This window comes from Pteropus medius, unplaced genomic scaffold (assembly GCF_902729225.1).
Source record: "Pteropus medius unplaced genomic scaffold, Ma_sr-lr_union100, whole genome shotgun sequence".
In the NCBI taxonomy this organism is placed as follows: domain Eukaryota; kingdom Metazoa; phylum Chordata; class Mammalia; order Chiroptera; family Pteropodidae; genus Pteropus; species Pteropus medius.
In genome coordinates, this window is record NW_024349799.1 from 266,106 (window position 1) to 554,463 (window position 288,358).

The 288,358-nt window shown below is 36.2% G+C and overlaps 6 protein-coding genes and 2 pseudogenes across 16 annotated transcripts; 5 read left to right on the forward strand and 3 right to left on the reverse strand.

Annotated features, from left to right (window-relative positions):
• Window positions 1-8,232: 8,232 nt before the first annotated feature.
• On the reverse strand, window positions 8,233-41,262 carry LOC120620762 (uncharacterized). Of its 4 annotated transcripts, XM_039885664.1 has the most exons (9): window positions 40,787-40,922; window positions 28,838-28,949; window positions 27,727-27,848; window positions 25,992-26,130; window positions 23,495-23,616; window positions 21,707-21,817; window positions 19,480-19,586; window positions 17,444-17,534; window positions 8,233-8,561 (listed from the first exon to the last, which is right to left on the reverse strand). In XM_039885664.1, the coding sequence occupies exons 3-9, from the start codon at window positions 27,808-27,810 to the stop codon at window positions 8,445-8,447; spliced, it is 771 nt and encodes a 256-aa protein (XP_039741598.1). In that variant the 5' UTR covers window positions 27,811-27,848; window positions 28,838-28,949; window positions 40,787-40,922; the 3' UTR covers window positions 8,233-8,444. The 4 variants fall into 4 exon arrangements, with proteins under 4 accessions (XP_039741598.1, XP_039741596.1, XP_039741595.1 ...); XM_039885662.1 differs by lacking the exon at window positions 28,838-28,949 and having other exon boundaries at window positions 40,787-41,002; XM_039885661.1 differs by lacking the exons at window positions 27,727-27,848; window positions 28,838-28,949 and having other exon boundaries at window positions 40,787-41,261.
• LOC120621315 (uncharacterized) lies at window positions 24,853-24,971 on the reverse strand (annotated as a pseudogene).
• Window positions 41,263-41,321: 59 nt separating the features above from the next.
• Window positions 41,322-75,300, forward strand: SRP54 (signal recognition particle 54). 2 transcript variants are annotated; one of them, XM_039885659.1, is made up of 17 exons: window positions 41,367-41,574; window positions 47,958-48,094; window positions 51,096-51,206; window positions 53,244-53,335; window positions 54,306-54,390; window positions 56,260-56,364; window positions 57,160-57,226; window positions 57,307-57,364; window positions 60,271-60,421; window positions 61,431-61,579; window positions 61,853-61,953; window positions 62,435-62,521; window positions 66,307-66,380; window positions 66,594-66,702; window positions 70,952-71,122; window positions 73,705-73,800; window positions 74,785-75,300. In XM_039885659.1, exons 3-17 carry the CDS (start codon window positions 51,129-51,131, stop codon window positions 74,874-74,876), a joined length of 1,515 nt encoding a protein of 504 aa, XP_039741593.1. In that variant the 5' UTR covers window positions 41,367-41,574; window positions 47,958-48,094; window positions 51,096-51,128; the 3' UTR covers window positions 74,877-75,300. The 2 variants fall into 2 exon arrangements, with proteins under 2 accessions (XP_039741592.1, XP_039741593.1); XM_039885658.1 differs by lacking the exon at window positions 47,958-48,094 and having other exon boundaries at window positions 41,322-41,574.
• Window positions 75,301-78,811: 3,511 nt separating this feature from the next.
• FAM177A1 (family with sequence similarity 177 member A1) lies at window positions 78,812-97,414 on the forward strand. Its single transcript, XM_039885667.1, has 5 exons — window positions 78,812-79,053; window positions 84,526-84,699; window positions 92,547-92,613; window positions 93,665-93,762; window positions 95,400-97,414. Exons 1-5 carry the CDS (start codon window positions 78,895-78,897, stop codon window positions 95,604-95,606), a joined length of 705 nt encoding a protein of 234 aa, XP_039741601.1. The 5' UTR covers window positions 78,812-78,894; the 3' UTR covers window positions 95,607-97,414.
• A 438-nt stretch (window positions 97,415-97,852) lies between these two features.
• Window positions 97,853-116,774, reverse strand: PPP2R3C (protein phosphatase 2 regulatory subunit B''gamma). Its single transcript, XM_039885660.1, has 13 exons — window positions 116,447-116,774; window positions 112,677-112,804; window positions 111,315-111,419; window positions 110,664-110,776; window positions 110,179-110,276; window positions 109,237-109,307; window positions 106,045-106,177; window positions 104,779-104,834; window positions 104,628-104,703; window positions 103,768-103,904; window positions 102,281-102,418; window positions 99,564-99,623; window positions 97,853-98,314 (listed from the first exon to the last, which is right to left on the reverse strand). Exons 1-13 carry the CDS (start codon window positions 116,502-116,504, stop codon window positions 98,126-98,128), a joined length of 1,362 nt encoding a protein of 453 aa, XP_039741594.1. The 5' UTR covers window positions 116,505-116,774; the 3' UTR covers window positions 97,853-98,125.
• PRORP (protein only RNase P catalytic subunit) lies at window positions 116,648-231,971 on the forward strand. 7 transcript variants are annotated; one of them, XM_039885652.1, is made up of 10 exons: window positions 116,648-116,783; window positions 117,516-118,805; window positions 120,362-120,409; window positions 120,883-121,015; window positions 157,689-157,796; window positions 202,480-202,560; window positions 220,029-220,177; window positions 222,704-222,899; window positions 224,234-224,313; window positions 228,398-231,971. In XM_039885652.1, the coding sequence occupies exons 2-10, from the start codon at window positions 117,817-117,819 to the stop codon at window positions 228,489-228,491; spliced, it is 1,878 nt and encodes a 625-aa protein (XP_039741586.1). In that variant the 5' UTR covers window positions 116,648-116,783; window positions 117,516-117,816; the 3' UTR covers window positions 228,492-231,971. The 7 variants fall into 7 exon arrangements, with proteins under 7 accessions (XP_039741586.1, XP_039741584.1, XP_039741587.1 ...); XM_039885650.1 differs by lacking the exon at window positions 116,648-116,783 and adding an exon at window positions 116,929-117,147; XM_039885653.1 differs by lacking the exon at window positions 116,648-116,783 and adding an exon at window positions 116,929-117,147 and having other exon boundaries at window positions 228,319-228,405.
• Window positions 180,588-180,706, forward strand: LOC120621371 (uncharacterized; annotated as a pseudogene).
• A 5,543-nt stretch (window positions 231,972-237,514) lies between the features above and the next one.
• Window positions 237,515-256,062, forward strand: PSMA6 (proteasome 20S subunit alpha 6). The gene is made up of 7 exons (XM_039885666.1): window positions 237,515-237,712; window positions 248,419-248,513; window positions 248,960-249,041; window positions 249,762-249,917; window positions 252,304-252,482; window positions 253,960-254,054; window positions 255,849-256,062. Exons 1-7 carry the CDS (start codon window positions 237,637-237,639, stop codon window positions 255,904-255,906), a joined length of 741 nt encoding a protein of 246 aa, XP_039741600.1. The 5' UTR covers window positions 237,515-237,636; the 3' UTR covers window positions 255,907-256,062.
• The last annotated feature ends 32,296 nt before the right edge of the window (window positions 256,063-288,358 follow it).

Genomic DNA, 288,358 nt, shown 5'->3' on the forward strand with positions numbered 1-288,358 from the left:
ATACTTAAAAGTGAAAGACTAAATGCTTTTCCCCAGGATTAGAAACAAGACAAGGAGATTTGGTTTTAAGACTTCTGTTCAACACGTATGGAAGTCATAACTATTGTAATAAGGCAAGTAAAAGAAACAAAAGGATATAGATTGGAAGGGAAGAAGTAAAACTACTTTTTTCTGAAGTAATGAGCAAGAAATCTATTAGAACTAACAAATTGAACAAGATTGCAGAATACAGGTTATTATACAAAAATCGAGTATTTCTATATACTAAGACAAAATTAAAAATTTAAAAATATTATTCATCAAAAACATTAAAAATATGAAATACTAAGGAATAAATTTAGCAAAAGAAGTAAAAGACCCATACACTGAAAACTATAAAACATTGCTGAGAGAAATTAAAGACCTAAATAAATGAAAAGATATACCTAGTTCATGGATCAGAAGACTCAGTATTGTTAAGATGTTGATCCTCTCCAAATTCATCTATAGATTCAATGCAATCCTAATGAAAATCTCGGCAGATTTTTCCTGTGGAAATTTACAAGTGGATTCTGAAATTTGTATGGAAATGCAAAGGACCTAAAATAGCCAAAACAATTTTGAAAGGAAAAAGCTGGAAGATCTATAGTGCCTTATATCAAGATTTATTGTAAAGCTATGCAATTAAGATAGTGTGGTATGATCACAAAAATAGAGGAATAGAGTAGTAGTACAGAATAGAGTCCAGAAAGAGACACATATATATGGCTAAATAATTTTTGACAAAGGTCCTAAGGCAATTAAATGAAAGCATAATCTCAAAAAAAATGGTGTTAAATAATTGGATACCCATATGCAAAAAAGTAAATAAGTAAAATAGTTCTTTATCTTATACCACATATACATGTAAGAGCCAAAAGTATAAGACAAAGTAGAAAATTTTAGTGATCTTGGGTTAGACAAAGATTTCTTAAATAGTAAGAACCACAAAAGACACAAACTATAAAAGAAAAAATTGATAAAGTAGACATCATTAAGTCTTTTGTTCTTCAAAAGGCACCATTTTGAGAAAATAAAAAGTCAAGCCACAGACTGGGAAAAGTATTTGCAAAATATATATCCAATATTGTATATGTTTCAGAATATGGAAAAAATGCTTGCATTCAGAATATGGAAAAACACAACTCAATAATAAGACAAACCAATTTAAAAATGGGTAAAATATTTGAATAGAGACTCCCTCCCAAAAGATATATAGATGGCAAATAAGCACATGAAAATTTGTTCAGTCAACACCATTAGTCATTAAGGAAATGAAAATTAAAAGGAAATGAGACACTTCTACATCCCCACTGGAATGCTTCAAATGAAAAAGACTGGCCATACTAAGTATTGGTGATGATATGGAAGAAGTGGAACTTTCATGCACTGTTGTTTGCAATATAAAATGATAAATCGACTTTGGAAAGCAGTCTGTCAGTTATTTAAAAATTTAAATATAGACCTCTCATATGACCCAGCCATTCTAGTCATAGGTTTTTACTCAAGAGACATGAAAGCATATAAACACATGAAAACTTAAACATGAATGTTCATATAAGCTTTGTTTGCCAAAACTGAAAACCACCCAAAGTCCATCAATTGATAAATGGATGGAAAGTGGTAGAATATCCATACCATGGACCAATATTCATCAATAAAAAAGGAATAAATTCTTGATATATGCAACGACATGAATGAATATTAAAATCTTTATGTTAAATGAGAAAAGCTAGAGACAGAAGAGAGAAAGTACCTCATTCATGGGTAAGAAGAATCATATAATATGATCCTATTTATATAAAGTAAGCCAATCTATCACAGCAGAAATCAGATCAGTTTTGTTTGGGGCAGGGGCAAGAGAGAAATGGATGACAAAGAGATAAGAGAAAACTCTAGAGGAGATAGAAGTGTTTATCATCATGATTGTGGTAGTGGGTTCAAAGGTACATAAGTAGGTCAAAGTGTACTTATTGCACTTATTGCAGCTTGTTATATGGTGATTATACCACAATAAAGCTGAATGGTTTGATATCGATTTTAACACTAGATGTAGTACTTAGAAGAACTAGTTAGAATTCTAAATGTGTATCTTAATAGTGCTCTGTAAATTGCTTTCTTCAAATTGTTTCATCTAAAAAAATTGTTGTTCTTTTGCAGTGATCAAAGATGTATTTTATCAGTACCACCTCTTCCTTATACAAGAGTTATTCTGACCCTTCAATTTGAGTATATATATACATCTACTAGTCCCAGTACCTATGTTCAATTTCCCAGCAAACTCTTACTAAATATAGAAGAAAAAGGACAGCATACTCCATTGTTTTCGGGCATCCTGCCTCATTGGTTTTTGGGCAGCTTGCTTTTTTTTTTAGATCTTTGTCACCCATGCATGTTCCAGGTCATGTTTCATGTCTACAGCCATAAATGTAAAAGTTATCCTTAGTGCTAAAAAATTTATGAAGGCTATGAAAATGCTGGACATCCATCCAGGGTCTACAGAGGACTTGCATGAGAGGAGGAATAGAAGACTGTGGTTTTCAGTGTTGTCAGAGTTATAACTTTATGCTCACATATATGTAAAATAAATGACAGTACAAAAATTATCTCATTTCTCCTAATGAACCTGAGATTAGCATAATTTTGTTGTTGTTGTTCAGTCTCAGGGAAGTTTACTAGCACAGCAAGAGAGAGCAGGAAGGAAATGCAGCTTTAGGGACTGGACCTAGCACAAAGGTCTCTTGTGTAGAAAGAGATTAGCATAATTTTTTATGCAATTATTTGCTTTCTGAAAATCAAGCATGTATTTGTCAAAGTATAGGTAGTCTTCTCACTTTACGATTTAATAATATAAACATTGTTATGCTAAATAGTTATCTGTTACAATGACAAAACCACAGATGTTGTTTATGACCTAAGGTACTTTCTTTTTCTACCTCATTTTCTTTTTTTAAAAACATTTTTACGGAGATATAATTCACATACTATACAATATTTCAACCATATAAAGTGTACAATTTGATGTTTCTTAGTATATTCAGAGTTGCACAACTACAATCTAATAATTTTAGACTATTGTTATCACTCCAAAAAGAAACACCTTATCTATTAGCAGTCACTTCCCATCCTCCATCTAGCCCCTCCCAGCCCTAAGCAAACACTAATATACTTTCTGTCTCTATAGATTTGCCTACTCTGGACTTTTCATATAAATAGAATCACACAGCATATAATCTTTTGTGACTGGCTTCTTTCAATTAGATGTTTTCAAGAGTCATCCACATTGTATAATGTATCATTACTTTATTTCTTTTTATTCTGAATTTTATTTCATTTACCCATTTTATATATCCATTTATCAGTTGATGGATATTTGTTTCCTATACCCCACTTTTTGGCCTTTGTAAATAATGTATTATGAACATTTGTATACAAGTTTTTATGTTGGATGTATGTTTTCCTTTTTCTTGGGTACTATCTAGGAGTGGAATTGCTAGGTCATGTGGCAACTTGATGTTTAAGATTTTGAGGGACTGCCAAACTGTTTTCCAAAGCATCTGCACTGTTTTATATTCCTACTAGTAATGTAGGAAGGTTCCAATTTCTCAACAACGACCTAAGAAACTTTTCAAGCTACATTTTATAACATAAATTGTGGGTCCCATGTTGCCAGAATGCAGATATATTTTAAGGAAGTTGCTTTTTCCCTCTTTGCAAAGAAGCTCCAAATAGAATTTTTTTTCTCCAAGAAAATGGAGTTGGCGTAGTTAATACTAAGGTATCTTACCTTCTAATTCTAAAAGTCTAGGCTTCTTTAAATTCTTCATCTTCCAGCAGAAAGAACGGTTCTCCTTATTTGCACCTTGCAGTTTGACCTAAATAATGATGTATGTTTGGAAAGGAAAAATAAACAAAGTTAAAGTCCAAAAACTGAGTCATTGTTTTAAGTAAATCATTTATAGTCTCCTTTCTGCCTGCAAGCTGAAATCTTGGTATATTTTGTCTTCAGTTGCTTTTGAAAAGTTTGGCTATTATTTTGCAGTGTATAAACAATTTAGTAAATGGAAAAAAAAGGGAAGAGACTGAACCTGCTTTCTATATAGGTAAATTTCAATGTAAAAATAGAATCATATTATTAATTTCCATCTGGGAGAGTATATTCATAGTATTAAGCAATACCAATTATAACATTAAAGCCATGTTGTACCTCTTTTATTCAAAAACAACTAATTTTGAACTAGTTGTCATTTCTCCTCCTGGCTTAAGTGCCCCACAGATTTATCAGTCATAGCTGCAGCTCATACATTTGACAATAACTCAAGCAGTCTCATATTGATGAGGAATCCAAAGGGAAAATTAGGAGGCTTCTCTCCATTAGAATTTGTTGATTTTGTGGTTAATATTAGGCTATGAAATTTAAAATATAGAGGCAGTATAACAAAAAAGCATAGGCTTTGGAGTTCAGATAGAAAATAGGGTTGAATCCATTTACTAGCTGTAAAATTTTTGAGAAGTTTCTTACCTTAACTAAAACTCAGTTTACTCATCTGTTAAATGGGATTAATAGCTCCTACTTCATTGGGTTGTTGACAAAATCAACAGCTAATACATTGTGTATAAATATATGTGTCAATAAATTATAGGTGGTTTTTGTTTTTGTTTTTGTTTTTTTGTTTTGGTATGAAAACCTTCGAGGGCTCAGGATTGAAATATATATCACCTTTCTGGAGTAGGAGTCTGTCTGATTTATGTCAGTTTTAGGTCAGTTTGGAAGTGGTTTAATAGAGCCTGCTTAAGAAATGATTTCATAGCATGTGATCTTTTCCTGCCATTAGATTCAGTTGAAATTTTTCATACATTTTTTTTCTTCTTAGGCTACAAGATTACATTTTCATTAACTCATATTCAGTTTATTCCTAGGAGTTATCTTGAGCATATTTTTCTCTTTTTCATCTCCCTCAAAGAAAGTAAAAATTTGGGAAAATCAAGAAGTTTTAGAGAATTTAACAACCAGATGATCACTATTGTTAGCAAAGAGAAACTTGAATTTCAGTGCTCTTGGAAATGAGGATCTTTGATACAATTATGATTATTATATCTATCAATTTTCTTGGGACACTTCTTTAAGAGACTACAATCAATTCCAATTTGTATTCTATTTTATGTGCTTTTCTATATGTGTATCTCAAGGTGTTTATCATTCAGTCAATATAAATAATAATTCTGTGAAACTCACGATACAAAAATGTTAACTTATTTTACAAGTGCATAAACTGCAGCCTGAAACTGTTGAGTTGCTTAAGGCAGCTGGGCAAGTCTAGGGAAGTTAACGGCAGCCCAAGTTCTGAGGTCTGTTTCATTAATATTGTACCCGGGAAATGTGTTCCTCTTAAAAGCAGAAGTTTTTTTATAGTGCTAACATGTCCCCAGTGAAAGAAATCCTTAACTTGTCTTTTTCCCAGCTAGATTCTTACTTATTTACATGAAAAATGTTTGGAATTTTATGCTCCACCCAAAACCTTCTCAACGCTAATATCGTGTGTGTGTGTGTGTGTGTGTGTGTGTGTGTGTGTGTGAGAGAGAGAGAGAGAGAGAGAGAGAGAGAGACTCTTCACAGGTTCCTTTTCAAGCTATTGTCCTAGTATTTGCCTGTTAGCATTCTTTTTTTGACCATATATTTAGTATTTAACTATTTTTTATGCTGATAGTGTAAGATTCCATTCAGTGGATTTCTTGCTTTTATCTTTTGACTTATTAAATTTGTTGTAATGCCATATTGTTTTTATTGTATTTCTTCATAAATGTAACTTTTAAACTATTCACTTCTGGATTTATGTAATCTCCCTAAAAGTGCTGGGCCCTCCTTTATACTTCTGGTCTTCTTTCTTTTCCCTCATTCCCAGAGTTGCCGCCTTGGTTCATTCCAGTGGGCCCTCAAGGGTGTCTGCCTTAGTAGAGGGGACAGGAGGTTGGATGAGAGGAAGAGGTGAATAACTTGGAGAAGCTCAGTGAAGTTAAGTAACTTTAAAATAACATTGACAGAAAAAAGTTCTAAAGTTCTAATAAGCAACTTTGTTTTTGTTTTCTATCAAATTTTTATCAAATTTATTAAATATTTTATGAGGTAAAAGGCTAAATAATTTGGACACTTAATGTTTTTTAGTTGTTCGAGCACAAGTAATACTATATGAAAAATGTTTTTTTTGTGTGTATTTTTTTTATTTGGCTGCTGAAATATGAAAATACTCTACTACCTTCCTTCCTCCCTCTTGAGCCTTCTGAGGCATGATACATGGGCTTTAGAGGGCAGAGAAGGCAGCTGAGGCTCAGGAGTGACAAATTGCGCGAAGTATCAAACGTCCAACATCAAATATTCTTCTAAAGAACTTAGCCTTTTTAATGATAGTAATTAGCTCTAGGCAAGTATAAAGACATTTAAAAATTAAGTTAAATAATTCCATATATAAAATATTAATACCGTTATATCCTCAATATCCTGTAGTTCTAATATTTGCTTCAGGCATTTATTTAAAAACATTAGTATATTCCTATCACATAGAATATTTTCCAATATTTTAGACTTTACTTTTTTCCATTCCATCAACTAAATGTCCATAGTTCAACATGTCTAAAATCATAACAGTGACAATATTTAAACAACTGCCCATTATTTCTGTAACTTTAATCACGTTATCTATGGAAATCACTTTTAATTCTTGACCATATTCCACTAATGATAGCTGAATACTTATTTTTATTTTACAGATGAGAGGCTGAATCATTTGAAACTAGGTTTACAAATAGATTTCTCCTATTATGGTCCCGAGTGTTGCTAGTGTTATCAATTCTTCTGTCCTGTCCAGGGCATTCTAGATGAAGAGTTCTGGCATTCACCAAGGGCCAGAGCCACATATTTTTCTTTAGAGAGTCATGCTTCTGAAGAACGGTCAAATAAACACGAGGGCAACTGGGATTCAGAGTTTAGGAAATATAGCTGCTTAAGAATAGGTGTGGCATTAAGTGAAATTCAATAGCTGTTATATTCAATTATGTGCCATACTGCTAATTAACTCATCTTTTTCATGGATGATTACTATGTGTATCTTATGTAATGGTCTCACTATTTGCTAGTTAGTATTGTTTGTTGTGTTTGAAATTTAGGTGCCTAAATATAAGTTTTGTAATAAATTAATGAATACATTTAATTATGTATAAAATAATCATGACTAAAGCTATAAACTATTTAGAAAGATTTTTAAATAGCTTTTTCTCCTTTTCTAGAAATCTTTCTAAACCTCAGAAAATCTGCACAGCCCTCTAGCAACATCCACCAATTTTTACTGAGATGCCAGTTGTTAGTGACTTCCCAACTCTGCTTTAGCTTCTGTTTGGGTGACTAGCATGGTAAGAATGTTTAATGGGTTAGCAGGAATAAGTAATGCCTGTGTAAATAAGAAATTATTAGAATTCTAGTATTTATTCTGATTTTCAATATTTTACCAGATCCTAAATATAAAAACTTATTAATATCAACAGTAAAGTTCTAAACCTTTTATTCTTAGCATTTTGTATAGCTACTGACCAATACCTTCTTTCGAAAGAATTGACTGCTACTGTAAATTCTTTTTCATAAGCAGGTGGTGACAAAAAATATATCAGATAAATCCTTTCAATAGATATGTCTCCAAAACGTTCTACAATTTAAAAATGGGGGTTAGTTTAATTTTAAAAAGTAATTTAAATATAACACTAAATATGAGATTAATGGAACTAGTTGTGTTCAAGTTTTAATATATCATTGTATTCTTTAAAACTTTTTTTCTTTTCCTGACTTCAAAAGAAATAGCCATTATAAAAAAATGAAAAAAAAAATACAGAAAAGAAAATAAATCACTAGTAATTGCTCCACCTAGATATAATCTCTATTTATATTTTGGAGCCTATCTTTCTAGTTTTGCTTTTCCCTAGCAACTATAATTATTTTTTATTTTAGTTCTTGTACTAGCCTCTTCAGATAAAGTGTATAAGGAATCTTACAGAATAGAGATCTAATAATTGGTATACAGTGTAACTTACCTTCCCTTCTACCCTCTCTTTTGATAGAAACTACTTCTTTTTTTGGTCATATCTGGACTTGGTATACAGAGTTAGTGACTAAAGAAAGACATATCTATATTTTTAACAGAATAAAAGAAACCATAGGAAAACCACAAATTTTCAGATAAACATTTTAATTAAATTACCACACAAATCAAGCAAAGCTGTATATACACATGCAACTATTTATAAATATGTAAACATATGTACAAGGACTAGAAAGGAATATAGAGAAAAAATATGTGTTAGGGTATTGGGGTTATGTTTCTTTTTCCTTATTTTGTAATATACTCAACAAAACATTACACTGGGGTAGGATTATTTCAGTGCTAGAGAATCTTATATAAATGTATTTGTTCAAGAGCTTCTCTGTCAATATCCTTTTCTGGATACACATCATAGTTCAGTGGTACTTCTTCAACCCAGGGAGATAACTGTATATTAATCTGGAAAAAAAAGATTATAAACAAACATGAAAACTGCAGAATAATCCTATTCTCTGGAAGACATCATGACTAAGTGTCAAGCACAACATTTTTATTACAATAAGCAGGATTAGGTGCTACATGGTGCCACATGAACAATTCTTTGTTGTACTAAATGGTCTGTTGAATCAGGGACTTAATTTTCTCTGATTTTGGAACTTAAAAGAATAAAGAAAATACAGAATAGAATAATTGTTTTAATGTAAATATTTTAATAATTATCATTTGGTTTAAACAATAAAAGACTAAAACAACAATGGGAATACACAGAGAACACAGAAAAACTGCTCATATATACATAGTGCCGGTACTAAGGGGTTACATGAATGGGGCTAATCACTCTCCATAACCTTCATTAGGCCCTTCCCTTCACATTGCAAACCTGAGTTATAATGACACAGAAATTCTGGAGCCACCAATGGATATATATCTGGTTAAAGAAGTTTCACTGAACAGGGCAGCAATAAAGTTATTCAAGAATTTATGTATAGGGACGCTTTCATAAATATTAATTTCCGATGGTTATCTAGACAAATTTATGTATTTAGTGTAAAAGTTGTTATTTTGGTAGGTAAAAAAAAAATCACTAGATTCTGTCAAGATGGTGGACTGGATAAAAGCTGGGTTCGCGTCCTTCCATGATCATGTTAAAACTATATCCATATTATAAAACAAACAACTTGGAGAATCACCTGAAGTCTAGCTGATCATAACACACATGTCTGAGGGTATAAAGAAAAAGCCACATCAATCTGGTAGAGGGGGTGGAGACGTGAAGCAGGTTCATCCTGCACCCGCATCTGGCGGTTGAGCAGCGGGAGGGAGTGTGTGGTTATAGAAGCCCCCCTGAAGGATCAAGGGGCCCTTGTCCCACACAGGCGTTGCCCAACCCAGGTTCCAGTCCTGGGAAGAGAATGTCCCATAAAACCTGACAGTAAAAACCAGTGAGGACTCTCTCATCTGGGTGAGATGGAAAACACCTGAAAACCCAGACGTCCTATTAAAGGGCCTGCAAATAGACTCACTCGCTCGGAGACACTCACTCGGGGCTCTGGTGGAGGGTCAGCAGATCAGGAGGCACGAGAGACATGGGGAAAGACTGAGATATGTGGTGCCGTGTAAAGGCTGGAGGGAAAGCCACCATTAATCCTTTGTCGGGCCCCCCTCCAGGGCAGTCTACAGGTGGGTGCCATCTTGCTTGTACTGAACCCTCCCCCAGTGAGGACGATTCTGAAGCGCATTGGCCGGGTGAGATCGCCCCACTCCACCAGGTGTCTCCCTGGGGCCCCACCCCACCCAGCCCACAGATTGCCCTAGGAGGCTTGTTGCTGGGCAGCCAGCCCCACCCCATGGCTTTCCCGGGCTGCATATTTATTGGCAGGCAGCAGTCCTCAGCTCTCGTAGCCACTACACAGCCCACACATTTCAAGGGAGACTTTTGGTGTCGAGCCACTGGTGCCAGCCTGAATTGCAATATCTTCTGGGCAGATCATGGGGGTCTGAGGGCCTGAGAAGAACAGTGGCTGGCTTTGCTGCAATCTGAGGCTTTTATAGGAAGCCGCAGATTCATCACTGGCATGAAACCTGACTCTTCATTGGCCGGGTGAAATTCGTTGGCTTTACCCAGGTGACTCCGTGGGTCTCCGCCCACCCAACTCACATACCAACTCACTCAATGGCTCTTCCAGCTGCAGAGTCATATAGGCAGCTGACAGGCAGCCCCAGGCCTTTAGATGCACTGGTCCTTTTGCTAAGCCGCCCGAGACCCAGTACTTGGGAAAACCGACCTTGCCTCACAGGGTGCTCTTTCACATTTGCCTGCAGATCCAGCATAGGAAGCAAGCATCCACAGATTGCTTTGTAGCTCTTATTGGGTAGTCCCGAGCAATCAAAGGCAGAGGCTGAACTTGGCCTACACAGGAGCCCCTCGCAAAGGGCCACAGACCCAACGCACCTGAAGGCTAGTGTCAGACCACAACAGAACATCACCTGACTAACCCCACAAGCAGCACATGCAAAGGGTGGCCTCAACAGGTACAGGAGACCACTGGGATGAATCCCACTCCATGGGGTCAGCCCCCAGTAGCAGCTCATACTTTGTGTGTGTGGCCAGTCCTCACAGCCAGTCAGCCAAGAGCCAGTTCCATCCACTGACATGCTAACAGCAATTAAGGCTTAGCTGCGACAGGAGAACACACATAACTACACTAGGAACACACTCAGAACCCCTGACGCAGGTGATCAGGGAGACTGTGCCACTGGGCCACACAGGATGCCTACTACATGAGGCTACGTGGCCAAGCCTGGGTCATAACAAATCTTCCTAATACATTGGAACGAACACAGAGAGGCAATGAAAATGAAAAAAAAAAAAAAAAAAAAACCAAAGAAATATGCCATAAATGAAACAACAGGAAAAAATTCCAGAAAAAAACTAAATGAAATGAAGGCAAGAAACCTCCCAGAAACAGAGTTCAGAACATTGGTTATAAGGATGCTCAGTGAACTTCAGGGGAGAATATATGATTTCAGTGAGGACTTCAATGGAGAGATAGTAAGTATAAAAAAGGAGAGAGAAACCATAAAGAAGAATAGTGAGAAATGAAGATACAATAACTGAAATGAAGAATACACTAGAAGGAATTAACAGTAGATTAGATGAAGTGGAGGACCGAATCAGCAAGTTGGAAGACAAGGTAGCAGAAAACACCCAATTAGAATAGCAAAAAGAATAAAAAAAAATGAGTTAAGTTTAAAAGACCTGAGACAACAGTGAACATACCAACATCTACATCCTAAGGGTACCAGAAGAAGAGAGAAAGCAAGGAATTGAGAACCTATTTGAAGAAATAATGACAGAAAATTTCCCTAACCTGGCAAAGGAAACAGACATACAAGTCCAGGAAGTGAAAAGAGTTCAAACAAGAGGAACCCAAACAGACCCACATGAAGACGCATCATCAGTAAAATGCCAAAGGTTGGAGAAAATCCTAAAAGCAACAAGAGAAAGGCAGCCAGTTACTTACAAGGGTACTCCCATAAGAATGTCAACTGACTTTTCAAAGAAACTTTGCAGGCCAGAAGGGATTGGCATGAAATATTCCAAGTCATGAAAAATAAGAACCTACAACTGAGACTACTCTACCGAACAAGGCTATCAATTAAAATTGAAGGTGAGCTAAAGAGCTTCCCAGACAGGAAAAAACTAAAAGAATTCATCACCAACAAGCCAGAATTACAAGAAATGTTAAGGGGACTTCTGTAAAAAGAAGGCAGAAAAAACCCCATACATACAAATAATAAAATGGCAATAACTATGCACCTATCAATAATCACTTTAAATGTAAATGGGTTAAATGCTCCAATCAAAAGACAAAGGATAGCTGAATGATTAAGAAAACAAGATTCATACACATGTTGTCTACAAGAGATCCACCTCAGATCAAATGACACATACAGACTGAAAGTAAAGAGATGGAAAAAGATATTTCATGCAAATGGAAATAAAAAACAACCTAGGGTAGCAATACTTATATCAGACAAAATAGATTTTAAAACAAAAGCTAGAATAAGAGACAAAGCAGGGCATTACATAGTGAAAAAAGGATCAATATAACAAAAGAACATAATCCTAGAAAAGATATATGCACCTAACATAGGAGCACCCATATATACAAAGCAATTATTGACCAATATAAAGGGAGAGACTGACAGTAATATTTTCATAGTAGGAGACTTTAACACCCCATGAATACTAATGGACAGATCTTCCAGACAGAAAATCAATAAAGATATAGCAGCCTTAAATGACATACTAAACCAGATGGATGTAATTGATATTTTCAGTGTTTCACCCCAAAGCAGCAGAATATACATTCTTCTCAAGTGCACATGGAACATTTTCAAGGATAGACCACATATTAGGCCACAAAACAAGACTCAATAAATTTAAGATTGAACTCCTATCAAGTGTCTTCTTCGACCACAGTGATATGAAAGTAGAAATCAACTAACAAGAAAAAACCTAGAAAATACACAAACAATGAATGAGTTAATGAGATCAAGGAAGAAATCAAAAGATACCTAGAAACAAATGAAAATGAAAACACAACGACTCAAAATCTATGGAACATAGCAAAAGCAGTCCTAAGAGGAAAATTCATAGCAATACAGGCCTACCTAAGAAACGAGAAAAAATCTCAAACAGTCTGACCTTATACTTGAACCAGAAAAAGAACAGCAAACAAAACCCCAAGTAGGGATCCAAGTAGGAAGAAGGAAATAATAAAGATCAGAGTAGAAATAAATGAGTCTAGAAAAATACAAAAGATCAATGAAACCAAGAGATGGTTCCTTGAAAGGATAAACAAGATTGATAAACCTCTAACCAGACTCATTCGAAAAAAAAAAAAGAGGACCCAAATAAATAAAATCAGAAATGAAAGAGAAGTAACTATAGACTCCACAGAAATACAAAGGATTATAAGGAACTACGAGCAAATATATGCTAACAAACTGATAATCTAGAAGAAATGGATACATCCCTAGAAACATACAATCTCCCAAGACTGAGTCAAGAAGAAAGAGAAAATCTGAACCGAACGATTATCATCAATGAAATCAAATCAGTAATCCAAAAACTTCCAAAAAACAAAAGTCCTGGACTGGATGGCTTCACAAGTGAATTTTACTAAATATTCAAAAAAGAATTAATACCTATTCTTCTCAAACTATTCCAAAAAATTCAAGAGGAGGGAAGGCTTACTAACTCTTATTATGAATCTACCATTACCCTGATTCCGAAACCAGACAAAGACAGTACAGAAAAAGAAAACTATAGGCCAACATCTCCAAACGATGCAAAAATCCTCAACAAAATATTAGCAAACTGAATTCAGTAATATATTAAAAAATATCATATACCATGATCAAGTTGGATTTATTCCTGGGATGCAAGTTTGGTTTAATATCTGCAAATCAATTAATGTGATACACCACGTTAACAAATTGAAAGATAAAAATCATATGATCATATCAATAGATGCAAAAAAAAAATTCAACAAAATCCAGCATCTATTTATGATAAAAACTCTCAGCAAAGTGGAACTAGAAGGAATATACCTCAGCGTAATAAAGACCACATATGACAAACTTATAGCTAACATTATACTCAATGGGGAAAAGCTAAAGTGTTTTACTTACAATCAGAGACAAGACAAGGATGCCCACTTTCACCACTTCTATTCAACATAGTATTAAAAGTCCTAGCTATAGCAATCAGACAAGAAAGAGAAATAAAAGGCAACTAACTTGAAAATGAAGAATTAAAACTGTCATTATTTGGAGATGACATGATACTCTTTATAGAGAACTCTAAAGATTCCACCAAAAAACTGTTAGAACTGATCAATGAATTCAGTAAAGTAACAGGATACAAAATTAATATTCAAAAGTTGGTTGCATTTTATATACCAATGATGAACTTTCAGAAAGAGAAATTAAGAAAACAATTCCATTTACAACTATATCAAAAACAATAAAACACCTAGGAATCAAATTAACCAAAGAAGTAAAAGACCTGTTCTCAGAAAACGACAAGTCATTGAAAAGAGAAAATGAAGAAGATACAAATAAATGGAAGCATATTCTATGCTTATGGGTAGGAAGAATCAACATCATTAAAATGGTCATACCACCCAAAGCAATCTATAGATTGAATGCAATCCCTATCAAAACACCAATGGCATTTTTCAGAGAACTAGAACAAATAATCCAAAACCTCATAAGGAACCATAAGAGATCCTGAATAGCCATGGCAATCTTGAGAAAGAAGAACAAAGCTAAAAGTATCACTGTACTAATATAGTAGAGTTATACTACAAAGCTATAGTAATCAAAATTGCATGGTACTGGCATAAACACAAATGCACAGATTAGTGGAACAGAATAGAGAGCACAGAAATTAATCCATGCCTACGTGGCCATTTACTCTATGACAAAGGAGGCAAGAATATACAATGGGGTAAAGACGGTCTCTTCACAAAATGGTATTGGGAAAACTGAACAGATACATTCAAAAAAATGAAATTGGACCACCTTCTTAAACCATATATAAGAATAAACTAAAAATGGATTAAAGACTTATATGTAAGACCTCAAACCATAAAACTTCTAGAAGAATACACAGGCAGGAAACTTTCTGATATTGCTATTAGCAATTTTTTTTTCCTGATATATCTCCTTGGACAAGGGAAACAAAAGAATAAATAAACAATGGAACTACATCAAACTAAAAAGTTTTTGCACGACAAAGGAAACCATCAACAAAACAAAAAGACAACCTACTGAATGAGAAGATAGTTGCCTACGATACATCTGACAAGGGGTTAATAACCAAAATTGATAAAGAACTCATATAACTCAACGACAACAACAAAAACAAACAATCCAATTAAAAAATGTGCAGAAGACCTGAATAGGTATTTCTCCAAAGAGGACATACAGATGGTCAATAGACATATGAAAATATGCTCATGGTCATTAATCATCAGAGAAATGCAAATTAAAACCATAATAAGATATTGTCTCACACTTGTCAGATTGGCTATCATCAATAAATCAAAAAACAACAAATGTTGGCGAGGATGTGGAGAAAAGGGAACCTCCGTATACTATTGGTAGGATTGCAAATTGGTACAGCCACTCTGGAAAATAGGTTAGAGGTTCCTCAAAAACTTAAAAATAGAACTACCTTTTAACCCAGCAGTTGCACTTCTGGGTATTTATCCAAAGAAAAACAAAACTGTAGTTCGTAAAGATCTGTGCACCCCTATGTTCACGGCAGCACTCTTCACAATAGCCGAGATATGGAAGCAATCTAAGTGCCCATAAATAGACAACTGGATATAGAAATTATGGTACATAATATAAAATGGAATACTACTCAGCTATTAAAAAAATAAAATCCTACCATTTGCAATGATATGGATGAACCTAGAGGTTATTATGCTGAGTGAAATAAGTCAGACAGAGAAAGAGAAATACCATATGATTTCACTTATATGCAGAATCTAAGGAACAAAAGAAACGAACAAACTAAAACAGACTCACAGATACAGAGAACAAACTGATGGCTGCTGGATAGGAGGGATTTGGGGGGGCTGTGTGAAAAAGAGGAAGGGATAAAGAAGTACAAATTAGTAGTTAGAAAACAGTCATGGGGATTCAGAGGATAGCATAGGGTATATAGTCAATATTATTGTAAGGATTGTATATAGCACCAAATGAGTGATAGAGTAATCAGGAGGATCACTTCATGGATTGTATAAATGTCTAACTTTTTAAAATTAAAAAATATATGTATATATTAAAAAGTCAATAAATCAATAAATCTCTAAAAAATCACTGAATTATTTCAATATATAGAAATTATAAATCGGAGACCACAGTTAAAAATTTTATTTATTTTTAAATTAGAGTTGACATTCAATATTACTTTATATTAGTTTCAGGTGTACAGCATAGTGGTTAGACATTTAAATAATTTACAAAGTGATCCTCCTGATTAGTTTAGTGCCCACCTGGCACTCTATGTAGTTATTACAATATTAGTGACTATATTCCTTATGCTGTACTTTAAATCCCCGTGACTATTTTGTAACTACTAATTTGTACTTCTTCATTCCTTCACCTTTTTCATACAGCCCCCCAATCCTGCTCCAGTCTGGCAACTATCAGTTTGTTCTCTGTTATCTAAGTCTGTTTCTGTTTTCTTTCTTTATTTCTTTTGTTTTTTAGATTACACATATAAGTGAGATCATATGGTATTTGTCTTTCTCTGACTTATTTCATGCAGCATAATATACTCTATGTCCATACATGGTAAGAGTTCATTTTTTAGGGCCCAGTAATACTCCATTACATATATGTAATATATCTTTTTTATCCAATCACAGAGACCACATATTTTAAAAGAAATGTATTTATGAGTATGGAAAAGTATGGTAGGATCATACTACTCATGGGGTGGCAATCTCACAGGAAAGAATTAAGTGTGTGTGGGGGCAACTGGGAAGACTAACTCCTTTATGCATTTCTGGATTATTTCCCTTTTTATGGCAAACAAATTACTTTTGTAATTTAGATGACTGACATTTTTTTAAAGAAGGTATTATTGATAATTGTTTAGTTTTTTTAAAGGAAGAAATAGATAACAAATTTGGCAGTGCTTATATATAAGGAAAGCACTACTAAAATGATAATTATTAAGAAATATAACAGTATCTTTCATCTGTATCTCAAAGAGCTTTATAAATACTAACTAACCTTTATATAAGAGTCATTTATTGGGTTGAACTTTATTATTAAATTTTATGTGGAGAATCTAAGGAACAAAGATGTGGTTTGTGTTAGGTTCTAAACTGACCTAGAACAAAGATGTGGTTTGTGTTAGGTTCCAAACTCTGCATGTGGGCTTCCAGTCTACTTATTTGATTCTGGAACTTTGAACAATTCTGTTTCTTTTGTCCTATGGGAAAAAGTTATGATGTGGGTTTTCAAAGCTTCTTACATTTAAAAGCATTTGTTAACCTAAAACTGTAACCCCACAGTTGGAAAAACTGGGTGGAGAAACAAAGGAATATGTATCAAGAATTACAATTTCAGATCTCCTGAGGCCAATTAACAAAACACAAAGCAGTTCTTAAGCCATTAAGATCTTGCTATTCTTTCTATCATCTGTCACTATATTCAGACAGAATATTTCTGGAATATTTAACAGCTACCAGAAAAAAAGCAGGAGAAAAGTTTTGACAATAAAAATATGGGAAATAAGCTTAACGTACCTGAAGACCTGAGAGAGACTCTTCAAGACTTGGTACTGTCACTAATAATGATCCTTGTTTCCTTACATTATGGCTGATATATTCCCAGGCTCTAAAACATATTAGAAACTTTATATGTTAGGTTTTACCAGACACTGAAAATTCTTTAAGAATGAAGATGACAAAAGAAAATGCAGCACAGGTGGTGTCTAGAAATCCAGATGGGCAAAAATGTTTGCCTGCAGGAAATAGGACTGCAGCAGCTTACTAGAAATTGGTAAATTCTTCAGCTTCTGAAGGGGTGTTGGTAAAATTGTAAAGTTACAGTATTGAAGAGATTTAACAAGATGGTGATTCGGGTTACTACAAGGTATTGCGAATTAGGCCAAAACTCAATTTTAGAACTGATACAGAAGTCAAAGCTGGATCGGCAGTCAAAGTCCCTTAAATTCTTTATGAAGTGTATTAAAATTGGTTCCATGAACTGGATTTCTACGCTGAGTCTTGAGAGTATACCCCACTCCTAGGGAGCAATAGCTAAGCAAAGCAGGGATATGCATCCCCTGTAGTGGGGCAGATGGGCAACAGTGTCATCTGTACTTATTTTAGTTATAGCAATGGTTAATAAGTTCAGTACATTCTGGAATTCATTAGGCAAAATGATACAAATGTTCTTTTTCTCGGGCTAGATCTAAAATCACATAGAAATGTTTGATAATAAATGTCACTGTGTTTGGGCTAGAGTTGTTTGTTGTTTTGATGTGGTTCCTTAAAAATGACACATTTTACAAATTAATACGAATGCCAAATGTATTGGCATGGTTAAGCGTGGCTCTCAAAATAGCACTTGCAGTTTCTGGTAAGCTGTCATTGTAATAGTTATATTTGTTTCACTACCGAAAAAATACATTGAGGCACCTTTTAAGCTAACAATTAGTCTACAATCTGGGTGTTACCCTGTAATGAGATCTAACTTATAGCTGAAGCCTGAGCCTTTCCTGAGTACACATTTTCTATTATGATATATTTCTGTTTTCCCATATACTAACTCCTATATTAGTATCATTCCACTTGTCCTTACCTTTTGGCTGAGCTTTGGTTATATGATTAGCTTTTGGTTGAACTAGTTTCTTTTTAAACTATTTAAATTGTTAATTCCATAGTGACCTTAACCTAACAGAATGGGTATGTGTGGGCGCGCGAGCGAAAGGAGCGAAAGGAAAGGAAAGGGGAGGGAGAGAGGGGAGGAGGAGGAGTGGTGGTCGTGGGGAAAATGTAAAAGGGGAATGGGTGGCAGGATAAAGAAATTTAGCCAATCAGGATTCCACTCACTATTAACTGTTTATGGTTTGTAATTATATGCATCTAAAGTGTACATATGACTTTATGATAAATAAGAAGTCAATAAGCCTAAATAGCCAGAAAATCGGCATCTCAGACTATAGACTATAAGAATTTTCTAATTAGAGGAACCTATAGGTCCGTATACAGGTCATAAAGCATTAAATTGTGGCAGAGAAGTAAGAAAAGTAAGTATAGATTTGAGAACTTTTCCATTACTTGAATAGTGGAATAAACTCCAGGAATCTACAATTTATTACCTCTTAATATTTTTAAAGTGTGATAATTAACCACTATTTTGGTTAATATTCTTATATCTTGTTTTATATTCATTTATAGGCATTAGTTAATTCCCATCACTTTGTGATAGCATAGCATATGACTTTTTTTTTTTTCAAAGAAAAGAAAACGGAGGCAGAAAAGAATAAGTATAAAGGCCCACTAGGAACTACTTTATTTCATCCCTGATTGCTAAGTAAATGCTTGGGTCATGGTATCATTTTATATTCACCTAAAATTATATGTAATATTTTACACAGTTAGACAGTTTTATTTTTGTTTTATACGGAACATATTTCCTTTTTAATATAATTTCCTTGCAGTTGAGGTCATTTTTAAAAAGTTAAATATGAAAACATTTCTACTTTACTAATTCCTTTTCATATTTTGCTGAATATATTTTAACAACAGACTTCTTGCCTGAATAAATAACATACCTGGCCTGTACTGCCTCATCAAGAAAATATTCGAAGACATTATTCATTATAACAACATCAGCATTTTGCAGAAGTGAACCTTGAGTACAGATGTCCGCATGAAGTACCTAAAGAAGAATGAGTTCATTTAAGAGAACAAAGATACCATATCATACAAACACTGAAGAAATATCTATTGGACCAATGATGTTGTGAGGCAGTATGAGAAGTTGAGCCTTCTTAGAATGGGAGAAAACAGTATATTTAATATTCCTACCTATGGGAGATAATTAATATCTAATAAAAACCATAAACTTGTGAAAATTTGTTTTAGATAGAATTATTTATATAGTCATAATTATACTGTTTTAACTCCCAGTTCAGAGCTTTTTCCACCACAGTAGTCGCCCCCATCCGTGGTTTTGTTTTCTGAGGTTTCACTTACCATGGTCTGAATATATTAAATGGAAAATCTCTGAAATAAATAGTTCATAATAAGTTTTAAATTGCACACCATTCTGAGTAGCATGATGAAATCTCACACTGTCCTGCTCCATCCTGCCTGGATGTGAATCATCTCTTTGTCCAGCATATTTATACTGTATGCACTCTCCACACATTGGTCACTTGGTAGCCATCTTGGTTATCAGACTACTGAGGTACCGCAGTGCTTGTGTTCAAGTAACCCTTATTTGATTTAGTAATGGCCCCAAAGCACAAGAGTAGCGATGCTGGCAATTTGGATATGCCAAAGAGAAGCCATAAAATACTTCCTTTAAATGAAAAGGTGAAAGTTCTAGACTTAATAAGGAAAGGAAAAAAAAACACATGCTGAGGTTGCTAAGATCTAAGGTAAGAACGAATCTTTTATGAAATTGTAAAGAATGAAAAAGAAATTCACTCTAGTTTTGCTGTCATATCTTAAACTGCAAAAGTTATGGCCACAGTGCGTGACAAGTGCTAAGTTGAAAAGGAAAAGGTATTAAATTTGTGGGTGGAAAACAGGAGCAGAAACTTGTGCCCACTGGCAGCAACATGTTGCGCCAAAAAAAGCATTGAGCCTATACGAAGACTTTAGCAAGGGATCCTCTGAAGCGAGTGACACCAAGCCATTTACTGCAGGTAAGGGATGGCACACAGATTCAGGAATAGGACTGGAGTGAAAAAATTAAAATTACCAGAGAGAGGGAGAGAGAGACAGACCACATTCACATAACTTTTAGTATAGTATATTATAACTGTTCTATTTTATTATTAGTTATTGTTGTTAATCTCTTATTGTGCCTAGTTTATAAGTTAAACTTTATCATAGGTATGTATAGGAAAAAACATAATATATATAGGGTTCGATGTAATCCACAATTTCAGGCATGTACTGGGGGTCTTGGAACGTATCTCTGGCAGATAAGGGAGACTACTGTATAACTATATTACTAGTTATAAGAGTCATCAAATTCCGGCTCCATCATCAAGTAGTCAGTGTTCTCATAAATAAAACAGAATATCACAAATCAAATGGGACCATATAAAAATTATAAAAGTAGTTTATAAATTATAAAATGTTAATACAATATGTTAATTGACCTTGTCCTACTATTCATCTAAAATTCACTGGAATATATCATCATTCAAAAGAAGCAAATAAAACTATTTATTTAAAAGCTATATACCTCAAAGCCTTAACTTGGACTGCAATCAACAAGTTTTATAGACTACAGGCAAGATAACAAGAAGAAACATTTATTTGCTCAAGAGCAAACAATTTTTTGTTAAAACAAGGAGAAAAAGTTTACTTTGTACCATTTATTTCTTTCCAAATAAAGATGTGCGGTCTTACAAATATATAGCATTTAGAACGTTGTGGGGTCTGACTTTTAAAATGATTTTTTCTTTTTTAAGTAATAAAAATAAGTTGGCCTGGAGTCTCTGATGCACAGCTTTGACATGTTCCTGAACACACAAAAAATAGTCAGTTAATCATTTCAAACTTTCTAAACATGTAATTTAGATAGGAAATAGGTATGTAAATCTACTTTCTAATAAATTGGGGAGAAAGAGAAATATGTGAGTGGAATATAATGATAATAATTGACTTTTATTAATGTTTTATATATTAAGTCAACTCAATCTGTTTCTACACAGCAGCAACCAAGAATAGATTCAAAAAGATTTTCCAACTCCAATGCAGAAGAAATTTCACTAAATTATGTTATACAGTGGATAATGAAATATATATTTAAAAGGGTACCTTTATTCTGTCAGTGAACTGGTATTTTTTAATGATCATTTCCTGCAACTGGCAAAAATCTCCATTCAATTCTACTCCATATAGTTGTAATGCTGAACTGTAAAGATAACCCTAAAATATGAAAATACATTAATATACAAATGAACTAACTTTTAATTGTGGGTTTAATTCTACTTGAAATTTAAAAAGTCGAATTTTTAAAAACAATTCAATAAAGTAAAAAGTAAAAGATAAATAACATCTTGTAGTTTATGTAAAACATAACTTTAAGAACTTAAACTCTTACTGATGAAAATCTTGATTGTACTTTATTTTTTCTCAGTTATTTATTCATTTATTTTCTAACAATAATTGTAGTTTATAAATTTCTATTATTTAAAAGTAATTATATTTTAAAAGACTGATTTCTTACTTTTCCTGATAAAACTGTGCATTCAACAAAGGTGGAAATGAGAAAAGTGATCACATATAGATTCTGTTTAATACCCTATTTCTGTAATTTCTTGGGAAGTTAAAATAGGAGAAAGGCAAGAAAGGAGTAAACCTGTGGTGAATATAATCGAAAATCATGCATAATCTGACACTAGAGGAAGGTAGCTGGAAGTGTGTCCTGTTTGGCTTAGGGAAGTCAGCCTGGCGTCTGGCAATCTGCCAAAGATAATCGACCAATTAGTTAGCAAGGATAATAAAGAATTGTTTATATATTGTTATGTATCTATTTTGGAAGGAAAGATCAAATCATATTCTGAACATCATTTTACATCAACTAAAACCTGTGTATAAACCAAATTATATTTATTGCTCGTCAAGGAGTTTTAGAATATATTTGACAGAGCATATGTATGTATTCAAAAATTTTTCGTTTACTAGACCAGTGAACAAAAAAGGATAATATGTTTAAATTTATTAACACTGCTACATACCTGTGTAGCCACAATTATTTCAGTTACATTCTCTTCTAACAAATCAAAAAAAAAAAAAGAATATGATCAATGATCATAATTTCTAATGTTCTCTAAATCAAAACCACCTGATAAACTATATTTTCTATTATGACCATTTTTCCTAATTACAGAAGAAAAGTCTTTAACACTGAAAAATAAATGAAGTATTAAAGAGTTAACTGTTTCTGTTTAGAGCAGGCAATGATGCTAGGAACTGATAGTGCCTGTTTCTGGCATGAGCTTCTCCTGCTGTTGGCCACATGTTTCAACAAGTCTGCTAATGACAACCAGAAACCACATTTCAGTTTTTTGATAAAACTATTTAAGAACATTAAAAACACTCATGATTTAAATTAAAAAAAAAAAAAAGCCACATTGAAGTGATATTTCAGAAACAAATGTCTATATTCAAAGTTTGGATCACAGAAAATTGGAGCAAGATGTATCCTTGGATATCATTTAGTTTACTCACTTACAGGGGAGGAACTTGGGGCCCTGAGGTGTTAAGTGACTTGCTTATGGCCATGCTCAATTTCCTAGGTCAAGTAAATTTGTCACTATTTCAGTACAGTACAGAGTTTGAAGGGCAGTACTGACTGACAAAAGAGCAAAGAGGGTTCCCTGCATCTGTTTTGTTGATATTCCTTCATCTGTGTTACAGAGATAATAAAGGAAATCAGAGAGCTGGCTTTTAAATTCCAAATTCAACATACTATTTTAACCTTAATATTGTTATTCTAATAAATAAAGCCAAACTGTCACCTTGGATGGTGGCAGGCAAAACTGTTGTTAGCAGAAGAAAGTATTTTCCAAATGATGAAAATGTCCACAAGCTGGACTTTACCCCATAAAGGACTGTGCCAAGCCTGGAGCCAACGTCAACCAAGACCTTTCCCGATAGATCAGGGAGTACGTGATGATAAATGAACTTCAACTCCATGAGAGAGAAGGAATGAGAAATAAATCCTGGAGAATCAGAACAAAGTGAACATTAAATTTTGCTTGGGTATCAATAATTCCATTCTGTATTTCTAAACCTTTCACTTATATTTACAAAGGATATCTCAAGTTTTTCTTTTCTTAACAACAAAAGCCATTCAGAGATTATTTAGAATAAATTAATGTGATAATTTTGCACTCATTAACTCCGACATATATTAGAGAAAAATAAATATGAAGTCTCTGACATTTAAAAGGACCCTAGGGAACAGCTACCCAGCTGCCTGTCCCTATCCCCGTGCCCTTCATTTCCTTCTTTTCCCTATGACTTGTTCCCTTGCATTGGTTCTAACTCCCATACCATCTGGCTTTCTCACTTTACCTCATAATCAACCACAGAAATGCCACGTATTGCTGCATTAGACTGTAAATTACCAAATGAATGGCCAGCTCTGGAGTTGTGCAATGTGGCAGCCCTGACCAACCTAAAATATGTTCTGGAGTGCAGGAGCAGGGTGGTATGAAAGGAAGTTAAGGTACTCCATAAATTGTTCATATTTCCTTTAGCTTACGTGCTATAATTTCTAGCCTCCTAGCCCATTTTCTCACTTTATTATTTCTATAATGAAATATCCTGGAGAGATTGAGTCTGTTTTTTTCTGACATAGATGTAAGTCAAAGACTTACTATATTATGTTCTATATGACATAATGTTCAGGAAGGAAAGAAACACCAGTCATAACTAATAGATAGTGGCAAAGAAAATGGAAGCAGGCAAGCTAATCCCTTGGAAGAAAATAACAAGTCTGACTAGGCCTCAGAAGTAATGCTTGTGGGGGGGTGGGCATGGAGCACCATAGTCCTTATGTCCCCAGGATCTTCATCCTTACTACCCTCTTTGCCACATTAGTGCTTCTGGCTTGGGCTACAGAGTCATTATTAGTGTCTTGTAGCTAGATAAGCCTCTTGTCTTACAGGAAAGGAGAGTCCCACATGGTGGCAGCTTTTTCAGACTCATTACAGTTATCTGGGCTGGCTGGGCACCCAGTCACTATTTACAATCTGATTTTTATAAGAAAATGCATTCTAATCTTCAAATTTTTATTTGTCAAACATACCTCTTCTATACATTTTTATAAATCAGATCTGATATGTGTTACAGTTATAATTCACTTTTTTTTTTTTAGGCGAGGCGACCCTTGGTTGACCTCACAGATTGCAAGGACCTTGTCAGCTTACAATCCCTTATTTTTTTATTTTTTATGCCTATAGCACCTGGTCTTCCTAGGTGGTCTCCCGTCCAAGTGCTAACTAGGCCCGACCCTGCTTAGCTTCTGAGATCAGACAGGATTGGGCATGTCCAGGGTAGCATGGCCAAAGACTATAATTCACTTTTTATTTTTCCCTCTATTGTTCTTATCTAAGTCCTTTTTTATTCTGTGAATTTCAACCAACTCAAATGGAAATCATAAGTACTATCTAAAAATAGAATCTTAAACCAGTAAATCAGGGAAGTTTAATCCCAAATTATAAGTACAATACTTTTGTATTAGTAACATATTACCAGTTTGGTAGTAGTTAACTTTTGAGAATGATATCTAAGATCAGTATTCTGAGCACAAGATTACTTACCTTGAGGATAAGTAATAACTCTAAGCAATAACTCTAAATCTAAGTGAGCAGGGAGCTTTCAATAGCATGTCTAAAGTAACAGCCTAGACAATTATGTCCAGTTTGAACAAATAATATGTTAATAGAAGAATTAACATATTAGCAACATGGAGTCAGTCTAGTTTCCCTTTTGGGACACAAGTGCTATATCTGAGAGGCAGATATGCAGAAGACTTTCTGTCATGAGAGTAGTTCTCTGTTATGGACCAGAGATGCTCTACTAGGTCAAATCATGGCCTGAATATAAACTCTTTCTCAAGATTATCTCTCTCTGTCCTCTGAGTCCATGTTCATCAAGCAATATCTGATTAACATCTGACTTCTCAAGTAGATGGTTTTATAGACAGAACATTTCAGCCTCTTGACAGTTACATTTCTCTTGTAAATAAATTAGCATTATGGTTTATCTACGAATCTCTTTTGAGTATGGAAATGATGAGTTAGTTTTCCTGTACTCAGTCACTTCTGATTAGTTTCTGGGCCTGAAAAATCACCTTTGATTAAATGGTTTCTGTGAAAAGCACAGATACCCTCCTGGGAGACATTAAATGGCCTAGCTTCCTTAGACAATATTTCTATTTAGTCTTCCTACCTGCAGTAATTGGTAATGATTATGCTGTAGACTGGTCTTTTGCTTTCAGAAAACATTGAATGACTTGGTCAATAATTTGCATACTCATGGCATGTAAGAAAAGTAGAAAGTCATCAGGTTTGCATACTTGAATGCCTACCTAAAGGTGCCGTCTGGTGTGAGCCACACACCATACAGTAGTTTCTGCTCATTTTTCCTTCCTCACATAATGAATCAATAAAGTCTTCATCGTAAAGGAATGCATCAACGTGAATTGTGGGTTCTGGCCGACTCTGTATCTGGTGGAGAGAAGAAAAACATCAAAAGAAACAAAGTACAAAGAAATCTCTTTTTATTGCGAAATAAAGCAAAACATCAGTGGTTCATATGCTAAAATTCTGCAACAACTAGGCATAGAAAGACAAGTTTCACTTATCTAAGTCAGCAACTCTGCTCTTTAGTTTTTTTTTGAGACACTAGCAACTTTTTATTTGACCTGTAATGATGCAAAACATGGCTATGAGAAACATATAAAATTTTAGTACAAAAGAGTATTTTGAGATCATCTTAAGCAGTATATTTTACAAATAAAGAAACTTATACCCAGAGAGATTTTTCCATCCTAAGCAGTATATTTTACAAATAAAGAAACTTATACTCAGAGAGATTCTTCCAAAGAAATTACCTTGGGTGGTAAGGGGGAAGAGTTTAAACTGATAGTAGGTCTTCTGAGTCCCATGTGTCAGTGACTTACCTATCAAAACACTTAGCAAGTAATCTTTGCCCAGAGGCAAAGTTTTCAAGTAATAAAAATGTTAATAAAAGTTCATGCTTATAAATAGGCTCTTTATGGTACATGACATAATAGCGAGTGGCTACAAAGAAAAAAATGTCTGATTTTTTTTACCTTAACTATAATAAAGAATCAACCTATCTGCTTGGAAACCTACACAATTATATCTACATCTACATACATATACAAAATGTATGAACATATACAAATACCAGAGGGAAACAAAGAAGATAAAAACATTTTGTTAGGATAAGGGATTATGGGTCGACCATTAACATGCAATGAGTATTTTTTCCTCATTTTATGTATTGTGGTCTATCATGATACTGATAAAATTGTTTTATTAACAACATCTCAATTGTATGACAGATATTTTGTTCTGTTTTAATGCTCTTCACTATTTTCCTCCTTTGAGAATCTACTCTGAATGATTGGATGTTTACTAAGATTTGCTAAGTGTTCACAATGTGCTACAGCACTGTTAAAAATATACAGGATTTAGTTCCTCTGCCCAGAAATTTACATGCTGAAAAACCACAAGGAGGGCTGCTGTTTTCAGATCAGTGGGAGAAGAGATTATTATTAGCTTGGCTTTAGGAAACAATTTCATAGTATATGTATTCCATAAGAGTTGGGATCTGAAGGGACTTGAATAGGGGTTGTCTGGAGAAGAAATATGAGAACTAATTCCAAAAATAAAGGAATAAAAGAATAAGCAAAAATTATACAATGCAAAAGTAAGCAAAGGAAACAAAGAGGTGAACCTCATCATTGATAAAAGAGAGAGAAACAGAACAGGGAAGTGAAAATCAGGACAATGATGTAGGCAGGACCAGATTACCGTTGGGCCTTGATTTTTTTTTTTTTTGAGGGGAGGTGGAGTGGGAGTTGAGTGCATGCCCTCAAAAATATTTGTTGAATGAATAGTATTGGGGAGCCAGAGGGTCAGAGACTCAAAAGAATTGGGGACAGGGTTGAAGCGCCAAATAAAAATTGTTTAGAGCAGAATTCAGGACCCATTAGACTGGAGAGGCTGTGGGGTTAGGGAAGAAGTGGAGAATCCTCAAGTAGAATTAAGAATAAATTAATATAATATATTTACTTTTTGGAGGGCTAGATGTTCTGAAGAAAGCATGGTTTCTAGAGGTAAGCAATTTCGAAGATCTTCTGCTATATTTTTCAACATAATTTCATTATTATCGTGAGTGAACTCATCAAAATCTCCTGGAACAGAAAAAGAAATAGCTTTTATATAGTCATACTTAGACTAAGTGATTATGATGGCCATATTTTCCATCAGCTAGCATCAATTCATAATAATAAATAAACCTCTAACCAATGAAATATTCAAGTTGTAACAAATGTTCCATTAAAAAAATGAGTTTTTCCTTTTTCTAAACTGCTTAAAAATGTAAAATTTGACTATTTCAGTATGTCATATAAAAACAAAGTCATTTTTAAAATGTAGTATCTTAACTACTTTATTTTTTCTTAAAAATAGCATTGCCATTAGTTGTTAGGGTCTTAAACTCACCAGCAAGTAGTCAAATATTCCTTCTCTGATCATACAGATCTATGACGTTTAGGAGTCATCACATTGAGATTACTAAGAAGATAACTTTGAGAATCCTTATATCCAATAAGATGTACCCAAGACTTCAGATAATAAGCACTAATAGCTGGCACTGACTATATCATAAACTTTACAACAATCGTACTGCTCTGCCACATTTGAGCGGCAGATAAAATGATCATTAAAGTAGCAGATAAAATGACCATTAAAGAAGCATACTTCTGATGGCTGTGGCTTACTTTTGGATGATCTGGAAAAAGAGGGAGTGAGTGTGAGTGTGTGTGTGTGTGTGTGTGTGCGTGCAATAAAGATGGAGAAGGTATGGTAAAAGATTGACAGTTGGTGACTCTAGTGAGGGTATAAAACTTCATTGTTCTGTTGTTTCAACTTTTCTGTGTTTAAATTTTTAAAAATTGTCTCTAAAGTATTTTAAAGACTTCTAAGCAGCTCCTATTTAATTTTAAATTGAATGTGACTTATCCGGAACAAAAATACTCTTAAAGTCAGTTATTGTCTGGGATGCCAAGTATAGACTGGGAAAGACTACTAATGAAAATATTTTACTTTTCTCTTTAAAGATTTTCTTATATTGAATTCTTGCTACAGTAAAGGAACCCCATGGGGACTGTGTCTTTCTTACCATTTTAAAGTAGCTGTAGAAGAGAAAGAAGAGGATCCTGAAGGAAATGTCATCTGCCTTGTCATCCCCTGCCCCTCAAATCTTTGGTTGCTTTCAAGCTCATGATTTCCTTCTTAAATATAAAATAATTCTTGTGCTGGTTCAGAATGTTATTTTCACGTCGCAAATAACAAAATTTAAATAATATTTTATAGTTTACGAAGTTCTCTCACATAGCAACTAGGTCATTTAACTACTGTAACATCCATTTGAAGAAGAAAAGGCAAGCTTATATTCTGATTTACAGGTAACTGAGTCTTCTAAAGTTAAGTGAATTGTGTAAAGTTACGAAGCAGGCCAATAGCAACACAAGGAAATAAACCAAGGTTTTCTGCCTCTAAATAAATGTACTCTTCTTTTTTCACTATGCCACTTTGTGTCCCTACATACAAAGGTTCTTTCTCTGCATAATTTTCCTTTGAGCAACAGTGGCTAATATGAAGATATATTATGTGGCTCTCTGAACCTATGGGAAAGTCTTTTAGCTCTTTTTTCTTTCCTCACCTATCTAGTATAATGTTATAAACTGGTGCTTCAAATTATTTTGAGGGAGGTAGAATATAAATTTTAGAAAAATAATTATTACGATTCATTCCAAATTGTTTTAGGTGGAACTCAAATAGCATCTGTGATACATTAAAAACAAAAACAAAAACAAAAACAAAAAAATTTGGTCTTTTTTATTGTATTCTTAAAATCTAAATAAATTTTCTCAAGGTGCTAATTAATACCTAACATCTGCTTAGCTTCCTTCCAATGGCAGAACACTGGAAACCTCTATGACTCATATTTAATTCTAATAATATCACTCACACCAGTGCTCCTTAGCAAATTCTCTCAATTTATAAATGTTATAACTAAAGAAGCCAATAAAAATCTCATTATGTTAAACTAATATTTCATAGCTCAGTCTCCTTTGGATTAATTCTGTAACATCAACAACCATGTTAATAAAACATAGTTTTCATGGGGGTCTGCCTTATAAAAAAAAAGTCTCTTACAGTGGAAAGGGAACTTAGACTATAACCCATTACGAGATGGCAGAATCCATTTATGCATCACCGATATGACAGTTGTCCAGTCTTTGCTTGAATATATTCAGGGACAGCATTTCTTCCTCATGCTGAACCAGAATCTGCCTCTCCATAACATTAACTCATTTTTCCAATTTCAGCCTGAGAGGAATCATCATCTTTAATACTACACAATTATCGAATGAGCACTTAAGGCATGCTAGATTTTGAGCTGTGCTTTTCAAACACTTGTCATTCAATCTTAAGCATCCTATAGATGGTATTATTATTTCTATTTTATAAACAAGAATCTGAGGTCAGAGGTAAAGTTACTTGCCTCAAGTCCTATTGGCCAGCAAGTTGTAGAGTTGGGAGTGAATGCAGGTCTAACTCTGAACTCTTTAATTATCATACGATCTCTCTAAAGTGGCAAAGAAGGCAGCTGGCTGGTAACAATTCTAGCACACTACCTTAGTCTTCACTTCTCCCCAGCTCTGACCATGGTTTTTCTATGATGTGGCGGCCATATCCTTTGCCATCTGGTTTCTGTCTTCTGAACTTGTGCAACAGCCCCTTTAGTGTGGCCCTGGAACCGAACACTATTTGGCAATACAGTTCTCTAATCTGTGACTACCTTATTCTCTTTTTCTATTACTTTGTAATATCTGGGACTCTGATAACTGCTGCTAGTGGGTTATTAACAGATTTGGAAGGAATGGTGATGGTGGCAGTGGAAGCCTAAGCTTAACCAGTCATATGTGAAGCTCTAAGGAACTGGAAAAATGAAAGATGAGAATGGCTGCAAATTCTGAACCATCACAATGGATTTCTGGCTATCTCCCTAGTTAAACATGTTTATTTGGGAGCCAATCTCCCAATTAATATGAGCATCACTAGTCAAGATGATACCATGAAATTGTGTATTAAATTACTCAGTCATTTTAAGACAGTATTTAATGGAGACTGCATTTGTTTTACCTTAATGCCAAGGATATCAGATGAAAATGAGAAGTGGCACCTCTTACCCTGGACAAGAAACTGTTTCAACCACATTCCAGGGTAAAAAAAAGAGATTTCTTCATTTACAGCAGGGATTCTTCACCATGGCCCTAGTTAAGGAGATCTGCATATGGGCTTTATGTGGTCCATAGAAGGTCTAAAGTTGCATGCTTAAATGTATACCTAAATATGTATACTTTTCTAGAAAGAAAGCTCTTAAGAGATCTTTAGAAATAATAGCTAATTTTTATGGAGCACTACATGTAGAGCACTGTGGAAATTTTTAGCTAAAGAAGGCTAAAATTAGTTTTCTTATCAATCTGTAGTAGTTGGCAAATAACTTCTGAAAAGAATAACAAGACATTTTGCCCTAATAACTGTAAAACATCAAAAAGGCATGATATGATAGGAAATTACTGAAGTGTGTAAAACTGCAATTCACTTAACATTATATCATAAGTATTTACTGTCTTATTAAAATTAAATTCCTTAAAACATTATTTTTAAAGGCTGTTTAAATATTCCATCATATGTATACTCCTACTACTACATTTAGTTATAATTGTGAAAAATTGGGAACACTGCAACTAACAATTTGGCATATATCATGTTTGCATTTCTGATTATTTCCTTACTACGAATTCTTAGAAGTAGAAGTACTTAAATATTTTAAATGCTTTTGCTACATTCTGTCAAATTTCTTTCCTGAAAGATTATACCAACTTACTCTAACAGAAAAGAATATGTGTCTCATTAAACCTTTACAGCATTGAATATTACCATAAAAACAAACTTTGTTGCTTTAATTTGCATTTCTTTAATTGCTAAGGAGGCTGAACATCTTTTAACATGTATAATAGCTATTTCAGAATGTGTGGTAACAGTATGTTGCTTGGAAAAAGATTAAAGAAAGGTGTTAATCAGTTGCCTGAGGACAGTAAAGATTTTCTCAAATTATATATGTAGGTGGAGAGGGAGTGGAGAAAGAACTTCTCTAAAGGACAAAATTAATTCTTTAAAAATTTCCTACTAATATTTAAATAATGGGGGAAAAGAAGTCACCAAAGCTGACAGTCTATGAAGCAAACCCCACTTTTTATATCTAGTCAGTATCAAGTCCCCCACTTTTTCTTTTGAGTCCTACTTCCTCTTTATTCCAACCTCAACTACCTCACAGCCACAGTCATCATCTCACAATTAGAATATCCCTACAAACTCATAACTAGCTCCTTACTACCAGTTTCTCCCCACTATAATACCTTACATACCTATTTTAAACTATTCTTGTTTATACCTCACTTTCATGTCACTCCTTCTCCTCAGTTTTTAGGTAGTTTTGTATTTTTCAATGTATCAAATCTTACACTAGCCTTTAAGGCCCTCTATATCACCACAGTCTAAGTATTCCATTTCCTATTCTCATTATTCCCTAACATAATTTTTGTTCAAGATAGGCAAATCTCCTCAGTTGTTTTCCATATTCATTATTATTCCTAATGTTCCTGTCAACTGTATGACCTTGTTTTCTACAATAAGGGCCGGTACGAGCAACTTTGTCTACTTGAAGGCTTACCCTTGACCTCTAGCCTTCACTCACCCATATCCTTACCTCTAATGACTTACGATGCATAATTAAACATTGGATTATACATTACCTATTATTTATTCATATCATATATTATTCTAAAGTCCCTATTCAAATTTTAAAAATTTATAAAGTGACTTCTGGTTCCAGACATGATGGCAACTGCCCTCACTTTCCCCTGCTCCTCTCCTCTAAATACAACTAAATACCCAGGAAATAACTCAACAGGCAATCACAGAGCACTCTAAAAGCTAGAACAAAGATGATGTACTATTCAGGGACCTTAGGACTTAGGTCACTGCAGTGAGTTCCCTGGGTTTTCTTATCTTCCATGTATCCTGAAATGAGCACCAGAGAAGCCTGCATCCCAGGACTACTAACAGGCATAGATCAAAAAGAGAACTAAGAAAAGCCTGCTCTCTCTCACCAAAGACTGATAAAGGGGAAGAACAACAGAGACCTATTAGGGAGCCCTAATGCACACTCTGCACCTCTGGCTGTGGCATGCAATCCAGGTAATCGGTAGTAACAAGGGAGCCTGCTGTCTCCAGGCCCTCTACCTACTGGCATAAAGAGACATTGGCCTGGCATCTCCCAGCCTTCTGTCTAGTGGCAGAGAGCAAACCAGACCCTGCTTGTCCCCCTATCCTCACCAGTGGAAGGCAGCTCAGTGACATGAGTGGTACAGGAAAGTGTTTTTCCCCCTGCAGGCGACACCAACATAGATTGAGCAGGAACCCTAGAAGTACCAAAGAACAAAGCAGACCTGAACAGCACTGCAAGAGCACTGAAAACTAAATTGTTATCAGAGCTACAGCCCACAAAAGTAGGCCAGAACCAAAAGGTTGAACTTAAATAGGGCAACTGCCTACTAAGATAGAAGACTTGAATAGGATCAAGTCTTAGCATAATATTCAAATTATCTAGGATACAATCCAAAATCACTTATCATACCAAGAACAGGAAAAATCACAATTTGAATCTGGCAATTCAGATACTAATAGTCAAATGAATCAAAATTTGGATTATCAGAAAAGGATTTCAAAGCAAGCATCAAAAAATGCTTCAATAAGCAATGATAAATTCTCTTATAACGTGAAAAAAAAATCTCAGCAAAGAAATAAAAGTCATTAAAAAGAATTAAATGGAAATTATAAAACTGAAAAATACAATAATCAAAATAAAAAAAAAAACTTGCTGGATGGCCCGACAGTAGAACAGACATAACAGGATAAAATAAAATTATTGAACTTGAGAACAGATCGATATAAAATTTACTTCATATGAAAAACAGAGAAAATAGACTGAAAAAAGTAACTGAACACAGCCTCAGGGATTTGTGGAACAATACAAAGATCTAACATTAGTATCAGAGTTCCAGAAGTGGGAGAAAGAGTATGGGGATGAAAAGTATTTGAAGAAATGTAATGGAAAACCCCCCAAATTTGGTGAAAGACATAAACCTACAGATTTAAGAAGCGGAGCAAACTCCAAATAAGATAGAACCAAAGAAATCCATATAAGGACATATCTATTAAACGTCTGAAAACAAAAGACAAAGAACAAATCTTAAAACAACCAGAGAGACATGATTTATTACCTATAGGGGAATATCAATTCAAACAACAGTGAAGTTTTCATCTGAAACCACAGGCGCCAGAAGGAAGTTACAACATTTTTTAAGTGCTGGAAAAAAAGGACTGCAAACTGTGACTTTTATATTGAATGAAATTATTATTCAGGAATGAAGAAGAAATAAAGACATCCTTGAATAAAGGAAAACTAAGAGAATTTGTTGCCAGCAGACCTACTCTTAGAGAATGACTATAGGAAGCTCTCCAACACAAAGGAAATAGCAGAAGACTTAGAACTTCGGAAAGGAAAGAACAACAAAATGGATAAAAATAGAGTAAATATAATAGACTATCTTCCTCCTTATTAGTTTCTTAAACCATATTTGATGGTTAAATCAAATTTATAAAACCATCTGATATAGTGCTCAATATACCTAGAGGAAATACAAAATATATATTTAAAAAGTGGGGGAGGGTAAAAGGATATAAATGGAAGTAAGATTTCAATATTTCACTTGAGTGATAAGATGCTGACACCAGTAGATGGTAATGTTACATATTATATAAGAGCAACCACACACACACACACACACACACACACACACACACACACACACACTACACACTACACAAAGAGATATACTCAGAAACATAAATAAGAACAGAATCTAAAACTATTCTAGTCACCCTAGGAAGGCCAGAAGAGATAAAAAGAGGCTGAGAAACATCAGAAACAAACAGAAGGCAAACAATAACATACTACATAAGCTCTAACATATCAACAATTACTTTAAAGGTAAATGGTCTAAATACAGCAATTAAAAGACAGAAATTGGCAAAGTAGATTTAAAAACACAATCCAACTATATGTTAATAGAAACCTACTTCAAACATAATGTCATAGGAAGATTGAATGTAAAAGGATGAAAAAATATATCGTGCAAATATTAGTTTAAAAAAATAGTGGCTATATTAATATGAGATAGACTTTAAAGCAAAGAAAATTATTACGGACAAATAAGAATATTACGTAATAATAAAAGAATCCATCCATCAAGAAAACATGTCGATCCTAAATGTGCATACACCAAACAATAGAACTTCAAAATACATGAAACAAAAACTGATAGAGCTGAAAGGAGAAACAGACAAATCCACTACTGTAACTGGAGACTTCAACACCCCACTCTCAGCAACTGATAGAACTACTAGTCAGAAAATCAGCAAAGATATAGAACTGAAAATATCTTCAACCAACAAAATTGAATAGATATTTCTATAACACTCCACTAAACGAAAGAAGAGCACACAGTTTTTTCCAAGTACCCATAGAATATTCACCAAGATAAACCATATTATGGGTCATAAAAAAATACCAAAAAATTGAAAAGAACTGAAATCATACAGAATTATCTTCTCTGACCATAAAGGAGTCAAACTGGAAATCAGTAACATAAAAGACAAAAGGCAAATCTCTAAATAGCATGCTTTTAAATAATAGCTACTGTAATCAAGTCAGTGTGGTACTGGTCAAGGAGAGACATAAATCAATAGAAAAGAATAGAGGATGTAGAAATAGATCCACACAAAATGTCCAGCTGATTTTCGAAGACGGAAAAGCAATTCAATGGAGAAAGGATAGTCTTTTAAACAAGGGGAAAAAAAATAAACTTCAACTAAACCCCACACCTTACACACATTAACTTGGATTAAAACACAAAACCACAATTCTTTTAGGAAAAAAAAAAACCAAAACCTGAAACTATAAACTTGACATCAAAAAAGGAAAAATGAATAAATTGGAACACATCAAAATTAAAAACTTTTGCTTTGCAAAAACTGTTAAAAGAGGATGAACAAATACGCCACCCATCCACCAAGCCCCTAGAGATCTATTTCCTTTTATTATAGGTAAGTTTACATTTTCTAGAGTTTTATATATAAATGGAATCATATAGTATGCAGTCATTTTTTAGTATGGCTTCTTTCATTGAGCATAATTTATCCATGTTGTTGCACATATAAACACTTCATTCCATGTATTTGACAAGTAGTATTCCACTATAAAATATACCACAATTTGTTCATCCATTCACCTGTTTCTAAGATGCCTCCCTCCTTCCCTTTTTCTTGACACATTGTACTAGCTCTATTATGATGGTGAATAGAAGTGATGAGTATACATCCTTGTCTTGTTCCTGATCTTAGGTGAAAGAATTCAGTCTTTCATCACTAAGTCTGATTACCTGTAGATTCTTCATAGATGCCCTCCATCAGGCTGAGAATGTTCCCTTCTGCTCTTAGTCTGATGAGAGTTTTTATCAGGAAGAGATGCTGGATATTGTTAAATGCTTTTTTTAAAATGCCTATTGGTATAATCATAGTTTTTCTTTTTAGTTAATATAGTGAATTACATCAATTGATTTTCTAATGTTAGAATAACAGTATATTCCTGAGATAAACTCACTTGTTCATGATGTATTATTCTTTTTATATACTATGGCCATTTTTAATATACAACAACTGGGCTAGAGAGAAAAGTACAAATATTTTTATTTGATTTTCAAAGGTAACCATTTGCTCAGTATAATTTTTCAGTTTGAAAAACAATCTATTTTATTACCTCATATACTTAATAACTTTCACAAATTCATATGGTTTCAATAAAGATAGGAAAATCTTTAAGTTATATGGATACTTCCTCAGCATAATATGATATAGAACTGGAGCAGTCTGCTTGTTGTCTGACAAATATAAGTAGATCCAGGCTTTGCTTTTTCAATTTGTAGATATTTCAAAGAACTAACAGCAACATGTCCAATTCTGCTTGGTGAAGATATATTTAAAATATAGGACACAGAGAAGCGTCTAAAAGCTTCCAGTCACTTACTGTTATCTTCCTTAAGTATTTAAATATTTTCTTGATTTTGTTAATTTACTTATAGCAAACCCTAATTTTCTATCTTTAGTAAATTGATTCCTAATAGAAACTCTTACGGGCTGGTTTGACTTTCTCATTTGTATTTTCATAATCTGGAAAAATTCAGAGGCTTCAGAATAGCATTTAACAGATAGCTGTTTAAATGTATTTGTTTATATGCTTATCAGGGACCTCAACTTAATGGACTGCAGTCACTCTCCTATACTTTGAAATCTAGATAGCCTACTTTATTCAAATAAATAGAAGAAAACAGATGTTCTGCCACAAGATCAGAATCAATGAGTTGAGTTCCTGCTATACTTTTTACTCCTTATTTATTTGCAAGGGTGGCAGAGTGGTGGTGGTATCCTTGTGTGCTTGTCGCTCAGATTTGGTTCATCCTTCTTATACAGGTGTTCATTTGTTTCCTAGACCTTTGGCCTAAGCTGTAACCAAACTAAAATGTAGGCTCCTACCTTTATTTCTTGTATGTCTTCAGTTTATATCAGACATTTAATATGCACTTGGCTCTGCCCTGGTCTAAACTTCTGGTTCTACCAGCCTGATCCAAAATGACCTCAGGCCTTAGTGTGATAATCTCACTATTCCTTCAGAAACCAGGAATATTATTCTTCCTTTTGTGTATTTAAAATTATGATTGTACCTGCTAGCAATATGTAGATATTTGTTAGTTTCAATAAACTCTATGAAGCTCAAAACCAAAATCATACTCAACACCTATTATTGTCTCTTGTTATTCCATTAATGGTATAAAAATTCAAGGAGTTATAATTATTAAAGGTCTAAACAGATGTTATACAAGTAAGATATTATACAAGTAATAATACTAGAAAATAAAAAAAATAAAACTTTTTTTCCCTAGAAGAAGGAAATTAATTAGGAAAATGAAAAATGGAAGACTCTCTTGTGCTGTATTTAGAGCCACTTCATGAAAAGGCTAAGAGTTTCTGTTTGGGAAGATGAGAACGTTCTAGAGATGGATGGTGATGATGGATGCACAATGTAAATGTATTTAATGCCACTGAACTGGACACTTAAAAATGGCTAAAATGGTAAATTTTATGTTATGTATGTTTTAACACTTAAATGGTATTCTAAGAAATTACACTACTTTTTAAGATGTACATTATAACATACTTCTTCATCTTAAGCTAAGTGACACTCTTGTGTCTTAAAATATTCATGTCAATAAACATTCTTCAGAAACTCAAGTTGTTTTTTAAAATTTTTTTAACAAACTGCTTGAGCTTCTCTGACCATAGGGTTTGCTAGAAAAAGGCACAGACAGTGCTTTTTTAAAAAGTAAAAATAGATTCGTTAGTCAGTGAAATTGAATCTTCTTGTTTACAAAATCATATTCCAAACATGCTTCCAAGTTTTCCTGATTTTGAAAAATAGATGCCTCTAAAACTGGAGATTTAGATTACAAGTGGCTCCACAGAACTAAAATCTTGATGGTATATTTTAGTAATTGTGCAGTTGCCAGAACCAGGCAGTAGGTGGCATTTTTTGCAGGCACTCAGGGCTTTTGGAATAAAAGATCTTGTGTTTAGAAATGTAGAAAATAAACCAAATAGAAATTAGCACTGTTTTATAAACAATTTGAATATGATGAATAAAATTGGCAATTCAGGGCTTAATTGAAGTGACAGGAAACTCAGCATATTTTGGAAATTACAACTCTGCATCTTGCACCTGTGCATAAATATAAAGCTACTTCTCTGGTTTTCTCTCCTTTAGAGGCTAAAACCTCACTATCAGATGTCCAAGTTAATTTTAGTTTGGCATCTTATCTAAAATCTTCCCCCGAATGCATAATAATAATAATAATAATAATAATACCCAAACCTACTAATTGACTCTAATATCACATAGAGAATTCCAGGAAGAAGTCAGTGTTGAGTCTAAAATTGGGAATCATCACCTGAAAGAATAAAATGCGTAGAAGAAAACATAGGTACTAAACTTAGATTTTATGAATTTGACCTCAAAGGAAAGCAAGTAAAAGCAAAAACAAATGAATGAAACTATATCAAACTAAAAAGCTTCTGCACAGCAAAAGAAACCATCAACGAAACAAACAGGCAACCAAGATAATGGGAGAAGATATTTGCAAACAATGCCCCCATTAAGGGACTAATATCCAAAATATATAAAGAACTTATACAACCAACAACAAAAAAGCAAACAATCCAATTAAAAAATGGGCAGAGGAACTGAAGAGGCACTTCTCCCAAGAAGACATACAAATGGCCAACATCTTATGAAGAGATACTCATCTTCACTAGCTATTAGGGAAAAGCAAATCAAAATCACAATGAGATACCACATGACACCTGTTAGAATGTCTACCATCAACAAAGTAAGTAATAACAAGTGTTGGAGAGTTTGTGGGGAAAAGGAACCCTCAAATACTACTGGAGGGACTGCAAATTGGTACAGTCACTGTGGAAAACAGTATGGAGGTTCCTCAAAAAATTAGGACTAGAATTACTGTATGACCCAGAAATCCCTCTTCTGGGTATTTACCCCTAAAATTTGAAAACATTTATTCATAAAGCTATATGTACCCCTATGTTCACTTAGCACTATTCACAGTGGCTAAGACAGGGAAACAACTGAAATGTCCTTTGATAAATGATTGGATAAAGATATGGCACATATGTGCAAGGGAATATTACTCAGCCATAAGAAAAAATGAAATAGTCATTTACAACAACATGGATGGATCTTGAGACTATCTGGCTAAGGGAAATAACATGATTTCACTCAGATGTGGGATATAAAACTGAAAGCAACAAACAAATGAGACAAAAACTCAATGGCACAAATAACAATTCAGTGGATGGGGGAGTAGAAAAGGGTAAAGGGGAGTCAAACATATGGTGAATGAAGGAGATTTGACTTTGGGTGGTGAACACAATGCAATATACAGATGATGTATTATAGAATTGTACACTTGAAACATAATTTTATTAACCAACGTTACCCCAATAAATTTAATTTAAAAAAATGAAAAAAAACTTTTGGGAGTCATGAGCAACCAGATATATTTCAGGTCATGAGTCTGGATGAAAATAAAGGCGGTAATCAACATTAAGAGGTATAGAGGCATAGTATGGTTTGGCACAGTTCTCAAACAAGGAATATCTAATTTTCTTGTGCTTTCACTACGCTTCACTTTGCCAAAATAGATCTATCCCATTCTTCAATAACTAGACCTACTTACCACATTTCCGTGATTCTAACTTGTGCTTTTTAATTACTATTAATTTTGTTAACAGTTTAAAATCAAAGTCTTTGCCCCCCTTTTCTCTTTCCCCACCTTGGAAAAACTTTTAAATTGACGGTTCCTTTTATAATTGAGAAAATATACTATCTACAGGTGATTTTGCCTGCAGGGCGAAAGCTTCCACCTCTACACCCTAAAACTTCTATCGCAAAGTGCTTTTTTAGTAGTATCCTACTTACTGGTCGCCACAAGTTTGTGAGAGTAATGGGCGAGGGGGGCTACCTTCTCCTCATTCCTTCACAATAAGGGTTAGGCACAAGGAGGCTTTAGCGGCTCGTCTGAAGTCTGTAGCGCAACTACAAACAACCCAGAGCTTGCACCTAATCTTCCTGCACCAAATGCCAAACTGGACTCTGAATCTGCCAAGGTTTGAGATGTGCCCGGGTCAGCCTGCCCCACAACAGAGCAGAGAGCTGCAGAGCGACTCCATGGAGGCGTTCTGGCTTCACCCTAAGTCCTCAAAGTATCCTTGCCCCAACCGCCTGCCTCTGGCTCCGGTCGCTTACGGGTAGTTCGCATCCACTCCAGCAGCGCTGGGAGGTCTGCCGGAGCCATCGCACCGAGTAGCTGCAGTATTGCTTGCCGCGCGGAGCCGAATTCCATATTGGAGTAGAAAGCAGCGTCGGGGAAGGTTCAACGTGCGCACGCGCGAGCAGAGGCCGACAGCGACACCTGATCCAACCCTCCGTAGAACCCTTCTTCCTCGGCTGCAAAAGCCCTAAGCCCCGCCCCCTTCTCGGAGTTCTCACGTGCTCCCGGATAATCTCTACATTTAATCGCACCCCCATCTCTCATCTTTTCCCTTTCAACTGGTAGTGCTCAGTTTAGTCACTTTTTCTTAAGGCGGTTCTTCGAGGCCGGACTTCTCTCCTGAGATCGCCTCCTATAGTTCTACAAACTGTGTTGCCGTAGTTGTTGAGCGATAGAAAATGAATGTCAAAGGCCAGTGGAAGCAAAGAAACATCAAAACCCCTTTCAGTAAACGCCCAGAAGGAACGCTAGGGGTGCCCCGGAAGCGGAAATCTCTCCTCTACATGAAAGGCTGGACTACGCCGAGTGGTGACGTTTCCTCATTGGGCGGAAGGTTCGGTGGCAGTCGTCGGTCTTCCAGCTGGTGGGAGTTGGCGTCGCGGTGCTGGGTTCTGGGACCCTCGTTTATATAGTTTGGGAAGTCGGCTGTGCGGTCGCACGTGTCTGTCTCATCCCCACTTCCCTCTGTTTCCTCCCACGGCGTGGGGCCTCGCGAAGGAATCCCTGGCCCCTTCGGGCCACGGCAGTAGCGGTGCCTTTTGCGGTAAGTGGCTCCCCTTTCCCGCCCCAGACTGCGGACTGGCAGCTAGGGGGCAGCCCCCAACCCTGCTTAGGGGCTTTCCTGTCCACCGACTATTGTCACCGAGACTGAGGTGTCATGGCCCTTTTTCATCTCATGTCTCCCGCATTAGAAGTTATGTTAAAAGATGCGCTGTGATCTTTTAAAGTTGTTTTCAGATAGCCTGAGCCAAATTACTTGTAGGCAATTGCAGGCCTGACCCTGTTTTACTCTCCTGATTAAAAATGTTGATATGACTGCTTCCCCGAAAACCTTTTGACGTATACCAAAATTTATTTTTCCCTGTTTGTTGTGCTTAACACATTGTTCTACATATAGTAGGCATTCAATAAATGAATAAGGAATATCGATTCAATGCCAATGATGACTTTAAGATGTATTGATGGCTCTCTGTAGCATTGACACTACTGACCATCCATTCCTTGAAACTCTACCTCATTGACGTTCTTGATGCTATTCTCACCTAGTTCTTTCATATGCTTAGTTTAACAACAACAACAACAAAAGAAAAATGTTTACTCATTCTTAGCTACAGGGGTACAGAAATGAATGACACAAATCCAGTCATTGGGGAGGTAACAGTACAGTGAGAGAGAGGCACATGAATATACATTATATCAAGATGGGTAATGAGAAACTCTAGTAAGGTATAAAGAGCGAAGAGCTATGGAAACAGAGATGAGAATTACAGGTGATTTGTGACCCTCAGCAAGTTGCAATTCCAATCTAGCCTCAGTTTCCTAAATTTCCTAATAAGATTATTTTGAGGATGAAAGATATGAGGTTGTTGATAGTGAAAGAGGTTGTGCATTTGTGGGTACGGGGAGTATATGGAAACTATGCACTTTCTGCTCAGTTTTGCTGTGAACCTAAAACTGCTCTAAAAAAATAAAGTTTATTAATTAAAATTTTAAAAGAAAGGTATGAGGATTGAAAGATTAAGTGACGTATTTTGGTGCAAAGCCTGGAGGATAGCAGTGGTGGTCCTGAAGGGGAGGGGAAAGATTTCTCGCAAACCTCTTTCTCTCGATTTTTTGATATGGACAATTAGTATTTTCATACTTAATATATAAGTATTGTGCATCTTCAAGCCCTCCTTCAAACAGATTACTCCTCTAATTCCGGCTATCTGGAAATTCTGGACTTGTCATGGGAATATAGGAAGATAGCCATAAATGGTAGCTTTTACTCGTTTTAGTTGATATCTTTTGGAGAGGGAAAGGGAATTAGTTAAAGCTTCTATCCTTTTGATTATTCTCAGTCTTAGTTGACATTCTCCTTTTAGTTGGCCCTTCATCATTGCTATGACCCAAATGAGTCTTGCACAAACTCCGGGAGAGTTCTCATCCATGGTTTCCGCAGCATTATCCTTGTATGACAACCATTTCCAAACCTTTTTCTCTCGCTTCTGTCTCATGAGTGATACAGTTCTTTAGTTATGAAAACTCAATAGATCCAAAACCAAATTCACTATCTCCACCTTCCTTTTCCCCCTTTTTCATTATTACCTATATCATAGATAGAAAAGTATATAAAAGCAGTGATACTTAGTGTGTTTTTTAGTTTTAACTCCTTGTTTCTAGTTGAATTTTGTATTATTTGTTCAATTTTAAAAAGGCTAATAAAATGAACACCTATATACTCAATATCCAACTTCAGTAGGACATTATAAATAACCTTTAAACTTCTTGAACCTTTTTCTCTATTAACTCCAACTTTCAAAGCAGCTTCTCTTTTTGCCTTCCATTCATTGGTTAATGGCATCACTAGCCATCTAGTTATTCAAACTAGAGGCCTCAGAGTCATTTTTGCCTTCTGCTTCTCCTTAATTCTCCAGAACCATCATTAGGTCCTGTAGATTCTGCTTTAAGGGTTAGCTCTTGGCTCCAGCCCTTTTTGACCCCATTTTGCCTTTTGCTTCCCTAGTTCAAGCCCATATTTCTGGACCAGATTTTGGGGATATGATTAGTGTATGTAGTCTCCTTGCTTTCAAGTTTTTCTCCCTTTAATGTATTTGCTACATTGTCTCTAATTTTTATACCATAGTACAGATTTTTCATTCTCTTGTTTTCTTTAATAATCATTCCCTTCATGCAGTGATTATTAAACCTGACTGCCCATCAATATAGCCAGTGAATTTTTCAAAATATATTTGCCTTGTTTTGCTTTTCAAGAATTTAGATGAGGCCACTTCCCTGAAAACCTTCTGATGTTTCCATCCTTGGAGATTCTGATTGAGTATTTAATTTTTAGCTGATAGTTGTTACCAGAACATCATTGAACTAACCCATTGCTCGAGCATATGCCTCTTATCCCTCCTCTTATATATGTTCTTTTCAAATTCAATGCAAACTACTTCCAAGGAATTTTTTGACTTTAATTTTTTTTTTGGTAACAGTTTATATAAAGCTTCTTTTTATGTTGACCTGACAGCCAAAAGTATTTTAAAGAAATGATTCTTAGTGTTTTTGAGTTATTATTACCCTTTATTGCTAATAGAATTTTTGGTGGACCTTTTCTGCTGTTAAACTATGAAGTGTTGCAGTGGTTTTATTTTTAACGTTAAAATTAGTTTTAAAATTTGAAAACAATTATTTTAATGAAGAAAGAATTTCCTGATATTTCTTGACATAATTGAGTAGAACCTTTTGTGCAGAATTAAAGAGAAGTCAGTGGTGGTATGATACGTAATTTATTTTTTGCAGTGAACAGAGTCTTGTCTGTGTTAAACTGATGTAATTCGTTGATTTGGAGTTAGAAATTTCTCATGCCGGGACAATTCCTAGAGCACTTAGTAGGTGTTTAATGAATGAATAACTAAATGAATACAAATGGCAACTCCATCTGAATCCCTGTTATAATATCACTCTAATTCTCACAAGGAGCACTTTGAAAAATAGTTTTCCCCTTGACTTAAAAATAATACTCTTAATCATTACCAAAACTTTGGAAATTACAAAAAGATAAGAAAATAAAAACTAGTTATTCACTATTCAGAGATGGCAGATATTATTTTCTAACAGTTTTACTGAAATAAAATATATATACTATACAGTTCACCTGAAGTGTATAATTCAGTGGTTTTTAGTTTATTTACAGAGTTGTGCAACCATAATCACAATTTTAGAATATTTTTATCACTCCATGAAGAAACCCCATCACCATTAATAATCAGTCCTCATTTTCCCCAAACTCCCAAGCCCTAAGCAACTATTATTATACTTTGTCTCTATAGATTTGTCTCTTCTGGACATTTCACATAAATGGAAGCTTATAATATATCGTCTTTTGTCACTTTGTTTTTTCATTTAGCATGATATTTTCAGGATTTGTCCATGTTGTAGCATATATCAGTACTTTCTTTCTTCTTATTATCAAATAATAATCCATTTTATGGATAGACTACATTTTATCAACTCATCAGTTGAAGGATATTTGGGTTGTTTCCACTTTTTGGCTAGTATGAATAATGCTGCTAATGAGCATTCATGTACAAGCTTTTGTGTGGATGTGTGTGTTCCTTTCTCTTGGAGTTCAATTGCTGGATTATAAAGTAACTCTATGTGTAACATTTTGAGGAATTGCCAAACTTTTCCAAAGGACTACGCTATTTTGCATTCCTACCAGCAGTGTATGAAGGTTGCGATTTCTCCACATTCTCACTAACACTCATTATTATCTGTCTTTTTGGTTATAGCCACCTAGTAGTGTGTGTGAAGAGGAATCTGATTGTACCCTGGTGGCTAATGTCATTTTTTGGATTTTTTTTTTTTTGGAGACAAAATATGGAATATATAATATATGCAATTTTATAGAAAATAAAATCTATAGGAAATATACCAAATATCGCTGGTGGTTATCAGGGAATAAGAGAGGTTAGGATTAAGGGAATTATATTTTCTACCTTTAATATTTCTATAATTTTTGAATTTTTACAGTGAACATGTGTCCTTTTGTAATCACGAAACAAAAAGATGAATTATTTCCTTGGAGGACTAAGTAGATTCAAAATGGAAAAAAGTATCCCTAAATTTAAAAGTCACAATTAATGTTATAATATTAGTTATTCAAATATAATAGTTTTACCAAATAAAATACCTTTAGGCCACTTTGTTAAATAAATTTACTTTTCTGTGGTCCTAGACTATCTATACACATGCTGTGCAGAATTTTTAAAAATATATTTTTAGTCAGGAAAAGTAAGTATGGTTTGGGCTATTGACTAGTTTATAGAAAAGTATATAATATGGAAGTGATTTTTCTAAAGATATTTACTAATATAATGTATTTGTATATTTACTTCTTTAGTCTAATGTTGATCCAATAAATTAGTCACTAACTAGAGCTTAGGAGAACTTTTCTATAGGGATATTCTTTGTACAATTATGCACCACTTAACAGTTGGGATACATTCTGAGAAATGTGTTGTTAGGCTATTTCGTTGTTGTGTGAACATCTTAGAGTGTACTCACAAACCTAAATGGTACTATTACCCTAGGCTAGATGGTATAGCCTATTGCTTCTAGGCTACAAAGCTGTATAGCATTTTACTGTAGTGAATGTTGTAACACATGGTAGGTAGGTATTTATATATCTAAACATAGAAAAGGTACTGTAAAAATATGGTATAAAAGATAAATGGTACACTTGTATAGGGCACTTAACATGAACAGAGCTTGCAGGACTGAAAGTTGCTCTGGGTGAGTCAGTGAGTGAGTAGTGAGTGAATGTGAAGGCCTAGGACATTCCTGTTAACTACTGTGGACTTTATAAACACCAGCATCACCAAGAACATGTGAGTAATATGTTGTATTACAGTATTACAACTGCTATGATGTCACTAGCAATAGGAATTTCTTAGCTTTATTATAATCTTATGGACCACCATAGTATATGCAGTCTTTCGTTCACTAAAACATTTTGCGGCACATGACTATAATAAGATTTGAAATCTTTATCATTAGTATCTGTTTATATAATCTCAGCTCAGGCAAGGTTCTGGTAGGAATATTTATAATTGTTTTTGTGGAAAAAAGTGGCTGGACACTCTAGCTTCTATTGAATAATAACTAGGTACATAAAGAATTAATACAGATTAACATTAAAAATCCAAACAATCCAATTAAAAAATTGGGCAAAGGACCTGAACAGACATTTCTTCAAAGAAGACGTACAGATGGCCAATAGACATTTGAAAAGATGTTCAGTGTCACTGATCATCACAGAAATGCAAGTTAAAACCACAGTGAGATATCACCTCATACCTGTCAGAATGGCTATCATTAATGAATGAACAAACAAGTGTTGGTGAGGGTGTGGAGAAAAGGGAACCCTCATGCACTGTTGGTGGGATTGCAAGTTGATGTAGCCAGTATGAAAACAGTATGGAAGTTCCTCAAAAAATTAAAAATAGAACTAATTAATGATCCAGCAATTCCATTTGTGAGTATTTATCTGAAGAAATCCAAAACACTAATTTGAAAAGATACATGCATCCTTATGTTCATTGCAGCATTATTTATGATAGCCAAGATATGAAAGCAATTTAAGTGTCCATCAATAGGAGATAAAGAAGAAGTAGTACATACATACAGTGTAATATTACTTGGCCATAAAAAAAGAATGAAATCTTACCAATGGCAACAACATGGATGGACCTAGATGGTATTATGCTAAGTGAAATAAGTCAGACAGAGAAAGACAAATACCATATGATTTCAATTATATGTGGAATCTAATGAACAATATAAATGAACAAACAAAATGGAAACATATTAATAGATACAGAGAGCAAACTGATGGTTGCCAGATGGGAGTAGGGGTGAGGGGTGGGTAAAAAAGATGAAGGGAGGAAGAAGTACAATTGGTAGTTGCAAATAGTCACAGGGATGTGAAGCACAGCATAAGGAATATAGTCAGTAATATTGTAATAACTATGTGAGTTAATATTGTAATAACTATGTGCCAGGTGAGTACTAGACTAATCGGGGGATCCTTCATAAGGTACACAAATATCTAACCACTATGCTGTACACCTGAAACTAATATAAAATAATATTGAATGTTAACAGTAATTGAAAAAATTAATTAAAAAAAATAACCAGGTACATGTTAAAGATTCCTGGGGTGGTTCCTGGGTAATGGGACAGGCACTTTAGTAGGGTTGTTCAGAAAATTTCCAGTTTACTCACAGTTCAGATAATACAGGGAGGTATCATTCACGAAAGGAAGTTAATAGTTAATGTATTAGGCACTTGCAGACAGTTTTAAACACATTGTCTCATTTAATCCTCACAACAGCCCTTCAGGGTAACTACCTTGATAATGGTGTTATCTCCATTTTGCAGGTGAGGAAAGTGAGGCTCAGAGAGATTAAGTAACTTGCCCAAAGTAACACAGCCAGTATGTAGCAGAGCTGGGATTTGAATTCAAGTCTGTCAGATTCCAAAGCCCATGCTCTTTCCAGTACTTCACACTACAGCAGGTAAGTATGATACTTGGCCCTGTGTATGCCTTACTTAGGGCACCCCACACTTGAGCCTGTTTCCATCATCTCACTATCCAACTCCTAGTCAGACTCCTGTTAGAAGAACATGTGACTTGGGCCAAGATCAGTCCTTGTACATCCTGATTGCAGTGATACTTATCAGTTCTTTCTGAATGTTGCAATTACTCTTCCATGAGGAGGAATGTACATCTTTTGCTTTCAAAATATGATTTCCTCCCTTGTAGTATAGCAGCAAAAGTTGTCCCTGGAGTTTGTCCACAATGATATTCAACTGGGTTGTTTAAATCATCATTCATACTTCTAGGACCTAAAGCTGTGTAGCCAAGGGATTGTGGGAAATCATTTTGCTTTTTTTTTTTGGTAGAGACTGGCCGTTCCATTTCTCACCCTGCTTATATCATAAAATTGTTGTGAGGGTGGAATAATAGCTGTTAAACCGTATGAAGTACTAACTATACAGTAATCCCTTTTCAACAGCCCCATCTAAGTAAAGATTCCTTTTTTATGAAATTCTAATATACACAGATTTACTTCTATAAATCTATTTAGCCTAGAAAATTTCGAGTGTGCTTGAATTGTAAATTACTCTAGTTTGAGACACAGTTAGCTATTAACGTTTAAAAAGATGTTTTGAATTTTAGTGTGCATATTAGAATAAGGTGAAGTTAGTTTTTCAGAATTTGTTGGAAATTCTTTTTAGGGAAATTCTGAAAAGTTTTAATAAGTAATGGGAAATGGATATTGATTGTATAATATCAGTTACCTAGGTCATTGATGTTCTTTTTTTCAATTACAGTTGACATACAATATTATATTAGTTTCAGGTGTACAACACTGTGATTTTCAAGTAATGGCAAATGAATTATTAATTGTACAATATCAGTTACCTAGGTCAGTGATTTTCTTCTGATTTGTGACATTATCTTCATTGGTTTGTTTTAGTGGCCTTTAATTGATATTTGTAAAGCCTTTAATGTCTTTGGTTCCCTAGTCTTGCTTTTTCCCTGAGATCTTAAATACACCTACCATTCATTCATAAAGTTTGTTTTCACCAAGGGCTTACTGTGTAAGACTGACGATAAAGCAGTGAGCTCACAGGAGAGCAAAAGAGGCAAAAATCTCTGCCCTCATGCACCTTACATTTCAATTGGGGCCTATAGACCACAAACAATATAAGGAAAAGGGAAAGGGAAGGAGAGGGGAGATTGGGGGGAGAAGAGAGAGGGGGTGTGTATTTGGGGGTACCTACGTTTTGTTATAAGGACTATACCTCTGCACGAAATGGGAAATCATTGTGGTTTTGAGCAGAATTCTAACACCAGAGTTTTCAGAAGCACATCCTTGGAAATTGTTGAGGAAACACTATATAAATAAAAGGTATTATTAAATATTATTTTATAAAAACCCGAAGTGCAGACTTTTGTAATCAGTCAAATATATTAAAAAATATACTGCCAATAAATACTTTCATAAGGAAAAATGTATTGGAAAAATTAAGTTTTTTTAATTTAAAATAGCCAGTCAACCTAGGAAGGTAGGTTTATTTTTAAGAGTTAACTAGTAAAGCTTTTTAAAATGGAGGATGATCTGTTTATGACATGATCTCTAAAAAAGTTAATTGTGGTGTCATAATTAGGATTATATCAATCCTGGTAACACAGTAGTAAAGAAAATGAACTGAAACATCTGAATGTTATTTCTTACCTGAAGAATATTTACTTAAGCAATAATTAACATAATGAATATGGGATAAGAAATAAGTAGTTCTGGATCTTTTCTATGAAGTAGTTGCTCTCTAAAGTAACCATGTGATTGTAAAAATATATGGTAAGCACTTTTATTTTGGTCTGTCAAGTATTGGTAGTAAGTTTCTAGGTTCTAAATTATGAAATTCTACCTGAGTGGAAGGGTAGGTTTTAATTTAGAGCTCAGCCTGGACTATCTTTGCCAGTGATTGGTCCTTGAGTACATTTTTCCTTTCTTTTTCTTTTGATTCTTCTCATCTCTACACTTTCCCTATGTTGAATGAATCAGCTCTTTTATCCTCCTATTCCTCTCATTTTTAATCTCTTCTATACTCTATAGATAGGATGTACCTAGTCTAGATAATCTAGGTTGACTGAATTAGACTAGGTTAGCTTGGAAGAGTTGTCAAAACTGTTTTTTTGAACAATGAACTTTTCTGCCAATATTGCTATATTGAATGGTTGGTATTTCTTAACCTGGTTTTTAGAGCTTTTTACCACCTGTATTTCCTTCTAACTATATAGCCCTCTGTCCTAGCCAGAATTTTTTATTTATTGTCCCCCAAATAATACTCAACAATCCATAAGTACAATGCATACATAAGATACAAGTTTGTCCCAGGCTTTTCCATGTCTCCCTTTCTGCTTATGCTGTTTAACCTTCTTCAAATTCCCTTTTGTCCTCTTCTCTACCTATCCAACTTCTACCCATATTTCAGGATCAAATTCATATTCAACCTTCTCAATAAAGCCTATTCTGTCTACTTTTTTCTTCCTTTGAATTTTTACAGGAATATCATTGGCAATTGACCATAAACTTTTATTGCTAGCTTTGAACTAGTACTTTACTGGTATTAGTTAAGGTTCTCCACAGAAACAGAACCAATATTGGAGGGTGTGTGTGTGTACACACATATATAAAAAGGGATTTATTATGAGAAATTGGCTCATGTGATCCTGGAGGCTAACAAGTCCCAAGATCCACAGGGAGAGTCGACAAGATAGAGACCCAGGAGAGCTGAGCTGGTGGTGTAGTTCCAGTCTGAAGGCTGGCAGGCTTTTGGACTTGACTTTTGAGGCTGTAGGTTGAGACTAAAGAAGTTGAAGTTATAGTTTGTAAACGCTAGAGTACTTTAATTTGAACTTAAATACTCTTCTTTAGAAGTCTACAATTACGGGAACTGGTATTGATTGTTTTCACATGTTTTTGTTTACATTTTTTTCCTTCCTAGATTTTCTTGTAATCACGTCTTAAAGCCTTCAAGATGGTACTAGCAGATCTTGGAAGAAAAATAACATCAGCATTACGCTCATTGAGCAATGCCACCATTATCAATGAAGAGGTTTGTAAAATGAAGTATATGTGATGGCACATCATCACTAGCATTGGGGAGCTGGATTATAAGTAATCTCTATATTTATATTTATTTTGATGTAGACTGTTTTATCTGTAGGTAAAAACCTAAAACTAGATACACTAGGTAATGTTTTTTATTGTTGACTATTAATTTCAACTTTCTACAAAATGAAACCTTAACTTACATGTAAAAATGACTAACATTTTATACTTTGAAAATGCCTTAGATGTGGAAATACACTTTTGCTTGCTTTCTTGACATAGGCCTAAAACTTCAGTATCCTGCTTCTTTCCTCTTGGGTAGGCATGTGTGTACCTGACCTTTTCTCTTTGACTTTTATTTAGCATTTTTATAAAAGGCAGTATTTTCATCTTGGCTACTTTGATTCGTTTTCTCTGAACTCATTCGGTGTTTTGGAGATTTTGTAAGTTGACTTCTTACATGGTATCTGACATAACTCTTCCACCTAGCTTTATTGTTTTTAGTTTAAGATATTTCTTTTTCCCATTTTTCTCCCACATGTTGTATCTTAATGGTTTATCAATTGAAAAGAGATGATTATAGGCCACAAGTATACTTTCTGTTTTGTGGTACCAATGCAAAAGTACTGAATTTGGTTTTAGAAGACTATTTAGTATTCCATTTAGTAGTTGTGTTATTAAAATCTGAGCAGGTCAACTTCAGATTCCTCAATGTATAAAATGAGAAAATAGCATTTACCTTACAAAGTGGTCTTAAGGATCAAATGAGATAATAGCTAAAAAGTACTTTCTAACTTGGAGGTTTAAGAAAAAATTCTGATACAGAATTTGATATCAACACTTTAATAAGCCAATGGTTAAATAATTTTGGGACCATCTTTGAACTTGGCTAGTCCAGCCTCATTTAATAGCAACAGAGAGTTTCATGTGTTTATTTATTGGAAGAGCCAGGGTTGGAATCTTTTTTTCTATTTCCTCATCCAGGGCTTTTTCTAATTATTGTTAAATAATCATAACAAATCTTGTTTAGTCTTCGGAACTCAGAATAAATAAAACAGCTTTCTCAACATTTTTCCCTGTGTAACTCTTTGCTGTTTGTGTTTATAGTAGAGAAAAAGGAACCAGGGAGAAAAGCTTGGTGGGAAATAGAATAACAGCTGTTGCTTGAATTGGCAGCTTCTCTGTTCTTGGCACTGTGCTGGTAGGGAATTAACAAGGAAAAATCCCTCTAATGAAAGATCAGCTTCATTTTTATCAGACTCCTTTAATGAGGGATAGGGAAATCTGATTATCCTCTGTAGGACATGTGAAGTGACTTGAAGATGAGAATTCATTCAAGAAATGTATGAGGGCCTACATTTTTGTTGGCACCAGGAATATAGCACTGAACAAAACAGACTAAAATTCCTGTCCTTGTGGAGCTTACATTCTAGTGTGTAAACTATTTACATGAGCAGCAAAAGCCTCATCTTTTCTTAAGACTATAGTTTATGATCTTTTAACCACAGTGTCTTGCCACTCAACAAATATGTGATGATAGTTATTAGTGGAGGATAGTTTCCTTTTCACTTTGTTTCTCTGCTCCAGGTGGAAATAGTGAGACTTTAGATCAGACTGGGTCGTTTTCTTTTGTTACATTTTCTTGCCTAGTAGTCTAATTAAGCAGATATTGGGAATTTAAAGTCCTGTGTATCAACAGCAGGTGTTCAGTGACATAGAAAACATCTTTGGCAATGTGTATAGTAACTTTATTTGGCTTGTATATTGTCTTTATTATTATTGCTTTAATATAGGAATAAAATCGTGGTAATTAATACTTAGTTGAATAAAACTAAATGGAATGTCTTATTTTGACAAAATGACTAGACATTTAATAAGATGCTCTCTCTAAGGCTAACTGAAAAACCTTTTGTTCTCCCAGTAGTGTAGTGTTGTCTTTATTAAGCTATGGTAGTATATGATGACTGATGAACCAGTGTTTTTATATGATTGAAATGATACACTGAGCATTTTAAATTTTTATTCAATTATTTATTTGCAGGTATTAAATGCTATGCTAAAAGAAGTATGTACAGCATTATTGGAAGCAGATGTTAATATTAAGCTAGTGAAGCAACTAAGAGAAAATGTAAAGTAAGTTAAATTAATTAGATAAAAAACAGGCAAAACTAAATTTAGTTTATTGGGATGAGGAGTTAACTAGAAACGTCTGCTATATCATGAAACATGTCTTTTGTACAGCACTGTAAAAGAATAGAACTCATATGTTGGAAGATTGCGTGTATAGTATGTTTTCATAATGATGGTTCAAAAAATAAACTACATGTGGCTTTCATTTAATTATGGATTTCTTTCCATTTTAATACTATATTTGGATAGATTCAGTCATATACTGTATGGTATTTTAATATAAAAGCCTTTTAACAATTCAGATTCTTTATAGAAAAGTGGCACCATTTGATCCTTTTCAGGTTTAAGATGGCATTATAATTAGTCTTCTTCATTATTAGAGAATTGTATTCCTTTTTGTTCCCCTTTTGGTTTCTCCATCCATATTTGAATGAAGGAGTAATGTGTGTGGTCTCAGTTATTGCGTTCAGTGGGAGAGGCACTGACTGGGGCAGGGCACATAGAGTACTATAGGCACATCAGTTAATTGCTCGAATCCTAGCTGTGTCATGCTCTCAGGCCATCCTTCCTTTTCATATTATCAGAGTGGGTAATGTAGAACTAATGGCATTTAAGCATTTAGAACTAGAGAAAGTAGTCTTATTTTCTGCTAGGTGTAAAGATATATAAAGTATATATGCTGCAAGAAAAATAACTAAAATTAATACTTTGCAGTGATATGAGGATAAATTAATATTTAGACTTTAAAAAAAAAAAAGCCTTGAAAAACGAACCAAAGCCTTGCATTTACTATTTCATGGTAAATTCTTTATGGTATAGATTTTTGAGTCTGTAGTAATTATATGCATGCTAATTAGAAAGCTATTAATACGAATGATTAAATATTCTTATAGCCTTTGGGGCAGAAACTTCTTTTTTCGAGTGTTTTAACTGGCTTTTTTCCCTCCTACCCCCAAATACCATCATTATGAAGGTCTGCCATTGATCTTGAAGAGATGGCATCTGGTCTTAACAAAAGAAAAATGATTCAGCATGCTGTATTTAAAGAACTTGTGAAGGTAAAAGTATATCAAGATTATACTATGATTCTCTGTAGACTCAATGGATAATAACAAACAGGAATACTATTTCAGAATACTTTTTAATGTTTTTATAGCATATTCATCTATATTAACAATATTAATTGAAAGATTATTAACTTTTCTAAAGTGACATTTTTATTATAGACTTTTCTGAGTACAAAGTTCTGAATACAGCTATGAAAGCCATTATTCCTGCAAAAAAGGCCAAAGCCAACTTACAAAAAGTTAATATTAAGTTTTGCCTATTGAATTTCCTACTTTTGTACAGAAAGTCACTTTGGGCAAGTGTTGTTTTCCACACTGTTCATTGTGTGCAGAATTCTCTTTGAAAGACCAGATATCCCTATTCTTGCCTAGATTATGAGCAATTTTGAATTAGCCAAGTTTCATTTTGCAAGTGGTAAGTAGAGCCTATTGTCCTATCTCACCTTAGAACTGATATTGCTGCTGATGTCATGAAAATTATGGTGAAAATCTTAGAGCTTTAAAAAATACGTATGGGTCAAATGATAGGGGGAAAAAAGGAAGAAGCTATAAAAAGTATTTTTTTTGAGAGCAACAGATGCCAGCTAGTGTTCTCTTAGTATTTTTTCTTATGTTGTATGAATAGTTTAATTCACTTCATTGGTTCTAGCAGAGCTGATTGGTACTTTGAAAAAGTCTAGTATCTCAGATGGTTATGTCATTTCAGTTTAGTCCTATACACTAATGAAAAAAGAAATTCAGCAAACTTTCTCTTAAGAATTAGATAGTTTAGGCTTTGTGGGCCATATGGTCTCTTGCAACTACTCAGCTCTGCTCATGTGGCACAAAAGCAGTAAATGAATGGGTGTGGCTATATTCCATTAAAGCTTTATATACACATAGTTTGCCAACTTCTGGTCTAGGACATTAACTATTATTATGGCTTTATTATCATATGGGGATACATGTTCAAGCTCCAAACAACTGACTTGGAAATCAATTACTTTTTAAAATGAACTTTAAAAATTCCTCACTTTAAAAATTCCTCATTGCTTGTAAGTCCGGAGACTGTCCATATATGAACCTTAATTTTCCATTGATTGTCATTATAAAATTGGAGATTATTTTTTACTAGCCCTTTATAACTTTATAGAACAGTAGATCTTTGGCTTTGAAGAATTGACATTGGAAAGTATTTCACATGTAATTTGTAATTTTGATTATACATAAACATTGGTCAGATTTAACATAAAGATAGGTGTGTCTCAGTATGCGGTCTCAGTATTGTAGTCACTTGCCACATGTGGTTATTGAGCACTTGTAATATGGCTAGTCCAGATTGAGGTGAGCTATAAGTATGAAATACATACCAAATTTGAAGACCTAGTGTGGGGAAAGGGGATATAAAATACCTTATAATTTTTAAATGTAGACTGCATATTGAAATGTTAATATTTTGGCTATATTGGGTTGAGTATTAAAATTAATATAAATATTAATTATTTTTGTTTTTTTAATGTCACTATTAGAAATTTAAAAATTCATATGTGACCTGTATACATATTTTTATATTTCTGTAGTGCTGATGTAGATTGCTCCTTTGGCTCAAACTTGGTCTCACATTTTATTTATACTCTAGTTTTTTCTAAAAATGTTTCTGAATTGGATTGGAATTATAGGCTAGTTTATGACTTCACAATACATTATTTTAAGTTCTTAAATTTTACTATGTATGTACAAAGGGAAATAGAGTTGTATTAGAATGGAGAATTATGGTTGGCTTTTATACCAAATGTCCTTAAATTATTTTTATAATTTAAAAGTTTTGAATGTAAGCATATGTTAACCTGATTTCATTTTTATTTTATTTTTGGAATATAGCTTGTAGACCCTGGAGTTAAAGCATGGACACCCACTAAAGGAAAACAGAATGTGATCATGTTCGTTGGATTGCAAGGGAGTGGTAAAACTACAACATGTTCAAAGGTAAATTATGCTTAATTTTAAAAAAAGTCATGGAGAAGATACGTTTGTATAGATCAAGTTTTATGCTAAACCAGGCTTCATCGTGTTGTTGCTTTACAATTTTGTGTTAACTTCATGTATCTATTATATACTTGTAATAGCTTTTTGTAGGATAAGAAGAAATCCCATAGCCTCTCTTGTGATTGTTTTTTGTGAGAATGGTAGAGTTCTATATAACTATGTTATTCTTTTACTGAAAAGACCATTCTTGTCCTTTAAGGAAGTGAGTATATGATTTTTTGAGGAAAAAACATGGAAAATTTACCTTATCTCCTATGGCTCAAGACTCCCTTTTCATAATATCCCACCCAGCATAATATAGATCTTCATTTTGCATATCTTTGTGCTAATTTTTAATTATTATACCACCCTTTCCTCCAGAATTGGGTGCCTCAACTTTATTACCACATTTTGTTTCACAAGCCTCAACTATGTTATAGTTTAGAAAAAAACAATTATTTCTTAGAGGATTATGTTATTTTTTTATCATTTATTTTTAATTAACATTGATAATAGTTAACATTTTTTACTACAGTCATCTGTTGCTTGATCATTTTATATCCTTTTAATGGGATTGTATGGCAGTTAGAATTTAAACTTTAGGAAATTTGCTGTATTCAAAAATTTAATGATATTACTTTTAGGAGAATATGAGTAGTTCTATTTTACCTTTTAGTAAATAACAAGGTAAACAAAAAATTATATATAATAATTTGTATTTATTGATATTACATTTTTAAAATCTTTCTTTCCCAGTTAGCATATTATTATCAGAGGAAAGGTTGGAAGACCTGTTTAATATGTGCAGACACATTCAGAGCAGGTAATGTGTTAGAATTTTAAAATTATTTTCTGTAATTTTTATTTTCAAGTTTGAGGACTCATTGACTCTTTATCTTGTAGGGGCTTTTGACCAACTAAAACAGAATGCTACTAAAGCAAGAATTCCATTCTATGGAAGGTGGGTTTCTATTTTTTATTTTGATACTCAGTGCCTCATCTTGTGTATTTTTTTTTTATTTCATTCTATCTGGTCACATTTTAATATATACTTATAAGCTTAAATCCTTACTGGAACAAAGTAGATATAATTAATAAATTGTTATTTTTTATTATTATAACATGATTCAGCCTGATCAAAGTAGACACTGTTTAGTTTTTAATTCTGCCTATACTTATCATCCTTCTGTGCATGCTTTCTGAACTTTTTCTGCTTCTCTATTCTTGCTGTTTCTTTTAAGACCTATATGAAGCATTCCTTGATTAAATACAGTGGTGAATTCCATACTGTCTTTTTCTTGAGTACATCATTTTAAAAGTTTGATCATCCTAAAATGGCTTATAATCTATAGTTATCTCAGGTAGAGATTCTCATTATTGCTATCCTTCATTTGATATATTGCTGTTCAGGTAGTTTGTATATGTTAGAATGACTAATTAAAAGAAATGAGTCTAGATTGAATTTAGAAGGACTCGTTTGAGGGAATAGCATTTTTCTTAGCATTATTAAAGTAATTGGTTTATTATACCCTCAGGAAGAAAGGTTAAAGAGACAAAAATTTGAGGTAATTAAATATATGATATTTTGTTAATCATTACCTTTTACTTTTTGGCTGGCCAAGAAAGCTAGTGAACTTTGGCTGTTATAGGTTTTTTTATTTAAAATTTTTTTTTTATTTATTTTTTTAAGATTATTTCTGACAGGCAGATTAAAGAATAACGTTAGGAATTTTATTTTTAGGATAGGAACTCTTTCTAATATAGATGTAAAAATCAAGGGATAACAAACAGTTATATCTTTAGGGTTCACAATTTGCAAATGGTTAATGTAGCTGATAATTACTTGAACTATTGGCCAAAGTCAGAGCACTAATTTTTAACCAGTATTCTCAATATCATTTATTAAATAATCTCCTTTATTCATGTAAACTTAAAAAACATATAAAATGTTATGTGGACTAAAGTATTAGCATTGTTTCCTCTGCGAGAGCTAAAGAGACTAAAGCTCGGGAAGGACTTGAACTGTATCTGCAATGTCAAATTTACATATAGCATTTTGGGAGGATGGTAGATATAGAACTGTTATGCTATTTATCCTGTCTTTTTTAAAAAAAAACACTTTTAATTAAAAAATTTAAAGAAGTGAAAGCACTAACAGTTTCACTTCCCCATTACCAGTTTTTAGCATGTCTATCTGTGCATTTACGGCTACACAAATAAACACAGATATATGTATAAAAAGATAGATAGATAAATAGATAGATAGATAGATAGATAGATAGATAGATAGATAGATAAATCATAAATTGAAATGGAATCTTTTAGTGCTTCTACCTTGATTGCTTTGGTAGTGGTTAATATGGGTTGTGTAAATTTGTCAAACTCATCAAAATGAACTTTTAAAATAGTGCATTTTATTGTATGTGAATATACCACTATAGAGTTGATTAAAAATGGGATATGAAAAGATAGTGATTATTCTTGGGAGGGAGTGAGGTTATGCTGTTTCTTGATCTGAGTGTGTTTACTTTGTGAAAACTCACTGAGTTTATAATTTGTGCAACTTTTCTATATGTTATACTTCATTAAAATGATTACTTAAAATGGGATCTTAATAATTATATAATAGACAATATACTGTTTAAGGTCATTCTTTTTTATGACATTGTATTCTATTGCATGCACATATATAATTAATCCCCTTATGAACATCTTTGATCATATTTCTTTGCACATTTATAAATTTTGTGTCTATCATATTTAAAAATATCTGATAATAATCATCTTCAACATATTCTTGCCTGATCTCACCAGCTTATTTCCGTGGTTAAATCTGAGGATTCTCTATTAAGTTACAAAAAGAAAAATGTCCCTAAGATTTTGATTGGAACTACATTGAAATCAATTAATTTAGGAGAGAACTGATATCTTTACTGTATTTATATAGTTACATTTAGGAACCTGCTTTGTCTTTTTTGTCAAAAAATTTTATGTTCTTAAGTACTTTTCTTCATTTAAATCTCATACATATTTTAATTTAGTGTATTTCTGATTGTTGTTAATCTAAGGGAAAAACATTTTCTTTCCATTATATGTCTTTTCATTTGACAGTACTGCTCTTTATAAAAAAAAAGTTACCACTAATCAAAAGATTACAAATTAAAATACAATCTCATTTCTTGATTTTCAAGTTGAATAGATTTTTGAGGATTATAAAAATGTAATGAAATAGAAATGAAATTAAACTTTCGTGGGAGGACATTTTCCTTTTAAAAACCAAAAGTCTAAATGATCAGACCATTTGATCCAAATTCAACTTGTAGGAGTGTGTCATAACAATTACGAAGAAATAATATTACTTGTATTTCATATTGGCTATATTTTTTAATACCAAGAAATTGGAAAATCCTTAAACAGTAGGGCATTTATTGAATAAATGCTAGCATAGCCATCTGATGGAATGCTGAATAGCCTAACAGTTGTGTTTTACAAGAATATTTAATTGTTTTATAAAATGTTTACAAAAGGGCATTAAATGGAAAAGCATGTGTGAAATACTAGGTAATACAAGTTCAATTACTCTATTAAAGAAAATTTAAAAAATTGAGGAAAGCACAACTCATTCAGAAAAGACATGCAGCAGAATCATACAGGATTTGTAATTGGAAGGCTGGATGCTGCTTCATGCTGATCTAGAAGTAAATTGTTATATTTAATCCTTATTAGATTTTATTTTTCTAAATTGAAATTGAGATCATTATGACTTTTACAGAATAGGTAAAAGGTATAGTCACAATTTCAAAATTATTAGTATTTGGAAGTTTTGCTATTGTGATTATTGTTAAGTCGTTTGTCCATGTTAAATAGCTATACAGAAATGGATCCTGTTATCATTGCCTCTGAAGGAGTGGAGAAATTCAAAAATGAAAATTTTGAAATTATTATTGTTGATACAAGTGGCCGTCATAAACAGGAAGACTCTTTGTTTGAAGAAATGCTTCAAGTTGCTAATGCTATAGTAAGTAGCTTTCAATTTAACATTATAAAGACTTGGGTTAATTTAATTATATGTTATTTTTTGCCGATAGGACAGATTTTGAGTGATTTATTTCTGTTTTGGGCACCTCTGTCTGTATGATAAAGACTTAATCTTCTCTACATTAAGGATGAAATTTTCATGAGCAAGTATCAAAAAAATAATTTCTTTTCTCACTTATTCATCTTAGTATATATGAGAAAAATAACAAACAAAAAATTTAAGAATTAACCTTTAATAACCACTGAATTTCCTTTCAGTAAATATTTAAATTAAATAAGAAATGTTTATTTTAGATGAATTTTCAAAGATTTTCAAAATGAAGCATTTTAAAATAATCATTTAGTGTCTCAAACTGTAATGGGAATAATTTGGGGAGAAGCACATATTATGAATCCATGTTTTGGGGTGGTGGCAATAATTCTTTGGTTAATGCTAATAAGTTTATTTTTAGTTATGCCATTATTTTCATTTAGTTGAGAAGAGCCAAGGTAAATAGCCTCAGTATATTTTATTCATTTTGGTTTTAGTGTACACTCTTCTACTTTCGATTTTTCTCTGATTTACTTTTGCTAGTCCCTATTGCCTAGAATGTGATTCTTCCAGATCTTCTGATAACTTTAACTTTTCCTCTTTATTCAGGCTTTGTCTTAAATGTTACCTCCAGAGAGATCTACCTTACCTAGAGAAGCCTCCCACAACTCAAAACTGATACTGTCTATCCTGCTTTAATTGTTGTACATCTGAAATGTTTATTTGCCTATTTATTATCAGTTTCCTTTGACTAGAATGTAAGTCCTATGGGGCAAGGATTTTCTTATTCATCTCTTTGTCTTAGGACCTAAACAGTGCCTAATACGTAGTACTCTTTTAGTAAATATTTATTGATTGAATGAATAATTATTCATAATAAATATTTTTATATAGCTTCTAATGAGGAAATAGTTTAAGATCAGTAAAAATATGTATCTTTTCTATTTACATTTTCTAGCAACCTGATAACATTGTTTATGTGATGGATGCCTCCATTGGGCAGGCCTGTGAAGCCCAGGCTAAGGCTTTTAAAGATAAAGTAGATGTAGCCTCAGTAATAGTGACAAAACTTGATGGCCATGCAAAAGGAGGTGGTGCGCTCAGTGCGTAAGTATCATTGATGCTCTTGTCCTATATCTTGGACTCGGGGGGTGGGGGGTATTTGTTTGTGAATATTCATGGTTTATTGTTGATTATTTAAAGTATATTTCGATAGTAGACCTAATATGGTCTATAAAAGAAGTTTAAATAGAAACAATTTTGGAGTCCTCATACAGTTTTGTTTGAACTAGTGAACAGAAACTTGAGCTATGTACCTCTGTCTAATTAGTTTTGAAATCTAGTGGAAATTTGTTTTCCTTTTATGCTTTCTTTTTGCAGAGTTGCTGCCACAAAAAGTCCAATTATTTTCATTGGTACAGGGGAACATATAGATGACTTTGAACCTTTCAAAACACAGCCTTTCATCAGCAAACTTCTTGGTATGTACAGTGATGGGGATATAGAAAAACCTCCAAGAAATAGCATGGATATTTAGGACAAGTTAGGATTTTAATTCTGCCTTCTCACTAACTAGTTCAGGAAAATCATTTTCTTACATGATTTGTATTCCTTGCTTGTGTGGTTAGAGTGGTAAATGAACTATTAGATGGCAGGTTCTTTGGAAAAGTTTTAGAGCACAATACAAAAATATGTGTTTGTAGTAATAGCAGTGATAATGGCAGTAAAACTTTTGTAATGTCTCCGGGTATTCTAGTTAGAGAACATGGAATTTGAAATTAAACTCTGGGCTGGAGTCCCTGCTTTGTTACTTAACCCCTCTAGCTTATGTTTTCTCACCTATGAAGTGTAATAGAACTATCCGATCTGCCTATCTCACAGGGTTATTATGTATGTGCATGTATTTTATATAATGTAAAGTAAGGTATACTACTGTTAATTTTACTTTTTTGGATCTTATAGGTATGGGTGATATTGAAGGATTGATAGATAAAGTCAACGAGTTGAAGTTGGATGACAATGAAGCTCTTATAGAGAAGTTGAAACATGGTATATGAATATCTTCCCTTGATTTTTTTTAATAAAGCTAGTGTTAATTTGTTTGAAATGATAAATCTATTACTGGTCAGCTCTTCAAATGTTTATTTTTTAATGATTTATATGTAAATCACTTTAAATCTCAGACATCTCAGCAATTATAGAATTAAATGTTTTCTTTCTTATAATCAAATTGCCTTAAAGTTAAAATTGAGGCTTTCATTGGGTTCCATGAAGTAAAACAGGTGAAAAGAAAGAATGTTTTCTTCTAATTGGTTTAATTCTAAATTATCTATGTAAAGAAATTTAAAAGAATGAGATCGAATACACAAACATATATTTTCTTCACCCAACATTGAAGATCACTCCTATAGAGAAGTATATCATTGTGATTAAGAGTTCAGGTTTTTAAATCTAACATAACTTTTTCAAATTACTTGACCTCAATTTCTTTATCTGTAAAAAGTAGGTAATACTAAGTATCTTCTTCATAGAGTTGTGAAGATTAAATTATGTATGTAAAATATCCAGCACATTAGAAACATTCAACATATATTATTATTGACCATTTCTGTTTTTCTCAAAAAGATGTTACTTTTAATTTCCATGGCCACATACTATTTTGCCTCTTTGCTCATCTTGTTAGGTATCTATGTCTTTACCTCTCTCTTAAATGTTGGTGATTTTCAGGGATCATTCTAGGCCATCTTCTTTCTCTAGAGCTACAGACTCATATCTATATGTTTACTAGACCGTTCTTGGATGTTCCATAGGTGCTACTTCAAAGTCAACATACTTTTATCTTCCCATCCAAACCTTGCACCCCATTGTTATCATCAGTGAATGATAACATCATTTCTCTTTTTGCCTGTCAGAACTTGGATGTTGTCATTGACTCTTATCTCTTCCTCGCTCTGCCCACCCCTTTTCCCATGAGTCAATTAGTCCTAATGATTCTACCTTCTAATTATCACCATTCTATCCTCTTCTCTCTAGTTGCTCAGCATTTATGCAAGTTCAGCACTTGCCTAGATTTGTTTGTTCTAAATCTTTTAACATCTTCCAGCTTCTTGGACTCTTTCCCTTGGACCTACTTTTTATACTGCAGTCAAAATGGTCTTTCAGAAATGCAAATCTGATCCCAATACTGCCTTTCTTAAAATCTTTTCAGTGGCTTCTCATTGCCTTTAGAAGGGTTTTCAAAGACTGCCAGCTAGCCCACATCTTCCATGTCATTTTTCAACATTGTTTTTAGCCTTGCATGTGCCAGTCATGCTGAATTTCTCTGTTTCTCACATGGACATGGTCGTCTTACCTCTGAGGCTTTACCCTTGCTACTCTTTTTGCCTCTTAGACAAGTATCCTCTCTTCTTTCTGCTTCCCTCCTCTCCCCAAGCCAAACAGTCTAACTTATACTTCAGGTCTCTCCCTACATGTCCTTCAGACATTTTACTCTGCTATTTCCATTGCACCCTGTACTTGTTTTGTTATTCATCACAATTATTTGTCTTCCCAGCTTGAAGATGAAGGGAGGTTTCATAGCTATGTTTTTCATTGTTTATGTTCACAGTACTTAGCTCATTTTTTTGGCACTCAGTGAGTCTTTAATAAATGTTTGTTGATCGAATGAATTTATCCTTCATTGCTGATTCTTTCCCCTGCCTTCCATTGTCTTAACTAGCCTTAACCGCTGCTTCTACCACCACACGAAACTAGGTTATTTATTTCCAGTCAGTCTACTTTCTTACTCCTGAGTCACTCCTTTTGTCTCTGCATTTTGCTTTTACTCCTAACAATTCTACTCATTTTTGAGGTCACCAAAGTGGTGGCTTTTCTTTCTCCTTGATTCCCAGTATTTAACAGTATTATCTGCCTTTTCTGTTTTCAGACTCTTCTCTTGGATTTCATGATGGTGGATTTCCTATATAATCTTAGCTTCAATTGTCACTTTTGTACAGTGGCCAAATTTGTATTTCAGCCTTAATCTTTTCTACCACTATTTAATTCTACATTTCTAGTTGCCTGCTATAATATTTCTTGTAGGATATTGTACTACCACTTCAGATTCAGAATGCCTAAGCAGGGTTTTAGGCATAGTACAGCCTTTAGGGAAACTGGAACTTGATTTGGATAAACTCCAGTTCTGTCCTACTTTTGTGTCTCTTCTCGTGTTTTTAGTAGCAAAAATGCAAAACTTCTACACTTTTATTTGCCTTCTCTTCGTATAATTGTTTTCCTAACCGATCTTGGTGGCCTACATACTTTTCTCTAAATTCCCTGACTTCACACATCACATTGATATTCTAGTAATTCTGATACATTTCTCTCTACTGTGAATTTCCTTTGTGGTCAGTCCATCTGTGCAGCATCTCCTAACTTTTACATGTCTTCCTGATTTGATGCTCTATAAAAAAGATGCCATTTATGACATTTTTTAGTTGGTCTTCGTTTTCTTATTTTATAATGCATTTCACAATATAATACTAAAAAGAATAGTATGAATTTTTATTATGATAATGCAGTTCTTCCAGTGTATTCTTCTAAAAGTGAGATCATCTTTAGCAGATTTAGTTGCTAAAGCCAGAAGCAATGTCTTTCAACCATCGTTATTAACTTTATTCTGCTGTCTTCCACTGCAGTCTTTCCTCCCCCTAACATGCAACTGTTTTCTGGTATTTTTTAATAGCATATTTCAAACATGCAGAACAGTATAGAAAACAGTATTAAATACCTGCTGACCAGAAAGTTCAGTCAAATCATGTCATTTTCCCAAACCTGCTGTAGTTATTTTTGAGGGACTAAAACACTACAGAAACAATTAAAGTCACCAGTTTATCCCTTTTTCTCTCTTCCTATTCACCTCCTGTCTTCCTCCAAGATAAGCATTGTCTTAAATTTATTGTCATCCCCATGCATGGATTTTATTATTAAGTGTATATATGCATAAATAAAATAGCATTTTACTAAAAAAAAAAAAAATAATGCCTAAAACCAAATACTTTTCCATTTATATCTTTAGGACATAAGTAGAAAGTATTCTTTCTCCTTCGTCTTGTTCATTCTGGTTGTGGGGTTTTTTTTTAATTGAAGTTAATTTGCATATAATATGCTCAGATTGTAAGGGTATTATTACTCCATCAGTTTTGACAAATGCATAATAATCCACACTTCATCATGAAACAGGACACTTATTACTCTAGAAAGTTTGCTTATTTCCCTTCCCAGTAAAGACTTTATATCATAGAAATCCTAGAGTATGTCCTTTTTTACTTGAAATCTGGTTTCTTTGACTCAGCATATTTTTTATATTCCTCCATGTAGTTATAGTAACCTGTAGCCTGTTCTTTCACTGCTGAGTAGTAGTTCATCTTGTCTATTCATTTTCCAGTTCATGAACAGCTAAGCCATTTAAGAAACTCCAATCTTTTAAAGTTGTTTTTGCCATTTTGTGTTCTCACCAACAATATATGAGAGTTCTGCTTGCTCCACATCTTTAACTTTTAGTGTTGTCAGTCTTTTTAATTTTATTCCTCCTAGTGGGTGTAGTTTATCTGCCTTATTTTCAAATTTGTTTATTCCATTTTCTCTGATACTTTAGGATAGGATCTGTCTGTGTATCTGTATATTCACTGCATTCATCCTATGATCTTGCACATAGTAACTGCTCAGTGAATATTTATTGATTGGATATTTTGTAAGTATGCTTCAAGATGAACCCATGATTAAGGAAAAGATTAGTTTTATTAAATGAAATGTATATTCTCTAATATATCTGAATCATTTATATTGTGTTTCAGGTCAGTTTACGTTGCGAGACATGTATGAACAATTTCAAAATATCATGAAAATGGGCCCCTTCAGTCAGATCTTGGTTAGTTAACCTAAAAAGTTTTTTCTAACTTTTTTTGTTTTTCATTAAAATTTCTGAGAATGGATGCGCTTGCTTTAATTATTCTTTATATCTGGGTAAAAAGAGATATTTGAAAAATTTAGTGCAATATTAAAGCTAATAGTTAAATGTCAACATTATGAAAAATTAATCTCAAGCTGTTGTTGATTTTATGTTTAAATATATCTGTTTTAGGGGATGATACCTGGTTTTGGAACAGATTTTATGAGCAAAGGAAATGAACAGGAGTCAATGGCAAGGCTAAAGAAATTGATGACAATAATGGATAGTATGAATGATCAAGGTAAGATGGTAGATTACTTGACTTGGAGGACAGTGTTCTGAATATCAGCAAGTTAAGAGTGTCACTGTGGTCTCATGGACAAGATGAGGAAAAATTTAGACTGAAAGATTTTTGTTAGATAGATTTGTAGCTCCTTGAAAACTCTTACAGGGTTTTTATTATTAGATCGACTTCATCATTGAGAGAAATGTCTAGTACAGTTCTTCTCCAAGTGAGTCTCATGTAAAGACCATTAGTTCTTCATGATGTTGGTAGAAATAAAAAGGAAGTTCTGTAGTCTAGTTTGGTGGGATACTAGGTTAAAAAACTAAGTTTGTTTATTATAAGTCTCCTCAGAGCTCTAATATGCTACCATGAAGTGGAATCTATAAGAGAAGGATAGTTGAAGCAATGTTTACAAACTCATTTTGCTCTGAAACTGATTATCCATTTTTCAGTCTTCTCAGAAAAAGTATACTGCTCTATCTCTATGATCCTGTGTTATCACTACCTCCTATACTTCCATATCTTTTATCTGGTCCTCATTCCATTAATAGTTCTAGTCCTATGACCCCTTTATCTTTTTACCAGTTTTTTAGCACCTGTTCTTATTCAGTCCAGCAGGTGTGCCAAAAATACCTTTTGGGCCTTCTGCTTCTACCACTTGACCTCTGGCCTTATTTACAAAGAAATACATACAGGCTTTTGGCATTGAATTTTCTCTACCTTTGGCTAACATACCAGTAAGATTGTGATAGCAACAAACTTTTCTTCAAGCCTTTTCAAGGACCTCTCTCTGTCAGGAAAATCCTTACCTTTATCTCCAGTTTCTCCTGATAGGCTGACTTATTTTCCTCATCAGGGTATAAACATTCTTAAATTCACATTTTCTGGGCTTTACTTCTCCCTCATGCATTTACTCTGTGTCTCTTTTTAGTCAAGTTTCTTAAAAGAACATTTTGTATTCTTCTTAAACTATTGAAATCTGACTTTTGGCCCCACCATTACTCTGAAATAGATCATACCAAGATCTCCAATAACTTTCTACTGGTCTTTACAACATTGGATATTAATCACCATTTTTCCTTAGTTTCCATTATACCATTTCCACACTTTTACCCTTACTTTTCTTGTTAACTTTCACTGGTCTCTCTCAGCTCATCTCTTCAGTGAATATATGCTACAGGGTTCTGTCCTCAGCCATTATTTCTTATCATTCTTCTCATTTTTCATTCTCTTTTCCACATCTATGTGTTGTCTACTGCCCGATTGTTCATTTTTTGTAGTCTCTACCTCTTTCCTGAGCTCTAGGCTTTCATAGTAACCTAAATAAGATTGTGTCTTTCTTATTGCTATGTCTTCAACACTAGAAAAAGTTTTGCATGTAGAATTAATATTTGCAACAATATCTAGAGTATTTACTCTGTGCTAGGCACTCTTCTGAACACTTTACATATATTAACTCGCTTAATCTTCACAAAAACTCTAAAGGGACAATTCTGGGGTCAAAATCCATTATTATTTAGCTTTTACTGATTAGGAAACTGAGATACAGGGAAGTTGGGTAATTAACTCAAGATCATTAGCTAGGGAGTGGTGAGACTGGGCTTTGAACTCATGCATTCTGACTCAAGAGCCTACACTATGGATCACCTTCTCTCTAGGTGCTCACTAAATGGTGGACAGACGTCCCTATTTACATGTTTGAAAGTTTTCTGAGGCACATCACATCCAAAATGTAGTGCTTCTCCCTTGGTGAGTGACACTTCCATCTATCTACTCAGTCATCCAAGCTAGAAACTGGGGTCAATTTAGACTTATATCCTTGCTGCTTTTCTGTCTAGAGGTTCTGTGATTATGGAGATAGAGGTATTGAAATGCCTAACTTTTCTCCTTTCAGTTGTGTCAGTTTTGCTTCATATATTTTGAATCCCTTTTGTTGGGTTCATACACATTTAGAATTATGACTTATTAGTAAATTAACCCTTTTATCATTATATATGTAATGGCCTCCTTTGTCTCTGATCTACTTTGTCACATATTAATACAACCACTTAAACTTTTAGTTTTTTTGCATTGTGTATCTTTTTACTTTTAGCCTACTGATACCATATTTGAAGTGAGTTTATGTCAATAGCATATAATTGGGTTATGTTTTTTTCTTTTAATACATTCTGGTAATCTCTTAACTGATATATTATTCATATATTAGGATTTAGTTCTACCTAAATTAGGATTTTATTCTGTTTGTTCTCTCTGATTTTTGTTCTTCTTTCTTTTTTCACCTTACCTGTAGATTACTTGACCATTGTTTTAATGTACTTATATTATTTTTTAATAGATCTCTGAATAGTTTTGTTAGTGGTTACTCTGGGTATTACAGTATACATAGTATTTAACTTAACACAGTCTACTCGTATCAGTGTTTTACCATTTCAAGTGGAATATAGAAACCTTAGAAGTGTGAGTTCTACATTCTAAATATTTCTTATATATTCCCTCTTCCCTTTGCCTCTATATTCCCTACATTAATTCTTCCATTCATCATTTCCTACCTAGATTGCTACAGTAGCCTCATGACGCTTCCCTTTTTCTTTTTTCACTCCTCTTTTCAATCTTTCTTCCTCACTGCCACAAGAATAGTCTTTATAAATGACAGTTCTGAGGTCAAAATCTTTCAATGGCTCTTTATTGTCTTCAGACGAATTCCAAACTCCTAAGCCTGGCATACAAGTTCAGTTATAACCTTGTCCTTACCTACTTTTGCAACTTCTTAAATCTATCAACTCTTATCTATGCTTGGTTCCTGCTATGCAAAACTATTTTAATTTATCATATCACTCCCTGTTCTGCTTCCTAGAATGTTCCTTATTCCTTTCTCTTCTCTACTTAACTCATACTTGTCCTTCAGGACTACTCAGTTAAAGAGAAACCACTAGCATGGAGCCTTTCCTGACTTCCTTCTTTAAATTGTCTCCTTCATCTATTTGCTTAACTCTATCATATTGCTTACTGTGATTTGCTATGATTAGCTTATCTTCTTTCTCTCACTCCATTTGAGCTCTTGGAAGGAATATGATAAACGTTTCCTAAATATTTTATATTGAAGATGTGAATTAAAAGCCTCATTTCTGAAATGGATTTAGAGGTTTTAATGGACTGTAAGTTTATTATGAGATAATTTGATCTTTATTTATATTGGTAATCATACGTTACCTAGATTTTAGTTCACTTCTGGACACTACACTTAGGGGGCATAGACAAATTAGAAGTAGTATTTAGGAAATCAGGGTGATAAATGGGTTTCTAAACCATATTATAAGAGGAACGAACAGTCAGAAGGATTGAATATCACTTAGAGAAAATTCATAGGCGACATGTGGTCTCAAATATTTCAAAACTTTATTCTTTGTGCCTGGCAAGGAGACATCTATGCAAATAGGAAGAAGTACCAGGCAAACATATTTCATTTTAATATGTGAAAAAACTTTCTGTAATTCCAGGTGTAATAGAATGGCATAGATTGCTTTATTTTAGATAGTGAATCTTCTCTCCTGGGGATATTAAGACTGAGGCTAGATGACCACTTTTTGGGGGGACGTTGTAAAGAGGATGCAGATATAATAGAAATTTTGACTAAAAGCCATCCATTTCTGAGATTGTATGCAATTAAAACCAGAAGAAATGCACCTCATATTCTGAGTTAACAAAACACTGGAGGAAATTAACTCATTCTTTATGTTACAGAAAGGATTAAAATACTACTAGTAATTAGTTGATTATAGGAAACATAACAATTATTCTGTTGATTATAGGTAGAATTACCTACTTCTGCTTGCTTGTATGCCTAAATTTATGATTTAAACATTAATGGTTATTTACAGCAAAGGTGAGCACTTTTGTTCTTTTTTTGAAATATACCTTTTACCTCTGGTTTATGATCTGAGGCGCAGTTGGGTGTGAGATATGTAAAGGATGGACATGAGTTTCAAAGGTTTTTAGAATGTTCTATTTTGCTTAAACTGTAGGGTGAGTACATGTATATTTGTTTTTTTTATAGCTTATGAATATTATAAACATCCTTTTGAATATATTCCATGTTTAATTTTTTAACATCAGGCAAACATGTCAGATGATAATAACATTTGTTAAATCTGGTGATGGTTTGATCATTATATTTGTTTTTCTTTGTGTAAAATGTTTCCACATAACTGCTGTGATAATGAACATTAATTGTATGTAAATGAAAATAATTTTTTCTTGCCTGCAGAACTTGATAGTACAGACGGTGCCAAGGTTTTTAGTAAGCAACCAGGAAGAATCCAAAGAGTAGCAAGAGGATCAGGTGTGTCTACAAGAGATGTTCAAGAACTTTTGACACAATATACCAAATTTGCACAGATGGTAAAAAAGATGGGAGGTATCAAAGGACTTTTCAAAGGTAAGAAAAATAAGCTCATCAATAGTTAACACACTAAAAGGAAAGAATGTTGAGAAACTAAAAATTAAAGCGAAGAAGTGTTACCAGTATTAGAAAATATATTGCTGTATTTCATGTTATATTTAAATACTTCTGGGGTTTATAATGTGATCTGTGATTTATCTGTTTTCAGGTTCAAGGTAATAAACATTATTATTTAAAAAAAAAACGTAATGACTTTATTTTTTTGAAGATGTAATATATAGTAAATAAAATTTAGAGAATATAAGAAAGTATGAGAAAAAAATTTTAAATACCCATTGCCTTTGATCCCCAAAGAATACTATGAGTCCTATTGCAAATAACATTTCATATTAACTAGTGGTTTTTTCTGATACATCATGACTATTTTCCATATTGTCAAATATTTTTTAAAATATAACTTTTGGCCACTAAATACTGTTTCAGTCGAGCATGTATATTTGTTTAATACAGTGCTACTTTGTTGGATATTTAGGCTGATTTATCTGTTTCTATGTCAGTATTCATTTTTGTATCAATTAATTCTATGTTGTTTTCCTTAAGGCCAGGGAGTGTGTCTGTTTGATCGGAAGCATAGGAGATGCTGAATAAGTTTTGTAGGAATTTAATATTTCCAATTTAATGGTCAAATTTTTTTCAATGTGCGTTTTTTAGGTTGCTATCCAAGTGTGACATGTCTTTGTACATTTACTGGTTTGAATGTCCTTTGTGAATCACCTCTTAGGTTCTCTGTTTATTTTATTTTCCCTTATTGCTTTAACTCATTAAAATCCTTGGTTTATATCTGCAAATATTTTTCTCAGTTTTTCACTCGCCTTTTTATTTATATTTTTTAATAAACAAGTTTTCATTTTTAATGTAGACATTGCTACTTATCATTTCATTTATTTTATGCTCAAAGAAATTTTCACCATGTTGATAACAACAATAGTCAGCTACATTTTCTTCTATTTGTTTTGATTTTATTCTGTAGATTTTACTTTTTGTCCCATTTGGAATTTGTTTTGCAATGTATTGTGTAAGGTAAAAAGATGAATTTGTTTTTCCAAAGAATAGTGGGGCCTTCCATAGCTCAGTTGGGAGAGTGGAAGACTGTAGTGGATGTTTTTCCAAAGAGTTAATCAATTGTCCCAACCCTCTCTTAATTTTTTTTTTTTTTATATTATAAACACCATTAAAGTAAATGTATTATTTCAAAAACTTGATTAGGCAGGCTCCAAAGATGTACTATAGATACTAGCTTTCTAAAAAAATGAGTATTTACAGAAGTTCTTCTCACCTGTTGTCTTTGATACGTTTCTTATTTTTCCTTGCTTGCTATACCCTATTTTCTCTTTTGTGACAAAGGGAAAAAGTTAGACAACATGTTTAAAATTGGTTATAATTCCTAACATCACATGCTGTTTCAGACAGTTATTAATAAATACGTTATGTCATTCTAACATCTTTCCCAAATGACCCTGCTATTGTTTTTTCCCCTCACTTTATTTATTCATTATTTTTTTTTCTTTTATTTTTCAGTTGTCAGTCTGACCTTATCTAAGCATTGATTACCCAATAAAGGCACAACCAAGATGAATTGGGTGGTGGATGTGGTGCACATCCATGTCACATCAAACTCAGTATTTTTCAGAAATTTTAAATCCTCAGAAACAAACTTTTACAAGAAATCACCAATGAACATAGAATTTACATCATATACAGATTTATTAATTATTCACAGCTTTTATCATGTTTTATAAAAAACATCTTTCATTCATAGTTCTTTGATTTATTCAGATTAACTTTGATCAGAGAACTGGGCAGCTTTGGTTTTCTTCTTCCTAAATGCTCCTGAGAAGTTCCAGAGTTACTATTCCTTTGAAATAATTTTACTGAAGCCATTTTACTTAGTCGTTGCTGTTGCTTCAATCTCTTTTACTTCCTGTCTCTCAAGCACAGCAGCTATTCTCTAGAGGAATGCTCTTATCAGTTCTGCTCCAGAGTGCATCTCTTTCATTGGCTGCCATTTTAACTGTGGAATTTTGACCATGTATGGAAATTCATTGATAAATGGAGTTAGATTGTCTTTCTGTTCTCTGAAGCTTTTTGCTATTTTTAATAGCTTCTTAGATATATACAAATTTTCCAGTTCTCTTAGATTCATTTTTTCATATTTACCAGTTATCTAGTCTCTTTCCTGATTAACCCATAGCTATAAACATAGTTTTTGTTCAGCATACTCCCTTATCACTATTAAAAATTATTGTTATTGCTTATTAAGAGCCACTGGATGCAGTTTTTCTTATAGTGGTTCATTCATAGATAATAACAAAGTATTAAGAAAAACCTTAGCTCTCAAAGTCTCTTAAATGTCCCTTAATACAGAATTTCACTTGTTCATTCTCAAAAATATATATGTAATTGAAATGAATATTAGAAGGGATATGGACAAGTAGAAATAATTGTGTTAAAGATTATAGGTGATTTTTTTTTTGCTTATTTACGCAATCTATTAAAATTCCTAGGATACGCCAATTATATTACATTCTATATTGACTCAAAACTTTTTTTGTTTTCAGGTGGTGACATGTCTAAGAATGTGAGCCAGTCACAGATGGCAAAATTGAATCAACAAATGGCCAAAATGATGGATCCAAGAGTTCTTCATCATATGGGTAAATACAAAGTTGTCACTTGCTAATACAGTTTAATTTATAAAGATTGAGTTTAAATAAACCTTCTGTTGTGAAAATCTGTTCAACAGATGTGTGCATTGAGGGAAATGGCCGTCTGACTTCTAAGCTGAATGGTTGTAATAGTGCTATATTAGCTGAGGTTTTATTCACTCCTATGCTGCCATTTGTGTGATTTTTTGGGCAAGCCACTTAATCATCTTTTGTTCATGCTTGCTTTGGTGACCTTTTCCCCTGGATATTTTAGGATATTTTAGTTTAGAATCTGGATATTTTAAATGATGAGACTTTGAAATTATACAAGGATTTTGAAACCCAGTTCCACTTTTACTTTGTAACCTATGAAAAGTTCCTTAAACTTTCTGAACCTCAAATCCCCTTCTTTAAAATCACAGATACTGTCTATATCAGGAAATTGCGACAGTTGAATGAGCTAATAAATATGAAAGCATTTGGTACAGTTCTGGGCATAAGTAGATGTTTAATAAATGGTGAATTTTTTCTGTAAGTCCTAGGAAATAACTCTGCCCTTCTGTAAGTCCTGTGAAATAACTGTCTGCCCTTCTGTAAGTCCTATGAAATAACTCTCTGCCCTTCTGTAAGTCCTATGAAATAACTCTCTGCCCTTCCTTACTATTTACAAGAAGACTCTGTTGGACTTCCAGGAAAATAAATTTTTTATTTGGATTTTTTTGACTCCTTATTGTGTGATAGGTACTGTTAAGACTTTTTTCCTATGTCATTTCATTTATTTCTCATAACTTGACGAGGTAGGTTCTTCATTCTCTTTTATAGATGAGGATAGTCATGAATATACAAATTTCGAATTGGTATGTTCTTTAAGGCCGATGACCAAATTATAGTCAGAATCCAGTATATTTTTTGGAAGTTAAAGTACTTATTCGGCAAATGTAACAAATGTTTTAAATTCTACTTAATAATTATCTGATTTTGCTTTCACTCTAGGTGGTATGGCAGGACTTCAGTCAATGATGAGGCAGTTTCAACAGGGTGCTGCTGGCAATATGAAAGGCATGATGGGATTCAATAATATGTAAAGAAGATGCCTTAACATAAACTGACTCAGTTGATTACATTATTTGCTGAGACCTCAGAGTTTCCCTCCTTTTTGCAAACGGGGAAAAAAAAGTATTTTTCTTGCCTGTCTTGCCCTTTTTCTTTCTCTTCTCATTTCCCCCTTCCTTTTCTTTTTTCTTCCTTCTTTCTTCCCTCCTTTCCTTTGATATAAAGAAGGAATGTATGGTTTTTGTGGAAATCATCATATCTTTGCTTTAGATTTTCTTGTTTTCACCATCATAACACTTCTTAAGTTAAACAAATCATGATGTAAAATTTTAGTACTTAAAAGTTTTTAATTGTTTCAAAGGCCAAGCATTACATCTGTAAACAGTCCTGGTCAGTAGTTATATGATGTCTCAATAAAAGTGCTGTAAAATAAACTTCAAAGTCATTATAAGTTAAGGGGTTGTAAACTTTTTTTATAGTTTAAAATTATCGGTGTATCACATTAAAAGACAGATGGAAAAATCAATAGTTTTAAAACTATCCTTAGAAGTATACCTTTAATGGGAAACATAGTAGAGTAACTGAACCATTAGTATTATGAATTTTTGTTTAACTTAAATAATTAAGATAGTTTTGCCATAGAAAATCTTAGCTTTGCCATTTAAATTGAAATTGTGAATTTGGTTACAGTTCGCAATATAATGTTTTGTATATAACTTATATTTTTTTACCTCATATTTTTGAAGCCTTAATGGCAATATTTGATTTTTTTTGAAAAGCCAATTTTGTTATGTTTCTTACATACCAAAAATCTACTTGAAGAAATAGATATACTTTGATGGTAATAGCTAATCTATTGACCTCCTAATGGAAAAATAATTGCAGATATTAGGCTGTCATTTTATATATTAATTTATATAATATATAAATTAATAATTTATTAAAAATATATAAAATGACAAGGTAAATCTGGTTGTTAGTTACTTTGGATTGCTGCACAATTCACTTAGAACAATGGCTTTTAAATAAGTTATGGAATTAATAAAAATACCAGAATTATGCCTACTTATTGACATCATGAAGCTAAAAGATATGGTGCAGCAGTGTATTTTGCACTAGAATGAACTGATCTTCAGCAAAGAATTGATGTGTAGTAGTTGGAGAGAGTAAAATAGCTGGTTTTTATAGTATTTTTTTATGACTCAGGTGTTTTAAGAAGGTATCTTTAAAAAATAATTTTTTTTAAAGATAAGTCAAAGTATCTTTAAAAAATAATTACATAATGCAACTGATTTCCTTGTATACTTGGGCAAAGATTTTATATCCCACTAAATTATTTTCACTAGCTAAAAACTAGAATATTTCTATAGAACATTGTATATACCCTGTACAAATAATGTATCCTGAGTTCTGTAGAAATGTCATTTGCAAGGTCTAGCTATAGAAATTTGACAAGAGAAAATATTGTTCTCCATATTAGTTTCTAATTAAACTGATGGCATACCACCTTTTCTGGACATGCATTTTTGTGATTTCTATCTTTGGGGTACCACCTTTGTGTTTTGATCAGGAATGGAAATGAGACACTTAGCCAAACTTTATGGCTTCAGGCAATATTTTTGGTATTTTTGGGTCTGATGCAAATTATATTTTTTCAGAAGCAGAAATAACAGTGGAAAAGGACAACTAAAGGCCTAAAACACCTAGTTCAGCTTCCATTTCTCTTCCCTCTTCTGTAAAGTGAGGGAATTGGAGAAGCCCTTAGTACCTGGCATATTGGGCTTCATAAGTGAAGCCATTGCTGTTATTTAACAATTTCTTTATTCTTAAAATCAATCTAATGTGAATTTTTAATTTTACCACCTTATTCTTGTGTATCAATAATGATCAAAATATATACTCCTAATTTGAGGGATGGGATAACCTTAAAAATATTCTCTACTAAAATATATATGTAGCTATGTCAAAACCACAAGAAAGTCTTGTTTTTTTATTTGATGGATATTCCTGGTTATTAAATTTTATTCAGCTTTGTTTTCCCAGCCTTTCACAGAAATAGATCCAAATTTACCTTTTTAGCTCTATATGTATCGTTAAATGATAAATTTAGACCACAATTACATTTTCAAGTAGATAAATGTAATAAAACCTGAATTTGTTTTTTCATCATGGTGATACAATATGACTTATACTATAAAGGGAAAGAAGGGAAGATTTGGCATGTTGCTTTGTTGCCCACTTTTAGTTGACCTATGACAGTGTGGAAATAATGACAAAAATGTAAATGCCCCAAATCCATTAGAATTTCTATACTTTTCTGTCGCTATGAGTTGTTCATTTGTAATAGACTGCTCTTCAATTTCATATTTGTGTTAAAAGTAACTTCTTAGAAAATACTTCTAGTACATGTTGGAATGTGACTTCCATTTTAAATTTTCAGTAAACTAAGAAATGTACCATGGAAATGACTTCTGCTTTAGCAGTGAAACACTTATAATTTGATGTTTAATTGGCCAATTCGCAAAATAAAATCATGCATTTATGAATATTCCACCAATTTTTAATAATAAAGAATCTTGATTACCTTTCTTGCTAGTAAGTGGAAAGGGATTTTGAATACATGTAATGTAGAACTGTTTCGTTTATGAAAGCCAATTCATGAAGTCTTTAACAATTGGCTCTTTTTCTTTTCAATTTATTGGGTTTTGCATTTTGCACTGACTCAATCCCTGGCTAAAGTCACTAGACAACATCAGATCATGCTACTAAAACTTGTTTACCTCAGCAATAAGACAATTTGATTGTATTACTGGAATATCGATTATGATATTCCAACCAATGTTTAAAATGTAGATGGTTTTCAAACGATCAACATTTGTTTTTAAGGTTTTTTTTTTAAGTTACCATAATTATAGCAGGATGGAAAGTACAATATTAAGCAGAGAGTAAGACAAAATAACTTTTGCACAGGAGAGAAAAGAATATTGAAGGTTGTAGGGATGGGTGTTCCAGCCTGCTGGCTGCTCGGGTGCCTTGCTGAATAACATGTACTAGGGCATAACTTTGAGAAGCATTTATGAATTTTGCCTGGAATGAAATGGAATTTAAAGTGTCAAATGAAACCCTCCACCACCCGCCGTGGCCAAAATAATGTATTTTATTTTTGACCTCTACAATTTGTGAAAACTTGTTTGAAAACTTTCATACTAAAACTACAATTTAAAAAATCATTTACCTGGAAATGTCCTAACTAGTTTAATGCTGTAATCATTGAGATCGTGACTTTTTAATTTGGTTGAACATTGGGAAAAAATGGGAGAAGTCTGGGATGCTTCCTCACGCGCGCGCGCGTTCCTAAAACATGATTCCTCACATTTGTCAAAATGGAAGCTTGCTGTTGCCCTTTGCTCTCCTTCATGTGTCCCTTAACTTTTTCTACCGTTATATTTATTTCTGACAAGTGTAAGCAACATTCACCTTTGAGGCTCTTATTTAAAGCTATTTTGGCTATACCGTCGTCATCCAGGTTAGAAATGGAATATGCGCACGAGCCGTACATTTAAACATTTTTTCAGCAACCGCATCTCAGCACAAGCCTTTGAACCACTTTGTAGCTGTTCTCATTTCACAAGTGTAAAAACCAAGGTCCGAGAGAGTGACTGCCCAAAATGCAAGTGGTTGGTTAGCGGCTGCGCGGATATCTAAAGCCAAGATACAGGTGCCAGTACGAGGAACGACGTCACTGGGGATGATGACAGGCAGCGAGCCCCAGACGTGGGCGGGGCCGGAAGCGATACTGCAGAAGGCCCCGCCCCGCTCCTCCAGGCCGCGAGTCTGCGGGTAGTTGCTCCTCCCACGCTGCAGTCAGCCGACTCCCAGGTGCAGAGCCCTGTGGGCGAGGCGGCGGCCGACCCCGCCCCTTGGGAGGCCCCGCCCCCAGGCCCGCCCCTCCCGCTGTGGCGTGGCGGGGCGCGGCGCGAGGCGGGCAGTGCGGGTGGGTCCCATTTCCCGGCCGCGGGCTCTATCTACGACTGGGCCGGGGGGCGGAGGATGGAAGTGGCTTTATCCGTCACTACGTTCTATCTCGTCAGCAGCCCTGTGGCGGCAACAACGATGGACCCGGAGCCTGTGAGCCGTGCGGAAGGCGGAGAAGCAGTAGCAGCCTCAGGAGCTGCGGCCGCCGCGGCGTTCAGGGAGTCGGAGCGGCAGGTAGGTGAAGCCGAGGCTGGGAGAGCCCAGCCTCCTCTCTGCCTTGTCTGCCTGCTGCCCTTTTGGCCTGCAGGCCTTCTTCCGAGCAGGCCGCCCCCCGGAGGTGCTTTTCGGGGTTCTTCCTCAGTACCCCGCCTCTGCTTGGAGGAAGGGACCGCTCACCAACCCCTCCTGTGGCAGCGCCGCGGACTCTCGGGCGGCCTCGGGTTTCTAGGGGTGATATTCCAGTTTCGGGTCTGCAAACGTGAGAAGGCAGGCGTTTCCCCGAAAGGTGGCCTTCGTGGCTGGAATCCAGGTGACGGCGGCTTCAATCACCTCAGTCTCGTGCAGGCGTCTGACCTGGCATCTGGCCTTTTCTTAAGTAATAAAAAATAAGTACTAAGTGTTTACAGGTTTTTGCATTCCTTATAACTTCTGCGTGAGGTGGGCATTATCCCCATTTCACCTTAGTGAGGTAAACTAAGGCGCAAGCGGCACTGTCACATAAAATGTAACCGAGCCTTATTGTAAATTCTACATTTTGTAGTAGCCACATTAAAAAAGTAAAAAAAAAAAGTGAAATTAATTTTAATATTATGTTGTTTACCCAATTTATCAAAAAATTTTAACATATAATATGAAGTGAAATTAACATATTAACTCAATTTATCAAAACATTTCAACGTGCAATTAATATGAAAGTTATCAATGAAATATTTTACATTTTCTTTTTGGTACTAGTCTGAAATCCTGTATGTATTTTTCACTTACTGCACATCTCAGTTCGGAGCAGTCATATTTCAAGTGAGCATTAGCCACGTGTGCCTGGTGGTTACTGATTTGAACAATGTCAGTTTAGAGAGTTAAGTAAGGTTTTGAATTTGATGGTCTGTAGTAGTTTAGGATCTTTGGCCAAGTCAAACTGATGAAGAAATTGCTTTAGCTGAAATCAGCTTAGGAGTATAGTTTTATCTAGTAAAAACCTCGAGTTGCTCCTATGCAGAAATCTTTCCACCCTGCTTGAGAATGAAGCCTTTTCAGTAGGTTCATTTTTGAGACTTAACTACTTGAATGGTAAGACATTTTCCCCAAACTACAGAGCCCCAGAGAATGGTGCCTGAAAGTGCATATAGCTCTTACAGATGTAGTTTGCATTTACAAAAACTTTTTCCGCATACTAGTCTTTATGTGGAATTTCCTGTTTTTTTTTTCTTCTACTTAAGAAAGAGGAAGGTAACCTGTAAGAAGGAATTCAGGGACAATGCTAATTGATTAGGAAGCCACTTTTCAGTTGACACCTGTGGTTGACAGTTCACTTGAACCTTTAAGTTTACAGTGCTTGACGTGTTTTCCATTTGGTTTTTCCCTATGTTACTATAATTGTTTTCATCACTACTTAAGCTTCGAATCTGATAACAAAATAAACATACCTGTATGATTTACCAGATAAATAATTGAGGAAAGGCTCTTTGTTTTGGCTGTGTGATATTATGTTATGTTCTTATTCTTGGTTAAAAAAATAAGATAAACATTGAAACAGTAAAGAAGGCCCTAGAGCAAAAAGTAAAAAGTCATAGAATCCTCCCATCATCACCTATTCCTCACATTTTCCAAAAGTGAGTTTCTGGGTCTTCTTTCTGGGATTTCCTATGCATACATAATCTTTCTTGTTAAACACAAGTGGATTCATACTACACAAACTATTTTTCTGACTTTCCCTTCTTGCCCCCATTCACATTCCTGAAGCAGAAACATCTCTGGGAACCCCAGATCTAGGTGTAGGGGTTTGACCACAGTAAGAGGGAAGAGGTCAGTGAGGTGGACACTTGGATGAAAGGATGCCATCCTGTACTCCTTCATTAGTTTGTTAGAACTGAGAAATCTCAAGTGCCATGTGGGCAAGGAAATAAGAGACAGGAGCTCGAGTCTGTGTTTAGAATTAGACCTCAAACCAAGCCATCCAGCAGCTTTTCTGACTAGACTTTTAACCAGAGTCTCAGCCTCAACATTATTAAAGGAGTTAAAATTTCACTACCACTCATTTATTTAGCACCTCTGCTACCAAGTGCTTACAATATGCCAGAAGTTACAGGCTAAAGGATTTAATAATGAAGGATACACGCTGTGCCTCCTTCTATGTTGCTAACCACCTAGTTGGGGAAGGTGTCACAGAATAAAGTCCAAGTGTAGTACATATTTTAAAGAAGTCGTGGGTACTGTGGGAGTATATAAAAAAGAAAATTGCCATAGAAAATGCACTGAGGAACAAGATAAGCAGAATTACAGATTGAATAACCATAAAATTATGGTTAATGGACATTGCATCTCATGATTTCCTGGTGTTAGGGAACTGTCTTTTCAGATCTTTGGAGTTTGTTAAAATGGGATTTGTGTAATCGACAATAAAAATTTTGTTTTAAGGTTTATTATTTATCTGTAAAAATCAAACATTTGCAAAATTCAGAGAATAACTTTCATTTATAATTGTTGGAAATTTTGTACCAAATTACTTTCTGGTTAGTTTTACCCATCAATACCTCCTTTAACTGACGCCCCACCCCACCCCAAGTAGAAGTTGGAATCACATGTCATAGATTGTCTTTCACAGATTTTTTACTTGCCAATCTGGTTCCTTCTGATGAAGGCTTGACAGATTTTAGCCTATGGGCCAGATTCCACCAACCGCCAGTTTATATAAAGTTTAATTGGAACAAAGCCATTATGTATTGTCCATGGCTGCTTTCAAAGAGTTCGGTAGTTGTGACAGACTACCGAATATTTTATCTGATAACAAAATAAACATACCTGTATACCTGCAAAGCCTAAAATATTTACTTTTTGGCCTTTACAGAAAAAGTTGGTTCACTCCTCCTTAAGATGGTAAAACTTGGGTTTTACCGTATCGAAAATTAATATAAAAATTTAAAAAGAAAGCCCTTAAATAAATCTGTAATAAAAATCTTTATATACAAAATGTGATAATTGGAACAAATAAAATGCCATTTTTAATTACATATTATGTATAGTGGATATTACTCAAAGTTCTGTTTATATTCAACTAACAGGTATTGTAATAAAAAATATGAATCGTGTTTCAGTCTTCCCTTTTGTAGATATTTTTTTAACTGGAAAGAATAGAGCTGAGTCAGTTAATGGAGATAGCAGCTAAGTTTGTACTAGTTGTTATGACCCAGACAAGAATGTTTTGATTTATTAAAATTGTCTAAGGAAGATAAAGTAGTTGAGCCAATGAAAGACACCCCTTCTTCCTTTGTATCTTAGGAAAGAAAAATTAAGCCAATGAGAGATTGCTAGAGGGAGCAGTAAAAAGCTGCTTCTGTTCTGATGGGAGTGGAGTGGGAGTGGAATGGAGCGTGGTGATGTACTGTGAAAGGTCTCAGCTCTATTCACTGACTGGGACTGTTGCTTTAGCATCAGATCCATACAGTTAGTATGACTGGAGATCTAAACCAGCTCCTCTGATTTTCCCTTGTCCATAAGGGGAGCCAGAAAGTCATGATCCAAAGGAGACATTGATGTCAAGACAACCACAAACCAAAACTTAAATCAAGGGGAAAACAAGAGTGGATGAGAATGGCTCACTGTGCCTAGGGATTGGGGATGGAATAAAAGTGGCCCGTGTGGGCTGTATGTTGTCCATTTTGTTTCTGGACACAATAAAATGGGCTTGTCTTCCTTTATTAAAGGCTGGGTTTTTTTCTAACCCTCAGGACAGACTAGAGAAAAATTGCAGTCCCCCCCCCCAGGTTAATCTGTAGATAGCCCATGCTCTCAACATTTTCATGATCTCAGTTTGCTATATAACAGTTACAGTTGCTGTCAGTGGACCACGCGTATAATGGAACAATACGTCTATTATTGAATATACCTGGATTCAAATCCTAGCTAATGACCAAATTTACCTATGGAAGTGAGGGACAGAAAAAGAACCATATCTATATTCTAAGAAAGACCTTAGAAGATTAAGAGGAAAGCATGCATAAAAATAGTTACTTAAACTGGCATAACTGGGCAATTCTAGTCCACTTTTTATTAGTATAATGCCATCTCTATACATGCAGTTCAAAGAATGTTTCTAGTGATTGAACAACAGTTATGGCTTTAAATTATGTTTGGTCATATCTACAAAGAAGAATTTGTATAGAGGACAAAATTTTTGAACTCTGGACTATCTTAGAGAATCTCACTGACATGAATTCTAATCATGACAGTCCTATAGTCCTGTATCATTTTGCTTTGGTTTAATTTTAAAATTTAACCAGTAATACATGAACATATTCTCATCACAAAAACAAAACAAAATAATAAAATACAAAAATGAATAGAAAACCCTTTTAACCGCTCCCTTATTTGTACCTTCTCCCCCATTTTCGTACCTATCCCCAGGGGTCACCACTGTTGCAAGATTTTTTTTTCACAATTATTTGTACTGGTCCTTCTTGAAAGCTTCAGATAAGAAGATTCAATGAGAGCTTTCTTCAGATTTTAAACTTGAGGCAGAATGACGGAGAAGAAAAGCTCTTCATCTTCTTCCACAGTATACACTTACTCTGAATTTGGCACATGGCTATGTGTGTGAGGTAAAACTAGTATTTATCCAGGAGTAGAATTTGGACATAATTAGAATTCCCTAGATTACATATTATAGTTTTAAAATTCATAAAATCTTTTTACTATCAGGAGAAGTCTGTTGTCACCTATATATTACTAAGAAGTCTGGAAGTTCAAAGATATATCACTGATGGCTTGCTTTTCAGATCTGGTTTAGAAATGAGTTTTATTTGGCCTGCACAGTGCTTTAAAATTATTTTTAATTTAATGTGTTTAATTGGGGCATGCTTTTTCCAAAGGGTCTATCCGTCTTTCCATCTTTAGCTTTACACATTTTTGGTACCTGTTTGACCCTAAAAAGCATTTGAATCTGGGGCTACTGTTTTGAGAAAAGGTGCGGTTCAGAGTTAAAGTGAACTGGTTTGGTTTTGCTCACGCTTAGCTTAGATCCAAAGACTTAGGAGAGTTCCCTGGTATAAATGGGTACTTTATTCTACCTATCCATCCTACGTATATGTGCATCTATATGATTTTCCTTTGATATTACACATTAATCTTGCCATAATTAGCATTATATTTTAAAATGATGGCTGTCCAACATGTCTTCACATATATTGCATTGGAATTGATATAACTTGAAGTGTGGTGCTTGATTTCTTAGCTGTTGACTTAAAGTTTAATTGATTAAGTTCTATTTTTTTCACCTTGGTAGTGAGTATGCACATATTTGCTTTATTATTAAACTCTTTTGAGATGCTATTGATACTCTTATGATTGTTTTATTTTTTAAAAAACCATTTAAGGATTGGCTTGTGTTTCTTCATTCCCTAAAATAAAGCAACCCAGAAATTTTATTTTTTTGTTATATAAAAAAGAATTAATCTCAAAATTCTCATTTTCTTAATTTATTATTGGCATTAGATGAGTAACGAAAGAGGCTTTGAAAATGTAGAACTGGGAGTCATTGGAAAAAAGAAGAAAGCCCCAAGGAGAGTCATCCACTTTGTTAGTGGTGAAACAATGGAAGAATACAGCACAGACGAAGATGAAGTTGATGGCCTGGAGAAGAAAGATGTTTTGCCTACTGTTGATCCTGTGCGTTTGATACTGGTGACCCTTTTGTCAGTGGGTTTTGTTTTGATTGATGTGTTTCCCCTTAAACATTGACTGGAAGGAGACATTTGAGATTATATTCTGATTATAAAATTATGCATTATCTACCAAAATTATGATTTTGGTAGAAAACAGTATTTTTATACAATATGGGTGGAAATATTTCCTGCATTTCAGAAGCATGAATAGTTTTTGAGTGTCAGAGTTCTTTGTCAGTGTGGATAGGTTTCCAGATTTATCTTACTAGAGTGCTTGACTTTCAGTCTCTTTGAATTAACTATGTTACCATTATAGTTTCCACCCAAAACTTACAGTTGTTAGTTCTTTTTATAAGTTCTGATTAGAAGTTAGGCATGTATAGTTCTTAATTTTATATGCCTCACTAGCTAAATTTAAGAATTTTTAACTTATAAAAGATGTGACTATAAAATCATAAAACTAGCTGTATATTTTTAAAAATGTAATGTTGCCCTTCTAAGGCATTTTAAGAGTTCACTTGATCAAATATTGACTGATTTTTTCTAACAGGTACTGTTTTAGGCACTGGTGATAACAGTAATGAGCAATGTGAATTTCTGCTCTTATATGCTAGTGGGCAATGAATATATACTGTAATTATCAGACTATGAAAGTGCTATGAAGAAAAAGTAGCAGGATAGAGGATTGTTAATTTATATTTGATTCTTAAAATGTTATTACTAGTTTTTCATCAGATTTGGCTCTGAATAAATTTTGGTTATTAAAAAGGAATCAAATCCAGATTCCCTACTATAGAAAATATTCAAAAGACTGCAACATATTCTGAAGGGAATTCCAAACCCTGCAAAATATTGCAGAAGTGTTTCATGCAGTGGAAGTATGATTGGGATAAAGGTCTTTCTTTTAAATTACTTTGTAGGGGTTCTTATTTGTCTATAAATTTGTATGCATATGTATGTTTAAAAAAGTCATTGTCTCAAAAATTGCCCTCTTTACGTAGACACTAAGTAATAAAGGATTACGTAGAAAAAAATGCATGCTTAATACTTTCCTAAAGATTTCTTCCGTTTTTAAAGCTTTATTGAGATACAGTTCACTTAGGTTAGTTTAGGCTTTCTTCTTTCTTAAATAACTATGAATTTCTTCTTAATTTTTAAGCAGTGCTTTAGTTGTAGGTCATAAGTTTTTATATGTTACATCTTCATTTTCATGCCTCTCAAAGTTAACTTTTCCCCTTTGATTTTTTTCTTTGACTTTTTGGTTATTTAAGAGTATGTTGTTTACTTCCCACGTTTGTGAGTTTCCCACATTTTTTTCTGTTATTGATTTCTAATTTCACTCCATTGTGGTTGGAGAACATACTTTATATGATTTCTGTCCTTTTAAATTTATTGAAGATTGTTTTGTGGCCTAGCTTGTGGTCTGTCTTAGAGATTGTTCTGTATGTACTTGAGAAGGATGTATATTCTGTTGTGGTTAGGTTGAGTATTTTATTGATGTCTGTTAGGTCTGCTTGATGTATAGTGTTATTCAAGTCTTCTGTTTCCTTGTTGATCTTCTGTTTAGTTGTCTTATTCATTATTGTAAATGGGGTATTGAAGCCATCAACTATTGTTGAATTGTCTATTTTGCCTTTCATTTCTGTCAGTTTTTGTTCTGTTGAGCCCCTCTATTGACTTTTTCATTTCAGTTATTATACCTTTCAACTCTGGACTTCCCATTTGGTTCTGTTTTATAATTTCTAACTCTTTATTGATATTATCTATTTGATGTAACACTGTTATCATACCTTCTTTTATTTAATTATGGTTTCCTTAGTTCTTTGAACATACTTATAAAGGCTACTTTGAAGTTTTTTGTTAAATCCAACATCTGGTCATTCTCACAAGTAGTTTCTCTCGCCTGCTCTTTTTACTGTGTATGGGTTATACTTTTTTTTTTATGTCTCAATTTTTCTTTGGAAACTGGACATTTTAGATATTTAGTACCAACATTGGGTACTGCCCCCACCTTGCGCCCAGGATCTTGACATTGTTATTTGCTTGTTGATTTGTTTAGTGACGGCTGGATTAGTTATCTGCTGCAAACTAGCTGGCATCTAGTTTCGTCTGTATCTTCATAGAATCTAAGAATTTTCTCCTAGTTATTCACCACAGTCTCCACTGATTTTGAGAGCATCTTCTGCTTGGACTTTTCTACCTCTGCTGCCAATGAAGTCAGTTCATTTGGAAAGAGATTAGGAGCTATGTTTTATGGCCTTCTTTTCCCCCTTGGCAAAATTTCTTAATCAGAGCTTTGAAGTGGGGGAGTAGGGAAAGTGCATTTCTCTCTGAGTGACACCCCTACTTCGGGAACTGAGTACTCGGTAGAAGAGGGGAGCAGTAGCCTTGGATCTTCTTGGCTCACCTCTTTTGCGTGAAACCACTGCCTTTTGAGCTGGGGAAAGGGTGATTAGTGCACTAGTATTCTCATTGGCACCACGCCTGAGGCAGAGCCTCCATTTCGTTACTGGGGGCTGATGGAGGAAGGGAGCCCCTACCAGTCAACTGTACTCACCTGAAACTTAATAATAGACAACTTGTGGGCAGGATGAGAAGTGCTAATTGATGTTCTGTTCTTCCAGGAAGAAAGCCCTCTTACTGGGAGCTGGGGGTAGACGAAGTCCTGTGTTCTTGGCAGTATGAGTCTGGAGTTGAGTTTCTACCTCACTTGGCTGGAAAGGCAGTGGGAGGGAGTGATCTTGGTTCAGTTATCATGGACTCTTGCTTCTCTTATCCAATTTTATATATTTTCTTGAGTAAATGTTTCTTCATTTGTGGTATGCCTTGAGGAACATTTCCAGAGACTTTAAGTGTTTTTGATAATTTTCACCAGTTTCACTGAGAAGTGGGTCCACAGAATTTCTCATGCTATTTTGCTGGAAGCGCATATCCACTCTTAAAATCTTTAATTACCTTGTATATAGTGTGTTGCCGTTAGAATTTATTTGAATTCGTAGGCTTAAACTAACAGGGCAATAAGAAACCTGTCTAATATTTTCTCACTGGGAGGCAATGTGAGTAGTCAGCAGCTCAGCTTTTCTGACTTGATCCTATGATAATCACTGCGCTTTGACAAAAATTTAACTCTCATTGCACTTCAGGTTCCGTGAGTATTTAAAAAAAGATAACATTTGCCTCATCTATATTCAGAGTTGTTTTTGAAAATTAAATGAGATAGTATATATGAAAACATTGAAAATGACTAAGATCTATATGCATGTAAGGTAGTAATAGTTAACAAAGCAGATATAATAGGTTGCACAAGAAATCTTACTCAAGAGGCAATTTTAGAATCCATTGGAATTTGACAAGCCATGACTAATTTAAAAATTTTCTCTATAGTTCTTACTCAAGCTTCATTTTAGAGTTTATGAGATTAACTTGTTTGATGGCTCCATTCCTAAAATAGTCATTCTAGAGTTTTAAAGTTATGTTTTCTTGGTAGTAGTTCATGTCTTCCAGATTACAGCGATTTTTAGGCAAATAAGAGCTGCAATCATATCACATATTAATGTAATATAATATATAATAGACATTTAATATATTATTAATGTAATATTTAATATTATATTAATATGAGTTTCCAGTAGGAAACTTATACACTCAGCTTGAAGTTGACAGCTGACATTTTTCTTCTAAATAAAAGTTTTACAAAAAAAAAAAATCTAGTACAATTCATGAAGAATTTATAATTAGCAAATAGGAGTATCCATGTTAACGAAGTGAAGAAGACAAAACAATAGCAATTAAATCTTTTGCTAAAAGAGGTACAATTTATTTATTTTTTGATATTTTTTCATTGCTGCCTGAATTATAAATGTCTTCATCTGGTTTATTATTTTTACATACATATGTTAATATTAGTCACTATTTTTCTTTAAGTCTGTAGCTTAATATAGACTTCGGGTCATAAAGAAACGTTCAATAATTTTTTTTCTTCCTAAATAGTATTTCTTTTTTTTGGAGGGAAATTTTAAACATTAATAAATGCATTATAGTTTACTTCAGCCCTGAGGATTTGTCCTCTGAATCTGTTTTTGGTCAGAATTAATTTCCATTTCAAAAAAGATTTTTAAAGCTTACAGCCAACATCCATCAGTTTTTTAAAAAATCGAGATAAGAACACTTAACATGAGAACTCAACAAAATTTTAAGTGTACAATACGGCATTGTTAAATATAGGCAAAATGTGGTAAAACAGATCCCTAGAACTTACTCATCTTGTATTACTGAAACTTTGTACCCACTGAATGAACAACTCCCCATTTTCCCCCTTTCCCTAGTCCCTGGCAGCCACTATTCAACTCAGCTTTTATATGTTGGATTATTTTAGATACCTCATACGAGTGGGTATTTGTCCTGCTGCGACTAGCTCATGTCACTTAACATAGTATCCTGAAGCTTCATCCATGTTGTTGCATTTGTCAGGATTTCCTTTTTTTTTTTTTAAGGCTGAATAATATTCAATGTATGTGTATACCACATTTTCTTTAGTCATTTGTCAATGGATGTTAGGTTGTTTCTACATCTTGGCTATTGTGAATAATACTACAGTGAAGATGGAAATAGAATACTTCCTTAAGATTCTGATTTCAGTTCTTTTTGATAAATATCCAGAAGTGGGATTGCCATGTTGTATGGTATTTCTATTTTTAGTTTTTTGAGGAACCTTTATAATGTTTTCCATAATGGTGGCACCATTTTACATTCCCACCAACAGTGCACAAGGGCTCCAATTTTTCCACATCCTCACCAACACTTTTTATCTTGTTTGTTTGTTTTGTTTTTGGTAATAGCTATTCTAGCAAATGTTAATAACTGAAGGCAAACCTGGCTTCCTTAATGTGAAGAGCAGACTTTCCATTTTCTGTTTGCTTCTAATGCATCAAAAATCCGATAGAACAAAGGAATTTTGAAAAGATATTATCCTGTATTATGTAGTAGATTTGTAAAACAGATCCAATTAAGAAAAAAAAAAGCTTGACATTTAAAAGATTTAAGAATAATCTTAATCCAGTTTCTCTAGCATATACTTGATAGAAAAGAAAAGGAGACTTAGATTTTTTTTATATTATGGTAATTCTTTCCCTTAAGATTTTGCCTTAGATGTGCCTTAAGAATAAACATATTTCCTGTAATTCCTTTACCCTTTGGTTTAGTTTTGATTAGGGTTCCTCAAATACGTGTATATGTGTATATACATAGATATTTTAAAAATTTGATTATGCACGTAATTGTTACCTATATAAATGGGCTAATGCTTTTTGTAATATAGTCAGAACTTAAAATTATCTGGGCTCATTTTTCAACTGCCAAATTTTAAAAAGGAAAAGGATAATGTGTTGTAATGAGGCTACTAGCAAATGGACAATCTCATTCATTGCTGCTGAATATATATTGGTAAATTTTCTGATGTAAAGTTTTGCAGTCCGAAGGAAGAGTTTTCCAAATGATTATATTTTTGGCCTAGTTATTTCACCATTAGGAAGTTAAGCATTTGGGAAATATGCTTAATATTTTGTTGCAGTAAATGAGGAAAACAGGATAGAGAAAGTATAACAATGTTTTAAAACATATTTGCTCAAGGAAAAATATACTAATATATGTTAATGATAATTATGGGTGGTTGAAAATAGGTGACTTAAATTTTCTTTATACTTTGCTCCATTTTCTAAGTGTTCTATAATAAACAGCCATTACTTTTATAACCTAAAAGTAAGTTTAAAAACAAAAGTAAAAGGTAGCAAGTCTTAATATAAGGAAGAGATGGATACTTAAATTTTTAGAGATGAAAAAGTAAATCAACTTGAGTTTGTATCATAAATTGGAAGTCTTGAAGACCCAAGATCTCATCCCAGTTCTTCTCTTACTGGGATGATGGTAGTGGTAGTGATGCTGGCAGTGGTGGCTGAGTTCCATTGTAGGCTCTTGAACCATCTGTCCTTTTGATTCAGTAAGGTCAGTGTTTAAACAAAGAACACTATAAATTCATTCTGTGTAACTGTGTGTGATAATGATAGCTGTTATTCAGGAATCTTTATCCAGTTTCTCAGCTCTGGAGCAAGCTTGACTCTTTAGTAGTCATAGCCTGGATATTAGAATTATTCTCTTTAGAAAAAAATGCCCGTGGAATTGGTCCACTAAGAAATATATCCTTTCCTCCAAAAGCATGCTTAGTCTTATTCTGTATAGTTCTTTTCTGTACTATTTATACTTTCTTGGCCTTATCATTTACTGTGTGTTGTAGAAACTGGTTTCATTCTTTATATTTCTGCACTGTTCATTTACTGTAAAAAACATAAGGTAAACTCTGAGATCAGAGTATCCTAAGCAGAGCCCCGAAAATAACCCTTATACCCACATAAAGGATGCCTCCTGCTCTAAATATAGAATATATAGCAGATTTGATCAGAGAGTCAGAAATATATAGTATCTTCTTAGTTGAATATATTTCTTTGCTTAGATATTCATTCCTGTATAAATAGAGACTAAGGAGCTATCTCACTGTGTGTCTTCTCAGGTGTACTAACACAGAAATTGGCATACCTGCTTTTCATGGGAAGAGCATTATTATATGTTTCCTACTCTCCGCTTTAGCGCATAATGCCCAGTCTTACAGATAGTCTTTATTTTTTTAAACTAACTTGGTACAACTTTATTTTTTAAACTAACTTGGTACAAATTTATTTTTTAAACTAACTTGAATAAAAAGAAGTTTGTAAGACGGACCGTGGTTACTCAAAATGACTCTTAGGTAAAAAAATTACCCTCCTTTAACCAGGAAGAAAAGGAAGTAACATTAACATTGGCAAACTGATCAGCTTTAGATATCAGAAAAGGAAGATACTTCCATTTCACCAACAGAGAAAAAAGAATTGTTTTCAGTGTCTACAGTTTTCATTCTTACAGATATTCTTGTATTGGCTTTTTAATACCCTTATAACCATTAACGTATCTTAGCTAAGACTATGGCAAGTTTATCTTTTTCTCCCCTCCCTGGGACCAGTATTAAAACAATTATTTATTTGATTGATTAAGGCTCTATTCTGCATTTTCTTTTAAAACAAAAATATTAGGGCAAGGAAGCATGCTAATATTACTGACTTTATCCATAGATGCAAACTGTCATCTATGTGGCAAGCTTCACAAAAGTATTCTGTGGACTTAGAGCACCAAGATCAGCTATGGAGATGTGCAGTGTAGACTGCATTCTGCCAGTGGTCCTGGCCTACCCAGTATACACCGACCTTCTCTTGCATTATATAGTCTAATCCCTTTATAATCCTTAAACAAAAAACTGATTGCCACTTACTGGTTACTTGTTTCCCCACTAATAGTGTTCATTTGATATGCTGTTATCCTGCTTAATTTCTCTGAATCTTGATTTCCCCACCATACTATAAGTGTTTTGTTTTATATGATTTCTTAATGTCTCTTTCCATTAACTGCACACTTTCTCTGATGTGCTTATGAACAATAGAGACAAAACAGCATGACAGGAGAAAGGCTGGCTCTGAATCATCAATTCTTAAATAACTAAGGCTGTGACTTAATGACTCCATTTCAGTGGCTGCTGCTTTTTTTAGTTATTCCATGGGCTTAAGGTGATGGTAGTTATATGGGTGAATGTAAAATATCTTTGTGGAATTCTAGCTATAAACATTTAAATTTTTTATTGGATTGTAATCTGTTCGTAGCATTATCTATAGAATATTCTATGTGCCCACCAAGTATTGACTACTTCATTCTGGTCTAAATATATAGAATGAGTTTAGGTATGAATGTTGATAACCTGATTTCTTATTGCAGACAAAACTTACCTGGGGCCCCTACTTATGGTTTTACGTGCTTCGTGCTGCCACATCAACCCTCTCAGGTATCATTTCTCTGTATGAATATCGTATAACTACTATAATATGCTCTAGGAGCTCTGCCAAATTGAGTGTTTCAAAAATGAAGGAGAAACAGTAGGGAGTTGATCACTCTCAAGCTGGCTAGCGTTGAAAGAGATTAGTCTAACTTGTACTTCACCTTAAAACATTCTTCAGCTTCTGGTTGTGTGTGTGTTTTTAAGCACTGAAAATGGCTATATTTAGACAACGATTTTCATATTCTGAATATTTTCTGTTAGCAACTATTTTGTTATTTTATCATTTGATTTCTTACTGATTTTGTTATTCTGTTTGACTGCTTATTCTAAAGCCTGTAGTTACAATTTATTTTCTTTCATTAATATTTCATTTCTTGAGATATAACTAAGTCTTATTTGAAAGAAATTAATTACCAATGTATGACTTAATCATGCTAACTTTAAGATTAGGTTTTAAATCACAGTTTTCCTCTCTTTCCAATTTTAACTCCCTCATAGCTTCTATCACTTTCTGCTGCTTATTAGATCTAATTTTGAATAGTAATTCATTCAGCAACATTTACTGAGCACTCAGTATATGCTAGACAGTCTGGTATAATGAAAAGAACATGAGCTTTACATTCAGACCTGGATTGAATTTTGGAACAGCTTTGTCAGCTTGCCAAATTCTTCAGCCTCTGTGAGTCTAACCTTTCACAGTGCCTGGCATGTGGCAAGCACCCAGTGAATGTTATAGTACAAGTCATTCTTCTCCTCCAGCCCAGTGTTATTCCAGCACTCTTAGAGTATACTTTTTTTTTTTTTTTAAAGAAATAGACATGTAACAAATAATACCTGGTGATAAGTGTTATTGGGGGTATTATAGGGAGCCTGTAAGAAACTATAAGTACTTCTTGGGGCAATCAAGGAATTATATGCAGAAGAGACTACTGAATGTTCATAATCTCTCTGAGGGCAGGGACTATATAACTTTTGTAATTCAATGTGCTTTGCACATAGAAAGTGCTCAAGAAATGTTTATGGAATTGTGTAAGCCTTTTAACTTTCATATCTTTAGTGTGTGACTTTCTTGGAGAGAAGATTGCATCTGTTTTGGGCATTAGCACCCCAAAATACCAATATGCCATTGATGAGTATTACCGGATGAAGAAAGAGGTATGTCTCCTTTTTACATTTTCTTGATTCAGTTTGCTTTGCTGTGGGCTTGATGGGTTGTATAACAAACACAAGTATCCTCTAGGTACCCAAAAGAGCTCCCTTACACTAGGCATTTTATTCCAGAATCATTAGTTTGTCAAATTAGGATATAGAATTTTTTAATACTGAAATTTCTCTAGGATCTATGTGTAAAATTATGCTATATTCCATTGTGCTAGGTGCTATGGGAGATGCCTTATATGTGTTATTAATCTTCACCTCCCTCTGGATTATTATTCCAATTTTAAGATGAGGAAACAAAACCCAGTCTTTGTACTTAGGACACATAGATTGAATGTAGAAGTAGAATGAGTTTGACACAGAGAAAATTACAAGTACTAGAAGTGTGTGTCAATTGTTGGTTGAGGCACAAAGACGTGAGGCAATTCTGTCTGTAGTGAGGTCTTAGGGTAGGGGTGAAAAGAGTTTAGCCTTAAACAATGAGAAAGCTATAGCACTTAAGAGCAGGGGCCCAAGAACCAAAGGCTCTGAATTCAAATTCTGGCTCTGCCACTTCTAACTTTGTACTTTAGGCTAGATACCTAACCTCCATAAGTCTCAGTTTCCTCATCTTTATAATGAGGAAAATTGCAGCATCCATGCACAGGGGTTGTTCTAAGGATGAAATAAGTTAATATGTAAAATAGAACAGCACCTATTATTTATTGGTGAACATGAAATAAATATTAGAATCTTTTATTCTTCTTTCAGCAAATGAGGGCAATTCAGATAAAGTTAGAATATAGAGGCATGAAGATACGTTGTGTTTAGGGAAATGGAAAGAATACTACTGTATTGTCACTGGAGCATAGAGAGTACAACAGGGGTGTGGCTGGAGATGAATCTGGAAAGGTCAGCTGACTTTATGTGGTTTTTCAAAAATGTTTGATAAACGCGTTTCTATTATCATGACCAGCCTTGTTTAGAGCCTCACTGCCCCTTTGTGACAATTGTAATGGCCTCCCTAATAGTCTTCCTCATTCACTTTCAAACAAGCTCTAGATTAATCTTCCTGACGGGTTACTCACTCTCTACCGTCTGCTCATACTGCAGGGACCAATACAAATGCCATCTCCTCCTTCTGGAACTAGAAGTTATTTACCTTTTTAGATCTCTATAGTACTTTTTTTTGTCTTCATGCTATTTTTACATGTTTTAATTTTCTTCCTAGACTGTAAACTTTTTGAGGCCAGGGACTGCCTTATCTGTATACCAAGTTCTTACGGGAACACTAACCATGCTACGCCATTTAGTGTATAGACCACCCTATTCCACTGAATGGACCAACACCTTATGATTGAAGTGATATAGTATTAGCTAATTTTTAAATTTAGATTAGAATCCGAAAAGATATAGCCTATCAAATTTAAACATGCTGTATCATGTTTCAAAAATAACATCACTTTTCTTAAAATGTTATACAGTAGTTTTCAATTTGGAAATGGGGACGTATGGCTTAATTAGACCAAATTGAATTGTACATGATACTGTTTTGGTTAAAAAAAAAAAAAGCACAAGCTGTTGAAAATGAGGGAACAAGTATTATTCCTTTGGGGCATTTCTATTTCAATTTTCTTGATATTTCCTCTTTTTAGGAAGAAGAAGATGACGACGAAAACAGGATGTCTGAAGAAGCAGAAAGACAATACCAACAGAATAAGCTACAGGCTGATTCCATTGTTCAGACAGATCAGCCAGAAACAGTAGTATCCACTTCATTTGTGAATCTCAATTTTGAAATGGAGGGAGATTGTGAAGTAATAACAGAAAGCAAACAAAATCCAGTCTCTGTTCCACCATAGAATGAAATGAATATCAAACTTCAAACTCTAAGGTGGTTTTTATACCAGGAACTTTCACATTCTCTATTCAGTGGGACTTAATACAGTTATTTATATTTTAAATTATCTGGAAAGGGAAAGATGTTTCTTTATTCTTAGATCTATTTAGCAAAAGTCAGATCTGAAATTAGGAATATTTGTACCATGCTTTTATTGTGTATCATATTAGTGCTTTGGTTTTAAAATCTTTTTAAAAAGTTGACATTTTACAGCCCTGCCGATTAAGAAGAGTTAAATTATCACAGTTGTCTGTGTTTGTAAGGAAAAAAAAATAGGTAAGTTGCTGATTAAGGCTGATTGAAACTGATAATCCTATTCTGATTAAAATGTGTTTTTCCCCTAGGTTTTCTCATGATATGTCTTACATTTATATACTAACCATTAATTTCATAATTAAGGATGGTTCACTGAGTGTAATAAAAAGAACAAGATAAAAGCACTTTGAATTTTCTTTCCTTGAGAATCACTATTTTATGGAAAGGTGATTGAGTTTATAACACCAAATATTAAGATGTTTCTATTTTTTAAAGCAGGTTACTTAATCTTGTATTTTCAGTAGTTATTCAAATTCACTGCTTTGAACATGTTAAAAACACTATTGAATGAATTTATTAATATATTTGTATTCAAGTGGTAATAACACCTAGTGATTTTCCACATGGTATCCTAGTTGTGTCACTCATTCAGCTCTCAGTGCCTCCTATGGGTCAGATAGTTGTGGGGAGGAGAGTAGCACTGGGGACAGATGAAGACTTAACCCTTTAGGGGCTCACTGTTAAATATTGTACAAGGTGCGGTGGTAGCATAATTAAGGTACTTGTCATTCACTACTTCAAAATAACAACAGTAAAGTTTCCTTGACCCGGGTTGGCCATCTCTCTACCCACTGTGCTATTAGCCAACCTTCCAACAGTATGGGATAAACTAATTTTGAAAATATTCTTAAATATGTTCAGAATCTTATGAGGTATCTGTATGACTTCACTTTATACCTAATGTGGGTAAGAATATGCGGCATATTTCAGATGCTGCTGCTCTTAAAAGCCTGTTCACAAACTTAGAGCTTTGAAAGATTGTTTATAGCCTTCTAAACAGCATGAAGCTTAAATGTATCTATATTAAATACAAAGAAACTCACAACAGGTACAGTTAGCCTATTATGGACCACTGTTATTAATGAACGTGAACATCTGGCCACTAAGTTCAGTTCTTTAACCGAAATTTGCAGGATTCATGAAAGGTAATTAATTCTTCATTAGGAGTCTTTGGAGTCATGGTATTGTGGTTCTTGGCATATGATGGGAATCTTTTTAGTCATGAGTGTAAACTATATAATTTAGTACTTCAAGGAATAATTATCAGAGTATGTAATTAATGTCATCATAAGTTATAGTTTGCCAGTAGCTCTAACATATGTTAACTAGACATCTTCCCTCTAATTTGTTTTTAACTTCATTTGAGATAGTACCTCCAACTCAGATATTTGATTATCCATGGAGGCATGCATATCAAAAGGTGATCTGTATCTTCTCTCCCTGGAGCTACTAGATCTAAAAGAGAAAACTAGAAACTTTTCTGATTGTAGTATAAAGAAGATAATGACTTATTAAGGTATTATATTTCTTGAATTTTACTTTCTCTACTTGTCAAACAGTGGCGAGTTTGTAATGTTTATTATAGTGATTCACTGTGCCTTAAATTTTTATATTTTTATTTATGCAAACTAAAATTTCCCATAAATGCATTAAATTGTTTTGTCTTATTTTTAAGCCTCTTTCAGTTTTTCTTCCTTTCAACCCTCTTAATATTTACTGTTCTCTCTGGATCATAGTTGATAAAATTCTATCTTCTTCTAATCTTTCATTTTGTTAAATCATAACAGTATAATTGAGAATCTTTACAGTGAATTAACAAAATGGAGTTTAGTTTTATAAAATGTAATCCTGATGCTGATTAACAAAACTAGACAAATTTTTTTACCAATGATTTTAATTAAAGTAAAATATTAACTTGAATATTTTATTGGAACATCCTATTAAAAGAAACACATCTAAACATTTCTAACCCCAAAATAAAATGGCTTTAAAAATGGGAAAGTCTATAATCTTTGATATATATACTTTAGTAAAAGACTCAAGGTTAAATGACATTTATAATTTAAACTATCCTTCAAATATTCAAATTCCTAATGACTAATGTCAGAAATATTCCATGAAAACTTCCTTTATTTCTAAAGATTACACAATTAAAGTGGTCTCCTGCCTTGACCAAATCACACTTGCCATATTTGAGCTAAGTGGAACCAAATTTACCAATTTGGTCCTATTGCTTCCGAATGATTAATTCTGATAACGAGGACATTTGTTGTGTTCTACAGGCTTGAAGTGTTTTATTTAGACCATTTCTAAGGATTCTGCCTCAAAGATTTTACATGCAGCACTCAAGCTTATCTTAATGAATACAGTCTAGTCTTTGAGAGATCATGTATCATCAAGCTCTGCAGAGTTTTCACTGTCATTTGCAACAAGGGCTTCTCTGTTCTCATAAGTCCAAAAGCCATTCAGATCAATTAGAATGGTGGTGACTGTGTCTCCCTGATTACTGTTTATTAAATCCTGAAGAGAGATTTTCAAAGGATCTTTTGGTTTTACCATGTCAAAGATTTCATCCTGCAAGAGAAAAAAATCCAATGAAACAGATTTCTAATTCACTTAATTTCTATCACACAGCGACCTAAAATTCAGGGCTGGCACTAGAACTTATGTAAAATTTTTTGTTCCAGTTTTTTTCTTTGCCATTCAGCAGAAAGGCAGTCTCCTTTTCTCTGTGTACAATCACAGAATTTTATTGGAAGATTCATTAGGGCTGTGATAATTATCCCTCAGAGAAGAAGAAATGGAGGCTCGGAATTTAATTCAAGGTACATACCTAATTAATAGCTAAACTAGTAGTGTTATATGTTATGTTAACTAACTACTTATACTTTTCTGATGGTGGTAGTGAAGCAAAGCCTTGATTTAATTTAAGTGCAAACTCAGTTCAAAGTAAAAACTTAAATGCTTAAGAGCCAAGATTACAACAGAACTTTACTTCCAATATTGATGTCAACCTCTGGACCATACTAATTCTTTGGTATTAAGAATTAGTCATCCAGAATGACACTAAATTGTGCTAAAATTTACTGGAATAGATGGAAGAACCTCTTCTATATTGTGAAGTGTACTATATGAATGCTTACAAGGAATTAGTACATGTTTTCTAATCTTTTTGTATTAAAATTACTGAAAGTAGTAGTAGCATTTAAGGAGGCAAATTACATTTTTAAAAGAACAATTCAGGTAAATGAAATTTATGAACTTTTTATATGTTCGTGAAACTTCCTTTTCTAGATTGGTGGCAGTTTAAAATTAACAAGTTGCTTGTTGTGTAGTTTAATATTTGCCTCATTTATATTAAACTAAAAATAGCCATTTATCTTATTTGGTTAAAATTGGGTTATTTTATTACATTATTCAACTTGAACCTGACAGTACTGGATACTCAGTGTTTTTCATAGCTGGTGAAAGTCTCAATATTAAAATGCTAAGTAGCAGCATGTGTTCCAAAAGTAGGAGACTAAAAAAAAGGCCCCAACCTAAATAGTTCCCAAGTTAAAAATGCAGTTTATAGTGGAACAGATTGCCAAAGGATGTATGCTATATTGATTCTCTTAATTTTCAAAAGAATGAATGCTTTCAATTAGAACACAAGGGTGACAATGCTGAAATCAAATTAGAAAAATCATTAGTCTAACTGCGGTCTAAGTTTCTAATCCTTGATTTGGTTCAGTACTTTATAGTTCATAAGTTGCTTTCATATAAAATTTCATTTACTGCAAATGATTATCTGATATCATATAAATTAAAGAAAAAAGTTAACCTTGACATCTTGAAATGAAACAGGATCTTGTCCGTGGATTTTCATTAGTTCCTGTATAGCCTGCATTTAGTAGAAATAAATTTGTAAATAAAAAATACATACAAGTCTCCCCCAGCCCCGTCCCATGGCCCCTTTATAGTTCCACTTCCTTTTCTTTCTGGTCACAAGCCTCATCATTTTCACCAGTCTTACTAATATTCTCAACTTCCTTGACCTTGCTTCATACCTACTCAGAAAAGCCTAAACACCGGATCAGTGTAACCATCGACCTTTCTAGACCTACACGTTAGCTATTGAGAGCTTTAGAAAAAAAGTGTACAAGACTATACACAGATTACTGCTACTACATAAAAATGGTCTCCAATCTTAGATGAGCCTTCTTTTTTTCAACTCAAGAACAGCCAATCAGATGACCCTTTAACGTGAGCTAGCAAATGACCTCCTCCTCCCATTTTCCAGGAACACTGTTTATACCTTCACCATTCTTTAAGACACCCAATCCACCACCTTCCCTCCCACCCTATACTTTGCTTTCTACTTGACAGAAAAAAAATAGAGGTAAATTCCCCCTGAATTCCTCTTTTAGAACTTCAACAAAGTACTGAAGAAAATACAGTTGACTCTTGAACACTCAGGGGTTAAAGACACCAACCTCCCATGCAGTAGAAAATCCAAGTATAACTTTTGACTCTCCCAAAACTTAACTACTGATAGCCTGCTGTTGACCAGAAGATTTACCAATAATATAAACAGTTGATTAACATACTGTGTGTTATGTGTATTATATACTGTAGAGTAAGCTAGAAAAAAAATGTTAAAACCATAAGAGAAAATATATTTATTGTACTGTACTGTATCGATATAGGTTTGTCATCTGTTTATAACATGAATTATCTGTTAGTGCCTACATCAACATTGTTTTATATGATACAAAACACTGTGGATGTTATTTATATACGTATCACCAACACTAGACATCAAAAATGAAAATATAGTTTGAAAAATTCATATTTTTAGGTATAATGATTCACATCGATAACGAAGCAGCAGCAATACGATTGCTTTATGGTAGCCTAGTATAACAGATAGGATTGCTTCATGGTAGTAAGGAAATCTCCCAAAACATTTCCAATATATTTACTGCAAAAATTCTGCATGTAAGTGGACCCACACAATTCAAACCTGTGTTGTTCAAGGGTCCAACTGTATGGTGATCCAGCTGGACAAATAAAATTTTAGGTGACAGTCATTCGCTGGAAAAAATGAAGCTTAAAATTCTTGGTAAATAGTCAACTAAATATGTTCTAAGTGCCAAATCTGTATATGGCCAGAGTGTACCACCCAGACCCAGCTCTATCACTGGGATATGGATGTACAGAGGCTCTATGAAGAGCCCAGGACTGCAGGGTTCTCAGCACCAGTAACTTTTTCCTTAGCCAATACAACCAAGCCTAAATAAACTTTGATAAAATAAATGCATGTACAAGATTTTCAATGTATTTAATAAATAAAATTTAACACTCAAAGTAGAAGATACTATAAAGAAATCTTTATGAAAAGAGGTTGAACATTTAATTACCAAAAGATATAGTTACTCTGTTTCCCTAAAACTGAATTTTCATTTAAGAGGTCTGCCTCAAGTGGGGGCATCCCTATAATGGGTTGGTATTATCTTTTCAGATTAGCCACTGATTTAAGCCCATTTTAAAAATGCAGCCTAATACTGGGATTGTAATTTATCTTAATATTTGCAGTCATTACTACCTAGATGATCATAATGGAAAGCTTTTTAAGGAATTTAACATGAAGTTATGAAATATGTACTATGAAACTCAAAAACTAGGTAAAGTTATAAGTACCAAAAAAGTTTGAAATGGAAAAGAAAAAGCCTCTAGGAAAAAGTGGTTTATGATAAAGATGTGAAAATGTAATTTTTGTTGTTAAAAAAATTATTTCTTCCTACTATTGATCTTAACAATATAAAAATCACACAGTCTTCTAAAAGCTAGCTATAGAAATGTGGTGATGGAGTGGAAAACTACTGTACAAAACTACTCCATTAAGTAGAAAAGTCAACATTCAAATTGAAGAATGATTGGTCTTAAAGGGGCTTTTATACCCACTGCATCTGGATACTTATCAGATAAGATACAATAAAATTCCACTACAGACCTCATGTTATTCACTGAGACCAACTAAGACACAAATTAACTACTTCAGCAATCTATTTCACAGTAAAATGCAGCACACACTTGTAGCCAGTTTTCAAGTTATTTTTACTTATTTTTTGCAGCATAGCAATTAAAAGAATTTATAATTACCAAAGTCTACAAACTCTTATGGAAAGGAGCTACCTTTTCTGAACTGTTTATTTAATGCTTTGTGATTGTACACACTAGTTTTTGATCACAAAAAGCACAGGATTTCTCACAGATGTTTTTATCTGCATTGGCTAGTATAGCCCCTGACATATTTACACATTTTTTTAGTATTCGATATCTAATCAAATCAGCATTGATTTAGCCCATTTATATTTTTAAAAAACAGGACAACAAAATTAAAAACAGACTTGATTTCCTTCTGAAATCTGTTACGTAAATCCTTTTGTTGAATTTAGATATCACAAGTTAGGTAAAATTATCAGTGAGTAGGTAGTTTAGACCAAATGGTATAACATATCTTAAGGAACAATGACTCATTTACACAATGAGACTTACCCGAAAGAAGTAATTAAGGGAAAAGACATTCAGATATCCTTTGTTTTCAATATCAAGCAATTTGAAAATATATTGCAGAGCTGCAGGTTCTTTTCGGTTTTCTAATGCAAGAACAAAATCCAGGTAGGTCTTATAGTCCTATAGAAAAGAAATGTTCTTTACAGGCCTTATTTGGAATTAACTTTTCAAGTGAGTATCTGATGAAGCTATTTTGCAGTCAAAGGTGTCAAGTTATTTTTAATATGAAATGAGAAACCTATTTGTATACTTAATGTTGGTTGCTAGGAATTCTTTGTAGCAGTTAATCTGTACAGGAGTGTTCGGGGCACAGTTCATTTTCTTATGAGAGAAATTTGCTGTGTTAAACCATAATTTTCTTTTACTATGCTTTTAAAATTGACAAAACAGTGACTAAGCTATCATACATTGCCACTAAATTTATATCTTCATTTCAGTGTGGTCATTTTGAGAAAAAAGTTTATCTGGAATGAAAAGAATATATTTAAGTAGCTGTTTGGAAATATTGTTTAAAAGTTTTAAATCTAGTCACAGATTACTTTTTTTGCATAGTGAAAAGAAGTAAAATACTTGGGAGAGTCACTTAGAAGAGTTTATAGTCTTGGAAAGATTTTTTAAGTCTAAGATTAAGAATTCCTTTCTGCATAAATTATAGCATAAAGAGCTTGAGAGCTGTGGCTTCATCATGGTCTAACTCCATGCACAGGTGTAGCTTCTGATTTTCTTTATTCTCCAGAAGTCAATATAAGCTCACTGTCTACAGTAGTCAGCTGTGGGACTCATGAAAGCTTCTGCGCCTTTTCTCCCTTTTCCTTTTCATTTGGTTAACAATGGTGTTATTTAGAAAACTACTATCAAAGCTAAATGATAAAACCTAGAACCCTGATTCTCTTCTAACAATATAAACATTTCTTAAGCATCATTGTTTGGAAAATTTATCAGATCCTTAACACATTTTTAATAGCAAGAATGGTAATTTAAAAATACTATTTCGAATTTTCTTAAGTATTTTGCGATAAAAGGACAGGTACATGTTAGTCAATCTTTAGCTACTAATATAGCCACTTAGCGTAATACAACCTGATTTCTAGATTTAATTCATAGCATATGTGGTACTGTATCTGACCTGGTAATTTAATGGATGAACCATCCACTGACTATATGAAAAGTTAATAGGATTTGCCAATTTTTCAGTTTTTATTTTACTAGTCCACAATCCTTTACATAGGTACACTGACAGTGAAATTAACAAAATATTAAATTTTCTATTTGCCCTAAGTCCATAAGGGAAGTAATGTTGTCAAACAAATTTACTTTAAGATCAAAGGCTCCAAATCTCAAGTAATTTGATCTGTTCTTACATTAAGATACTGTTACACACTGATACAAAGATAATGCTGTATCACATGAAGAAAAAGGGAAATTGTGGGAGCCTAAATTCTTAAAGCTTATTAGCTTTAAACTACTACCATTTCTCCATCATAAGTAAGACACTCCTGGAAAACACGGTCTAAGAAGACATTGGTCATGGTTGCTGTTCCATAGCGGGAGAGTTCTTCTTTACTGAGCATGCCATTGTGATCCTTATCAAGATTCAAATACTGGCCTTGGAAGAAAGATGATAAAAAGACACTTATGACCAAATAAAATTCTAATTAAAAGACAAAAGAATATATCCTAACTAAAAGTTCTTTTTATTGGTTAATATTTTGATTGTTAGTGCTCCTAATGTCAGCTATTCATGCAATCTATATCAGAACAACTGTCAAGCCAGAACCAGTCCAAGAAAACCCATCATGAAGGCCATGGCCTTTGGGCTATTTCTATCATTATTTGCTTTCAGTTTGCAACCTTTTAGAACTTTCCTAGGATGCTAAATTAGATGGCAGTACAAGTCAACAAAAAGCACTGAAATGCTGGCACTTGAAAGAAGAAGTCAAGGATGCCAAAATGAATCAAGACTCCCAATAAAATAATGTAATAGACTAATGAAATTTAAGAAAAGAGAAACCAGGCTCTAGAACACCGTCCTCTGTGGACCCTAAGAGCAGCATTTCATCACAATGCAAGACTTATGAACATATTTAATGTTCATAATCATACTTATGAGTCAACAAGGAAGGATCAAATTACATTCTGTCTTCTATCAAAGAGAAAGAATAGTAACTGAAGAGTTACAAAAATTTAAAACATTAGTATTTAAAAAGTAAATTTTAATAATCTAGAATACTTCAATCTTACAGTAAATTAGCCTATGTATAATGTCCTTTGAACACTAATTAACTAAGGAATGGATAATTCAAATTTTAGCATTATAATAGGAACATACCATATACCCTTAGGGCAGAAGGAGCAGAAAACCAATTTGTTTCTTGACTCTCCTTGGACAGTTCCTCATCCCTTAACTGAATGAACACACAGACATCATTAGAAGGTAGCAACTGTCAAGTGATATAAAAGTAGTTAAAAAACATATTTACCTCCAATAAATCATCTAAGAAGCTGCATGCTAAAATATCTTGAATTTTTATCTTCCCTTTAAACAACATAAAGAAATATAATTACTTAACTGTATTCTAAAAATAAGAGCAACTCAATTTTATAAAGGCATTTTAAGAAAAACAATCACACAATTGATATTTTAAAGCTTCCTAACTCTTATGCTCCAAAGTCTATTATATATTGCTTTGAAAAGGGAAATGTGCAGGGAATGTTTACTAAAATCTCTACCTCTTAGGTCTACCTATATACCCCCGACAATTTAAACCCAATCGGTAAATTCTTTCCATAATTGCATTGATACCAGATTCCCCAAAAAGTTGTTGAGTATTTTGTGGATATGGATACGATACTGCTAGTAATCAAAAAAAGAGACTCCATTTTCCTTTGGTACGTTCTGGAACAGGAAGCAATATAGAGACATGGTTAAGAGCAGATAGATGGGAACTTAAATGACACTTCCAGATACATAATCTAAGTCTCCGAGACTCACACATTAAATATGGATAATAGTAATATTTTCCTTATGGAGTTATGAGAAGGAAATGAGAGATTAATTTATAATGCTTAACAATACCTAGTACATAATATATAGTCAAAATTTTTATTATTTTGTAAAGTTTGAAGAGAAAACGTGTATGTGTCTATAATGGAGGTGCTTAAAAAGGATTGTCAACCACCACGTACTGTGATGGACTCATAGCTGGATTTTCAAGGATAGGAGAACCAAGGATTTTGATCTAGGCCTTCTTTCCCATTCTCTGCCCCAGTTACAAGTATTAAAGTCTCACAGGTTAGAACAGTTGATAAAATGTACTACTGTTGATGAGGCCAAATTTACTCATCTGATCCTCATATAGAGTACTTAACTTGAGAAAGAAAAACACATCGTAGCTAAATAGTTCTGCTATCTCCCAATTCATATTTTTCATCAAAAAGAACAATTCTCTAATATATTACATATCGGGGATAGCAAAATAACTGGCTTCTCAGAACTGGAAAGAGCCATAGATTGCTGAGGTCATACTTCATTTTAGAGATGAAGAAACTGTAACAGGTTAAGTGACATGCCCACTGTCACACAGCTGGTTATGGCTGATGCAAGTAAATCATAACAGATCTTTATATATTAATGGCAATAACATGTTATGAAAATAAAAAATGACATTTTTCAAGACTTTTCTCTAGTTATTGAGATTTAAAAGTAATAATATCCTCATAATATCTAAGATACAATTTTCTTTTACCTGTTCTTAGAGGATCTAAAAAGAAGAAGAATTTCCTAACTGCTGTACAAACATAAAAGGAGTAAAAAGATTTTTCCAGCCCATCTAATTGTGGCAAAGTAGGAATAAGTTCCAATATGTAGTTTTCTAAATCCTGAAAGAAAACAATAAAATTTTAAAGTGTTAAATGGCTGATCTTGTATTTTCATAAATACTGGAATATAATTTGTCCTAAAAATTATTCAGCATTAATACTATATTAATGATAAAATAAATTCATAACTAGCTTAGTAAAACTATTTTATATTAAATTTATTTCTACTTTGTATTTAAATTTTAACATCATTTTGAATAGGTAATACATTCTAGATTCAAAAGGAACAAAAAAGTATTCATTGAAAAGTCTCCCTTTCGCCTACTTCCTCTCCACAGAGGTAACCTAAATTATCAGTTTCTGATGTACCTTTCCAAAGGTAACTGATAAACATACAAACCACCACATGTATATTTCCTTTCTTCTTTTACACAGGATATAGCAGCATACCATGCTAATTCTTCTGTATCTTGCTTTTATTGCTTAACACTATACTTTGCAGTCATTCTATATTGGCTCTCAAAGAGCTTCTACTTAAAAAAAAAAACTATTATTTCAGATGTACCATAATCTACTTAGTCTTCTATTGATGGATATTTAGGTTGTTTCTACTCTTTTGCAACACTAAAAACAATACTATAGGGGCTAAGCAAATTTTTCATTCATAGATACGGAAGAATATAGGATATAATTTCCGTTAAGTAAAACTGCTGGGTCAAAGCATATACACATTTATAATTTTGATAGACATTAGCAAACTCCTCACCTCCCCACATCCATTTTACACTCCCACCATCACTGTGAAGGGTCTATCAACAGTCCCCAAATTGTGCCCTAGGAGTGCTAAACTCACAGGGGGTACAGCAGGGTATCTTAAATTTTTGAGGGAAACATTGCAACATCTGTCAGACACTGCATAAGCTATGTTGAGTTCAAGATAGTTTACATTTTTAACGTTAGTTTGAAATATATATTTTTCGATGACATCAATCTTAGCAAAGATAGGTTCTTAGTGTTTGCTGTAATAAAGCAAGTACTACACAAAAATCCGTGTGAAAGAAGAACAGAGGATGACTGTCCAATCTAATTCCCTGGTGAGCAGCTACTCAGTGAGCTCTGGGCACACACACTCCATTAGTAATTGTTATTTAAGAATGAAGTAAAAAGATTTTTAAATTTTTATGTATTTTTTCAAATGGCTAATAGGATAAGTTTCATGAATACTTGCATTAAATTGTTTAGAATTAGTTAATAAATGGAACTGTTACATATTCCTTTTGGCCCAGAGGCACTATGAAAAAATTACTAATTCAGGTCCTTAATCCATTTTGAGTTAATCTGGGTGTGTGGTGATAGACAACAGTCTAGTTTCATTCTTTTGCAGGTGGCTTTTCAGTTTTCCCAGCACCAGTTTTTGAAGAGGCTTTCCTTTCTCCACTGTATGTTTTTGGCTCCTTTGTTGAAAATTATTTGCCCATATAAACAAGGGTTTACTTCTGGACTCTCAATGTGGTTTTACTGGTCTCTGTGTGTGTTTTTCTGCCAATACTATGCCATTTTGATTACTGTTGCTTTGTAGTATAATCTGAAGTCAGGCAGAGTGATGCCTCCAGCCTTTTTTTTTTCTCAAGATGGCTTTGGCGATTCGGGGTCTTTTGTGCTTCCATACAAGTCTGATGATTTTTTGTTCTATTTATTTAAAAACTGCCGATGGGATTTTGGTGGGGATTGCACTAAATCTGTATAATGCTGTAGAAAATAAGGTCTTTTTAACTCTGTTGATTCTTCTAATCCAAGAACAGGGAACATCTTTTCATTTCTTTGTATCTTCTTCAATTTCTTTTAACAGTCTTAGTTTTCATTATATAGGTCCTTCTCATGTTTTGTTAGGTTGATTCCTAGGTATTTTATTTTTTGTTGCCATTACAAATGTAATTTTTTTCACCTCTTTTTCTGCCAATTCATTATTATAGGATTGCTATGGATTTTTGAACATTGATTTTTGTATCCTGAAAATTACTCTTTTAAACACAACTAGAGACATACTATTGCTTTTCTCTCTCTTCCCTTCACTCCTTTTTCAATTTTTGTTTCCATTCATGCCAATAGGCAAGAAAAGGGAAGTGTGTTTTGTAAACCAACTAACTGCTGATGAGAATTCTCATAGCTACAGAAGTACTCCAATTCTGATCTGAGTAACTATCAACAGGTGGCTAATATGTCTTCCTTGTTAGAGAGAGATGGATAGAAGCAAGAACCTTTTATTGTCAAGTTGATCTGAACCTTAAAATTCAAGAATTGTACTGTGTCTATAGAAGGGTTTTTAAGTATAAATGTTCAGTGTGAGCTAACAGATTCTATCTACAGACTGCAACAAATAACAGGAAACAAACTATAACGGTATTTGTCTTTAAATCTTATATTTGAGTGTTCGCTTTGGCAGCATATATACTAAATCTTGTATTTGAATATTTATGTAAGTGATTAATTAACCTGGTTCATATTTATGCCTAACTCCCTTCCCCCTTTTCTGATAAACCTAAAAAGGACTCCATATTTGGGAAAAAAGTCTGAGCTGAAAAGAAGCATGTCCATATAATTTAAATAGCCATACTTTCACAAAGCATAGCCATTTAGATCATGAGGCTATGATTCTCTGTTGATAACCTGGCCTAACTATGTTAATACCTAATGGGAAATAAACAGCCTCTTGGTAACTGACATTACAACCTAAATGGTCACATTATTTTTCTCTTATATATTTCCTAAAAGAGAAAAAATTTCTGGCCTTTACATTTTCAAACAGTCACACACTAATAACACTCACAAATAACCAAAAGTTTTTCAGTTTCTTCAATGATTTTTAATCCTATTAAAGCAGTACATTCTTCTTTTCTCCTTTAAAAGGCTTTTTTTTTTTAAAGGCTGGAGAAAATCTAAAAAGGAATTTTTGTGGTCAATATATATTTTAAAAGTTTTTTAGTACCTCATGTTATTTGTAAAAACAAACAAAAATGCAGAAACAAAAAAAAAGAATCATCTGCAATCCCAACACCTAGTGATAACTACTGTTAACATTTTGATGTCTGTAATAGTTATTAAAATAGGTTAATACTTACAGATTCCCGAAGGTACCCCTGTCCTGCAACATCATATAAACTGAGTCCTATCCTTGTTTGATGAAGCCAAACTGCCAATAAACAAGAAAATTAAATATAATTTTTAAGAGCTATCCTTTAGCATATATATGAACAAAAGGAGATAAAGAGCTAGATTAGAGGGACAAGCTAATCTAATAGCTCTATGAATATTTTTATTCTCACGTATATTACTTATTCATTAACCCCAAAACTGTTAAAAACAAAACATACCATAGAATTAATGGCAGATATCAACAATTCTACCATGCCTAAAATGACAGTAAAGTTGATACTCATGAGGATATTGTTTTTCACTTATTAAACCTGGTGTTCCACCAGAGACAGAGAGTGTTAACATTATGCTTTCAATGAAGCTGCTTTTATTCTACTGAGATCCATTTCTGCAACCAATTGTTAAAGATGGTACACATAGGACTTCACAGATCATTATGGAACTTATAGGAATCATAACAATTCCAAGTTGTTTGGTAAAAACTTCTTGAATCTGATGCTACCATCAAGAGTTTGAAACTGTCTTCTCAGGCAACTCAACCTGTAATCTATTGGTGAAACAAAACTACCAGTGAATTAAAATTATTTCAAATCACCATACATTAAAACTCTTGGTTCAGCTTTTGATATATCTAGTTAGCTAATATCTTTAGGATACATGGTTTTTGTTCTGTTGTTGTTTTTTTTTCTTTTATAATAATGAACCCAAATTTATGGTAGAAAATTTCAGCTCTAGTAAGTTCCAAAAGAGAATCATAACAAGAAAACAAATCTTGGTCAAAAGACAAGAAATTACACTATTTAAACTTACTAAGAGAGTTGTTTCATATGGAAAGGATACTATGAAAACACAGACAAAACCTACTTGATTCCCAGATAGGAGTTCAAACAGAATGAAAATTAAATCACCTTTTCTCATGACATAATTAAAGAACTGCATGATAGAAATTCTTCCATAAGAATCTGTATGAAGGAGTTTAGCAAAGACTTTTGCTGTGAAAAATTGCCTAAGGAGAGGAAATAAAGATTAAAATCATCTGCCAACATAGCATAAAAATGACTTCTACATGAATTAGCAAACAACAGCATAAATTCAAACAACTAAAAATCAAAGTGGTGAAAAAAATCAAAGTGATAACTATAGTTCAAAACTTAAAATATTAAGTCATAAACCTTTGCATCCTATTGTCTTAAGAATGAAGGCCCACAGTGTTGTAAATAGACCATATTGTTTATTTTAATAACTTCATACCAATGTAATTTTCTTGACTAATTTTATTAAACTTCATTAGTGACTCAAAGTGTCATACCATTGACTTAAATTTTCATTAACATTTATTTGAGGCATTTAAAATGCTTACTGTAACATACTTTGTTAAATATATTATTCTTACTTGCACTTTGGTCCAGCTTTTTCACCAACTTTCAAAAAATTTTCATAATTAATCATTGCTTCCTCTCCAATCATAGGTGGTGTCTGGTGCTTGTCCAGCAAAAACCATAAGTTCTTAGAAGAATTGCAGAAATGGAGATGTTATAATTAACAGAACAAAGCTTAAAAAGTAGTTAAATGTTTACATTAAAATGATAGTCTGATAGAGTTAATATTAAGATGAATCTCATTCCTATTTTCCTTTGATTACTAAATACATAATAAAAATGGACATATAGTACCTCTTTAATCCATATAACTATATACTGTAGATACTGTTGTCCCTACTTTATAGATGAGAATTGAAGCACAGAAATGTTAAGTCCATTGCCCAACATCACAAAGCAGGGCAGGGATTTGAACCCCTGCAGTCTGACCCTACAGTAGTGGTTCTCAACTTCAGCCTCACATTTCAATCACCTGGGGACTTTAAAAAAACAAAAACTATCCTTGGAAGATGGGCCCATGCAAGCTCTGCAGCTGATTCTGGTGGGAACCCTCTGTCTAGAGCCTGTGCTTTCACCCACTCTGCAGTTCTCACTCCATTAAGGCACACTGAGATCCTATATGACATAATTATTACAAATAAGAAATGGCTAACATCCATTTTTACCTGTAATTCTTCATTATCTAACAGCTCTCTGCTTTTCCTTTGCAGAAAGACAGCTCTAGATTCTTCTCTTAATTTCTGTAGTAAGACTTCATCTTCAGCTGGCAGCTAAAAATACATTGTGGAATTAATTTCTACACTTAAATTCTAGACTATTGGATTATGTAAAATGTATTTGGCCTCACAAAATAACTATGTATTCCGCTGCCTCAAATTACTTTTTGTATCTCAATTTTGCTTAACTTCAAGTCATCATTCATTTGAAAAGTTCATTTAACAAAAAGAGATCCACAGACAATTCAATTATCAGCAAGGCCAGATGCCTGTCCAAATAAAGCTAGCGATCTGGTCCAAGTTTCATTTTTTATTCTTAGAGCACTGTTTCCACTGTAACCTTAGACTGATATAGAATTAAATTAGGACTAGTTAATGACTGACAGTCTTAGCAAAGTACTCCTTTTGAGACTGTATCACCTTACTTGGAGATGGTCAAGCCAGTGTCTATTACTTTGGCCTCCAAGGCAGAGGGTCTGCCTATTGGGGTGATTTCCATAAATAGGGCTTTAAAATGACTCATTCCAACTCCACTTCAAATAATTTGCTTTGAGGATTTCTTTTTTCTTTTCTATACCTACGCCCCAATAAGTAGAGATAAGTAATCAGTAGTCCAAATCAGGGGTTATGGTTTTCACTTTTCATTTCCAAGAACTAAGATGTCATCCCTCCTATCAAAAGGAATGGAGAAGGAGGAAGCATTACAAGGTGAGGCTGGGCCGAGACAAGGATTGTGCTCCAGTTGTTAGTCAACCAACTAATCAGTCTGGGGGGATTACACACATGGATGACAGGCGGTTTTGGTGAAGCAGTGGTGAGGAAGAAGAAACAAGGGAAAGAAGGTCTCATAGGTCCATTCAGCTAAAATTCCAAAATGAACTTTTCTATAGAGATTACATTTTACATAATACTAAATAGGTCTTATTATTTTCAGTAACCTTCAATTTCAGCTGTAAATAGCTGTTTTAATCTATAACCCTCTTCAAAGACTTCTTCATAGCTTTGGCACAGGAAACATAATTGAGTGTAATTCTTCAAGTTTTCCACTCTCAATCTATTTTTCAGTTCAGCCTTGAACAAAACATTTTATACTTTGTAACATAAAAAAAAAAAGTTAAAAATTGTGACCAGCTAAGTAAACCTAAGTCTTATAAAAAGCATGACGACATAATCCAATAGAATACCTACTACTAACATCCATAATAAAAATTAGGAAGAAAAATCTATGGCTCAATATGTGATTCTTATCCCATTTAAAAAATTACATTTTATTTATAAACTCTGCAAGACATTTGCTTAGATGCCACTTACCCTATAATAAAACCGGGGAATGGTCTTATAGAATTCATTTGTGTTTTTTCTACCTCCTTTCCATTCTGAGTAATATTTGGTAAATAAATCCATTTCTTCATCTTTTAACTCTTGTTCACTTTTTTTTTCTGGAGAAAAGCGGGGGAAAGCACTTTTAAAATCAAACAATACTTTTCTCAGGTCATCTACCTACTATAGTCTAATAACAGTGCAAAAAAGGCCTTCACAGTTGTGCTTAGACACTGAACATCTATATGAACTTCCCTGAAATACCAAGAATCACTATTTTCCACTAAAACAGCCTCCCCTGCATCTTCGACCACTCTAAGCTGCTCCCTCCACATTTTTTTTTTATCACTATACTTGTCTCTTCCTCAAGTTACTGCCTTGCTTATAGACTTCTGGCATGTTCCTAATTCATTCAATCGAAAGTATATACCGAGCACCTACTGTGTACAGTGCACTTGCTGTACTAGATACTGGGACTGTAGTGGTGAGAAAGTAGGCACAGCCCTTGACCCCACAGAGTTTCGGCCTCCTAATCAGTGTTCCTCTACCTAATGCAAAACCCTTCCATTTTAAGCTCACACATCAGGATGCTATTACCCTCTAACCTGCTGGCACACAGCCGTCTCATTTAGCCATTCCTCCACACTTGTTCGTGGACCACGGTGACTGATGCACAACATTCTTCACCTTGATGTCTTGCAATCATCAAGAGAGAATAAACATTCATGTGGGTGACTATGACACCTCAACTCTGAAGGCTTTCACTTCTACTCTAATGCAGGGGTCTTCAATCCCCAGGCTGCGGACCGGTATCGGTCAGTGGCCTGTTAGGAAAGGGGCCGCAGAGCAGGAGGTGAGCAGCGGACCAGCAAGCAAAGTTTCATCTGTATTTGCAGCCACTCCGCAGCACTAGCATCACTAGCATCCACCTCAGATTATCAGGCATTAGATTCTCATAGGAGCACCGGTCCTTGGTGCCAAAAAGGTTGGGGACCAATGTTCTACTGTGTCACTCAGTTTCACGGCAAGACCACAGATCTTATCTGCTCCTCTTCTGAAATCTTAAACTCTAACATATACTCATAACTTCTCACTTTGGTTATTCAAAACCTCACTGCTATCATATCTGTACTTCAGCCTCACTGAGATCTTCAATTCTATGATTATCTCAAAAGTTTATTTACTTCTTCCTAATCTCACTTCCTTCCTAATATGCCTATAGTTCTTCCCCTAAACTCCTCTTAAACCATGTCAGCTTTCAAACTTTGGACCAATCTTATAATCTAATTTGCTCACTATGGCTTAATGCTGTTGGAGAAAACTGGAAAATTTTGGTCCCACAAATTTCATGGTTATGAATGTCAGCTTCTCAAAAATAGTAGTACATATTTTATTTGCCCTTGATGTCCTCTTGCTTATTTCTCTTGGTGACTGACGACTCCAAACTGTCACTTCATTCCTCAAACCCCCGTGTTCACCCTCAACAGATGACAATCCCTCCCAGTTCATCGAAAACTGAGTCTACTGGGAATGGGTACCCATAAACATCTAAGTGGAGTGGGAGGACATGAGGTATCAAATAAATCTGCACCTTAATTTCTTCCTGTCATTTCAAGGGAAGATGTATCTCTCTTCTCACCCAAGGCTAACCCCTCATTCTCCTGGGTGCTTAATCTCAGCTTTTGCAATTCTGTTCTTTCCTTCTCCCACCTTCTCTATTCAGTATCTTCAATTTCTTCATCTCTACTCACTTTTAAGTTACACTAATACACCTAGGTCTCTCTCCCACTGCACCCTCCTGCCCAAAAAAACCTTCTTCCTTTCTTCCTACTGCCACACATAACTCCTTCCTTTCTTATTCACTTTTTCAAACGAAAGCCTATGCTATCCCTGCTTTCTTACCTCTCATCCCCTCTTTATGCAATTTTGCTTCTACTCTTACCACTCTACAGAAACTGTTCTTCCCAGGGCAACCAATGACCTTATTGCTTAGTTTAATGGGCACACCTGTCCTTGATTTGTGTTAAATTTGATACTGTTGATGATTCTAAACTTTTCTCGGCTTTTATGAGACCACAATCTGTTGATTCTCCTATTTTCTGGCCAATTCTTTTTTATTAATCCTTTTTCCTCTATCATTTCATCTTTCATAGTTTAACTTCTAAATCCCAAACCTATGTCACTCTAGTGTTAAGTTGTTGAGGAGAAGAGGAAGAAAGAGCAAAGACTGAGAAGGGATGACTGGTGAGGAAGGAAGAAAACTAAGAGAGTATGTCTCCCAAAAAACCAAGAGCAGAAAGTATGTGTAGGAGATATAAGTGGAGCAGAGAAAAGAGGCATAGCTAGCGGTGAAACTTAAGAAAATCTTTTTAAAATTGGAGAAATACTAACAGGTTTATATGCTGATGAGAATGACTGAGAAAGAAAAATTGATGATGCAGGAGAGAGGGGATGACTACAGGAGTACATTCTTGAGTGGGCAAAAATGGGAACGAGCACAAAGGATAGGATCTAGCGCACCAATGAAGGAAACAGCCTTAAATAAAAGTGGTACAACCTATATGATTTACTTTTTATTTTATCATCTCTCTCAACATTAAAGTGTAAGTTCTACAAGGACGAGGATTTTTGTCTGTTTTGTTTACTGCTATGGCCTAGAACAGTCCTTGGCACATAACAGATGCGACAGAGTGGATTTAAGAGTGAAGGGGAGGAGAAAGCATAAGTAAAGGTAATTGTTAAAAAAGTTTCCCTATAACAGGTGCAGAGAAATGCAGCAAAAGTTGGATGAGGATATGAGATCGAATGATTTTTTTTTTAAGATGGGAAATATTACATCATGTTAGAGCTGATGGAAATGATTCAGTAGAAAAGGAAAATTTGATGATGCATGAGAGAGAAGATAAGGCCAGAGTGAAGTCGATGAATAAATGAAGAGAACACATCTACTGTTAGAGTAAAGGGACTTTCTCAAATAGGAGCATGGACAGTTTAATAGCGAAGAGTGTAGCGGCACCTATGGGGAGGAAAGAGCTGATAGAAATGGTAAATCGGAACAGGTGAGGTTTTCTGATTGCCTCTACTTTCTCGAATACATATATAAAAGTTCATCAGCTGAAGGTAAGGTTATATTGAAGGTTTGGGAGATGAGAACTGCCTTAGATCGTAGGAGAGTGAATGTCTAGGTAAACACGAAAGAAGTGTAAACGAATGACTGAAAACACTTACTTTGGGTTAATGGACATACATTAAAAATGAGACACTGAACCGTGGTACCATTTTTCTCTAGCCACTTTCAGGTGCGCTGGGTGCAGGAATGAAACAGGAAAGACGTTTTAACCAGGATGGTTAACAAGCAAGTGTGAAGGAAGGAGAAAGGGGACAAGGAAAAATAGATTGTAAAATCTAAAATGGATAAGGAGGGAAGTGAAAAGTGTGATAGTAAAAAGGCGGTAGGATCAATGGATTATAGGTTCTGGTAGGATCGAAGGGTAGTTGGAGCCAGGTTTCTCAATTATTCCTCACAAGTCTAGGTCAAGACCATATAAGTGAGCTGCTCTTTCCCGCAAATCTTTTCCCAGGGAAGTGTAGGTAAAACCTCTTTGGATCTCTAAACCACATTCCACTGTGTATGCTTTGTCAGGTTAGGTTTTATAGAAGCGGCAAGCGCGACTCCCAGTTGTTGCTCCTCCCACTCTCCCCCCACCTCTAGGAGTTAAGGGCCGGGCTATCTCTGTTAGGACGGCCCCTCCCAGACTCACTGTTTGGTCCGGTTTTGGGCGTCGCTAACCGCCGACGAAGAACTTCTTTCCAGTCCATAACTGACTCCCGCGCAGCAGCTCCAGCATTTGCTATTTACTAGCCGCTCCACCCGCTACCGGCTCAGACGTCAAACGCCGCCCAGCCCCGTGAAAGCTGGGCAAGCCACTCAACCGCCATCTTGGGCATGGGCGGAAGTCAGCTAAGGAGGCAGAAACGCTTACTGTAGCCCCTGCGGAGAATGCGGCGATCACACTAACACCAGAGAAAGCAGACGTGAAAGAGAAAAATGATCCTCCTTAAGGCAGTCTCCCAACCTCACAACGCCTGATTTTAAAGGTGCAGAATAAGAAAGCCCGTGCTTGTTTTACATGTTGGGCCTCTGGCGCATGTGCATCACGTGACTGAGGAGTCCTTTGGCATTTCCGGCTCAAAGGAAGTGCTTTCTTATTTCTTCTCATTATTCGTTGCGGATATATGGACGCCTTAAAGGTTCCCCTGAATGTAGTAGATGCCTTCAGCAGCCGCCTCAGCTCCCTCCTGCCACTAAAAGCTTCAAAATCGCCTTTTCCTCGCCTCCAGGCCTAGCGGAACGCCTGCATCCAGCTCAGTCACGCCCCTACGGCTGGCACCGTCGCGGTGCATTGTGGACGCGGTAGTTTCCGCCAAGGTTATGGTTGCGTTTATTAAGCGTGATTGCTGGGTGAGTTGAATGGAGTTGAATGAAGTGGACTTCGTTTGCGAATAATCTGTACACTGTAGGCGGTGCTTTTCGCGGACACCACCGTTACCTGAGTTGTTGGCTCGGCTCTCTTCACCTCCTCCACCCCATCCCTTCATCTGACGTGTTTGGCGGTCTGGGGAGAATTGTAATGCAGGGCCAGGCCCCCTAGACGCTGGCTTTCGCCGCTTTCCTTACTGCTGGTGGCTCTTGGGTTGGGGCTCTTGGTCGCGGTTTTCAGCTTTACGCCCTTCCTTCAGCAAGGCTTCCGTGGGCTCCTGCTCCTTTTCAAGGACAGTTGTGACCCACGTGAGTCGAACTGGACAGTCTTCCTTGTGCTTTTTTCTCAGGTTAGCGGACCGGAATATAACGAGACCAGAGATACCTGCTCTGTACCCTGGTTTGGCGGCTTGCGACCGAGATTGGATGTCCCCGGATCGAATCATCGTTTAATGGAGAAAACTCACCAAAATTAGATGCTATTAAGTAGCCCCCAAAGCAGAGCCTTGATTTGTCTGAGAGAAACTAAAAATCTCTTTTTAAAAGTTAAGCTTCAACATTCCGCCCCCCACCCCCAAAGCCCTTAATTATGCTGTAGAGGTAGGGGCTTTTTGAACATCTCTCACTATCTTGTGCTGATCTCACTGCATAATGACTTTCTGTTTCACTGGTGTTCGAAGCTTTCCTAAGCTTTGGAAAAACAACTCGTACCTTGGGTTATGCCCAGGACACTCTTATATGTCTCTCTTTCCCAAAGACTGTTATGGCATCAGGAACCAACACAAGTGGTTTTCTCTTAAAACAGCTTCTCCACAAAATACCAAAGCAACGAATCTGCCGATTGCCAAGGCCAGATATCGCAGGAAAGGAAATGAGAGCTGTAATAAGCAAGTTTCTCCTGAATCTTCTCATCTTTTTGCTGCTGGAGCGGCTAAGAAGAGAGCACAGATGAATCCTCAGAGTAAAGATCATGCCTTGCCACCTGTGAAGAACATTATTCAGCTCCCAACAAAACCTTTGAATTCAGAGGAGTGGGATAAACTTCAGGAAGATTTTAAAGGAAAAGCTAATTTTGAAGATTGGATCATTTCACAGATGGCTCACTACAATAGCTCTGTGGATGTAGCCAAATCTCTGCTAGCCTGGGTAGCTGCAAAAAACAATGGTATTGTAGGCTATAATTTGCTAGTCAAGTATTTGTATCTCTGTGTCTTTCATAAGCAGACATCAGAAGTTTTTGACATCTATGAAATCATGAAAGCCAGATACAAGAGTTTAGAATCTGGAGGGACCAGTCTTCTCATCCGGGGATTAATCCATTCAGACAGATGGAGAGAAGCCTTGCTTCTGTTAAAGGATATCAAAAAAGTCATGACCCCTTCAAAAAAGAACTATAATGACTGTATCCAAGGAGCTCTCCTTCATCAAGATGTAAACACAGCTTGGAATTTGTATCAGGAATTGTTATGTCAGGATCTTATTCCTATGATGGAAACTCTAAAAGCCTTCTTTGATTTTGGAAAAGGCATAAAAGATGATCAGTATTCAAACAAACTACTAGACATTCTTTTGTATCTAAGAAATAATCAGCTATATCCTGGGGAATCATTTGCACAGAGTATAAAAACATGGTTTGAAAGGTAATTTTGATTTTTTTATACGTATGTTTGTATTTTAATACCTATAGCTTAAGTACTCTTTTATTCGTTGCTGAGATTATTCAGACTATAGTACTTTTTTCCATCTCTTAGTAAAATTTGTTTCCCCTTTAAGATAAAATTTTCTTTCTCCAAATAAAGTAGCATAAACGGGTTGTGCTAATCTCTACTCATCACGTAAAAGGGAAATTATAGAGCACTGGTAGTTTTTATGTATTGTTTCCCTTTGGAAGGGTCATTTGTTTTTTGAGGTGTCTAGGAGATCTGAGTACTTAGGGATAGCACTTGTGGCTGGAGTTCATAGCAAGTAAACTGGAGCTGTCTTTGGGTCATATTAGTATTTTCAGAAGCTCTTCTGACATGTAGTGGCTGGTGTAATGTGAATATATATGTTCTGTTTGATCTATGCATTTCATCAATTTGGATGGGTAGAGCAGAGGGAGCATCCTCATCAAACCTGACATACAAGTGTTAACATGGAAAATCTTCATCCTTCCAGTTCCATTTAGATCTTTCTATCATTCAACTGCTTTCTTCAAGGCTCTCTCTGCTTTTCTTTTGCTTTTATTCATGTTACTGGCTACATGCCTATTTATTGCTTCAGTCTTTTACTTTCTTGTTTCTTCACCTTTAATTTGTTTTGGACTCTTGTAAAAATTCATTCCTTTTCTCTCTGTTTTTCTCTTGTTTTTCTACATACCATTTTTATAGACCCTTGAAGTAGCAATCATGTTGAATTATCTTTAACAAATTTGTTGAATATCAATAGAAGAGCTAGTTGTAAAAAATCTTTGAATGTCAAGGATTTTGGATTTTATGGTGTTGTCAATAGGTAACTGCTAAAACAGTGAGAAAAGAAGACTGGAGAGGGATTAAAATTGGAAACATCTGTTTGGAGGCAATTATAGGTTTGAATGAGAGATGAGATCTTGAATTAAGAACTGGGGAAGTAGAGGAAGCAATAGAACTAATAGGAATCATGGTTATATGTGTAAGAGGAAAGAAGAAAAGTAAGTTGATTAGGCAAATAAATCAATAATAAATAGTTTTGAATGACTCCAATTAGGCGAGGCGCTGCGGATATTTTGTGATATAAGATCTATCATAACATTCACAACTGGAAATGTAATTTGATAGTTAAATAATAGTAGTATAAGATGGTAGTGTAAGAGAAAAAATTACTCTGGGCAAGAGCAATCTCTGGTAGCTTTATGGAAAAGGTTAGAGTTGAGTTTAATTTAGAGGTTACACTTAATGTCAGCTGCTTTCTGCACAGGTCCTGTGAAGGTAGATTTAGACTTGAAGATGAGGGTCTGATGACCAGAGGAGAAGCAAAGGGAAGAAGGAGCTCCAGAAAAGGATACTATCAGCTCCTTAGCCCTATTATAGTATATCCACCACTCTTCTAATTAAACCATTCTAGGAAAGTATTCTGAACCTTTCAGAGCTCTTGCCTGCTGAATTTCTAAACACAATGGATATCTTTGGATTCTATAGCAAGCTGACCTGATGATTTGGTTTTATAATCTTTTTTGTAGTGTTCCTGGAGAACAATGGAAAGGACGATTCACTACAATCCAGAGAAGGTAAAGGCCAATCTTTTATTTTTAACTTATTTGATTCAGGTTTAATAAGTTTTCTTGCTACTGTTTAAGAAAATTTTATGAATACCTTAGAGATAGGATAATTAAGAGTTAGACATCCTCCCCCCCCCAAAAAAAAGCCGTGTTTTACATATGGAGAATTTGCAGTGCTCAAAATGTTTTTCCTTTAAGCACTGTGAGCCTGCTGTAAAGCCTCAGGGATGTTTTCCCCTGGTTGTGTTTTAGGAATGCCTTTAAAAACTTAACCTGGATGCTCAGCAGTCTACTCTTTTGGGTTTTCTGGCATACTAATATGTGAGATCAGATTTACAAAAATATTAGATGCATGTGATGATCACAGAGGTTATAATATATATATTTTTTACACCTTTCAATTTCTTCATGTCATAGGATTATTCATTTTAGAAAAAGTTCTTTTCCAGGACATCATTTAACACAAATAATTGTAATTACAGTGGTCATTGTTTGGGCTGTGGAAAAACCATAGAGTCCATTCACCTAAGTCCAGAAGAGTATGAATATCTCAAGGGAAAAATCATGAGGGATGTGATAGATGGAGGTGACCAATACAAAAAGACAACACCTCAGGTGAGTCTGGACCAGATTTTATTGCATTCTTGAATTGCTTGTCTAGAGCTGTGCTTAGCAGTTTTTTTCTTTAAAAGGCGAGATAGTAAATATTTTAAGTCTCTGTTGCAGCCTTTCTACTCTGCTGTTTTAGTGAAAATAGCCACAGACAATACATAAATGAGTGAGCATGGCTGTGTTCCAGTAAAATTGTGTTCATGAAAATAGGCAGTGGGCTAGATTTGGCCTGCTAGCTACAGTTGCCAACCTTTAGTGGAGATTGCTTTAGAATTTCATAGAATAATTGAGTTAACCTATCATCCGTCTATTGAAGTCAGTCCTATTTCATCTGGGCACAAGTGCATTTAAGCCAAAAAGATAAATCCTTATTCTTTATCTAAGTGCTTCCAGAAAATGATGTTCAGTAAACTCCCATGAAAAGATTATGGTTTCTCATAACTTTTCTAGTCAAGAGAGTTTAAGGTAACTTAACAAAATTTTTTCCTTAAAGAATCTTAATGATTCTTTAAGTCATTTTTAAATAGCTTTATTTTGCTAATCTTTAATACTTTATGCTGGTTTACTAAGATTTAAGTTGAAGAGTTAAGGTGTTGTTACACCTTGGGTAAAGGTCATCGTTGGGGAAGGGCTGCCCATCACCTCACTGAACGCTTTTTCTTCAAGTTACCAAATCAAAATGAGGAGTGAAAATTGTTCTCTTCCTACCTTGACATAAAATTGTCAGAACATGCTCCTAGATCATATGAAGACCTTTAATTCTCAGAATAAAGTCAAAATATGATCCATAAAAACATTATCTTCATTTTATGAGATATCTTTTAACTGACTTTATTGATAAAATTATAGGTAACATTTATTAAGTGGTGCTAAATTCTTTACATTCATCATCTTGTATCTTATTTAATCCTTACAGTCATCCTATGTGATACTATTTTTTTTCTATTTTTTTTACGGATACAGTGATTGAGACTTTGGGAGATTAAATCTGCCCAAGGACACCTCGCTAACAAAATTTAGGTCTGACCACAAAACCTTTGTCATTACACTTTAATGCCTCTCATGGAATGAAAAGTTACAGTGACAGTCTGTAATTCCATATATACCTAATAACCAACTGGTTGTAGCAGCTCTTTAATGCCTTAGGAATTTCTGCCAGCTAAAATATGAATTAAATAAATTTCCTTTCTCTTACCGAACATCTGAAGTAGGTGTTAAGATAGATGCTGTTTGCTACCAAAAACTTAACTGTTTCTGTTGTGGACTAATTAAATATTCTTCCCACCCTCCAAATTTTTTATTTATTAAAACTTTAAACCTAAACACAAAATAAAAGAAATAGCACAATGGACACCTATATACTATTCATCTGGAGTAACCAGTTGTTATTATGGCACATGTGCCTTCTCTCTATATATGTGTTTTTATGAACCATTGAAAAGTAAGCTGTAGACGTGTTACCTTAAATGTTTCAGTAAGTATTTTATAAGAATACGAAAATTGTATGTAATTAAATATGATTTTCACATTTAAGAACCTTACCATTAATTCAGTGTCGTTTAATAAAAAGTACATACTCAAATTTTCCCAGTTGTCCCCCCAAAATGTATCTATAACTTTTTCCCTTTTAATCCAGGATTTGACCAAAGTTCACTCATTGATTTTGGTTGTTATTTCTCTCTAAACTCGTAACAGTCTCCTCTGCCTGTTTTTTGTTTTTATGACATTGACTTTTTGAAAGATCTGAGTGGTTTGTCTTGTACAGAACTTCTCAAACTTTGCACCTATGAATCACTTCAGGATCTGGTTAAAATGCAAATTGCGATTCAGTTGTCTAAGTGGATGCTGAGATTCTGTATTTCGAACAAGCTCCCAGGTGATGCGATTCTAGTCTTTGGAATACATTTGGTGTAGAAGACCGTGGACTCATTGTCTGATTGCTTTCCTTTCATTAGTTCAATATAAAAGCATTTAGACATACTACATGGGTGATGCTGTGCGCTTCTTATTGAATCACAGCAACCGCATAATATCAGGTTATGCTCACTATTGCTGATGCTAAATTTGGTCACTAAATTAAGAGGGCAACTGCCAAATATCTCCATTGTAAAGGTACATTTTTCCCTTTATAATTTCCTTTTGTAGTTTTTCCCTTTGTAATTTTTGTAATTAAAAATTAACCTGTGGAGTAATACTTCAAGACTATGCAGATATCCTGTCACCCATTATTCTTCACTCTCATGTTTTTAGCATCACAGAGACGATCTCTACTTTTGGAGGTTGCAAAGTGATTTTCTAGTTTCATTTCCTCTACATGGATTTGCTGGCATTACTCTATAAGTTTTCCTTTTTCCCCTTTCTCCCTCTTTTTATTTTTTTATATTTTTTATTTTTTTATTTTTCTGTCTTGCTTTTTAAAAATACTATCTGTATGAACATAAGGACTTTTTAAAAAAATTAACTGTGTTAGAATCCATAACCATTATTTTTTTTGGTGCTCAAATTGTCTCAAATTTAGCCTATGGGAGCCCCTTCAAGCCAGTTCCTGTGTCTTTTCATCTCTTCCCGTAGCCCCATCAGTTTTTTCTCCCAATCAGTTTTAGAGCATTTCTATGGCTTCTGGTATAAGGTGTCCTAGGCTCTCACCTTGAAGTGCTCCTGCCCCAGTTGTGGAATCATTAACTGAATACTTTTATTTAACACTCTCAATGGCTAAACATTGTTGTAATTCTTTTTTTAAATGAATACCACTTTAATTCTGGATTAGTAGAAGGAAGATTTGTTACTTTTCTCTGCTGACAAGGACTTACAACCTAGAGCAAATCTTCCCTTTGAAGAGTGTTATTCTGCAATAGGAGTTCCAGGCTCCTTCCTGACTGGTGAGACTAGCATTGTAGTCATACATTTAATTACCATAATTTGCAAAGCAACTGAATATATTCACAGCAGAATTGGGACATTTTATGGCAAGGGAAATTCTTTTCTCCTTTTCTTCTTTCAGGCATCCTTCCCCTTTCCTCCTGCAATTCCCTAATTCTGTATCCCATTTCTTGGCATCTGCCTTTTACTTTTAAGGTGTTAACATAATAATAACAATTACTACTATTTACTTGAATGATTACCATGTGTCAGGCACTTCTAGGCCTGATAAACTCAAAACAGCCTAGCAAGAATATCACCATTTTGAAGATGGGGAAGGTCAAGATAAGAAACACATCCATGGTTAAAGAACAGTGAAGTAAGGCACATGGCTGGATTGGGTCAGGGTTTAATTTTTGTAGTATTGGTGAGGCAGAAGGGGCAGGGATGGATCTAGAGCACTTCTGGTGGGTTGAAGTAAAATCAGCTCTTTTTCTGGGACTAGAGGGAAGGAATTAGGATAGTGGACATATTAAGTTAGTAGGTGCAGCAAAAAGTTTATTCAGTCCTCTGATTTCTCTGAAGAGCCTGAAGCAAATTGGTCATTTGAAGGTGAGAGAAGGGATGATAGTCTAAGGGAGCTTGAGGAGAGTTTTAAGCCTTGGAAGTCTGGATTATGTGCGAGAGGATTGGAGAAAGTATTACTGGGTAGTGCTGAAGCCCCAACTGAGGCTGAAGACCATAAATTTTTAGAGGCATTGATCTGTGAGCCATTTTTAGTAGTCCTGAGCCATCCAGGTACACAAACAGAGAATGCAGATGGATGAGATAGTATGGGATTTTGCTAGGCTGGTATAGTTCAGGGAGAAAGGAAAATAGTAGTTGAGGGTATAGGTGAGAAGGTGGCTCAATTAATGGACCATGAGATCAAAGTTGATAGGAAGGAAGTAAAGATGGGTGTGAGCTCACTGATTAGGAGACTTTAGAGGAAAGAGTGGAATGAAGGCTCATGGAGGTTGAAGAACAAGCATAAAAGAGGTGAGTAGAAATCAGGAAATTTTTTGTTGGGAAGGGGTTGTTGCTCACATGTGGCAACATGATAGAGACCAAATGAAGGTAACTTTGACAGAGTATTTAACGTGATCACCATGGGGCCCAGACTAGATAGGGAAGGATGGAAGGCCAGAGAGCACTGCCCAAGAGGATTCAAGGGACTGGTAGTCTCAATGTAGGATAGAAGAAAAGGTACAGTGAGAATAAGAGTGAAAACTGGAAAGCTGAAAGAGAGCAGGCGAAACATTTGAGGCTAATATTTCAGAGGAAGAGCCATTCTAGGCCCTGGCCAGATCCAGGATTGGGCTACCAGGGTGTGGTACACACCCAGGATAAAGTTTAGCTCCAGACCGTTATTTCCCACAGATTGTTCTTGTGGTTTGTTTGTTTGTTTTGGGTTTTTCTTTTTCTTTCTTTCTTTCTTTCTTTCTTTTTTTTTTGCTCACCATTTGTATTAATTTGCTAGGGCTACTATAATAAAATACCACAGACTTGGTGATTTAAAGAACAGAAATTTATATTCACAGTTATAGAGGCTAAAAGTCCGAGATTGGTAAGTTTGGTTTCTCCTGAGGCTTCTCTCCTTGGATTGAAAATAGCCCTTCCTCTTGCTTTGTACTCATGTAGCCTTCCTTTGTGCTTGAGCATCCCAGTTGTCTCTTTGCGTGTCCAAATTTCCATTTCATATGACGGCACCAATCAGGTTGGATTAAGGACCTATTTTTATGACCTCATTTTACCTAAACCACCTTTTTAAAGTAGCTATCCTGTTGAGTGAGGTGGAATTTCATTATAGTTTTATTTTTTATAGTAGCTATCCTGTTGAGTGAGGTGGAATTTCATTATAGTTTTGATTTGCACTTATCTGATAATTAGCGATGTTGAGCATCTTTTCATGTGCTTATTGGCCATTCGTATATGTTCTTTGGAGAAATGTTTATTCAAGCCCTTTGCCCATTTTTGAATTGGGTTTTTGTTTTTTGTTGTTGTTGCATTTAGGGGTCCTTTATGTATTCTGGATATTAATCCTTTATCAGACATATGATTTGCAAATATTTTCTCCCATTCTGTGGGTTGCCTTTTTTACTCTGCTGATAGTGTCTTGATGCACAAAATTTTTAAATTATGAAGTCCAATTCTTAAATTTTGTCTTTTGTTATCTGTGCTTTTGATGTTGTATCCAAAAAATTCATTGCCAAATCTAGTGTTGTGAAGCTTTTGTTCTGTATTTTCTTCTAAGAGTTTAATTGTCTTAGGTTTTACATTTAGGTTCTTGATCCATTTTGGATTAATTTCTGTATATTGCATAAGGTAAAGGTCCAACTTCATTCTTTGTTTGCGGATATCCAGTTTTCCCAGTACCATTTGTTGAAAGACTATTCTTTTTCCATTGAATGGTCTTGGTACTTTTATCAAAAATCATTTGATCGTGTATGAGATGGTCTGGGATTCTTTCTATTCCACTGGTCTATAGCTCTGTCTTTATGCTAGTACCACATTATTTTTGATTACTGTAGCTTTGTAGTAAGTTTTGAAATCAAAAGTGTGAGTCCTTTACTTTTGTTCTTTTTCGACATTGTTTTGGCTATTCAGGGGCCCTTGAGATTACATGTGAATTTTAGGATGGGTTTTTCTATTTTTGCAAAAAACATTTTTTTTTTTTGATAGAGATTTTGATAGGGATTACATTTAATCTGTAGATGGTATTGACATTTTAACAATATTAAGTCTTCTAATCCATGAACATGGAATACGTTTCCATTTATGTCTTTAATTTCTTTTTAATAGTGTTATACTTTTCATTGTACAAGTTTTTCATGTCCTTTGTGAAGTTAATTCTTAAGTATTTTCTTTTCTTCAATGCTATTGTAAATATAATTGCTTTTGTAATTTTTCAGATTGTTCATTGTTTATAGAAATGCAACTGATTTTTGTGTGTTGCCTTTGTATCTTGCTAGTTTACTGAATTGATTTATTAGTTACGATGTATGTGGAATCTTTAGGGTTTTCTATGTACAAGATCATATCGTCTGCAAACAAAGATAATTTACGCCTTCCTTTCCAGTTTAGATGCCTTCTTCTTCTTCTTCTTTTTTATTATTTTTCCTTGTTTAATTGCTCTGGCTAGAACTTCCAATACTATGTTAAATAGAAGTGTTGAAAGCAGGCATACTTACCTTGGTCCTGATCTTGAAGGAAGAGCTTTCAGTCTTTTACCATTGAGTATGATGTTCCCTGTAGGTTTTTTATACATGGACTTTATGTTGTAGTTTTCTTTTATTCTTAGTTCATTGAGTGTTTTTATCATGAAAGGGTAGTGATTGCTTTTTCAATTGAGTGATCATGTGTTTTTTCTATTTGTTCTATTGCTATTATAATATATATTATTGATTGAGTTTCATGTATTGAATCATGCTTGCATTCTAGGAATAAATCCCACTTGGTAATAGTGTATAATCTTTTTTTTATATGCTGCTGAATTCTGCTTGCTAATATTTTGTTGAGGATTTTTGCATCCACGTTTATAAGGAATGTTGGTTTGTAGTTTTCTTAGTGTCTTTCTCTGGCTTAGGGATCAGAGTAATGCTGACCTCATAGAATGAGTTTGAAAGTCTTCTCTCTTCAGATTTTTGGAAAATTTGAGAAGGATTGGTATTAGTTCTTCTTTAAGTGTTTGGTAGAATTCACCAGTGAGCCCTTTAGGTCTAGAACTTTTTTTGTTGGGAGATTTTTGAACTATGTACAGATGTTATCAGCTTTTCTTTTTCTTTGTGATTATGCCTCTTTGTTAGTAAAAGCAACAATCAGCACACAGATCCCTGATAATTGGAGGACAGGGTTCTTTTTACTTACTCACCTGCTTCTCATAAGCTGTTTACAAGCTGATTCAGCAAACCCTGTGTACTGCTGTCTGCTATATGGCTTAGAGTGAGGGATAAGTAGCTGCTATTCTGTGCTAAGAACTAAAACTGACTGAATTTAACTATAATTTATCATTCAAGGCTTCTCCAGGAAGTTGCAAGCCTTCAGCAGACTCCAGAGTTCCGAAATAGTTATTAGTTACATCAGACAGATTCTGTCTGTGCAATTGCTGTCTGGTGCTTCCTTCTCTGCCATCTTCCCCTCAACTTCGATGAGTTTTCACACACACACGCTCTTGTGGAACTCATCACAGTCAAGATAATGAGTATATCTATCACCCCCCCAAAATTTCCTCCTGCCACTTTGTAATTACTCTCCCACCCATGTAAACACCTTGAAATCATATAATATATAGTCTTTTTTTTTCTGGCTTCTCTTATTCAGTACAGTTGAAATTTGAACAACATGGGTTTATACATGGATTTTTTCTTCATTTTCTTTAAAAAAATTTTTTTCAATTACAATTGGTAATATTTTATATTAATTTTAGATATACAGCTCGGTGGTTTGACATATATAATTTATGAAGTGATTCTCCCAATTAGTCTAGTACCCCCCTGACATTATCCATAGTTATTACAATCTAATTGACTGTATTCCCTTTGCTGTACTTTACATCCCTGTGACTATTTTTTAACTACCAATTTGTACTTCTTAATTTCTTCCTCTTTTGCACCCAGTCCCCTTCCAATTGGTAATCATCAGTTTGTTCTCTGTATCTAGGAGTCTGTCTTTATTTTGTTTGTTTGTTTGTTTTGTTCTTTAGATTCCACATATAAGTGACATCATATGCTGTCTTTCTCTGTATGACTTATTTCACTTATCATAATACCCTCTAGGTCTATCCATGTTGTTGCAAATGGTAAGATTTCATTTTTTATGGCCGAGTAATATTCCCTTATATATATGTAATATTCTTTATCCAGTCATCTATGATGGGCACTTAGGTTGCTTATATATGTTTTTTTTTCAATAAATATGCAATCAGCCCTCTGCGTCCCCAGGTTTTGAATGCGGATTTAACCAACTGCAGATCAAAAACAGTATTTTTAGTCCATGGTTGGGAGTCCTTGGATGCAGAGGACCAATTATATGTTTTGTTCCATACACTTTTATATAAGGGACTCGAGCATTCATGGATTTTGGCTTTCTAGGAGGTCCTGGAACCAAACCTCCACTGATACTGAGGGTCAACTCTAGTTAATTTTTTGGGATGTCAAAGGTTATGTGTGGATTTTCGACTGTGTAGGAGGTTGGCAACCCTAACCCCATTGTTCAAGGGTCAACTACCTATAATTATTTTGAAACTTCATTTATGTTTTATGTCTCAATAATTTGTTCATTTTTATCGCTGAATTCCATTTTGTGGATATACCACAATTTGTAAATTTATTCATCTGTCGATGGACAGTTGTTTCCAGTGTGGGGTTATTAACTAGCTAATAAGAACATTCTTGTACCAGTCTTTGTACTTCGTGCTTTTGTATTTGTTTCCTAGGAATACTGTAACTAAGTACTGTAAACTGTGGCCTAAAACAACATTCTTTCGTATTCTGAAGACTAGAAGTCCAAAATCAAAGTGTTAGCAAGGCCATGCTTTTTTTTGAAGGCTCTAGGGAAGAATCCTTTCTTCCCTTTTTCTAGCTTCAGAAGCTCCCAGGTCCTGAAAATTCTTGGTGTTCTTAGCTTTTAGCTGCATCACTCCACTTTCTGCCTCTCATTCTCTGTGTCATCTCTTCTTGTTAAAAGAACATCAGTCATTGGATTTAGGGCCCACCTTATTCCAGGATGACCTCATGTTAACTAATTACATCTTCATCCAGATAAGGTCACATTCCAGATGGACATGAATTTTAGAAAGGACACTATTCAACCATGTTCAACTTTTCTTTATCTAAGAGTGGAATGGCTGGGTCTTAATGGTAGGGGTGTGTGTAGCTTTTTAAGAAAGTGCCAAAGTGTTTTCCAGAGTAGTCTTCATTTTACATTTCTACCAGCAGTATATTACGGTTACGGTTGCTCCACATCCTGGTCAATACTTAATATAGTCAGTTTCCTTACCTTTAGCAATTTTAATGGAAGTAAAGTATCTCATATTGGTCTTAATTTACATTTTCCTCATGACTGATGATGTTGAGCATTTTTATGTGCTTAATTGCCATCTACATATCTTTTTTGGTGAAATGCCTGTTCAGATCTTGTTCCCATTTTAAAAATTGGGTTGTTTTCCTATTATTGAGTTGGAAGTGTTGTTTATATATTCTAGATACAAGTCATATGTCAGATATATCTTTTGCAAATATTTTCTCTCAGTCTGTGGCTTACCTTACATTTTTATAAAATAGAGATTCCGATTTAATCGTTCTGGTTTGGGGCCTAGACATCAGGATTTTCAGAAGCTTCCAGATGATCTCAAAGTGCAGCCAGGGTTCAGAACCACTGCTTCTAACATGAGATTTTGAAGCACCCTAATGTATGTTTGGCAGCTTCTTTTCTTACAGATGATTTTGGGAGAAAAATTTTAGTCATAGGTAAATGACTAATTCTAATAACTACATTAGAATTCTTAGCTTTTCTGACACCTTTGTTTATTGTACTTACAGTCACAGCCAGCAGATGGCAGTGGTGTAACGTAAAAATTCTCAATTCTGTAGCCAGGTCAATCAGGTTAAAGGATTTGGTGTGCCTCTTTTGTTATTAAAACTGAAGATAGATTAGTGATAGCAGATAATGATGGGAGAGCTGTATATGTGAATTTTAAGTGAACAAAGCAGAACTCCAAATAATATGCATGTATACTAATGATTTAACTATATGAAGTTAATTGAGAAGACATCAGTGAAGATCAAAACGTGAATTTGGAACTATGTGGATAGTGTTAATATTAATTAGATTTTTTGCTCTTACTTTCCTTTGTTCTTAGCAATAACATTAAATTACAGTCAAATTTATGTTTTCATATTTGACTGCTCAAGTATAATTTTAATTCTTTAATCTTTTTTATTAGGGAAAATTTCAAACATAAAAAGTAGAGGTTAGTATAATGAACCCCTAGCTCAGTGATTATTAATTCATGGCCACTTTCATTTCATTTATACTTCTGGTTTTTCCCTTGCCTCTCAGGTTTTTGTGAAGCAAATCTGAGCATAATCATTTGTTCTATAAATTATAAATGTACTTTTAAGCGGCTTTCTTTATTTCTCTTATCTTAAAAAATACTCCTTTTTAGAGTGGTGTTTTTATTATAGAGTAAGAAAAACTTTAGAACAGCAGTTCTCAAACTTTTTGATCTCAATACCCTTTAACATTCTTAAAAAGTAAAGTCCTGAGACTTTGACTTATGTGGGATTATATCTATTGGTAATTACTACATTAGAATGAAACTAAAAGCCTTTAAAGACATGTATTACTTTATTTAAAATGACAACGTAAAACTATTACATGTTGATATAAATAACATTTTTTCTATAAAAACTCTATCGTCCAAGACAAAAAATATGTAAGATTGTGAGAGGACAGGCATTGTCTTATATGTTTATAAATCTATAATTTCATGGATTAATAGAAGACAGCTGAATTTTTATATCTGCTTCACTATTCAGTCTTTTGTATTATGTTAATTTTGGGTAAAGTATATGAAGAAAATGGAGGCTCATAGAGCTATGTAATTGGAAAAGGTGAGAATATTTTATTGGCATTTTCAAATAATTATGCTTATTCTCCTTTGATGTTATACCAAAACTCCACTGCACACTTGTAAGCAATGAGAGTGGAAAAGGAAAATGACATCTTAGTATTATTATAAAAATAGTTTTTAACCTTCCAGATTCCCTGAATGTGTCTCAGGGATGCCCAGGGGCCCTCAGACCACAGTTTAAGAACGACTGCTTTAGAAATACTGTTCTTTAGATATAGTTTTCTTTTTCTTTCAATTGGGAAAGTTTAAGTAAAATTTATTTCCTTCAATTTTATTACAAAACCATATTAACAAAGGAAGTTAAAACTAAGACAGCAGTCTTACTTCTCAGAATATCTTCTGTTTAGTTTCTTCTAGTCTTTTAGTTCTTATTGAGACTTCTTTCATCACCTTTCACTTTCCAAAATGGAAATGTTTTTTTGTCTAATCATAAAAATAATATTAATTATTTAAAAACTTCAGTCAAAATATACAACTCTAAAGAAGGAAATAATAGCCTACCATAGCCCTCTCATTTTGAACTTTTAATGAAACTTTAATCACAATAGCAGTCTCCCATAATCCAGGGAGATTTAAGATTTAAGATTTATTTAAGAACTTCTTAAATAAAACTTTAATGATTGGGATTCTGTTTTCTGAAAAAGGAATTGAAGGAAGGCAAATTGCCTGTAGTACATTTAATTGAGTTTTTAAGGTTAAGTTTAAATCAAACCATTTGTTCTGCTCGATATTATCTCTTTAGTTAATTGACAGAAGGGAGGCCTTCTGGTGTTTTTCTAACTACAGATTTAAGACAGCACATGTGACCCAAATGAAATGTCAGTATAAGAACTGATCTAATGTAGGTTTGTTTGTTTTATTTTGTTTAATTTGAGAGTGGCAGCTGCAGACTTTGAAAGATGTGAACTAACTGAGCTCTTCATCATCGTCTTCAGAACCTTCCACTCTCATCTCCTATGATCTGGTTTTCTCTAAGATGAATTGAGATTTTTCCCCCAGATTTAAAAAAATGTTGAGTGGTAAATGGCAAACTTTGAGGGTTTAGTAGTTTAAAATACTGAGAAAGTAATGTAATTATCTGCAAAGCATAGTTCGAAAAACATGTTTTGAAATCTCTATTTGTAAAAGCTCATTAATGAATAAATAGTCCTCAACTTACAAACATACCCAGTGAATACTTAGTCGCTAATGCTAGTCCCTATTCCCTCTTCTTCAACTGAACAATTGAAAACTGGAAGATAGGCATGTGATCTCTGGATCATCAGTAGGTTGATGCAAGAATTGTGGCCAAAAAATGTGAAACATCTAGAAAAACCAATGAGTTCAGAAGTACAAGAAGGGTAAAAACATAAAAAGAGAAGCAGGCTGACCCTTGGAGTGGCCTTATCAGCATCAAATATTTCCCTTATTTCTTCATTCTTTATTTTCTCTAATATAGGACTTGCTGAAATTCTACCAACTGGGATCCAGTCTTTTTTATGAGAATTAGCTGGAAGTAGTGCATTTCCTCCTGATGGGTAACAGAGTTGTTTTACAAAGGAATGAGAATTGGGTGTGGGTGTGGGTATTTGATCGCTGCTGTTTCAAAATTGGGTGAGTGATTTTCAGACAGGAGAACATTTTGGGGGACAACGAAGGAGGATGCTAGAGTGAGAGGTTTCATGTAGATTATAGTGCTAAAGGCAGAAGGACAAAGGCATTTTAAGTTTAGGAAGTTTGAACAAGGCAGAAATGCACAAAAGAGAAACTTATTTTTTTCTTAGGCCAAGGGCAAGAGAATCTCATTTTTCTTACACTCCATGATTTTTTTCTCCCTTGGATTCAGGCTAGGACTATTTTTTGTTATGGTGTAGCCCCATAATGTAGTTTGGCATGGAAATCTAGTCATTATTAATATAAATTTGTATTTATAGGAAAAGTATTGAATTCTAAATAGCCATCTTATGAGGGAATTTTTAGAAAACTATGTTGGAAGTGAAGCACTAACCAGTGACCACACTTCATTTTCTTTCAGTTGGAAGTTGAAAGAAAATGATTTCTGATTCAGTTTTTCTTTCACTGTAAACAAAATGTATCAATTCTGTTGCCTTTTCCTTTGGTCTTCCTAGAGAATAGAATAATGTAAATAAGATGGTAGATTAGAAATAATAACACAGTGGTACTGAAGACAGCTTACTTTTGAGGAAAGAGAACACTATCAATATGAAAGAGCAGCAGCTGAAATGTTGAGAAATGTTAAGGGCAAAGCTCTCTTCCATTCTTCATAGCACAAACTGCTGATCTTTCTAAAGATACCTCTCTTGCAGTCTTTCTTATCTCAATAAATACAACTAATACCACTTTTCGATGCAAGCTACTGTAAACTACACAACTCCAGTAGCCTCCTAACTTGTCTCCATGTTTCCAGTGCCCAAGTCTGTTTTCAGTGAGAGTGATTCTTTTAAATCCATGTCAGATCATTTTACTCCTTTGCTTAAAAAGTCTCCAGTAGCTTTCCATTTCACTCCAGCTGAACGTCCATTAGCCTCAGATCTTTTTTTATTTTTATTTTTCAATTAGAGTTGACGTTCGGCATTATTTTATATTAGTTTCAGGTGTATAGCATTGTGGTTAGACATTTATAGAATTTACAAAGTGACTCTTGCTTCTTAGATCTTATTCCATTTCAGCCATATTGCACTCCCTGGTGGTTATTAATCCCACTAGATTTGCTCCTGCCTCAGAACCTTTGCACTTGCTATTTCCTCTTCCTCCAGATACCTGTATGATTATTCATCCACCTCCTTCAGCTCTTAAATATTGCCTTCCTAGAATGGTTCTTCCTAACCACCCTATTTAAAATTGCATGTATACCCTCACCATTACCCATACAACCCCTGTCTTCTGTCCCTGCTTTGTTTTTCTCCATAACACTTATCACTCTCTGACATACTATATATTTTATTTGCATTTATTATCTGTTTTTTCTCTATGTTAGAATAGAAGCTCTATGAGAGTAGGAATTTTAGTTTGTTTGAACTTTGTAGTATTACCATAAGTTAAAACAGCACTTGGCATAAAGATGCCCGATTTGTTGCATTAACCAATAATAGATACCATTTACTAAACGCTTACTAAATATTAGGCACTGTGCTAGGATCTTTGTCATCTCTAATCCTTGTGATAAACCTGCAAGGAAGGCAGCATCCCCGTTTTGCTAGGCCTCAGAGAGGTTAAGTGACTTTGCCAAGCTATTTTGTTGTTGGCAGCAGAGCTGACATTAGAACCCAAGTCTGAGTTCTTTTCACTAAGCTTCTCAATGTTCATTATGACATACAGGGTCACTAAGAAATTTAATAAGATATTGTCTGGTGTTTTTCATTTGGGAAAGGAAAGTATGCAGTGCCTTACTAACAACAGATTCCATTTTGGATTATCTTGACTTTAAAAGATTAAAAGGAAATAAAATTGGGTGTTTAAAGGAGCATGCCTCAGTTACCTGGAATGTTTACCTATATGTAGAACATATTATTCCCCCGAAATGTGAAGTAGAAGGGAGTATTGTTTGTATTCTTGAAGAAGTTCAAAAGATCTTTTCAAATACTAGTTTTGCTTCTTAATTAGTTTTAACTATGATTTCTTTTTAAAGCAAACATTTACATTAGGATTATTATATGTTAGTCACTATATGAGTACTTTGCAACTATTAACTTATTTAACATCATCTTTGTCATAATCATGGGAAAGTTACTCATTCTCTGTTTCCTGACCTTTAAACCGAGAAGATTGGACTATCTATATGATCTCCCAGGCCCCTTCTAGCTCTGAAGTGTTAAGACTTTCTAACTATTGCCAGGTAACCTAATTATGTGTTAATTAAGACAGGTCATCTTTTCCTAGTGGGAGCAGAGATGACAGTGGAGCCCCTGAAGACAGTGCAGAATAGGAGAGGAAGTTGTGATTTAAGTAACTATAAGTGCTGAGTTGGTATCTAGCACAGTCTCAGTTTGGGAAGGAAGAAAGGGGTCATCAAATCGTTGTTGAGATTTTGATGGAGTGAAGCTGTTGACACTATCTCTCTGACTTCTTTTAATACCTTAAAGTAGAAATTCAAAGTTGTTTAAATCTTGAGCAAAGCACACCTTATTATCCAGCACTATTTTTTAGCTATAGATTTTAAGAAAAGGGAAATAGAAGAGTTAAGAATTTGGTACATAAAAATATCAAACTTGAATCTGATCAAGCATCTAGAGCAATGACTAATTTACAGGAAATATAGGGGACATATTATCAAGTTTGCAGCCATCAAATGGAAACCCTGTAAGACAGCCTAGTTTCTTGCAATAAGTAAATTGCAAGGGGAGAGACAGAGACAGCAACAGGCACAGAGACCTGTAGATTAAAAGCAGTTTGTGATATCTCAACCATTTGTGTGCATGGACTGTATTGGGACTTTAATTCCTCATTTGAACAATCAAAGAAATCTGAACATCAGTTGTTGGAGATATTAAGAAATTGTTGTTGATTTTTTAGGTGTATTAATGCTACTGAGTTGTGTTTAATGCTTTATATTTTAGAGTTACACACCAAAATATTTATAGATGAAATGATGCTATATCTGAGATATGCTTCAAAAATAACTGGGAAATGGGAGATGGAGTAGGTGGGGTTACATATGAAACAAAATAGACCTTGAACTGATAAAGTTAGTTTTTGAGTTTATTGGGATTCATTATATTATCCTACTTTTGTATATGTTTGAAATTTACATTCTAAGTTTTTTTTAAAAAAAGACTGACATGTTAAATAAGTACACATGCTTTCAAGATAGAAGTTATGAAGAAGGAGATTATAAAACAATGTACCCTTAGTGAATTTCATGCAGAGGCAGCGTTTTCTGCAGAGTTTTTCCCCAAACATATATTCGTTATAAAAGATGAAAATAGTTCAGAAATATCAGTATAGAAAGTGAAAGTCCCCTTCTTTAATCAAATAATATTTTTAAAATGCTAAAAATTGTCATATCATTTGTACATGGTAATATATTCCTTTTTCCATTTACGAAAATGCATGAGAGATGAAATTTTGACCAAGAGCTGGAGAGAGATTTTCCACTGAACAGAATTGCTTTTGCTTTGCAAAGGGGTATTTGTTAACATTAGTTCTGGAGTTCTTTTAAAAATCCTGTACATGTTAATCCTTTATATAATAGTGGAAAACTGTAGCAAAAGTACCAATCTGGAATACTCTAATGTGCATCTACTCCTGCCTTCAGTGCAGGTGTAGACCGCAGATTAATTCTGGCAGTGGTTAGGCCAGAAGGGAAATTTGAACCTGAGAGCTTATGTCCTCAGCAAAGCTAATTGGAAGATGTGGAGCAGGGGATTTCCACTCTTTGTTAATAAGATCTCCAGGCACATTTCCTCTTTGTTTTTGTATTTTCCTCAACTGTGAAGCAAAATGTGATTTACTTCATGCAGAGAAATAAAATGTAATTTCCTGCACTTAAGGTGCTGGCTTCTCTTGTGGAGAATTATAATTGCAAGAGTAGAATGTGTATGGATTGAGCTACCTACACATTTGATTTAAACACTAATTTTAAATTAGCTCACTGTATTTGTGCCAGTGGTGGATTTGCTTAGATGATTTGAATTAGCAGATAACTAAGGTTGTCTTAAAGGCAAGCATCTCTCTTGATGGACCACTGCTTTCATTAACAGTGTGATTGTTTGCAAGCTGACTGAAAAACCATGATGGCAAAATTGCATACTGCCATATTAATAAAACATACTGTAGCTCCTTGGCAGATTTATACTTTTTAAATGCTTGTCTTTTTAGTTGAAAAGATCAGTTAACCTGTAAAATTCTCCAAAATGAGAAAAGTGAGCAAATGGTATTTTTCAGGAAAATAGGATAAGCCCATACCTGATACTACGCCCAGAAGTAATGTAACTGGGAAGTGAAAAGAGCTTATTAGTAAATACTCAAGAGCTATTAAACATTAGGTGAATGGTGAAAAGCCTTATAAATTAATAACTGTTCTGCAGTCATTGTCAGTATCTCATAGCCTAATAACTGTGATTCATTTTTTCAAAATATATTTAGAAACCTGTACTACTTTTTTTTTTGTTTGGCTTTTTTTTAATATTAGTTTCAAGTATACAGTACGTTGGTTAGACATTTATATACTTTATAAAATGATCACCCTAATTGCTCCTTCTCTCCTCTGGTTTTCCACCTAGCCAATACAGTAATGCTAACTTCCTTCTCTATGCTGGGCTCCCCAAGCCTATGACCATCTATCAACTACAATTTGTACTTCTTCAACCCTCACCCCATTCTCCCAGCCCCCAAAACCCCATTTCCTCTGTCTGTCACCAAATTGTCCTCTATCTTTGTGAGTCAGTTTTTGATTAGTTTGTTCTTTTTGTTCCTTAGATTCTGCATGTAAGTGAAATCATATGGTATTTATCTTTCTTTGTCTGACTTATTTCACTCAGCATAATAACCTCTAGGTCCATCCATGTCATTGCAAAGGTAGGGTTTCATTTTTTTTTAATGGCTGAGTAATATTCCATTGTATATATGAACCATAAAATCTATACTACATTTAACCATGGGCCAGACCTTTAGAGACTGAAATTTTTGAAGTGACCTCTTCCCAAGTTACTCAATGTTGTGTTGATGGTACCAGGCTTCTGCTCCTGCAATCAGAGATACTCCATATGATTATTTGAAAGCAAGAATGGATTATTATTATTTTAAATGATTTTGTTTTTCCAGTTCTTTTGAGGTATAATTGACATGTAATGTTGTATTAAAGTGTAGAACATAATGATTTAAGATTTGTAAAGAACTGATTATTGTTAAGTACCAAATAACCTGAAAAATCGCTTTCAGAACTAACAGAGCTCAATAATCAGATCCAAAGCACAACATTCGTTGTCACTGTCAGCTATGTCACCAGTAAAGCTAAATTAGTACTTAAATTCAAATGTGTTTACTTTTAATTTATCATTATTACGTTAGAATAAAACTTTTAAGGTAGAATACCCTTGTAGGTAAAGGAACGATAGTAGATTTGGGGGGGAAAGGAAAGGACCATAATTTTCCCTTTCCTTGTTATGTGATTAACCGTGGTAGTTTTCAGGTTTTGAACTTCGGATTCTGAACCGCCAGAAATTTTGTTAAAATTTTGTGTGAATGTGTGTGTAGTGTTTTAGGTGGGTTACAGACTAGTAGGTAGACAACACACGTACATCCAGGGTAAAATTAAATTCCCAGTTTATATAGCTAAGGACACCAAAATTTAGAAAATGGCCAGAGATGAAGCAGGTGCAGTGTATTTCAGCACAGTTTTCCTAGGACCCTGGTTTCCCTACATGGGACTGAGCAGCCAGTGACAATGTCCACCCACTGTAGGATATCCTTATCTTAATTCATGTGGCATCAGAGACCTTTTGTATCTGTGCTGACACCACTGTTCACAAAGACACCACAATCTGCATGCCTCCTTTAAGAGGACTTTTATGAATTATTGAGCTCTCCTGGACTCCGTGTCCTCTCCTCACTAGAGGAGAAAACCCATTTCCCTGCAATGAGGGTAGGTATTTTTCTCCCAGAAGAGGGCCAAGAGCTTTTATCAGTGTTCTTAATGGGATATTTTCCTAAACTTTAGTTCTCTCTTGTCAAGTGACTCCCAAATTGTTTTTCTTTATTCCTGGTTGCTCTTTTAAATGCCATATCAACATAACCAACCATTTGTTGTTTTTTGGGGGATGGAAGAGTGCTTAATGCTTAGCTTACTATAACTTCCTTAACTAATGGCAGCAGAAGAAAAGGTGTGCTAACATGGATTAGCAGGAATTGCCACTGTGTCAAATGGATGCAAAGTGTGTCAAAGTTTACAGGAAAATAGAATTTCCCTTAATCGCATTGATTACTAGTGGAATGACTCATCTTGCAGTTGTACATTGCTCTTAAGTTATTCAGTGTGTGTGTAAGTTAGACAAGGGAGGGAAAACCACTGATGAGATGCACAAAACACGTCATTTGAGCTAATGACTGTTCCCGGGATATCCCCAAGATTTCTACCTCAGTATTGCCTCTCTTATTTACCGTTTGACTCTCACTGGATTTCTTTCAGAGTGAAGTTACTTCCCATTACCTTTCTGCCCTCCACTTGGACAGCTTCCACAGGTTACTTTCTTGTACTGCAGTGTACAAAGGTTTACTGTATGCTTACTTAACATTAATCAGGTTTAGTATTGTTTAACTCAGGCACTAGAAATTCCAGGAATTTAAAATTTTCCCTTTTCTGTTCTACCTTTTCTAGTCTTGATTTTTTTTTCATTAAAAAAGGACCAGAAGACAATCTAAACCATTTTCTTTAATTAGCAATAAAATTGAACATAGATGATAGTAAATTCTGCTTCATTGCTTTGAGAAATTATAAGTTTTGATGGCTTTTGCAGATACAACTAATAAATCATTGTTTCTTCTGCTTCGTAAACAAATAGCTCATTCATCTCAATGAAGTAATGAGTTAAGTAGGAACTGGAAATAGAGGTTCTGTGTTTTTTCTGTAGTCATTAACTTGATCTTCTTTCCCTTTCCATCTCAGTTTTCTCACAGGATTGTTTTGAGGATAGAATTAGAAGATATATGCACGTTGTAAGGGTAAAGTAATCTACAAAGCTCCATGGCAGGCAGTGTCTGGCAGAGAACACTCGCTTTATGAACCATCTATATGTGTGTACTGCAAGGGCAATTCATCTGGTCTCAATCTAAAGCCCTTCTAAAAGGGATGGACATGCTTTTCTTACATATATGGAGGCAGTTAGGTTATTGGTACTTACAGGAATCCATCTACTCTACCTCTGTATGAACACAGGCTCCCATTTCTGAGTCAGGAACAGGAAGCAGAGAAAGTTATTTTCCTGGTATCCGTTTTAAAACCCAAAGAGTTATAAATAATGACAAACTGTTGGTAAAACTTGTACCATTATTATTACTTACCCAAAGCATATATAGAGACTCTTGTACTATAGTCTTTTTGTAATCAAATCTCTTAATTCTGAGTTCTTACAATAGCCCTTTGAAGTAAGTATCCCCACTTTATACCTCAGGAACTTGAGGCCTGGAAAAGTGAGGTGACTTGATCAAAGTCATATAAGCTAATGGATGGCCCAGCAGAGAAGATGCAAACCCAGATCCACTGATGGCTAATCCAGGCTCCTTTAGCATCCTCACAGCATTTCTGAGGACTGTACATGTGCCTGAGAAGGAAAATAATAATATTAGGTAGCTATACTTATTGTTAAAGGAAACATTTTGAGTTTGGTCATTTTTCGAGGGTGAGCAATGAAAAATCTATAAAGATTCTTAGAAAGAGCCTTGGGCAATTCTCTGTGTAATTGCTTTTCTCTGGGAATTCTTTTTGAGGGCTTTCAGTTCTATCTATGTATAGTGCTAAATTTTTCTTCAAAACTTTCTCTCCCCCACTTGAAAAATAAATGTTTATTTTCTGATTTCTTTTTGAAAAGTTTTACAGTGGGTTTTATCTGTGCAATATTTTTTTTTTTTTGAGGGAGGGGGGAATCACCCAGTGAAAGAACTTACATACTCTGAGTGTCTGCTTCCAAGGAAGGAGGAACGTTAGGCACTGTGTTGGTACTTTGGAGCCAGTTCCTAGTTGGTTGTAAAGCAGAGGGGATTTCCAGGGTGTTTAAGTGCGGATGAACTTTTTAAACTGAAAGCAGAATTTAAAAAGAAAAAATGGTAAGCAACATTCTGGGTTTGCAGAATCCAAGACATGTTATTGCCTTTCCTTGCCTGATTTGTTCCTTTCTATTTTGGGAGCATGATTCTGCAGTGAAAAGTATCTTTTTGCCTTTCTTTTAGCTCTTCTCTATAGGTCTGTCAGGATATGATATGGAAGGGAAGGAGAGGGATCAGAAAGAATACAGCTTTTGTTCTGTCTAGAAATTTACTTTAAAATAAAATTAATTCTAAACTATCTTTATCTGAATAAGATCTATTTCCCCAAAGCCCAGGCAAGATTTAAGAAATAACTTTATATTTGTGAGTAGATTCTGTTCTGTCTGGGTATTTAGTATAAAAATCTACTTGGAAATATACCTCACTGCTAGAGAACATGTGTCTTTTAACTCATGATTCTAGATGGTTGAGAAGTCTTTAGTGAAAGTTTTTCAGTCCTTTGTGTAGTCAATAGTGGGCTTTCATTTTGTATTTCAAGGCAAAAAGTAGATTATCTTCTGTCCCCCCTTCTTCAAGTGATAGATATTATAGGCCTATGATAAAATATATTGATAATGTTCCCTGGGCAAAATCGTGTTTTGTACATATCGCAGAGTCCCCTTGTTTGCAAGTACCCTATAGGCAATAGTCTCGATTGGCATGCCTTTCTTAACAATATAGGCCACAACTTATTAATAGGTACTGTTCTGGAAGAAGGAAAAACTTACAAGGCAGGTACCAGGAGGTTCAAGCCCTATGAAGACTGCTCCACCATCTTCAAACGTAGTTGTTTTGTTGTCTTCTGGCTTTGGAGGTTCCAGGCTAATTTTTGTTATTCTGAAGTATAGTGGAAGGATGACAGGATAGATTTATAGGTTTCGAATCTTAAACCTATCACTTACTAGTTATGTGATTGACTTAACTTCTCTGTGCTTTAGTCTTCTAATCTATTAAGTGGGAAAAACATGGTAATATCCACCTCATGCCATTGATAGAGGAATAAAAGAGTTGATATAGGAAGCACTTAGAATTTGTTTTTCTTGTTTTCCACATGGTAAGTAGAAAGCACTGTAAAAGTATTTGTGTTATTATTATTTGGCCTGGATGCATATGGGATTTTTTTCTTTAACCTCAAAATAAAAAATTTTGTACAGAGAGAAGTAGGTGAATTTTCATTGAGTTTCCCTGAATCTCATGAGTCCTTAATGACTTAGATGCTTTCTATCTTAGGAAAGGTTTTTTTTAATGATTAGTTCTCATCCTTTTGTTTTGATATATTCCTTGGGAACACCCTTGTGAGGCTTAAGTTGGAGCTCTGTTTTCTGGCCTTTATGCCTATAATGTTTTTTCTCTTAACATTCTCTTTTTGTTCTTTTCCTCTACATTGTAATAGAATTTCTCAAAAGTTTGTGCTGCATTTCACAAAATCCATGTTCGAGTGTATTATTTCCAATCTTTACTTTCAATGATGATTTTCATTCTGTTGTTGCATTTTGTTTTTTTCTTACATTTATATTTTATTTTTGCCAGATCCCTTTGCATCTCTTGCTGTTCTCTCTTTAAAGCTCATTGCTCTTTCTTCATAGATACAATAAAATATCCTCTGCCTATCCCTTAAGTTTTTGGTGTTTCCCAGGGCTTCGGTTTCCCAGGGTTTCCTTCCTCTTCTTCTACTTCCCAGGGTTTCCTTCCTCTTCTTCTTCACCCACTCTTGTTTTCCCTACCACCTGTATGCCAGGTACTTCACATATCTACATAGCTCCAACCCTTGCATTCTCACTGAACCCTTTATTTCCTATTGGGCATCTTTCTGAATAACATTTTTTCAGTGACAAGATAAGAGTGGTAAACTATTTTATTCTTTATCTGAAAATGTTACTTAAATAATAGTTTAATTACATAAATTTTAGTATTTTCCCTCAACACTTTGAAGATCGTATTCCATTGTCTTCTGGCCTCCATTTTAGGTACTGTTGAGAAGTTCTGTTCCATTGTAGATGATCTCTATCCTCCTATTGCTCTTAAGATTTTTTTTTTTCACTTCTGTTTCACTGTGACGCGTACGTATGAATGTATTTATTTTTCCTTGGGATTCACTGAATCTGAGTTTCCTGAATCTGAGGTTTCATTTCTTGAATCAGTTCAGAATAATTTTCAGCCTTTATATCTTCAACTATTGCTTCTCCCGAAATTCCTATTAGACTTTCATTGCACCCTTTTACATTCACCTCCATGTCTCCTTCTCTTTTTCATATATTTCATTCCTTTATCTCTCTGATGTGAATTCTGGGTAGCTTCCTCAGATCTATCTTCTAGTTCACTACTTTTCACTTCAGATGTGTCTATTCTTCTCTCTACTCATTCATTTAGGGTTTTTTCCCCTAATGATTCCATTATTTACAGACCATAAAATTGACCTATTTTAAGCATACAGTTCCATGATTTTTGAGTAAATTTGTACATTTGTGTAACCATCATCACAATTCAGTTTTAGAATACTTCTGTCACCCTAAAGTTTCATCATGCCCTTTTGACATCAATCCTTGCTCTCTCCCCTGGCCCTAAGAACCATTGATACGCTCTCTGTCTCTGTAGTTTTGCCTTTACTAAAAATTTCATATAAATAGAATCATATAATCTGTAACTTTTTTGTCTTTCACTTAACATAATGTTTGTTTTTATACTACATTAGATTTAGTTTTAAATATAGTGTTTTTGAATTTGTGTTACATGTATCAGTAGTTTATTGCTGAGTAGTATCCCAGTGTATGAATCTGCCACAATTTGTTTATTCACCAGATGATGGACATTTGTATTTCAGATGATGGACATTTGTATTTTCCCCTCATTCATTTTGTTTTGATTATTTTAGGATTTCAATTTTAGAGCTTCTCTTTCAGATTTTCCTCTTCAGTTTTTTATGATCACTGTCTTTTCTTAAAATTCTGATTCTTTTACATTTTAATTATTGTTACTTATTTATATTGTCTCTTAGATTTTTCTATTATCCTTTATCCTGAGTTCTTTGGGCTCTAATCCTGTCGTTTAGAGGGCTCACACATGAGGGATTATTTACATTTGTGTTCTGCAATTTTAAATTAGTAAAATTTTAGAGGAGCTTGCTCTTTCTATGAGAATCCCTTTGTTTCTTAAATTGTTGATAATGTCCCTCCAGAGAGGTTTTGTGTTTGCTTTTGCCAAGTACCTAAGAGATATAACTAGACCAGAACCAGTTTTTATGTACTTTCTTGACAGGGCATGATGATTTTGTATTACATGGTTTGTCTAAATTTGTGTTCCAAACCCATTTAAGACTTAAGCCTGGAGTTTCTTTTTCTAAAAAGACTTTTTTCCTACTTAGATCCCTGGAAGAAATAGAGAAGGTGGTATATTGTGTTTTGACATCAGTGTGCTCATTTGTAAAGGTTCTTCATTTATTCAGGAGTTCACTTCCAATTTCTCTCACCATTTGTACCCAAGGTTTGAGAGATCTACAGTTCCCTACAGAGAATATCAAAAGTCAAGCCCCTGTTTGCTAATACCCATTCCATTTTTCCTTTTTAGTTCTCTCCTGGACAATATTAGCATCAACTCTTATCCTTACCATTTTGATTTTTGTTAACAATAATCAAAGATCTGGCTTCATCTCTGTCACTTAGAGATTTCTTTCTTTCTTTTTTGTAAGTTCAGCGATGCATTTAATCTTTTTGTTGTATTATCCAGCCTTTTTAGATATTTGTAGCAGGATGGTTTTTTTGGTTGTTGGGTTTTGTTGTTGTTTGTTTTTTCATCTTACTGGAATCAGGAAACTCAGATAAGATTCTAAGTATTTTAAATAGGATAGTACACTATAGAAATTATAGCTACAATTACTAAATGAAAGAAATCTAAAACATTAAATGAGTATGCTATTAAATGAGTATAAGCATCCTTAGATTATTTGTTAGATTACAGTCACATTTTCCAACATGTGACTTCATTTTTCCCTGGCTACATTAAGGCAGTCATGATAGTGTTCCTTTTATTGAGGATTTATTTGGATCCCATGGTTTAAAGAGACACACAAAAAAATTTGGCTGTTAGATACAGAGATGCATTTTTTTAGTTGTTGTTCCCATGTTAAAAGCAGTGCTTCCAACCAAAATAGCTGGTATTCCCCTGTTTTTCCATATCTACTATGACTAAAGCCAGTTGTTTTAATAATCCCCTTCTTTGGAAAATATTATCGGATTTTTGCCGTACATTGGATATAATCAACATGTTAAGAACACTGTTTCTTTCATGATGTAAAGTTTTGAGTATACATTTTTGTAGTCCTCCTGTTTCCCCTTGGTTGCTACACTAGAGTACATCATTAACTAAAAATAAATAAGAGATCTATTTTGAATTTTCTGGTGAGATTTGTTATCAAAGTCTCAGAATAGAAGTAAACCATCATAAATATATGGAGTTTCATTTCAAAAAATTGAAGTATTTTAACCTAAGTGGAAAAGTAAAGAATTCTTAGTGTCTCTTTTCATTTGTTGAGAAAAATCAGTCGCTTAACCTGTTTGCTTTCTTGTCCATAATGTAAGAGGAGTAATAAATGGAAGAATCAAGTTCTACTGCCGTGTATCTTGTTAAGAGTCATTTATAATTATAAAGTCAGCTCTTCGAAGGCAGGTGCTGGATCACCTCTGTTCTAGAGCTCATGTGTCATGTGTAGTTTATAAGCTGTGCCATTCTTCTATTTCTTTCTTGCTCCACATTTTTGGGTCATTTTGCTCCTCATATGCGATTAGGTAACAACCACAAAACAATAAATATCAGTTCTGCTTCCTTGTTTCTCATAAGTTGAATAAAGTAAAGAATTGAAAACTCTTGATTAACTATTTTAGAATTCTTACTACATTTATTTATTCTTTTCCATATTATAGTATTAAGCAAGAGTTGATTTTTTTTTTTTATTTAAACTCAGTGCATAATTGCATAAAGACTTTCTGCTTATTCTTTGAGCTTCCATTTGCCTATTTGTTAATCCTCAAACATGCAGTTCTTTGGTGTTTAGTAAGGACCTTGGCAATTCTTTCCTCTGCCTAGAAGTTTCTTCCCCTGAAGGGAGCATGGTTTACTCCCTCACTTCATTCAGGTCTGTTTAAAGGTCACCTCATTAGAAAGGCCTTTCCCTTTAACCATATCTAAAACAGGCTAGGGAGAGTGGTGCTAATACCTACTCTGCTTAATTTTTCTTCAAGGCACTTTTTTCTACCTGAAATTAAATATCTATTTGTTACCTTGGTATTGCTTGTCTCCTCCGCTAATATATAAAATCCATGAGGACAGAGAATTTGTTTACTATTCTGTTCCTAAGAATTAGAACGTTATTTGGCACATAATAGATACTTAATGAAAATCTGTTGACTGACCAAGTAAATGGATTATAATCTTATGGCCTAAGAGTGGAATCTAGCCCATGAATGTTTATTTGTTTGAGCTTCTTTTTGTTTTGCTATCTTAAAAAGTTGTTTGACATATTTCAAAATGCCAGATTTTTTACTTCCCTTGAAAATCAAATTTGGTAATCCTGCATCTTTATTTTTGTGTAGTAACAATTAGCTGACTAAGCATTGGGCTGCTTGCTTTCTAAAGAAACTACATTCGTCAATTTGTCATAGTCTCTGCCTCTTTCTGTCAAATATTGGACAATGAGACGCCATTTTCTATTTGTCATTTTGCCTCTCTGTTATCTTTTCTTAGACTTGGCTCATTTTACTTTTTTATGTTACCTGCCTGGTTCCTGTAGGCATTTGAGTTAACAACCTCTGTTGCAAGTCATAAAAGTCATAATATTTACTACAATTTCTCTGAAGTTATACTTTTCAGATTTAAACTTAAAAGTATGAAATGAAATGAGGGAAGATGATAGAAGTTGTGGCTATTATTAAAGGAGATACACGTTGAATTTATAAAGCCTATGTGTTATAAAAATGAAGAACTCCCTTCATGAGCACATGAAAAGATGCTCAGCATCCTTAGTCATTAGGGAAATGCACATTAAAACCATAATGAGATCCCACTGCATGCTGAGAAGCATGGCTCTAATCAAAAAGATAGACAACAATAAGTGTTGGTGGGGATGTGGAAAGACTAGGAGTCTTAAACATGGCAGTTGGAAATGTAAAGTGGTATAGCCACTTTGAAAAACAGTCTGGCAGTTCCTCAAAAAGTTAGATATAGAGTTACCATATGGCCTGACAATTTCACTCCTAGGTATATACCCAAGAGAAATGAAAACATACATCCATGCAAAACTTGTACACAGATGTTCATAGGAGCATTGTTCATAATAGCCAAAAAGTTGAAATAAACTAAATGTCCTTCAACTGATAAGTGGATACAATAGAATGTTGTTCAGCAATAAAAAGAAATGAAATCTGATCCATGCTACATGGATGAGCCTTGAAAACACTATGCTGAGTGAAGGAAGTCAATCACAAAAGATCACATATTTGTATTATTCAGTTTATTTAAAATGTCCAGAATAAGTAAATCTATAGAGACAGAAAGTAAATTAGTGGTTGCTGTGTGATAGGGTGACAGAATGGAGATTGACTGCTAATGAGTGTGGAGTTTCTTCTAGAAGCGACAAGAATATTCTAAAATTAGATTGTGATGATATTGCACAACCTGTGAATTGAATTGTACACTTCAAACAAGTGAATTGAATGGTATGTGAATTGTATCTCATTAAAAAAAAAATTTTAAACTCCTTTTATTTATAGTGAAGAAACAAATGATCAAAAGATTGGTGGATTTCCATATACCAGATCATTAGTCTGCAATCAAGCACAATCCCAGCAGTAGCCCTACAAAGAAATAAGTGTTCTTCATTTAAATTTACTCTCCATTAAAACAGCTAAGCTTGCAGATTTGTAAAGCCCTGTGTCATAGTTTGCTATTTCAGTAGGTCAGTTCTTTCTTTGTCATGTCTTTTCAACGTGATCTACTCAGTGGCTTTTGACTGCATCCATAAATTTGTGTAGTTTGAAAAGTGAACATCTTGGAGGCCCAGCGGAAGTGTTATAAATAATCCCTGACCAGTAACATTAGTGATGGGAAAAAAAACCAGTCTGATAGGTTAGATTCTTCTGTCTGTCTACTAGAAGACCTGGATCAGGAGGATAATCTTTGGATGAGATTTTATTGGGATTTTCTTATACATCCTGTGATTACACAGAGGCTCCTGAGACTCACCTTTCAAACAAACCATCTCAAGTATACCCTTTTCCATTCTGTGATTTTAAGGGATTTCCAAGTCTTGTTAACATAGAATATCAGAACTGGAAGGGGATTTTATAAGTTATCTAGTTTGACTCTTGATTTTTACAGATGTCCATTTTGCCAGTAATACTGAAATACCTCAGTTTGTCATTACTCTTGAAGTGAATATAATGTACTAAGAGCAGCACCAAAATGATAATTTGGAAGTGTAGTGGAAAATCTTGTCCATATTAATTATTAGTGAAACTTGAATTTTAGAAATTTAATGCACTCGTTTTGTTTCTCTTGATGCATTTAGAGTGAAATAAAAATGGTTATATGTAAACTATTTTAATTCTCCTTGATAGCTTTATTTCCATTTGTGAAAAATAGTATTCCTATTCTAACCAATATTTAGTTAGTTTTGATTTTAATTGGAATGTTCTAAACACTTGTAGGAAATATATTTGAGCATAGAAATTTTAAAAGTGTTTTTTGCCTGATACCCTGTAACTACAGGCTTGGTTTAAATGGATAATTCTAACCTCTTAATGAATAAAGCAAAAACTTTTTCCTCTTTTACTCTTATTCTTCTGCTAACCTTATTAAAGTGTATTAACTGATAATTAATCCATAGTGTGTTGGTTTAATTAGAGCAAAGATTTGAGGTTCTTAACTCCTCTTTCCCAGGTTGGTTTTGCAGAGAAGAAAGCACGGGGGCAGGAGGCTGAGGGGGATACAGATTTTAGAGATTCTGCGGGCATAGTTTTACTTGGTTTGGAGGCTTTATCAGAGTTTTGTTGCTGAAATCACTGGGCATATAGAGGATAATGTTTAGTCAAATAAAGAACATTGAAAAGTTAAAAACAACAAAAACAACAACAACAACAACAGTGTTTCCTGAGTAGAAAAGAAAGAGGTAGGTCCCCCACAACTGGAGTTGGCAGGGATAGTAAAGCCAAAGAAGTCAAATGGGAAATGAAAGCATGCATATGGATCAATGTTTATTTTAAAGATGAAATATATATAGTATTAGAATTTTCTTTATTTTATTTTTTAATCAGCTTTATTAAGGTATAGTTAACATACACTTAAATTTGCCAATGTACAATTCAGTGAGTTTTGACTTATGCAGGCAGTTGATAATAACCTCCCTAATCAAGATATGGGACATTTACATCCTTCTTCCCCCAACAGTTCCCTGGTGTTCATTGCAGTCAGTTCCCTCTCTCTACTTCCTAGAACCATTAATCGGCTTTCTGTTAGTATAGTTTTGTTTTAAATTTCATATAAATGGAATCACAAAGTATGTAAGTAGTTTTTTATGTCTACCTTTTTTCATTTAGCATAATACTTTTGAGATTCATCCATGTTGTTATGTGTAGCAACAGTTTCTTTTTATTGATGAGTAGGATTCAATTGTCTGGATACTACTTTTTATTCCCATTCATTTACCAGTTAATGAACATTTGAATTGTTTCCAGTTTTTGGCGATTAGGAAAAAAGTCATTATTAACATTTATGTATTAGTCTATGTATGGATGTAGATTTTCATTTCTCTTCTATAAATACCACAAGGTGGGACTGCTGAGTTGTAAGATAAATAAATGCTTAACTTTATAAGAAAGTTGCCAAACTGTTTTCAAAATGGTCGTACCATTTTGGATTCCCATTCAATGTTTGAAAGTTTGAGTTGCTCCACATACTTGTTTTGGTCAGTCTTTTTAAATTTAGCTGTTCTAGCAGGTGCATAGTATCTCATGGTGGTTTTAAATTTACATTACCCTACTGACTAATTATGTTGAGTATCTTTTCATGTACTTATTGCCGTAACAGAAGTTCTCCATCTTTGTAGCATTGATACAATAATATTATCTAATCCATAGTTGGTACTCAGGTTTTGTCACTTGTTCCAATAATATCCTTTTATAAGTGTTTCCTTTTCTAGATCTAATCCAGGATCACACTTGAGGTATAGTTGCCATGTTTTCTTGGTCTCTTTCCAACTGCAATAAAAATTTCAGTTTTCTTTGAGCTGAGAATAACAAAAAACCTGTAGGCCTATTTTGTAGAATGTCTCTCAATTTGAGAAATTGCTTTATCTGATATTTCTTTATATTAGATTAAAGTCATGCCTTTTTGACTAGAATATCACAAAAATGCTATTGTCCTTCTCCAAGACATTATATCAAAAAGCATACTATTTGAATATTGGTGATGACTTTATGCATTGCCTTAGAAATTTTTGCTAATTCCGATGTGAAGAATATGCCAGTTTTCTTCTAGAGTTTTCGTAGTTATAGCTTTTTGGTTTAGATTTATGATCTATTTCAAAATAAATTTTGACTGATTGAGATAGGGATTGAAGTTCATCTTTCTCCAGCTCTTTCTCTTGCTAATTTTCTCGTTTTTCTGTTTTCTATTTCTTTGATTCTGTGCTTTGTTAATCTAGTTTAGTTAAAATTTAATTTGTTCTTTTTCTAATTTAAGGGGAAAACTTAGATCAATGATTTTAGACTTTTTTCAAATAAACATTTAAAACTATGCATTTCCCTCTAAGTATTGCTCTAATGCATTCCGTAACTTTTGATATTTTATATTTTATTACTACTTAGTACAAAATATTTTATAATTTCCTGTGTAATTTCTTTTTTGACCCATGGGTTGTTTAGAAGTATAATTTAGAAATATTTGGGACTTTTATAGATATCTTTCTGCTATTGGTTTCTGATTTAATTGTGTGTATGGGATCAGCAAACATACTCTTTCAGAGTGTAATATTTTGAAATGTATTGAGACTTATTTTATGACCTAGAGCTTGCGGTCAATCTTGGTGTTCCATGTATACTTGAAAATAATAAATATTCTGCCAGTATTGGGTATAGAATCCCTTAGATATCAATCAAATCAAAGTAATTATTGGTGTAGTTCATGTCTTCTCTATCTTTACTGATTCTTATCTACTTGTTCTATCATTATGGAGAGAGGAATGTTGAACTCTCCATCTATACTTATAGACTTATTTGTACCTCCTTTGTACCTCCTTTAAGTTCTGTCAAGTTTTGCTTAATGTATTCAAAGCTCTGTTCTTATTTATGAGTATGACTTCTTGATCTGTTGATCTTCTCATTATGAAGTGTCCCTTTTCCTTTTTTGTAATACTGTTTTTCTTGAGGTCCGTTTTGTTTATAACATTCATGTTACCACTTCAACTTTCTTAAGCTTACTGATATATATTTTCCCCTGCTTTTCACTTTCAGCTTATCTGTACTTTTATATTTAAAGCACATCTATTTTAAACAGCATTTTTGATGGTGTCAAATTTAAGTATTTTGCAATTTGTTTTCTATTTATGTACTTTTTATTTTCAATCCTTCTGTTCCTCCTTTCATTTTTTTTTTTTTTAGGGGGGGTGAATTAATCAGAATTTTTTAAATGTTTCATTTAATTCTTCTGCTGGCTTTTCATTTGTACCTTTTTTTGCCTTATTTATTTTATTTAATTTTTTTGATTGGCATTTGAAGCTGAAAGCTTTCTTTAAAAAATTTTTTTAAAAATTTTAATTAGTTTCAAGTATCTAGTACATTGGGTTGACATCTGTATAGTTAGTAAAATGATCTCCCCAATTGCTCCCTCCCTCCCCTGACCCTCTACCTAGACGATGTATTAATGCTAATTGCATTCCCTATGCCATGCTCTCCATCCTCATGACCATCCATCAGCTACTAATTTGTACTTCTTTAACCTTTCACCCCATCTCCCAGCCCCCCAAACCCTCCTCCCTTCTGTCTGTCACCAAATTGTCCACCATATTTCTGAGTCTGTTTTTGATTAGTTTGTCCTTTTTACTCCTTAAATTCTGCATATAAGTGAAATCATACAGCGTTTATCTTTCTCTTTCTAACCTAAATACCTTCTAGGTTCATCAAAGCAATATCTTTTTCCATTCCCTTCCTTTTCATATGTAGGGGTCTTTTTTTCTTATCCTTTCAGCCACTCTATCTTTTGTTTGGAACACTTAATTCTTTTCCATTTAAGGTACTTATTGATAGGAATGTAGTTGTTACCATTCTTTATTCCTGTTTTTGATACATGTTTTTTCTTCTTAAAGAAGTCCCTCCCACATTTCCTGTAATTCTGGCTTGACGGTGATATTCCTTTAGTTTGTTTTTGTCTGGGAAGCTCTTTATCTGCCCTTCAACTCTAAATGATAGCTTTGCTGGATAAATTATTCTTTGTTGTATATCCTGAGTCTTCACCCTGTCGAATATTTTTTGCCAAGCCCTTCTGTCCAGCATAGTTTCTTTTGAGAAATCAGCTGCCAGTCATATGAGTATGTCCTTATAAGTAATTATTTCTTTTTTTCTTGCTGCTTTTAGTATTCTTTCTTTGTATTTAAACTTCAGCATTTTAATTATGATGTGTCTTGGTGTGGGCCTCTTTGGATCCTTGATTTTTGGAATTCTCTGAGCTTCCTGGGGTTTTATGTCCATTTCCTTCACCAGGTTAGGGAAGCTTTCCATCATTATTTCTTCTGTTCAACATCTTGATTTTCTTCAGTTACGCCGATCAGATGAATATTTGGAGCCTTAATAGTGTTCCAAATCCTCCTTAAATTATTTTTATAGTCTCGTCATCTTTTTTCTTGCCATTCTGTCTGATTGGCTTTCCTGTTCTCTAGATAGGGCATGTGATCCTCTCCTTTATTCACTTTATTTATTCCTTTGCTTATTCTATTTAATATACTTCTTATCTCAGATAATGTGTTCTCCATTTCAGACTGGTTCCCTTTTACAATTTCCATTTCCATTTTTATCTCTTTGTTGGAGTTCTCTACACTTCCCAAAAGTTCATTGAGCATCTTTATAACTAGTATTTTGAATTCTGCCTCTGTTAGATTACTTGACTCCATTATATCTGGATCTCTGTTCTGTTCTGTTCTGTCATATGCCTTCTTTGCCTTCCCATTTTGGCTGTCTTTCTGTGTCTGTTTCTACGTACTAAGCAAAGCTCCTAAGTCTTCTACTCTTATTAGTGTGGATTTGTGAAGTAGGTTCAGTGGCACAGTCCTGAGAGAGGTTCAGCTGCAGGCCAAATTTAGCCAAGCCTCTACCCCTCTGGGGCCACCTGTTAAGATTCAGCAAGCAATCCCCAGATGCAGTGCTTATAGTTGCCTCAAAAGGCCACTCCAGAAACCAAGGGCAGCTGCCTCTACCAGTGTGAGTCTCAGCAAGGAGCACCTGACTCACTGAGGATACACCTGGATGTTGTTTGTGTGGGGCCCGAGTTGGGGGAGGTGGAGTTTCAGGGAATCCTCTGGGCGGAGTGACCTTTGTTATCCATCCAGTTTGATGATGTCACAACTATGGCGCACTGGTAGCGGGGAGGGCTCAACGGGGAACAGTGGATACTGCCAGCACTTCTGTACCAAGCGATTCTCACTCACCTCGGCCCTCATTCCAACAATGTCTCTCTGTAAGTCCCTGGTGCCTCCTGCGCTCAGCCTAATCGGCACTGATGCTCAGAGTGAGCAGGTCCATCACCGCGAAAATCACGGACAGGGTCCCTTTAAGAGGTGTCTGCCTCTGCCGCAGCCTCCTCTCACTCAGCCACTGGGGTCCAGGCAGTCCTGCATCCTCTCCCCATCCTACCTTCTGCCACTGCAGGGTGCTTTCTTGGATTTCTTCGTAGTTGTATGGCTTGTTCATCTAGATCCCAGGCAATTTTTCCTTGCTGCTGCTCCTCGTTTCCATCACAACTTTGATTTAGTCACCAGAGGGATAAACAGAGCCTCTATCATCTATGTCATCTTTTTTCTTTTTTTGCCTTATTTTTTAATGTAGACCTTGGGAATTAACTTAATATAGCCTTCCTAGAGTTTAGGTTGTACCATTTCACATGTAATATAGGAACCTTGCCACAGTAGAATTCCATTTATCACTTCCTGGTCTTTATGCTATTATTGTCATATATACCACATCTGCGTATGTTTTAAAACCCATAGTTCAGTGTTAGGATAAGTTTTGCTGGAAGCAGTCCTATCTTTTAAAGAAATTAAAAGAAGAAAAAAGATTCTTTTCTATAATACCTATATAGTTGCCATTTCTGATGTTTTCCATTTTTTCTTTTACATCCTGGTTTCCATCTGATATTAGTTCCCTTCATCCTGAAGAAATTGCTTTAGCATTTCTTATGATGCAGGCTTGCTGGTGATGAATTCTCTTGTTTTCGTTTCCCTGAAAATATATTTTTCACTGTGCTTCTTTACCTCAATTCTTGAAGGATTTTCTGTAGCTATAGAATTCTAGGTTGACAGGAGTTTTTGTTTTCTGTCATCACTTTAAAGATACCTTTCATTGCCTTCTGGCTCTTTTGTGCTGAGAATTTAACTCTCATTTGTATCATTCTCTTACATGTAATGTATCCTTTTTTTTCTGGCTCCTTCTAAGATTATTTTATTTTTGATTTTCAGCCATCTTACTATGATGTACCTAGTTATGCTTTTGTTATGGTTTTCTTTGTATTTATCCTGTTTTGAGTTTTCCTTGCTTCTTGAGTCTCTAAGTTATGTTTTTCATGAAATTTGTGGAAATTTTAGCTATTATTCATTTATTTTTTTCTACATTCTCTTTTCTGTTCTCTCCTCTTGGAGACTACACATATGTTGGTCTGTTTGACATTGTTCCACAGGTTACTGAAGCTCTATTCATATTTTTCTTTCAATCTTTTTTTTCCTTCAGATTAATCCTTTCTATTGCTTTGTCATTTGTGTTCACTCACTCTTCTTCCATCTCCAGTCAGCTGTTAAGTCTAGCTTGTGAATATTTTATTTCACATTTGTGCTTTTGGTTATAGACTGTTCATTTTATAGTTTCTACAGATGTTCCTTGACTTACATTGAGGTTACATCTTGATAAACGTATCCTAAACTGAAAATATTATAAGTCAAAAGTTTATTTAATACACCTAAACTACCAAATAGCATAGCTTAGCCAAGCCTACCTTAAATGTGCTCAGAGCACAATATCCTAAAAACATTGTCTACTATAGAGTATCAGTTGTTTACCCACATAATCACATGCTTAACTGGGAGCTGTGGCTTGCTGTCGCTGCCCAGATCATGGGAAAGTATTGTACCACACATTGCTAGTCCGGGAAAAGATCAAAATTCAGAATTAAAAGTATGGTTTCTGTTTAATGTGTATCGCTTTCGCACCAATGTAAAGTTGAAAAACTGTAAGTTGAACTATCATAAGCCGGGAACCGTCCGTTGTGTCTGTGTTTTCTCTGCTTTGCCCGCTAACTCCAGCATCTGGACCTTAGATTGACTTATATTGACTTTCTTTTCTCTTGATTGAGTCACATTTTCCTATTTCTTCTCCTGTTAATTTTTTATTGTATTTTTTTTGTATATTGTATTATTCTTTTTGTATATTTTGTATATTTATTGTATATTGAACATTTTGAAGAACATATTGCAAAGGCTCTAGATTCTGTCATCTTCCTGCTTTAGCAGGCTGTTAAACTTTCTTAGACTCAAACTGCAGACTCTGTTTCCCTTTTAGTGGATTGTAACTGAAGTCTCGGCTCAGGCCTTTCAAGTCTTTCATCTGTTGCTTTTTTGCTGGGCTTTTTGGAGTCTCCTCAGTGGATGTACAGATCAAGAGTTAGCTAAGGATTTGGGTAGAGTTATGCACAGATTTTTGTGGTTCTCGCCTTTCTAGCATTTCCTCTCTCACTGTTCAGCCTCTCTGGCAGTCTCAAACTCTGTCTTCTTATTTCTCAAACCAGTAAGTCTGCAGCTTTCTGTTTGATTTCCAGCTGTCCCTGTCAACCATGCAGACTGGAGAATGCCCTCTGGCAAAAAGCCACATACAGACAAATTTCACCTTGTATAATTTCATTCTTTTCTGGTTATCTCTAAGTACATAAACTTTCCCTAATGTAGTAACATTAAACAAACAATTATTTATTATTATTATTATTATTCTCATGGTTCTAGGGCTTGCCTAGTCTGTTGGATGGTACTTGCTTGGGTCTCCTACTTTTGTAATCAAGTGGGAAGCTGTGGTCTTCTTGAAATCTTCACTCTCATAGGTCTGATGGTTAATCCTAGCTGTTGCTTGGGACTCAGCTGGCTTTCTCATGATGGCTGGGTTCCAAAAGCAGGAATCCTGGGAAGGAGAGCCAGATGGAAGTTTATACTGCCTTTTATTTTCTAGCCTCAGTAGCCATATAGCATCACTTCTGCCACATTTTGCTCATTGAGACGGTTACATAGGATAGCTCATAATCACACAGAGGGAATTAGACTCTACTTTTTGAGTGGGGAAGAATGTCAAAGAATTTTCAGACATGTTTGAAACTACTAAACCCTTCAAATTTTGTGTTCCCTCCAATTTCTACCTGCTTTTGGTCATTCTGTAGTAGTTTTGAATAGTAATTTTTTATATAGAATTTATTATTATCTGGTAGTCTAATACAAACTACTCCATCATTACCAGAAATAAAAACTCCCTCTCTTCCATATCTTTCCTCCATAGCACTCATCACAATTGATATTTAATATAATTTACTTACTTATTTGATTTATTTTGTGTCTCCTCATACTAAAATTCAAGTTCAATTAAGTTAGAATTTTTTGTCTCTTTGGTAACTATTAGACATATAGTAGATATTCAACAAATATTTGTTGAATGAATTTTCAACTCAAAACAGCTACAATTAAACAAAAGCCTCTTGACAAAAGAGGAGCTACAAATTACTCTTGCAACATAGTTGTACTGATAGACTGGCATATCTGAGGTTTACTTCTCTTTGGTTTACAACAGGACATAGAGATTTCGACATTTCATTCTTATCATAATTATCATGTGTGTCAATTTAGCAGACTGGATGGCTGGCTACAGATCAAATAAAATAGTGCGGGAATGTACTTTGTGAAGTGTAAAGCACTATGAGATTATAAGGTATATCAGATAATTAATTATATGCAGTTATATCTATGAGGCTAGCTTTTTCAGATTTTGAAAGTATCTTTGTGAGTGTGTGTCTTTAAGGGATGAATATTTCGAATTCCCAAAACAATAATAAAAGTCATAGCAGTGTGTTTATAATAACATGCTTACTATGTTCTTATTAATGTTTTGTCTGATTTTTCTTTTTTAGGAACTTAAGAGATTTAAGAACTTTGTGAAATACTGTCCTCCTTTTGATATTGTCATTGATGGGCTCAATGTTGCCAAAATGTTTCCTAAAGCTCGTGAGTCTCAAGTTGTAAGTACAAGTTTTATTTTGTTATTCCAAATCTCTAGAAATATTTATTGTACCCGTTTGTGATCTTCCTTGAGTCTCATTGCTCTCTATTTTTTCTTCCTTTAAAAAATAAAGCTTTTAAAGGTGCCATAGTGACTGTCTAAGATTCATTGTTTCCCTCTCTGGCAAGTAAGTGGCTCTTACAGGACAGGCAAGAGTGAGAGATTAAAAAGTCCATGTAATAAAGGGCCAGTTCAGCCCATTTTATAGCCTTTAGCAAACTTTCTCCTAGGTCTCTGCTCTCTCTTTGGGGTTCCGCTGTCATTTCCCCATGGGTCACATTCCTCTATTTGAAAATTATCAACGTCTACTATCATGAGATATTAATCATTTATTACTCACATTTTTTTTCAAATATAGTATGTTTGTAAATAAACCTAAGGAGTTTTTTTTTTTTTTTTTGAAGGGGCATAAGGTAATCATTTGTTCTATCAATTCATAAATGTCATAGTAATTTCTAATAGGAATATCATGCTTTTTTATAACAGCAGTGAACAACTATTTTAATCCCCATTTTACAGTTTAAATTAGAAAATTGAGGCTAATTTTGTGCAGTAAATCTTTAGAAAGCAGTCATAACATCAAAATTAGATTGTAGAAACCTCCAGGGTTTCAGGCTTGTGGCTCTTATCTCTAACAATCGGTGGTCATTCATCTGTAGTTAAACTCTGTTATTTCTTTAAAATTGCTGCCAACTTAAAAGCTTTTTCTCAGGGATTCTACTAGTCTAATTTGGCCATTTATACTCAGAAAAGCTTACAAGTACTAACAAAGGACAAGGTCAATTTACAGAAATTTCTTTATATGCCTTATATGTTTGTACTTAAATTTTTATGGTCAAGTATGTACTTTTTAATCCTTTATTTAAAAAAGAAACACACACAAAAGCAAGTTGAAAATATTTTTGTCTCTTATGTACTTGAAAAGGGGCCTTTGAGGCAGTAATATTGACACAGGCAAAGCCAAAAAAGGAAGCCTGAAATTATCACTAATGCTTGGTAGAGCTCTGAATCAGAAGGACTCATTCTAAAAAATTCCCCATCTAATTTGTGAGAATTAGAAAGTATCATATTTATTTACCTCTTGTTTGACTTCAGCTTTATACAAAGCACTAAAAATTAGCTTGCCAGAAATATATAGCCCAAATTAGGCTAAATTTTGGGGAGAAGGTAGTATGTTGAAGATTATGTAGCGGGAACATCTCCCAGCATTATGGAAGAAAAATTGCACATTTTGAAAGATTCTAGCAGATTTTGGCAAATAGAGAGGTAAAGAACAAAAGATAAAACGGGAAAATCGTAGACATTTGCCAGTACTTTTAGCTTTTACTCTTAAAAGAATTCAATATAAGCAAGAGTTTATGTGACAAGTACATAATTGTTATTATGCAACTCTTCAGAGCACTATCATGTGGCAGCGCACTGGCCTTATATTTAGGAAACCTCAACTCAAAGACTCGGCTTAAAGATAACACCTGAATAAGGAGGAATGAAATCAACTTCATTCTGAAGTTTTTTTCTCAAATCTGAAGCTAGAGATTTGTAAAAAGATAAATGAAGGTATATCATATTTCCCATAGACTCACCCTTAAAAAAAATTTCTTGGATAAATCTATCTCAGGCCTTTTTGTGGCTTAGTTTCATTCTTTAATACTTTTTAGGTTGTCAGAAGTAGGTTCCTGTTTTTTCTGTTAGTCATTTAATAGCATTTCAGTTTAGCTAGACCCTTTGAATTCCAGTCCTGGTCCTGCCACTTCATAGCTTTCATAGTTTGAGAAAGTTACTTACTCTCTCTTGTGCCTTAGTTTCCCAGTCTATTAAAAGAAGATAATAATAAAACCGTATTATAAAGATGTTGTGAAGAGTAAATAAGTTAATATATGTAAGCACTTGACATATAGTAAGTACTTAGTGGGTGTAATTGTTATTGTGGTTACTATTTAAATGAACTTCCCAAATGGAACTACAACTCTTGCTTTCAAGAGACAATTATTTGGCAGTTTAAGATTTTTTTCCTGTCAACTCATCCATGTCAGTGGAGTTAAAAGGAAATACAAAGCTCTGCTTTAGTATTAGACTCAATCTAGATCAGGTACTCAATACTTGATTGAGAAGTGAAGCCTGTACCATCAAAAACTTAAGAAAAAATTTAAATACGATAATTTTAAGAAATTTTTCTTCTGATTGTAAAAGCAATGCATTATTATCAATTATAAAAGTAATATAAGTAATTATAGAAAATTTGGAAATTACAGAATAAAAATCAGATATAATGCTATCATTTAGCAATAATCACTGTCATTTAGCAATAATCCTTGCAGTATTTTTCTGTTTCTTTACCTTGTAGAGCTCTGACTATGTAAATAATTGTATACATTTTAATTTACAGTTGAAAACTATAAAAATGAAATTATAAAAGTAGTAGAAGAAAACATGTATTCCTTTTCCATTTGAGATGGGAAGGACCTTCGAACCGTACATAAAATTCAAGACCCCTAATGGGAAGACTAGAGAAATTTCCTAGACAGTAAAAAATACTATAAGCACTGCTAAAAGTCAACAAAAAATTGAAAAACAATTTATAACATGTAACAAAGGGCTAATTTCCTGACTGTACCAAGGAAAGTGTCATAAGCCTATAAGAAAAGGTAAACTATACAATGGAAACCTTATTTATACTTATAGATATGCAAATTAAAATTTTTATCTTCCAGATTGGCAGAGATTTAAAAATTACCAGTAGCCTATATTTTGAATGGTTTGGAGTGGTAGGGAGAAGGGTATTAGACAATATTTTGGGTGGGTGATTTAGCAATAACTTTGCCTAAAATGTTGAAATTGTACTTGTAGGAACTGATATATTCACACTAGTACATAAAGTTATATATCCAAGTATGTTAGTTATATCATTGTTTATAAGCAGAAATGTCTAATCAATGTAAATATCTATCAATCCAGGACTTGATATATATAGAAACATTTATTACCTAACTAACATTTGTTAGGTAAGTTCGTATATGCCTAGAAAATTTCTAGAAGTTACACACATGTAAAAACTGAACAGTAGTTAACTTTGGGAGTTGGGAATAGAATATAAAAGAATAAGAGGATCTCTATTTTTTATTTTATTTTTTAAATTTTCTTTTGCAATGAGTTTATCTATTACTTTAGTATAAAAAATGAATCGAATTCAGGAAAAGAAAAAAGTAAAAAGGCATACTTGGTAAATATTCTGAAATAACTATACAATACTCTATATCTTATGGAGGTACCACAATTTTAAAATCATTTTCCTTTTGGTGGACAACTTAGATTATTTCCCATTTTTCACTATGGTAGATAATGCTTAGAAGATTTCTGTGTACGTTTCAGATGATTTCTTTAAAATAGATTCCCAGAAATAGAAATTCTTGAGTCACAGAGTATGGATATTTGCAAAGGTCTCACTACATATTGCCAAATTGCTTTCCAAAATGATTGGAGCTCCTACCAACAGTATATAAAAGTACCCAAATAGAACCCATTTCTTCAAGATTTGTTATTACATGATTGTTTCAATTATTTAGTCACATTTGTGCCATGAATCTGCTAAGTGAAAAGAACTGGACAGTTTTTGCCTTTCACTTTTTAGATAATACATTTTTAAAAATTGTGAACAAAGTTAAATAAAATAGTCCAGAAAGGAAACATTCTTGACTGTCTTTTTCCTCTTTATCTCTCTCAATACGATTGCCTATAAGCAAGGTTAGAAGTCCTAATTCTATGGGTCTTGAGTTTTTTCATGTTTGCGTGAAGAAGTTTCCAGGTTTTTTTCTGTGGAATAATATGCAGATCATTTACGTTCTTCCCATGAACTCACTGTATAGTATGTCACAAATTCTTTTTGGTTCTTTTCCATTAATGGTTAATTATATATCCAACATTGTTCTCTGTAAGTTCATAAATGAGAAAAGACCATTTTTACATTCATTATTTAAGGAGTAGCACCATGATGACATGTGCTTGATCTCAGAACCTATATCTTAGGAGTGATAGAGATTTAGGAGCTAAAAATAAGTTCTGGTTGTAAATTTATTTTACTTTCTCAATTTTCATTTATATATATATGTTTGTATGTATGTATGTATATGAATATATATTTTTATATATTTTTTAAGCCAGAGTCTGTCTTATTATTGACGTCAGCAGAAACTTTTGCTGCCTGCACCACTCAGCCAAAAGACTGACACAGGAGTTGGGCTATTTAGAATATGCATTTATTAGAGAGTTACAAGTCACAGAGACGTAGGCAAGTTATCGCTCAAAGGACTGGTTCCCTGAGCATTACAGGCGCACAGATTAGCCATCGTGGAAACTGAGGGAGTTGGTGTTGTGGGTGCTACTGATTGGACAATTAAAGGAGAATGAGGTAATTGATCATTGTATCCTGTTCTGGAATCAGCCATAGCAACATCCCATCTGGTTGTGCGACCTGGTTCCTTGGTTGGTGGGGTTGTAGTTCAGCCTCAATGAGGCTGAGGCTGAAACACATCTAAAGCCACGATGTTATCCTTAGTCTAAAGTCTAACTGAAACCTATTGTCCTCATGGTTATAGACCTGAGGCTCAGTTAATCTATGTCCTAAGTCTTAATGGTTAAAGGAGCAGGCATATGGAGGATAAGGATGGGGGGAAAAGGCAAGTGAGTCACAATGCCATTATCTGGGCAAAACCAGCTTGAATCAGAGACAAAAAACTATATTAAATTAAGTTCACATGCAGTTACAAGCTATAAGGTAAGAAGAGATGAGGCCAGGAACACTGTGAGGCTCATAATATGTGGGGTCTTTGTATCAGGTCCTTTTTCAGTAGCATGAATAATATTTCATTATATGAATCTACCACATTTTATTTATCCATTCATTTGTGAACATTTTGACGTTTTGATTATTTCTACTTTTTGGCTATTAGAAATAATGCTGCTGTGAACTTTCCATGTACAAATTTTTGTATGGACATATTTTTGGTTCTCTTGGGTATATACCTAGGAGTGGAATTACCAGGTCCTATGGTAATTCTCTATTTAACCTTTTGAAGAACTGCCAAACTTCCAAAGCAGCTGTATCATTTTGCATTCCCATCAACAGTGTATAAGAGTTCTGATTTCTTCACATCCTCATCAACACTTGTTATTATCAATCTTTTTTATTATAGCCATCCTAGTGGGTATAAAGTGGATCTCATTGTGGTTTTGATTTGCATTTCCTAATGTCACAGGATGTTAGGCATCTTTTTGTGTGTTTATTGGCTGTTTGTATATCTTTGGAGAAATGTCTATTGAAATCTTCTGCCCATTTTTAATAGGGTTATTTGCCTTTTTGTTGTTGAATTGTAATGTTTTATATATTTGGAATACCAAATCTTTATCATATATATGATTTGCAAATATTTTCTCCCATTTCAATTCTCTTTTCAGTTTCTTGATGGTATAGTTTGAAGCACAAAAGTTTTTGATTTCAATGAAGTCCAGTTTATTTTTTGTTGTCGTTGTTGTCTGTCATTGTTGGTGTCATATCTAAAAAATCATTGTATAATCCAGAGTCATAGAGATTTATGCCTCCGTTTTCTTTTAAAAGTTTTGGTTTTTGCATTTATAGTGTCTGCATTTTTAGAGAAACAATCTTGGGTAGATAATAAGCTGACATAATTTAGAGTATAGTTATATTCAGATGGGACTAGCCTTGGCCCTTTCTAATTCATTTGTTTAGCCTTCTATAAATTTGGGCAAAATAAGATTTTTGCCCAAATTTATAGAAGGCTAAACAAATGAATTAGAAAGGGCCATGACTGTAGACCAATCATGGCAATGCTAGGAACATGATTAGGCTAACGGTTACATTATCTAAATATGAAATTCATACTATATTGTACATTCTGTTGGCTATTAACAGTGATTCTTGTGTTTGTGTATGACTTTTTTCTTAAAGATGGTATTTAGAATGTTAGAATGGAGTGTACTTTTTACCCAAAATATATAAGAATTTTTTAAAAAATAACTATTGCATAAACAGTCTTATAATATCAATTCTCGAAAATAGGTTGTAATTTGGGAGAAACAGTGACTAAATTAAATTGTGTCAGGTATGAATCCTTGTATGGCATTTGAGTCACCTTTATGTAGCACTTGGACTAACATCTCTTTCTCATTACCTGCTGTAATATATAGTGTTTCAGTTTTTCTTGGATTGGATTTCTTTTAATTTAATAAACTTTTATTTTTTAGAGCAGTGTTAGGTTCATAAGTTTCTTTTTATGAATAGCAATCACCCAACAACATGTTATTTTGACTCTGCTGACATATCTGAGGAAGAGTATTGCATTGATAAGGAGGGGTAGAAATTAAATTGTATTCATTTTTTTAAGCCTAAGAGAGTGGGTAATTGGTACCACTAGCTACTCAGTCGCTCAAGCCAAAAACCAAGGATTCTAGCCTCAATTACTCCTATTCATTAGTCCCACATCCAGTTGACTGACGAGTTTTATTGGTCATAAGCTCCAAATATATCCTGTAATCTAATGTATTTCTTCCATCTCCAGTAACGTCATCTTTCACCTAAACTCCAAGTGGTCTTACTTTTTCACTCTTGCCTCAATAACTTTCCATTACTCTTAGAATAAAGTCCAAGTTTCTTATCATGTATTATAGTACCTTTTATCATCTGATCTTTACTTCTCTTTGCAGCCTCATCTCTGTTTTTTTCCCCTTATTGTCTTTCACTGAATTATAGACACTAGAATTTTTCCTGTTCCTCAAACATATCAAACTTGTTCTTGCCTCAGATCTTTGTGCTTGCTATTCCTTCAGCATTAAATGTTCTTTTTCAAATGGCACTATCATTATCAGCACTTTAGATGTCTTCCCTGATTCTTCTAAAGTAACCCCATTCTGCTCACCCACTCTCTGCCTATATTTTCATTTACATCAACCTTATTTACTTCTGTGATGGATTTTTAAATGGCCAGTATTTTTTCAGTTTCTTTCATTAGGAGATGGAATCTGTTGGATCCGGGCTTACCTTATGGCTTGTTTTGACCAGTGGAATGTGGTAGAAGTGATACTGTAGGACTTCCAAGCAAGGGCTTAAAAGGCCATGCAGCTAGGCTGTCACTCTCTAGGAACTACCACCTTGTGAATAAGCCCAGGTTAGTTTCCTTGAGGAAGAGGTGCCTGCCATATGGAGAGAGACAGAGCAAGAGGGAGGGAAGAAGGAAGGAAAGAAGGAAGAAGGAAGGAAGGAAAAGAGAGAGAGAGTGGGGCTACCATTCATTTCAGCTAAGGTTATAGATATGTGAATAAGGTCCTTCAGGACCAGACAGCCTCTAGGCAGCCTGCCAGCTGATTGTGGATACATGAATGAGCCTAGCCAAGACTATGTGGAACAGAGTAACTGTCCAGCTGAGCCCAGCCCATAGTATTGTGAGAAAATAAGTGATTATTTTAACTCAAGTTTTGGGGTGGTTTATTACACAGCAATAGATAACTGATTTAATTTTTTTTCATAGCACTTAGTATCTACAGTTATCTATGTTTTTTTGTTTTCTTTATCAGTCTCCTCCATGGTGAATTCCCTGATATTGGAAGGTCTTTGTGTCTTGATCACTATTATATTCTCAGCAATGAGGAACAGGCCTTGAACATAGTAACTGCTCACTAGATATTTAACAAATGAATGAACAAATGTATATATAGTAAATTATATGACCTCTTAGAAATAACATCTGCTTTACAGGGTTAACTCTGACTTCTTGAGTTTTACTCTTATTTCCCTTGCTAGCTATGAGACCTAGACTAAATTACTTAAATTAACTTCCTGGTGCCTTATATGAAGATAAATGAGCTACTCCTTGAAAAGCACTTAACTGCAGTGCTTGGCACATATCCCAATAAATGTAAAAGGGAAAAAACCCCCCAGCAACCTTGTGAATGCATTTAGTTGTCCATGGTCTTAACTTTGTAGAAACAAAAGCATGCTAGTTTCTTTTTTCTTTTTTCTTCTTTTTTTCTTTTTTTTTTAGCATGGTAGTTTCTATGATGTGTTTAGTTTCCTAATTTAAATAACTGACAATCTACTCTTTTAGTTTTTTTCCAGTTCTGAGTCTTCATTCTTTTTGAACTGATGCTTAGAATCTAAACTTGAGTCTTTAAATGTAAAGCCCAACTTCCCTGTAGAGTAACTAAATAAGAAATATGTCTACAATATAGAGAAAGTAAAAGACTGATTATATTAGTCAGGATAGGCTAGGTTATGCTGCAGTAATAAACCCAAAATTTTAGTGACTTAAAACAAATTATTTCTTGTTCGTACTGTATATCCATTATTAGCCATCTGTGTCATCATCATCCTCATTCTAGGACCCAGAATAACTTTCTGAAATATTGTCAGTCACTGTGACAGAGGGAAAAGGGAAAGTGGTGAAGCACACACTGATATATCAAGCTTCTGCTGAGATAGGATACCGGTCACATCTGCTGATCTTTTATTAGCAGCTAACGCAAGTTACCTGAGCTTAATAGGGTAGGGAAGACAATTCTACCATATCCCTGAAAGGAGAATGACAGTTTATATTTTTGAATAGCTCTAATAACTAACATACTGAATTTGGTGATATCTTATTACATTGGTCACGTCTACCCCAGGAACTAGAAGTGAGTTTCAGCATGGCAATGCAAACTGTCTTTGCCTGGGTTCTTTTTTTCAATATCAGATCCCTTTACTGTAGTCTTATATGGAAAGAGGTGATGCTTTTGTTGATCATTTTTCCCAGAATGATCAGGTAGGAATTCTAAAGTCTTTACACATACACTGACTCATACTTTACACATACTTTCACAACATTCATTTTAAGATGGAATTTTCTTTTCCAGCCACCAAGTCTTCATTAATAATTGGAAATTTAAGATTGCAGGATAGGGACAACATTTTAACCCTTCAATAAGAAAACAAAAGGATATAACGTGGAAAGCTTTTTCTCCTGCATTTTTTCTCTCATTATCTCCCTTTTCCTTTCTCCCCTCCTCTGCCCTCTCCCCCCGCCCAAACACTCAACACCTACGCATGATTTGGTCCTAATGTTTCTGTTCCTTCTCTTTTTGCACCTTGCATTTTAGATTGTCAATGATTCATAAGCTTCCCTCGTAGAGGATGTATAGGGAAAAAAGTACATCATTTTAGTTAATCTTGCTAGCTGTTCAAAACTCTGCTCCCTATTTTTGTAGATAACTGAGAATTGGTTAAAACGGCTTCACAGAATGAAAACGTATAATGTAATTTAAAAGAATTACAGCCAGACATCAGCACTGAATGCTTTCATTCTTACAGCATGTTTGGGCCATTGAATAGAAAGTGGTTTGGTGGAAACACTGCAGAATTCGTTTTGATTGCCATCTTTTAGTTGGTCTTACTACAGTGGGAAGAAAATGGAGGAAAGGGTATTGGCCATTAAAGGTCATTTGGCAGTGGCATTTACTTGGCAGTGAGTTTTCTTCCTGCCACCCGTTATTTTATTTCTTTCTGTTGATTTACATAACCTTGTGTAAATGTTCCAGTACCATAAAGAACCTAAGGTACAATAAACTATGCTCATTGTTTTTGTGTGTATAATCCTGAGCATATTTTCTTGCCCAAACTTGTAGAAATGTTGTGAAGTTTGACACTAACTGTACTTGAAATTATATTTCAGTAATATAAGTAGCAAGGAAACTCAAAAATACCTTACTATATTTGCAATGGCAAATATTAGATTAACTATTGAAGTGGAATTTTTATTATACCTCCTTATCTTTTAAGTACTCTGCTACATATGATTGTTCCTCCTGCTGTTACCAAACTCAAGGGATTCGTTTTGCCTGCACACGTCAAAGCCGAAAGAGACTCCAACAGGGGTTTGCAGCAAAGGAAGAAGAGGTTTATTTAAGGAAATGGCCCAAGCCTGGAGACAGAGATAAACTAATGCTCAAAGACTTGGCTTCCCCGATGGCTTCCAGGGGAAAGGTTATATCAGGGAAAACTCATTAGTCGTGGGAGCTAAGAGAGTTGGGCTCTACTGATTGATAGGGGCTGGGGTAGGAGGCAGTTGATCATTGCATCAGGTCCTGATGTCAGTCATGGCCTTGTTCTGTCTTGTTTCAAGGGTATACTGGTAGGGTCTTCCACCTTCTTAGCTGTGGAGCTGCAAGATGTTATCTTTAGTTTGACTGATACTGTTTCTGTGGTCAACAGACCTGAGGCTTTTTCTTAAGACTGTTGCTGACCAAAAGGCTTAATGATTAAAGGAGTAGTCATGCATTATGCAGAAGGATAAGGAAAGAAAAGAAGCAGGTGAGCCCAAGGCCAGTTTGAATTAAGGAGAAAGAGAAGAGAAAAAGTCATTTTAAAGAAGTGAAGATTTGCACAGTTTTAGTGCATGAGGACTGTCTCTTAAGGACTGGCTTTAGAGGTCTTCTTCATGGGGTCTCAAAAGGAGAATGACATGGATGTCATGCTGCTATATTGCCTTCAAAAAACATACTGCCCCCATGTCTGCTCTGAGAACATGTTTGAGTAATTTTTTTCTGTCTCGAAACCTAGAATAGAAAACTTGTCATTTTTCCCAGTTAATTTTCATAAGTTTTGTTGATTATTAATGATTGGAAATGACAAGTGATCGGAGATTACTTCTAAACATTTTCTTAATTTTAATCCACTGGTTAACAATAGTATCTTTACTATGAATTTAAAAAGTGATTCTCTCAGTTTTTTTAAGGCTAGGAAATACAGAAAAATTATTAATCCAGTTATTTCTGGGTTAAACTCTAATCCAGGAAGGGACTTCATTTTTTTATACAATTACACATTTTTTATAATTGTATAAAGTATTTATTACATTTATTTTTTTAAACTTCATATTTTAAAAAATAAGAAACTTTAAAATCAATCTTTGCTATATAAGCTTAACCACTAATATTTCTACTCAATTGTAGAATATTGTTTCTCAAACTTCATTGTGCGTCAGAATCACCTGGAGGGCTTGCTAAAACAAGATTGTGGGCCCACACCCAGAGTTCCTGATTCAGAAGGTTTGGGGTGGGGCTGAGAATTTATATTTCCAAAAAGTTCCTAGTTAATGCTAATGCTGCTGGCTTGGGGACCATATTTTGAGAACCACTATTATGTAAAAACAGTTTCTCGGAAGTACATTCATATTGCTTTACAAAAACAAGCAATTATAAAAGTCACATACTCAAAATCATTAGAAGTCTTAATGATTCCTAGATTGGGAATTTGTTTGTTAAACTAAATATATGAAACTCATTTTAAGGTACTAAAACTTGGTCCTAAGAATAATATACTTCTTCCACTTTCAGAATAGAAGTTTGCCATGTTTCCATAACCAACAGTTATGTTATCAAGTAGTTATATTAGCATTATGGTAATTTAAGTTACCTAGAGTATGACTTTAAAAAAAAAGTATGTTAACTATCCCAACGGAGAATATGCTAATTGGGGAAACCTGAGACTGAAAGTAATTGTATTCATTATCAAACCAATGGAATTCCATGTCTCTCTCCAGGACATCTAAAATAATCACCCAAATAAGTCTCTGTTAGTATGTATTCATAAGCCTAAGATTAAAAAAAAATCATTGGAAACCATTCATTTGGATTGTGAGGCAGCCAATCTGGTAGCAGCTTTTAAGTCCTATTTCATTAGGGTTTAAGAAGGGCTGATAAAAGAGTTTTGTAATCTATAAACTTGTTATCAGGGGTTGGGGAGAGGTAGACCTAATCTTGACATTTTATTTTTCAGAGTTACATCTGGCTCATCTTGGTGCTCTGAGTTAATTGGGAAAATAAATAGGCATTAATGGATGCCAATCCAGGATTCACGGAAGAACACAAAACATGGTTGTTTCTTTTTTCCTTTGCTATTCATCTTTCATGACATATGATAACTCAGGGAAGTCACATTGTCCTAGGTCAAGTAATGCCAGACTGACTAGGTACTTCCATCCATGTGCCATTCTACCCACTCTACCAGTTTGACACGTTGTAGGAGTTGTTTTGTCATGTGACCCCTAGAATAGTCTGTACCACTAAAATTATTCTTACCAACTGCTAATGAAGTGAATGATGATCAACAGTCAGATAGGTGGGTTTTTGGTGATGTGATCAAGGGATTAAGTAGAAAGATGAACGGAGCCAGGCAAAGTTTCCATAGTGGATTTAGCCTTATGTCTCTCTCTTTCCAAATATCCCAAATGGGTATACTTTGCACAGTGTTTGAACAAAATTTCCCCAATTGCATTAGTTAAGTAATCTGATATCTTAGAACAGCATTGTTAGGAACACAGCGTTGCCAAGCTCCCATATCTGTTTTCTCTCTGGCAAAATCTTAATGGCAAGTTGATTCTCCTCTTGATGTGTCACTGATAATGTTTATATGATAACTATTTGGGACGTAGAGAGATTGTCTTTGTGAATCATTATTGTGTGTATCTTGCTTCTATGACAGTATTTTAAAACACGCTTCTCAGGAATGTGATAGGTAGAGGCTACCTATGAAAATATAATATACATTTTAGAATATTTAATTAAAATAACGAAAAATATTTAAGTCTGTAAGGGAAGCAGCAATTCTAGAGTGAGTAGTAAATTCATATAAATATGTTTTTGAAGCTATATAAATTCTTACCTAATTTTATTTAAAAATTATACTTTATTATTTTGTATTTTTTATTTTATATTTTATTTATATTTTAAGATAAGAATTTTTTTCTGTTAAAATAGTTTCTATTTCAGACTTTTCACTATTGAAAAGGCTGATTTTTCTTTCAGTCAAGTACAATTAAGATCGGTTAATTAAGATCAATACAAATCTTAGGTTTTATTGCAGCATTTCATCTACACATGGTTTTTTCTAGATAATTAGATAATATGAGGAAGGATAATAGTATTCATCCACCTCCAAAGTGGATGTTCTTTATTTATGGATTATTTCTGCTCCACTTTGTTATATAAGAGATGTAAGATGGTTATAATAATGTACACAATGCAGAAAATAAAAAACTTTAAGTTAGAATAAAATAAAATTAAAATAAGAACACAAAGGAAAAATATGAGGTTTGAGGTTGGTGCGCACAATTCATACCATGAATTACTCTATTAATTTGGCTGTAAATTCTGTCAACTTGAAGATGAAAACATACAGTGAAGAACAGGGGTTCATCCTTTTATCTCCTTCACATCATTCAAAAATATTCCCATTATAAACATCTTTCTTTACCTAAAGAGATTCTCAAAGGTTCTGAGATGGAGGCGGAAAGAGTGAAGGGATAGCAGAAAGTGTAAAAATTGAAGATGCCCAGTTCTGGCATACCTTCTGAGGAAGTTATTTCCACTATAAGACTGATTGATTTGTAGGAATCACATAATTCATAAGATCAAATAGAAACAAATTGTTCATGGAAAGTACTATTAGTCCTAGTATTTAAACCAGAGATTTCTCCTGTGTGTCCTCATGGTGCAGGCAATGTGGGCACTCTGAGTGCTGTTCACAACATCCTTATTATGTACCAGGCAAATAGATTGCGTAAGCATCAGGAGTAAAGGAGTCAGAAGAACAGTGTATGAGCTTGAGTGAGGTCTCTGCCGGTACTGTACAGGCCTCTGTAACTCAGTATCACTAATGCTATATCAAGTTGGCCAGAAGCCTTAGAAGCAGGACTTATGCTTCTGACCTCTTTGGAAATGTGTAAGTTAATTTTTTACTTCAGATCCACAGTAATCCATAGCAGCACTAGACCTTGTTTTTAAAACTTATGATTATAATTTCATCGCAGTTCTTAAAAACCTGGTCAGAAAGTGTATAACCCTAATATACCTCCTGTGCAGTAAGCATTCTAGGATTTGAAGAGATACTCAGGTAGGTTTGAGTATCAACATTGCCTTGGGTGTTTGTTAAGTAATTATAACCAGCACCATTTCTTTAATGTGAAAAAGAAGCTTGTTAACTCAACATGGCATCATTTAATTTAATCAATAGACCATTTTTCTCACTCAGTCTTATCTAAACCATAAATGCCTAGAAATTGCTTATGTATATAAAAGTATAGAATTAATCTAAATTAAAGCTTTCCAATTACAATAAATCTTCCTATCCCAAAAAGATCTACTTATGTTGTGATATTAATGGCAGGAAAACCTCTTGAACTCATCTCCATCATCCAATTCCTACTTAGTCTCTAAATGTCTGTATTTCTGTGCTGCATTCTGGGTGAATTTCTCAGTACCAGCTTCCAATTCATAAATTATCTTTTATTGTGAACAGTGTGGAGTTTATCATGTCTGTTGACTTCATTATTCAATTACTATATTTCATTCAAGATTTCTGATTCTTTTAAACATCTATTTGTTCCTGTTTCATTTCTGCCTGTTTTTGTTTCACATTTTCTTGCTCATCTTAAATGGAATATATTCATTTGTATCTGAGCATATTAAACATACTTATCTTAAAATATTTGAAATTTTTATATAATTAATTTCATCCATAAATTTGTTTTAATTGTTGATTTTATTGTCTTTCGTAGCATTAAATTTCTTCACATTTTAGAATTTGGTTTGCAAACTCAATTTCAGGTTAAAGTTCTTGTTTGTTCTTTCTTTCATATGCCCTCTCTTAACTTTCCCTACGCCGATCCTATCCGTGCCTAAAAGTTTTGGGATTACTTGCCTTTCTAATTCCTGAGTCCTGTATTGAGATTGTGAATATCACAGATCCAGTCACTTGTTAGATTGCCTGTGTCTTCATTCCTGGGGCTTACAGCTAGTTACAGCTACCATAACTTCAAATGGTAGTTAAAAGAGTTTTTTCCTTATCCCAGCCTCCTTTGCCACTTCGAGGAGCCGCGCCCTTGTCCCAGCTTTAGGCAATAAATCTGGCTCTGCCCCCATCTCACATAGCACACTCTTAGTCTCTACGGCCCGTAGGAGTTGTATTCACTGCCTGTTCTGGACTCAGAACTAAGCAAGTTGTTGTTTCAGCCCTACTCAACATTTTTTGTTTCTAATGTTATATTTCGTTTTTTTAGGTTGATAACATCATTTTGGTTTTCTGTTTATATATTTCTCCTATCATTGATGTGTGTTTGATGCAAAGGTGGTACATTAGTGTATGAATTTATGGAACCATCTTAACTGGAAATTACTGATACACTTTCCAAACTGCAGCCAGTATTATACTTTCAAAATGAAAATCTAATTATGTCAGTATCCTGCCTCCTATCACTCTTAGGATAAAGATACAAGTCCTTGGTAGTTAAGGTACTCCAAACCATGACCACAACCAACCCTTTCAATCTTATCTCCTGTTACCAAACAAGTAAGCTGTTTTCTAGCTACTAGTGGTCTACTTACCATTCTTCAAGTCTGCCTTCATTTTCTGCCTCCAAATGCCAGTGGCTCAAACCATTGCCTTTACTTAGAATATCCTCCCCACTAACTGCCGGATAAGTTCATCTCAGATGCCACTTTGTTCATAAAGCCTTTCCCTGATCTTATCTGCACCACTTACAGTGTTAATATGTTTCCTTCCTTATTCGTTTATGTCTTATCACACTTAGGTTGTACGTTTCTTGAGGGCAAAGGCCATATGGTCATTTCCAGAACCACATAAGTCACTTAATATTTGTTGAACTGAATTTGGGCACAGATAATTAAACTTATTTTTGCTGATTTGTAGAAGATACCAATTTTATTAGAAGGTAATCTGCACAACTCTGTAAGATAGGTACTGCTATTATTTCTATTTTACAGTGAGGAAACTAGGGTGAGGAAGATTAAGTTAGCTTGTCATATTGCTAATAAGTAGTAGGATCATTATGTAAGCTAGTTGGTCCATTCCACAGCCTGCTCTTATACTGCCATCATGATTTGGGTCTCAAGCTACTAGATAATTCTTTTTTAAAAATATATTTTGAAAATAAAGATATCAGTTACACAGCTTATTGGATAGCTTAAGCTAACTGGGTGATAGAAAGTAAGGATAAGTTTTAGAAAATAGAAAATTTAAAGGTTGACTATTTATTCACTTCTACAAGCAATTCTCTGCAACATCAGCTGGATGTCCTACAATTGAATTTAATTCTGACACTAACTGAAGTTACTGCAGACCCCATAGGTTAAGGGCTCAGTCCCACAAGATTCCTCGTCCTCTTCAGATACCAGTTGCAAGTCCCAGGTTGTCACCTGTACTTCTGACTGACCAACTATAAATTGGAGGTTTCCATGACCCCACTTTGAGTTCCAATCTTTGTAGAATGGCTTAAAGAACTTACTTTTATAACTTACTTTTATAACTGATTTATTATATAATAAAGCATATGACAAAGGATGCAGATGAATAGCCAGATAAAGAGATAATACAGGGCAAGGTCTGGAATGGTCCTGAGTTCAGGAGCTTCCATTGTTGTGGAATTGGGGCATGCCACCCTCCCAGTACACTAAATGTGTTCAACCTAGAAACATTCTGAAGCCCATACTTTTAGGATTCTTATGGAGGCATTATCACATAGGCATAAGCCATCATTAACTCAATTTCTAGCCCCTCTTCCCTTTCTGGAGGATGCGGTTGAGGGGTGTGGTTGCAAATTCTAAGTTTCTAATCATGGCTTAGTTTTTCGGGTGACCAGCCCACATTCTGTAACTATCCAGGGAGCTACCAAGAATCACCTCATTAGAACAAAAATTACTATCACCCAGGAAATTCCAAAGGATTTAGGAGCTCTGTATCAGAAACTGGGGTCACAGACCAAATATTAAAATAAAAGATGCCCCTGATGTTCTTATTTAGGAAATTACAAGAGTTTTAGGAGCTCTGGGCCTGGAACCAGGGGCAGAGGCCAATGTACTTTCTATTATTTTGTAAGTAGTAAAGGAAATTGAGACAGTAAAGTGGGGAGGGTAGAAATAGGGCAATATCTGGAGGGGTGATGAGGTATGTGGTCAAGTGAGAGAAGATCCACATGAGGGGTTGAAGCTGACTATGTAAGAAAAAAGGAGTGAATGATAAAGTGGACAGTGATAGGGTCCAAAGCTTAGGTGGAGGAATTAGCTAAAACAGAAGGTGTGGAAGGAAGAAGAACACAAAGTATGTAGATGTTTTTTAGAGGAGGATATATTATTTGACTATAGAATTTTTTTTTTTCACAGAGCATTTTGGAGAACATTCTACTTCAAAATATACCTGGGAACCAGTGCTGTAGGTGTAAAAAATAAAAAAAATAAGGGACTGTAAGCTGACAGGTTCTTGCAATCTGTGAGGTCAACCAAGGGTTGCTTTGCCTAAAAAATAAAAAATAAATAAAATAAAATAAAATAAAAATACACTTGGGGAAATATTGCCTTAAAGCACAGCTATCTTCTGAATAGTCTAAGTCATCAGTTACTATTCACTTGTTATATGAGAAGCCACAACAGATATTCAGAGTTAATTGGGGTTTTTTAGTACCTTTTAGAATAAATTAAAAGTAATTTTAGATAGTAAAATGTACTTTGTACTTTAAGATTAGTCTACAAGAGCAAAAAAATTGTATATTAATATAGATTTAAATCTTATTCAGTTTTGCTTGATCTTGCTAATAATAACATTCAGATATCAGTGTAAGGCTGTTCTTTTGATAGAATTAATCGTTTTGTCATTGTGTTGAGGCAAAACATACGTGTGTGTGTGTGTGTGTGTATGTGTGTGTGCGCGCCTCGAAAATCAAGCAAGAACACCCTAAGATTTTTTATTGAACTGGTTCATTGAATTCTGGACCCCTAAATATGTATACCTATGTAGTTATCTTAAGCTTTGTATTTCACAAATGGTATCTGTTATCTCCTTTAATCTGGCAACCACAAAAAAACCTCCTGCAGAGAAACAGTTTATAGTTTTAGGTAACATTCTGCTTACTTACCTTTCTCTTTTTTAATTTTTTTTTTAAATTAAAAAAAAAATTTTTTCTTTCACTTGAAGTCTTTGTTAAAAATGATACTCATGCACAAGTCGTGTTACTGGGAAGTAATGTTGGGAGAAGATTTGTGAAAGAAATAAGAAAATAATTTTTTCTGCTGAAAAAGAAATGGGTCAATGAGACCACAAGATCTAACGTTTCATTTTGTGTGCTCAAATTGAAGGCATATGGCAAGACACCTGCCTCCCTAGTCACGAAGTTACCTCTTAAGAATACTGTTAAGTTTCTTTAACGAATCACATTCTAGTCACTTTATGACTTTTTGAGAGCTGTTACTGTGGGCCAAAGATACCAAATGCATTCAGTCTGTTTTCACTGATCCCAGCTGTGTTGATCAGAATGTTCTGATCATTTTATTCCTTAAATATTTTTTGAGCGCCTCCTCATTTTAAGGCCTTGTGCTGACTATAGCAAAAGTAGAAAGGTGAAAAAAGCATAGTCTCTACCATAAATGATTTTATAATCTCTTAGGGGAAATAAGAAAAAAGATAAATGTCTGTGATAGAAGACAGAATATGATCATTATGTTAATTGTACCAGTAACTCTGCACAGGAACTACAAGTAACATTTCTTAGATTTCTTAGATTTTCCTATAGTTCAAGTTAGTCTTTCTATCTAGTTGCTCAGAAATAGTAAATGTTTATGGTATTTCCAGTTAATTTATTCATAATGGCCCCAGAATCATTTGTTCTTTTTAGTTTTAGCTAACATTTATTAAGAATTTCACATGTGCCAGTAACTGTTCTGAGTACCTTACATACATTATCTCATTTAATCCTCACATTAGTCTATAAAGTATTATTTTCATTTTTCAGATGCAGAAACTGAAGTTTAGAGAAGTCAAGAAATTTGCCCATGATAAATTTCTAGCTAGTAACTGTCAGAAATCACATTCAAACCCAGGCTTTCTGACGCCAAAGCCTTAGCTCCATGATACTGTATTACATTCTCTCTCTATAGATCTGCCAATTATATATATATATATATGCTTTATTAACAGAGAAATGCAGCCTCAGAAGTGAAAAGAAAGCCATTAACAGTATTCGTTCATTTGTTTTAATTAATTTAATTTAATGTTTTAATTTGTTTTCATTGGCATGATCTTGAAATAGGTAGTATTCACAGTCTACCATACAGTTCAAGCTCGATTATCAGCATAGTTTTGTACCTTTGTACACGCAGCTTCTTTAGTGTGGCTAATTTCTTCTTACCCTTCAGGACTCAGCTTGAGAATCCTCTCCAGGAAGTCTTTCCTAACCCCCTGCCCCATACTTTCCTCCCCCGACCTTCCCACCAGGCCCTCTACTGTCTGAGCAGTTGGCTCCCTCCTGGTGCTCTCTGAGCAGCCTGCTCTCATCTCTGTCATAGCACCAGTCACACAATTGCACTTGATAGCAGATACTGTTCTTCATTTTAGAAATCTCGATGTCCAGCAGTGTCTGGCTTATACAAAAAATGCTAAATGAATATTTGACTCGAAGTGTATTTTTAGACCTGAATGTTTGGTGACTCTCTTCAGTCTGTGTTTTCTGCTCTGGAAGCTACCACCCACAGCTGTGACACTGCTGCTTATGATGGACAGTATACTTTTTGAGTCTAATCTTTCTGGTTAATAGGGAGTGTTTTTCATATCCCTGAAACCTTGAGGTCATCAGATGAGAGAGGATTGAGGAAATGTCGGTAGTGAATTCTCTGAGAGGGTAGAGGACGTTGGTGTTATGCTTCCTTCTCTCCCCAGTGAGAAAGGGGCCAAGGTTTATAGGTAAGAGAAGTTAGTGCCACTAACATGAAACCTCAGAGTCTATCAGTGGCTCACTGTTTACTGGTTGAGACCTCTGATTTAAGTACTAGCCAGGTCTATACTGCTCAGCCCCATAGCTGTTTTATAAAACTTTATATTTCCACCAACCAGCATCACGTTTAAACTTGTAATTCAGGGTGATAAGTGTTCACCCTTAACCTGAAACCAATCTCTTCTTCTCCATTATAAGTCTAAGACTAGCAACATCATCATCATATATCAGACAAGAGAACTGCATACCACCTCTCCCACCACCACCACTGTTTATTGATGGGATGAACTGAATTAGTACAGTGAGCTTCTGTGGGCTTCAGTCATCTCCTTTCTAAAGTGGAAGTTCTAGGTCTTTATGTTCCTAAGACTGTGGAAATCAACTAGATTATCAAGGTTCATTCCATTTCCAGTTTAAGGTGAATAATATATATGAATTATTTATCTGTGTTCCAGTGCTCACTGAGGTTAATTAGAAGTTTTCTCTTCTATCGAAATTATACATTTGCCATGTTTGTCATTTAGCAGTGTTGAAATTCTAACACATGATCTTAATACATTCAGTATATTGATTTTTAAGTCCTAAAATTTCATGATACTAGGATTATTATTAATATCACATGGAGGCCTCTGTTTTTTAATTTCTCTTCTCAAGGTAGTTGTGTTTCATTTATTTTTTTTTTCTTTAGGGGTGAGAGCCTAATATGCTAGACAAATATATACTGGCAGGCCATTTACCTAAGAACATCAGAACCTTTTTGGCATGTGCATACATTTATATCAACACAAGATAAATGCTGAAATGTTTTTGCCTAGGTCTTTTAAGTTTTCACTCTCAAGAGAAAGTTCTTGAATATAAAATAAAAGACCTTATAATTCTGCTTTACTAAAAGCCTTACTTACTGAAGGCAGAAATCATACAACAAAAATTAAGAACTGTAGTAGTTGGGAAAAAAGTATCTTCTGTATTACTACAAATACTTTAATAGTTCATCGTTCTGTTCTCCACCAGCAAAGAAAATGCAAAGTATACGACATTCGAACAGTGAGGATATCTGTACCAGGCCTCTTAACCCCCAGTTCAATTCTTAGTCTACTATTCCATATTTCCCTTTTTTTTCAACATTTTATTGTGAAAAATTTCAAAAATACAGCAAAGTTTAAACAGTTTTACAGTGAACATCTAATAGACATGTCCTTGATTCCACCATTAACATTTTATTATACAGTACTTGCTTTATTAGGCATCTGTTTTTCTATTTTTTCTTCATTAATTCATGTGGGGTTTTTTTACGCATTTCAAAGTAGATTGAAGGTATCTGTATTTATACTTATTCTCTTTTGATCAGTGTTTATATTCTTTCCCAAACTGACTGAACTCAAGTGTGCAGGCACAGCCACTTCTGACTGACTCACACAGGGCTTAACCCATATCACTAGCCCTATTATTACAGTGTTATCAGCTTCTAAGAACTGATTTTCACAGAGTAGACCAGTGACATTCTGAGACAGCACTGTCCAATAGAAATATAATCTTACTTTAAATCTTCTAGTAGCCACCTTAAAAAAGTTAAACAGGTGAAATAACTAAATTTTACCAATTTAAAACATCTAAAATGTTATCATTTCAACATATAATTAACATTTTTTAAATTATTAAATATTTTACATTCTGTGTAAATAGTCATTTTTATAGAAATCCAGTACATCACAGTTCTAATTAGTTATATTTCAATGCTCAATAGTAACTAGTAGCTAGTGGCTACCATGTTGGGCAATGCAGTTCTAGACCTTCAAACTTCAGGAGTACATGCCTCCTCATAAATTTCCAATGTCTGAAGATACCGACTTAGTCAAATTTCCTAATGAATGCAAAAGAAGTAATGATATTCATCAAAGCAAACTCTAATTATACCCTTCCATGTTGAGGTCATTTTTATTCTTGGTTCCCTTGTCAGAAACTTCTTAAGGTTTCTTCGTTTGTGTTTGTCTTTAATCATTTCTCTCGATTTCTTGGCATCTGTAGTACTCAGACTTGAATTACATTCCCTATAGCAATATCGAGTGTATTTTTTATTACTTTTCTGCCACCTTCCCTGTAGTTTCATGCTCTACCAGTTTATCTTCTTCCATTTTTGTTAGAGCTCTCTCTCTCAAACAGATAAGATCTTTACATCTCAATTATAAAAAATAAATACATGCTAGTATTAAAATACTAACCGGCACAGAATTATAGAAATAAAAAATTAATTAATGGTGATATTGTTCTATATCCTTATTGTGGTCTTGATTAAAACTCAGAACTGCGTGCATGCACGCATGTACACACACACATACTCACAAATGGAAAAAAAAGAAATTAATTAGGTGTTATGAAGTTTTTATTAACTGAAAGAAATAACTTTGGTTGAATAACTAGAAAAATGTTCCTATTTGTAAAGTGTAAATTGAGTCTCTATTAATTATTTGTCAAAAGACATCTATGTCCTTCCTTTCTCCTCTAACAAAATGTCTTTTTACTTTTGGATCATGAAGATGCTTCATCTCATTCTCTATTTTCTGTGGGTGTTTTTCATCCAGAAAAATGAATGAGGAAAAGTCAAAAGTCATATAAACTATTTTTGATTTCCGATACATCTGAGTGGTTTTTATTTTTAACTTTTAGCTTATAGTTATGAGTCTTGAGAAGGCCATGGAGAAGACTTAGACTGGAAAGGCAGCAGAAGCATCAAGAATAACGAGTATTTTAATAGTGGCGGAATTTTTCAGGAGTCTCATGTTGATAAGTATCAGTTATCTTGAAAATGAACACATGATTAGCTAGTAATACCTGAAATGTTAACTAAATTAGTATTGGATTAATAAATTAATTTGGATATCTGGAATACTAAGATATGTCTGCTGAGTTTCAGGGAGAAAAAAAGTAAAACTGACTACGGCCATGCTACCCTGAACAAGCCTCATCCCGTCTGATCTCAGAAGCTAAGCAGGGTCGGGCCTGGTTAGTACTTGGATGGGAGACCACCTAGGAAGACCAGGTGCTGTAGGCATAAAAAATTTAAAAAATAATAAAAAATAAAAAAAAAAATAGTAAAACCTGTTCACCAGCTGCAGTTTTCTTCAGTAAAGCAAGTCAATGTAGGCTTGATGCTCATATCACATTGTATCCTAATGGACAATGATATGTACAGGATTGGCTTGGATGTCACAGTGCAAATGATGAACATTTTTTAGTAGATCTATAACACTGTAAAGATTATTTTTAAGGTTGTTCTGGGATACCCATTTAATTGTCTTCACACTTTGCAGTCACCTTGTTCATTTATTTATTTCTGTTTACTAACAGTTTCCCACCTCCCAAGAATATAAGTTCCATGAAAGCAGAGACCTACCTTGCCTCTTTTATTCACTGCTACCTTCCCAGCACCTAAAACCATGGCTGGCAGATAATGGCTGCTCAGTAAATATTTATCAAAGGAATGAATGATTTTTATATTTACAGATATATCAATAAATATCACCAAGAATGAGTATCATATCCCCTGTTCATCTGCTCAGTATACTTTAAGGGCTGTTCATTCCGATGATGATAAAAGCCACATATTATTCTTTACTCATCACTTTTCGAAGAGTCCATTTGTTTTTTTGTCAGTCATCCTTCACATAAAAAAAAACAAAGTGTTCTTTCAAAGATTACTATCCATCAGGGAAGCAGGGGTACAGCTCAGATCTAGAAATAGAATGATAAAAGCTAAAATGGCAGTTCCTGTATTATTTTATATTTTTGGAAAGAGTTATGTACTATGTCTTTTTTTTGATGAATAGCCATTCATAAGCCAGCCAAAATAATGAAATTATAGGACTTACCTCAGAATAATATCCCAGAACATTAGGTCAATTATATGGTAACAGATTTTTTCAGAAGCCTCAAACTGATACTGAGAATAGTCTCATTTCAAGATTTTGTTTTCTAGAATTAAACAGAATGATTATATTTCTCATCTCCTAGTGCTTCTTTTTAAAAGAAGGATGTATTATTAATAGACAGGTGCAGAAGTCGCGAGGTTTTATAAATTTCTTGTTCTGATTTGTATCAAGCAACAGGCAAGAATGGACATGTCTTTCTAAAATAATACTTTAAATGGCTGGGTGCCTAGAGTGCCTTTTTGAGTATAGGCCTTCATACTTAATAAAGACTGGAAGAGTAGTATTTTTTAAATCCTTAAAATATTTATTAACTAAAGAATAGGAAGATCAGAAAAAATAAGCTCTGGTTACGATCTGATGTGGGGTCCATTCCCAGCTCTGCTGCTACCTCCTTATGACCTTCTTTTTGAACCCCAATTTCTTTCTTTATAAAATGAGACCAGGCTTCATAACCTTTAAAGACTTACCTCTAAAAATAGAGAGATTCTAACAGACTCCCTTCGAAAAACAATGCATTTCTACCAAAAGAGGGTGCTGTGGTATTTGAGTGCTTTAGCATTTTCTTGAAAAAAACAAAACAAAACTGAATAGAGGTGGAATCTCAGTTTAATTTTGTGTCTCATACTCCCAACCCTTGAGAAATAATGCCTGATTCTTTAAATTTATTTAGATAAGGTGACACAAACCAATTCTTGATGTTATTGATACTTTTTAGAGCTTTTTAAAAATACATGTTTTTTAGAAAATCTGGCAAATAAAGTTTCAGAGAAAAAAAGTATACATAATCTCATCACTCAGTATTAACAGTATTTGGGATTTAAGTTATAGTAATTTGTCAACAATATTTAAAGGTATTTTTCTTTGGCTTCTTTTTTTTTTCCAAGGTACTGTAATTGTTGACTAGGGACACCAAGCAGGCTTGGTGCAATGACTAAACCTTTCTTTGTATGTATTCTTTATTAAATAAAATGTGTTGGCCTTTATTATATTTATTGCAAATACTTTCCCATTTTGCCATTTAATGTTGTTTGTGATCTTTGCTATATGGAAGTTTTGAGCTTTTAAGGAGCCAAATATTGTTTTTCTTTGCTTTTTTGTTTAGAAAATCTTACCCCTTCCTAAATTCATTCTTCTTAGGATATCAGACAAACCTTGGTCACTTCAGTCTAAAGAGCCAAGTAAGGTAAACTTAATTTAGAGGTAGCTTACTACATTTTTCAAAACTTTTTTATTTTTAAAACTATATAACTGTTGCATTAGTCATAAAACAAATTTTTAAATGTTTTATAACATTTACATAACAGATATTCTCAGTCTGTCTTAATCTCTTGGTTTTTTGTTTTTTTTTCACTAACCTCGACAATTTGCTAAATTTACTAATAATTTGCTAAATTTACTTAGTATTAAAAGACCCTTGTATTCACTTGCATGTCATTGGTTATTCAGTGGAACTGTGTGACTGCAGGTTCCTTACACTGAGCCTCCTATAGGAAAAGTAGTCTTGGTTCCCCTGTTTCCACTTTTTTAATTCTGAGAAAAATTTTCATTTCACTTTCCTCTCCTGTGCTCTATTCTTACTTTCCATATGTCAGAAACTGTAAAAGAAGAAGTGGGTTTTTTTTCTTTTTCTTTTTCTTTTTTCTTTTTAATGCTTCTCATTCTAATTATCCAGCTTGGAACTACGGAGTTTCTTTTCTTTGCTGAATTCCCATCCCCTACTCCTTTCATCTTCTTTTTTCTGACTCACTCTCTGAAGTATAACTTTCCTGGCTCTACCGTAATGAGGTAGACCAAATAGAACAGCCCATGAGTTTTTAACCTTGGCATTTTAGGCTAGATAATTCTTTATTGTGGGTCATGCTGTTCATTGCAAGATGTTTAGCTTCTAAGTGGCCTCTTCCCAACAAGATGCCAGTAGCACTTTCTCCCCAACTTCTCCAGTTGTGAAAACCAAAATCGTCTATAGGCATTTTCAGATGTCATGGGGGCAAAATCACCCCCCCCCGCCAGTTAAGAACCCTGGAAATGACAGATAAACCAGCTATTCTAGTTCCATGATACAAATTTCTATCCCAACCCTGTTTCTTCACTACCTTTGTTTTCTCTACTCCTCACCCTAGAACCAACTAAAATTCTTTTTTCTATCCACTAGATCTATAGCTTGATGCCATTTGAGAAGCATCCTTCATATTCTCCATAGTATACATTTTGGCATGTGCTCTACCCACGAGCCATCATTTATCAATTGAGTGACTTTATATCTCTCTGATTACTGCATCTCTAAAAGGAGGATAAATACCTACCCACTGAATTTTAGTGAGAATTAAATAAAAGAATCCTTTTTAAATGTTGACCACATCGTCAATGCTTGATTAATAGTTGATGTTATGTCAGCGGTCCCTGATATTTTGGGTACCAGGGACCAGTGCTCCTTTGAGAATCTAATGCCTAGTGATCTGAAGTGGAGCTGAGGCGGCGATGCTATCGTTGGGCAGTGGCTGCAAATACAGACGAAGTTTCGCGTGCTTACCCGCCGCTCACCTCCTGCTGTGCAGCCTGGTTCCTGACAGGCCACAGACTGGTATCAGACCACGGCCCAAGGGTTAGGGACCCCTGTGTTATATCATCATTATCACTCCATTGCTCATCTCTTCGATTGAGCTGACTCAGAAATATCAGAGGCACATCTAAAAATTTTCCCTGATTCCTCTACTGTACTTTGATTTCAAGCTAAAAGTAGTCCTACCCTCCTTGAAATTCCTATATTTTGTCTCTACTTTTCTTAAAGCACTTGCCACTCTTTACTTATGCTATAGTTATTTATGTACTTGTCTTTTCTTCCTCACTTATCACTCTACTCTTTATATTTCTCAGTGTGTTTTTCATGTTTGTAGTCCAACACATTCTCATACTTTTATTAAATATTGGACTGAATAAAATTAGAAAAGCTCAGGGTAGCATATTAATACCAATATAAGAATAACTTAGCATGGTTAAGAGCTCGAGAGCAAAGGTATCTATCTGGGTTTGGATCCACCACTTATTACTTGTGTGCAACCCGCTTCCATCACACACCAGGCTGTTTAAGAAGATGGTTTTGTGATCAGCAAATAAGTTTTAATGGAAGGAAAAAAAATTCTTTTTTTATTCAAAGTATTTTGTCATATAACAATAAAAATAATTTAGAGATGGAAAAAAAAGCACTATTTGGTGCCATATAGTCAAGTCAAGATGTATTCCTTTGCTTTAATTGTGCTATCCTCCTTTTTTAATTAACAGCCAAAAAAAGTATGGAATTAGAACATTGTTCTCTTTTGGTATTCCCATTTTCTTTAAAAGCTTATGAAGTGCTCATAGATTTTTTAAGCCCATTTTATAAATAACAAGTTAAGGGTAGAGTGAAATGGGACTGTGGAGACATTTTTCTACAATGGAACATACAGCATTTTTGAAAGCTAGTGTCCTACATGTGACCATGTTTAGACACTGAAGACCTGAAAATGGTAGCCACTAAGAAAAGCATACTTTGATCCTTACCTGCATTATTTGGCTTAGCTACCATTCCCTAAGTAACCATGACATTTGAATGGAGTCCACATCTAATGGCACCCTACATGTTATACACAGCTTCATGCATTTGTTAGCGATAGGCTGGTACTGTCAACTTTATAACGTCACCAGTTAATTTATTGGTGAATTTCTGTATGCCTACTTGCTTATATCAGAATACATCTGGAGAGTAGAAGCATCAGTTTCTGGAAACAATTTCTGGAAACATTACAGGAAAACTTTCCTAAGTGGTAGCTGTCCACATGAACTCTTATTTTTTTTCCACTAGGCCGGAAATGACTAGAAACAAAAACTCTTAGATTTAGAAGGTCTTAGAAGTCTACTTATCTAAATTCCTCCTGCCTCTATCTTCACATAGCCTCTTTTTCTGTCTCCTGGCTTCCCCCCTTCTGTCTCTTATAAAATCACTGGATTTAGGACTCACCTGGGTAATCCAGGATGATCTCATCTCAGACTGAGATCCTTAACTTGATGATATCTGAAAAGACCCTTTTCCCAAACAAGGTCACATTCAAAGATGACAGGCATTAGGAGATAGATATATCTTTTTGACGTTTACTATTCAACACCACACTCCCAGTCAAACTTCATTTTCTTTCAGGTTTACTTAGCAACACCCTGAGAAAGAGATGCACGGTTTGTGATCATGGCGCATTCATCATTTCAACATGTCTACTTATTCTGTTTGTGAACAGCTCTAAAGGTTAAAATTTCTTCCTTATGTAGAGCCAAAACATATCCTGGAATAATACTTAACAGTTGGTCTAGGTCTTTCCTACAAAGCTATAGGCAATAAGAAAAACTGGTTCCATGATTCTCAGGTTGAGAGAGAATAACACATGTACTGCTTCTCCAGTATTCTGACAGTATTCTCAGAGGTGTGAGATCCTTTCCAACACATGTACTACTATCACTATGCTCCCCCCGCCCCCCAAAAAATCCCATATTTAAGGAATAGTTAATGCCATTGTGAGCCATTTGTGATGGATATGTAATGAATCCCCTCCAGGAGGGATGGGGGTAGACAAAAGTTGGAGAAACAGCAATCTCAGCCTTTTTCTTCATGACAGCCATTCAGATAGATGAGGACAGCTATTTATATTTCCCTGAGTCTGTTCTTTTCCAAAAGCAACACTTTTAATTTCAATTATTCCCCTATGACATGGCTTCCATGCCATCCATTCAGCAGATATTTATTGAGGGCCTAATATGTGCCAGGTACTCTGTTAAGTATTAGAGTGATACAGGGATGAATATTCTAGAACCCGTGTCACCTAAGATTGTAGTCCGGGCAAGGATGTAAACAAATAAATTGCAAAACACTGTGATCAGTATTTTGATCAGTTTAAGTATAGGATGCTAAGGGAGCACAAAGAGGAATACCTAAACCAGTAGCGAAGAAGTGATATTTAAATTGAGAACTAAAGATCAAGAAGAGAGGTGAGGACAGGGCAGATGTGTGTCCCAGGCAGAAGAATCATCCACACTCACTTCCTGTTATAGAGCCATGCCTCCCATAGGGGAAATCAAAGATGCCTCCTGGCAGTTCCTCTTGTTGCTGCTGGCAACTAGGGGCAGATCTGGCTCTGGGATGAGAAGAATGAGGCATTCATCTTAGCTGCAACATTTGAGGAGATGCAGAAAACTCAATAAGATAAATATTTTAACACTGTTTTAAAAATCACAAGGGTTCCTTTTTTTGCTATTACAAAGTCCAAGCTGGCAAGCACCATCCCTTCTTTTAAAGCTCTTGTCATTCTTATATCACCTACAGTTTCCTTCTTGTCAGTCATTACAGTCCTGAATAGCAGTTCTCTTTGTTATTTCCTCTACTTTCTGAGAAATGAAATTGTCAATATGGTATCAATTTATCAGGTGCGCTACTTTTACCAGAATGAAACCTCTCCCCGATGCTGGGAGAGGTGATGTTTCCCGTTACTGCTGTATATTATGTCTATATCTGTTTTGTAATCTGTATTAGGAAAGCATCATTGTGCATCGACCACAGCAGTATCATTAAAATAGAACATACCTTTCCAATGTCATGAATCTCAGTGACATTTCCCTCCTTGGGTTAACTTTTCAAGTTTACTTTTCTTATTAACCATGTTCCAGAGATTGTTATTAGGAATGAGGCCTTTACCTTGCTCTCCGTCTACATTTTTCATTAATAAATTATTGGGAGGCTCTACTCTATTATTCTTTAGGTATCACGCCAGCACCTCTGTGTGGGAGCTCATCTTGATTTTATATAATCTTATTGAGACTTCATCCTGTCATCAATTATAATGCTTACTGTCATTTATCTAATAAGGAAGGTGATGTTCTTTTTCCCCTCTCATGGCAGATTGGAGGAAATGAACACTTAAGGGCTCTGAGCAAGAGGCATTCTGTTTTCCAGATAACTATCTTTTAACTAGCATTATAGAAGTAGAATTAGAAACCATGGGGTGGGGATGGATTGGAGGAGACAGAAAGTCAAAGCCAGGCTTCTTCAAAAATAGAAAACTGTTTTAAGTTCTACCTGGTGTCATTGTCATAGATACATCTGGAGACCTTCTCAAATCATAGGGCCAAACTTTTTCTTATATCAGATGAACCTCAAAACTATTGAGGACAGATTTTATTTAGCAAACATTCATATAGCACTTACTATAGATACATGTCAAAGTGCTCTCTAAAGATTAATTATTCATCATTTAATCCTCATAACAAATCCTTCTATCAGGTAGGACCTAATATTAGTTCCCATTTTACAGACAAGGAAACTGAGGCTTAGAGAAGTTAAGTAACATTCTGAACTTCACACAGGTTGTAAGTGAGAGAGCTGGAATTTGAATTCAATAAATCTTGAATCTGTGCTCTAAACACTACATAATGTAGCCTCTCCTATTGATTTTCTTCTTAAAGTTTCAGTAGAAAAAAATGTTATAACCTATACCAGAAATGCCTAATGACCAGGAAACATTATTAAAAGAAAACAAACAAACAAAAAAACTAAATAAGAACTTTGTTATGTAGCACGTTGACTTTCGTAGTTTAAATTTTCCCCAAAGCTGCCTGATTACAATATCGTTTCCTCCCTCTTATTTATTGTCTGTTTCATTCTCCCACCCATTCCCTAACTTTCAAATTACATTGTTTGTATCTAGCTCTTGTTTGTATATCTTTGTCCACAGCTACTTTTTGTTGGTTGTGGTATATTGCGGGATTGTGGGAAATTTATCGATTTTGTCCAGGGTTAGAATAATGGTGTCTTTTCATCTCTTTTTCTTTTAACTTATTTATAATTCTTGCCTGCTAATTATTTCTACCTATGTAGAATAGTTTTCTACCATGTTGATATCTAATCTTTTCTGTGTAGGTTTTACCAGTATCTGAAATTTATTCTTTTCTATGTCTCTGCATAGATTTTCTCTGCTTCTTTCTAAATGTATTAATCTTGTTTTAATAGAAATTTTGTTGTAGTTAATTTCTTTGCATCTGCCATAGTACCAAGCACAGTGCAATATATTACATTTATATTATATTACATTTATAAACTTACTAGGGACTCTGAATAAATCTACAGAGGACTTTAATACTTAAACGTTTTGGTAGGGCATTTTTCTACTATAATGAAGGGGTGCCCAAGAAACTAAATCAGTAAACGTAAAGCTAAGGATTCTGTTTAATATCTGCCTTTCTTCTCAACATTTGGTATGTTTTAAATTTGTTTATTCTTTCCTTTTTGGTAGTTGTGATATCGCCCTGGCAACGGTACAACCTATCTCATCTATAAATTAAAGTAATGATTAGAAAAGAGCATAAGAAGTTTAGCTCCTTGTAAGCTGCATGTCTCTAGCCTAGACAAAGCTCTAATAAGCTGTAACATTAAGCTGTCACTAGTCTGCTGGTGACTTAATGACACTAATTATTACTCTCATAAAAACCATAACCTTAAGTATGTATATTTTACTGTAGTTGTCATAGATTCTAGCTTGCCTTGTACAAGAAATATTTAATAAAGACCCTTCTGTTGTTGACCTTCGTACCATGATGTTTCTCAGCAGAAGTCTTCAGTTTACTGTGACCTATGTAAGCTGTCATTACAATGAATAATTTAAACGTACATTATTCATTAAGTGTTGATTGACTTACTATCCTGTGCCAGGCACTGTGCTTGGTACTATGGCAGATGCAAAGATAAATAAAATGTTCTTTCCTTGTCAAAGAGTTTATAATCTTATACTCAATTTTAAATATGTAGAATATTTATAAGGGCCCTGAGTAATGTTTAAGAAAAAAGCTAAAAAAATCTATAGGCTAGAGAAACTACTTCTAGCTATGGAAGAATCAAAGAATTCTTTATGGAGACACCGGCATTTAATTTGGGTCTTGACCATTAGGTTAGGTTTTGATAACTAGAGTTGGAGAGCTGAGAAAGAAAAGGGGCTGATTCTATATCCATACACCAATCCATGGTGTTCAAATAGCATCATGTAGCAAAATAGTATTGCGGTACTTTAGAGGTACGAGTTGAAGGGTAGGGGGAAAGTAATGAATGTCGCCCAACTCTTTTTCCTATTATCAAGCTTGTGGCAACCTTAATGTGATGAGATTTGAGAAGAAAGATGATATTTAATACCCAGTCGAGAATAGTTGGTTAAACAAACCAGGAAAATTCTCCTTATTGTTTTAATATTATTGTTTATTTCCAGAATCATATATATATATATATATATATATATATATATATATATATATATATATATATTAATTCTAAAATATAGTTGTAATGGATTGCACTTATTTACCTTCAAAGCTGTATCATGACAACACAACACATTGGTATAATGTCCTCTTGGGAGCATGAAAGTTATCTGAGGTCTGGGATACCTTTATTCAGGCTTTTCCAGCTTGCACCTATAAATTTGGGTCAGTCTGTTCACTTTTCATGTTCTTCCTCTTCTTCCATCCTTGCTATCCCTAGACCGACCTACTGGTCAGGAAAGAGGAATCCTACCAAAAATGAGAAATTCTTTTTACTTCTTACAGGGACTTTCTTTGCCCTCTCCTTAGTCCCAATTTATATCTTACAACAAAATGAAATAAATGGGAATTTGGGCATATTAAAAACATTTCTTAAAATCCTAGTTCAAAATTATAAATTCTTTTGTCTTCATTGTTTATAGTTACATAACATGTAAACTGAAGGCTTAAAGTCATAAGCTCTAGCTTTACCATATTAATTTTTAGAAGATAATAACCAGCTCCAAGTATTATTGCCTTTGCCGATATATATGATAAAGAGAAAACCTACCATGTAACTTTGATAAATGCATGTATTTAAAAGGGCATGAAGATGTTAGCCTATAGTATGCCAGACTTTTCATTTGTTATTTCCCACTGTAAAAAACACCATGATTCTTACATGTACTGTAGATGGCAGTACTTATATGGAAAATATAAGTTCATACAAGAGATTTGAGAATGATTAGCAGATAGAGACCTAAATGAGTAAGGTTCAATTGAAATGTTCTTTCTTTGTTAATTTTTCTCATTCACTGGATTTTTTTAAACATTCATAAACTTTCCTTTTCACTCATGATATTTCCGTTCAGGTTTCTTCCACCATCACCTTACCTCCCTCCCCACCTCACTTTTGTTTCAGAAATCACGTTATGTAACCATTTTATCTTTAGATGACAGTGATTGGAAACTAGGTGATTACGCACATGAAAGGATCCTGTGTAAAGTTCTTTGTATTTTTTCTCAAGCACGTAGAGTGCCAGATGGCATTGCTGTAGATTCTGATGGACCAGGGAAAGCACTGTTGTATATATATGTTTCAAAACCACTTTCATTACTAATCTACAGTCCCAGGGTCGATCGAGTCTATCTTTGTATGGAGGGGAGTGGCTCACTTAGGAATATGAAAAGTTCTCTCCTTCTCTGTAAACATTAGGAATTTTGCTGTGGGATTAATTTATAAATATTTATTCAGTACTAATTATATGCTAGGAACTGTACTGAGTAGACATCCTGCGTTCTATACATGAAAGGACATGTTATCTACTTTCAGACACCCCAAGTACAATAAAATGTGGTAATTCATATAATAGAGGCACGTAGAAGATACAGCAAGACATAAAACAAGAATAGATGGCTGTAGCAGATATTACAAATCAATCACAAAATACTTTACTTCCATGTCTGCTGGCCTCAAACTCCTTCACAACACAGCACTTGAGGAAGCTGCTATTGGTCAATGAAAAACGATATGCAAGAAGAGCCTGTTTCCTTTCCATAGCATAATGGAGAGGAGTACCTAAGAGTCTACCTAGAAGTGGTGTACATTATGCCACCAATTTTGTGGAGAAGGGGAAAGAAAACACTCACACACTTGTTTGATCATGTTTCTCTAGAAGGCTACCCAAGAAATGGATAGTATTGTTTGCCTCTGAGAAGAAGAGTTACATGGCTAGGGAATAGAGTGGGAGAGAGACTTCACTGAATACCCTTTGATTCCTTTTGGAGTTTGAACAATGTGAATTTGTTACACATACAAAAATAAAGTTAAAGTAAAGCTTTACTCCTTGATATATCACATTACCACATCTGAAGAGACTATACCAGTTGTCTTTTATTTTGTGAGTTGTGTAACCTACTAAACTTTTAAACATATACTGGATAGGATATTGCTAAGGATCACTTAAGTATCTATAACGTTTTTTGTTTTGGTTACAGGGAACTTCATGCTCTTTTTTTTCACAGCTCTTAACTAGTATATACTGATAAACATAGAGTGGCTGTGAGTGGGAGTGGTTCCTCTCAGAGAAGCCAACTGTAGATTTTTTTTATACAGCAAAGAGCTATGTGTTTTGTTTTTGTTTGGTTTTGTTGTTTTAATGGAAATTACAGATGGGATGTGCCAAATAACCCTGGCAGAAAACAGACTGTGAACAGAAAAAAATATGGTTCAGTAAGTCCCTTTGCATTGCTCAGAATTTAGAGCAACTTGGCAGATTTTTTTGGCAAGATGAATTGTTTGTGATATATACCATTGGAAGAGTCATAATAGGACATAGAGAGATATCAGCTCTGTTGAAATATTTTTTTTGTAGCTAAAATTAAAAAAAAAAACAACTGTAAATGTGAAAAGAAATCCCATAGAGTCAGCCATAACCCATGCCCTTAGAAATTCTATATATATTTATAGATCATGTAAAGGTGATGTTGAGTTGTAAAGAAACAGAACTTTAGGTCTAATTAAAACCTAATAAATAGAACAGGGTGAAAATTAAGTATACATAAGGAAAAGTATGAGTTATCTATTTTATATAATGCATATTTGCTAAAGCACAAAATGGTCAATGGACATTAACTGGATAGTTCATCTTTATGTACTGTTTCTGTTAATTGGATAATAAAAACAGCTAACATGATAGCATATAACAGTTTACAGATCAGTTCTGCAGTATTAATCTCACTTGATCATGTGTTCAAGAATTTATTTGGGGGAGTGGGGTTCATATTATAATGAAAATCACATGTATGGTTATGGCCATGTAGATGCTTTCGATAGAAATAAAGCAATTGAGTGAACTTTTCTTGACATACTTAGCCTGTTAACTAAGAAGAAAATCTCTATACTAACATCGTCTTTCCACCACTTTTTATTACATAACTTTAGCTCGTCCAGAGCACAGTGAATTGGACTCAACAAGTCCAAACTGGTTCTCTCATCCCTTTCTCCTCCTCTTTCATAACAGGTAGAAATTCCATTCCAAGGTTCTGGATTTTTTGACTCACTTATCCTCTTTCAATTGTAAGGAATCCTGCTCTAACCTATACTATCTCTCTTGTCTGCTCTCAAACTTTAGTTTTCCCTTTTCCTTTCATTAATTCATTGATGATCTTAAGCACTAGGCCCTATTCTTTGTGCCAGGGATACAGCAGTGATCAAAACAGAAAACACTCTGTCCTAATGGAGCTCACATTTTTACTACATACCTACCATCGGCGCTGCTGTGGTGTATGACTCCACTGGGCACCTGTCAAGTCTGTATAAGTGGTGCTCCTAGAATTGTGCAGTGCACAGCTGGCTCACCTCTGTACAGTGCTCCTGTCTACAATGATTAATTTTTATTTTTGTCAAAATTAATTTCTTATAAAGTCAGTCGTCATGTTCCAACAATTGCCAGAGTGCAACCCCTCCTTTAGGGAAAACATGCAGTGCTCTCCCATGAAGTGGAAGAGGATTTTGTGGAGAAACCAATCTTTATCTTTCTTCAGACTACCTGTGTTAAGCTACTCTAAAATTCACTTATTGCTTTTTTCTTTACCTTTAATAGTAGTAGAAAGATTTCTTTTCTTTGCCTTTGAAGAGTTCTCTAGTTTTTTTTCTCTAATTTTTTTTTTCTTTGCTTGGCAAAACGTTGTGTTTTTCTTAGTTTCTTTTCTCTCACAATGACCTCAGCATCTTTTTTTTTCTCCTGAGCAATGCAGTGGTTATTCCACCTTGATTTGTGGTCAGTAAATATGCATTTGGTAGGAAGTCTGTGCCTTGTATTTTGAAGACAACATTACATTTCATGTATTTATTAGGAAGAGAGATTTGGAAAAAGAATAGCATTGGATTCCATTATACCATTATCTTGCCTTGTGACCCTGCTCAGTTCTAAATTCTTTAAAGTTCAGATTTTTCTTATGATCAAAATATGGAGCTGAAAATATTAGTAGTACTTACTACTCCACCCCACCCCCAACTTGGAAAATCTCTTTATATTTATCTAAGAATGGTATCATGTCAAGGCTCATTATTAGAATGAAATGTGTGTTTGAAGAGAGTAATTATTTGTGCATGCAGGGTTGGAAAAATTGAGAAGTATGTTTTCTTGCTCATCATTATAGTTAAAATCAGATGGAAAGGTTTAGAAATTATGCAATTAGGGAATGTTTTCTACCCACAAATTCCCTGGTTGTATGCTTCACATTCATTAACAATTAGGCCCAAGAATGCTTGGATTCAGATCTGCTTTGGAAACTAATTTTCCAAAATATTTTGTTTCTTACGTATTTGCTGACATGATCAACATCATCAGGTATCAACTCCACCAACAGCTTTCCTCCCTGAGATGGCCTTGTCTGCCCTTTGATCTTTTCCATATCCAGCCTCTTGAAACTTTATCTCTGTTGCAAATCTCCTTTTATAGACCAATGAGGGACCTCTATTTCAAATAATTTTTGGACATGTGCTAATCTTGTATAAGACATGAGAGCTCCTGCTCCCCTAGCCTTGCTTCTCACTTGGCTCTTTACTCGCTTCATCCTTTTTAAACTTCAAACATGGTTAATTCTCTCAAAGCCTTTCCTCTTTCGATTCTTGTTCCCTATTTTTAATATTTCATAACCAGGTGCCGTAACCCTGGGCAACTTAGCACACATCTTCACTGTCTAATTGGAATGACACTCTTCAACATTATCGGTGTCTTCTCAGGGGAAGTGGGAGCTAATATTTATTGAGTACTTTCTGTGGACGAAGCAGAAGGTGCCTATGCTAGGCACTTCTATGTGCGACATCTCATTTAATTCCTTTTTTTTTTTGCTTTATTGAAATATAATAGACAATTAGTTGCTCATATTTACATTATACAATTCAATAAAGTTTTTTTCAGTTATAGTTGGCATACAATAATGTATTAGTTTCTGTTATATAGCATAGTGATTAGAGATCTGTATAACTCACAAAGTGATCACCCCACTAAATCTAGTATCTCTCTTCCCCTTACATATTTATTACAGCATTGTTAACTATTTTCCTTATATGACACTTTATATTTCCATGTCTACTTTGTAACTGTCCATTTGTACTCCTTAATCCTTTTGCCCTTTTTCAACCCCCAAACCTCCCTCCTATCTAGTAGCCCTCAAAATATTCTTTTTATCTATCATTTTTGTTGTTGATTTTGCTCTTTAGACTCCACACGTACATGAAATCATGCAATATTTGTCTTTCTCTATCTAACTTACTTTATTCAGTGCAATGCCCTCTAGGTCCATTTGCCCAGGCTCCAATATTTCCTTCTTAAGGAAGAGGAAACCAAGTCTCAGAAAGGGTTAAATAACTTTTCTCATAGCTAATAAGTGGCAAAATCACAGGATTAACATATCTCATTCCAAAATCCATGTTCTTCTTTCTGTAATGCATTGTTCTTTCTTCATATTTCAACTTATTGGTCTGTTTATCTCCTTTCTTGAAATACCAGTCTAGGCTCTTTGTGACATACTTTTCAGGCTCTCCAATGCTTTAATCACTAACTCATAAACAGTTAACTTGTTCTAGTCTATCTCCTCATCTAAACTTCTCAAAATACTGGTATACAGTTTTTTTCTTGCTACCCATTTACTCATTGACCCCTAAACTGAATGATAGTCTGGCTTAGCCCCCATCACTGCATTGAAACTGCTCTTGCTAAGGCCATCAGTAATTTCTTAGTTTCCAATTATAAAGGACATATTTGAGTCCTTGTCTTCATCTCTTTGGGTTGCTATATCAAAAATACCATAAACTGAGTGGCTTATAAACAACAGCCATTTATTTCTCACAGTTCTGGAGACTGAGAAGTCCAAGATTTGCTACAGATTTGGTACCTAGCGAGGACCCGATTCTTCATTCATAGGTGGTCATCTTTTCACTGTAACCTCACATGGCAGAAAATGGTGAGAAAGCTCTCTTGGGCTTCTTTTCTAAGGGTACCAGTCCTATTAGCGAGGGGCAGGAGTGTCTGTCCTTGTGATCTAATCCCCTCCCAGATGCCCTACTTCCATATACCATCAAATAGCATAGGTTTCAACATATGAATGGCGGTGGGAGGGCAGTGGTACATAAACATTCAGACTCTTTCTCTGGATTTAATAATTTATTATTATTTTCTTCTTGAAACTATGTCTTTGACTTCTGTGAGTCAAAATCTTATCCTTCTCATCACACTCTCTGACCATTCCTTGTCATCTCATTTATTTTTGAGCTCTCCTTCTTCTGCTTCCCCCTTAAATGCCTCAGTCCCTGAGGCTCTGCTTCAGGCCCCACCTTGGTTGATCTTATCCACTTTATACGCTGTCAAGTTCCAAATCTACACCTGTACTTCAAACTAAGTATGTCCAAAACTGCTCAGCACTTTTCTCCAGACCTGTGTACTATAAATGATACCACTGTTCTTTCAGCCATCCAACCTAGAAACCTGGGAGTGATTCGTGACTCCTTCACCATAACCCCCAAAATCAGTCATTCACCAAGTCTTGCCAACTTTTCTTCCTAATTACTTCTCAATCAATTGTCCTCTTTCTCTATTTCATAGCATCTGCTTAATTACCTATTACAATTTCCTAACTGGTTTCTCATCTCCAGTTTTGTTTCTTTTAAATCTACCCTATTTCATAGGCAAAAATAATCATATAACTTTCCAACTTAAATAGATTTACAATTCAACTGTAGATTTACATTTCATGTTTTGACCATAGTGATATCTGAATATATTAAAAGATTTGTTTTGATAACCTATGTGAGTTTTTTGTTAAATAGTTCCTTTTCCAATGTCTTTTTATAGTCTTGAACTTTAAAATTAAATATAATATCTGCTCGTTAGGTGGAGCAAACAAAACTCTATAAGGCATATTTTATTTTTATTAACATCTTATTTTTCTATCTTGTTTTATATGAAGAGACAGAAACTAAAGCATCGTAAGCTCTGTTAAAGTTGGACACCATGCTTGAGGAACCCTAAAAGTAAGCAATTAAATTCCCATTTTATAAATGAGGGAACTGAGATGCAGTTAGGTAACTTCTCAGTGATCATAAATACGAGTAACAGATCCAGAACTCAAATAGCAATCTGATTCCAAAGTCTGTGGTCTTCCCACTGTGCCACACTACTATGCCCTGTGGTATGTAGTTGTAATTTCCAAACTCATATATCTAGTCCTCCTTTCACCAGGTAGTTCTCTGAATTTGTTCACACCTGCAGGTTAAGACAGCCTACCAATCTCAGAAATTGGGGTGGATAGGAAAATGACGTGAAGAAAGCAACATTGTAGAAAAAGTGACCTGACAGTGGCCTAAGAGAAACTTGGTTAGAAAATCAATCAGGAGACCCGATGGCATCTGAACTAAGGTGATGACAGTGAAACTAAGAAAGAAGAAATCAATGTGCGTAAGGCAAGGAATTAAAGTAAAGTATCTTTGAAGATCTATGTCAACTCTCTTTTCATGAAAACATTTTAATTCTCTAAATTTTAATCTTTTAGGGTATGTCAAAACTATATATAAATGTACTACATTTTTGTGCCTTCATAGCATAACAATAGCAATGTTTTGTCTTTTACAGCTTACTGAACACTTTCATAGATATATGATTTTATCCTCATGTATCCCTATGGATTAAATAGTTGTATTTTTGTCACTTTACATATGAGGAAACTGGCCTAGAAGCTAAGTGACTTGCCCAGAGGTGACAGCTCTCTAGCAATACACTAAATCCACATCTTGTGCTTTTTCCGGAGATATTCTGCTTCCCTGAAAATAAATAGTAATTTTTCAAAATTTGGAGCCCCTTTTCTTCTCAGCATTTAAATGCCCCCTTGGCAGCATATTGAGTTGGTTCTATCAGGCAATGAGTAGTTGAAGAACAAGAATAGACTACATGATTTATAGTATGGACTGAATAATGTACCCCCCAAAATTCATATATTGAAGCCCTGACCCCAAATGTGATGGCATTTGGAAATGGGCCTTTGGAAGATGATTATGTTTAGATGAGGTCATGGGGTGGGGCCCTCATGATGGGATTAGTGTCTTTATAAGAAGAGGAAGAGACACAGAATTCTGTCTGCCATGTGAAGACACAATGAGAAGGCAGCCGTCTATAAGCCAAAAGAGAGCTCTCACCAAAATCTGACCATGTTTTCACCGATCTTGGACTTTCAGCTTCCAGAACTGTAAGAAATAAATTTCTGTAAGATATGGTATTTTGTTACGGCAGCGTGAGCTGACTAAGACAGTTCATAAAATTATTTTTTTGTGATAACTCCCAAGTGTAAAATATTTTAGAATTAGATTCCTAGTCTGTATCTTACAAACAGGATTCTTGGTTCCTTAGACAGGTGACAGATACATGACACATTATTTCTTCTGCATTTTGTACGTTGCCTATTAGCAGTATGTAAATGCAACCATACCAGAGTCATGCCAACTTAATGGCATGTCACACTGAAACAAGTTCCCCACTCACACAAATTGTCTGCCTTGTCCAACTAAAGAAAAGCAAGGGTCTTCTGCTCTGACTTCTATAAAAAGAATATTAGAAAAGTTTTTAAAACAGAGTGCTTGATAGGATTATTGTATAGACCAGTATAGAGTTGGTGGTTCATAAATTATTTCACGACCACCATAGTTACTACTCAAACAATTTCCTTGCATTCTGCACATACACATTCTAATTTTAGCATCCTTTAAAAATATTGTGGCTACTACTTCCTGGGTAGTGGTCAACTTTCAAACCATTCTTTCCTTTGTTTTCAAACTTACCCAGGGGGGTTTTCTCGGTTTACCTGTTTGTATTTTGGAAAATTATTCCTTTGAAAACAGGTTATTTTCTTTGCTTGTTTATTGCTATTCTTGGATATTTTTGTGTGCATTCACTCATGCATGCACACATTTGTCTGTGTGTGTGTGTCTATAATCACAGACATTTCCTAGGCAACCGATTGTGTTTTGAGACAGCCAATAATCTTAGGGACAGCTGTGGTGCCACGTACCTTTTAGGGGTATCATTTTTCCTATGCTGTACTACATATACAGGTGTTAGAGGAGAAACCAAAATTAAGTTCAAGTGTCCTTGAGCAGGCATAGAATACGACTGATCCCCTCGCTTTTTGACTCTTTAACATGTCAGAAGGTCTTAGTAATTTTCTATTAGATTATTCTTTAAAATTAATATCTTCACCTATGGCATAAACATATTTTGATGAAATCTTAAAATCTCACTTCTAGGATAGGTGTATATTTACAAAATAAAGAGCCTTGGAAAGTATATTTCTATATTTGATTTTTCTTAATTGGGAACATTTCAAAAATCTTTTATTTTCTTCAAAAATATTGAAAATTATGGCTGCACCATTAATGCAAGAAATTTTTTATATTTAAATTTTTAAATTAAGTTTATTGGGGTAACATTGGTTAATACAATTATATAATTTTCAGGTGTACATTATAATTTGACATCTGTATATTCCATTGTGTGTTTACCACCCAAAGTCCAGTTTCCTTCAGCTACCATATATTTGATCCCCTTTACCCACTTCACCCACCCCCTACCTCTCTATATTTGACCCCATTTAACCCTCCTCCCCACACACCCTACCTTCTAGTAACCACTAGTCTATAGTCCATGTCCATGAGTATCTGTTTATTTGTCCTGTTCATTTGTTGCTTTAGGTTTATATCTTACATATTAGTGATACCTTGTGATTTTCAACTTTTTCAATCTGGCTTATTTCGCTGAGCATGATTATCTCGAGGTCCATCCATGTTGTCACAAATGGCAGTATTTCATCTCTTCTTATGGCTGAGTAATATTCCATTATATATATGTACCACAGCTTCTTTAGCCAGTCATCTATCATAGGACACTTCAGTTGCTTCCATGTCCTGGCCACTGTGAATAATGCTGCTATGAACATCGGTGTGCAAACATCTTTTTGGATATGGGTTTTCAAGTCTTTGGAGTAAATACCTAGTAGAGGGATTGCTGGATCATATGGTAGATCAATTCTTAGGTTTTTGAGGAACCTCCATACTGTTTTCCATAGTGGCTGTACCAATTTGCATTCCTACCAGCAGTATATGAGGGTTCCTTTTTCTCCGCATCCTCTCCAACATTTGTTATTACTTGTCCTGTTGATGATAGCTATTCTAACAGATATGAGATGGTGTCTCATTGTGGTTTTGATTTGTATTTCCCTAACAGCTAGTGATGTTGAGCATCTTTTCAAATATTTTTTGGCCATTTGTATGTCCTCTAGGGAGAAGTGTCCGTTCAGGTCCTCTGCCCCTTTTTTTGATTGGATAATTTTGTTGTTGTTATTATTGAGTCGTATGAGTTCTTTGTATATTTTGGATATTAGGCCCTTATCGGAGGTGTTGCTTGTAAATATATTTTCCCATTCGGATGGGTGTCTCTTTACCTTGTTGATGATTTCTTTTTAGTTTGATGTAGTCTCATTCATTTATTTTAGCTTTTACTTCCCTTGCTTTTGAGATCAAGTTCATAAAATCCTCTTTAAGTGCAAGGTCCTTGAGTTTAGTTTCTATGTTTTCTTCTGTGCATTTTATTGATTCTGGTCTTATATTCAGGTCCTTAATCAATTTTGAGTTAATTTTGGTATATGATGATAGACAACAGTCTAGTTTCATTCTTTTACAGGTGGCTTTCCAGTTTTCTCAGCACCATTTATTGAAGAGGCTTTCCTTTTTCCACCCTATGTTTTTGGCTTTTTTGTCGAAAATTATTTGCCCATATAAATATGAGTTTATTTCTGGACCCTCGATTCTGTTCCACTGGTCCGTGTGTCTGTTTTGCTGCCAATACCATGCCATTTTGATTACTGTCCCTTTGTAGTATAATTTGAAGTCAGGCAGAGTGATGCCTCCAGCCTCATTCTTTTTTCTCAGGATGACTTTGGCAATTCGGGGTCTTTTGTGCTTCCATACAAATCTGATGATTTTTTGTTGCCAATAAATTTTTAATTTAAAGACCTCATATACTTGGGTTATTTGGTTTGGGTTTTATTGTTGTTGTTGTTGTTGTTGTTGTTGTTTTGACATGTGTCGGTGTGAAGGTATTTTATATTGAATGAAAATAAAGGCAGACTTTGACCTCCCATGCCTCATTCTTCTCTTTTGTTAAATCCCTACTCAGAGGAATCCTTAGGAAAGGGTTGGCCCCAAAGGGATCTGGATCAAAATTCTGGCTCAGTCACTTACTAGCTAGGTCACCTTGGGCAAATAACTTCATACTCAGACATTTCAGAGTTAACACTCTGAAACCACATTTTCTATTTCCTCTTTACTCAGACTTGTTCTTCTTGCTGTATCCCCTATTTCAGGAGTCCCCAGCCTCTCAGCTGTGAACCAGTACTGGTCCGTGGCCTGTTAGGAACCAGGCCGCACAGCAGGAAGTGAGTAGCAGGTGAGCGAGCGAAGCTTCATCTGTATTTGCAGCCGCTCCCCGGCACTAGCATCACCGCCTCAGCTACACCTCAGATTCTCATAGGAGCGCCAGTCCCTGGTGCCATAACGTTGGGGACCATTGCTCTATTTGATTTGCTGGTACCACTTAACCATCCAGTTATCTGACAGCAAGTTGAGATTATTTCTTCCTTCTTGTTCTCACATTCACTAAGTCAACAAATCTTGCCAATATTGCCTTTTAAATCAATCTCTCTAGTCCTGCACTGTCTAATATGGTAGCCACTAGGCAGTGGGACCGTTGAGCACTCAATATGTGGCTAATGAAATTGAGACGAATTGTAAGTGTGCAACATAAACAGAATTTCAAAGGCTTAACATAAAAAAGGGATAGAAACTATCCCATTAATTTTTATATCTGAGTTTACCATGTGTGCTGTTGTTCACCAGTTTTATTGGGATACAATTGTCGAAATGATATTTTTGATATAGTGTGTTAAGTAAAATATGATTTATGTCATGTGTTTCTTTTTGTTTTTTAAATATGGTTACATTTGTGGATTGTGTTATGTTTCTCTTGGACAGCACTGCTCTTGTCTGTCTTGTCCTCTCTATTTTATTCAGACTCTTAATCTTTAACTGTTGCCGAAGTCTAATTAAATTAACCTCCCTTCATTCTGAACTCAGTGAGAATGCTCTTTCTGAGATAAACATCTGAAAGTGTCATTACCCTGCTACTACGGCCCTTGAGAAGCTTCTCGTCACATAAACCTAAGGTCCTGTATACAGTGCACAGTCTTAATTATCTGACCCCTACGTACCTCTCAGCTTGTCTTCCACCTTCTCAGTTCTTCCTTTCTCCCACCTTGCACTGTACACTCCACTGATTCTCAAATTCCTGTTCTCTCCTAAAAATACCATGCTGTTTCATTAATCTGTGCCTTTGCATTTGCTGATTCTGCGATCTAGAATTCTCTTCCCTACATCATCCCCCATCTGACCGGAGAGTTCTATTTTAGCTTTCAAAACTTTCCATAGGCCCCACTTTTCTCTCTCCCTTGTAGAGGTTCTACCAACACGTTGCATTTACTCCTACAGGGCTCTAAGTTCCAGGAGGTCAGGAACCATGTCTTGTTCATCTTTATGTCCAGTTCTGCTGAGGACAGTACCTGGATTAGAGTAGGTACATTAATTTGGTAAATTTTCATATTAGTTGTATTATATTAGAATTATATATCACAGTGATTTGTTTATATGTTTTCCTACGATGGAGTGAACTCTTTGAAGAAAAGAAGTGAATCTTGTTGATAGAAAAATGTATATATTCCAACACCTCAAGTAGTGCCTGTCATAGAGTGGACACCAAAATAAATAATTGTTGAGTAGGATAAATTCGGGCTGAACCTACTCTGTGTGAATCTGCTGATTTTTGGATTGCCCTTAAGGCTCAATCATTCAGTGGGTTGCTGCCTTTGAAAAATCTCTAGGAATCTTTTTTTATCTTTGGTTTTTGAGATTACCGTGCATACTGTTGTTGCTGGTTCCCCACCTCTCAGTTTTATTTAGATATAATTGACATATAATATTGTATAAGTTTGAGATGTGCAACATAATGATTTGATATATGTATATATTGTGAAATGATTACCACACTAAGTTTAACATATCCATCACCTCAAATTGTTAGTCTTTTTCTTATGATGAGAACTTTTAAGATCTACTCTTAGCAACTTTCAAATATACAATACAGTATTAATTATCTATAATCACTATGCTGTACATTACATCCCCAGAGCTTATCTCAAGTTTGTACCTTTTGACCATCTCTACCCATTTTCACCACCTGTTGTTATTTTTTAACTTTTAGATGTTTTTCTTCCTTTACAACAGTAGTATACATATTTACTGAGAAAAAGTCAAATAACATCAAATAATACAAATTGATAACAGTTTAGTGTGTATCTTTCAAGAATATTTTCACACATACAGACATAATTATTTTATACAGAAATGCTATCATTAAACATAATTTTCCTAAAATTTGCATTTTCCTTAATATATATATTTCCAAGTACAAAGTTTTGAAAGCGTCTCAACAGTTATATTAGAGCCATGTTCCATATTGTGACTTTGTTCCTGGCCTAGGTAGAGTACTGTGCTCACCTGACTTGTTTTACAATCCAGCAGTCTCTCCTCACACTACTTGAGGAGGAGAAAGAGTTCCTGCCCCGAGAGGTCGAAGATATGGACCTGCCGCAAATATAAAATGTCTTTGGAGTCTTTTTTTATTTTATCTTAAAAGTTAGTACAGATCTTGCATTTAAAGATATCACAGCATCTCTGAGTTTGTTTTCAAAATGAAAACATGGAGATTCTTCTAAAAAATAAAACCTGGGGTAAAATTGTCACTCCAGGAGGATGTGCCTTGCTTATTCTGTGACTTCAAGTACCCCCAACATATTGCCTAGTACGGCTGTGTATATTCCAGCCAGTGTGAGAAACATAGTATTAGGCTTTCAAACAAAAGTACCTAGAGATTTCCCTCAACTCACTTAGGAAGGAGGCTTCTGGAAAAACCATAGTCACATTTAGCTGTACAATAAGGGGCAGGATTAAGGAGATATTTTGACAAGAAAGGAGTTAGGATTGAGAGTTATATAGTAAAAGAGGATTACTGATTAACAGCCTAGGTTTGAGGTTAGAAGAATTTAGGTTTTAAACCTACCTCTGCTGTTTACCGGTCTGTGACCCTGAGGTAATTCCTAAACCTTACTGAGCCTCGGTTACCTCATATGTAAAAGGGCATTAGGAATTGGGTGGTAATAATGGTGCCAAATTCATAGAGTGTCTGAGAGGATGAAGTCGATGTTTTTAAAAACATTTTAAATGCTTCTGGCACATCATAATTTCTCAGTAAATCATAGCTAAGGGGGAAAAAGTAGACAATTCTTCTTTGTGGTTTAAGTGAATTTTTAGTCTATATACCTGAAAAAAGCCTCAAAACAGCTCTTCTACCAAGAGCCAACTCAGTCCACCCATGTCTTTTCCTTGATGAGAAAAGAATAGTGAATACATTTGTCTTATTTTATATCTAGTTCCTCCTCTCATATCGCTCCCTCAAATCACATCCCCATTATTGCTTCCTGTCATTTCCAGTTTCAGTGTCTCCATTTCTGCTAAGAAAAGCAGAAGTGAGGGAAATGAGAGGGTTTGGGGATTTCTAAAAACTATTCCTAAGTCCTCATTGTTACATGAAAGTAAACTATAGTTATGTGAGTATAGTATTTGCCAGACTGTTTCTCTGGAAAATGCAAAGGAATTTCCCAATAAGAATCTTACATTTTAATCTTTTAGAGGACAGGTATTATTGTATTGAGCATAGACAATATGAGTTACACAGTTATGAGAGTTCTCTACGTTTGAGAAATTCTCTGTTGTGTGTTTTTTTTTTTCACTCTGTATTTTGTATATGGGGAAACTTAGGCTCTTAACTTGCCTCAAGGGCTCAAGGTATATTGCTGAGCCTACACTGTCAGGTTTAAACATATGAGCTTGCTATTTTTGTACCTCAAAAATGGTAGAATATTGGCAACTTGATATTGTTTGTAATACAAAGCCTGTGTGTGTATGTGTAAAATGCATCACATATAAAGACTTTCGTTGTAAGTGTATAATGTAAAGAGTAATAGTAAAACTAATACCCCTGTACCTACCAGTCAGGTTCCTCCTGTCTAACCTTTAATCTCACTTCCTCCCCTCTCCAGCCAGGTAGCATCACCTTGACTATAGTGTAAATAAATAGGTGAACAGAGTCTTTGGTTCATGATCTGGCATAAACTTCTTTGAAAGCTTATAGGAGAAGCTTTCTTGGGAAGTCTGGGTTCAAGGTCATGCATGAGTCTTAGGAAACAGGGTTTACCACAGCAAGGCATCTGGCAGAGCTATAGTTTGGTCCAGGTGCACGTCATTAGACAGAAATATGGTCTGTTTACTGCCTCTAAACTCACCATGGATTTCCTCCAGCTTTCAAGAGTAGGTCAAAGCAAAAATTTCTTGTACTTTCAGTAAAATGGAAGTCTTCACTGATCTAGACGGCAGAACATAGAGGGGAGTATAGTAACTCTAGCTCTAGTTAAGACAAGCCAAGTACAAGCTCACACGGGCATTCAATGCTCAGGTTAAAATGATAGTGTGATGGAAGTGGGGATCATGGTGATGACTAACCCCAGTGTGATTATCTCGAAGTCACTCTCCAATCTGGACTAATCGCCCTCTGTATCTGATACACAGCCATCATCCTGGAATCTCTCTTCACCATCTTCCTGTAATTCCCATTGCCTCTTTCCTGTATTGGGTTTCCTGTTTCCTGTCTTCTTCTTTCTCGGGTTAGTCTCTTTAGTAGAAAACATTCTCCAGGAACTACTTAAGGAAAGATGCATGGGAAGTAAAATTTTTGAGAGTTTCCTTGTCTGAAAATGTCTTTATCTTATTCTTATACATGATAGAGTGGCTGAAAATAGATCTCTAGGTTAGAGATAATAATCTTCCAAATTTTTGAAGATGGTGCTTCATATTTTCAGTGCTACCCTCCAAGTCTGAAGACATTCTGACTCCTGATCTTTTCTATGTTAACTGCTTTTTTTCTTTCTCTCTGGAAACTTTTGGAATCATCTGTCTCCAGCTTTCAAAATTTTTACAGTAGCATGGGTTGGTATGGTCTGTTTGCTATCCATTGAGTTGGATATGTAATGGACTATTTCATTCTAGAAACTCATATCTTTTTTTTGGCGGGGAGGGGGAGGGTGTTCTTTGGTTATTTCATTGATGACGCCTCCGTCTCTGTTTTCCTTTTTCTCTCTTTCTGTTTTATTCAGATGACAGATCTCCCAAACTGGTCCTCTAAATTTCTTATTTTTTATCTCTTCACTCCTTTCCTGGGCAGCCTCCTCTTGCTACCCTTTTATTCATTCTTTTTCTTCATTATTACAGTCATGTTTTAATTCTCAAGAGCTCTTCTTTATTCTCTTCATTTAAAGGATTTTAATGAGAGGTTTTTGCATGATTTTTGCCTTCTCCATTTATAGTCTTTGTTTTTTCAGTTTTTTGTTTTCCTTATTTATTTTAGACTCTTCCATTTCATAGGCTCTCCACAGCTGTCTGGTAATTCTTTGCTCTCTGCTTCTGTTTGAACATGATCTAAAGAGCTCTGCGTGTGTAGGTGGAGTTTGTTGACTGTTGACCTGTGGTGGGGAGATCTGGCAAGGGCATTTGTTGGGGAATTCCCAGTAATTAGAATCTTTAGGATTTTTTTTTTTCTTTTGCCTGTCAGATTCCCCACAGGAGAGTTTTCAGTCTCTTGGCTGCAGGGTAAAGGCCTTACTGCCAGTATTCTAAGAGCCAAATAATGGAAGAAGTCTGTATTTCTCTGCATTCTGTGTTTAATACGCATACATTCACATAATCCCTGTTTTCACTATGGTACTCATACTGCCAGATGTGCTTGGTACTTGAGTCTAGAGACCCTCTGATTTACCACATGCAAGTGATGAATCTTCAGACTTCAGAGCACAAATCTAGGAATCGAATGCTTTGCCAACAGCTTTCAACAGCAACTGAGTCTTCTCAGTTCTCCTTGTGCACACACCTCCATTTAGCCTCTTTCCTTTGCTTCCAGTTCTGGAGTCTTTTGAGAAATTGGGTTGGCTCTTAGCTTACCCCTCTCCAAATCAGACTTTGTTGGCTCTGCAAGGTCAATTACCACTTGTCCATCTGCTTTTCAGCTTTCAGATTCTATTGCTATTGTCTCCCTTCTTGTTCTCCAAGTTTTTGTGGGCTTGTCATTTTAGAAAGACTCTGTATTATAGTTTTAGTAGGATTTCAAGCAGGATGAAGATTAGATGCATGTGTTCCATTTGTCTTTTTAACCTGAAAGTTTATGATCTACTCTTTAACAAGTGTTGGCAGAGAAATTAACACAAAAAAAATCACCCAAGTCTGTGATAATGCCAAAAAATCTCTCTTTCTTTTTTTGGTGGGGGAGGGTGAAAATACAGTGAGGCTTGGGAGGTCTAAATTAACTAATTCAGGCTGTACTATCTAATAATAGCCGATATTTATTGAGTACTCTTCCATGTGCTTTGTTCCTACGTGGATCTAAATTAATCCTTATAATAACACAGTTTGTACTTCCATTTACCAATGATGAAACAGAGGCCTCAAGAGGAAATGTAACTTTCCCAAGGTCACACAGCTCTGATATAGTAGAACAGAATTTGAAACCAGGCAGTCTGATGCTAAAGCTTGTGCTCGTAATTACTATTACTACACTATTAAATAATAGATATAAATTGGAAAAGTCTCTTTTATGTCCCTGTTCCATTTCATTCACTGTATAAGCCCTTCCACCACAGAACTGTATAGATGGCTTGGGACATTAACTGGAGGTGTCCAAATATCTTTTATATACTTAGGTCTTCTATATATTTTTAACTGACAGGATTATTCCAGAAAACAAAATCCATAGCCATAGTGTACAATTGTGTGTGGCTCTGTACCAAGACAAAAGATATGTGGATCAGTGTGGCCATGGTGAAGCCACACAAACTTTCAAGCTTCCAGAGCCCCACTCATCATATTCTTTTTCTTCTAGTCATTAAATGGTGTCTGATGAGCCTGAAAATGTTTATATACCTTTCCAGTATGAACAGGTTATTCCCTGTACATGGACTAGATCTGGGACCTTGGGGGAAATCTTTTAATAAACTTTTGAAAGTGGAAATTAAAATGCATCCAAATAAATTAAGTTAATCTTCCTAAAACTTCTTTTCAGTCTTCAAAATTTTATCCTTTCCTGCTTCTCAGTGATAAAGGAAACACAGATATCTTACAGAGAAACTAAGAAAACAAAGAATGCATGTAAACGTTGGAAGAGAAGTCATACTATGAGTCAGGAGCCCAATCTTCTGTCTGCCGGACAGCTCTGACTCTTAGCTAGCTGGGGAAATCCATCCAGGCCAGCAATTTAATCATTTTCTAAAGGGCTGGATAATTGTGTGGGTGCTGATGGCATCGAAGAAGACATGGTACGCAGGAAACACATCCCACACTTGACAGGATGTTCCCAAGACAGGAAGGGCATTTCTCTTCCTCAGTATAATTGTTTCATTGACTGAGGACAACATGAGATCATTGAAATCTCCCTAAAATATTGAAGACTGCCGAAAGCAGGATATAGGACATGGTGAGTCTAATGTAAATCAGTGGGATCATTTATGACATCAGAATAAAGTATTTTGTGTATATACTTTCTTTCAAGAGATTCAAAGAGCTATACAGAGTCAGTCAGTCATCACATTTTTAAATCTTTTTATGCTTAAAGCATATGGTCTCAGAGATGGAAGCAGGACTCCGGCTCAGTTTCCACCTCTCCTCTTTGGAACTTTACCACCAGGCTTGTGAAACTTCCTCTCCTGGAATACCACTCAATGAAAGCTTCCCTCTCTGTCCTCGTCCCAGCTTCAGCTGCTTCTCTAAAACACCTCCTTTTCTCATCTTCCAATTCTCTCATTTTAATCAAGTGCTAATCTGTATCTTACATGGTATATAACTCTTGAACAGTTCCAGCAATATCACTAATATCACTAATCTTTTAAATAAAGTGATGTGTATCTCTTTCTTTCTCTTTCTCTCTGCAAACAGCAATAGCTCTCAAAGGTAGAACCGAGGCTGAGACTGCACCATTGGGTAGCAGGCAAATGAAAACATGATGAGAAACCTTGAGCCACAACCTTGTTGGGTTTCCTTCACTCTTCCTTGGTGGTATTTTCAGAGGTACACAGAAAAATGTTGAATATATCAATCACATAAGGACGATCTCTGGGACAGGGATTCTCTTCACAAAACACAGCCTAAGAGAATAATGAGAGGAACAAAAACAAAGAAGGGAATGAAACTAGGTATTAGCATACCTGCAGACAGTAGGAACATAGAAACAAGTAGAAAATTCCATTGTTCTAGTGTAAGTTATGACTTCCCGGTTTTTTCTGTTGTAAACTTTGTGGAGAGCACAATGCATTAATTATAAACATCATGTTTGTGGTCTCCTGAGCCTAAGAACACACCTCCATAGAATTTATCAGACATCATCTGTGTCCTGAAGGGGTTTCATGTTCTCCTAGTTTGTGGGAAATAATTTTCAAAATTAATTAATGCACATGAAAAAAAAGAAGCCAAAAAATCTTTATTTACTTTTCTTGCTTCCTCTTGTCAGCTTTTGAGTTAACCCCTTCATATCCTGAAATTCAGCCAGGAATGGGAAACTCCCCATCGTTCATCCCAGTTCAAGCCCCAAGTTACCATGAGGTCGTCTTTAGTAAAGTAATAGCATAAAAAATCGATACGTGTTTTCTGGTTTCAGTCTCCCAAACTGTATGACTGGTATTAGAAATGGGTATTCTTTTATGTTGCAACAGTAAAGGCTATTTGTGGTAATTTTAAGAATTTCTCGTCTTTTTTTAATGGGATCTTAAGTCTCTCCACTTATCAATAACTAAAAACATTCTCTTTGACATCAACATTTTGTTTTAAATTAACCTGCTTTCCTTTCCCAGCTCAGTGCTGAACTACAGCTACACATATGTGTAAAGAAGAGGCAGGTCAAAGATGAAATCACTTCACATTCTTATTGGTGTGAACACTCGCATGGTTTTATCTGAGAAAAGTGGGGACTCCAAAAGCTTAGACCCATCAAGTGATGCCTTGCTCCTCAAACACCCAACCTAGTCACAGTTTGCACCTGTAACAGCTCCTGACCATTTTCAAAGAGATGAACTTCTGCTTTAATGAAGCTCTCCTTTTATATCAGATCCTTTAAAGAAAACTCTTCACGGCTGAGTGCAGGACTCTAAACTTGCCACGGTTCCTGAAGAGCCGTTTACACTCATTCACTTCACACATTGAATAACAGCATCGGAAGCTGCCAGGGAATGATGCCGGGTACATTATCGAGACTACTAGGCTCTAATTAGCTGAATAGAATTTGAGGATCTGCTTCTATCTAAGGCTAAGATAAATAAAGCTTCTCCCCACCATTCTCCCATGATTCATTAAAGGGTGGGGGTTGGCAGAAGGTGGAGAGATAGGTTGAAGAAGGAAACGTACTTTAGCACTAACATGCGACTTTCTGGGACCACCTTATCAAATAGGCCCCTAGTATCTTAAAGTCATTAAAAGGAGGAGCCTGCCAGAGAGAGCATGCCCTGAAAGCCAGGTAGCTTTGAGATCTTTTCTCCTTTGAGACCCTGTCTTTTCATATAGAAATGTTACGTGAGTGTTGACATTTTACATTTTGTTGATGATGACTAGTGGATAAATGATAACACTGTTAAAAGGATGGTGGGAGGGTACCTTATTCACATTTTATAAATAAAGAGATCTAAGCAAACAAAATAGGAATTTGGAATTCTTGACTCAGGCCAGAACCCCAAACCACAGATCCTATACTGCTATAAATATAAATTTGGGATGGTATCTTTAATAGTTACTGGATAGGGATAGATCAGATGACTGCTGTTTCGATGCTGGTTCCACCTGAAAGTACTTTTTGACCAAAGGTTAACGTGGAGCAAGAGGCCTTCATTGTCCACACCACCATTTCACTCTGCAGCCAGGACGCTGAGTGCTGAAAGTCTCCTCATTGTGCCAACTGCTGCTGTCTCTAGGCACTCTTGCCCTCCAACCTTGCCTGGCCTTTTACTGCATCTGCAGTTGGCTCCCACTCCCAATCTCACATCAGCTATATTTCATCTACCCTGAAGCCTCCTGCTCCACCCCCTTCACCATCTTCTATCAATGACTCAGCTCCTCTTGCGCACAGAAAATAGATCAGGAGGAATGACCTTATGTATCAACCTATACATCACACACCCACATGCCCCAACCACACAATCAAACCAACTTGTCTGTGCTCAAAACCATCTCAGTGCAAGAGGTATTCTCTCCACCTGTTCTTTAGATTGTCTCTCTGCCTGCTTTTTCAGGACCTTGTTCCAACACTTATTCCTCCTCTGTCTATATCATCAGCCTCTACTTTGCTACTAGCTTTTTCTGATCAAAATATAAATATTCTCAAGTCTCCCATCTTTAAAAAAAAAAGCAAACAAACAAAAAAATCTCCTCTCTTCACAGCAAAGCTTCTGGGAGGTTGGAGGTTTTGAAGAGGCCACATTGCTCAGTATCTGAAATGGAAAGCATAATTGCTTATTATTTTCAGTAAGCAAACTAGAGCTATGCTTGTAAGGCAGTCTCTCTGGACAAAGCAAGCTGCAGCTCTATATATATAGAGTTTAAGGAACCAACTGAAATCTCATTCTTGCCCCGCCAGGGCATCATCAAAATGACTTCTCCAGGTTGCAGGCCATATTTTGTTCTTTCTGTAGTATTGATACACTTAGCCTCTCATTCTTTCTTGAAATGTTCCTTGTACTTTTTATGAGAGACCACTGTCTCCTGGTTTTTCTTCTATCTCTCTGGCCACTCCTCAGCTTCTGTTAATGGCTTTTTGAAAAATCACTCCATCCTTTAAATAAGAGTATTCCTCAGGTTTCATCCTCAGCTTTCTTCCTTCTAAGTCTGTATCATATCCTGTTATACCTCATCTACTCACTGATGGCTCTTGCCATCGCATATTCCCTGATAACTCCAAATCTTTATCTCCAGCTCATAGCCCCCTTCTAAATGGTAGAGTCACATAACTAGCTGCCCACTAGACATCTCCCACCTGGGGATATCACAAGCTCCCCATCATAGACCCTTTCTTGCTACCATCGTCTATTCATCTGTCCAAATGTTCCTTGGTTTATTCCTTTCCTTATTTCCCACATCCAGTCAATGATTACGGTTAGTTCTCCTTTACTCTCAGATGGCTCTTTTCTCTCCATCTTTACTGCCAGGCTTTCAGTTCTCATTATCCCTTACTTGAATTACTGCAGAAACCCCTTATTTGATCTTTATATTCTAGTCCAGCCTTCTTGCAACGCACAGTTTTAATCTCTCTAAATTGGTAGTCATGTCACATTCCTGTTTTAAATCCTTTGTTTTTCCCCCATTGCTTCCAGGGGGTAAAAGACTCCTTATCATGGCTTTCAATGATGCCTGTGATCTGACCCCTACATTCATTTTCCAGCATTATACTTCCCATGTCATCTTTCCTCACGTCTGCTTGAGCTACATTTGACAGTTTGCAGTTCCTGTTTTATTCAGCCTACCGATAAAGAGCCCCCACCTTCAACATACTGCCCCTTGTCCTTGGAAACTCCCATTCCTTGTCTGGATATTTCATCTGTAAATTCAGCTCAGCTGTCTCTTCCTCTGTGGACACTTCTCTGACCATCCTCCCCACCCCTAAGCTGATTTAAATGCCCATACTGTGTGCTTCCTCTTAGCACTTACATTATATTACAATTTGACTGCTAACTCCTGAAAGTTAGGGATAAATGTGTTTGTATTCCCAGTACCCTTGCCTAGTGACTGACAGAGAAGGTTCTCATTAACTTTTGATAATTGAACTGATCTTTGTACTTACTTTATCAGGGCCACAATTTTAAATACACACATGTATAGACAGACCAAAAAAAGTTGAATCTGATCAAGTATCTAGATCCAGCTACCAATTTATAGGAAACATAGAAGACTGGTAAATATGTTACCTGACACCATAGAATTGCTGTGGACAAAATTTAAATGTGTGAAATTCCATTAAGACAAGCAGCCACATTTCTTTAACTACAATCGAGAAATTGCAATATGTGGAGCTTGTTTAGATTCTGATTTTTTTTTAACTGTAAAAAAAATGACTCAGAAATATAAACACTGTATATTTGATATTATATTAATCAATTATTTTTTTACATGTGATGATATTATGCTTATTTTTTTAAAAGAGTCCTTATATTTAGAAATACATTCTGATATATTCACAGATGAAATAATATGATGTCTGATATTTGTTTCAAAATAATCCGAAAGGCAGAAGTGGGAAGGGATATAGATAAAATTGGATTGGCCATGAGCTGATACTTATTGAAGCTGAGTGATGTCACATTATGCTATTTGCCTACTTTTGTTCATATTTTAAAATTGGTACGATAAAACTTTGTGTTAAAATATACATAACAAGATTTATTACTTTATTTTTTAAGTGTAGAGTTCAGTGTCATTCAGTACATTCACATTATTGTGCAATCATCACCACCACCGATCTCTAGAACTTTTTCATCTTCCCAAACGGAAACTCTGTACTCATTAGTAACTCTCCATTTCCCCCTCCTCTGGCCCCTGGCAATCACCGTTCTGTTTTCTGTCTCTATGAATTTGACTGTTTGAGGTACTTCATATAAGTGTAATCATACAATATTTGTCCATTGGTATCTGTCTTATTTCATTTAACATAATGTTTTCAAGGTTTATCCACATTGTAGCATGTGTCAGAATTTTATTCCTTTTTAAGGCTGAATAATATTTTATTGCATGTATACACAATGTGTTGTTTATATATATGTTTATATGTTGATGGGCATTTGGGTTGTTTCCAGAACTTTCCTGAAGGTACCCTATAATGAATATTCTTATATATGAGGTATATTGATTACAGCTATCTTGCTGAAAGACTGGCATAGAGCTTCTAATGTCTATAGGCATCAGGTCCCAAGACTTTAGAGATTTTGAAGATCTACAGTCCACACAACCCAGGAAGTGCCAGAGACTGCAGAGGGGGAGGTAAAAGTTAAGTATGTGGAAAGGAAGTTACATTTGCTGTTTAGGATTACTCAGAAAAGCTCTTGCTCTCATTGCCCTCTCCCACCTTCTAGGCAGCTTTTCTACTTCCTGAGCATCCCTACGCAGTTATATTTCTAACACATGTAGCCCTGCCAAGAGTATTTTTACCCTAACCTCAGGAACTACCTTTAAGCAGTTTTATGTCAAAAATAAGTATGTCTCTTATGAATTAAAAAAAAAAAAATCCTCTTAATATATTTCTATAGGCGGTAAACCAAATTAGAATGTAAGCCAAACCAAAAGATGTTTGAATCAAATATTAAGCTGAAATTTGGTCTTACTCATTTGGTTTTTGGAGAATTATTCTTTAGACATCTTAAGGAGCAATGTGGGGGGTGAGACAGGTAGGGGCTGGGGGAAAAGGGTGAGATCTGATCCCGGGTTAACCTTGAGGTACTGGGTACCTGGCGTTCTGGAACTAATTTGGAATTTTAGATATTTTCTAGAATGAGTATTGTTTACTTGCTCTACTGTGTGGCCCAGATTCCAGACCCCTTAGGCAAGTCCAAAACTGTCCCCACTATCTCTGGGTTCTCTAAATTGAGAACAGACCAGAGTGGATCTCGGCTTCTCTGATCAGGACTGCCCTGAACTCCAGGAAACTCTTACACATCCCTCTCATTTAAATCTAAACCTTGTTTATAGTCTCAAGAACAGGACTGTCTTTTGGTTGGATATTGATCATCCTATACTTATTGGATATTTGTCACAGACCCCTTTAACTTTGCTATGAAGGCCCAGTTTGGTTTTGTTTTTAAGGGGTGGTTTTTTTTTTTTTTGATTTTTATTTTTAGATATTTGTAGATTCACATGCAGATGTAAGAAATAATACAGTGATTCCATGTATCTTTTACCCAATTTCCCCCAAGAGTAATATCTTGCCAAACTAATATTATAATATCACAACCAGGATATTGATATTGATACAATCAAGAGAGCATTTTCATCACTACAAGGATCCCTCATATTGCTCTCTCATAGTCATGCCCACTTTGCTTCTGACCTCACCTCTCCTTAGTCCCTGCCACCACTAACCTCAATCTTTATAATTTTCTCATTTCGGGAATGTTATATAAATGGAATCATACAGTATATAATCTTTGGTGTTCATCTTTTTTCATTCAACATCATTCTTTGGCGATCAATCCAGAATGTTAGGATATCAATAGTCTGTTCCTTTTTATTGCTAATTAGTATTCAATGGTCTAGATATACACAGTTTTTTAAATAATTCACCTGTCGAAGGATATCTGGATTGTGTCCAGTTTTGGGCTGTTCCAAATAAACCTAAGTAGATAAATATTTTTGTACAATTTTCATATGAACATGTCTTCATTTCTCTGGAGTAAATGCCTGGAAGTGCAGTGACTCTGTTTTGTGGTAGTTGCATGTTTAGTTTTATAAGAAATTGCCAAACTGTTTTCCACCTTGGCTGTACCACTGTAAATTTCCACCATCAATATATGAGTGATTCAGTTTCTCCACATCCTCACCAGCATTTGGTGTTATCATTATTTTTTATTTTAGCCATTCTGATACCTCTTTGGTTATAATTTGCATTTCCCTGATGGGTAATAATGTTAGATATCTTTTCATGTGCTTATTATAGGTCTATCTACTTCAGTGAAAGTTTTTGCTCATGTTCTATCTGGATCATTTGCTTATTTTTTTAACTGTTGAGTTTTGAGTGTTCTTTATATGTTCTGGATATTAGTTCTTTGTTGAATATGTGGTTTGCAAGGATTTTCTCCCACTCTATAACTTGTTTTTTCATCCTTTTAACAAGCGCCTTTCACAGAACATTTTTAATTCTGATGAAATCCAGTTTATCAACTTTCCTTTTATAGACTATGTTTTAGATGTTAAGTCTAAGAATGCTGCCTAGCTCTACATCATGAAGATTTTTCTCCTAGGTTTTTTCCTAAAACTTTATAGGTTACATTTTGCATTTAAGTCCTTGATACATTTTCAATTTGTTTTTTTTATATAAAGTATGAGATTTAGGTAGAAGTTCATTTTTTACTTATGGATGTCCAATTGCTCTAGCACCATGTGTTGTCAAGGCTCTTTCCTTGGCATATCTATATGGGTTTGCTTTTCTGTTCTGTTGACATATATGTCTATACCTCCACCAATATCACACACTTTAGATTACTGTATAATATGGCTTAAAATTGTTTTAGCTATTCTTATTCCTTTGTCTTTCCATATATGTTTAGAATAATCTCATCTGTATCTACAAAAAATCTTGCTGAGATTTTAATAGGAATGCATTAAACCCATATGTCAGTTTGGGGAGAATCGATACCTGTATACTCTCTTGAGTCTTCTAAACCATGAGCATGTATGGTGGTTATCGAGTGCTTCTGTATACCTGCTGATTTTCTGTCTAGTTCTTCTCTCATTTGTTGATAGAAGAGCGTTGAAGTCTCCAACTATAATAGTGGATTTGTTTCTTTCTCCTTTAATTTTTACCATCTTTTGCTTCACCTGTTTTACAGCTCTGTTGTTTGAGGCACACGCATTTTAGGGCTGTGTCTTCTTGGTGGAGCGACCTTTTTATCATTATATATTGTTCCTCAGTGCTCTGAGTCACTTTATTTAATATTAATGTAGCCACTCTACCAGCTTTCCTTTGACAAGTATTTGCATGATATAATTTTTTTCATCCTTTTACTTTCCACCAGCCTATATTATTATATTTGAAGTTTGTCTTTTTTAGATAGTATACAATTGGGTCATGTTTTTAATCCAGTCTGCCAACCTCTGTCTTTTAATTCGTGTATTCAAACCCTTTATATTTCATGTTATTATTTGTAGGTTACATTTGAATGTTTTTTAAAATTCCATTTTTATGTATCTATAGTGTTTTGTTTTTTTAATCATAGCATTTTTTGGTGTATCTCTTTGTGTAGCATTTTTAATGGTTGCATTAGGTATTTTATATATATATAAACATCACGGTCTGCTGATGTCATTTTAAGTCTTGCTAGACTGCTTCTTTCCTGGTTCTTTGGCTAGAGAGAACAAGCCTTTGTTGGTCTTTTCTTGTCTGCTTCCATTAGCATTTCCAGGTTGCTGGTGTCTTCAGCTTCAAGTCTAAGATATAGGAGATAAAAAGAACATCCAAAGAATTCAACATGTCATTCCTCATGTTCCGAGGTCCCCAGCCAATCTGCCTTTTTCTCTCTACCTTTCAAAGTCTTATGTTTGTTTTGTATATAATGTCTGAGGTTTTTAGTTGTACTTAGTGGGAGAAATAGGGAAAAGTACATCTACTCTGTCTTTCCAGAAGTGGAAATTTCTCCCGGTTTTATTTTTGATCTAACATAGAATTAAGGTTAATTTTCTTTTTCTTTACTATTCTGAGTATACCTGTGACTCTGACCCAGCCCACTGGATCCATCCTTGGAATTTACCTCATAGGAAGTGTGGGCTTATAGCTAGACTGTCACAATTTTAGGCCAGTGCCTTTAATCTACACCATCTTTCTTTCTTGTGCCTTTCCTTTATTCTCCTTTGATGGCATCAATTTCAGAGAGCTGCTGCTAGTAGATACCTCTTAGCCACAAGATGGTGCCCCAGAGTAGTTCAAGCTAAGCCATTTTTGCTCTTCCTCAAGCCTCTATCTTTAAATTAATATTAGAAAACTCAAGGCCATTTATCTAAACCTAGATATAGATGTGAAGACCCAATTGTATTTTTTTAAGCCATGTCTTCCCAGTTGCATGGAAACTTAATCAGTATCAAATATTGTTTTTGTTTAAATTTTTTTATACGATAACTTTGTGGGAATCCATATGGAAATTTTAAAAATTGTCATTCCTCTTAATCTAGTTGCCATTTTATATTTGGGGTTATTGAAAGTAATCTGTAATCAGCATAGCTTTAAGAAAGGAATGTGAATGTTATAAGTGCATTCTGAAGGAGATGCACTCTCAATGTCTTAAGGTGTGTGAATCCATGAACTAAACTTTCTTAGTGTAGATGTTTGCTTTTGATTAATAGCTTAACTTTGAAAACAATAGCTTATACATTTATATAAAATTGCCTAGAATAAAAAGACTAATAAATACATGTTAACAATTTTTGGGTAGTAAGGTACAAGTGGTTTCTTCTTTTATCTTCCTTCTAGCCTATATTTTTCAAGTTTTCAAAAATGAGCCACTTTTATGATGCATAAAAATAGGTGTGTGCATATTCCTCAGCTAATCAGAAAATGTTTATTAACCATCCAATATATGTAGAGCCAGCATATATATTTTCCTAGGCTTGATAGCTGGGCAAGAAAATTACTAGATACTCTCACCAGAGGCAAAGACCATATCTTTTAAAATTGTGTAGGCTGTGATATCTACCGTGTGCCTCATATATAGAGAGGTCTGAGAAATAACTGTTGAATAAACAGAAGCCATTATTCCTAGCTTTGAAGGAAAGAATTATATTTTATTGGTTGTAAAGCTTTGGGTTTAGAGCCCTCGCACTGGTCTTAGTGTACTTCTCTGCTTGAGTATTGGCTCACATTCAGTGAGCAAGTTGTGTCTATTCTGTCCCTTAATTCTAGAATTAATCAATTGGCACAATAAAACCAAATATTGTTTCCTAAAATAATGATAATAGTAGGATAGACAAAAATACACACACAATATAAATGCAAAGCATTAAACAGTAATTTAAAAATTAAGCCCTTGTTAATTTATTATTAGATTGTCAGAATAGTCTACATGTTTATTAGACATAACAGGTGCTAAAGAAATATTTGAAAACTGACCAAATGAATGAAATTTTATGGATTAAAGAATTTTAAATAATATCCTGAAAATCTGCATGGGAAGAAATTATGAGTAAAGGGAAGCTAAACTAAAATCAGTGCCTTTTCCAACCAAGACTTAAGAATTTTAAGGATCTTTTCAATGACTTGCAACTTGTGATTTTGTAGGCCCAACATCTTATAAATTAAAGAATTTTTGTATTTCTGATATACTATTATGTAACACAAATTATAATTTTCAGTAGCTTTTATTTCACTTAGTATAATAGCTTACTTAGTTTAGTAGGTTTTAAATGAAAGTAATCTATGGACTTCTCCTTATGAAAGATTGAATATAGGCAAGCTCACCAAAGTACTAGATTTACTAAAAATATAAGTCTAGAGTTTTGAGAGGAGTTCATTTGCACACAAGATGTGGGAAGTGGAGAAAATGGGGGTAAATTTGTTGACTGGAAAATAGGCTAGAGGATGGAAATTAATAGACCTTTCGGAGGAAAAGGATTCCAATGAAACGTAATAGTCTTAGCACAATCATGACATGAAAAAGCTGACTGAAAAGTCACTATCTAGTCCAGCTACTTACAAACTTTCTAAATAAGAAGTAGAACCATTTATTTAAATGAAAACTTATGTAGAACACTAATATGTAAATATACAAAAGCTGAGCAGTTTTAGTTGAAACAGGGTTGGGAGTGTATATGAACCAAACCCCATCTTCCTTGGCTTCCCTTTCACTATCCCAGTGGGCTCTAGGGAACACAATTTGAAAACAACTTATCTAGTCTCTGCTTATTTAGAACCCTCCCACTCCCGCGCCAAGATCCAATGGAGCCTGACCCTTAGGCAGGTGTTAGACATTAATTTGAAAGCAGGAAGCATTTTTCTCAGGCTTATGAAGATGGAAGTTATTTTAGGAATATTTTCTTACTTCATACCAGAAGAAAGTATTTCACCACTGAGATTACCTGCTGGAAGAATCACTCCACTTACTTGAGATTCTTCTTCCCTTGACCTTCTTTGGGGCTGGCTTTGTGTTTTTTAGCTCTTGAATGTGGTCTCTCAACTAGCCAAGCAAAATCTGCAAGTGCTGGTCCTGGGCCGGAAGCACATGCTAACACCCTGTGCCCGGTGGAGAAAGGATGAGATGGAAAAGGTGCAAAAGCAAGCCAGCTGTTTCTTTGCTGACAACATGTAAGTACTGAAGGTAATAAATGAATTACACTAGGCTCCATCATCTGCTTGTTAGCTACCTATATGTGTAATTTTTAAAGTACATATATGTATGTATATTCAGCCTCATTTCAAAAAAAAAAAGATTTGAGGCCCTTATAAAAATAATTTCTACAGCAGAATAAACTTAAAAGATTAAGAAATCAGGATAAAAGAAGAATGAGAGGAAAGTAAAATCAGAAGTGAGATTAGCATGCCATAAGGTCCTAAAGAGATCATTTAACAAATATTTTACAAATATGAGCGCTTTCTATATTCTTGGAAAAACAACAGTGAACAAGACCTAGTCCCTGACCTCTTATGACTTACAATAAACAAGTAAACAAACAAACAGGTCATGTAATTCCAGGCAATGATCAATTTTATGATGACAATAAAGCAGAGTAAGTAGATAGAAAGGGATTAGGTGGGGTAATTCAGAGGGTAGTGGATGGAGTGGTCAGGAAAGGAGCGGGCAAGTCTGAAAGAATGGAGTCATTTGAGAAGGGGAGAGGTATTGGGAAGAACATACCAAGTAGAGAGAACATAAAAGTGTTCAAAAAGCCCTGAGACAGGAATGAGCTTAACATGTTTGAGGAAAGCAAGCAGGTCAATGTAGATGGAAGGAGTAGGATTGAGGTCAGAGAGAAGACAGGGACCACATTACAGAGGACTTTGTGGGCTCTTTGGCAAGCAAGGGTCCTGGATTTTATTCTAAATATAAAGAGAATATTGCTATGAGCTACAGCTTCCCAGGAAACCAAAGAAACATGGAAAACATGGTCAGCAACAAAATGTACTGTGTCCATAAAGTAAGAAGAAAGCAGCCAAGGAGGAGCACAGATCCTCAACAGCACAAATGCATTTTGTTTTTCATACTAAATGCTGACAAAAGTTTATTTCCAGCTTTGCGTGGATAAGAACTGTGCCTCAGCCCCAAGTCGGTTTCATTAGGCTGAATGTGATAACTTCCAAATTCATCAGTATTCCCCAAATCATTTATTCTTATAAAGGTAAAATGACTGTCGAAGCATGAAGCAGGAAACTAACCCCTCATTCCTTTTTCCTTTAGCTAAGTTCTTTTATTCATTCATGGGAGAGGTGCTTCCATCTCTCTCAAAGTAGAAGACAGTAATTATGTTCTTCATACAATCACGTTAGACAACACTGGGTAAACATTAGAAGTGCAGGCTTGGGAATTTGTCTATCCAGTTTCAGGTCATGGCCCTGTCACCTTCTATCTGGGAAGGTGTTTCCCTTCTCTGTGTCTTCTTTTTTCATATGTAACCCTCATGGGGATGTTGTGAAGATTAAACAACCTAATAGTTGTATATGATACATATAAAACCTTTGGCACAGCACCAAGTACATGGAAAGCATATATGTAAGTTGCTGTCATTATCATTAGTAGTTTTCTTAGGTGGAAGAATTAGATAAATGTGAAGTGTTATAACCAAGAAGCCTGCTGGAAATTGGTCTCGTGCTTGATTTGGGGCCTGTGTTTATTGTAGCCACTGAAGTTCCAAAACCAGTTGTAAAGATTGATTCAGTGGCTTTCTGCGGCTTTGTATTTGAATATTAAAATTTTAACATTAACTCTATTTTCCACTAATGTGCCAAAGAAACCTTTTCATATATACACTAGAATGATTATAGTGAATCTCCACATAACTCACCCAGCTCCAAAAATTACCATTGTTTGCTAATTTTGTTCTGTATAACTTTTTTTTCCTCTCTTTTTCCTGGAGATTTTTAAGGCAGATTCCAGTCATTTTATCATTTCACTTGAAATACTTCAGTATAAGATAAACAGAAAATAGTCCTACTTTGGGTCATTTGGATCAAGACATAAGGCATATCCCATGTAGGAGTTTGAATCTCCTGAGTCAAGGTAGCTACTGCTGTTTTTACAGCACATGCACTAAGGTGGTAAGTGCTGATGCTGCGGGTTCACTGGAGACTGAGTCACTGGTTCTTCTCAAAGCAAGAGATGCTTTTGGCTGCTGATCTGGATAACTACCCAGAAGCTACTTTGAGGTACCAGTTTCAGCTTCAGGGCAGCCTGTTATTTTTGTTAGCTTGCCAGAAAGTGTCATCCTGTCCTACCAGTATTATGAATGTTTCTTGAATTTGAGTGAGGATTGGGTGGGAAAAGTGTGCTCTGTTGTGAATGGGGCAAATCGGAAAAAATGCCCTAGGAACACAGAGAACCAACATTTGAGTGAAAAGAGAATTATTGTTAGAATCCTTTTTTCTAGTGGGAAAGCCCAATTGAGGTATTAAGTGTCTGAAGCATTAGCATTCCCTTTCCCTGTCTTTCCATCTATGTTCTAGATAGTGTTGCCTGCCAGCTGAGGTGATTCATAAGTATCACTGAGGTCATCTCGGTTAAGAACGCAGAGCACTTCTGAGGGAAGTAGAATAAGTAGTCAAAAGCATGGGAAAGAATGCTGTCCTCTGCCTCCGCAGGGGTGTGCTTGATTGTGTCCTTTCTTATATCTGGCACAGCTCAGAGGATGATCCGTTCCTTCTGTATGCCACACTGCACTCAGGGAGTCACTGCAAATTTATCACAAAAGATCTGATGCGTGACCACAAGGCCTGTCTACCTGATGCCAAGACCCAACGCCTGTTCTTTAAGTGGCAGCAGGGACATCAGCTGGCCATTATTAATAGGCTTCCAGGATCAAAAATAACCTTTCAGGTATGTTTTCTGTTTCTAACGTTAACAGAATCAAGTACATACTAAGAATGTGACACAAAGAATGCTACGACTAGGTGAAGGTTCTAAGTGTTTTATTTTTCTCAGTTGTAGTTTGGTATTTGGAATTAGCCAGTTCCTGGAAACAAAGTCTGCTAGAGCCGAAGTTTTAATAGGTCAGCACCACATTAATTGACATATTGAAAACACCTGGGATGTCATCAATTGTGATTTCAATTATGTTATTAATTACAGCTTTTCATACATGGTTATTATTTTCTTATTTATTTGTAATAGCTCAAAATTCCTTATCCCTTAGGGTTTGTCATACTTCTACTTCTGCTAAGGAACTCCATTTTCCTGTTTAGTCCACTTCTATGGCATGGTCTCAGTTGAGTTTTCCTTTGATTCTAATGTAGATACCCTTAAAAATAAGGAAGTCTCTTGTGTGAAAGCAAAGGAAGAACATCTAAAGGCAAGTTATTATAGAAAAATGTGCTAGCCAATGATAAATTTGGTCCAATGGTTAAAAAAATATACGAAACAACAAATTCATAGGAAATAATAGTATCAAATGATAACACAGAGATGCAGTCATCAAAATCAGGACTGTGGGAAAAAATATAAGACAATTGACTTGATTTTCTCAGCAACAGAAGATTTCAAGAATAGAGATGGAAAAAGAAGCTCTAGATTAAGAGAATTGAGAGATAATCCAGTTAGTCACAATTAGATTCAATTTCTATTCAGATAAATAAACTGTAAAATATATGTGCACACACATAGTTGGAAATGTAAACAAATTTGATGTTAAGGAATTATTAATTCTTAAATGTAATCATGGTGCTGATCTTATATTTATAAAATAAGTCCTTATCTTTTAGAGATACATACTGAATTACAGAAGAAATGATATAATATCTGTCTTTGGGTGTGAGAGGGTGGAGGGCAAGAGAAAGAAGTGGGTAGAGTATGGATGAGATAAAATTAGCTTTGAGTTGATAATGGTTGAAGCTGCGTGATGGATACATGGGAGTACATTGTACTATTTCTCTATTTTGTATATTTGAATTTTACTGTTACATACAAAACTGATAAGGGAACAAAAGGAATACTGTATCGTGTGTGTGTGTGTGTACACCTGTACAGAGTCCTTAACCTTAAAAATAAACTCCCCCAGAAAAGAAACTGCTAATGTTAGGGTTCATCCTTACAGAGCTAGCTGCTCTTTGAAAATCCATTGTTAATTAAGACAGAGAAGTCCGAAAAGGAAGGGAAATGGCCAGGTATCCCTTTAGCGTTGTTCTCAATGTTTGGTTCCCTTTTTAATTCAACAGCATATTCTCAGCTATGACACAGTGGTGCAAACAACTGGAGACTCGTGGCACATACCATATGATGAAGACCTGGTGGAAAGGTATTCCTATGAAGTGCCAACCAAATGGCTTTGCCTTCACAGAAAGACATAAAGACTGTCAGCCCCATGCTCAGTTTGTTTGGGTGCCCTCCTGGTTCACCTCCAAGCTCTTAAGTTGATCCTTGTTTAGACCATTGCTTCTGCCCTGGTTGATTGGTTTGTCCTATTTGGTCCAATTGGTTTGTATGTCAGCAAATTGATTTTTTAAATTAAATGAGTTATAATATCTTGTCATAACCAGCTGCATTTTCCCCCCCTAACATTTGTTTTTGGAGGCGTAGCCAGAGTTGGGGAAGCCAGTGCAGAGCAAAGCCTATATTTCTTTTATTGGGCCATCTATCTCACTTACTTGGGAGACAGGTGCTTCTGGTATTCATTTTGCTACTCCTGACCTCACCTTCCAGGTTCACCTATAGCAGAACCAATCCATCTGGCCCTGAGCCATGGGTCGTTTCTAAACCCCTTCTTCCATTTCTGATGTCATCTCATCTTCTACATGTTATCTCCTACTCATGCTGATAAACCGACCAAGATATCAAAGATTTATTAGTAACTCTTATCACCCAGTGATTTGGGTTGGAGGAAAGGACAGTCCTTTCTCTGTAGACTATGATCTTTCTTCATCATTCTATGATGTCTTTTCCAAATTGGTTCAGCATTTTGTGAACACTATTAATTCCATCACTTGGTATAAGGGCTTTCTAAAGCATACAGATTATTTTCATCTAATTAAATATGACTTAGTTTAACAAAATGATTAAGGTTTAATAGTTACTGCTCTCTTTTACTCCCTTGCTAGCCAGCTGACACTTCACTGGGCCTTGATTTTGGCTGAAAATATTCATGTCTGCAACACTTTATGACAGTTATTTTCATACTCATACCTACCATATGATTTAATATTCAAGAACAGGCAAAATCAGCCTATGGTGATAAAAATCAGAGCAGTAGTTGCCTGAGGAAAGGGGCACAAGGGGAAAGTTCTGAGTGATGCCAACATAGTTATATGTAAATATGAGTCAAAATTCATCACACTAAACACTTAAAATTGATGCATTTACAACAATGTACTTCAAAAAAAGAATTATTTACATTAAAAAAAAGACCTCATTTATATAAGACATGGAATATAAGTAGGACATGTGTTAATGAATAGAGACAATCCAGGAAAAACCAAGGAGGGTATGTTTCATCTTCTTATCAATTTACTTGATTCGACACTGCTGCACACCTAAAGAGCTCTCTAGGAAAGTGTTTGATAATTGAGAGCATTGAAAGGTTCTGAGAGTCAGAAAGCTCTCATAAATCCAATCTGCTTATTTTCTAAATTTCATACACTGCATTCTTAGAAAATTTTCAGTGACCAAACTTTTTTTTAAGGAACTATTCTAATTTTTAAAAAATTTAAAAAAAGAAAAGAGCATTCGTTTTCTAAAAGCCTAGCAGATTTCTCACAAGGAACACAATAGAGATGGGGAAGGATACAAAAAGAAGCTAGAACTTTAGAGCATAAGTAAACCTTGAAGAACATAAAGTCCAACAGTAAGTAACATTTTATAGAGGAGGAACAGACCCAGAAAGATGGATCTCACAGATAGTTAGAAGAGACATTTCAACCATAACCCACCTCTTCTGATTCCTAGCCAACTATTCTTTCTTCTACTGTACACTGTGATTTAGGCTAGAGTAGTTTATAAAAACTCGGACAGACTGAATGGTAGAGCACCCAGTATTTACATTTAGAAACTTTGTTAGCCCCGTAAGAGAAAAGGGGAATGAGAGGACGGGAACAGGGATTACCTTTTTAAGGGCCCACATTTCCAGAATGGCTGTCAGTGTAGAAATTGTGGTAGGGAAATTACATTATTTTTGAACTCTTTAATACCATTCAAAAACAAAACCCTAATATCTGCTTGAGGTAAATTGAGATGCATCTGTCTTTTGTCCAGGGGTGGGGGAACCATCCTAGGACCACTCAAGAGTAAATCACACTAACACAGAACCCTGGGGAGTACAGGGATTCTCTTGAGTAAAGGCAGCTGGTACCAAACACTTAGACAGACTGTCTTTTTGTATTCTGGTCACCTGAGTGAACAAGCTACCTGTCATGCAAGGTCCTAGACACTATGGGATGAAGAAATTCTTTAAAAGACTGTACAGAGGACTGATAGTGTCTTTAAAGTCAACTGTAAACAATGAAGGTTGGGAAAGGGCACTGACTGCCACTGAAAAATATTTCTAAATGCTTCTGAATTTATACTATCTGGCATGCTTCTGAATTTATACTATCTTTTCCTCCTGCTGTTTTCAGACCCAGTAAGGAGAAAATCTCAAAGGAGAAGCCTCAGTTCATTTTCTCAAGGCTCTATTGGCACTACTTCTCCTCAGGGGCCTTGTTCTCCTCATGAAATTAACTTTTCAAGTTTGCACTTACAAATATAATTTGTTTCTTTGGTCCTCTAGCAGGTTTCTGCCTAAAGTTCTATAAAATATATCATATGTGTTCGCATTAGATTTATTTTTCGTGATGGTTTCATTCTAAAGCAGAAATGGAAAGGAAGGGTGTGTTATGTAGGCACCTGAATTCCGGTCCATCATGGTGCGTCTTATCTTCATTTGCTAAAGATCAAAATTATCAGGGTAATTGAGGACAAAACTAAACGGTCCAGATCTGGTATTTTGCCCATCCTTCAGCAATTTGGAATTCAGAGTGAAAAACATCTAAGGGAGTCCTTGTTTGAACAACTGGGAGTATAAGAACATAAATCACTATGATGAAATGGTGGCATTTAGATTCGGGTATTCTTTCCAGGATGGGACCGACTTAAGCAGATAGAATTCTTAGTAAGAGAGAGGGACATTCAGCTGCTGGAGCCTCTTGTAGCCCACAGGTTGAGAGTGGGGTTGACAGATAAAATACAGGACTCCCAATTAAATCTGAATTTCAGATAAATAACAATTTTTTTAGTATAAATATGTCCCAAGTATTGTAGGGACACATACTAAAAATATTCATTGTCCATCTGAAATTCACATTTAACAAGGCAACCTATATTTTAATTTGCTAAATCTGGCAGCCTTAGGTGGGAATTACATGGGAGAGTGAGGGGTAGTGAGAAATGAAGCATCTGTATAGCCCAGCAGCCCTACAGGAGGCAGGAGGGGAACAAGGATAAGAAAAGGAGTAAAAGGCACCTGGCAAGGAATAAGAAGGGAGAGAAGATCAGCTTTTCTCTGCTATGTTCCAGCCAATGACAAGCAGTCTGCTTGAGTCTATACTATATAAAAGAAGAGAGTTCCATTAAGAGATAAGAGATCTACTTAGAAGAAACCATAGAAAATAGTGGGATGAAAGAAAACATGAGACAGGAACACCAAAGAGTAAATGTAGTAAATCTTGAGAAATAATCTTTAATTTTCTCTTATCATTTCTATTTTTTGGTGTTTCAAGATTCCCTGAAGCCCTCTCCCAAATTTGTTGACAATATTTGATCCAGTGGGTGCTTCCAGAGACTCAGCATACACAACTCGCTTTCAACCGGGAATTGAAATAAACTGGAAGACAATCATCTAGTCACTGATGGCAGCTAAAAATAGTTTTGCTATCAGAGTACTCTCAGAAGTACAATGTTATCAAATGGATTAAGTTATTAAAATAACCATTATAATTTGTTGTAAATAGCAGTCATAGGAAGGTATTTTGGTAGCTTCTGACTAGGAAGTTGATGTACAGAGTTCATTTCAACCACATTAAAATGACCATCCAGTCACCTCTTTGGTGTTAGTTAAAATGCAGTCCAAGAAACAAATATTTGAGACATCACTGATAAGGGCTTTAATTTCTAATATGGCAGAGACATAAGTTCACTTTAAAGAGACCAGGTGAGAGTGCCCTATCACTCTCAGCTGGAATAGAACATTACTAGGTATCAAGTTCAGTTCACATCTACACATTTAAAGTCCATTATTAAAACAGGTTTCTTGTGCTTTTTGTGACGGCACCAGAACAGAGAATGTCAGACTCCTGGTAGGTGCTAATGGAATTCCCTGACAATTCTGCTGTTCATTTGGCTCTCTGGGGCAGAGTGGTATCCTGGCCTAGGAGAAAAGAATGGGGCCTCCCCCTCCATAAAACAAGTTCCTTTGGAAGTGGTTATAGCAGATCTTCTGAAAGGTAAGTGCTTTGTCCACATTTGTTGCTTAAGATATACTGTATTACTAATTCTTTAAAAATGAATCATTTTTATATTTTCTTCTTTTCAGTGACCTTGTCCTAGAATCCAAAGCTGCATTTTTTCCTATCTTCTGCTCCAAAGCTGAGCAGTCTATTGCTATTAAATTTCTATGCATCTGTATGTCTATTAGATATGTATATATATATAATTTTTAAAGGATTATCTCTGTGAATTCTTAAGTAACACTTTTTTACCTAACAGAAAATGAAAACTTTCCCTAGTTCTAATTTTCTACCACTTCTTCTTCATGTACTCTAATCATAATCATGTAAATTCATAAAGAGAGGCAGCTAGGTTAAGCTAAAGCATTGCTTATTATTCGCATAGCTGTATAGTCACAAACTACTCCTCAAGGCTTCCTTGTGTTCAGACGGAAATTTGTGTTCCAGAAAGCTTTCTCTCCGATAATAGCTGTCAGCTCAAATAAAGAGTCATGTCCTTTGGCACTTAGTTCTGTTCTAGCAGGAGTGGTCAAATCTTTGAAGAAATGGGTCTTTTCCAAGTTAGGTCCTCTGAGTTGGAGAACTCTTAAAAAAATAAACTCTGGTCAGACCAAGAGAAAGTCTCAGGAAGAATTGTCACTTTACAGAGATAAAGAACTTTTTATCTTTTAAAGCAAATAACATGGCTCTTGTTTGTTGACACACCAAGGGAAGTTTATATGAGGAACTCAGTATTGAACAGTTTGTGCTTTATAAATGTCAATAGATTTTTTTTTCTCTCTTTCACTCCCACTGCCGTTATCCCCAGAGATTTCAACAGCATTCATATTCTGGTCTCATTGTTTCTTAACCTCTTAAATTGATTTTTGGGCCCCTGTGAGATGACCAACTTGCACCTTTTAAATTACTTAAAAGTGCCCCAGTTTCCGGATTTCAAACTTCTAAGTTCTTCATTTTGACCACAATCTGCTTACCTGCCCCTCTCCTTCATCCCAACCATCACTTAGTTCCTTGGCCTGTTCTTGGACCTATCCCTTCCTCACCCAGCGCCCTCTATTGTCCGTCCCTATCTGGCTTCACTTGCTTTCTTCTCCATCCCCATCCCGCTTAAAAAGCATTCATCTCAGGAATGGCTTCTATAACACTGCAGATTCTTTCATTCATTTTATCCCTAGTGGTGTCCATCTTAGCAATTCTAAACCTATTTTGGAATAGCCCCAGACCATTCCACTTCCTCCACTCCTGTACACCATACTATTGCTAGAAAATTCATGAAATTATACTGCTGGAACTTCACTTCCATTTAAAGCCCCCCCCCCTTTTCTCATATTTCATTGAATTCCATTAATTTCCTGCAGAACTCTACCAGCCTTTGCACTTTTAACTTGAATAGTAGCTCATCTCCTGGAGCCTCCATTTCCTTTTCTGTTAGGTGGGGAAGATGGGCTACAGTGGTACTTCTCAAACTTTAAAGGACAGAGTCGCCCAGGATCTTATTTAAAATGCTGAATTCAGGTCTGGTGTGCCTGGTGATGCCAATGCTGCATACTATATTTTGAGTACTATTTTGAGTAGCCTCAAATAAGCTCCAAAGTTATTTAAAAATAATAATACAACATTCGTGATTTTCTAAGTCCTGAGTCATAACCTCATAATTCTCACTCTCAGCAGATGACTTAACCAGCATCTGTTAGGAGTTCTCTTCAGCAAATTTTGTCCTTTCAAATAACTTTCCTATCCTGACCCTTTTCTTTTCTAAATTACTACCTGCCCCCATACTGTCCCTTCTTGCTGACTTGGGACCTTGCTCTCTGTTAACCTCTTTCCAGTGGCCAACCATATCCTCACCCCTTTTCCACTGGAGGCTTTAGTCTGAAACCCACCAAAGCTGGCAGAGTAGAAATGATGCAATGCTGTTTGGAATTCTTATTGTTATAGAATGGAATATTCTAATTTCTGAATAGAGGCTGCCTTTGTTACTTAAAGTGACCACAGCAGTGTATATTATCTAAGAGGAACAGAGAAGTAATGGAACCTGCCAGTTTTCATCTAGAGGCAGGAAAGATTAAAAGAATGAGAGAACAAAAATCAAGTTGTAGTTTTATCAATCTCTTCATCATGCTTCTTACCAGAACCCAGATGTCTCCTTGTGCCCACTTCCATCATTTCTTGCCCCCACAAATGTAACTCCTATCTGGTCTTCTAACAGTATACATTCACTTTGTCTGTTTTTGTAATTTATATAAATAGAATCATTCAGGATGTGCTCTTTGGCTGGCTTCTTTGAGTATTATGTGAGGTTCATCCGTATTGTCTCATGTAATTATATTTCATTCATTTTCATTATTATATTCTATAGAGTGAATATACCACAATCTATCCATTCTGTTGATGGGCATTTGGATAGCTTCCAGTATTTGCCTATTACATAGACTGCTACTATGAATAGTGTATTGCTTTTAATAATGGGGTGAGAGCTTGCAGATATTCTTTCCTTTCGTTCCCATTACTACTGCCCCAGTTCAGGACTTCAAAAACTTTCACTTGGACTGTTAGTAATAGCCTCCTGATTGAAAACCCTATCTATAGTTCATCATAAATACTGCTGCCAGGTTTATCCTCCCATATCATAATTCTAATCATGCTGCTTTACTCAAAAACATTAAATATCTCCCCATTGCCTTCTAACCAGAGTGTAAGTGCCTAAGCTTGGCACTCAAGGCCTCCTCCCTAGGTTTGTACCCTAATCCAGAACATGTATGTATTTTAGTCAAATTAGGCTATGGCCACACCCTAAACACAGGCTTTTTTTATCCTCTGCTTCTTTGTTCGTCACTCCCACTCCATGTTGCATTATGATGCCACCCACACTGCCCCTAACAACACCTATCTGAGTCCTTGTCCTCCCAAGATGAGCTTGGATATACTTCTTCCAGAGGGTGGCGTGCATTCCCTATGGCCCAAGGTAATTTCCCATCTGCAATACTTTGTTGACTCTGCCTTATGTATCATGAGCAGCCTCATATTAAGGCTGCTTTCATTCATGTTTAATCTTCCCCACTGAACTTTGGTGGGGACCCCATCTGGTTCATCTGTGTGTCTCCCAGAGCAGCAGGCCTAGCTTCTCGCTCACAGAAGAGGCCCAATAAATGTTTAGAATTGCTTTGGAGAAGTTGTCTGAAAACATCTTCCTGATTTTTACCTCTGACTTGCACTTCTCCTTTGAGTGAATTCCCCTCTTGCTCCTTGGTATTTTGTTTGTGTGCTAGCTAACTCAGGAACATAGTCTGGTATCTGATGCTTCAACTAATCCTCAAGAAATGATAACTTCTCAATGCGACCATCTATAATCATAGCATTTAACCCCTCTCCCATGTCTTAAATGAATTAAATATTTATTTACTTACTTATGTATTTGGCATCTACTACGTACATGGATGGCACTGTGATAACTGGAATAAAATTTGCTATGTGCCTATAAGACATCATTCCAAAGTTTTTAATCTTGGAAATGTTTTAGATCTGTTGTCTGTGATTGATTTTTGAAACTTGTCTTTGCTTCACCACTGTGGATGAAATGCACTCTGGGTGAAGTCAGGGACCTCAGCTGAGGTCCAAGTTCTTTCAAGCAGAAAGTAAGACTGGAGCACTCTCTTGCTTTCCCATCAATAACTGGGTTCTCAAGAACTGGTTCCTAAATTAGAGACTGAAAATATTGGTCATAATGATCCGAAGCCTTATATTTGCTCATTTTATCCCAAGCATATTTGGCTTATTCTGAGCATCAGAGATGACTTAATTTTGTGGTAAGAAAATAGGAATTAGAGGAAGCCAATTAGGAAACCTCAGGAAAGAGGAAGTATCTCTAGGCTGAAGGGAAGGCTGTTGAGTCTTATTTCCTCTCTATTCTTGACTCACTCTCTTGGTGCCTGGCCAATCTCTGCATCGCCCTTTCTCTACCTGATCAGGGGGCTGGAGTAGGGGTGAGGGTAAGTCTGGGGTGGTTAGCAGAGTGAATAAAGTTAAATAATACTCATAAAGACTCCAAGATGTAGGTAAGCACCATGGGTGTGAAAATCTCATTGAACTGTTTGATTCTTACAGTTTACACACACACACACACACCCCAAACCCCTATCCACAGACATGGGTAAGGCTGCATGTATGTCAGACAGGGTGGGTAAGAATTGGCTGTTTTCCAAGTTAAGAAAACAGACTGAGTTTCACTTCTGAACAATAGCAGAGTACAATGCAAGTCGGTGCAATATTTGGTTTCTTTCTGTACTAGGGATAGATCAAAGCAAAATAGCCAACAATCCAGGCCTCATTCACCAGTGCTCCTTCCTTTCACAGAGAAAAGCTGAGTTCAAATTTACCAGTAGGTAACTTATTTTCACTGTAGTGGTTAGTATTTTTTTTCTCTATGCCTTTAAGGTGGGTATAGCATGCTCACTTGTTTGAGAACAAGAAACTGAGGCTGTGGACCAGGTAGTCTGTGGCAAGGCTGATTCAAATCCAGTGCTTCTGACACTAAGAGTCTGACTACGTTCCAGACTCAAGCCCCTCCCTTCCCCATCTTACTTTTTCACTGGAACATTCTCTCAAGCTATAAAGGGCTTCCTGTGTTATCATGCCTAAGGGGAAGTTATATGTTAAAAAACACCAACAGTTAAGCCCCAGCCAGCTAGGGTCTTCTATTACTTTTTCCAGTTTTCTGGGGAGACCCATGAGAATTCTGTTTCTCAAAGTCCATGGCTTCCAGAAACGTAGAGCTTTGAGTCTTCATTTAAGGGGAAGTTTGGGATAACAAGAGAAACATCAAAAGTTGTAAGACAATAATATTGCAGTTGTTATAGCTAAAAATCAAGGGTAAACTGAAAGCTAAAGGTTTTGGCTCTATAGCAGGGGTTCCTGGGTAGTTTTATTTAAATGTCTTTTGGGCTGAACTGATACAAGTTTATTCCCTTTCAAATCAAAGGGCAGTATTATTGTTATTGGGGATTACTGATATAATCCTGGCACAAAATTATATTGACTGGTAAAGATGGAGAAAGGAAATGATAGTTGTGATTGCTATGCTTACTGTACCTACCACTGGTATCTGAGGATGAGAGAACCACACTAGATGTCATGGACAAGGGGGATATAGAGCGTTGCTTTATTAGAATCATTAAGGGTTTTAAAGGGCTTTTGAGTAGGAGCATAACCAAGTGCCTCATGTAAGTCACAGGAGCACACCCCATATTTGGAGCCCCATTTGCCTCTCTCCTTTGCCTAAAAGTTATAGAACTAGAGTACAGAGAAATCACCCTTTTCTCTCCTCTGGAGATTCAGCCAGAATGACAACTCCTAGGCAGCCAACCATAGTACTGCAGTACAGGAAGAACTACAGGACTGAAATTGGTGTGAGAAAGATACACATAGAGAAAGGTACAAATAAAGCAGGTTCCTACCCTTAGTCCCCTGAGGAAGCAACCGATTGGTGAAAGTCTGGCCAGGGAGCTGGGCAGAGCTCTCCCTCCCTCCTGCTGTTTATTCAGAGCTGCTACATCCCTAGTTCTGTCTGGCCACAGATAACCTTTGGGGCCCCTTAACATCGGGGAACCCTAATTCTCCGAAGGTACTCTATTACCAGTGTTTATAGCCAACTCAGAAAGCATTGTTTCAACACCTGTTCAAATCACATGGAAACACAGATAAGCTTCATTTTTATATTCCCTGGCTCACTGAAACTTCCAGCAGAGCATCTTAAGCTAAGGGCTAAATTCTTATCTTGCCTTTAAACGCCATGTGATTCAGCATGTCTGCAGTCACTGGGAATATACACTGCTACTCTTTACCTTTGCCTTATGGGTAACCCTTGCCTTCCACCTACCTCCACCCCCAGGGGAGAATGTGGGCCTTGCCAAACGGAGGCCCCCAGGAGATTTTCCAAGATTCACGAGATGTCAAGTCATCTCTGAAATTTTTCAAAAAACCAGAAAGTCATTTCAAAAAGTCTAACTTGGTGGCCCCACAGAGAGGAAGATCAAACTTTCCACACAGACACAGCAAGTCTGCCCCCATAGGCTTATGTTAAAGCTGCAGGAGTATGTGTACTGCCTTCGGTGAAAGCTCCCCAACCCAAGGGGAAGTCCACCTGGGTGAACAGTTAGCTGCTGCTTGGTGCCCAATAGCACATATTCATGAAGTCCACTTCCAGGGGATTTCCCTTAGCAATGGAGTCAGCAAGGGGTTTGTCTTTCCGAAAGATTTCCCAGAGGAGTTCATTTGCCTAGGAGGAAAAATCTCAAATTCTAATATAAAATCTCTGACCTTTTAGGTTTTTGAGATCTGGATTTCTCATTTATTCACATATCTCTTCAAATAAAAAACGAACATAATAGAAAATCCAAATAGTGAGAATGCACATTCAGTGAATGATCTGAATGCTTGCTTCATGCTAGGCACTGTTTGGCATTGAGGATACACTGGGGAGCAAAACAGATGTGTTAGAATTAGACGGTAGTGGCCACATCTAATTCTAGCTTTTAGTTTGTGTTTGTATTGGAAATGAGGTCAATTCCTTCCAGGAAGTATCTTTAAGAGTATTAAAGTGTATGCAGCATCCAAAATCCTATGCATCTTTCAGGGCCCAGCTTAAATGAAACCTCAAAAAGGAATTGGGATTTGTTGAATGTATGAAATAATTCTCATGGTCTGCAGTGTGTGTGATTTAAAATATCCCAAAACTTAATGGCAGTAATACCCAAAGGTGCTTTACAGCAGCATGTCTTAATGGAAAGGAAAAGACTGCAGCATTACTCAGTTGTTCCCTTTCTATAGTTTTCAGTTCAACCTAACAGTTATTTATTGAATTTTTATTAGCCAGGTTCCAGGCCAGGGGTGATAGAGGGTTCAGAGATGAAAACTACCCAGCCTTTGCCCTGCCAATCTTTGGCGAAGCCCAGGCACACAACTCTTTAAGTTAAACCAATATTTGACAATTTTGACCTACAAAAATGGCCATTTCATTTGGTTCAGGCTAATAAAAGATTCAAATTACATGCACTAGGCATTGAGGAGTCAAGAGACTGGTTGATTTTGAGCTTCTTCGAAGAGGAGATGGGAATGCCTAATACCGGAGGAATAAGGATATTGGGCAAATGGAGAGCATGAGGAGTGATCAAGCAGTGCTGCTCAGTAGAGCAGTGGAGGGTAGCCATAAAACAGAAATAGGATGAAGTGGAAGAGAAGGCTGAAGAGATACGTACCAATTAACTTGTAGAAAACTTTGAACACTAAGTTAAAGTCAGTTTCATTCAGTAGCCCAAAGAAATCTATGCAAAGAAGCAATCCAATGAGATCTCACTCAAGAAAAATGATTCCAAAAATGCGGACCAATAAGAGACTCCAGTGCACCAGACCAAGCAATGTGTAAAAAGGGTCTAAATTTAGATAGTGGCAGTGAAAATTAAAAGCAGTTATCCCATAGGAATAATCAACAGGATTTGGCAACTGACCAAACAGGAAAGCAAAAATAACAGCTAACATTTAATGAGTATTATGTGCTAGGCACCTTAGTACCTCACTTGCCTCTCATTTAATCCTCACAACAGCCCCCATAAAGTGGATCTTATCCAAATTTGACAGATAAGGGAATCCAGATTTAGGGAGGCTGCAAAAGGTCAAATATGTAGTAACTCACAAATGGTATTTAAATTCATGTTTAAATAGAAAAGGATGCACTCCTAACCCCTGTGTTGTAAGGGACCCATTCATTCTATTAATATTTATTGAGCACTTAATATATGTTAGGTATTTTTCGTTTCCTGAGCTATGCTAAGGAAAACAAAGATTCTTGCCTTCATGAAGCTTAGATTGGGGGAGAGGAGACAATAAACAGAGAACAGAATTATGAATTATATAACAAAAAAGGAGTGTAGAATAAGAAGGATCGGGATTATATGAGGACAGAGTAGGATGTTTGGGAGAACTGAAGACTGCTGTAAGGCTTTGGCTGAGGACTCGGAAAGTGTGGTATGAGGGGCAGGAATTGGCTTGGGAGGGAAGAGATAAGTTCTGTTTTAAACATGTTGGGTTTTGAGGTACCATGTGTCTCAATGTGAAAAATATCCCATAGGCAATTAGAGAAGAAACTCGAGGTTCTTACAATTTTTTTTTTAAGTGGAAAGTGAGTTTAGGAGAAAATACATTAAAGAACAATCCTTAAGTATTACAGCAGGCATTAAAGTGCCAGAAACCTGGTATATCTAGCCTTCTTGGTGTACAAACTATATTGGGAAGGGGAGGTCACTATCTTAGTATATGTTTTGCCTTTTATGTTCATTAAATAGGAGTGTGCCTTGGGGTAAAGTCTAAATAGACGGTTTTACAATTCGAAAAACCACCAGGAGCTACCTCGCCTGCTTGGAATTACTCTCATTAGTCCATCCAACACCAGTTGGCTATGAGCCCTATCCCTTCCGTTCTTGTTCGTCATCAATCAAGGGTACTTAACCTTGTAATTCCTCTCCTACACCTATATCTCAACCTCGGTTCCACTTCTGAGACAAAACTGTCGGTGCTGCTGGCCAAAGGGAGATCTTGCCTGACCAGAAGAAAATTTTGCTCTTTCCATTGGCTACCACACCGCGCTCCCTTCTGTACCTAAAATTAACGGCGTAGCGGCAGCGATCCATTTCTCCCCGCAGTAGGAAGGAAAGTGGGAGGGTAAAGAAAGACACAGGCTGGATACACAGGTGCCAACACTAATGAGAAACTTGTGAAAAACACGACCCATTTAGATCAGACTGATAGGCAAATCACTACCCTGGGCCCCCAGGAAGTTTTTTCGTTCTTGCTGTAGCCATTTCATTCTCCGGATAGCTCTAAACCACCCGCACCCCGAGTTTCACCTGTTATCTTGAAGCCGCTCCGACCCGAGGTTAGCGCAAGCGCACACCTAAGACCTTATGGCCGCTCTCCCTACCCCCCGTGAGGGGCGGGGCCTCGGAGCTCTCTCCGCGCTCGAACTGACGCTGGAGTCGTGAGTTCGACGCGCCGGAGCACCGGAAGCAGTCGCTGCAACTTCCGGAGGGGCTTGTACGCTTGGTGCGGGAGCTACGGGGCCCAGAGACGGTGCTTGAAGTATTGGGTGTACCAACATGTCCCGTGGTTCCAGCGCTGGTTTTGACCGTCACATTACCATTTTTTCACCCGAGGGCCGGCTCTACCAAGTAGGTGAGTGAACCGAGGCCGCCTTTGGTCCACTCGAATTGCTCTGTCATGGTACGGCCTGGAGTTTTAGTACAGGGCTGAAGCGTGGCCGGAGTTGGGACGGGAGAAGGGCCGAGTCTGGGTTGAGTCCCGTGGTGGTCTCACCCCAGTCTGGAGGCAGGGATCGGGGTTCCGGAGGCTGAAGTCCTTGTGCTCTTTAGGGAGAGCGGCCACACCGCCTGGACACAATAAAGAGTTAAGGAAGGTGGGACAGTAATGCCTGACTTCGAGCTTCCTGATGCTTCTTCACTTGTTTCATTTTCGGCCTGGGTGGACTCAACGTGTCTACTTCTCTGAAGGGTAGTTGGTTCCATAACCTCCCAATTAAAACGTCCTCACTCCGCTTTCCTTTGTTTGCAGCAGGGACTTCCTTGTCCTGTGGTTAATTCCACGCGGGCTTTCAGAGCCCTCTGTGTGCCCGACACTCAGAACCCTCTTAGGTGTCAGACACTGAGCTGGTCCTAGGGAAGGCAAAAATGTACACATTTTTCTATACTGAAGCTCACAGGATAAAAGGAATTACAGATAACATATACAGACTATTAGAAAGAAAAAAAAATGCCATATTACAAGTATTACAGAGTTCAGGACATCTTTGGAAAACTGGTAGATAGAATGAGTGACTGACAGTTCTAGAGCCGCTCTTCAAACTAGCATCCTCCTAACCCACATCTGTTTGAATGCTCCTATTGTTTAAAGTTAGTTATTAGTTGCAGATGAGGTAACTGTTTACTGAAGAACAATTTTAGTGAAAATAAACCCTAAACTAGTTATCAGTAATTCAGCATAACAATACATTTTGTTGGATCGAAATGGTTTCAGGGTTTAGGTTATACTTATAACTCGGACCCTTAACCTCTTGCCATAGAGAATTTAGCAGTAGAACCTGATTTACATCTGGCCCATAATGGTATTATTTTTGAGAGAGTTTAGCATTAAGTGCCTTGGCGAGGACAGTAATAAAATCATTTGTGTTTGGAAATCATAAGGAGGGAGTTGGCCTATAAATGAGGTTCTCTTCGCCTTTAGAAATAGAGGTAAAGATTTTTTAAAGTTTCATTTCTGAGTTTTAAAGAATTTTTGTATATTGGACTATTGCTTCGAATGTTCTGTTTTGTGGTTTTTAATATGTGAACAGGAAAAGTCACTTAGACTTATACTTTACTTTTGTATACTGTCTTATGAAATCCAGCCATAAAGGATAGTCTTTAATGCTTCTCAAAGGCTGAATATAGTGTTATTTTAATAGTTTAAAAGATTTATAATAGAACATGTCATTCAAAACAAGTTTAATATCTAGACAGAATGATTTTAAGCTCTGCCTTGTTGAATAACGCACTCCCTTTGCTATTAAGGGCACCAATTAGACATTGCTAGGAAAAAGAAAGTGAAAGAATAACAGTATGAGCAAGCACTACAGCGGTGAGGAGGTCAGACCCTGGAAACATAACCTGGATTCACATCTCTGCTCTGCTCCATAGTAGCCAACCAAGTGATAAAACTTTAGCTTTAGTTTCTATTTGCAAAGTTGGGCTAATAATTCCTTATGTGCTTGTTTTGAGGATTAAATAGGTGATGTATATAGAGTGTTTAGCACAATATTAAGTGCTCAGTAAATATTATTAGATGCCTGTTTGATTCTTCGGCTCATTTTTTTTGGTCTTAGATTAGCAGCTCTGTAAACCTGGAATATTTCCCTTTTTGTAGTCCATCTGTGTTTGGTTCTCTAGTGAAATATAAGTACATTATTATAATATCGAAATGCCATTTATTAGTTTATAAACTTTAGAATCTGCCCGACAGGATTATAAAGCATATAAAAATTATAACATGAAAACTGTTAACCTTGACAGTGGAAAAATAACAAAAATGGGGAGATAACAAGGGAAGGAAAAATCATTGGAAAGGTATGTTCCTCATCTTCTATAGTTGAGACTAAAAAATAACTAGTCTAAAATTGATAAAAAATAGAAGTATAAATTTAGAGTTACAATGCTAACCATAATTATGAACAAACTATTACAGTGTTTGCTTCCAGGAAGTAGGGAGAAAGATTTTGGAAAAGGGTTTTGGTAACTACTGGAAATTTTCTGTTAATATTTGTATGTTTTCAAGAGGTGTATGTGCACGTGAAGAAAAACTGTAGAGCTATATAGAGAGCATCTATCTTTAAAATCTAATTTCAGGAATTCCCCAACTTATTAATGGGGAAACTAAGTCCCAAGTGGAGCAGATAAGCCTGGCTACTTTAAATCCCCCTTCTACTGTTTGCTAATCCTTTGCTGGATAGGTCTGGCAAGAGAGGAGAGGAGCAGTCACTTGAATGCGCCTGCCCAGTGGATGTGAACACTGCCTGGTTGCTTCTAAGAGGGGAGCATACTGAAAAGGAACAGGAAAGAAATGGACTGGGGTTGACAGACTGAAGAGTCTTCTAATCTAGAAGTGGCATTGTATATTGAAGCGAGGATTCCTGGGTTTGAGTCCTTGCTCCACACTATGAGAACTTTATATGTAAAATAGAGATAATAATTCCACCTACCTTATAGGGCTCTAAGGATTTAATGAGTTAATAGGTGTAAAGTACTTAGAATTATGTCTACCACCATAGTAAGTGCTCAATAAATGTTTCTGTGAAGGATGCTGTTGGGAAGAAACAAGTAGCCAATAAAAATGGAATCAGGAGTTTCACAAATAAATGGACTGAGAAGGACCGTTTGCCTTTTTTGCTGTTAAAAAAAAATATTCTTGATCTAAAGTAGTGTTTCTCAACCTGGACTTCCCATGCCATCCTTGAATCTGATTTGAAATTAAATGTGTTACACATGCATCCACATATATGTATATATACATAAATACATATTATAATTACACAGAAACATAATACAGTCAAACACTGCTATGTTTGCAAACTTCATATTCCCCCTCTCACTAGTGTCAAGATTTCTAATGACCCCACCCTCTTGAAGATCACTGTTTTAAAGAGTAATATTTGGAGGCACTATGAAATGAGACACACTTCCCATTTAGGTTACAAGGTTAGGGAAAGACAGAGTGAACAACTTCAAAAAAATCTCAATATGAAAAAAGTTTCTAGTCACAGCATTGAAATTGAATATAAGACATATCCTGTAGAATACCTCCCTCACCCCAGTAGAACATCTCTTGTTTTTTTGATAACGAAATTTCATAGAATGTACGGATCTCCCAATTCATTTTTATTTTTCCAGCCCATGTTTATTTGGGGGGCGGGGGGGAGTTATGTTTGTCTCCCAAACTTAGTATAGCATTTTAAACAAAATTATGGGAAAATCTTGAATTACATTCCTATAATTGGCAGAACCTCAGAATCACTTGTAGATGCTTTACAAAGCTGATGAGCATCCGTAAAGGGAATGTGCATCTTCTCCTACTGTTAATATCACTGAGCAGGTCATACTGTGAACCGTTGTCTGGCATTGTGTGCTTGTCCTGAACATTTGTCACAGTACCTTTTATATTTAGCTCCTGTTTTTTTTTCCTAGTATTTTACTAACAAGTCCCAGAAAATTTGGGAAAGTGTTGAAGAAATTTGTAGGGAAGGAAGTGAAATGAATAAGAGGTTACTGTGGAAAAGAGGTCTCTATACGAAATTACTGTTTATTAACTATTTTGTGATCAGGGAAGCAATTTACATTCTAATCTGATGGTTTGTTGTTAGGTTGAATCATGTGAAACTGCTGATTTTCACCTATAAAAATGGCAGTTTCATATGGTTCAACCAAATACTTAATGTATAGGTACATATTTTACTATGTATTTAAGTTACAGTTTAAGAAATCATGGGCTTTGCGTTAGGTGTAGTGCATTATAATTTCTCCCATTTAAAAGATGGGAAATAGGCAGTCAGTTATTTTCCCACATAATCTTGGACATTCGAGAACAGATTACTGATATTAATATAATAGTGTTTGCTAGTTTTGTAAATTTCTGAAATTTTATCCATGAAAAGAACCCCAAAATCTTCAGTGATGAAGTGTTTAATTATTTGCAACATTTGAATTCTGGAATTGAAAAATAAATGCTGCCCACAAACTATTCTGTTTTTTGTTAATTGGCCTTCATGCTCACCTCTGCTATAAACCATGATATCACTTTTTACCCTACAGCATCTTTAGTTATTAAGTTGTCTCTACATCCTTTATTCTGGCACTTTCCATTTTTCTGGAAGTTATTACAAAATATTTTATGGTGATAGTGTTATAATGGGGATTCATTTATAAAAATTTTTATTGAAAACAACAAACTACACTGCAGCATGGCTAGTACTATAATAACAGTACAGGGAAGGGTACTGTGGAAAGTGACACTACCAGGGAGAGCCAGGAAAGTGTCCTCAAAAGAGATGAATTAATCTAGATAGAGATTAGATAAGGAAATTTGGGGGTGGCGCATAGGTCAGTCGGTGAGTGTGACTGGAACATAGACAGTAACAACTGGAAGAGTAGTAGATTGCAGCAAAATTTTAAAGAGATTTGAGTACCATGCTAGGGTTTGGACTTTACCCCGTGGATTTTGGGCATAGGTGGCAGAAGCCTTTAAGAATGATAAGGTTAAGTAAGATGGCAGGAAGACTAAGAGAGACTTATTCTCTAATCCATAGAAACCCTAATGAGTGAACTAAGGTATTGATAAAGGTGGAGAAGAAGAGATTCGAGTTTATTTTAATTTTATATATTTTATTATTGAACATTTCAATCAAATGAAAGTAGGTAGAATAGTACAATGACCCTCATACCTTTCACCCAGCTTCATCAATTATCAACATTTTTTGGATCTTGTTTTCTCTTTATCCCCTTTCCCAAACACTTTCCCCATCTCTGGTAAAGTATTCTAAAGCAAATCCTAGATATAAAAGTGGACATTTGAGAGAGACGAGGTGAAGAATCAAGGATGTTGCTTGGGTTTGTAGCTTGAAAAACTGAGTAGTTAATAATACCATTATTTGAGATAGAGACTATAAGAAAGTAGCAGGTTTATAGAGAAGAGATTTATTTTCGTACATGCCTGTGCGTGAAATAGGCATTTCCAAGTATGGGTTCAGAGCCAAAGATGACAGAGTTAGTTGTGATAATGTAAGATAAAATCATCCAGGGATAGGGAGAAATGGTGGAATCCCGGCAGTATTAAGGAGTCTAGCTGAAGAGGTGAAAGCAGTAAAAGAGACTGAGAAGAAGTTCAGAGAAGTAGATAAATACTAGGAATGATATTCTTCACTAAGAAGTTAAATTAAAATTCAGTTCCTTAGTTTTATTAGCTACATTTCAGGTACTCAGTAGCCACATGTAGCTAATGGCTATGATATTGGACAGTGCAAATATAGAACATTTGCCATCATCACAGAAAGTTCTATTGGACAGCACTAGTCTATATAGAGAGGGAGAGATGAAGCAGATTTCTTTAATGAATCCTGGCAAATTCACAGGTGCATTCTCTATTGAGAAGCATTTTTTAAATGTAAAATATTTATTTTGTGAGACAAAATTTTTTTATGTAGTGGGGGTAGTGCTACCTTTTGTGGCTTTTATATTTTGCATTATTTAAGCAGACCAGATAAGTAATGCAAATGAGTGAAACAGGCTAGGTGAAATATGACAGGGAGAGGTGGGAACTATGGAAAACTGCAAAACACATGCCAGTCATAGATGATTTTGCTATGTGGAAATGAGGGTGAGGTGTTAACAGAATTTTTTTTCCCGAAGAAAAACTGAATCCTGATTTTATTTTATTTTTCAATTAAAATCTTTCTAGAAAACCCTGCATTCTAAGCCAATTTGAATTAGCTGGATTGGGTCCATAAGCAGCCTTTGATTTAGTATCTTCTGGTTGCAAATTTAATTTTAAATTTCCTTGGTTCCTACTTTCTTTGATTCTCCAATCTGGATATGGAGGGTGGAAATACACCCTTGAAAATTCTAAAATTAGTGGTGAAATAGGAAATGCTATAGGAATTCAGAGAAAGGGTTGAAGAATCCCATCTGGGACAATCAGAGAAAGTGTCCCTGGGAAATGGAAGAGGCTTGAGGGAGAAGGGCAATCTTTGGCTAGGTGGAGACAAATGAGAGGGCAATCCAGGCAGGACACGAAGAAGCAAAGACATGAGTATGGGGAACATCAAGGTATATAAATATAAAAGATAACGTAAGAGGATAGTTGGTAAGTATTACAAACTAATAGCCCTCTGTGGCCATAGATGGAATATTTTTTTAGGCCAAAATTGTGTTCTGAGCAATTGGGTAATAACAGCAAGCAGTTGAAAATGTACTGAAATTAGGCCAGATGAAGTGTCGTGACCCAGATATTAGAATCAGCTGTATAGAAGTGATTGTTTCTTACCTCTGCAATATCTATAGTGATAACCCCTCTTTTATTCCTGGAAACAAGTCATTGATTTTTTTTAGACCTTTTCTAATATAAATAATTAAGACTATTGTATTACATACAATAAAAATTAGTACAAACTTAGCAACTTAACGCACTTATTATCTCACAGTTTCTTTAGGTTAGGAGTAGTCCGGGAACACTTAGCTGGGTCCTCTGCTTATGATCTTGCAAGGCTGCAGTCATGGTGTCATCCAAGCCCTGTTCTTATCTTGAGGCCCAACTGAGAAGAATCTGCTTCCAACTGAGGTTGCTGGCAGAATCCATTTCCTTGCAGTGTAGGACTGAGGGCCCCAGCTATTTACTGGCTATCCACACAGGTCACCGTGATTCCTTGCCATATACCTATTTACTAAGCCAGCAAGAACAGTATCTGGAGCAAGTGTGCTGGCAAACAGTCTCATATAATGTAATCAGGAGTGAGACATCCTGTCACTTTGGTGATATTCAGTTTGTTAGAAGCAAGTTACAGGTCCTGCCCACACACTCAAGGGTAGGGGATTACACAAAGGTGTGAACAATAAAATCCCGTCTGAACACTTTTATCTGTATCCTACAAATTTTGTTATATTTTTATTACCATTTAGTTCATAATATTTTAAAAAAATTTTACTCATGATTACTTCTTTGACCCATGTTTTATTTAGAAGTATGTCTTTTAAGTTTTCAAATACCTAGGGATTTCAGTACCTTAAAATTTATTAAGACTTGTTTTATCACCTAACATATGATCTATCTTAGTAAATATACCATGTGCATTTATATTATAACATGCATGTATATTCTTTAGTTGTTCCCAGTAGTCTAGAAATATCAACTAGGTCAAGGTGGTCGATAGTCTGGTTCATATCATGTATGTCTACTTTTGTGTGTGTCTGTATCTAGTAGTTGCTGAGTGGCAGTGTTAAAATCTTTAAATGGGTGGGATCTGCCATTCTCTTTTAAATTTTATCAGTTTTCTTTTCATGTATTTTGAAGAACTCTTATAAGGTACATATACATTTACGATTGTTATGTCTTTTGAACTGATTCTTCTCCCATTTTGGAATGTTCCTCTTTATCTCTAATGATACTCTGTCTTGGAGTCTACCTTGTCTGATTTAATATCTTAATATATAGCCCCTCCAACTTTCTGATGCTTACTGTTTATATGGTATACTTTTTTCTTCTATTTATTAGTTTGTCTCTGGTAGACAGCATATATTTAAATCTTGTTTATCTGTTCTGACAATTCTCTTTTTATTGGAGTATTTTGTCCATTAACATTTAATGCAGCTGTTGACATGGTTTGATTTAAGTTTATCATTTTATTATTTGTTTTATTTGCCTGTTCCCCTATACCTCCTCTTTTTTTTGATTATTTGAATATTTTTTAGAATTTTATTCTCTTAGCTTTTTGGCTGCTTCTTTGTATTTTTTTAGTAGTTGCTCTAAGAATTATAATATATCTGCTTAACTTCTCCCAGGCTTCTTAGAGTTACTGTTTATCACTACACATAAAATGTAAACCTTGAAACCTTATAAATATATTTACACCCTTTCCTTTTTATAGGTGATATATTTACATATTTTATAAACCACAAATCTTATAATTTTTGTTAGGTATTTTTAAAGAATTAAAGAGATTAAATCATCTTTTATATTTACGATTTTTGATGTTCTTCATTTCTAAAGATTGGAGTTTTCATTTGGTATCATTTTGCCTTTAGCCCCGAGAACTTCGTTTAGCACTTCTTGTTGCAGGTTTGAAAATGTCTTTACCTTCATTATTGAAGGATATTTTTGTTGGCTATAGAATTCCGTATTGATGGTTTTTCTTTTCACACTTTTATGCTGTTTTACTATCTTCAGGTGAAGTCTGGAATTAAAATCATTGTTCTCAGATAGAATCTGTTCTTTTTATCTGCTTTCAAAAATTTCCCTATTTTTGGCTTTTAGGAATTTGACTATAGTGAGCCTAGGGTGGTTTTATTTGTATTTATCTATTTAGAGTTTTCCGGATCTTCAGTTTGATATTTTATGTCTTTTGCCATGTCTGAAATATTTTACACATTTCTTTGGATTCTTTTTTGCCTCATTCTTTTCTCTCCATATAGGACTCCAGTTACACATACAGTATATATATGTATTATACCATGTGATATTGACCCACAGACTCATTGTCTTTTTTAATCTGTTAATTTGATTGATTGATTTCTATACCCATTTTCTCTTTATTATCTCCATTCTGCAGTTAGGTCCATTTGGTGAATTTTTTTATTTCAAATATTTGTCACAATTTTAAAATTTATATTTGGTTCTTTTGTACTTCTGCTGAAATTTCTTATTTCATTTCATTTTGAGACTATTTTCCATTATGGCATTGAGCATAGTTTTAATAACTGCCTGTAGTACAGTAACTGGGTTATCTCAGGGTTAGTCTCTTGCATGTGGACCACATTTTCCTGGTTTTGGTTTGGTTTGGTTTTTTTGGGTTGTTTTTTTTTTTTTTTTTTTTTTGGTTTATTTTGGTTTGTTTTCTTTTTTGGTATGTTGAATAAGTCTGGATTGTATCCTGGATATGTGAATGTTAGGTTGTAAAGACTGGATTCTGCCATATTCCTCCAAAGAGTGTTGATTTGTTCTAGGAGGCAGTTAATTTGGGTCACAGCTCAAATCTCACTTTCTTTTATCCTTAGCTAGGCTGCCTGGAGCCGGTCTTGTGCATGTGTGGTTATGGAATTGGCTAGAGATTTGGGCAACATTTATATATAGAAATTGGGGCTCTCCCTCTCTGGCTCTCTCCTTTCTCTCCCTCACTTTCCAGCAGCTGTGGTTACCCTCAAACTGCTCACTAGTTCTTCAGGCCAAAGGACTGAGTTTTCTATGGATGTTTAGCCCTGACTGAGGCCTGCACTCAGGCAATAAGCCATGAAAATGGGAAACTCATCCCATGCCATTCTCTTCTTCCAAACATTGACTCACCCTCTAGAATCTGCCTACTTTAGGCTACTCTCTGGTGTCTTCAGATAGTTACTGTTTTTTCTAGAGATTATAGTTTGTTTGTTTGTTTTTAATCTGTGGAAGAGTAATCTGGTAGAGCTTTATTGGCCTCGTGAGAAACAGAACTGAATTTGCAGTGTAATGGGATAGTAAAATATTATAATTAGACAGTTATATCTAAACTAATTTGAGGATTTCCATTAAGGTGATTTTTCTAGAGTTTTTACTCTATTCTTTTGTTCTCTCTTCAATAAACAGCCATTTAGAAATCTTTGATAAAAGGATCTTTATTATAGCTCCTATTAAAGGAAATTCTTTAGTGTTGTAGGTAGTATTTTCCTCAGCTGGTCCTCATCACCAGTGGCTTTTTGAACACATGAGACCAGGCCTCAGACCTAGTGCCCAGAGTAATACTTGACAGAATTTTAAAAGCATCTATTATGTGTCAAAATGTTGATAATAATTGGAGTTATGAGTAATTTTTCTCTTGTATTTTCTATATTTTTCACATTTCCTACAATGAGCATATGTTAATTTCTCTTGCTGTTTTCCTAATTATGAAATATGTTTGTTAAATTGAAATATTACAGAAATATATAACATAAAAAGGAATAGTCTCATCTGCAGTTCTCCTCTATCAACCAAACTACATGGTGCCAGAGTAGTTTTTTATGCTACCACTTTGATCCAGCTGTTTTAACATAAGGAATGGTTTGACAGCAGCTAGAAGTATACAAGGTGAAGTTTGTTATAGACAAACTAAAGAATCCTATTTTATAGGTAACATAAAAAATACAAAAAACATGATTTAGAAAAATTCAGCTTGGTGGGGGGAAAACAGTGCAAAATAACCTAACAGCAGTTAAAACTGCATATGATCAAATTAGTTATTGACCAGAAGTTAACAGGAATAGTAAATCTTGAAAAAATTTAGAGCAACTAAATATGACCCAGAAAAACCTAACTTGGTAGATATAATGGCCACAAAACCAACTTTTAAAATGATAAAACATAATTGATAAAGATTTAATGTAAGTTAATGAAATCTTTTTTTGAAATTTGGTACTTGAGCCTGATGAAAATGATTTCAGTAAAATTAAAATACAAGGAAATGGAGTTGGTTTAACTATGGTGTGTTATTATTTTGACTTAGCATTGTTACAAGCTTTTCTGGCTCTAACTCGTTCTTTTTAATGACTGCTTATTATCTCATTGCATGAATCTATGATAATTTATTCTGCCTTTTAAAAATAAATTATTCTGATTTTCAGAATATGCTTTTAAGGCTATTAACCAGGGTGGCCTTACATCAGTAGCTGTCAGAGGGAAAGACTGTGCAGTAATTGTCACACAGAAGAAAGTACCTGTAAGTAATACTGCCCATACAGCCAGCCAATTATTACAGAATATAATGCTAGAATTTTTCACAAGTTTGTACAAAAACATTATCTATATATGTTAACATTCTTGTTTTGACTCTGCCAAGAAGTATTTATTGAGCAACTGTAGGCAGTTTACCTGAGTAGACAGAATTAACATATTAAACTTTGTGATATGATTATAATAAGCACAGTGGGTTTTTTTGGTCTTTTGTCTTCAGGGATCTTGAAACATATTCTGGTGAGCTGTAGTTGTTGCCCACAGGAAACATATCTAAAAAGGAAAACAGTCACTGCTCTCTTTTAAAATATTCGTTTTAACTATAAAATGAAGACATTTATTATATAGTATATTGTTATAATTCCACAGTATTTTTATCACTACACAGCTGTGATTTTTTAAAAATTATCTTGATTTTATTTTGTTCATCAGGACAAATTATTGGATTCCAGCACAGTGACTCACTTATTCAAGATAACCGAAAATATTGGCTGTGTGATGACAGGAATGACAGGTAATTAACTCAGTGCCTACTTAGATTTGTTATTTTCTTCAAATTACTTTTGAATTTTGTATTAATTTTAAAAGGCTCCCTTAGTGCCTGATTTTCCAGGTGATGTGAGTAGATTCGCAGTCTTCCAAAGCTAGTATCAATATCTTCAGAGTATTGTGAGCTTTTTTTCTAATTAGGAGTATAATAGAATTAGATGTATATGCTCCTATTAGGGAAACTGGGCTGAGGCCCTTCTCATAGATGATTTATTTCAGATGTAGTTAGTAGTTTAAGGGGGTGTCAGTCATTATATCTCAAACCTGATAATAATACACTAGTTAGAAGCAGGTGAGAATTATAAAAAATTGCTTTGGGTTTCTATTTTCTGAAATCAAGGGAAAATTCAAGCTTACAAAAAATCAAGAGAAACATCATACTCTCCCCTTAAAACTTATTCTTTAGGGAATTATTAGACACTTATAGAAACTATTTTAACAGCTGATGAAGGGCTCAGTATAAAACGGCAGTACTGTATATGAAACTCCATTTTAAATTTTTTCTCTTTTTTGTCATGTGCTTGTTGCTGAGTCATTCACTTTTCATTGGTGGGAGAAAAAGCTGTAGTGGGCTACTGCTTTCTTTAAGTCATAATGGAGATAGATGTGTATATGGAAAAATTTTCTGGCTTGTAAGTTTCTTGTTTCCTCCTAAAGAACTAAACCTTTTTATTTATGCTCTTAGCTGACAGCAGATCCCAGGTACAGAGGGCACGCTATGAGGCAGCTAATTGGAAATACAAGTATGGCTATGAGATTCCTGTGGACATGCTGTGTAAAAGAATTGCTGATATTTCTCAGGTCTACACACAGAATGCTGAAATGAGGCCTCTTGGTTGTTGTAAGTATGCTAAAGAAGTCTTCCCGAATAATTGATGAATCAGAAATTTTTTTTAGAAAACATTCATAAATAAAGTTATTTCAGTAACACCTCAGTTCTGAACATGTGGTTTGGAAATTATATAAGATGAGGAAATCTTTGTAATAAACCAGCAATGAAGGACAGGTTTCACAACAGTATTTAAGGTATTATCTATAAGCTTTAGATGGCTGTTAGACTTTTTATCAAAATATTTCTATTTAGCATGTGTGATTTAAAATAGCCAAGTTACATTAGGCTGTTCTAATGGAGGTTCTACAGCAATTCCAGATGGCTAGTTTGATGGAAATACTTAAATTAGGCATCTTAGCAATGCACCTGTTTCTTTTGACCATCCTAAAAAATCAGAATCACACACGTATGCCTGTGATTCATATTTTTAGAATACGTTTCTCTTTTAAAAAACAAAATTTTATTGGGAGAGATATAAGATTTACCGATTTAGATTTAATATAATAAATTACCATGAAAAATTCAACACATTCACTTACGAGAATTAAAGCAGTCAATGTAATGATTTCTCTTTGGTATCTAATCCTGTTTCTTGACCTCTCACTTAAAACTTCTCCCTTGATTTCTTTAGAAATACTCTATTTTCCTCTTCGTTTCCTTAGTTCATCCTCTTCTGCTTGTTCCTGAATGTTGTTGCCTACCTGGTTTCTCTCCTTGGTCCTTCTCTCCCTCTTTATTTTGTCTGGATGATCTCACCCAATTGCATGGTTTCATTTACAACCTATATGCCAATCACTCCCATGTTAGCTTTAGCCCAGTCCCTTTATCCATGTCCCACAGGAATTCAAAGTTGAAGTCATTGCTGTTTTCCAAGTTTCATCTTCTACTTCTTTATTCTGCCCCTACCCCACTTTTCCTGGTCATCTGATTAGTCATCAAGCTTTACCTCAGACTGTCTGTTCTGCTCCATCTCCTCTGTCACTTTTTCATCATTTCTTGCCTTTGCCACTAAATTTACCTGTCTCTTCTATCCCTTCTCTTTCCTAGTCTGTCTTTCATTTTGTTGCATGAGTTATTCTAAAATCAAATTTTGGTTTTTGCATTCTTGGAAAAACTGATCCCTCATTGGCTATAATGTAAATTCCAAACTCCTTAATATGATGTGTAAGACCCCTTGCAGTTTATTCACAAGTAGCCTCTTTCCTGTACTGCTTTCCTTCCTCATCTGAAGCCTCTGTAATACACAGATCATTTGTCATTTCCTGGGTGTATCCTCACCTTTCATATCTCATTCCTTTTGCCTTGATTGCCTTTTATGTCCTTATTGTTAAAGCCTGCTCATCTTGCAAGACCCTGGAGTAGAGAAGTGTTTCTTGTTTCCCCCAAGCAGTAACTGGATCCCTCTTTTGTATTGCCCTTATGCTTTGTATATATCAAGTATAAAATGTAAAAAAAAAAATTAAACAGGGTGACATAATAATGGAATAAAGCAGACATCTGATCACTGTCATAGTGTTTGTCAATAAGATTGAAAATTCCTCATTAGTAGACTCTCTAAAACATCTATAAATGTAAATAAAATAGTTCCTACTGAATCTTAGAAGACACTATAAAAAAGATGTCGAAATCTAGAATATAAGAAAGCAGTAGTCAGATCATTCTTTAAATACTTTGTTACCTGCTCTGCCAAGTAGAAGTTTGGTTTTGGTGGCTATTTTAATTATGTCATTCTAATAACGATTAGATTTGTAATAATAAATTGATGTGTAAAGAATTTAGGATTTGGTTCATACTGATTGCTAGGGAAATGTATACCAGTAGTAACAAAGACGGGCAGTGTAGAGGTGGGCAAGTAGCCCCTACGTGTATTTCTCTTTACACCAACATTCCCAAGGTGTGTTCCATATACTTTTAGTTCCCTGGAACCTTAATAGGTAGTTCTTAAACTTTAAAAAAAAAAAAAGGAAAAAGTATTTGTCAAGTCAATTTAAAAACTGCTAAGCTTAAGTATGTTAAATATGCTATCGTATATTATTTTCTCTAAAAGAATTATATGAAAAGTATATTTTCCAAATTTATTTGGCCAAGTAACATCTTGAAGGATTAGAGTTCAAAAGAGCATGCTTTGAGTAATAGCAAGAATTCAAAAAGTTGTAAATTACATTTGTGATAATTTGAACCTTCTGAAAATCTGTGATAAAACCTTTTGTGAAAATAAATTTCTCTGTTACCTAATTTATCTGTGGTAATCTATATTTTGTTTACAGTTTTCTTAAAGCAAAACACATTTAAAATGGATGGCCAGAGTAATGATTAACAAAAGCTGTGTGACAACACAAGAAATTTGTTGTGTAAAGGTATAAGGTATTTAATGAGGGTCTGTCTTTCTTTTTAGGTATGATTTTAATTGGTATAGATGAAGAACAAGGCCCTCAGGTGTACAAGTGTGATCCTGCAGGTTACTACTGTGGGTTTAAAGCCACTGCAGCAGGAGTTAAACAAACCGAGTCAACCAGCTTTCTTGAAAAAAAAGTGAAGAAGAAATTTGATTGGACATTTGAGCAGACAGTGGAAGTAAGTTAGCTAAAAGAAGCTGAATTTTTTTTATATACTGTATAGCAGCGGTCTCCAACCTTTTTGGCAGGTGTTCCTATGAGAATCTAATGCCTGATGATCTGAGGTAGAGCTGAGGCGGTGATGCTAGCCCTGGGGAGCGGCTGCAAATACAGATGAAGCTTCACCTGCTGGCCCACTGCATACCTCCTGCTATGTGGCCCGGTTCCTAACAGGCCACAGACCAGTACCAGTTTGTGGCCCAGGGGTTTGGGATCCCTACTGTATAGAATAGTGAAGATTATTGCATAACTGGTAATCTATAAAGGCCCTTTCTGGGTTTTATCATGAGATCCAAGTTTGTCAGCTTAATAGTAAAATTGCTATTATTCAGCTGACATAGGAACAGTGAGGACTGCTTTTATTCACTGAATTCCTGATCTCAATTTATAATGTATTTGAAGTTGCTTTCAACAAAACACATTTAAAATGGGAAAATTTAACTAAGAATAGGAACCAAGACCTGGCCCAAAGACCTACATAGTTATGACTCAAATTAGGCTTAACGCTTCCCAGTAGCAAAAGTGAAAAAGTTGTGTCAGTTATGTTGCTCCTATGGTCCCACACCAAATTGTTAGGGGAGGAAATATCTTCCTACTAAAAGAACATGCTCACAGGATGACTTGGCAGAGAAATTATATCTGGGATGTAAATATAGAGATAGCTTTGTGCAGGGTTCCTGAGGGGATTGATTATTCATTATGATTGGGAACTTTTAAATTGATAGTAGAAGCCAAAATTATTATACAAATATTTACTAACATTAGACTAAAGAAGCCTCTTATTTACTGCCAAGCAGTTAGAAACAAAAATTTTAGTAGATTTTGGAATAAGGGTCTGGGATACAGCCATTTTAAAGACAGCATGATTCTGACAGATGACAAAGGAAAAATTGCCATCTAATACTTTTGTTTGGTTGGCAGATTATTTGTACTAATAGGAGATATAAAGCTAGTTCTCATCTAGGAGGTACTATGCCCTGTTTAAATGTCTCTTAAAGGTTTTTTTTTTTAATTGCAATTCATAACGTCATTAATCACATCAGATACAAAAGCACTTAAAACATTCTTAAATTGTTATTACTGTAAATTCATTGAAAGAAGACTATATTATTCATCTTTATCCTCTCCTCATCTCACCCTAAGTGATAAGTGCCTGGCATGTAGTGGTCATCAACCACATAACACTTGTGTAAACCTTCGTATTTTGTTTGATGGCCCATTTTGATTTATAGCCGGAGTGGTAGAAAAAAGTTTCTTGTCATTGGCGAGTGACATATTAGAGTTAAGCAATCTGTAAGTAACTTGTGGCTATAGAACTGAAACATGGAGCAAAAACAAATAGCTTATGGTTAACTCATTATTTGAATAAGCTTAGAATGAGAAAATCTTGGAATCTCTGAAAAATACTATATTTTAATGTTGATAATTTTTTTCAGACTGCTATTACATGCCTGTCTACTGTTCTATCGATTGATTTCAAACCTTCAGAAATAGAAGTTGGAGTAGTTACAGTCGAAAATCCTAAATTCAGGTGAGTTATATTGTTAGCCAAGTACTTAAAGAAGTTTTCCAAGTAATAAATCTCAGCCTAGGAAGGCGGAGGTGTTGGGGTCCATTTGTCTTATAACTCCAGACCAAACATAATTTTTTCTTGAACTATAATTATAGGGGTTTTTTTCAGTACCTGAGAGATCTGTTTTAAAACTTACTAGATGTCTCTTTAAGACAGATATCACTGCTTTTTCTTTCTCATTTCAGAGTGATTTTATACATAGTACCAGAGATGACATAAAATAACCTCCTTTATGTAAGGAGTAAAGTAAGCATAAGTCTTTTTTTTTTAGCTTAAAACCAATAGAAAATCAACTCTCAAAGTTTTCGTTTTTCAGGTAGAGCTTTGATTATTTAGTGCTTATTTAAGTGGAGCTTTGAAGAGCAATATGAAATACTGATATACATCAGACCCTGTCTGGAGGTCTTTGGAAGCCCTAACTTTGAAGACAGAAAATTGGATTGCAAATGCTGGGTATCTGTCTGTTTTTACTCACTAAGTGACTATCACAAATCAACCTTACAGCTTCCTGAGTCAAATCTATACTGGGTGTTTAACATGTGTCAGTTCACTTAATCCAGCAGTCCTATGAGGTTATTTACCATGAACCTGGATGCTTTTGTCAATAGTGGAAAATACTTCAGATAAATCCACAGATGCAAGGAACTGCCAGAAGGCATATTAACTATTATGTGTATTTACTCTTAGGTCACAGTTACAAGGACACTGGTCATGGTTAGGGATGGAAAAAAAGGTTGCAAACTAAGCTTAACTGGTCTTGGGAGAGTTTTTGTTAGTATACATTGTTTTTTCTAATTTCTTTTTGTTGCCTGCAGCTAAGTGATATAAACATAAACAGTTTAAGAAAAATTCGTAGAAATTAAAAAAAAAAAATCGAAATCTATTCACTAACTTTTTTTTCCTGTAGGAAAAAGTTGTCCTTTTTTTTTTTTAAGGAGTAAAATTCCAGCAGGAGCAATTTACAAATCTCTAAAGGACCTGCAATTAGTTCTTATTGTCTTTTTCTATTCTAAGACCCTCCTATAACCTTTAAAATTTTTATTTTCATCTGTTAGTTAAATAGATAAGAAACCAAAGATCCTGTGTCTTCAAAAAGCCATGTATCATTTATAAATTCTGTGATAGTATGCTTAATAACTAGACTATACAACATAAGCATCAACAACTATAGAAACTACTTACATTTCTCCAATTTGCAGTAAAAAATGTCACTTTGATAAATTTCAGTTTTTAGAAGTCCAGCAATAATAGGGCCACATTATAAAGGTTGTAAAGCAGTTGATTTCTTCAAGCAAACCTCATTTAGAAAATACCATATGTTCACCATGGAATGCCTTCTTATCTCCCAGCTGATATAAACTTAAGTTATACTAGCTAAAAAGGCATTTTGACTTAAGAGCTAAAATAGAATACCTTTTGTGTAGTTTAGCTTTATATTTAAATATTTTCTATCATAGCTACACCTTAAAGGGTCTTGTTTTCAAAAGACCAAATTCTAGATTTGATGTCAAATAAACATTTTTGTGTGTAGATAAAGTTGATACGTAATCTGGGAATTCCTTCAAAATAATCTAAAGGGTAGCTGTATAGATTTTTTTTTAAGACTAGCTATAAATTGGTAATTGTCGAAGTTGGGTGTTAGGTATATGAGTTCATTACTCTCTGCTTTACTTTTGTATGTGTTTGGAATTTTGCATAATGAAAAGTTTTCAAAAAGTCAGTACTTGTGGGTTTTTTCTCTCTGCCTTCTAGGATTCTCACAGAAGCAGAGATTGATGCTCACCTTGTTGCTCTAGCAGAGAGAGACTAAACATTGTGGTTAGTTCACCGAATCCATGACGCCGCTGCCTGGTAACAACAGACCGACATTACGGAGGCCCCTGGATTGAAAAGCCACCTCTCCCACTCCTCTTGCCACTGAAGAGGACAGAACTCCATCAATAAAAACAGTGCTTTTGGAAAACAATTGAATCCTGTTTTTTTTTTTTTACCTCCAGTTTTAGATATTAAGCCTTTAGTACCTGCAGACTATTAAATGTTCACCATATCCAAATTGTAGCTTTATTCATTTTGTTGACAGATACAAGTTTCTGTAGCTTAAGGAACGTTATTGCCAGAAATTTAAACTATAGCAATATGCCATAATAAATAGCAAACTAAAATGTTTCAAAACTTGCTCTGACTGTAAGTTGGCATATGAGGCAAGGCCTTTATTTTATAATTTCTCATTCAAATGGGCTATTCTTGAACCTGGACTGCAGGTTCCATTGGAGGTTTTAACTGTAGTAAAAGATTAGCATTATCAATCTTCAGCAGTTTTGAAATACACAGTCTGTAATCGATAACCAATATTAAAAGCAGAAATTATAGTTACTTTGGGAAACAATAGGGCTAGAAAAGTTGTGGAATATGTGTATTTTCTATGCTGCCTTTAATATTAATCACTTAAAGCAAACTAAGGAATTGGTCTATAGCAGAGGTACTACCATAAATAATGTTAAGGAAAAAAATGAACTGTATTCAGAATTTTTTAATGTACAGAATTAAGTTTTTTAAGTTCCCAAAGTGATTCCTTGGTGACCTGGGAATGTCTCAGGCCAATATATTTCACGTCGTCATTTGTACTGGGTGAGACTGGTGCTATTGGGGTTTCCTCATGCTAGTGGGGTTTCCTCAGATAAGTGTGGCTATTGATCCAAATACCAGTCCTTGGAGTCAGTCGTCCCTATTTTTGTTGCCACCAGGCCCACAAAAGGGGTGGCCATGTGAACCTGTGACCACTAGAAACAGGAAACTTCACCAACCACATCCTCTTCAGAGCTGAGTCATGAGTAGTAGGGTGTCCTAAAAGCGAAGCAGGGTTCTTCCAATTCAGGGGCTGCTGCTCTGGGATTACCCATCCAAATCCACTGGGCTTGATAAAGAGGCTGCCATCATTTTGAAAGCGGTATGTGTTGAAGGGCTACTTCCCTGAACAGACTCAACTTCTACAACCTTAGAGCCTTGACTGACTTCACCCTTCTGGAATTGTGGATGAAAGACGAGCAAATAACTCAGTCTTTCCATAAGAAAATAACTTCTAGTGATAGAAAACAATCTTTGTTAGAAAAATAAGGTTTTTTTTCATTACAGTGTAAAACCTAGACGAATTTATTACAAAATAGTTTTAAGTAAGTTTGTTAAATTGTTTATGCTTAAAAGAACTGGAAGAAATAGAAAAGATAATTTAAGTATGTGAACATTAAATCTTTTTTGGGATGGATAATGAGTGCAGAAGTCTTATACAAATGTTAAGAAAAATACCTTAAAACTTTAAATATCTTTACCCAAAGGGCATTTTGCTAAACTGCTAGTAAGAAATAAAAGAATACATTTGAATAGTAACATTCAGAGGGTAAATCCAAGCAGTCATGAACGTGAAGCAATTTGGATAGACATCTGGCTTTCCTTTTCTTGGTTCCCATTTTTTAGGTTATAAGTGAACAACAAACCAAGTATTCAACTCTCTCATGAGCACCCACATCCAAGATTCACATTTTTGCCACAACCAAATTACTCCATTAAGGAGCTTCAGGATCTCCCTTAGAGTCAGAAATGCTATAGTTAAATGTAACGTGCCAACTGGCTACTGCATGTCCAAAATGAAGTCAACAGCAAACATCATAATGATGAATTAGTGGCAGGCACTTCCACTGAAGTCAAGAATGATCCCAGGATGACTTAATCTCTACTTATTTTACATTCTATAAAATACAGCTAATACGAATTAAGTAAATTAGGAGATAACACCGAAGAAAAACACTAACGACAGGTCATGAAAATTTTCTAGTCAATAGATGAAAAATTGATTACTTTCAATTTTAAAATGCAAATTACATTTTCTATTAAACTTATGTACCTGGTAATTGCAAGTACTCATTAAATACTTGTATGAAGGAACGATGAGCTATGTTAAAACTTACCTACTCATTCTGCTGGTGAAAGGGTAAATAGTCACTTTCTGGAGGACAACTTGGGAATATGCATCAATAACAAAAAATTATTTGTCAATTTTCCCTAGGGATGTAACTAGAGATGCATAATTATGTCAGTAATTTTTATGTATAGCAATTACATTGGATTCAATATTGTGGAATATTGTACAGTCATTAAGATACCCGTTTTGAAAAATATTTAATGATACAGAAAATGTTCACAATGTAATATTATGGAAGAAACAGGATACAAAATACACAATGTGATCCCTACAGCAGACACTTTGGGTACCCATTCCCTCTGCCTGGACCTTTCTGACTCCTGCCGGCCAGATCCCACCTCGAGTGAGCCACGCATTTATCTGTTTCCCTATCTCAGGGGCTTCTCTAAGCCTTAGGCATCCTCTAAAGTAGGAAAGTCTACTCGAGTCTGTACAAGCCCAACGCAACTTGAAAGTGTGATGTAAATGCCAACTGAAGCTGGTGGATAAATGTCCCAGCCTCTTACAGGGCATTTCTGGGATGGGCCACAGAGAACTCTGAAACTCTGCAAAATTTAGTGCATGTCTTAATTTCCTGGTAGAAACCCATGGCTTTCATCAGATATTCAAAAAAGTTTATTTCCCAAGAAAGGAGAACAACTGGCAGAAAGGAAACAGTAGAAGGAAACTATAGAATGTGAACAGTGGTTATTTCTGGTGGAAATTATTTTGGTTATTTAAGATGGGATTATGAACACATTTCATTCTTTTTATATTCTCTTTTTAATAAGGAATATGTATAAAGAAGATAAAGATGGATGTTAACTAATGTATTAGCTAATTATAGCTCAAAATATTTTGCTGCCATTAAAAATGTTTTAAAAGAAAAATGACATTAAAAATGTTTATGACATAATTCAAGAAAAAAAATGATTGTTTACGAAGTCTATGACCTCAACGATGTAAACAATACATAGAGAAAAAAGTCCTGAACTAGTAAGTGTTTATAAGAAGGTTGCAGGTTACAGGTTAATATACAAAAATCAATTGCTTTTCCATATACCAGCAATGAACAATTGGAATTTTAAATTAAAAACACAATACTACTTATATTAGCACCAAATAAAAATAAAATACTTAGATGTGTCTAACAAAATGGTACTAGATCTGTATGAAATTATAAAACTGATTAAAGAAATCAAAGATCTAAATATTGTTCATGTTTGTGGGTAGGAAGAGTCAATATTGTCAAATGTAAATTCTTTGCAACTTAATCTATAGATTCTGTACAATCTCAATCAAAATCCCAGTAAGTTGTTTTGTGGATATTGACAAAATGATTCTAAAGTTTATATGGAAAGGCAAAAGACCCAAAGTAGCTAACACAATACTGAAGGACAAAGATAGAGGATTGATATTACCTGACTTCAAGACACACTACATATCTATAGTAATCAAGACGATATGTATTGGTGAAAAAATAGATAAATAGATTAATAGAATAGAGATCTTAGAAATAGATAACTGATCTTTGAAAAAAAGGAACAACAGCAATTCAATGGAGAAAGAATAGTCTTTGAGATGGTGCTGTAACAATTGCACGTCCACATTAAAAAAGAAATCTAGACATAGATTATAATGGAAAATACCAAACTATAAAACTTCTAGACAATAACAAGAGAATCTAGGTGACCTCGACCTAGGCAATAAGCTTTTAGATAAAGCACCAAAAGCACAATTCGCAAAAGAAAAAATTGATAAACTAGACTTCATCAAAAATGAAAACTTCTGCTGTATGAAGACATAAGAGAATAAAAAGATAAGCCATGGACTGGGAGAAAATATTTGCAAACATATATGATAAAGGACTGGTATCCAAAATATATAAAGAATTCTTAATATTCAATGATAAGAAAACAAACACGCAATTTAAAAATTGGCAAAGATCGTAATAGACACCTCATCAAAGAAGATATTCAGATGGCAAATAAGCATATGAAAAGATGTCCAACATCATATGTCATCAGGAATTGCGAATTAAAACAACAATTAGATACCACTACACACCTATTAGAATAGCAAAAATCCCGTTCCCCTCCCCGAAAACCGACAATACCAAATGCGGGTGAGAATGCAGATCAGCACAAACTGTGAGAATGCAAAATGCTACAGCCACTTTAAAAGATAGTTTGGCAGTTCCTTACAAAAGTAAACACAGCTTTACTGTAAGATCCAGCTTATGTCCACACAAAAACCTACACACAAATGTTTGTAGCAGCTGTATTCATAATTGCCAAAAACTGGAAGCAATCAAGATGTCCTTTGATAAGTGAATGGAAAACAAACTGAAACATCCTGACAATGGAATATTATTCAGCACTACAGAAATGAGCTGTCAAGCCACAAAAAGACATAGAAGACCTATCAATGCATATTGTAAGTGAAATAAGCCAGCCTAGAAAGGCGACATACAGTTTGATTCCAAGTATAAGATGTTCTGGAAAAGGCAAAATTATAAAGACATTAAAAAGATCGGTAGTTGCCAGGAGTTTGGAATGAGGGTGAAGGAGAGGAGGGGATGGTGAGGAGCGATGACTAAAAGCATAGATTTAGAGTGGTAAAACTATTATTTGTTATACTGTAATAGTGGATACATGACACTATGCATTTGTCAAAAGCCAAAGAAATGTACAACACAAATGGTGAACCTTAATAAAAACTGAACTTTGGTTCATGATAATGTATCAATATTTGTTCACTAATTGTAAAAAGTGTACCATACTAATGCAAGATACTGATAATATGGAAAAACTGGTGTGCTTTTGGGGTTGTTATATAAGAACTCTCAGAACAATCTGGTCAATTTTTCTGTAAATCTAAAACTTCTAAAAAATAAAGTCTATTAATTTTTTTAATGCATGGGGAAAGTCTCAAGAGATCATCTAAAATGTTCACACTGATTATGAATATTTTTTCTCACTTTTTATGTTTTAATGTATTTTCCAAATGTTTTTCAATACATCAGGTATTAGAGAATCGCCTCAAATTAAGTCTTGAATTCTAAACCTTACAGTGAAAAGCATGGACTTTTATAACCTGATTAAATATTATTTTTAACACTTGCAGACAAATTCCATGACCAATACCCAGGTTTTCCCAATTAAATAGTTAAATGAAAGTTTGGATATTCTTATTTAATTTTGAAGTGTTCTCACATCCCTCTGTAGCCTTACCTGGAGAGGAGTCTTGCCCAGCTGGTCCCGTGCTGGCCACGGCCCCTCGTTCAAACCCTGTGTGGGGTGCTTATTTTCCTTAGTTCAGGACCACAGACAAGCTCTAACCCAGCTGGCCCAAACGCTTCACATGCATAAAGTGTCTTCACATTTCCTGGGTCAAAGCCATCCAGCTACACACAACGCAAGTACCCCCAAAGGAGGAAAGCAGCCTACAAAGTTCCGTGAAGTGCAATCCCACCCCGCTCACCTGTGATCCATCTGGCTGACTTCAGATTCCAGCTGCCTCACCTCTAGCCCCAGGACCCTGCCTCCCCTTAGCTTTAGATGAAAGTACACCGTCAGTTGCTGGTGCTTGCTTCTGACTCAAAAAGAGTCCCTGGGCAACAAGAAGCACTATTTGCCTACTGACCCCTCTGCGTAAGAAGGAAATCGTTGATCTCAGTGAGGTTTGAAATCCTCGGCACTTTCTATGCCCACATCCCAAGAGGGTAAGCAGTGAAGACTTTTAAACTGAAATGTGCTAGATTAGCAGTTCTTAGCCAGAGTTTTATATCAGAACCACCAGGGAACTTTTTTGAAGTGTACAAGCCTGGTCCCTAGCCTTGATCTATCAGATCAGAGGCTCCCAGGATGCTGCTCTGGGCAGGTGCATTTTGAGGGTTCTCCTCAGTCAGGTCTGGCATTTGCTGCTGGTTATGAAACATTGTAAGAGGTAACTGCAGGTGGCATGATCTGCTCAAGTGTATTTGGAGCTCATCCCACCTCTACTTTTGGTCAGCAGGAGGCATACCAGGGCGCTGAGGAGTCAATTGGTTTTCAGGAAGCGACTCCAGTGCATTAGTTAGGTTCATGTCATCTGTGCCTTTGCTGACCTCATCCTTGACTCCTAAAGCCAGTCAAGGGGACAAAAAATGCAAATGTCTAACGACATTTAACCCTGCTCAGCAGCCCAGCTTGTAGCAACCTTGTTTTGGGGTTCCCCTCGCAAGGGCTCAAGGCAGATCCACCAGGGCTTCCTGCAGATCCCTCTCAATGAGAAGCCTCTTCTAGATCCAGAGGGATGTGAAAGTAATCCAGGGAAATATGCATTTAAAGAAAGGAACGTGCTGTTGTCCCAGAAGGCAAGTGGTGGTGTAGAAACTTTGGTGAAGTGATCGTTGTCCCTTTTGAGCAGTTACCACAAGAAACTGTCTGCATTAGAAGCATCCTTCACACAGAAATCAACATCTCACCTTACTGCAGGAGGTGAAGTTAACTTCAAAGTTAATCCAGTCATGTAGGTTTTACCAAGAGCTGCAGTGAGACTGGAATAAGGATGAAAAGGAGAAGCAGAGGAACAGGAAAAACCTGGTTTCCCTGGGCTGAGTAGGGATGAATTGGGGGGAGCCCCAGCCAACAGCCTCAGAGTGCCTGGCCCCACTGGGGTTTTCCAGGGAGAGAGGCTGAGAGCAGCAGCTCGGTTATCAGCTAGATCTAGCTGTCTAGTTGATAACTACCATCAGAGCCGTGTTTGCCTGGGTCGGTATCATGGGGCCATACTGCTTGGGAAGCCTCTACGGGCCTGGTGGGCACATGTTTTGAGGGAACTTATATAAGTTCTCACCAGGAAGGAAGGCAAAAAAAGCTTCTGTGGAGATGGTCATGTGGCATTTAAGTGACGGTGGACACAACCCGGGACAAAATCATCCCCTCTGAAAAAAGTAGCTCACTGGTCCTAAAAGAATGGCTGTAGAGACTCACCATCACTGGCGACATGAAATAGGCCGCCAGCTTCTCTGTGGCTCTGTGCCCACCAGCCACCTGAGAAAATGTGCTTCAAGGGGGACCCAGGAAGGGTTGTGCAGGGACCATGTTATTGCACCAACTCCTTTCACTGTTGGAAAAGTTCTCTTAGTTCTTCTTATTGATCAGCAAATACTTTTGAGCCCCCCTTACAAGTCAGACCCTGCTTTTGGGCCTGGGGACACATCGATGAACAAGGCAACATGGGCTAATTCTCTCCAGGGACTAAGAATTTTGGCCTTTGCATCTCTTGCAGAGTTATCTCTTCCAAGTTTGCTATCACTGAGATATCTGTGGCATCTTCACCTCTAGTCTGCATCCAGAATGATGGGGGCTGTGCCTTTGCAGGAGCAGACTGGGCGTGAAGGCATCTTGTACAAAACCAGCCTCCAGGCCTCCTTCCAGATGGGCTCTGTTAGGGGCACCCCCAGGCACCAGCAGTGACCTGCCCGTGATTGGTGAGAAGATGTCACTAATGACTGGAATCTGTAATGTGCATAGTACACTCTTTCCTGCCACAAACTACGTGGAGATTTCTTCTGGTTTTTTTTTGTTGTTGTTGCTTTGTGTTTTTCTCTGTTCTTAAAAAACAAAACATCGTTGTAATACAGGGTATTATACAGTTTCTTCTAAAGCAGGAAGGGCTGCAGGTGCTTACAGCTGATTTCACATTTCTGAAAAACCCCAGTCCTAGGCATCCTTTATACAAAGTGGGGGAAGCTGATGGCCTTGAAGGGAGAAGCTTTCCATGGAGGGGAGTAAATGATCACATGAACCCCTGTCTGACACCTAGACACTGGACAACACAGCAAAACCGGGCGTAGGGAGGATCCCCATGCTTCAGATGACTGCACACTCAGCACCAAAGTCCTGCCCTATATTTGCTCTATTTCAAACTGGACCTCAAGGCGACCCAGGTGACAGAGGCACTGACTAGAAGGCGGGGAAAGGGGCACTTGCATCGCCAGGCTTCTGTCTACTAGATTCTTGTGCTAGTGACTTCAACTCTCCCACAAAGAGCCTCACTGAATTTTCAATCCATAACCGAGGACTTTATAGCCTCAGTTTTCTCTTGTGAAAAATGAAATAATCATAAGATCTATCTCAAAGGGTTGCCATGAGTATTAAACAACACAACGGACTTAACTCCTGAAAAGAACAGGATATACTCTCTATCAACAGGGGATGGTGCAACTCTTCCAGAAAGGCTCTTAAATGCTTTCAAGTTTCTAAAGCATCTTGACCTTGCAAAACATGTTTTCCTAAGAATCATTTTCAACCAAGTAGTGGGGTCAGCAAGGCAGAAGCCAGCCTACAGTTAAAAAGCCTCCCTCCCCAGACAGGGCCGAGCCCGTGTGGCCCTGCGTAACCAGCGCAGGCTGGCAGTTCAGCCAGGGAGCCAACTTCCCACTTCTTTCTGGGTGATGAGGTTCTTTCCTGGGCCCTCTATTACTCGTATGTTCATGACACACACAAACCTCAGCTTTTCCCCATGAGGGTCCCTGGCCTTTAGGGCAAGTTCTGCCCTGGGTAGAGCCGTCGCTTCCTAGAAGAGCACACAAGATGGCATCAGGAAGCAAGATGCTTCCAACCCTCCCATGAAACAAAACGGTCTCCTGGAGCTCTAAGGGAAACCTGGGCTCAGGTCAGCTCCCTCTCCCCTCCCCACACAGGCACCACAGAGTCCTCCAGAGCCCTGGTGGTCCTGGTTCAGCTGGACCCCAGCACAGAGCTGGGAGGCCCCTGGCCTGCTTCCCAGGGGCTCTTCACCCCAATGGGGGTGGAGCAGAAGGAGGGAGCCCTGGGAGGCGGTCTGCGCCTGTCCCAGGGAGTGTGTGAGTCAAGCCAGCAGGGAGGGAGGGGCAGAGGTGAAGGAGCCCCAGGGGAAGAAGAGAGAAGAGGAGCATGGGAAACGCCTGTGCTGTCAAACTCCTCTCTGTAGCTCTGGGACAAGCCAAGAACTCTGAAGTGAGTCAGCCCTGTCCAGAGCTCATCCACCTTCTTTTCATATCCTTGTTGAAAGAGTGGCCTCTTGAAACCTATTTGTATAGGAGGAATTTTGCAATCTCTCAGTGGCTTTTGTCACCTGTGAAAAAAACTACAGGTCAGCTAACAAAGTAGCTTGCTTATCAGGTGATTGGAGCCAGGAAGATTGCAGGCCGGTGATGGGGAAATCCTGTCTTGCATGGTTTCCTTCCGTCTCCCCTCTGCGTGGGCCCCACAGTAGTGGGGAGGCCTTCTTGGGCCTGGCACCCAGGCAGCTGGGCTCCCAGCCAAGCGTCCAGGGGATACTCTTCCTGACACCTGGATGCTTCTCATCTTCCTGGGGCACAGGGAACATGAGGTTCCTGCTTTGGAGATTGACTGAATGGAAAACACCTGCATTTCCAGGGCCTTGGAGCAACTAGCTTCAGCTGGGCTTCCTGAGAGACACTGAGGAAGAACATTGGTCAGGGGCATTTCTATTTCGCTTTGCGCTGCTTCAAGCATGCTGGCCTGGATTGAATGAGAGAGTCGGTGAACGTGCCGGCACAGGGCAGTGCCCTGGGACATTCTTCCTCAAGGCCCCCGGCCCAGCAAAATACTATACTCAACAGTATTGGTTGAACCTTAGAATGAGGGTATCTGAGCTTTAATAGTGACTTAAGTTTAAGATCTTGACATGCTTGTGGAATGCTGCTGGCCTTGTTTAAACCAACATGGCCTATTTTTTCAGGTTCTTGGCCTGTTTTGGAGGATTGTTGGACCTTCTTCATATGCAGAAAGCAGGTCTGTCTGCTCCTTTTTCATATGGCCTCCCCATCCCTCCTCCCCGCCCCCCAACACACACACACACTCACTAAGCCCATAGGCCAGTTCTCAAGTCTCAAAAACAAAGAGAAAGGTCAAAGGCCAAGTTTCCCCACTTGAAGCCTAAAGGCCAGGCCCTCCTCAGGGCAGTCAGGGCCTGAATGGAGCAGGTACTCGTGCCCATACCCCAGGTGCAGCCTGAAGCACAGGAGCTCTGCGGGAATTTTCCATCTTGCTCTGCAGCCTGGTTGGCTCCTCCTTAGATCATTATCCTGCCAATGACACAGGCCTGGGTTGGGCAGCTTTCCTGCAGGTCACCACAGGCGGGCGGTAGAGGCAGGGCCTGAGCCTGTTCTGGTCCTGCATCCCCATCTACAGCTCAGAAGGGCGAAGGAGGGGTTCATAGCCCCAGATATCCCTCAGGCCACAGCCTCAAGTCAAGGCCTTGTTTCCTCCTGGCCTCCCACTGACTTGTTTCCTTGGCTTTCTCTCTGGGCGGCTCTGGATCTTCACAAAACCCCTTCCTGGAAATTTGCTTGTTGCCATGAAATAATGCAAACGTGCTCCTGGGGCTGTCTAGGCAACAGCAGTCTCTGTTTCCTGGAGACCTGGAGAGAGAGGGCCAGGCAGGCCTGTGCCCCTTCTCCAGCCGCCCACCTCAGAGGTCAAACACCTCTCAACCTCACAGCCCTGGGTAGCGACAAGTGCAGGGACACAAAGGGGGCCAGCAAAGCCCTGGCTATGCGGCTGTTTGGCGGTCAGACCCTGGCATATGCCCCCTTGGTGTTAGTGGCTTGAGACTCTGGGACAAGGAGCTTGTGTCCAAAGAAAGATCAATGGCTGCACCCCGCTGGCTGCACCCTGCTGTACCACCCCCTCACCCCAGTGGCATGAGGAAGGAAGGAGGTAGAGGTAAAGGTGAGACCCTGTAGGTGGGCCCCAAGGACTGTCATCTTCAGAGAATGGGGTAGAGGGACTGTATAAACAGTGACCAGGCAAAATGGATTGTCACCCAAACCCTCTCAGTCATGTGATCCCTAAAGTTCTTCCTGCCCCTCTCCTCACCACCAAGTGTGGTCCTTGAGCTGAGGGTCTGGTGAGAATGTTATTGCTTCCCAGCTCCCCTCTTCTCTTGCTACAGCTACCTCTGTAATGGGGCCATGACTGCTCAGGAGAGGAAGGGAATCCTAGGGCCTCCTACTCCTAGTGAAGGAGATGTGACGGGAACACACATTGACCATCTATTAGGTAGCAGGCCCTCGGATCAGTGCTTAAAATAAACACTGTCTCTGTTGATTCTCTCAGTAGGAATCCTATGAGGTTAGATGTTTTCATGCCAATTGACAGACGGGATTCTGAGGCTCAGAGAGGTTAGTGACTTGTCCAAGGTCACACAGATGGTAGGTGGTGATTCAAAGTCAAGTCTATTCAGAGTTCAGTGGCCGTGGAGTCTTACTTAAAGAGCTGCTGTGAACCAGAACACGCAGCCCTCACCTTGTGAAATCTGGCACAGTTCATTCACATTCTCACTCAGCTTCAAACTCCAAGTCTCACAGCATCTCTAAAAGGGAACCCAGAGATTCCCTTGAGGCCCCTCAAAAACACAGGTATTTTAATCCAGCTCAGCTTTCTGTGTTGGCCTGGGACTAACTAACTGGTAGGAACCAGCAATGACAGATAAAAATAAAAGAGCAGGTGAAACTTTTCCATTTCCACTTTGAGCCCTCCAAATTAGGGTGTAGACCAAATGAGATCCAAGGTCTAATAAGAAGCAAGCCAAGGTAACTTCGCCTAATTATTTCAAAGCAGAATTTGCCTCATGTTGGATGGTATTATCCAGCTGAGTTTATTCATATGGCTAGATATGTGGATCTCACCAGCCAGAAGCCAGAGAGAGCATTAGGGCTTTGGAGCTGAGCCTGTGGGCCCATCTCCCACTCAGGCAGGGCAGCCCCTCCCCACCCACTGTGGGATGAAGGGCATGTGCTGGAGCTAGGATTGGGGCTGGAAGGAGAAGGAATTATCAGGACAAAATCTTTTCCTCCCACAAAGGATATCAAAATACTGGTGCCGTTTGCCAAGTCCTAGCACAGGTGTCACTTGTGCTGCCCAGTCCCTCCGCGAGGGCCTTAGGGCAGCCCCACACATGGGGCACCCCCACCCCACCTCTGTGCTGCAGTTCAGCATCTAGGAGACACCAGGCTACAGGTGAGTATGAATCTTCATTGAGGCCTGAAAGCTTGTGCAATGAGGCCTATCTATCCCTGGACAAGCACCAAGTGCCTCTGCTTGGCTGGCCTCTGACCTTGGAGAGGGGTGGCAGTTGAGGGCAACATCTTTGATCTCCCTGAGGTTCCCTTTTGGCCTTTCCACCCACTTCTGGCCTCCCTCACCAATCAGGATGCTCACCCCTGCCGTGTGTCTGTGGCCTAACAGCTGTGGGGGAAGCAGAGAAGTCATGCCTCGATGCCTCCAGGTTCTTAGCAGCTGTGAGCTCTCTGTTGCCTGGTAGTTTCAAGCCTTTCTTCTGGAATGTTCATTTTTGTCCACTGACAACATCACCATCAGCTGTGAGTGCTGAGAGGCCAAGGACTTACATGTAGGCAAAATGCACTTCAGCATTCCCAGACCCAAGGCCACCTCTAACCTTCATGTTTGAGTTGTTCAGGCTGTTTTTCTGGTGGAAAAACCATTAACTGAGAATATGAGGGAAGGGGCCCTCAAGACTCCAGTGCAGCCTTTGTCTGTCTGTTGGAATGCAGGTAGGAATGCCAGGGAGAGGAAAATCTCCTTCTGAGACCTTGTGGCAGAGTAGGGGGAGTGATATAGACTGAAGGAAAAGTCCTGGAGTCTCCAGAGCTGCTACGCCCCATAGCCACCAATTCCAGCCTCCCCGGTGGCTTCCGTGCCACATAGGCCAAATTTCCAGGGCTCTGGACCCACTGGATGCCTGCATCAGCATTGTCTGGGCGCTTGTTAAAATGGGATGTTCCTGGGTCCCATCCTACACACTGATCTGAGTAGAAGAAGAAGGGCAGGGAGTCTTTGAGCTAACAAGCTCTTCCGCCCCCAGGTGACTCTCGTACCCTCAAGTTTGAGAAACATTGCCCTGCATACTCAGGTCAGACCCAGATTGGTGGGCGGGAGGGGTGGGGGGTGCAGCTCTATACAAAGAGCCTTTTCTCTAGCCAGCAGCCCCACCCCCGACATTCAGCAGAAGCAGCATTTCTCTCACTATCATGGTGTTCTTGCAGAGGACTGAGTTGCCAGGCCTGAGGGAGAAGCAGCCTGTCCTCCCAAGGCCCCACTCCAGAGCTTTCCTCCCCCGTAACCTTGCCTGGACCTTGCCCTGCGGGACTCTGGCCAGGTTGACAGCTTGGGAAAACCCTGTGGGAGCCTGGACAGCAGAGGAGGCAGAGTGGGAGGTGCCCCTGAGGGCTGGGGGTGCATCCTCCCCTGGGATGCTGTCTGACATCCCCCTAGCAGAGACCTTAGGCTCCTCTCCTCAGAGTGCCCGCTGCACCCCATTCCAGCACACCCACCCCCTCCTCGCCCACCTCTACACTTCTGTGCCCGGTAGGCCCCGCCTTGCCAGCCTCCAAATTTGTATTCATCTTTCAGAACCAACCTCAGCTCCCCCACCTTTTCTGTGAACCCTTCCTGCCGCCCTGATAGAGAACGGATCTCTCCCTCCTGTGGCAGGTCCCTCACAAGGTCACGTCCCTCACATCCAAGGGCCTTCCCGTAAGCACGCAAAGCCTCCCTGCAGGCCTTTCGTCTCCTTGGTGAGCAGCTGCGACTCAGAGTAGGTGTGCAGGGAAGCTGGTTCTTAGTTTGGTCTGTGGTCTGGAAGTAGTTTAAGGCTTGTTTTTTCTCTAACAATGGTTTGGGTGAGTTTTCTATTATCTTATTTTAGAAGTGAAGCAAGACCAGCTCGGTCACACCTTCATCACTTCAGGTAAGCTCATTCTATTTTGACATGCTATTTCCTATGCTGATTGCAATTTGTGATTATTTTATTTGTTTGTTTTCTTGGTTTTCACCCAGTCTGCCCACTAGAATGTGCGAGGGGACATGGCACATTCGCTTCCCTACTGAGTATTCAGAGACAGTGCTGAGTGAGCCCTACAAGGCGTTTGAGAAATGTTTACCAACCAAGAGAATAGAGCGTCAAGATTAGTTTTTGTAAATCTAAACATTCTTGTGAATTATGAAAGGATAGGTATGAAATTAAATCGCTTGTCCTGCCCCAATGTACTCATTCAACAGGTAATTCACCCTCACGGTATATAGCTTTCAAATCAAATGCAGGTACCTTACTGACCCCCGGCCTCAACTTCCATAGGCTCATGCCTCAAGCCACTTGGTATGAAATTTGATTGGTTTGGAGGTGACCCTGCCACAGTGGCAGAAGTTAGTACACATGCAGGAAAGGACAGGGAAGCAACAGGCTGGGGAGGAGGAAAGGGGTCTGGGCTTTCTTAGCCAGGAACCTCAGGCTTCTCTACAAACCTGCTGGTCACCTTTTGGGCTGAGAGCTCACCCAGGAGCCTGAAGCACGGATGCACTAGGTCAGATGTGCAGTCCTGAAAGTGTCATCTCGCCCACTGGGGGAGAGCTTCCCAGGCCAACAGCTACCCCAGTGCATAGGGCTCATCTCTCAATAGCAATTCCCTCTGGCCCCAGCCTGGTGGGTACCAGGTATTGGCCTGCACAGGGCCTTTGTGTCATTTGGAAAAGTATGACTCATTGTCCAGATGGACACAGCCCAACCCGGGCTGGGTTAGCCCCCATTCACACCTCAGCCCACACCTGCGCAGCTATACACAGCAGCTCTGACCCCAGGAAAGTCCCCAAAATTTGTAGGAAAGGGAAAGGCGGACGCAGTACATTCTCCACAAAGCCCCTTCTCTGGGTCTTCCCCAAGCATTCCATCCCATTCTGGCTCCATTATATCCCAGCTGGAAGAACGCTGGGCCACTCACCCCCTCAGTAGGACCTTGGACCCTGGGCTCTGGAAGGGGCTGAACCTGCCCCACATCCAAAGATTCTAAGTCAAGTTTCTAGCTGAAGCGAATGATTGGCAAGGTTGCCCAGCCTGGCTCCCCTTCAAGGCCTGGCTCAGGCTCTTGCCCACACCTCTCTGCCCTCTGTCCCCACACCTCCTTACAGTGTTTACCTCGCAGAAGGAGGCAAGCTGGGAAACTCCCCAGTTGCCTGCCGCCAGCTGAGTATAATTAGGCCTGCCGCTCCCACAGAGGCGACACTGTGTGCTTGCCAAGCTCATGCCTTCTGCAGCTTGTTGGCAGCGCCTCAGGGCAGTAGAGCCTTCCAGCCTGTCTCCACTCAGGGAAAAGCAAGAACGAAGAACAGAAGAAGATGGGAATGAAGCCAAGATGGAGAGGCCAGAGCTGGGGCTGGGTCCTGGAGCCCAGCAAAGGCCTCGGAGTGGCTGTCTCCCCAGAGTCACCCCTCAGCCATTTCAGGCCCCCTGCAGGGGGTCGTGGAACAGAGAAGGGGGATGTATTTCTGGGTATCTCCAGCCAGCAGCTGTCCTCGCTGGCTGGGGATTTCCACAACAGAAACCTCCTAGGGGCTGGCCACAGGGGCCTCAGCTGTCCCCAATGATGTTTCAAGTGGTTTTGCTTTTGAGGAACCCGCTGCCCAGGACTTCGAGGGCCTCTCCTGGCCCATGCCTGTCTCAAGGCCTCCACTGGCCACAGCCGCATTCCCCGATACCCTCACTCCTCACTGGCTCCTGACTACTTGCTGCTGGTCCTGGGCTCTTCAGCCAGGGAGCGATTCCAGGCTCTGCTGAAACCCAGCAGGAGAGAACAAGAGCAAACCTTTCTCACTGCTGGGGCAGCCCAGCATGCACAGGGTTCATCTTGATATCAACCGGGTTTTCTCCAGCACACAGCCTGGGCACCATGACCCATCCGGGCTGAATGTCTTTTTTCTTTTTCTTTTCTTTTCTTTCTTTCTTTCTTTTTTTTTTTTGAGGGATTCATGAGCTGGGGCCCCCCTTTCTGGGGCTCACTACTCTTTTTTTATTTTCCCATCCCCCTATACGCCTCCCCTTTGGCAACCATCAGCTTGTTCTCTATACCCATGACTCTGTGTCTATTTTGTTTTGTTTATTCATTTGTTTTGTTTTGTTTTGTTTTAGATTCTACATACGAGTCAAATCATATAGTATCTGTCTTTCACTCACTCTCTGACTTATTTCACTTAGCATAATATTCTCTAGGTCCACCCAGCCTGAAAGCAAAGGCCCATCGTCAGGCCAGAGCTTTGGATGTTCTTGACCCTGTGAACACTGTAAACTCTTAACAGGACATCGTTTCCTGCAAAGGTCCACTTAGTGCTAGATATCTAGGCAGTTCTCACAGGTTACAAATGCCTCCTTTATGTTCCCTGACCAAGCCAGCTATGTCTCACCGCAGGGCCTTTACACCCTCTGTTCCCCTTGCCCGGACGGTTTTCCCTAGTTCATTACATGGTTGGCACCTTCATCTCCTGCAAGTGAAGTATTACTTTCTTGACCATTATTTCTAGAGGACTCTGCATTCTGTCATAACTTTTTCATTTCTCTCATTGAACATACCGCCATTTTTTAAAAATCCTAGATATTTCCTTATCATGTCTCTTCTACCACTAGAATATAAATTCCATAGGGCAAGGACCTTTTCTCTTCTGCTCACTATTATTTTCTACCACCCAACACAATGCACAGTGCATTATGGGTGCTCGATAAATGTGTATCGAATGAATGAAATGTCAACATATCTTTAAGCCTATGGCCTGGCCCAGTCCTCTCCACCAGGAACTGATCACTTGATCACTCTGGAGGTTCATTTGAAAATTTGAAAATGGCTGCTTCAGTCACGGGACTTTACCCCGGCCCCTTCTCTTACCGAGATGTGAGGAGCGGCCTGGGCTCACAGGCATTGTAATATGATGCTGGAAGGGGCTGCATAGACCACTTGATCTATGTTTTTGCTGATAATGATCCCATCTGCCTAGTGCTGGCCTTTCAGAGAAGAAGCAGAAGCTTCCGATCTACGGCCCCTTGACCTCTTTCCCAGCATGGCTTTCTGCGTGCGCGAATGGAAGGAGCAGCCACTTCCTTTATGGTTTGTCTTACATCCAGTTCAATTGGAACTTTGACATTCAAAGCAAGAGTGAGGAGAGCAAGAGGAGATGATCTAGAATCTTCTTTTCCCAGTGCTGTCTCAGCTCCTCAAGATTCAGCAAAGCAGAATGGTTGAGAAGTTATCCACTGGGTATTCTGGAAATTCACAAAAGGAAAGATACACAAACATCTCTGAATAAATGTTCTGGCCAGGGCCTGCCTGCTTGGGAGAAGTCTTGAGGACTGTCAGGAAGGACCCGATGCCTCCCATAAACCACCCAAGAGGGAACAGAACCTCACCCGGGAAGCAGGGTCAGAATCAGAGGACGTGGTTGTGCTGTAGCCTTGGCCTCCTCCATTCCAGGCACTGGAGAGACGTCCAGCCTCAGACATGGGTCCTGATCTGAGAATGAATCTTGACACCACCGTTGCCCTTGGGAGGCAGATGGCATAACAGCCATGCAGAGAGAAAAAGCTTATCCCCCACAGCCCAACTTCCCTGGTGCTGCCAAAGTGGCTGCCTTATCCCCAGCCCTTTCCTCTCCCGGGCCCCCAGCACAGGTGCCCACCAGATCCTGTCGGTTCTCTTTACCACCCCCAGGCTCCCTGCCCTCTCTTTCTAGTCCCTGACTCTTCTGAAGACACTATCACCTTGAGCCCCCAAATGGTGACCCTGACACCAGTCCTCTCTCTAACCTCTCCGCACGCCTCAGTGAGATAAATATTCCTTAAGCATCACTTTCCTGTACTGCCTCTTGGGTAAAATCCTAACTCTTCGGTCACCGGTCAGAGCCTTTCCCACGCAGCCCAAACTGTCCTCCTAGCCTCATCACCGGTGCCTCTCTGCATCCGTCTGCTTGTTCTGCAAATATACCATTTGTCCATCTGCTCATTCATTTATTTATATTTACCATGATCAGAGCTTATAGGGATAGAAATTACCTTTCCTTGTGTGAAGGGGCAGGAACAGAGAGCGAGGAGGTGACCCATATATCCACTGACAGGTGGACTTGGACTTTAAACGATTTTTAAGTAGGTTCCTCTCACTGCCTTTATTCTCAGTCCCTTTCTCTTGGTCCCTCTCACTGTCTTTCTCTTGATACCCTTTGTCTCTCTCACTGTCTTTGTCTCTCTTAGGCTCTCTCACTCTCTGCCTCTGAGAGGAGGCCACACTCTGTCTGTGGAGGGTTACCCTTTTTTAACAAAATTTCCTTTGGGTTCTAAAAAAAATATTTTTAAGTATTTCTTGACTAAGAAACTAATTTTGTTATGTTGGTGGGCTTATAAAATAATGTATTTAAAAACCATTTTCAACAATAAATTATTTTAAAAGATAACATACATTAGAGCAAATAGCTTATTTATATTGATTATCCCAATATTTAACAATAACAAGAGAAATATTATTCTTGGTACTTTAATCACTTTAATATTATTCTTGTACTTTAATCACTTTCTTAACTATATCTGTCTCTAAATATTCCACCACTGACATTTTTCTGAAAAATTCATTACTTTCAACATGGGCTTATTATTTTTAATTTTTCATAAAATTGCATGCAAGCTCCTTTAAAATTGCACTTTAAAGTTAATAAATTTGACATTTTGATACTTTTAATTGACTCTTCTTTGTAGACCTTAATATCTTCAAATGAGAATTTACTCTCCATGTAAGTACCGAGGTACCTGGTAAGTTCAGAGGAATTCTGTTACGAAGTGGCCATTTTCAATTATGGTTTTTTATATTGCAGTTTTAAAATTTGTCATGGGCTCTGAGTTTCCAAAGGAACACTTAGCAGCTGGGAGGAGTGTAGAGGTAAGAGTGCCAGCTGGGAGTAAGCTTTATTAGCTGTGCGGCCTTGGGCGGGGGCTTCCCGCTCTGAGCTTTAGTCCGTCCTCTGTAAGGCCCTACATTCAACCCTGCAGGCATGACAATACACACGGTAGGCCCAGCACAATGTTGACACTTAGAGGTGCTCAATGAATAGATATTATTGTTATTCCCAGGTGCCAGCGTCACCTGGACAGTCACTGCTGATTCTCCCTCCTGCCTCTCACGATGGGCCTGCTCCATTGCATCCTGCCTCCCTCAGGCCTGTGGAAAGTTTTAGTCTCACACAGCAGTCTCTAATAAGTCACAATTCACGCGTTAGTGTTTACCATGTACCCGGTACTGTTCTAAGCACTTTACATGGATATTAACAAATTTAATTCTCATAATGGCTTCTCTAGGATAGATAAAATTATTTCACCGTATTACAAATTATGATGCCTAAGGATACCCAGATAGGAAGTGGTGGAGCTGGGCTGCATGCCCCGGCAAGCTGGCTCCTCTGCTTGCAAGCTGTCTCAGAGATCTCGCCTTGTCCCTCCAGATCCTCTCCCCGCACCTTCTCCATTCAACACTGTGTCCAGAGGAGGCCCATCCATGAGACTGATTTTGGGCCACAGGCCCCCTTGCCCTCTGGCTGCCTTTGGTGTCGGCCAGTGGGGAGCCCAGGAGAGATCAAAGGGCGGGAGGAGAGGAAAGCCTGCATTAATTCCCCTGAAGCGCTCGCTGCTAGGTCACCCAGCTGTTTGTGACCAGGGAAGCAAGTTCACGGCTTCTGTCAGGCAGCCTCTTCCAGTCAGAAGTGTGGGCACTGTCGCTATCGCCGCAGGCTTCAGGCTTCAGCAGCAGCCCCCGTGCCTCCTCCCCCTTCACATCTTCATAAACAGTCCCTTTGTAAGTGAGCCGGCCACCACCCTGTGCTGCATCTCAGCCATTCATTTAGCAAGGCTTAGCTCGTCCTTGGGCCTTAGCGGTTTGCTGCTTCTTTTATTTTTAATTTTTCTTACTTATTTTTTAAAAAGATTTCAATGGGTTCAAGAGGATATGCAGCAAAAAAGTCATTCATCCTCTCTTGAACACCCAGTTCTCTCCACAGGCAACTAAAAAAATGTTTTTTTAAAACAATTTATTTTTATTGTGGCTAAATATACATAATATAAAGTTTGCCATTTTAATCATTTTCAAGTATATAATTCTGTGGCATTAAGAACAGTCACGTTGTTGTGTAACCATCGCCACTGTCCATTTCCAAAACTTTTTCATCTTCCCAAACTGAAACTCTGTCCCCATGAAACACAAAGTCCCTGAAAGGGTTTTTTGTGAATCCTTCCAGAGACATTTCATGCATAGTCAAGCAAACACATATAAATAAAAACACAAAAGGTAGCTTATTTTTACACTTTCCACATTTGGCTTTTTTCACTTAATAATGCATCTTAGATATCATTTCTCATAAATATTTAATGTAATTTCTACTCCTTCCGCTAAACCTTTTCTTCGATGGATATTCTCTGTTTATTCTCTGTATATTCAGGTCTTCCCACATTGATGGAAATAGAGTGTTTTCAGTCTAGTGCTATGGTTTACTTCTCACCTCCTGTTTTCTCTCCAGGCTCATGACCACCCTATATGGAAGACCATCCATTGTCATGACTTCAGAGCCTTTCAGTCCTCTCTGTTTCTGACTTGCTGACCTCTCTCAGGAGACTACCTGCTCCTTAACTTCTTGCTCTGCAATGACCCCAGCACATGTCTCCTTGCGGCCCCATCTCCCGGGCCCAGCACCCTCCTGGCGGCCTGTGTTCCAGATGTGACAGACCACAGTGACACAAGTTAATCAGAGAAGGCATCGATGGCTCCGCAGTGTCCATGAGTGGGCTTGCCTTCCTAACACCAGCTCCTAGGGAGCGCCCACACTGCTCTGGCAGGGGCGAGGGCCTGGCTCGTATCTGCCCAGGAGAAGAACTCAGCACTGGGTTTTTCGACTTTATTCGGTCTAAGCTGAATTTTCTGGCACCTACTCTAGGAGGCAAGGCCCCTGGCAGCCTATTTATCTTTCCATCCACACCTGCTACTGTTTTTCCTTTTTTAACACTTGCATCATCATCTCCACCTTCTAATTAAAAAAGAACTATAGAAAAAAAGAGAAAGGAAATGGTAGAGAAAACCCCTCTTTTCTCAAAAAAGAAAAAAAAAATCGTAACTCAAGATTTAAGCTAGATGGGGCAGGATCAATTATAATGAAAAGTGATTTTCATATAATACTGTTAATAACAGAGGGCACATGTTTTATAAATACACAGACAACGCCCATGGAGCCCCCACCACCTGGTAAGTACTGTACTGTTTTTGTTTTTTGTTTTTTTTTCCATCACTTTACTGACACAGAAAGAGGCTCAGAGGAGTCAATGCCAGAGGTGGGGCAGGACCCTCCTCCTGACTCCTAACTCTACCATTGCCTACATTTCTCAGATGAGTTTGGCCTGCACACACAAACCTCACCCCAAGCCTACTGGTGGATAGTGTTGCTCAGAGACGTTACTGAGGAGAGGGTTAGTTAACATAAAAGAGCTAGAGGCAGCAAGCCCCTGGGAGTAACTGACACAGATGTGCAGGAACAGGACCGAAAAACTAGGTCAGCTTGAAGGCTGAGCTCAGAGGGGCTACTGGACGGGACACATAGAAAAGGTTGGAGTGCTGGAGATGAGCTAAAAAAAAAAAGTCCATGTGCTGTCCTGAGAGCTGGCCCTGCCTGGGAAAGAGATAGAGGAGCAGAGAGAGGGGGTCCTGAGCGGGGAGAACCCTCTTGGCGTGCATGTGGCTGGATTATATTGCAATCTCCACTTCTAGGAAATGTGGGACTTCACAAAAAGGACCTTGTCCCTCAAGACCAAAAAGCTGAGAGGTGGAGATTTGATTCGGCTGCAGGAAAAGTAAAGATGGAACCAGGGGTGTGATAGGGATGGGATAAAAACACCATGGGGAATGAATTGTGTTTGAATGAATACTGGTGCCTGTCACCTCCCTACAGCGGAGGTCTGAGTTCCTTATACACTATCCAGTCCCCTGGCCTGACGAAACACCAACAAACAGGGACAGAGGCTGGGCGGGGAGGTCTCATCCCAGACAGTGCTCTCTGGAGAAAACCTTTTCCTCTGGTTCCTTGGGATTCAGCTGAGGAAAGCCTTCGGGAGAAAGCAGAAGCCTAGGAGGCCATTTGGGGGACACCTTAAGTACCCCATCACTGGCGCCCCACCCTTTCCAGTCTTCTTGGAAAGCACCAAGGATAAGGACAACCTGGCTTATTAAAACCAGCAGGTGCTTTACCGCCACACATCCTGAGTGCCCAGATGTGCCAGGCCCATGGGGGGTAGATGCCACAGAGAATAGCGAGATGGCCCAGCCCCCACCCGCTAAGGCCTTCCAGGGAAGGGACACAAGCAAGCACACAAACCATAGCAGCCTCAGATGGTGCCAGAAGAGGGTCTAAGAGAGAACAGGCCTGGAGCCGTGATGCATGCATCTCAGAGTTGTTGAGAGAGGCTCTGGGAAGTACACAGGGTTTTACACACATTTGCTTTTGTCCCGATAGGCTTTGGCCTCTCTGTTCCCTGGGAAACACACACATACATGCACATGCATGCGTGCACACACACACACACACACACACAAACACACACACTTCTGGCCTTTTTATGTGCACTGCCTCAGGGATGTGATGATGGAAAGAGGAGAAAAAGTATAGAAAGAAAGTCTTCCTGACCCCTAAGTTCCAAAATTTCAACTCCTTAGAGGACTGTAAGACACAGGCATAGGTTTTGGGAGCTGCGTGATGAGGAATCCTAAGGTTTTCCAACTAGATAGAGTCCGTGGGCTTGGGAAGAGGATGGAGTTGGGGGTGTGCATCGTGAGATGTATGTAGATTGGGGGGGAGCCTGAGAAAGGGGCCCTGCCCAAGTTTCCTGGGATGAGCTCAAGAAGGTGGCAATGGTTTAGCTTAGAAAGGGCCATGTGGCGTGTTAGGCAGATAGGCCGATGCATCACTGTGGGTGGCAGAAAGAGTCCTGTGTACTTAGGAGTGCAGGGTCACTGTGAACAGAGAGACTGTGGAGGAGGCTTGTGCACAAAAAGTGACAGCCCAGAACTGACCAGACAGGAAATTCTAGTGGATGCCAGATAGACAGCTGGCCTGGAGCTCCAACCTCCTCCACGTGTTGAATAAGCCCACCTAAACTCAGGACTATCCTAGGAACTTTGGGAGGACAAGGGGGCCAACCAACATCTGGATTGACTAGATGAAGTGTCTGCCACCTCAGGGGAATGGAGAATGAAATGTAAAATTGAGGATGAGGAACAAAAATCAAGTCTTGCACAATCAAATGTATGCATTGAAATTCTAACCTGTTATAAGACAGAAAGCCCAGAACCTATAAGGGCAGCGCACGCGCACACACACACACACACACAAAACCCACAAGCAAAAGACAAACTATAAACTAGGGGAAACAATTACACCATACATGAAAAAAACACAAAAACCCCACTAATTTCCTTTAATATGAATAACTCTTATAAATCAATAAAATAAAGACTGATCACCAATAGGATAATTCTTAAAGGATATAAATAGGCAGTTTACAGAAAAAGAAATACAGATAACTTGTTAACATTTGTTAACATATTTCTCAACTATAATTAGAGAAATGAAACTTAAAATTACAATGAGATACCATTTTTCACCTATCATATGGGCAAAGATTTCTAAGTTTAATAAAACCTGTTGCCGATGAGAGGGAGGACAGGGAACAGCCTCTCTCCGTGACTGTTGGCAGGAAGGCGAATTGGCACAGCCTCTTTGGAGAGCAAGTTGGCAATATCCATCAGAATTAAAGTACACATTTCTTTTGAGCCTGGAGGTATATCCCCACGTATTTACAAGGATGTTTGTTCAAAGATGTTCACAGTAGCATTGTTCGTAGTGGCCAAAAAAAAAAAAGGAAAAAAAGGAAACAACATAAATGTCTATTAATAGGGGACTGGATAAGTGAATGAATGAATGCACATCATTGGAGTACTTATGTGGCCATTCAAAATGAAATGGATCTGTGTATGCTGATGTGGAAAGATTGGAGATGCATTGTTAATTTTTAAAAAAAGCAAGATGCAGAACACTATGTATAGTTGTCTGCCATTTGCATTTTTAAAAAAGAATCTATATGTAAATATATACATGGGTATGCGTGGACATTTCTAAAAAGGCATAGAGGTTAAACAAATCTATATCCATATATTCTCATGGGATAATTTTGCAGTGTTTGAATGGTTCAGAATCTGCGGATGTTTTATTTTTATAATAGCATGTTGAGGTAAAGGGTGAGCAGGGGCATATGAGCAGCAGCAAAGGAGCAGTGGGAGGAAGGCGCAGTAAGCGCTTCTTCTGCCCGAGGGCCAGTGGGCTGCAGGTTTGTGCTGGGAATTAGTGCTTTCCACGTGGACAGCCTCAGACTCCAAGGACAGGGGCTGAGTCACAGCCACCCTGGAAACTGTGACGGAAGTCCACAACCTTCCAATGGCAGGCATCGATGATGAGTTCCAGAACAGTTTATCCTTGGAGAAGGACCCCTGGAGGGGCTCCAGGTGGGGGGCTTAAACGGACCGATAAGGAGGTTTCTGCAAGGAGAGAACAGAACATTAGCCCTTTGTCCTCGCTGGGCTGTTGTCACTCTGCCAGAAGAGTTCCAATTTCTCAGCAAAATCTACCTATGCTCAGAGGTGAGATCAGCAAAGAGTTTTAAAAAGTCATTTCACATGATTATTAGGAAGGATGCAAATGCTTGCACAAGATAAAAGAAGAAATTCAGAGCCTAATAACAGACAAGGAAGGAGGGAAGTAGAAACATAAATTCAAACAATGTCAATTCAAATTCAAACAAAAGCACTCCATTTTCCTCCTATCAGATTAGTAAAAGTGTTAAGGATTGCTACTATTTATTCAGTGTTGGTGAGAGTGTGGGAAAACTTGCTCTCTCAAGTATGGCTGCAGGGAGTGTTGGATTCTAACCCAAAGAATAAAATGAGTCCATATTGATATAAATAAATGATTGAATAAATTAATAAATGATGAAGAGACATATCTTCTGTGTAAAAGAATTTAAAAAGCAGAAATGCATACAAAGCGCAGAAATACTCAAGACAATGAATGTCTTGGCGTTTTTAGAAAAAAAATGTATATTTATGTTGCTTGTCTGTAAATATTTGCTTAGAAGAGCTTCAAAAATCAGGGAGGTGCCATTTTTACAGCATTTAAATTTGCAAGGTATATTATAATACACATATAGCATGCATATATGTATCTATACATATATATTTGCAAATTTAGATGTTGTAAATATATATATGTATATATGCTGTAACACTTCAATCCTGGCAAAGCTGCAAGAAAATAAATACACATATCCATTGCTGTAAGCAATGTAAGTTCATACATGCCTTTTAGACAGCACCTTGGCAATATCTGTCAAGAACTAAAAAAACATTCATACCCTTGAACACGGGTAGTTTCTTTCTTTTCTGAGAATTAATCGTAAGGAAAAATAAATCCAAAAGAAAAAACAGCAAAGAAAGTAAATTGCATTTTTGCTGCTCTCTAATTTATATGAACAAAAGTGGAAAGTAAATGTCCTACAGAAGGTTACAAAATGACACAGTCACTTGGTGGAATATTATTTAATTACTACAGAGGATGACATGAGACTATATAGGAACATTGAATATGCTTACGAGCATTTCTGAGAAAGAATATAAAGCAAAATATGCAACTATACTTTAATTATGACGTTATACAAGTAGGCACTCAAGGGTAGGAGGCCTAGGAAACTGAGACGCCTGGCCATTGGCACCCGGACTCTTTCCTATCCATGTCACACACTCAGCCCTTCCTCCCTCCTCCAGGCTCAGCCACCTGAATTCACCAGTTAGTGTACTCTGGGGCATAGAGAGGGTGCTCCACATATATTTTGGAAGAAGTGTTTTGTTCGTATTTCGTGATGTGCTGTAGTACCACTTGAAAAATTCTCCTAAATATTTCTGGTGAACCTGGATTCAAACGTGAACAGCGTCTGTCTCTGCCTTAGTCCCCACCGAGGCTTAACCCAAACCTCCCACGACCCACACATCCTATTCAAAGTTTCCGTTACTATCTCACAGCTACCTACCGGCACTCTCAAAGGGGTGCAAGAAAGCCCCTGTGTGCTTCACATGAAGTAGAGGATTTAAAAGGTCAAGCAGCACTCAGAATGCAGCTGCCTAAAACGCAAAAAGATTTTGCAGGGAGATACTTGGGTCTCATCTGGAGAATCTAAGAATCAGAACACCCCACACCTGGGCTAATTAATTTACTATCGGTTCAGGAAAAGGGGCACAGCTAAGACCTCCACAGTTTGGTGGGAACTAGAAATGCAGCTGGGACCAGGGGCTGTGCTGGCCACCTGGGCCGGTGCGGTGGGGTGGGGGCAACTCTCTAGAACAGCACTGCAATAGAAATGGAGTGTGGACCACAGATGTAGCTGTAAATGTTCTAGGAGTCACATCAACAAGAGTAACACTAATTTTAATATATTTTGTTTAATTCGAAATCTCCAAAATACCATTTGAATGTGTAATTAATAAAAAGTATCGTTATTTATTTTACATCCTTTTTTTCATACTAAGTCTTTGAAATACAGCATATATTTTATATTTATAGCACATCTCAATTCAGATCAGCCATATCTTAAGTGCTCAACAGTCATATTGTGAGTAGAAGCTACCATATCAAACAGCACAGATCTAGAACTTTTATATCTCCTTTTCTTTCAGTTCCCTTCCCCTCTTCCTCCTTCCCTCCCTCCCCTCCCTCCTCCCTCCCTCCCTCCTTTCTTCTTTCTTTCTTTCTTTCTTTCTTTCTTTCTTTTCTTTCTTTCTTTCTTTCTTTCTTTCTTTCTTTCTTTCTTTCTTTCTTTTTTTCTCTTTCTTTCTCTTTCTTTCTTTCTTTCTTTCTTTCTCTTTCTTTCTTTTCTTTCTTTCTTCTTTCTTTCTTTTCTTTCAGCCTTCTCTCTCTCTCTCTCTCTCCCCCCTCTCTCCCTCCCTCCCCTCCCTCCCTCCCTTCCTTCCTTCCTTCCTTTCTTTCTTTTTTCCTTTTTCTTCCTTTGAAAACACATCATTCTTTGGAAATTGAGACATATGTCCACCTGCCTATAACAGTCATCCAGGCAGAGAATCCTGGGAAAACTTGTTTTCCAGAATCCCCTGCTGTGTAGTGGCTGGCTGTTCCTTCTTGAGTGCTGCAGCATACATGTGCTGAGACGCCTTCTTTGGGCTTCTGGCAAGACTCCCCTGGACTCGTCCAGCCCCCATGCACCCATCCTCCATGGTTGTAGGGAACCAAGGTGAGCCGTTTGTCCCTATGGAGTAATAGGGCCAGGCTTACGTAGGTCTTTTATTCTTTTCTGGAAGAGTCTTCAGTATTAAGCAAGACTTCGCAGGTCTTTTTCATGACTGGAGTCATACTTTGCATTGGAAGTTGGCTGGTGGCCAGAAGGCTCTTCTGGCTTGGAGAGTCCCTGCTTCCGTCTCTGGGCCTGATGGAAACGTTGAATCCCAAAGTAGGGATCTCACAGAATTAATTACAGAGACTGTCACATGTCCCTTAGCAATTCTGGAAAACTGCTCTGGGAAATAAATTCCTGGAGAAGAGACCTTGAGAGTAGGACTTTTGAGGGAATGGGAGAGAGAGAGAGTAGGAAGTCATCTTCTAGGCATTATTTTACCAGAAGTCATTACTTCTTTATTTGCATTTCCTTTCGTTATCAAAGTAAAAAAAAAAAAAGCCCAAACAAACACAAAACAAACACGTGCACACACAACTGCAGTTATGCAATGGTTTATGGTTTATGGTTTATGCAGTTGCTATGTGTCCTAAACTGCTCACTGGGCTATGTGTGAGTCGGCACATCTCTGGCTTCCCGCACTCAGAGCAATAGGAGGCACTGGGAATTTCTCAAACGTTCACAAGAATGTCAAGAAGGAGTTCTGAGTAATCACAATTCCTTGAACTTCTTGTGGGAAAATGCAGAGCCAATTTCCTTTTAGAGACAACGGTCTTTGAAAGCACTTTGCCATGAGAGTTTTATGGTACAGAGGACTGTAAAAATGAACTGTGGAAGGCCCTATCAAGTGAAAAATTCTGCTGTGGAGATGTCACTGCCCTAAGCGCAGGACAAACTTGAATTCTCCAGCTGGACATCAATGCCTATGGGATTCCTGATCTACTCAGCTCTGATGTTTTGGCCGTTAATGTGATCAGCCTAATAAAACTGTTATTAGATGTCCTAATTGTTACCCTTATAACAAGATGTCCTTCTTGTTACCCTTATCTCTTAGAGACCCAACCCTTGGTGTCTCCCCTGCCCTGTAGGTATCACCCAGGTGGAACCTTGGAAACCAAGTGTACAGGGAGACAATCAGGATCTGCCTGCCAAGTGGGCGGGCCAAGTAGCCACTCGTCACCTGGTCCTTGCTGCTGAGCTCTCACCTCCATTGGAGTCTGTGTCTGGTGACACGATGAATCCTCTCTGACTTCCAGTCCCCACCCGCCAGGTTGACAATTAGGTTAAGGAAGGAGAAGGCAAAGAAAGAAAAGGAAAAGAAAAGGGGAGAAAAAAGCCAACCCAAGCCAAGATGTCCGGTCCCTCTCTCTGCAGTAGGGATAGCTATGGTGGCAGCTGCTGTCTGACCCACAAACACAACCGAAGGTGAGGATTTTGAGACATGGAGGAGATATGGTGGGGCTGGTGGAGCCTGTGGTGTGGGGAGCTGCCTGCCCACTCTGTGGGGGCAGCCTGACCAAGGCCCACAAGTGGCTGCTCACTCCTCCCAGCCTGGCCAGGCTGGTCTAGCCCGGGCTTCTTAGCACCTGTCACCAGGAGCTAAGAACCACAATAATCATAATAATCATAATGATCACTTTTGAGGGTCTCAGCCAACATGAACTTTTAAAACTCAGGGTGTATGGACCTTTCTGTACTCAGACAGCCATCAGCTCGCTCTGTAGAGGTTCAGGATCCCTCATGGGAGACCACACAAGCATCACTCCTTTTTGCTAAGAAGCAAGACAGCAGGAAATACCCGCATGGGCTTTAGATTTTTGTTCCAGCTTCACTTCATTTTTCTTGTTGTTTGTTCAGTCATCTAACAGACATTTATGGGAAACCTAGGGGTTGGGGACACAGAACTGAACACCTCCTCCTGTCCTGGCTCTGGGGGGTCCTCACCTGGGCAACTGAAAAGGCCCCTCTCCTTGTATCTCCAGCTTCCCTCCAGGAGTTGGAGAACCCTCACTTTGAAAAGTGCCTACAGAGCAGCTTTGCCCCTCTGTGAATGAGCTTTGGTAAGCACGCGGCTGAGTCAGTCTTGGTGACACAGAGCACGTGGCTTTAAATTGCCCAAAAGTATGACTAGCACCCCAGCCTGTGCCTCCCCACCCCGAGGGGTTCTGGGTGAGCCACTGTCAGCTCAGAACAAGGGATCCAAAGATTATCCCTTCTGTTTTCTAAAAGCCAGCTGTTGCATTTTAAGGCCTTGTCCATACATGGTGAATTCCTTGAAGGCAGTTGGAGTAATCATTGATTTTCTTTTTTAATTATCTAAGCTAAGTGTCTTTTTTCTGAGAGGAGCACGTTCCCCTGCAGGTATCCAGAGCTTGAGGGGAAGATGGAGAATGTTCTTACTTGGGAGTTGAGTAGGGGCATCAGGCCCAGTTCAAACAGCTCGCTGATAGCACCTTGATTCCTGACCCTGAAAACTCATGGCTGACCTTTTGGGAGTTGGCCAAGGGTCCGCCTCAGTCACATTTCACTGCAGCCACACCCAGAACTGCTCCCAGCTTCCGACATGCTCCGGCAGATGTCTGCTTGACCCTGCCTTGGAATGGCCCCACTTCTAACATGCAGGACTAAGCAGAGATGGGAGAAGGCAGTGGGCAGCCACTCCGGTGCCCACCAAGCTGGCTGGAAGTCATGCAGCTGGTGGCTTGCTCGTCAGCGATAGGCTGAGGCCTGACTCATGGCCCCGTCATAGCCCTTGGTGGAGGACTGACCCACAGAGGAAATTACACAGCACTCTGTGGCCCATGGTAGAGGCAGGGGCTTTTCCAAGTGTATCAAATGGGAAGCAGCCTTCGCCCACACCAGAATCTAAGGCTTAGGGACCCCATTAACTTCAGGTTAGTCCTGGTGACTGTTGGAATGCGGCGGCCTGTGCATACCACTTGCACAGTTCCCCATTGGCTGGCAGGGAGCCGATAGCCCTAACCTGTCTGTGATAGGGCTGCCATGCTCACCAAGCCAGTCTGCCACACACAGTTCCTTGGGCTACAGGGCCCAGCTGTGAGAGATCAGCCTCGCTTGAGACACCACTTAAGAAACATACCACTGAGAGGGTTCTTTTCCACCCTGCCCTCGCCCACTCCAGATCTGATACCCTAGGGACATCCTGCAAGGAGCCAGAGGTGAAGGGGACTGACTACCTGCCCCCAAAGGTGGGGAAGAAGGGTGACTAGAGAATGGGAGGGAAGGATGGATGGGTGGCACCAACTCCTGCACTTGGAGTTAGTCCTAGGAACTCCCTCTGTGAGAACCTTCAGCCCCATAAGGACTCTGTCACAGGTCAGAATGTTCTCCTAGAATCCAGAAGGCAGAGCTCTTTTGTCATCTGGGGCAAAGGCTGCACTGCCATCCACTTCCATGACAGGGCCCCACGCGGAGATGACCATGTGCCGGTTATGCAAGAGTGAGCAGCCAAGGTCCTGCCTCTCCATGAGGCACCAAAGGAATAGATCAAATAAATGGGCATGTAACAAGAAAGTATCACCCAAGGACTCTCTCTCCACATAACCCACGCTCCACAGTCATCCCAAAGTTCCTGCCCCCTCCTGCTGTGCTGTTCCTTCAGCCTAGAGACCCACCCACCAGCACCTCCAGCTCCAGAGGCCGAAGCCGGTTCTTAGAGAGTCTGGTCCCCCTAACCTTGCATAGTGCCTAACATATGTAGTAGGTTCTTAGCATTTGCAGAAAGTCTTGTGGTGAGGCTGAATGTAGTTGTATGTGTACATGTGTGTAAGGAGAACAAATTCTATGTGCACCCACTATGTGCCAGGCCGATGCTTAGCCCTGTACTCAGGTTGTCTCATTTAATTATGCTGATAATTTGTGTGGTTGTTCCTAAGTAATTCCAGGGTGGCTTTTTACACAGGCATTCCTCACCTGGTGTGGGGTTGGGGAGAGCTCTGGTTCTATTTTTAGCTTCACCATTGAAGGGTGCTCTGTTCACAGGGCCCCTTATCTCTCCTGGCACTTTCTCTTACATTTGGCTGCAACTGGAAGCTTTAGTTTGCAAAAGGAACTTGTTGCTTCATATCCAGTCATCTCACCCTCCTCCTTCTGAGCCCTGCAAGCCCCAGAGCCTGGGTCACCTCTTCCGGAAGAACTTCTCCTTCCTCATGCCCCATTCTGGCCTGGATTGGAGCAGGATCCCTGCTTCTCCTACAACCTGGGAACCACCTGGGATGGGACATCCGCTCCTTTTGCCTCCTGCCCCAGCAATTCAAGGGTTCGCTTGGGCTAATGGCCCCTTCCTGCAGCGGCCTATCGGTAGGGACAGACCAGGACTCTGCGTGGCTAAGAAACCCGCTGGGGCCCCTGCACACCTGCTTCAGTGGGTTTATTTTAATCAGTTCCAGCCCTAGCTGAGCATTAGGGAGTGCAGTTTGGGGTGGGAGGTGCAGTGGAGACTCTGCATTGTGCCATCACATCTAGGAAGAGCTTGTCGTCATTCTGTATGTGATCTTTACAATCGCCCTGCTTGTGGGTAGGTGGGGAGGGCAATTATTATCTCTAATTTACAGATAGGAATTCCGAAGCCCAGAGATTAGGGTTACTCAGCTAATACACTGGGTGTCTTTTGCTTACTGGCCAGCTGGCTGGCCCTCGATGTTGAAGAAGCCTCAAAGCTGCAGTTTCATGGGGTGTAAAACAGACTATGCACCTGTCTCTCTGGGCTGATATGTGATAATACCTGATATTGAGGTAACTTTACTGTGTCCCAGACACTGTTCAAGTGCCTTCCAGAGATGGACTCATTAAGCCTCACAAAACCTTAAAAGGCAATATGATTATTCCCATTTTACAAATAAAAAGAGAGTTAAGAAACTTGTCCAAGATTAAACAGCTAGGAATTAACCAGTTAATGTTAATTTTTTTTTCAAGTCTTTAGAACACTCTTTGTGGGCAGAAAATGAGACTGGTCTCTCAAGCCGCGCCCTGAACATGGATGGGATCAAGTGTCCTTAATCTGTTTCCTCGTTCCTCTGCTTACCAACAGAGATGTACTTTTGCTTGACAGGGACAATGACTGAGCAGCTGGAGTTTCTAAGGCGTCCAGGGGTGGAGCTTGTGATTCCGGGGTTTTCCTGTATAGAGAGACTGGCCTGCTCCAGCT

Bases quoted from the DNA above. Each gene is read 5' to 3' on its own strand.
- FAM177A1 (XM_039885667.1), top strand. From the start codon at position 78,895: ATGGAAGTGGCTTTATCCGTCACTACGTTCTATCTCGTCAGCAGCCCT. The intron at 79,054-84,525 runs GTAGGTGAAGCC...TATTGGCATTAG, and splicing joins TCAGGGAGTCGGAGCGGCAG to ATGAGTAACGAAAGAGGCTT. The intron at 84,700-92,546 runs GTGCGTTTGATA...TTCTTATTGCAG, and splicing joins TTTTGCCTACTGTTGATCCT to ACAAAACTTACCTGGGGCCC.
- LOC120620762 (XM_039885661.1), bottom strand. From the start codon at position 41,068: ATGGGGGTGCGATTAAATGTAGAGATTATCCGGGAGCACGTGAGAACT. The intron at 26,131-40,786 runs GTAAGCGACCGG...TCTCTCCACCAG, and splicing joins GGAGTGGATGCGAACTACCC to ATACAGAGTCGGCCAGAACC. The intron at 19,587-21,706 runs GTACCCTTTTAA...ATTCTTCTTTAG, and splicing joins AGTTCACTGACAGAATAAAG to GTACTTCATGCGGACATCTG.
- PPP2R3C (XM_039885660.1), bottom strand. From the start codon at position 116,504: ATGGACTGGAAAGAAGTTCTTCGTCGGCGGTTAGCGACGCCCAAAACC. The intron at 104,704-104,778 runs GTAAATATGTTT...GTGTTCATTCAG, and splicing joins TCTTAGATGATTTATTGGAG to TTAAGGGATGAGGAACTGTC. The intron at 103,905-104,627 runs GTATGTTCCTAT...CTTTCTTCCAAG, and splicing joins TTCTGCCCTAAGGGTATATG to GCCAGTATTTGAATCTTGAT.
- SRP54 (XM_039885658.1), top strand. From the start codon at position 51,129: ATGGTACTAGCAGATCTTGGAAGAAAAATAACATCAGCATTACGCTCA. The intron at 53,336-54,305 runs GTAAGTTAAATT...ATCATTATGAAG, and splicing joins CAACTAAGAGAAAATGTAAA to GTCTGCCATTGATCTTGAAG. The intron at 57,227-57,306 runs GTAATGTGTTAG...TTTATCTTGTAG, and splicing joins TGCAGACACATTCAGAGCAG to GGGCTTTTGACCAACTAAAA.
- PSMA6 (XM_039885666.1), top strand. From the start codon at position 237,637: ATGTCCCGTGGTTCCAGCGCTGGTTTTGACCGTCACATTACCATTTTT. The intron at 249,042-249,761 runs GTAATTAACTCA...TTATGCTCTTAG, and splicing joins TGTGATGACAGGAATGACAG to CTGACAGCAGATCCCAGGTA. The intron at 252,483-253,959 runs GTAAGTTAGCTA...AATTTTTTTCAG, and splicing joins CATTTGAGCAGACAGTGGAA to ACTGCTATTACATGCCTGTC.
- PRORP (XM_039885652.1), top strand. From the start codon at position 117,817: ATGACTTTCTGTTTCACTGGTGTTCGAAGCTTTCCTAAGCTTTGGAAA. The intron at 120,410-120,882 runs GTAAAGGCCAAT...TTGTAATTACAG, and splicing joins TTCACTACAATCCAGAGAAG to TGGTCATTGTTTGGGCTGTG. The intron at 157,797-202,479 runs GTAAGTACAAGT...TTACTCCTACAG, and splicing joins AAGCTCGTGAGTCTCAAGTT to GGCTCTAAGTTCCAGGAGGT.